Raw genomic sequence first — 288358 nt, 5'->3', positions numbered from 1 at the left:
ACAGAATTGAAATGATTAAGTTGTAAATAGCAGGTTGTTTTTTTTTTAACTCAGCCTATTTGAAATATTCTCCCCCTTTCTTAACATCTATCCTCTGATGTTACCATTTTTGTTGTTTATAATAAGGATAATAAAACATTCATCAGATCTTTAAAACATTAAATAAATAATGGTTTCTTATTGAGTATATAACAAATAAATGCAATCTAACAGTGTGGTTTCTCCCTCCTCCATTTAATTACAGTTGCCTTTTAGGAATTTAACATTTCATTATATATAATGAGTACATTTACACATTGGGATTGCCATCGAGGGTTTTGTTTTCAAAAATATGTTGTTACAGTTCATGGCCTTTTGAAATGATGGTGCAGCAGTGATAACACTGAAGAAAACTGATGTTTCACTAGAAATAGAAAGCAGCGTGTATAGTAGTTATGTCAGTCATTCCATTTGCTTAGTATAAGGGCCACTTTGCGCATTTCCAAACTGCAGATTAAAATGTATTGGCCTGAAATATGCATCATTTAATTTTAAAGGAAATAGAACCACAAGTCCTAAATCACATTTTTCTCTCAATTACCTTCAATATGTGTGGTCCCAGTCTATGTTTTATTTGTAAAGGTAAATATAGAGGTTTTAAAATGAATTTTTGTTGGATTCTCTTTGGCTAAAGAAAGGCACTAATTGCAATCAAACCTCTACACCTTGTGAAATAAAATTTCTGCCGTTGGTATGCAGAAGCTTAGTGGTTACTCAGCAGCCATCTACCCCATCGCACCCCCAGGCTTCCCTGACAGTGGAACTTTTCATCGCCAGGCATCTGGTTGAGAGCACTTGAAGTCAGGGTGAGCAGACCTTCCAGCCCAGCCCGGAGATGAACACTGATGAATGTCAATCAGTTCCTCCAATCTCCCTCCCACTGGCCAACGACTGGTTAAAGAGGGAGCATAAGTCCATGTATACTCAGGGCAGTCAATGAGACCTAAAGGCGAAGTCTACTAGGGAGTCGGGGGTGGAGGGTGAGACAGGAGATGGGTAGGAGGAGAGGAATTTTCTTTCCTGAATGAAAAGACAAAGTTGCTGGAGGCAAAATCCTCTTGTCTTCTTCACTCCTCCTTTTGACCTTGGACGCGCATGGAATGCTGGAGATGCAGCCACCCGTTTGCTTTTGGGTCCCAATGGCATCATGAAGCCCAGAGACCTGTGCCTTCTCTTCCTTCCACTGACCTCTTCTCCTGGAGAGAAATAACCTCCTGGATGTTTAGCTTATTCTGGTTGGGTTTCTTGTTACTTGCAACCCAGTGCAGCCTCACTGATACAATTAGTAGGAGATCATGATGTATATAAATGAGGCCAGATGGCACCCCAAAGTCCAAAATTAACTTATGCAATGATATTATAATTGCTTTCCCAGTAAAGTGACTACATTTTCTCTGCTATACTAAAAGATGTGTTATTCTTAAATCTAGGGTAATACTTCTTGAGTTAATCCCAGTTAAACTTATTAGTAGAAAATACTTGATATGTCAAAGAAAACAGAACCACAATTATTACAATACCTTTGAGGGACAGAAGGGCCTATGTCAAACGTTCCTCAACTTTTCTTAACTCATTTTTTAAAACCCAGATGTCTGGATGTTCCCCAAGTCTTCATGCCTGCTGGGGTAATCCTGTCCTTTAAAAATGTTCTAACATGTGTCCCATATGTGGTAGAAATGATGTTGTCCAGGGCTGTGTGTGGTGATGTCACATTTATCCCAGTAACCTTGGGTCTGATCTCTGGCTTCTGCCTTTTGTTGCTGTTTCCTCCCCAGCATTGGCCCAGGAATAAAATGCAGTCACTTTTCATGACTACATTTATTCTTTCAACATATACTTAACTTCCAACCACGTGGAGAAAGATTAATGTGGAGCTTAAACAAGAGACACTATGTAAAGTACCAGCACAAGTGCTCACAGGAGCATCGTTCTTTCTTTGTGGAATCCTGATTCAACGCATCAACTCTGCATTGATGAATCTGGATTTCAGTCCCTGGTCCATGCCAGTTTGACCCCTGACAATATATTTAGTTTCTATAAACCTTAAAAAAATGGGGCCCATAGTAATACCTGACACTTAAGATAGTTGAAAGGACCAAGTGTAATACTGCAAAAAATTACCTGGAAAATACATTCTCTGTTACTCTGTGGGTTTTGTTTTGTTTTATTCTGGGGTTTTGACTTTTTTTCTCCAGCTTCCCTTTTGCAGGTGTGTGCATGGTACCACTCTATTCTTTCTTCTTCTCCATTAGCTTATGGATATCAAAATGGCAGTTAAAATGCAAATTTTCAATGCATTTACCCCAGAATTTGTGTAATTCACAGCGGTGTGTATGATTTCTTTCATTAAAACAGAACCTCGCTAGGTATGGAGGATTTTATTTGATTTTTGTTTTGTTTTGATGTGTGGGCCAGACATTGCTTTTGATGTCCTTAGTGCTTTTAGGGCTAGTTTGATAAGGGTTTGTATTTGATCTGGGGCTTTTCCTTTTCTGAATCTCAAATGTGTTTGCACAGAAAGAAACATTTATGCTCTTTACTAATCCTCTCTCATAACAACAGAATTCAGTGGGCTGCACCAAAATGGTCTCTGTTTTGAGTTCAAAATTAGCTTCTCTTCTCAGTCCCTTTAGAAACTGGAAGATTTGATGGCCTTCAGTAAACTCCAGTTTTTGTCCCATACCTGAAAAGAGAAAGTTCTAAATATAATGAGTTCCTTCTGGGAGGGTTTTATGCATGCTGCCGTAATCAAATCAAAAACAACCACCCCAGAGTTTTGATGGTCCAACGTATTTCTGCTCATTTGGGTAAGGCCAACAAGCCCACTTGAAGATCAATTAGTTTCTACCCATGTGTAACACACAGATTCCTAGGTGCCTTCACAGAGAATATTTTAATACAAATGTTTTATTTTTGTTACTTTTTTTTAAAGAAAACAAAATGCCATTCTCTACATTGCAAAGGTGACATTTTTGAAAATCATTGACATTTTTCTACATCCTAGGCTATTTCAGGCAGTGGCATTATTAAATTAATTCAACAGAAGTAGAAAAATTGCCCACAGAGTATGCAGCCAAATAGAAAGTCCACATGTGTAAATATGATCAACAGCTGAAGAATTCACATATTCAGAATTACTCTTAATTATGTGACCTTCAGTGTCCTCTTATCAAGTTGACGAGACTAAGCAATGAATACTGGATTTGAATTTATACATCATGTTTTAGTTCCCTTACTTCTGTTGATATGAACAAAATTTGTGCACACAAGAGTATCAGTGGATATACTTGGAAGAGCTATATTTCTAAAAAATTGTCTGTAAAATGGAATTTTATATATGAAACACATAAATGTAAATGTGAATTTGAAGAGTTTCCTTTGTGGATTATAAGATCACAGAAGATTTCTTTTTTGTAATCTCAAAGAAACCTTAGATACTGTGAAGTCCAGAGCTCTTAAAGTGGGCTTCAGGGAGAGAACACGATCATTAATTCCTGTCTATTTATCTTACTTAAACAAATAAAAAAGAACTTGAGCTTAGGTAATATTTCAAATATAAACTACCTCTCACACTCTCACCCAGTCTGAATGTCAGAGGTCCAGGGATGTATCCCCAAAAGGTGCATTTTCCAGTCGGATCAACCTGGCTGAACATTGACCACAGAGCTGCAGATTTTACCACTTTAGTTGCTGTATCTTGGGGAGATATGAAGGCCGGGGGATGGCTGTTTTGGGAGGCTCAGGGCAGTGGTTCTTTACATCTGGATGAAAGTGATCCAATTCTGTATTTTAACAAACTGGTATGACAGCACTATTGCCGGCCACCTGAGTACCAGTCAGCGTGAGTCCCAGATGGTGCCCAAGGTGAGCTGAGGGGGCAGAAAGGAGTTTTCCCAGGTGGAGCCTTGGACAGGTTGGTTCCACTCATCCAGTTACCTACCCTATGTACTGCAGAGAGTCCGGATTCAAGGGAGAGGTTTTGTCTTCTCTTTTAAAGACCAGAATTGTGGTAAATACGGGGTAGATGGGTTTATAAGCTGGTGGGAAATATTAATAAAGCACCAAATTGGAAAATCTTACCTAGTAACTTCCTTTCGAAGAGAGGAAGTGAAACTGTTAGTGACCTAGAGGGAAGAGGTTCTATGGTGGATACGGAGAGTGTCTCTGACGTGTCTTCGGTACAGAATCAGTCTCCCAGCTGTGGGAGAAGGCTGCAAGGCAGCATGGCCCTTCAGAGATGCCGTCATAGATGACAGAAACACTCAGCACATGGAGGGTTGTTGAGGAAGAGAAGGGTCTTTGACACTAAGCTTTTGGAAGTGCAGAACTGCATACAAGACACATAAATGCTCCAAGATGACTTTGTCAACAAAGCAAGATTTTCTGGTTTCATTCATTCATTCATTCATTCACATGGAGCACCTAGTATGTGCCATTTACTCTGCTAAATACCAGGGTAAAATAATAAGTAAAACAGACATGGTTCCTGTTCTCATTAATAAATTTCATTATATTGAAGTGTGGACTTCGTTTTATGGGACACACACACACATACACGCGTCCCTACACACATGCACTAAAACTATTTAGATGGCATTGTTTTGGATGGAAGTTCTGTAACAGTCAATATGTCCTAAAATTTGAAAAGTGTGCATTTGCTTTAAATGCATGGATCTAGGGCTAATTACCCACTAGGTCCCACCCAGCCAGTCTGTATTGGCCTCTGTTCCCGCTTTCTTCCTCCCCAATGGATACCAATGTGTTGAGAACTTACACTTGGTGTTCTAGGTACCTTCGAGCAGTTCCATGATTGTACATTCTCTCTAAATATCGACAACCTCTGAACTTAAAATCCCACAATTCCTAACTTCTTTAGGTCTCCAGAGTATCAACTATTAAGTACCTATTCTGTTGCCTATTTTACACCTCAGACTTGGTATATACAAGGGAGAGATCCTGAGTCCTCACTCCCCACACCCTCCCACAGCTCAGTGTGCCCCAGGGCAGTTACCTGCACCACCTCACAAGCAAGTTCTCCAGCCAAAGCCCCCCCATCGGGCACGACCCTCCCCTCCCCGCATTTCTCCATATTCAACTCCTCAGCAGTCCTTTCTAAAGTATCTTCAGGATATACCCTGACTCTATATCTTATCAATCTATTTCTACCTCCTGCATCCTAGACACCATTATTTCTTGCCTGAGTAATAGGCAATAGCCTTGTAATTGACCCCCTTTTTTGATTCCTCTGTAATTCGTTTTCCCTGTAAAGGCAGAAGGATTTTAAAATTCATGACCCATTCTCATACCTGCCACTTCCTGCAGCTCACCATCACACTTAGAATTATAGCCAACTCTTCTGCAAAGCTTACAGGTTCTACTGACCTGGATTCTGACTCATTCTTTTCTTTTATCTCCTACACTATTTCCCTCCCTGACCCTCACCCAAGTACAAGCTTCACTCCACACGGTTTTCTTACTGCCTTTGAACACACTAACTTTTTTTTTTTTTTTTTCAGTCTTTGGGACTTTGTACCAGCCGTTTCCTCTCTTGGAAAGCCCTTTGTCTAGATATTCCACTGGCTTATTCATTTTTGTCATTCAAGATTCAGCTTAAATGTCATCTCTTCTGTCACCTTGTCCAAAGGTCAGCCACACAATTGGGGCTGATACACCCACACGAAAAAAACAAATAAGCAAACAAATAATATCTGATGTCATTGCTTTATTTTTTGCTCATTTGTCTTCCCCAACTGGGACATTAGCGTCTGGCACAGGGTATGCATTCAGGGTATGACTTATTTGTTAAATAAATGGCTGGAATAAGGGAGGAGAGTGTAAATTCCATCCAAGCATTTTTAGGCATATACAATTTTAAAAAATTGAAAGTATTATTTTTGAGGCACCATAGATACGCAGTATCAAGGCTGCTTCCTCAGTGTCAATGTAGTTCTTTGACGTTTTGAATGAGGCGTCTAGCTGACTTCCATGGGGACCTTCAGATTGTTCTCTGACAACTGCTCTCAGGCCCAATCTGGCAGCATAATTTGCTAGAATCAGCAAATCTGTGTAAAACTTCACTGACTTTTCTATAGATGGAAATTCCTATCCAGGAAAATCAGCTGTGGCTTTTAGGAGCACCATGACCATTCCCGATTTTAATTTTTCTTAGCCATCCAGCGAAGGGCTTTCGCAGAGTAAACAAGCATGAAATGAATCTTCCAGAGTAATTTAGTCATTTAAGGAAGACTCAAGGTCTGGAAACACTTTAAGTGGTGCCAAGTTCTCTGCTTCCTCTTTTCCTGTGTTAACATTATTTTCAGTTGGATGAAAGTACCGAAAGCCACTAATTTGTCACTAAAAACAATTATAGTATAATTGGGGTTCTTCCTTGGTGACTCTAGACAATGTAAGATGGTTTATAGGTGCTGAGTATCCTGCTACTAAATTTTCTCAGCTCACTGAATGATGCTGGCTCATCCTCTGAGCCAGACGTGGTTTCATTACTAGCCCGGGCCCAATTTTTTTCTAATATAGAAAATTAGAACTTGGAAACTGTACAAGGAGTATTTATATTAAATCATCTGTGAAAAACTGCAGGATGGGACTCATCAACCAAAATTAGAACTCAAATGCTATTTAAAAGCAGCAGTCTCAGATTGTTTGGGTCTGACACTAACCTGACCCCATGAATTCCCTAGAATTAACATCTGGGCCGTGCATCTTCTATGTTTCCACCATGAAACATTTATATTTAGTGCTACTCCTTTCCTCGAGTTCTTTAAATATATTGTCCTGTTCTTTTCTCAGCAAAATAGAAAAATGGTCCAACTTTCACTGTCTTCAAGTGTTTCAACTCTACTAGAAAATTAAAAGGTGAGAGAAATGCTGAACAAAAACATTTCCTTTAAATGCAGAAAGAAGTAGACAAGTCAAAACCTGAATAGTATTAATGAATTATTTGAAAATGTATATATCAGAATGAGATAATTAATTATATAAATATAAAAAGGGACAAGTATAGCCAGCAGGTTAATAATGAATATTTCAGAAGCTAGTGCTTAAAAAAAATGTTTCTTAATTATGTTCATTTACAGATTTCTGAAAGAAAGGGTGTTAATGGGATAAAAGAATTTCAATACATAATATGAAGATGAACGAAAATGAGTCGTGAACAAAAAAAATGAGAGGAGATGACATATAAACAAGTTGTAAACATTACAACTTATTTTCTTCTACATACTACTGACACAAAATTTTCTCTTTGTTACCTTAGATTTTAGAGGTGGAAGTGTAAGTTAGCCTTAGACAAGGAAAGCTAAACTTTAGTGACTTCCAATTTTTTTGTATATTCGCCTCTAAAACCTAGATTTCTTACCCGAGAATACTTTGTAGCCAAAAATAAAGTCATATTTTGTATATAACAAACAAACAAAATAATTTGTTAACATTTGAGGCAAATAGAGTCTGAGAAATCCATTCTGGGTTAGAATCTATTAATTGTGAAATGTAGTTTACAGAAACTTTGACTTCTATGCCCACATTTGCACAGAAGCTATAGTCAAAGCGTTACTCAGTGATTACCTGTGGCCTTGAGCTTTGGCTGGGCACCATGATTTGCTTTCATTTGACATTTTGGGACATTTTATTGTCACTCAAATGAGAATCACAGAACCATAGAGCCGAATTTGAGTTCAGAAATCACCGAGTACCATTTTCACCCACCCCTGCCTCTGAGTCCCTCTTTGTGTAAGCCGTTGTAGTTCACACCGTGAGTCAGAGAATGAGCTTGTATAGATTAGGGATTCCAAACCTCAGGCCCATCATTGCTCCTCAGTGAGATAGGCCAGTTCAAATTTTCTGCAAATGTTAAAAAAAAAACAAAAAATGCAGTTCAGAATTCTGTTCAGGGAGCCTCGTGTGGACTCAGTATTCAAGTGGACAAGGGATTTATTGTCTCAAGCCACGTGGAAGGTCTGGGGCCTGACCTGCCAAAAGAAGCCCCAGTTCTGAGTGCCTGATGGATGCCCTTCATCTCACTTTACCATCTTTAGTACCTCATAGAAGATATTCAAAAAGCACCACATTCTATAAATAGAAAAGGAATTGCAGATTAGAGATTAGTGATTTGAAAACACCCATACAGCCATTTGGCAAAGAAGAAGAAAACCAATTCTACATATCCTTTATTTTCAGTAAAGTATTCCCTAAGAAATAGATATTGTAGCCCCGGAAAAGTCAATTTCAATGAATACCCATGGCTGTACCATCTCAGATTTCAATTAACTATTTTTCTAATGGTCTTTGGGGGTAATTCCATTCATTTACTCCATGTTGAAGAATTTACGCAGCAGGTTTTTGTGGAGGTGGTCTCACCATGTTAATTTTCTTAATGTAAAGAAATACAAGAGTGTAGCAAGGCTCTCCATGTGGCCCCTGCCTCTGTCTTCCCTTCTCAGAACGCACTGGTTTGATTCAGGGTCTCTGTCTTTTTCCTACAGCCACAAGCTTCACTAGGCCAGTCACAGAAATCTCATTTTCCTTACATACGCTTCGTTCTGAAGCCAGCATGTGACAACTCAGAAGAGTCGTGAGGGAGTATCTGCTGAATTATTCCTGAGAAAGGGTTTCTTCTTATAAAAGTTATCGTCAGGAAGAGATTCTTTTATCTGCTTCCACTGGACACTGTTGTGTGCAGATATCATGTCCAGGTTGATATAACCATTTCACAGCCATCAGGGCAGCCAGCTGGAGAGTGGAGCTGAAATGCCAGGGGGATCCAGTGCAGAGACGGAAAGAACGCTGGTTCCTGGTGACGTCACTGAGCCTCTGACTAACCAGCCCTTTCACTGTGATGCCAGTGACTTCTCCTTATACAGGAAGATTCCATTTTCCACATTGTTAAGACAGCTAATTGAGGCTTTTCTGTTGTTTTCTGCAGGGAGTCCTAAGGGACATACGAAGAATATAGAAGTAGCCTGTTCCCTGATACTTTTTTAAATGCAGTGACCCCCATCAAGGACTTCTGCTTCAGCAATATACTTCCATCACTAAAGATGCTGCTAAGAATATATAGTTGGCTAGATTACTATTGCCAGTGATGGAATATTCAAAATCTAATCAGTTTTCAGTTCAAGGAAATAACCGCTAATAAAAAAAAATGCTTTTGGATCATTTCATGAGGCAGAGTACTTTATTCCATATGGCATCCTGCACGTCCATATGGCTTCAGGAATTAGAGAGGTATATGTGTCAAAATATTCAATCAGTTGCAGCCCTTAAAGTTGATAATGTTATGTGTTTGGAGCATACACCATCTCATGAATATGGGGGAAAGTCAAAGGAGCAAATGCCAGCCAAAGGAAAATCATAGTGAGTTTATATTCAGGAGAGAGAAAAGAAAGGAAAGAGACCCGTGCTGCTGTAATTTAATCTAAATCATGTGAATGATACTGACTCCATGCTGCAATAACCCAGTCACGGGTAAAAGCAGTGTGTAATAAGGTTTATTCAAATAAGAATGGGGCAGGAAGTTCTGATTCTTTTACATTTCAATTGGCATCATTTCAGAATTTCCACCATATATCAAGCAGTTACCTTGAAGAAAAAGACATGTAATAAGCAAACTTAAACACCTTCAAAATATTTCAGTTTTTTTTTTTTTTTTAAATCCTTTTCTGTATCCAAGCCCACTTCAAAGATTGTTCTTAACCCCTCCTGGCCCTGGCTGCCTATAAACTGTTTAAGTGGTGACTGATCTGAGAATTCTTCTGCAAATTAGGCTTTCCAGATAAAGGGCTTAAATAGGCTAGCTGCCCATGTGGAATACCCCACAGCACGGGCACCTTCCATCTTGATGGAAGGGCTGGAGTCTGGGTCTGGTGGCTCTCAGAGCGAGGGGGGAAGGCTGCTCAGGAAGGCAGGCAAAGCTTCCTGGGCAACAGGTGTTTTGCAGGGTAAAAAAAAAAAAAAAGAAAGAGAAACAAGGATGAGCTAGAGCTGTATTTTGGTGAAACTCTTCCAAGGGAAAGAGGGTGGAGATGTAGATGTCGATGCTGTGTAAAAAATAAAGAGTTAACAGCCAGAGAAACAAAGTCAGTTCCCCTGGGAAAAATACAGCAGCGTATGCGTCAGTCAAGAGATAGTCATCAAAGTCTACAAGGGCCACAAGGCACGAAGAGACCTATTTTCTGAAACGCATTTCACTGTAAATTAACTACTCTCAGATCAGAATGCAGAATACACCCAGTACAAGTTAGGTGAGTAACATGCAGTGTGTGTGTGTCTGAATTTTTGTACAAAGGAGTTTATAAATGAATACATTCAAAATGTATTTCATTTCATCAAAGAATGATACTCCATATACTATAGTGAAACTCAAATGGCATAAACGCTGGCCAATTCCCTTCATTTCTACCAATACTCGGCACTTCCCAGTCATTGGAACTCCAGGGGTGCCCGCCTCTGGGGTTCAACTTACGTACAAATTAGCAAGACGGTGTCTTTCAAACAACACATGAAACTACCTAAGTTTGAATTACTGCAGACACAAACCTATTAAAAAACAAACAACAGGGGCTTCCCTGGTGGCGCAGTGGTTAAGAATCTGCCTGCCAATGCAGGGCACACAGGTTCGAACCCTGACCCGGGAAGACCCCACATGCCACGGAGCAACTAAACCCGTGTGCCACAACTACTGAAGCCCGCCTGCCTAGAGCCCGCGCTCCACAACAAGAGAAGCCACAGCAATGAGAAGGCCACGTACTGCGACTAAGAGCAGCCCCCGCTCGTCGCAACTAGAGAGACCTGCGTGCAGAAACAAAGACCCAACGCAGCCAAAAATAAATAAATAAAATAAATAAATAAAATTAAACAAACAACAAATCGTGGCATGATATTGAGTCTGATGAACCTACCCTACACCATCAGGATTGATCCTACTCCCTCCTCCCCAATTTTTATTTAAATTCTTTGATGTGCACATATCACATCCCAACACAAAGTTGGTCTCAACCTCGTACCACAGTTGTGAGAGGCTTGAGGGCAAAGTGATGCCTCCTGGCACCCAGCAAGAGTCCGGTGTCCATCTGGCCCTCAGACATGGTGCAGGATGGGCTGAGGCACCTGGAGGTTCAGCTCCACTGTTGAGTCTGGCCAAATCCTTCCCTGTTTGTGTGGACAACCCTGATATCCCCAGATCCCACTGGTTCTGCCTTCTAGGAACCGCTAGCTCTGCATAACTTAGTGCTTAATTACATTCTTCAAGTTTCTTTCTCTCTTGTCTCTCCAAATACATGTGAGCCTCTTGAAGGAAGAGGCCATCCCTGGTTTTTCCCTTAGTTACTTGTTTTGAGAGCTTAGCATTGTGCTGAGGATTTGTGAAGTTGATGGTTTGGAGGGTGGAAAAAGAGGGCATTTCTAAAGCACTAGAGAAACCCTGTCCCTCAGTTTATGAGGATTCCTTGCTTGCTGTGAGTATATGCCGAGTACAAGGCACAATCACATCAGATTTAGCCACCGTTACCTCCCCCTGACCTTCCTCAGAGGGCAGTTCTGGTAGAGGAGAATCAGAAAGAATTTGGAAACAGAAAAATCTGTTATTTACTAGATTGTAACCCTGGGCAAATAACATCTCTTTATTTCTTCATTACTAAAATTGGAATAATGCAACTTCCTTGCATGTTTTCAGGAGTATTAAATGAGATAATGCATAGGATAGATTGAGCAGGCGAGGCGATTCCCTTTCTGTGCTAGTCACCAGTGACTTGCTCCCTACTTACTGTATGAATGACCAGGCAATTAGCTGTTCTAGTCATACCTAAACACACACAGGCACACACAATTTCAATATAGATGTGTATCTATGTATGTTAGTAACCCCAAACTACTGTGTTCGTTTTTATCGCTGCCACAGCAAATTGCCACCGACTTAATACAGTACAGATCTGTGATCTTACAGCTATGTTCACATGGGTCTCGCAAGGCTAAAACCAAGGTGTGGGGCGCACTGCATGTCTTTCTGGGGGGTTTAAGGGAGAATCCATTCTGTGCTCTCTGAAGCTTCTAGAAATCGCCTACATTCCTCGGCGCAAGGCTCCTCCCTCCATCTTCAAAGTCAGCAATGGCGGCATGAAGTCTTCTTATGCTGGTCTCTCTCTTCTAAGGCATCATGTCATTAGATTATCTTGGATAATCCAGGATAATCTCCACATCTCCAAGTCCTTAACCCTAATCATATCTATAAAGTCTCTTTTGCCATATAGGGTAACATATTCACAGGTTCCCACAGTTAGGGCATGGGCATCTTTTTAAATTGGGGAAGACTTATTCTGCCTACCACAGCTATGAAGAATTCATTTCAAACCTCAAGTTTGCAGAATGCATATGGACACTGAGAACTCCTATACCCCCTCAGTCTATAAAACTAACCCATCCCTCTTACAAACTTGTGATGCTTTGAAATTTTTCTCAAACTAGAATGTCTGTCCTCTACCCTCCTTTAGCCTCCATTACACATGTAGCTCTTTAGAGGTATCTCAACAACAAAAACAACAACACTCTGTCAGTCTCGTATTTCTGGCTGAAACACCATCTTGTCTGCCAGACCTAGCCTTGTTTTTCTTATGAATTCCAATTCTTTTTTTCTTTTTTTTGTCATGAATGGTTTTGGTGTCATATCTAATAATCTATGGCCATTGAAATTTTGATAAGGATTGCATTTAATCTGTAGATCTCTTTGGGTAGTATTATCATCTTAACTATTAAATTTTCCAAGCCATGAATGCAGGATGCTTTCCACTTATTTAAATCTTTCTTAATTTCTTTCAGCAATTTTTTTTTTTTTTTTAGTTATCTGTATACAAGTCTTTTACTTCCTTGGTTAAATTTATCCTTGACCATTTTATGCTTTCAGATACTAATGTAAATTGAATTTTCTTTTTTTATAATTTCTTTTTTTGGATTGTTGATTGCAAGTGTATACAAACAAAATGGAGTATTTTGTTTTTGTTTGATTTTATAAACTGTAATTTTGCCAAATTTATTAGCTCTAGTTAGTTTTGTAAAAATTCTTTGGGATTTTCAATATATAGAACCATGTCATCTAAAAATAGAAATAAAATTCCTTTTCCAAATTTGGGTGCCTTTTACTTCTTTTTCTTGTCTAATTTCTCTGGGTAGAACTTTCAGTAAAATGTTGACTATTAACAGTGTGAAAGTGGGCATCCTTGCCTTGTCCCTGATGGTACAGGGGAACTTTCAGTCTTTTACTGTGGAGTATGATGTTCTCTGTGGGCTTTAAAAAAAATGTCCTTTATCATATAGAGTAAGTTTTCCTCTACTCCTAATTTTCTGAGTTTTTTTTTTTTAATCATGAAAATGTGTTGAATTTTGTCAGGTGCTTTTTCCACATCAATTTAGATAATCATCTGTTTTTTTTCTTTGTTTTATTACTGTGGTATATGACATCAACTGACTTTCTTATGTTAAGCAACCCTTGCATTACGGGGATAAGTACCACTTGGCCATGGTTGTAATCCTTCTTACATGTCGTTGTATTCCATTTACTAGTGTTTTATTCAGGAAATTTGCATCTATGTTAATAAGAAATGTAGATTATTTTTCTTTTCTTATGGTGTCTTTGCTGGCCTTTTAAAGTGAATTAGGAAATATTCCCTCCTCCCCTCATATTTTTTGGAAGATTTTGAGAAGGATTTGTGATAATCCTTATTTAAATATTTGGTAGATGTCACCAGTAAAGCCGTGTGGTACTAGACTTTTCTTTGTTTGGAGGTTTATGATTACTGATTCAATTTCTTTACTTTTTATAAGTCTGTTTATATTTTCTACTTCTTCTTGAGTCAGTTTTGGCAATTTCTACAAAATTTTCCATTTTGTCTAGGTTATCTATTTTTGGTGTACAATCGTTCTTAGTTTTCTCTTATAATTTTTTTTTTATTTCTCTAAGATTAGCAGCAACATCACCTTTTTAACTTCTGATTTTAGTTATTTGCATCTTCTCTATTTTTTCTTAGTGTAGCTAAAGGCTTGCCAACATTTGTAAATCTTCTAAAAAACCAACTTTTGGTTTTATTGGTTCTCTATATCGTATTTCTAAACTCCACTTCATTTATATCTACTGTAATCTTTATTATTTCCTTCCTTCCACTAGCTTTGGGTTAAGTCTGCTTTTGTATTTCTATTTGTAATAGAAATAGGTTAGGTTACTGATTTCAAATTTTTCTTCTTTTTTAATGTAGGCCTTTACAGCTATTAATTTCCCCCAGAATGCTGCTATTGCTGCGTCCTATTAATTTTCATTCATCTCAAAATATTTTCTGATTTTCTTTGTGATTACCTTTTTGACCAGTTGGTCGATTAAAAGTGTGCTGTTTAATTGTCATATTTGTGAATGTTCCAATTTTCTTTATGTTATTGATTTCTAACTAGTTCCATTGTAGTGAAAGAAGATACTTCATATGATTTCAATTTTTAAAATTTATTGAGGCTTATTTTAAAGCTTAACATTATGGCCTATCCTGGAGAAAGTTCCATGTGCACTTAAGAAAAATGTGTATTCGGCTGCTGTTGTGTGGAGTGTCTGTAGATCTAGTAGGTTTACTGGGTTGTTCCAGTCTTCTATTTCCTTAGTGATTTTCTGTCTGGATCTTCTATTCATTATTGAAAGAAGGGTATTGAAGTTCCCCACCATTATTGTGGAACTATTGCAATTCTGTAAATGTTTCCTTTATATATTTTGTGACCCTGTAGTTTGGTGCATATATGTGTATATATATAATATAATATATAACTGTTTTATATATATAACATAATATATAACTGTACTATATATAACATAATATATAATTGTACTATATTATATATAATATAATATGTAGTTGAATCTAATATACATAATGGTTATATCTTCTTGATAGATTGAGTCTTGTATCAATATGTTATGTTCTTATTGGTCACTTTTAACTGTATTTGACTTAAAGTATATTTTGTATGATATTAATGTAGCTACTCTAGCCGTTTGTTACTATTTGCATGAAATATCTTTTTCCATTCTTTCACTTTCAACTTATTTGTATCTAACCTGAGTTTCTTGTAGACAGTGTATTGTTAGATAGCTGTATTTAATTGGTGTGTTTAATCCATTTATATTTAAAATGATTATTGATAAGGAAGGACTTCTGCCATTTTGTTATTTGCTTTTTATATGTCATATCTTTTTTATTACTCAGTTCCTCTGATACTGCCTGCTTCTTTGTGTGTTTGATTCTTTATGTGTGTGTGTTTGTGTTTGTGTGTGTATGCTTTCCCCTCCTCATTTCTTTTTCTGTATGTTTTTACATATCTTCTTTGTGGTTAACCTGGGGATTACATTTAAAACTCTAAATTTATAACAATCCAACTTAAATTGACAACATCTTAGCTTCAATAGTATTTATAAACCCTTCTTCAACACAGTTCTTCCCTCTCTCCCTTTATACTGTTGTTGTTACAAATTATATCTTTATATACTGTGTGGCCATTGACATAGATTTATATTTTTTTATGATTTGTGTTTTAAATTATATGAAAACAAAAATGAGATTTAAACAAATAATTTTAATACTTCTGGCTTTTATCTTTACCAATGCAATTATCTTTACTAGTGTTCTTTATTTCTTTGTATGGCTTTGGCTTACTACCTAGGATCTTTTTATCCTGAAGGACTCCTTTTTGTATTTCTTGCAGAGTAGGCCTGCTACCAACAAACTTCCTAGATTTGTCTAGGGATGTCTTAGTTTCTCCTTCATTTTTGTTTTTTGTTTTTTGTTTTTTTTTTTTGCGGTACGCGGGCCTCTCACTGTCGTGGCCTCTCCCGTTGCGGAGCACAGGCTCCAGACACGCAGGCCCAGCAGCCATGGCTCATGGGCCCAGCCGCTCCGCAACATGTGGGATCTTCCCGGACCAGGGCACGAACCTGTGTCCCCTGCATCGGCAGGCGGGCTCTCAACCACTGCGCCACCAGGGAAGCCCCTCCTTCATTTTTAAAGCATCATGTTACTGGATATTGAATTCTTGGTTGACAGGTTTTTTCTTCCTTTCATCACTTCAAATATGTCATCCCATTTCTTTCTGGCCCCCATAGTTTCTGATGATGCTGGGCTGTTGACCTTATTGAGAACCCCTTTTAAGTGACAAGTTGCTTCTCACTTACTGCTTTCAAGATTCTCTCTTTGCCTTTGTCTTTAAATGATTTGAATAAAATGTATTCGGTGTGGATCATTTTGAGTTTATCTTATTTGGAGTTCTTTTAGCTATTTGAATGTATAGATTTATGTCTTTCACCAAAATGCAGCCATTGTTTTTTTAATGTCCCGCCTATCCCTTTCTCTTTCTCCTCCTCTTCTGGAACTTCTATAATGTGAATGTTGATACACTTTATGATGTCTCACAGGTCCTTTAGACTCTTTTTATTTCTCTTCATTCATGTTCTTTCTGCTTCTCAGACCCAATACTTTCAATTGTCTTATCTCTAAGTTTACTGATTCTTCTTCTGCCTGCTCCAATCTGCTGTTGAAACACTAGTAAAATTTCCATTTCAGTGATTGTACTTTTAAGCTCCAGTATGTTTCAGCTTTTTCTATTTCATTTCCTTTTTCTAATTTCTTTATTTTATGGATATAGTGCTTACATGGACGAACTGATTCTTGAATCTCTTTAGTACATCAGTTGCCAGACCATCACTCCTAGCTCTATACTTTCTCAACTCTATAGTATCTATCTTGCAAAAACCACATAAGTTATTTATACCTATGGGAGAGATAATCCTTCAGTGGTGGTGAAGTGTGATAAGTGCTGTGACAGAGGCATGCCAGGTGCTATGGGAGCCTCAGGGAAAGGACATGATTTGGTCAGGGGGTGAAATGTCATGGAGACTTCTGGAGCATATGCCACAGTTACTGACATTTGTAGGACAAACAGGTGGGCAGTGGGCTCAGGAAGAGGAAACAGATGGGAAAGATTTGTAAAACAGTATGAAATACTTAGTATGACATATAGTTCAGTACTCGTGATGGGTGGAGGACTTGTGAAGCAGGATGTGTTATCCATTTGCAGCCATAGTGTGATGAGCTGGTATGCCCTCCTTTTTTAAAAAATAAATTTATTTATTAATTTATTATTTATTTTTGGCTGCGTTGGGTCTTTGTTGCTGCACGCAGGCTTTCTCTAGATGTGGCAAGAAGGGGCTACTCTTCATTGTGGTGCACAGGCTTCTCATTGCGGTGGCTTCTCTTGTTGCGAAGCATGCGCTCTAGGTGCTCGGGATTCAGTAGTTGTGGCACGCAGGCTCAGTAGTTGTGGCTCGTGAGCTCAGTAGTTGTGGTGCATGGGCTTAGTTGCTCCGTGGCTTGTGAGATCTTCCCAGACCAGGGCTCGAACCCGTGTCCCCTGCTTTGGCAGGCAGATTCTTAACCACTGCACCACCAGGGAAGCCCTGGTATGCCCTCTTAAGGAGCTGGGATATGATCCTAAAGGCACTGGAAAGATTTTTCTGGACTAGATTTTTTTCTGCCAAAAAAGTGAACTGGTAGCATTGTGAACAGAGAAGAGGACACCATGGACACAGTTAGGCGAGAAGCAGTGGAAGAGTCAGGACATCATTAAACAGGTCAAACTACGTTCTAGCTCTATTTAGGGGGGTGGCATGGATGGAGGAGAGACATGAATTTTACACTTAATTTAGGAGGCTGAATCCCTGTGACTTAGTGACCAATTAGATGTGCCAAATAAATGAGGTACCCAATGGCTCCCAAATTTGTGACTTGTGAGGCGAATAATAGGAGCATATAAGAAGCCTTACATTTCACAAGGGAAAACGATGAGTTCAGTTTTGGACCTACTATTTCTGAATTTCCAAGGGACATTCAAGAACACTTTATTAGTTGATTTTTCAATTATAGTACAAATATTTTTCAGAGTATCTGGGGCACAGGAGAAAGTTTAGACCATTAACATACATGTAGAATCATTTAATACAAAATCTTTGTTTTCTAAACTATTAGAAGATAAATTTTTAAAACAAAGACAACAAAAAACATTCCATGAAGTTTTTTTGGTTTTGGTTTTGGTTTGTTTTTTGGCCTGGCCAAGTACGAAACCAAACCAAACCAACCCGACAATTTTTTGAAAGAAAATATCTGCAAAACATATATGTGTGAAAGGGTTTATATTGAGACTACATAAGAAACTCATGTACATCAATGATAAGAAGGAAAATAACCCAATAAAAGCCAAAGATTTGAACTGTTTACTAAAGAAGATGAAAAGGGAGCCAGTAAGCACATAAATGTACATCTCACCATCTCTAGTCATCAATGAAATGCAAATTAAACCAGAATTTGATACTGATATGTACCCACAAGAATGAACAAAGTTCAAAAGACTGACAAGGCCAGGTATTGATGAAGATGTGAAGCAGCTGGAATACTCTCCTATTGTCAGGAGGAATGCAAAATGGTACTACTGCGTTGGAAGTCAGTTTGGCAGTACTGTAGAAAGTTAAATGTTGTTCTACCATGTGCCCCGGCAATCCTACTTCCAGACATCTACCCCAGACAAATGAAAGCACACGTCCACATAAGTACTGAATACTTCTATACAATGTCAGTAATGACAATATTCATAATAACCACTAACAACTCAAAATGTTCATCAATAGTGCTTTACTACTCAACAATAAAAATAATAACAAAGCATTAATACATGCAACAACAAGGCTGGATCTCAAAAATAATGTGCGAAGTGAAAAATGTAAAACTAAGCCTACATACTTGTCTTCGCCTGTTTAAGCTGCTATAACAAAATACAACCAACTGGGTGGCTTATAAACAACAGAAATGTATTTCTTACCGTTTTGGGGCTGGAAGTCCAAGATCAGGTGCCAGCCTGGTTGGGTTACAGTGAAGGCCCTCTTCTGGGATGCAGACTTCCCACCTTTGGCTGGGTCCTAATATGGTAGAAGGGGCTAGGAAGCCCTGTGGGATCTCTTATATAAGGTCACTAATCCCATTCGTGAAGGCTCCACCCTCATGATGCATGCACATCTGAAAGGCCCCAACTCCTAATACTATCATCACTGGGGGTTAGGATTGGTTGGGTCCTAACAACACTATATAATTCCATTTATGTGAAATTCTAGGAAAGGCAAAATTATAGTGACATAAAGCAGATCAATGGTGGCCTGGGCTGTGTGGTCAGGGGAAAGAATGGATTAAAAAGGCCACGAGGAAACTCTTCAGTGGCCATGGAACAACTTTTTGTCTTCATTGTAGTGGTGGTTATGTGACTGCAAGCAACTGCCCCAATTCACCAAATGTGGATGGATTTATTACATGTAGCTGATGCCTCAATACAGCTGAAAACTAAAAAATAATCTCAATTATAGAATGAAGTGAATATGAATGCATTTAATAAATATCTTTATAAATAAGCACTTGTTGAAAATAATAATTCATCATAATATTGATATTACTTTTGCTCTGCAATCTCATTTTGGCTTAATTTGGTCTTTTAGTAGAATCTATTTACCAACAGAAGTTGTACACTCATAGAAAATGTGAAGCAGCCCCACAAGAACCTTATTTTCACTTAATTTTTGTGAGATAATATTCCCAGGAGCCCTCATTTTCACTTGTCCAGTGGTGGCTGGGGATATGGAAACTTCCTGGCACAGAGTTGTTTTTTTCATGCCACTTTAAAATATCAGTGTGGACAGCAGTAATGTCTCTTTCTATCACCCACAAATGGTTAGTGCCACATCCTGAAAAGAACTGTCCCACTTGGTGTTTTAATTGTGACTGTAACCCTCTCTACAGTGGCTCAAATGCATCGTTTGAAATGTGGCAGAGCTAACTGTTTGCACTGTGGCCACTTTACCTCTGTGATGCATTAAAAGGTGTAATCCAACTGAAATGTAAATCACTGTTCTTGAAAACAAATTACAAATGGAGATAGCAGGACTTCAGAGCAGGACTTCAGAGTAGCTTTAAGCTTCAAAGGACCCATCCAAGACCTATTTCTTTCAGGTCTAAATTGCAGCCACACTATTTTCAAGGGTAATAGGAGGTTGCTGAGGCACTCTGATTACAAGGTGATGGTAACCAATGCTTTTAAACACAGTGCCCGAATAGAAGAACACACAGCATTCATCACTTGGATTCAAAAACACAAGAGGAAAGAGTGGTTTCCCTATGTGCTGTAGCTCTAACTAACCCCTGCAGATGGCCCGCACTGGGATCCCTTGTTAGAACACTATTTCTTATTCCTTAATAATCGTCATATGGCCAATCCTAATTGCTAGTCTATTGCAAAAAAAAAGAAAAAAAATGATGAATTTTGTTTTGTTCATGACTGTGATGAGCTATTATTATTCTTACTATTATCTCTGACTTTGACTTCTCCTTTTCCTTGGTAGAAGGTGATAAGGACTGAGGCCTGAGATCATAGGTCACAGGGGATGAAAAGGTGCCTGAAAGTTTTCCAAATCCTGGGCTGCCATGCTTGTTGAGCTGAATGAGTAGGCCTAGACTGTGAATTTTTCTGAACTCTGAATCCAGGCCCGAGCTTACCACAGCTGGTGTTTAGGTTTGATGGGCGGCAGATGACTGATGGACACAAGACAAGAATCTTCTGGTTGGTTGGCTTGGATTCATTTTTCACAGGATTGCTTATATAGTATTAACACCTCTAGAGAATATCATTTATACTTTACTTTTCCCATATTTAAATAAACCTGGAGACAGAGATAATTATTCTGTACCCACTTGCTAGATCAACTGCCTCAAAAATATGCAAATCAAGTCTCTTCCCTCCCCTTATTAAGAACTTTAAACTCTTTCATTAGAAATATTTCCTTAGGGGAATTCCCTGGTGGTCCAGTGGTTAAGACTCCATGCTTCCCTGCAGGGAGCATGGGTTCCGTCCCTGGTCAGGGAACTAAGATCCCACATGCTGGGTGGCATGGCCAAAACGTTAAAAGAAATATTTCCTTAGTTGACCATCCAAAGTCCTCAGTGATATGTCCTTCTCAGCATCACTTGCCCTACAAAAGCTCACCCCAGTTTATACTAGTTTCCAATTAATCCCTGAGTTTTTCCACCTTTCTTAAATTTATTCTTCCTAAAATACTGTTTACCAAATTGCCTGTCTTAGGCCCATTGAATGCCTGTCCATCCATCCATCCAACCATCCATCCATCCTTCCTTCCATCCATCCATCTTTTCATCCATTAGATAATCACTTATTAAAGGGTGAACGCTTGGTACTGCAGATGAGAATTGACATAAAAAAACCCACAAAACATTGACGCAATACTCAACGTGCTCAAGGTCTAGCTGGAGGGGAGAGGGTGGAGAATAAACACAAATCTTAGCCCATTGCAACAAGTGTAGTGGCAAAAATTTGTATTCAGAACAATGATAGCACATGGAGTCATCCCAGCCTAGTATCTGGTATTTCATTGCAATTACTTAACTAGGTCACTGCTCACTCTACTGAACAGTGATCTTTGCAGTACCCTGTGAACGCGTCCTGAGGGCTTATGAAATGTGGATGTTAGAAATGTGAACGAATCACTGTGTGATGTCAAGACCTCCAGCTGTAGCAGACACTTATCAGCTATGAAGGTATCTCGAAACTTCTAAATTCACCAGACACGGAGTGAAGAACTTTGGTGTGAACTAGATCAGGTCACATGAGCAAATAGCATCTCTGTCCATGAACATGAGGCACAGCTGTGCCCCTTGAATTCTCCGAGGGCAGCAGGGAGGGCTGTGGTGCCAGGCTGCCTAAGAAAGATACTAAAAAATAAAGAAGGAAGGAAGGGAGGGAGGGAGGGAGGGGAGAGATAGCTAGAACCCTAACTCTCAAACTATCTTCCTCTATGGCCTTGAGTAAATTAGTCTGTCTTCCTGAATCTAAGTGTCAGGAAGACTTATCGGAAGAGATTGAGCTATATTATTTTTCAAATTCTGTCTATTCCAACACACTATTAGCTAAGAAGTTTCTGGAAGCTTCAAGCAATTTCAGCAATATTATTTTTATGAGAATAATTAAAATATATCTCTCTCTTATATGTAGATACATATCTCTATATCTATCTCTGTATCCATCTATCTATCTAGATATAAATACAATAAATTTTAAATGCATGGTACCGCCCCCAGATGAGCACCATTTCCTACAGGTTTTATGACCATCTTCTCAGTGGCCTATGTTTTAAAAAATTTAAATGTGTGAGCATTTTCTTTCTTTGTGATATAAACTTTGTTGATTCCACTCTTCATGCTAGAAGTGATTAGAGTAGCTTTGATTCTGTAGTTTGAATCCTACTGTCTGCAACCTATAGCAGAGAAATGGTATGAGAGATAAGGTATAATTAGATTTCCTCCCAGTGTATTTTAGTCTTTGTTGCTGAATAAGATATGGTGTAGTACTGTATGTGGGGACTGATGATAATTAAATGGCAATTCTGTGTGACTATTTTTAAAGGACTAAACCAGTTGAACATTAACACGTAAGAATCATATCACACTTAGCACCTCTGAAGCCACCGTCTACACAACTGAGGGGGCTCTGACTGTCTTACAGAAAAAGGAAATCACTTGTATCTAACTGTGGCTTATTTGAATGGGTGCCTTTAATTAGATTTTTATAACTGCGATCTTATTTTTCTTAAATAAGACGTAACTAACTTGAATAGTGTTATTTTGTTAGACTTACAAGTTGGATGTCTGGATGATTGCTTGTTCAAACCCACTTGTGAGGATAAAAGGGGCCTATTTTAAAATATGCATGGGGAATAGGCATTAACCATGGACCTTCCCAGGCAAAGTGGTACATGTGGCCATCTGACTCATATGAGGCTTAGATATTTGAGGTAGAGAATTGCAGATGATTCAGCAGGCAAAAATCTCTCTACTCACACTCTCTGGTATATTCTAATTTTGAGATTTATGTCACTTAGAAATGGAGACTCTGGCTAACTTCTGAGAATTCCATTAAGTTGTAGTTTCAAGTATACTAATAATATCAATTTATTTCATAAATACAATTTGTGACTTAAATATATCATGGAACTGAAATATTCACCTTTGATTATACAACCTAGCTCATGTTGTCCCAAAATGAGAACAAAAATGAAAGGCATGTTTACAAAGTTCAACTCAACATTTAACTGTATTCAAACCTAAAAACAAAAATATACCTGTACCATAATTTCTACATACTACTTAAAATAATGCTTTGTGATCATAAATTTTGCCCAAGTGTCCATTACTTATTTATTTTTTTACAAAGCTTTAGTAGAATAAATGTAAAAATGCTCTGGCATGTCTTATCCAATTGTTACTTTTATCCAGAAGTAACCATTTTCCCCTTCTCCATGACCTAAGTACTTTGAAAAGTATCAAATTTGTCTTGTAATGATCAAAGTATTCAATAATGTACACAAATGAAAGGTAGCTTCAATTTCATTACAAATTCAATTCAATCACAAAGGCAGCTGACAGTACAAATTTGTAACAAATTGGGCAATTCAAGAAGCTATATTAATGAATGCTATGAAACACAGGGATCGTTTGTGTAAATGGAGTTGAAAAATACACCTGTTGTTTCCCGCTAGTGATAATAATCATATAGCCAGACCATAGAATAAGGTCTGCTTTCTCAGTCTATGCCCATTAGGAAACAACCCTTCATTGTTACTTTGCATGTGGAGAGGGCTTGCAGATGGTAGGGCGACAGGAAACGAAGCTGTGGGAATCATTTAGTGCAACCCTATACTCAGACAGGTGCCACTTGTAGACATTTTAATTGATCTCATTTGTTAGTTATACCTGTAAATCACACTGTTATCATCCCTGGACAAGGAATGGAAACCAGAAATTGTCACAGACTGAAGATAGCAGACCAAGTCCCCAAATGGACCAGCCATATAGATTTACTGGCTTAGTTTCACAACAGTACATTAGATTGAAATTAGATACCTGGAAAAATCCAAATTACATGAGGCCTCTTGTTTCTTTATATCACATTGACAGAAAACATGGTTTAATATTCTACTGCAGCCGAGGCTGCATATCATATATTAAGATGTGTAAGTGTGTGTGTGTGTGTGTGTGTGTGTAAGAGAAAGGAACTTTTGAAGTTGTGAAAGGGTCCTCCTGTTATAGTGCATACAGAACATCACTGTGGTACAGTAAAGATATGCTTTTACCCAAATTCTTGTTAGAAAGTACCACTTTGCATCTGGTCACTACCATCCAGTATCTGTAATGATGGAAAGATATGGGTCAAGAATAAAGAGGCATTCAAAGGTTGTAGATTTCAAGGGTGTCCCAGCCTAGGTGGTGGTGGGGTGGGAGAGGTCTGCTTTTCTGTGTTTCTTTAATGAATCACTCAGGAATAGTTAACCCTCATAAGGTCTCTGAGTGAGGATACTGCTTAGGGATTACGTATAATTTCAGCAGAAAGTCCATTACAAAAACAAACAAGCAAACCCCCTCACCCCGCTCAAACTAACTTTCACTCAGCATAAAAAAACCTATTTTGTGTTTTCAAGCCCAGGAACTTTTCTAGCTTCACCAGCAACAGTGTTGCCTGGACCCTGCAGCAGTCAATGGAGATGCATCCCCTTGAAGTCATCCCAAAGCATTAAACATCAGCATTTCTGCTGGCTGGGACTTTAGTTAACTGGAGGTCAAACCCAAACCCACTTTAGCTTGAATGTAGTGAATTGATGTGAAACAAAGTCCATTTTCATCTGCATTAGTAAGAGTTACAGTTAACATCATGAAATCAGTGTTACTAAATGCTCTAAAGTATTTTGTTGTGATCACACTTAACAATGACTATTTCCTAGAAAAATATCAATGTAACTGGCATATGAAAAATTGCTAAATTTATGCCAACTAAAAGACAAACACAATATGTTCTTTTGATCAAAACTGAACTTGCAATTATCACTTTATCAAGTTATCATTTGTCTCTTTAATTCTTATTTTATGTAGTAAAATGTTCTATTTGACTTTTGACGTTTTCCCTTTTTTTAAGACAAGTTAACTGTATTTATAAGTGAGATAAGAACAACATATAAACATTCAGAAAATATAATTAAAAATAATAAAAACTGTGAGGTGAGAAGCTGTGGCAGATGCTGTTGCTTAAAATGTGTGAAAAATCTACTAACAGATATTCTTCAGATCAATGATTCTTAACATTTTAGGGGCATGGGGTTCTTGAACAATCTTATTAAACACTCATCCCCAAACTGAAATCAACACACTTTGTTGTACAGGATTATATGTCTGGAAATTGATTCCCTTCACATTCAGTATATTAAAATAATCTTTACTCTTGTCTTCCCTGAGCAATTTATTGGCCTTTTCTGAAAGAATCTGAAATTAGCCCACAGTAGGCAAATGAACCAAAATTAATTTTTGTTCTGCTCACATGTAACTTTCACTGAGGAGGCAGCTATAATTTAGTGGGAAGCTGTACTTGAAAACTGGGGAGTGGTCTCTGATAAGGAAGTGACCTTTAGCATCATGTCAGTTTAAATATTTTGTTCTAACAGCAGCAACACCTCAGCTGGGAAGGTTTTGTAGTAGCAAATTGAATGAAATCTCCCCTACCTTAAGTTGCCACGTAAGAATAAGGTCTGAACTCTCTAAGTCTATTCAAGTTGAACGCATGAGGCATAATTTCTTCTGTCTGCAAATTCATCAGATTATAAAGCTTATGTTGCTTCTCTGCATGCTGTGTGGAGATTTTGCCAAGTAGATTCACAGTGAACATCCCAAGGTGTTGAGTTAGCAGCCTCCTTCTTAGAAATAGTTCTTGGTTTGTTACTCTGCCCGGGTGGAAAATGACCCTGGGGCTCCAGGTAGCCATGCCAACCGTGCTTCCCATTGAAGAACTGGGTGTTAGCTTGATTCCCGTTGACATAAGCTCTGGCATGTCCAGGAGCACTGAATCATCAAGCGGAGGAGGTGTGCTATGAGGGGACAGGCTGGAGACAGCCAGGCACATGAAGAAGGCATGAGCCATCGGTCAAGCTCTGATCGTGCCCGCTCTTACCTCCTTGCCACCCTCCTCCGATGTGCACCTCTACACTCATCAGGAGTCCCCTACAGTGAGAAGGAAAAAAGTAGAATCTGAGTTACAGGTGACTATCTACACTGGGAAGAGGGTTTAAGGGTGTTAAAACCCCGTTTATACGTGAGAAAAACAATGCAGAATGAAAATCCTCCCCACGGGCAGAACTTCCAATAGTTTGTCTTACACGGCAAGGAGAGAGCTGAAATATGGATTGATGATAATTTATGAAATGGGGCAAATTGTTTGGCTGGATGGTCGGGGATTCGAAATGAGCAATAGTTGTGAATTGACAATGAACAGGTATGCGGATAGAAAGCTAGGAACAGACTCCAGCATGTTAGCCCAACCGTGAGTGTCAGACAGCCTCCTTCCACGGCAGTGTCTGCCCACTTGTCCATCATGGTGCAGACGGGAGCTATGGAGACCTGGACAATCAATGAGGAACTGGGGCTGCTGCTCTGCCGTGGGGTAGCAAGTCCTGGGGATGGAGCATAGGTGAGCTCCTGGGGCTCCTTCTGTGCTGACATTATTCAGAGAGGAAGTTAATGGGAGAGGATTGTGATCCTGCAGCAAAGACACCACCAAGGAGTCACATGCCTCCAACATGAAACTGGATGACCCCAGTGGGGTGAAGAACTCTAACCAGCTGCTGTGTTGGTTAAAGACAAAATGAGGTTGGTAGTGAAAGAAGGAAGTCGTATGTACCAACCATTGCCATCTGGGAAACAAAGCGTTTAGTGTTTGTCTGTATGTCCTGTCTCTCTCTCTCTCTCTCTCTGCATATGTAGATATACATGTGTATATGAATTACACACATATTACATATATCATTATATCATAGTATATTTAAATATATTAAATAACAAACACATATTATATATTCTATAATACATTATTATATATTATATATAAATTATGTGTGTATATATATATATTATATATATATATATATAAAACTTGGATTTGTTGGCAGTAGTTAAATTATTAAATTTTGTTCAAATATTACAGAATTCTGGATGTGATTCCAGCTTAGTAAGATGAAGGATATGCATTGGCAGGAATCCTATGTTTGGAGCTGGATGCAATAACTGTCAACACTGTCTCCCACTGAGAAAGGGATGAGTGTACTTCCACTTCTGCAAGGGACAGTTTTACACTCTTGAGTGGGTATCCTTTTATTTGGATGTCTTACTAACAGAAGAAGAATGTGGCTATTAGGCCACAAAAGAAGTATTTTGTGCATGTATTTTCATCCTTGTAGGCACTCAACACACAAACCCCAATTACAGGCAGTGATGGTGGGATCTAGTACCTGCTTCACTGCAGGATAAACCAGGGAGATGCCCACCTTCCCAGCCCCTGACAGCCCAGGCAGGACAAAGACATGTGACCCAAGCTTAGCCAAACCTCCTTCCACAGAGGTGAAATTTCAGATGCTGACCCGAGGGTATGGAGACAGTTGAAAAGATATTCATAGTACTGGTGTCCTGTTCTACAGCCGTGAATCTCAGGCATTGACAACATTCTAACCAGATTGCTACAATGGCATGAACTTGGCTGTGGTTTCAGCTGTCTAGCCTAACTTTTGTTCACCTGATTTTTTTTTTTAAATCTTTTCTGCAGTGTTTGTAGGGAATCTTCAGATTCTGTCTATAGAGAAATGACAATGTTTACTCACCTTCAAGTAGGAAAAGGCACTTCCATGATGATCAGGTCACTTTTATACTCTTTCAGGTTTTTTTCTGCCTTCCTTCCTCCCTCCCTCCCTCCTTCCCTCTCTCTCTTCCTTCTTCCTTCCTTCCTTCCTTCCTTCTCTCCCCCACTCCCTTTTCCCCTCCCTCTCTCCCCCTCTTTCTTTCTTATACATACATACTTAAGACATGGTTTGTTTTACTCACATAACATTTAACAAGACCGTATTTCATTAGTTTAAATATCTTTCTTAGGTATTTCTCTTATACATTATCAGGGTCAACAGCCCCTAATTTTCAACATTAATTTAACGCTGATGACTTTTTTGATTGTGATAATTTCTTGAGTAAATCCAGGATTGTTTTCTCAGGAAATCTGACTTTATATCAAGGAACCTCCATTTCTGCCTTTGTCATCTCTGGCAAATCCCCGAACTTGTCTACATTTTTATTTCTTTACCAATGAAATGCAAATAGAAAATGCATTTTAAAAAATGTGATAAATGAGATACTGTTTTGCAAACATTATGTATATACTGGTGTACAAAACAACATTGGCTCTCAGTACTGACTTGACTATATGGCACGTTCTAGGTATTCAGTGAATACTTCTGTGTTGAATGTGTTTATTTCATTAATCTGTTACCTCTACTTCATTAGTCATTAACGAGGCATGGAATTCCCAGGGAAAGGAACACAGGATAGGGCATTTTTGCTGGAGAAAATTTGAAAAGTTGGTAAGGAACTCTGCCTCTTCTAGCTAGTATGGAGGAGACAGATTCACTGGGTCACAATGAGTGTGGGCACTGGGTGAAAACCCGTGAAAACGGAAAAGGACTAGAAGGGAATGAAAGAAGGATGGGTCTCCAGGAGAAACCGTGTCTGTTTAGGAATTTCCTGCCATGCTAGATCATCTTGGCTAAAATCCTAAGTTTTACTTCCTTGCTTAAAAATCAAAATAGTTCCAGAATGCTTCCAGGATCAGGTACAAAACCTTAATGTTTATTTATTATGTAGCCACTCTTCCTCTGGGGGTTATTCTCCCAACTCACCTTTCCTTTCTCCTCTGAATCCTATTATGCATTGTACACTTCAGCTAAACTGTACTACTTTAAATTTCCCAGGTACGTGTATTTCTTTCCTGTCTCTCAGTCCATTTATCATAGAAGTTTTATGTGTTATGTTTTTATTTTTATTCATCTCAGAATATTTTCTAATTTTCCTTATGTTTTCTTCTTTGATCCCGTTTGGTTACTTCGAGGTGTGTTGCTTAATGTCCACATATTTGTGAATTTCTCAAAATTCTTTTCTGTTTTTGATTTATAATTTCATTCCACTATGGTCAGAGACATATTTTGTGTGATTTCAATCTCTTAAATATATTAAGTCTGGTTTTATAGCTTCAAATAGGCAGTACCCTGGAGAATGTTTGATGTGCACTTGAGAACAATGTGTATTCTGCTTTTCTTTGAGAGTGTCCTATAGATGTGTTTCTAGTTGTTTTCTAGTGTTGCTTCAGTCTTCCATTAACTAGTTGGTCTTCTATCTAGTTGGTTTTTCCACTACTGAAAATTGGGTATTGAAGTCTCTAACTATTGTTGTTAAATTGCGTATTTCTGCCTTCAGTTCCATCAGTTTTTTGCTTCATGAATTTTGGGGGCTCTATTGTTAGATATTAATACATACATTCTTATGATTGTTATATCTTCTTGATTAATTAAACTTGTTATCATTATAAAATATCCTTCTTTATATCTATTAATTTTTTCATAAAGTTTATTTTGCCTGATATTAGTATAGCATTAATGCTGTCTTTTGATTACTATTTGCATTGTACTTTTTAAGAAATCCTTTTTCTTTTAATCTATTTCTGTTTTTATAACTAAGGCATTTTTATAGATAGCATGATTGAATCATGGTTTCTATTTTTTAATACATTCTGTCCATCTCTGCCTTTTGATTGGAATATTTAATTAATTTACATTTAATAAAATTGCCAAGAGGTTAGAATTTATGCATGCTATTTTGCTATTTTTGTTTGTTTCTTATGGATTGCTGCAAGTTCTGAAAACGTTGAAATTGACAATTTTTGCCATTGTTCTTGCTGCTTTTATGGAAGAGAGGATTTTGAATGTCCTCCTTCTGCTATTTTTGTTGATGTCAATATTGCATTTCTTTTTGCTTCTTTTTAATAGCTTTTATATCTGCTGACATTATCCATTTGGTATTTCATGTTGTCTACTTTCTCCATTAAATTCTTTAACATAATAACCATAGTTATTTTAAATTCCCTGCCTGATAATTCCAGCATCTTAATCGTATATATATCTGGTGTGATGATTGCTTTATGTCTTTACAGTATACATATATATATATATATATATATATATATATATATATCTCCTTTTGTCATGGCTTTTGCATTTTTTTCTTGAAAGATGGACATATATCAGGTAATAGGTCCTAAGGCAATAGAACTTTAGTGTTAGAGTTTTTCTTAATTCAGCTATAAAATGAGTATGTTTTAGCTATAGATACCAGAGTGTTCAAATTCCTCTGGTGGATTTGCTTTGCCTTCCCATCTTGGCTGTGGGGTTTGCCTTTATACTACTTCTCAGAGAGGATCTGAGTCTCCCAGCTCTTTCGGCTGTAATTTCCTGTTGTTACTGGAGGCTTGTCAGCGTGACTGGGGTGTGCAGGGGAGGGAGATATTCTCTGATATTCCGATTAAGCCTCACTTTCATAGTGTACTGGTGCTTTGGATGGTTGGCTTTCGGGACTACCGCTATCCCTACTCCAGTGTTAGTTTTTCCCTCATGCCTCCTAGCTCCTTACTAGCCACGGCATTAAGATGGAGTAGGGCAGAGTTCCTCTTCACCCAGAATTGAATTGGTGAAGTTCTTCCCCCAAGGGACTAGGTCTTTTATAAAAATTAATTAATTAATAATTAATTAATTAGGTCGTGCCAGGCCTTAGCTGCTGCAGGCCAGCTCCTTAGTTGTGGCATGCATGTGGGATCTAGTTCCCTGACGAGGGATCCAACCCAGGCCCCCTACTTTGGGAGCGTGGAGTCTTATCCACTGCGCCACCAGGGAGGTCCCAACTAGGTCTTCGTTAGGGAGAAGAGTCAGAGGTTTTCACAAAGGCTATTCTTCCCTTCCTTTACAGGGGCCACTGGGGAACTTTCTTGTATCCCCGTGCTAACCTAATAGGGTTTCTGGAGGGAAAGCTAGTGAAAGTGTGGGAGCCCCCTATGACTTTCATAATAGGTCTCACTCAGCTTCCAACTTTTAGTCAAAATAACTATTTAAATGTTTCTGTTAGTTATATGGCATTGGGTAGCTTCTGTCGCAGGTAAGCAAATCTCAAGTACTTTATCTTCCTGGATGCACTTGACTCCATACATTCTGTGGTGTCAGTTTCACTTGCAAACTCAGTTCCCTGATGGGTCCAAGAAAAGTTGCTGATTTTCAGTGTTTTCTAGCTTTTTCTTGTTGTAAGGATGAAGCAATGAATTTCAAGTTCTTTACCTATTGTAGGTGAAACAGGAAGCTCTTCTCTCTTAGTTTAACAGTTCAGTACTTTTCACTTTGGCCACTGTGGTGGATCTTTAGTGGGGTCTCATTGTGGCTTAATTTGCATTTTCTGACTACTAATCTTGATTGGCTGCTGGAAAGTCCTTATTCTGTGGATATACTCTTCCTCCTCCAGCCTCTCACCTATTTTCTACTGGGTCTTCACTCCTTTTTTATTATAGAAGTTCTTCATTTATATTTTGAACATGAGACTTCCAATCGGTGTTTTTTTTTTATTCAACTTACAATGTCTTTGATTAAAAAAAGTTTTAATTTTAATGTAGTTACTTTATAAATCATTTCATTTATGGTTTATTTTTTATAATTATTTTACAAATAAATGTATTTATTTGTTTTTATTTTCTTATTGCTTTTTGTGTCTCGTTTAAGAATACTTTTCCTACCCAAAGTTTTAGAGATATTCTCCTATGCCACTTCCCAGAAGGTTTATTGTCTTATTTTTATGTTGAGAACTACAGTCTAACTGGAATTGACTTTTATATAGGTTGTGTGGTAGGGATCGATTTTGTCTTTTTTTTTTTTATTAGGCTATCCTATTACTGGCTATCTTTTTTCTCAACTATATAATGACCTCCACCATATTTACTAAATATTCTTAGAAAGTAAATTCTCAAGTTATAACACAGTACTTTGAATACTGATCGTCACTGACTTATGATGGTTCAACTTACGTTTTTTCCACTTTATGATGGTGCAAAAGCGATAGACATTCAGCAGAAAGCGGGCTTCAAATTTTGGCTTTTGGTCTTTGCCCAGGCTAGCCATATGTGGTACTATCCTCTCTTGTGATGCTGGGAAGAGGCAGCGCACAGCTCCTGGGCAGCCACGCGATCCTGAGGGTAAACAACTGATACACTTACCACCATTCTGTACCCATACAACCATTCTGGTTGTCACTTTCATTACAGTATTTAATAAATTACCCGAGACAGCCAACACTTTATTATAAACTAACCTTTGTGTTAAACAATTTGGTGCAACTGTAGGCTAATGTAAGTTTTCTGGGCGTGTTTAAGATAACCTAGGGTAAGCTATGATGTTTGGTAGGTTAGGTGTATTAAACGTATTGGGATTCATGCTATTTTCAACTTGTGTTAGATTTATCAGGATGTAACCCAGTTGTAAGTTGAGATAGATCTGTATTTTCAAAAATAGCACATTCTTTGATAACTATATTTAGTTTTTGAAAATGTGCAATCCTTTAGATGGGGGAGAGATAAATTTGGATAATACAATTTCTGTCCAAACCAATAGATTTAATAATGTGATAGATTTCCTTATGTAGATTATACAATGAATAGGACATTATCAAAAATATTTTCAAAATAACTTGTGATAGTAATATAGAAGTATAAATCTCAAAGCTAAAAACTTGGAAGGTAATTAAAAATTTGGATTAGTAAATTCTGGTATATTTGTTAATAATTTTATTAATAATAATTCAATTATAAATCTTTATAGTCATAATAATATTCATAAGACTAATATATTGATACCAGATTTTTTCATATTAATGTAACTTTATTAATACAATAGTATGATTGACATCTCCATGTCTCAGTCTCTTTTACTTAATTCTTTCCTCTGTCATCACCAAAGTTTTGGTGTTCCAGGCTTTCCTTTTCCTAGTACTGGTGGGAAAGTGCTTTTCAAAGCTGTTTGTTTCATGTTTTCCAATGGCCCATTGGCTACAGTACGTTATATAGTCAATCGCAGATTTAAGGGGTAGAGAAATAGACTCCACCTTTTTATAAGAAGGGTGGGGAGATCAGAGTGCAAAGGGGGTGTCCAGCGTACAGGGAGGTGGGAATTTGGAGCCATTTGGGGGGTTATTTATATTCACTTTGTAAGCACAGCACTTTTTACAGCATTTGATCCATAGAAGGCACTAAATAAATGCTTGCTTCCTGAATGACTGACTGAATGAATATTTACTGTGAAAGTAGGCATTCATATTTCACATTGAAGAATAACTTTATTTATAATTACTTTTCCTCTTCTTTTAAGACTAGCTGCCTTGAAATGGTAACCTGCTTAACTGTTACTTTAAGTTATGGCCATTCAGTCTTATTTTAGGTTAAGAAATTCAATAAAGTGCATCCACATTTCGTCACAGCAACGTGTTAAAAATAGACTACTTAGCAGGCTTTTTTTTTTAATAGATCTTTATTGGAGTATAATTGCTTCACAATACTGTGTTAGTTTCTGTTGCACAACAAAGCGAATCAGCCATATGCATATACATGTCTCCATATGCCCTCCCTCTTGAGCCTCCCTCTCACCCTCCCTATCCCCCCGCTCTAGGTCATTGCAAAGCACCGAGCTGATCTCCCTGTGCTATGCTGCTGCTTCCCACTAGCTATCTATTTTACATTTGGTAGTGTGTATATGTCGATGCTACTCTCACTTCGCCCCAGCTTCAGGCTTTTGCAGGTTAGAGGTTTTAAACATCCAAATGATGAAGAAACAACTTCAGCATTTTGTTAGTAAGGGTAAAAATGGAATACATAGTATCGACTGGAAGATTTCTTTTTCTCCTCGAAGAAGAACAGATAGTATGGCATATGCTTTTCTAAATGTGGAGCTGTTCAGGGCCGAATACAACTAGCACAACAGTAGCGATTAGATGACTCAGCTTCGAAAACGCTCCTTGACTAGCGCTATGCAAAGTCAAGTGGTCTAGAATGAAATACGGTGAAAGCTGTAGTTAATAGATTGATCTGAGATTTTTTTCCCTAGGTTTCAAGATTAGTTTGATTTCCTAAAAAAGTTTTTTTGCTTGAAAAGTCATGATAAAAATTTTTGTTCACCTATTCTTTATGCAGTCTGGAAATTATTGAGGGCTGAACGTCCTATCATTTCTGACAGATGCAACAGATGGTTTAGCAAACAATTCTCAAAATTGCTCACCAGAAAAGGTTTTTTTTAAAGGTATGAATTCAAATTTTCTTTCTGGAGCTCGTATTGTCAGAGTTGTTCAGTTGTAATCCTCACTTGTAAAGGATTAATGTCTTTAGACATACTTATGAAAGCTGCCGTGAGCATCACATTTCTTGGTTCTATGATTAGGTTTCACAGGTTTGGGTACAATTAGCTAGTTTCCTACTTCGTCCTACTGTTTTAATTGCTCCATTCTTTTCTGTCACTCATCAATTCATCTTCCTGGAGGTCAAAATGGGACCAGTTACTAATCAAGGCCAATGGCAACCATGAGTGCATTGGGGAGCCATGTTTCATCTGTCAAGGGGCATCTATCACTCCTCTCCTTGTCAAAAAGAAAATTAAATTAGACTAATACAAATCTCTATTTTGCCCCGATTAAAGGCCTATGTCCTCCCTAGGCATTGCCTGACACGATTTTGACTTGTGAGAGACTCAATGTTCTTATAACATTATTTGGAGAGAGTGTGCCTGTCTCCCTGGGTCATTATTCTTCAGATTCACTTGTTTTTCATGGACTATAGGCTAGATAATCTAGATCTCCTTTGGGGTGTTAATTAAAAAGAGTATCCAAAATTAATCAACGGACTCACTAGGGCGAAGGGGAGCTGTCTGAAGGCCTTGGAATATAACATGCTGCTGGTACAGAGAAATGAGCCCTTGGCTATTGACAAAAACCAAACAAGTGTACAGACTGCAATGTGACATAAAAATTCATATATATATACAAGTACACACTCATTTTTCTTGTCAGCTTGTCAACTTTAATTATAAAGGTTGATTTGCTCTTTGGCAGATCTCAACATTGTAGATGTTGGCCATTTGAAAAGCATCGTATGGTCAAGATCTTAGAAAAATGGCACAGGAAGGCGATGGATGAGTGATGTATTTAAAGTCCACACTGAGTGCAAAAAAACTTGAATTGTAGCTAAATTGTAAACATTCTGTCATCCCTTTAAGAAACAGTACGTTTTATCTACAACAGAATATTGATAATAGATACAACCTTGATTTAGAAGGTGTAATTGTTCATCATATTTTGCATTATTGTTTTTAAAGTTTCTTTATTCTAATATATTTCTACTTGGTATTGAGGGTTTTCTTAGAATTTTAGGCTAAAAGTAAACTGTTTTTAACTAATCCTGAGTTTTGCACACACTGAAAAATGTGTAACTTCAATGCTTTAACTTCAACAAGCATTGTTTTTTTTCACTTCAAACTTACAGAATCAAATATCACTTTTTTTGTAGTTCTTATTTAGTTAATTAAACGCTAGTATCTCTCCACTGTCTGTGGTTAACTCCCCGCTGAACCGTAATCGTCACTGCCAAATCAAATGTGATGAGGTCTCATCCTGTAGCTCCAAATTTCAACATTTTTGTCGAAGTTGAGAGAGTAAGGATGCCCGCTTGTACTCTTTAGCCCTATAAATGCTGTGTGTCAAATGGTATACTCAGAATGCTTATATTCTCTAAAGGTAGGTGCCCCTTCAAAGCCTAGTCTTACTTACATTGGGGAAGAAAAAAAGAATCTGTTCATTGGTTCCTGTGAGTAATGTTTGGATCCTGAGTTATCCATATTGGGCCTGAGGTTTGGACTGAAGCTGTTATTGGTAGACCTTGCAAGGCAGTATTAGTATAATTTGCAAATTGGTGAGATTACTTTGTTACAAAAAGTGAGTAGTTTCTTACACCAAACCAACACCCTGACTTGGGTTTACCAAAAAAAATGAAAGAAAAGCAATTAAGGCAAGTCATTTTCTGCACTTTTTCTGGGCAATTGGACATGTATTCCAAGAACCGAATTGCATATCTTAACAATCTAATTTAATATTACCTACTTAACAGCATGATTATATACAGTTTATTTCTAATGGACAATACCTACTTAAAGGCTGTAAAATATTCCTACTTGATTGTGTATACAAGAACATTCTACCAAATTATATTTCTTGACTCATTTTAATTTAATATTCATATTCATAAAACATATTCATAAAACACATTCATATTCATAAAATTTTATGTGTCATGGTTTAGTGTCAATAAACTTGTTATTGGCCAGGTGAAAATGTAGGCAAAAGACAAAAAGACATTTCCATGATCAATTTGAAGGACACAATGCAATTTTGTTTTGTTTTGATATTTTCATAGAGACATATAGATAAAACTATAAATGCATAAGGAGCTTCTAAACCTCTATAAATTATTCTTTTCTTAAATTCAATGTTCTGAATGTTGGCAACAAAAATAATTTACTAATGATATTCATATTTGGTTCAACTATTTTTGGTATAATTGATAGTTTAATGGTCTCAAGTATTTTCCCCAAAGACCATGATCAAATTTCTGATTCCTTTTACCTTCATTTTGAAAAAGAGTTTAGTCTGACTAAGTACATTATGTCCTAGAATAGCAGTTCCTACCTGTCATTTCAAAGCATAATATTACAAACAGACCAAATATTCCCAGAATTCTTTCATCTCACATTTGCCTTCATTCAACAAATATTGACTGACTTCTAATATACAAGCTCTCAGAGAAATTATGTTCTCTTAGGCACATAATTTTCCTGTAACAATATACACCATCATTTCTTAAATATTATTTAGTAACAAACGGGTAGTCATAAGGGAAGTGGGTAAGTTTTTAAGTCATCTAGTGGATAGATATTGGGATCCACATAACCCAAACAAAGCCATTGTTCATTAGGTCAGCCTTATCATTCCTACAGTTTCTAGCTCATGTAGTTTCCATCTGAGGCCGCCCTTCGGGTAACAGAGGAGAGCAAAGAATGACATCTATTTCCAAAGGTAGGAACGGCGTACCCACCGCTGAATATCCCATTAATAACCTCTGGGTTGAGTAGGTTAACTCTTTTGAAACGATAAACTGTGACTATGGAAAAGAAAGTACCATGACCAATGGTGTGGATAAAGAACATAACATGTCAACTAGAAACCAATACAAAAGAAACAATGAAACACCACAGAAAATATAGCAGGATGGAGAAAGTTCTGTTTACAAGAAATCCTCATATGTATAGTACCACATGGGATTGCCAGAGTTGGAAAGAATAAATCTCTTGGGATGGAGAATGGTGAGGTGTCACAGAACCCATGATCTGGTCCAATAAATGGCCACCAACTGTCATCTAAGGAGGGCTGATTCTGTTTACCATAGAACTTTCCTTTGCTAAGTAGGCATGCCATGCTGAGATGAGGAGTCTCCTGGGCTTTCTCCATGCAGTGTCAAGTACCTCCTCTAACTAAATACTCAAGAATTATTTAAAGTCATTGTTGGACTTTCTGTAGTACCCACATGTGTCTGGACTGACATCTTAATTCAAGCCTACACATATTCAAATCTGTGTCATTGTTCAAATTTGTCTTGGAACTTGTCTTTAGAAATTTCTCTAAGAGTTAGTTGTACATTTTAAAAAATATTCTCATTGATAACAAATGTGCTTTGAGTGGGTTAGATTCATTTAAAATTCATTTTAAACAGTAAAGTGTCATTTGATCTTAGTAAATTAATTTAACGACATGGCTAACTGATTCTTTTCTGGGTCAAAAATATAGAATAAAGTACAAAACGTCTTCCAAAAAATATGGGTTTCAAAATTTTCTAAGCAAAAGCATTATTAGGGTAAGTGTATGAACTACCAAGAAGTTTTCAATTAGGATGGTATTTACTTTGATTTCAGGTTCTGTGTGATTGATTTCAAAGAGTCATATTTTTATGCAGACGTTTTGTATTTACATTTATAGTAAACATTTTGCCAATAAAAGAGATCTAGTGGGTGATCTTTTACATTACATAAAACAATCAATCTAGACTTTGAAGACTTTTGATCAATGATCTCTTAAATATATATATATGTATATATATGTATATAATTTTGAAGAAGCAATTTTTGAACAACCACTTTACACAGAGGTAGTAAATGTAAGTTACGGAATACTCTGCCCTGAGAAACACAAAAATCTGAAGATACAAATGGGAGTTTTAGTATATGTGCTGCTGAAGTGAGCACACAAATGGGATTTTTAAAAGTTTAGAATATTTATTTTTTATAAAAGATGCTTATTAAATTTTTATAGCATTTTTAGGATGTTTTATAGCACAAAGCCTACTGAACATACATGACCTACTTTGATTCTCGTAGTAGTCTGGGAGGATATTATTAACAATTTTTACAGATGCAGTAATGAAAGCTTAGTGAATTTCTTTTACCTTAACCCTTAAAGAAAAAAGGCCAGACACCAAAAAGATGCTGTCCCCTCCCCGCCCCTCCCCTTATGGTGACTTTCTAAGGATAATATGAAGCACTAAGATTTCTTTAACAGTACATGAACCCCCCGGCTGTAAACCGGGATATTACATCTTGGTGCAAAAAAATCACTTATATTGGAATATAAGCACAAAGACACAGAAATATAAGTATTAAAATACATTATCATGAGTAACATAAGCATAATCATTCTCAACCCAAACCCTCAAGGAGTATTAACATTTATTTCTTGTTGCCATTCAAGTGCTGACTTGTGTGTGGACACTTTAAACTCATGTTAACCTAAAAACCCCTAATAGGTATTTCTTAGGGTATATTTAAAATGTAAGATTTTTAAAAATCAGATATTTATTTACTGCTTGATATGACTTAAATCTTAGATACTTTTGCCAAAATATTTCAAGTTATAGCTGGATACTTTAATGATTTCAAAGGAATATTTAGGTCAAAACTTCTTACCAATTTGTATTTATTTCTAACATGACCATTAAATAATGAAGAAGTTTTCAATGCTGTAAAATAAATTGTCAAATTGTCAATAACATAATAAAATAGTTCAGCACACAAGTAGTTAAAAATCAATACATAAAATTAATATAAGTGTATTGACAGAAGCACATTTGTCTTCACTATCATTTTATTTTCCTAGACAAATGACTCATCTTTATGCATCTTCATAAAACAAGATTCTGAAAGCTATTTTTAAAGTTGTAATATTCTTTATGTACAAAGACTGTGTAAGCTTTTGCAAATTAAGGAGCAGATTCACTAGAATATGACAGAAATTGGTAAATTTGTGAAAACTTTAAGAAATGTGTAAGCCATGCTTACTTTAAAACCAAATTTTAAACACTCATATTAACTAGTGAAAAATAACAGCAATCTTTTAGAATTGTTAAGATTTTATATTTTATATATTTTTAAAATTGGTAAAATTAGATGCTATAGATACTTAAATCTGTCCTTTCAAACTATATTTCCTAGGCTATTCTTTGATGCTATTATGGAATTTATAATACACCTTTTTACCTGGATAGACTTGAAGATTCCCCTCTTATTTTGGAGCACAAATTATTTTATATAATTGAATAGACATAAGATATTTATTTATTATAGATAACACATTATCTATAATATATAATGTGTGCATAATGCTGTATATGATATATAGCATACAATGTATGATATTTTGTTATCCTATGGGATAATAATAATGGTAGCAAATGTTCCCAAATATAAACTCATAAACCAAAGGTATTGTAAAACTTGATAAAAATAAGAAAAGGAAAATAAATTCATCAAAACTTCTTAAGAGAACATCTAAACTATCTTTTAGTTACTTATTCCAAATAAACCAAATATATAAGGAAATCCTTCTAGCATGATCTATGTTATCAATCCTGCATTAATCTAACTGGGTTAAATTCTCCAAATAAAAGCTCTGAACATGTGGCTTGACAAGGGTCTGGCACAGAAATAGAATTTTGAAATCTAAATAGTTGTGAAGCTAGCCCAGGGTGTTTGGTTACCATGTATGAAGCACTGGGGTCATCAAATATGGAACAGAAACTTCTGATAGAGTTAATGTTTCAATGATGGCAAAGTAGAATTACATTACCTTTTAAAAATGACTTAGCTATTCCTTAACTGCCTATCTTGTTAATTTGATTAATAAAAGAGAATAGCATAAAATGGAGCGAGGAATGCATGTACATAATTACCAGATAACTTAGAAAAGATATCAGGTGGGCATTAAGTTTACGTAATCTGAGCTAGGCAGTGGAGAGTTCCTCCACAAGTGCACTCATGGGCATGTATTTATAAGTAATGTTCTCACACCAGCTTGCATTCTTAATCATAAATGGTTTAAATTCTTTTCACTCAATGAGAAATGTGCCTTAAAGAGCTATAAGTCTTGAATGTAGACTATTTGTAATTTCTCTCCAGAATATACATTTATTTTTAAAACAATCTATTACTTAACTAATTTATGTATCCCGTGATTTAGATTCATGAATTCATGTATCTTTGCATTAAATCATGTGAGTGCTTGATAATGAAACTGCATTTTAAAAAATTCAACAATGTTCAATGCTTAAATGCATTTGTGGATATTTGCCATGTATTTAGATTTTCAATGGAAGTAAAGCCATTGTGATTCTAATTTTTAAATTTTTAAAATTTAAATACAGGCACACATGGGGCCTTGCCAGATTCCACATCAACAAACTGAAACTTAGAAATAACCTACCTAGGAAAACAAGTGACTGGAATCTTACCACAAAATTATTCCTTCTCTATTTGCCTTTCTTGGAGATAAAACTAACATGGGATTTCACCCCTCAGTGAACAATGCTCTACTTTGTCCTAACTAGAAATAGATCGACGGGCAAGCCATTTCTCCCGTTCACTTAATCCTGTCCCAGTCATTTCAAACGAAGATTCCCTCGTTCCTTCAAAATACATCTGTAATGAAAAAATGTATTCTTTTAGAAGGGATAGGAATATGAAAAGGGGATTTGACTCTATTTTTTGAATGAAAATTAGATTAGAGGTAACTATCAGGAAAATCATATTCGTGTTTCTATTAACCTTTTCACCTAAGCTATTCACTTGTGACAAACTTAAAAAAAACAGTACTGAAGTTTTATGTACTGAATTTGACTTACCAATTTTCTTCTGACTCGTGTTTCCTGCTGGCAAGAGCTAGCATTTTACTTTAGGCATCCAGAGTAATTCTGGTGAAAAACAGCCCGAATGACGTATTGTAACTAGACTACATTTATGCTTTGTTTCTACAAAGACAGGTGAGAAAATGAAAGCAAATTTAAAATTAGTGCGATTTTATATAAAAAACAAAATTATCTAATTTCTTCCTAAGGGACCGTTACAGGCATTAACTTTTAAGACACCGTCATCTTTCACCCAGAGAATATTTTTTTGAAATGGGGATTCTTTTAAAAAATGATTTTGAATTAACCTATTAAATATAACTTATAAGAGTTCAAAAAACAATATTCATAAATGTCAAGACTTATTTTAATGGTAAACTTTCACCTATAATACGTGAGGATAATAAGTTTGTATTCATTCAGAGGTGTTAATTAATGATCGACAAACCTTTGCCAGTTATTGACACATTTTTCTCGAAACCTCTTATGTGACACATTCTAATGAAGACATAGTTTATTACTACTGATATACTTTTTATTTTTCTTAACTGTGAGAGAGGGATTTAAACAATTTACTTGGTTTCAGCTACTTTTAAAACCACAACAGGTAAGAAAGCTGCATTATGCCTACTACCTTGTAAGCTCCAGGAAAGGTCATAAGCTCTGAAGGCAAATTCAGGACCTAGCCCTTCACACCTTGAGGAGCTCAGCTTTGAAGATGCACCTCAGCCCTGTTATCCCTGGCCACAAAGCTGTTGGCTAATTATCTCTGAATAAGAATTATATTGGACCTTAATTTTTAGTAATAGGGTCTGATGGTTTGTGAAAAAGGACAAAAGAACAATCCTTTTGCCTTTCCCAGACCATTTCTATCTAGAGCCGAAGCATATGGCATAACTCATTAAACATGTGCAATGAATGGAAATGCTATCAAGGCATGTATGTCCCCCTCTTCTGTGATAATAATATCCTCCATCAAGAGGATCCTGCTGAGACTGGGCACTGCCCTTGGTCGCTTGGTTCCACAAATCCAGGAGGGAAAAGTTTTCACAAAACTATGAGAATGTTTGTAAGTAGTCAGTTTGACAATAACTGTAATAACTCCTCTTTTAGAAAGGAGATGTATAATTGTGGTTCTAGAAAGCATAATATGCTTATCTCATTTCAAATAAAATCACAGATTCTAGAGAGCTCATGATGAATACAGGTCCCATGTGTCCTTTGGGAACTAGTGTATTTGGTGTTTCTTAAAATTTGAGCAGTTTTCAGAATAGAGCCATTAAGGAACAAAACCCACCATAGACTTTAGCATGTCTCTAGTCTATCATTTACATGGATTTACAGTATGTGGTGTCATTTGGCTTGATGTTTTCAGATAATTGTTCTACAAGTTCCCTTTGTGGCAGTTTTGAAGAAAGGGCCACATGGCTAACCATCGTGTTTACATATCAAGTAATGAAAGTTCATGTGCAGGCAAAAGGCTTTTTTTGTCAGTATCTGGAAGTCTTAGGTGGACCTCTAGTCTCTTTTCTCCAGAGCTCATCTCTCCAGTTCCCTACTTCCTCACAGTGACCTCTGCAAGCCCCCTTTCTGATGACCCATTAGAGAAGAACTCTGTAAGTGGCAGGAATTATTGGTGAAGATGCTGACAATCACCCCTGCCTGCCCTATTCCTCTCTTCTTATTTTATGCACATTTTGGGGAAAAAGCAGTAGTAGGGCAGTGCAGTTCCAGAGGGTAGGCTGGAGGCTCAGGGCAGGAGGTGCACTGAGCTGTTGCCTTGAGTGAGCTTGCTACCAAGTGTAAGCGTCAAAAGAGAGACTGAGCGAATCTAGAAGTGCAAGCTGCTCCTTCAGGAGTCTTCAGTGAAGATGAAATGTCACTGGTTTTCCCAGTGTAGGCTCCACTCTGTAGGAAAAGGACAACTTCTCTGACTGCTGCATTATTACAGAAGGAGTGGGGGAGGGAGGAGGCTGCGTTCCTTCTCCAGGCTGGCAGCATATTTTAAGTATGTCCCAGTGATGAGAAGGACCAAAAAAGCAAATGGAGGGCAAGGAGAAGCTTCCCTTGTGAATGCACTCCAGTGTCACCCGCATCACTCCCCTGTCACCTGCCTCACTCCCCTGTTACCTGCATGAGTCCCCTGTCACCCGCCTCACTCCCCTGTTATCTGCATGACTCCCCTGTTACCCAGGTCACTCCCCTGTTACCCGCATGACTCCCCTGTTACCTGCGTCACTCCCCTGTCACCTGCCTCACTCCCCTGTTACCTGCATGAGTCCCCTGTCACCCGCCTCACTCCCCTGTTACCTGCATGACTCCCCTGTTACCCAGGTCACTCCCCTGTTACCCGCATGACTCCCCTGTTACCTGCGTCACTCCCCTGTTACCTGCCTTACTGCCCTGTTATGCGTGTCACTCCCCTGTCACCTGCTTCAGTCCCCTGTCACCTGCCTCACTCCCCTGTTACCTGCATGACTCCCTTGTTACCTGTGTCACTCCCCTGTTACCTGTGTCACTCCCCTGTCACCTGCTTCAGTCCCTTGTCACCTGCCTCACTCCCCTCCTACCTGCATGACTCCCTTGTTACCTGTGTCACTCCCCTGTTACCCGCATCACTCCCCTGTCACCAGTCTCACTCCCCTGTCACCTGCCTCACTCCCCTGTTATCTGTGTCACTCCCCGGTCACCCACACCAAGTTGTTCCTCTACCATTTCATCTGGGAAGCACATTCACATGATCCCACACCCCTGGTGGTGCCAAGCATCTTCAGCATGATCCACATCCGTGGCTTGAGCCCCTGCCTAGTGCACAGGGCATGCTCCACGTAGCAGCATGGCCCACATTTGTCCAACTGGCTATGACATGGGATAGACATCCTTTCATTGCATCTTCACAATTGGCCCTGGAGCTGGGCACGACTGTGCTGCCTATATAACCAGTGATAGAACTGAGGTTTGGTAACATGTTAGAGGTCCCCCTGACAGCAGAAGCAGAGCTGGGGAGGGAAGCCAGGTCTGTGAGACACCATCCTAATCTTGAGCTCCACAGCTCCCAGTAACGGTTGATTGGAAAAATTCTTACCCTTATATTGAACTTGCTCATTTAATAAGTGGTCCATACACGTTGCCTCAAGCAACCCTCCAAACCCACTTTGAGGTAGGTTGGAACTTTTCTTCACTGTATAGTTGATCAGACTAAGATTTGTAGATGTGGCTTGTTCTTGAGGGAGACCCAACTCAAAGAGGAACCTGCTTCCGATCAAAGTCCCATGCCCTGCTCACACCTCGCCCCATCTGCAGCACTATGCATGGACAGAGGCATCTCCCGAGGGCATCACCTTGCTGGAGATGGCTGTTCCTCTTCACAGATGGTGTCTGTGTTGACGCTAAGGCCCCCTTCTTCCACACAGCACTCCTGGTTACTCAGCAATCTTCATCACTTAGAAGCGCCTCTTCTGCTGCTCCCCTTCCCTGGCCTGATTCTCCAGGCACCTAACATGCTGATCCTTAACTTTGCTGTTTTCAAGGGTAGGGTGGCATTTTCAGTGTGTGTGTTGGTGTGGAAACGTAATTTACACAACCAGTGGTTTTGGGTCCAGGGAAATGCTTCATTCATTCATTCATCAGCAAATCTTTGTGAGCCCCCTACTGTGTGCCAGATACTCCGCCAGACAGTGACCTGCAAGGGTGAGGAAAACCAAGAAGCACCTAAGACTCTATTGCTTATTCCCTTTCCTCTGATATCAAAATGGAATAGCAGACAAAATCTTTTCAAAGACTTAATTTCCACCTGCACCACCACATTACCAAGTAAATCTTTCATGCTCTAAATAGCCCTCCTGGGCACCACCTCCTTTACCTGTTTTCTGTGTAGGATAGATCCTACTGTGAAGGGCTGGGTAGCTGGGTGGAGGTGACCGTGATCGAAGGCAGTCATAGGACCATTTTCAGACACGGCAGTGGAGCTCAAGGCCCAGAGCTGCTTTGCTAAATGGTATTTACAGCATGCTGCCCGTGTTCTTGTGAATATCTCCAAAGCAAAAGCACAAGGCTTTGAAAGGGTTTAGCACAGAACTTGGGCACCAGTAAATGCTTAAGAAATGCTAGTATTGTTTTTTTTCCATGGTTTGAGAATAAAATACAATAACACACGTAAAAACATTCAATACAATATGTATGTTATTCTCAAGTTATAGACCAAATAAACCTTTAAGATACAAGAATGTTAAAATCTCTTAAAAAACATCAGCGTATAGGCATCAAAATTCTTGTTGAACTCACTTTGCTAAAAATCTAATGCTTGCAGGGCTCCCATAGAACAGGTGATTATGGTTACAGGATGCTTTTGCATGCTGCTGCTTTCTTATTTACTTAAGGACAGATAAAGTAAGCATTACAGCTAAGCAACTCTATTATTTTCATAATACTCATTTTTAAAACCTCATGTAGGCTCTTATCTCTGGGATCAAAGCAAAGAAGATCTGCTACTCAGAAACCTAAATATGATATATCTCCGCGAAACAGTTACTTCTTTTAGATTTACACAGCTAGATGACAAGGAAAAAGAAGTGCTAATTTTTCTTAATTTCTCTCTGCCTGAACAAGTTCTTGACACGAAAGTATCATCTAATGATTTCATCATTAGATTTCATCTAATGAAATTTAAGGGTTTCTATCATATTTTTTTCTCAGTGACCTCTCTACCTTTAAAATTGTAAAAGTAATCTGATCTTAAGAATACCCTTGAACATAAAAGTTAATCTGCTTCCCCACGTTCACTCTGAGACTTTCTGGGACTCCAGTGAGGAGGGTGAGAAACAGGAGACCCTGCCTCTGGACACTGAGTGGACAGGAGGGAACACAGCCCTCACCCTAATTATTTCCCTGGTGCCGCGTTGGGATGCACATTTGAATTTTTTTTCTAAGTGGGTGCATATTTGTATGCATATCTCATCAGTTATATTCATGAATAACATGAAAAGACAGAATTTCACAAGATGAAAGCAAATATTAAAAGCATCAGAAAAAGAAATCCCATAGCATTGTAGACTTATCATATTTTAAATATTCTTTACATCCAAGTCCAAGAATATATCTTTCCTGGGATGGTCTCTGTTTGACTTCATGTGTTGAAGTCAGGCATATTCTTGTGAGATGAAAAAACCTATTTGAAGCATTTATCCTTTAAAATCTTAATGGCGAGAAAAAGAACAAATTTTTTGAGCTATTTTGTAATCAAGAAGTAACAAGTAATATCCATTTCTACTTTTAGAAGCAGTTTTTATTTTTTAGACTTTGTCTACACCAATACCAGAAAATAATTTATTAGTAAAATAAAACCCTCAGGACCCTCTAAAAAGTATTCCAATAGCAAGTTTATCTGACTTTTTTGTTGGTTAATATTTTAATCTGACTCTGACTCACTGAATTAATTAATCTTGGCATCCCCGAAACATAACCATGAATTGTTATGAGCGAGATATTTAAGCAAGAGTGTAAATGTTCTAATTATTTTGTTCTTATACCTTGCCTCAAACTGTAGTATACATTTTTTTTTTGGAAAGAAATTTTTTTTAAAAAATGTTGGGGATTAAACTTCATCCTTAATTTTATAGATTTCCAGATGCTTCTTTAGAAACCAATAGCGTTGGTTTAAAGAAAAGTTTTCTCCTTGTTTTCATTGTTTTCTCACTTGTTTAAATGTTAACTTCTAATATTTAATCACTTAAAATGTAACTAAGTGACTATTGATGGAACTATTTAACAATGTGTAGCAATTTATGAATCCTCCAGCAGATATCAAGGGCTTGCTTACACTGAAGATTTCTCTCTGCCTCTAAGAGAAAGTGTGTTCAGTTGCTGCACCATGTGAAATACTATAATTGGAACCTATTCTACATTCAAATAGATAAATTATTAATACTCTCTGCTGCTGTTAAACAAGCATCACATTTGCGGCATTGAAATTCTGATTTGTCAAGTATTGGGGGATGTAACTATATTAAACAATGCGTCTATGTGAGGGGGAAAATATTCTTTAGACGGGGGATCTTAATCAGTTTCATGCTGAGCAAAAGAAGATTGTAAACTATGCATTAAAAAAAGATTTACTGAAAGTTATTTTTGCGAGATCCACTGCATTCTAATTCACTGCTTCCCTTTTGCTTTCAATGATAATATAGGTAATCTTCCAGCCACATTCATGAGCAAAGTTTGATGTGGATTTACACTTGTGGAACTACATTACAATGGGTAGATTTAAGGTATTATAAAATGAGTTTTTGGATTTGTTACAGAGGTATGGAGCCCCTCAGATACAGGCAGATAGGTTTTCCAACATATGGCAACCACCTTATTACAAAACAAAACCGTGTTAAATCAAAGCACCTGATTACGATTCGTCAGTGCCAGGCAGCTCTGATAGCCGGGCTTATATTTAATACCCTAGAAACAATATCATTTATTTTCCTGTCTTCTCTTATCCCTAAGTTATTGGGTTTGTAGGCTTTGAAACCTTAAGCAAAAGGATAAAATACAAATTATAGAAAACATTGGAGTATGGAGAAATCAAATTACATTCTCCACAATCCTGAAGAAGATGGTTCACATTCCTCTGGTGCAGTCTGGGCGAATCCCCATTACCAGAGAGCTTTCAAGAGGATAATTAGTAGTCTTTGGGGTACCAGGGAGCATCCGTATTGCACTAGGAGTAGGCAACTGTACTAAAGGGTTAATTTTCAGGTTTGAAATAATAATTATCCATGTTACTTTTTCTTCTTAAACAAAACCTATTGTTGAGAGGATTCAAATAATCAAAAAAAGATGTCAGGAATTATTTCCATACAGTGAGTATCAATAGAGGTATAGGAGGAGGTATATTTTATTGGGAATAGTAGGTGGGCTCTTCTTGTTTTCCGCTCTCTAAATTTCAAATTCATTACAAATCGTGAAATTTTGCAAGTTGTTCAGGACCTGAACATAAACAAAAATAGAGTCACCGTCAACAGTAGAAAGCAAATTCCTTTCCAACATCAGTTTCAAATAAGTAAGATTTTTGTGGAAACTGTAGTGAATGACACAAAAACTGTTGGTGGGTAAATACATTCAGTTAGGTGTAATAACTGGTTAATTTATAACCAATCAGAGTTCAAGTTCCACAGGCTTGTCTTGGGCTCTCATCCACATACAGTGCTTTCTTATTAACAAGGCTTTAATTCCAGTACTGACAGACAAAAGCGTGGGACTCTGATGAACTGCCTGCTCTGTGCAGAAAGCTGTTGGTAACATAGAATGTTAGTTACAATAATAATAATCTTTAGTATTTTTAGGTTGTCAGAACTTGCACAGCTAACAAAAACCAGTCTTTTACTAAAACTCTACCTCATCAAACTAACTTAATTAGCAATTCAACTCCTTATTTTTGTTTTGGATTCCCCTCTGGCTACTAATTAAAGCTTAATCGAAACCGCTGAACTGAGGTTGTAAAGAATTCATTAATATTAAAATTAGCCCCGACAATTTTTTTGGGGGGCTGGTGCAATTTGTATTTGTTACTGTCAGGGGCTTGAAACTCAGTTGAATTTTTTAAAAAGCAGTATTAGAAATCTCAGTCTGCTATACATAAGAGCTGAGCACACATGACGAATGCCATTGGTGATAAAAACATCGTTTCTGACCATGCAAACTCGGGCCACTTGGGCCATTTTCAAATATATTTAGCCAAAATATAACTTAGGATATTTTTCTGAAGTCATTCACATTACGTTGCTTTATCCTCCTAAGTGGTTTCATATTTTGGATAAAAGAGAGAAGAAGGGCTCTGGAAAAAATTTCAAGGATTGATTTTTATGTATTATCTTGACAAGATTAATATGTTTGAAAACCGAACAGATTTAGCTCTTCACTTTGATTTTTCCACTTTTTGTAACATCAAAGATTACTCTAACAGTGGTACTGGTCATTCTGAAAAGTAAAATCAAATGAGCACCGAACGCAACTGCTCTGTATAGGACATACTTTTTTTTTTTTTTAAGTGAAATCTGATCTTTTATCAGGAATGGTTGAAAAGGAAATGTAATACATTTTTTTTCTATAATAAAATGATCATGTCAGCGTATGCCTTCAGTTCTCTTCCAGATTTCTTTTGATGGTGTAAGTAGTAAATTTAAAACTATTAGGTTTTTTTTTTTAGCTCACATTAAAAAATCATTTATTCAATGTTTGGATATTTGTAAATATTCTCAATTTCAATGAGACCACATTTTGTTTTCCAGTATGTGACATGTAAATGCAAATTGGTAATGTTTTACATCTTGGTGAACAGGAAATAATTTTCATAAATCAAATCCCCTTTTCAATTTAATTTTTGATATTTTAATAATTTTGTGAAAACATGTATATTTATTTTACCCTTTAGGAAAATTCCAAGTGTGTAGGAAACAAGTTTGTTGGCACTAAAATATACAGCAACTAATACTACTTAGCATATCTTATTAAACATGAAACTTAAAATACATTTATAAAATGCAAAACTTTATCAAAAAATACATGAAAATTACACTTGCATCTAAGTTTCATTTAGATAACATTTGTGACGCAGTAATCATGCACACATTTAAAAATAAATATATGTCCATTTTTCAGCCCCTGGATTAAACCAACAATGGCATATAAGACACACAGTTTTAAATCTTGGTGACAATTTCCATGAAGTTATTCAAATACACTTTGACTTCTGACAAGAGGATGTAATTTATAAAACAGAACATGCCTATCAGTGGAACTTAAATTTGCATAATGAGGATACTTTTATTTCTGCAAGCAGTTTTTGACATCCCAGTGTGGAGCACTTAGAAGAAACCAGTAAAAAAAAGGTCAATATACATAAGCAGAAAATTATGAATAAAATGCTTGGAAAATTTATCTGATTTGAGTACACAAAATAAATTTTATGTACAAAAAAATAATTCTTCCTCCAACTGATAAAAATATTTCTTCAATGTAGAAAAGTCGAACACAGCCTTCGGCTGCAGTCACCCTTACAAACTGAGGGAGGTGTTTTGAGGTTATCATTGCATGACAAGAAACATTGCTTGACATTAATGTTACATGATTTTTTATCAGTGTTTTGAGTTGATTTCCTATTGTGTTTAATATAAACACCCTGCAATCATAAGTATAACCTTTTAACATTGTTTTAAAATTTCTGTTTTGAGTGAAATGAGGCTAGTTGCTAGCTGAATGATTTGGCTCATTGGAGAAACGTACACCAAATTGTTAGGGGAAAAGAGATGCTTTTTTTTTTTTTAACATCTTTATTGGAGTATAACTGCTTTACAATGTTGTGTTAGTTTCTGCTGTATAACAAAGTGAATCAGCTCTACGTATACATATATCCCCATATCCCCTCCCTCCCACCTTCTCAATCCCACCCCTCTAGGTGGTCACAAAGCACCAAGCTGATCTCCCTGTGCTATGTGGCTGCTTCCCACTAGCTGTCTGTTTTACGTTTGGTAGCGTATATGTCCATGCCACTGTCTCACTTTGTCCCAGCTTACCCTTCCCTCTCCCCATGTCCTCAAGTCTATTCTCTAAATCTGTGTCTTTATTCCTGTCCTGCCCCTAGGTTCTTCAGAACAATTTTTTTTTTTTAAGATTCCATATATATGTGTTAGCATACGGTATTTGTTTTTCTCTTTCTGACTTATTTCACTCTGTATGACAGACTCTAGGTCCATCCACCTCACTACAAATAACTCAATTTCGTTTCTTTTTATGGCTGAGTAATATTCCACTGTATACATGTACCACATCTTCTTTATCCATTCATCTGTCAGTGGACACTTAGGTTGCTTCCATGTCCTGGTTATTGTAAATAGTACTGCAATGAACATTGTGGTGCGTGACTCTTTTTGAATTATGATTTTCTCAGGGTATATGCCCAGTAGTGGGATTGCTGGGTCATATGGTAGTTCTATTTTTAGTTTTTTAAGGAACCTCCATACTGTTCTCCATAGTGGCTGTATCAATTTACATTCCCACCAACAGTGCAAGAGGGTTCCCTTTTCTCCACACCCTCTCCAGCATTTATTGTTTGTAGATTTTTTGGTGATGGCCATTCTGACTGGTGTGAGGTGATACCTCGTTGTAGTTTTGATTTGCATTTAAGAGATGCTTTTTTAGCTTAAGCAATATCAAACTGTATTAACCAGAGAAAATGCTACTTATACCATTAAATTCACACCTGACCTGACGAATAACAAAAGAAGTCACAAGTTGTACAACATTTGACAGAAAAGAAAAAGAAATGGAGCAATTAAGTGAAATCAGCAACTGTATTTGAGGTTTCAGTTATAAACATTATTTGTTTAAAACTTTGGACAAAAGAAAATAGTGATATTTTCCAAACATACTTCTAAAATATTACTGATATTCTTTAGATGCATTTAAATTTGATGTCCTTGTTAGCTAAGAAGTCATCGACATCTATATAGTCACACAAAAGTTTTCATCATTTTATACCAAACCAGACTGTAAAATGCTGCTTCTCGACTGAAATATCTACAAAGGAAAATTCCCTGGGATCTTCACTTAAAAGGATACGGAGGAATGTGTATTTATCCAAGGAAGAAACATAGCATATTTCAGAGTATATGGTAATATCACTTTGTCAGGAATTGACAGTTTGATATGAATGTGGTATAAAAATGATATGATTCTAAAGTAAAACACAGACAATGGCTAAGAGCTTATGGTATTTTAACTTTATTGTTTTAGCTGTACCTTTATCTGTAGCTTTTTAAATGAGCCTACATTCCTTTTATTTACTTTTGATCTTAAATTTCCTCCTGCACAAGTAAACACATCATTATAGGCCTTATATAAAACCTATATGTTACACACAGATTCCAAGTAAATATTTTGATATTTCAGCCTTGTTTTGTCAGTACTTCATACTGTTTATTTTTTTTCCCCAGTCTATAGGTCAGAATCATTATTACAGTTTCAATTTTAAACAGATACCATATATAAATATATCATTTGACCTTAATTAGCATTAAGAGTTTTGCTACCACATACTAGAACATCATGGAATAGCAATAGGCAAAGGTACATATTCCTAACGTTGATATATATACATTTTCTTCTACTATTCCTCTCCTCACCTCTATATGCTTAATCCAGAAAGTGTTATTATTCCTCAAATATTAGTGAAAAAGGAATGCCATATTTAATTTATATATATATATATGCTAAATACCACTTAATATTTATTTCTATGTGTGGAATTGATGATAAAGGGGATTACATAATTGTGAAAAATCGAATAAAATGTTACCTGTGAATACTAATTTTTAGTAAGTCAAATATTAAGTGATTTCTGAACATTTAACTATGATTGGGGGTGGAGGGGGTGACCTCGGGTGGGGGAAGGGAGGACAGCATGACATCCAGGAAATGCAGAGGAACTGAACTGGCCTCAGTGTCTGCCACCGAGGGCTGCATGGTGACTCAGTGCTGGCTCCTGAATAAGCTCATGGGAGCTTGTGTTCCACTGTTGTCCACTGGGTCTGACATGTAAGTGTGACTGTCTTATGCAAACATATTTAGAAAGCCTCCCTTTACTATGTCTACATATTACAGTGTTGGAAAGTCAGCATTACCAAAGTTGAGAAGTTACTTGGTGGTTGCCAAGGGCTGGGGAGATGGCAGTGGGGATGGTTAATTCTTAATGGGTAGAGTCTTAATTTTGCAGAATGAAAAGAGTTCTGTGGATGAATGATGATGACGGTAGCACAGCATGTGAATGTACTTAACGCCCCTGAAGTATACACTTAAATTGGTTAAGGTGGCACATTTTAGGTTATGCATAATTTTGCCACAATTAAAAAAAAAATATATATATATATATGGAGAAACTTCCTTTGAAAGAAATCTAACTTACAGATTGCAAGTAGGAAATGAGTAAGTAATAAAATCCTGAACAGTGGCAGCCGGGGTAGGATCCTCTATGCATGTTTTAGGAACTGTAACGAGGTCTATGACGTTGGAGGGCAGGGTCAGCATCTTAAGCGGGATGTGGACCCTGCAATCTTCCTGCAGAGGAAAGGGGCCTATTGCAGACCAGGAGAAGGAGTGGGGTGGGTGGACAGGCCATCCCCTGCCTAACTGACAGTAGGCAATTCACAGATCCAGTTTTAAAGTAATATCCAGGACTGCTCAGATCTGAAAAACAGTTAATGAAAATCAGAATCATTAGACATAATGCTAGTGAGTTTATGAAGAAACTGTAAGTTTGGAAATTTGAGTAAATGCTGTCAGGGAGAATGGAAATTGTCTGAAAATCTTCTACTTTGAACTACAGATGATCATTTCAATTTGGAATGCAGAGAATATGATAATGAGGCAGCGGGCTTCCGGGCAGGGAAGGAAACAGACAACAAGTGAGAAGAAGGCAGGGCAGTAAGGCAGCTGTACCTTTACCCAATACCTAGTGCAGCTGCATCACAATTCTGATAGTAGCAGAAATGCACCAGATGAAACCTGTGGTTTGGAGGATAAAATGCTGCTGAAGTTGACTGGTTGGTAAATTGCGTATCATTCCCATTTCCATATTGTATGTTTCAATCATATAAAATTGGATTATGGAGTTTCTACAAAACTTGAATTAAAGATCCTTCTCAAATTCATTAAAAATAAGTATCTAAACATTAACAGGCCAGAATAATGCACCCCTTTCTGATGGGTTTAAGAAACCTTAGCCTTGTCTTCATATTATACACATTACAGAAACATGCAAGAAAATCCAGTGATTTGTTGTCAAAGATTAGGAGTAAATGAATTATAGCCAGAATGCCTAACAATTAGGAGTGAACTGTATAATTAAGATGATCAATTCTACAATTTTCATATGATTTGGGAGTGGGTTTTTAAAGGAACATTGTAACTCATATGCATTTTTGCTTTTGTAATTATAAAATATGAACAAAAGTTCTATAAAGCTTAGCCTAACAGTCCTCCGCCCACTCCTTCCCCACAATATATAACTCTGCTCAGAGCATTCATTGCTCTATCAGCTGGAGGGTTACAAATGACACTCCTTGTAACTGGAACACACACAGTATTGCATTTTATGTTTAAAATTCATTCTTCAAGTGAACTTTTAAAGCCTTGTTTTATAACAGTCTTCCATGACTTCAATTTTCCTTTTGTTTATGCATTTAAGTATATACTCTTCACTTTTAAAAAGAAAAAAATTTTGAGTGATTTTTGACACACATTGCATTTTGATGTGTATCAAAGATCTAGATTTCCTTTATGGAAATTTGTGGAATATTCTGAACGAATTTTAATAATCCTTTCCCTAAAACACAAGAAATTATAAGAACATTAAAAAAGGAATAATATTTTTCTTCTGTGATTTCAAGAATGTATGGATTTCAAGTCTACTTTAATAGCAAATGTATAGGTATGCACAAATTGTATTAAATTAAAATTATTTTGGTGATTTTGATTTCTAAACATCTTTAAATTGATTAGGAGTGAGCATCTTCTCTTTCTCTGGATCACATATAATTAGGGATAAAGATTCTGCATCGTTTAAAGAATTGAACAAAAAGCTAAAAGTGTATTTCTAATTATTTAAAGAAATGTACCAGTAGTCACATCATTTTCCCATTTAACTTAGCTTGCAATGTACAAGGCAAATCAACCACAGTTTGGTAAAATTAATGATTTAAAATATTGATCGTAATTATGCCCATTGCAGGATGTCGTTGTTTCTGTCACTGAAGGAGTCTTGTATTAATTCTACTGCTTGGTTTATGGCTGATTCTTCAATGACCGCTAATTATTCTCAGCATATTATTAGTTATGAAACAAACGTAAGCCAGCATCTCCTAGTCTTTTTACTTTTACTTCACTCATAGGGCAAATGCTGGTGATTTCTCAGATTGTATCAGATGATTTAGACCTTTGTTTTAAATCTGCTTTGCTACATTGTTTCAGGTCTATTCATGATATCCTATTACAGTAATCATAGACATAAGAAAATAATATTCACACAGCCCAAAGCAAAATATTATTTAGCTATCCTTTCCCCTAGAAAATTCAAGAAGGATATACATAGAACTCAAGAAATTGTGGATCCAAACTATATTTTTAAATCCGATTATTTGAGGAAACCAGTTGAAAGCCGATGAACTTGCTCTCAACCTGGCACAGCATTCCGGCTGAACAATTATGACGTGCTTTGCTAAGACCTCTTATGCAACTTCATTTGGAAAGTTCTCCACAACTTTTATTAGGAACACTTAACCCAAATCCAACTTTATCTGAATCATGCAGGAATTGAGTTGTTTGAAGCATTTATCTGATGGGGCAAGTTCAGTGATAGATTTTTCTTTGCTAATGTGGCTTTTAAATATCATAATGGCAACAAAAATTTAAAAACAAGAGGGGAAAAAGATAGATAGATGATAGATAGGTAGATAGGCAGATAGGTAGATAGATAGAGAGAGAGAGAGAGAGAGAGAGAGAGAGAGATTGATTGAGAGTTTCCCTCCAAGAAGAGTACCCAGTAATCTCTTGCAGGCTTTGTGGGAATCAGTGTCTGAAGGCTCAGTGGGAGCCTGGCTGGTAAGGGCAGGGGATACACAGGTTAGGAAACCACTTGCTCAATTGTGCATCCTGGCAAATGCTCACAAATCCCACTGCTCTATTTCAAGATTTTATTTCTCATCAGAGTGCATCGTGAGGAAGCACTGCTTATTTTCTTTGATTTGTTTAGAACAGAGAGTTACTGATGTTTGTAAGTGCGTAGCTCATGAGGTCAACATCCCCAAGAGAAAGAAGAAAAAGTGGAAAGTGGACTTTGGTTGACAGCCTTTTGGAATACAATTAGTTACGTCTCAGTAATTTCAACATCCGATGGATCATCAAATGTTTCTTGGCGGCTAAAGTTGTACAATCAGACAAGTGTGTGGAGCGAGAGTTATGTGATGTGTTTTGGAGAGAGAGGGTGAGTAAAGAAGGGAATGGTTAACTTTTTCAACATTTGTTCATCTTCATCTCCCAGATGGGTGCAGCATGTGCAGATGGGCACACCTGGGCTGCCTGGGGACCCTGATTAGAAACAGACCAGTGGAGAGATGCCACAGGTCAGCCAGCAGGGCAAAGGGGGGAAAGGAAAGTTCCAAATCTCTAAGTTTCCCAGAGAATAATAATATCCACAGCTTTCCTTACATCTTTCATCTGAAAAAGAGCCAGAAACAGACCTGTCATCTGGGAAGGAAGGTGCTAGCCGGTTCCAAACACGCTCATTGCTCTGATTTAGATCTACTGCTGTCCTTTATCTTCTCTTAGGAGGATAAGAGGGGTCACTTATTCCTTAGAAATCTCTGCCATTGTAAGTTGAGTCACGCAAGGAGGCAGGTAGAAAAGAAATGATTGGACATTGGATTTCCTGAACAGTGGTCTGTCACTGGGACACCCTGTTTTATCCCTAGTTCACTCACTCGTGGAGACCTTCCAATAGTTGTGTCAGATGTGGTCCCCACCTCACAACGTGTGTATCAGGGTCCCAGCTCTGAAGCCCTGTTGACCTCAGCATCTCCTCGTCCACCTTTGCACAACTCACCACTTTGCACTTCTTTTGCCTGGATCATACCGACGCTGTCCTTTGAACACTGAGCACAGGGAGGCTAGTTTCTAAAGTGGTATTTTATATTGCTAGTATCTCATTTGGGTTGCTTCCTGCTCTCTCCGTGGTTTCCATCTTTCTGAACCTCACCACTTTCTCTTCTGCACGTGCATTGCCTTAGCATTTGATCTCTCCTTTAGGGTTTCCAGTTTCACAGGGCTCTACGTTCTACGTGGAACTCGGCTGCACCTGGGAGTTGACAAGATGAGGGTTTTACGTTAGTCTTTGAAGACAGATGCAAAGGAATTGTGCTCACTCTAGTTTACTCAGAACTAAATGCAAACACGTTTTCCACAAATAGATGTAGGAATGGACCATTACATGCAAACAAATAAAGATGTGTGATTGATTGAGGACATTATATTTGGTTTTCAAGCTTTGAATTTTAAACTCAAGCACCAAAGAAGGCCAGTGTATCAGTTAGATTGTTTTTGGCTATGGGTTTTAGAAAACCCAACTAGAAAACGTTCATTTATTATTTTCTTAATAAGAAGTCCTGGATTGGGAGTCCCAGAGTTGTGGGTAGCTCAGCAGCCTGAGGGCCCAAGTTTCTGCCCATGCACCTGCTGGGGCTACTTCAGCAGGATGGTAATGGTTCTTTTCTGGAAGCTTCCTTCCTCATTGTGAGAAGACAGAGGCTACAATGACAACCATAACATCCTTGTGTTAAAGGAGATTAGGGGCAGGGTGCTGACCCTCAGGTGAAAGATGATTCCCATTTTTCCTCCTTACGTTCATCAAAGAGGGAACATTTTTCTCAGAATTCCTCCTCTTACTTCATTGGCCGGGTCTGGGTCCTATGACCCCTCTCAGGCTGCTGTAGATTTTCTGGCTTTGAGCCTCTCTGATGGGACCTGGGAAGGAAGAAAGGCCTGAGAATGACGACAGAGAGGGCAGCCTACTGGATCAGGTTGGTTCCCAACCAGGGCCATGCTTAGATTCATGGACATATTTGGAAATGTGGTAATGACTTTTATCAAGGATATTTATTTTAAGAGGGGAGGGTACTAACAACAAGACATCAAGGACACCAAAAACTGCCATGAATTAGAAACGGAGCGTGAGCTTTTGAAGTCAGAAGGAACTACCTGTAAGCAGAAGGCCCAGACCATAGATAAAATATATACAAAATCTTATTAATAAACAGGCTGGTTTCTCAGTCAGATTTACTGATGGACATTTATGTACCTGACTTGCTCACAATTTACACTTGTTATTGATAAAATAACACATCTAATCATTATAGATAATCTGGATAAGCATTTATCTCCTCCTCTGGGAAAAATTGGTGTGTGGTTTGAAGTCAAAGAAAGCTAAACCTCATCTTGACTCAATGAATTCTTTTTTCCACTTAACCTGTAGGGCGAAGGGTGGGCGGGTGCTTTCTTAGCGAAAGGAATGGTCAGACAGTGGACAGGACATCATATCACTTCCCGTCATATCACAACCAACAGCAACAACCCAGGGTCACCTATCACAGCCGAGGATGAGCAGCGCATGGCTGTGGACTCAATCAGACCCAGCCATGCAGTAGGGTGGGAACTGAGAAGGCCACAAACCATGGAAGACCCAGATCTGAGTTAGCTCATTCCTCTCCTTTCTCCTGTAATTCAATCAGTATTTGAGTTTTGTTTTTGAAACCTTTTTCTTAGGGGTTTAAAAGTCAAGTTCTGAGAAAATAAGAGGCATTTCAAAGTTGCACCCACTTTCCCAGGCCTCCCAGAGAATGCGTGTGAATAGCAAATGCTTCCTAGCCCTTCAGACTTAAATTTTGTTTTCCTTCTGCTCTGTATGCTGCCAGCTAACTTAATCCTCCGTATACCGGTGATATTCATTTCTCCCTTACAAAATTTACCTTTTTTAAAGAATTTATTTATTTATTAATTTTTTAAATTTCTTGGCTGCCCTGCACAACATGTGGGATCTCAGTTCCCTGACAAGGTATTGAACTCGTGCCCCCTTCATTGGAAGTGCAGAGTCTTAACCACTGGACCACTGGGGAAGTCCCTCCCTTACAAAATTTAAGCACTCATGTTTTCCCTTCACTGTGGAAGAGTGAAAGGATGTTATTCATCTCCAGTAGCTGTTTTAAATTTTATTTCTCTCTCACCATTAATTCGGAGAACACCATCCTTCGTAACAGGCTTCATCCTCTCTGCCTCAGAAATGACCTGGGGCATGAGCGACTCCTCACTCATTGTCTGAGTTTCAGATACTGTCATAATAATATGCAGCATTGAAAAAATTCTAACTGCTGGTTTTTAGTGTTATTAAACCCATTTAATAGATGAGGAAACAAGGCACGCGGGGTGATGTCAGTTCCTCAATTGGCAGAGCCAGGTTCGCCCACAGGCAATCTGAATCCAGAGCCCCTGCTCTCCACTTGGTCTCTGTGGCTCTGAGGTGGCGGCAGATGGAGAAAGAGCCGCCAGCATTGCAGGGCATCCCTGATCCACCAGGACACAGTTCCCACCTCTGCTGATTCCACCCTCCCAGCCCGTCTTCTGTCCCCCGCCAGGGGCTCTCTGTGTGGCACCTCCCCACCTCTTTCCTGCCCACCTGTGTGTCCTTGGGAAAGTCCTGGCCCCATCACACAAGCTCAGCCTTATCTGTTCCTCTAGTCCCTTGGGGGGAGCTCTTCCATAGCTGGGCTCCCTTTACTCCTGCCTGCCTGGGAAGTTAAAACACAGGAAGCATTAGCATCCTTCAGGTGCCTCCTGCTACCCAGGCAGGTCGAAGACGTCCCTTCTTCTGGGAGGCGAGCAGGAATCAAATGGAGTTTCTTTCCTTCTCGATTTCCTTGGGTTTTAATTTGAAGCAAAAGAGAGAGAACTGCAGGGGACCAAGCCATCTTTCCAGGGCTCCATCAGCAACCCTGCCCCCTGCGGCTGTTCTGATTAATGGCCGCACCTCCCGCCGAGTGCCTGTAATAGGTGTCAGGAAGGTGTTTACTCAAAGTTTTACACCCAATTGTCATGAAGGTCGAAACAATAGGGCCTCTCCCTTGAAGGTTAAACATCTTTTTATGAGTACCTCCTCATGAGACAGGACTCTGGGCTTTCAGGCTCTAAATGCCTTGGTACTTTCTTCAAGGCTGACTTGGCGGGTCCCCGGGGAGAACATGGCAGCATCCACAGGGTCTCGGCCCTGAGCTGGGACAACAGTGAGATACAGATGTCCACGGTCTCTCCAGCTTTGAGTATGTGTCCTGTCTGCTTTTGAAACGCTGAAACATTTTAAAACCCAAAGAAGTAATATCAAAATTATTTTCCCAGGGAAGAGCTGTTGATACAAAACAGGGATGGCCTAATTGCTTACAATTAAAACGTCTTCTTTTGTCACATTAAGCAATGACCTTGGACCCCCAAACCCAGTAGTTTTCCCCTCCTTCCATTATCTGCCCCCAATTTTCTCCCCTCAGCCTTCGCACCACTCACACAAACAAGCCCTAAGAAACAGAGAGCAAAACGCCACAAATTGGGAATCTTGTCTCCCATCTGTTGGCCACAGGTGCGTGTTGGGGGAAATTTTTGACCCTATTTCTGAGGAAGAGGAAACCAAAGGTTAAGGGGAATTTCCTAAACATCAGATGCTTTCAAAGCGCTGCCTTACCTTAGTTCACACATGCCTGGAGCTGTCTTCAGCCCTGCTTTTTCCTGTTACAACGAGGCACGTTCTGCAGGCCAAGACCAGAAGGGCCCAGGGAATTCCACTGAACACCTTCCAAAGAGCAGAGCCCCCTATGGCATCCATGGGGTTAATTGCAATCTTTTCAAAAACTCTCCTGGACAGAAAAGCTTGCTTCTCTACACATGACGATAAATGTTTAATTATCTTCATGAGGACTCAGGCCACCCTCCCTATATGTGAATGGCCACCAAATATTCTCCAAATATCGAGGTGAGTTTAATGCTTTTTCAAACCATTCTACCTATTGGATTTGACTTCAGATAAACATACTAACAAAGCCCAGGTCCAGGAGGAAATTCATCCTACAAGTATTTATTGAAATTTTAGCATCTTCTGAAATTTGGGGGATTAAGGGTGGATGATATATAAGGAAAAAGAAGGAAGAAGAGGTGGCCCCGGAAGTGGAGCTGCAGGGGGTGGTGAGACCCTGACCCGTAGAGGTAGGAGGGAGGGGGTAGGGCCCTTTACCTGTGTGTAACCCCGCGACTGTGACTTAAGCTCCACTGCTGTCCTCACACGTGCATATGGAACCTGGTGTCTGGAGAGGGGTAGTACCTGCTAGAAGCTGTGCTGGCCAGGACTTACTGCCCTGCTCTGAAGATAGAGCTGTTTCCCTCTAGACTCAGCTTGTGAGTTGACACTGTAAAGTACACTGTGGAATCGGGATGGAGATTTTAGGCAAGAAGAGTTGTAAACAAAAGAGTATGATATCCGGTTCTTTGGGATAATTCCAAGGGCACTGTGAGCTAAAAGCACATGTTAGGGGCAAGTTGGCAAGTGAGTGGAGGGGTGGAGGAGGAATCCATGGAAAAGTGTCAAGAGGCTGAATATACAAATGGCCACTGGCCAGATTACGTATAGAAATAGAACCCTGTCTCATAATCTGCAACAACCAGCCCAGGAAACTGACCCAACATCTACAGTAAGCCCAGGAAGCCAGCCTGCTATCTCTAGGTCAGACTCCCAGGAAGTCAGAGGTGATCTTGTCGACTGAAAAAAAATGCACAATGTGAGAGTTGTAGTTAAGTTTTATTTGGGGCAAAATGAGGTCTATAGCCCAGGAGACAGCATTTCAGATAGCTCGGAGGAACTGCTCCAAAGAGGTAGGGGGGAAGGTCAGGGTATGTGTGATTTTGGTGAAGGGGGAGTCCATGCAATCAAGCACATGTTTTTTGCAGAAGGTTTCTGCTAGTCTCGAGGAGCAGACGCCACCGTGAAGGATTTTAGTGCTTTTGTAGTTACGAGGAGATGCAAGAATTGGACTCATAAAATCTTCTCCTGAAAATATCTAACTATCTGAAGACCTGTTCAGCCAGTTTTTCCTACAGCACAGAGGGCCTCATTCCTGCTCTCCACCCTGAACTCCTGTCAGAGGGCGTTGAAAGTCAGCAGCTGCAGCAGCACATGATTTAATCCTTGTAGAGATAGATGGCCAGTGCCAATTTGTAGGTGACAATCTCTAGCAATATTCCAAAGAGTCAACCAATAACCCCAGTGATAATCAACCCCAAATGGCCAGGACTTGATTAATAATTGACAACCTACCTAATTTTTGTCCCTACTTCCAACTTAGGACCAACTAGAGAAAGCCAAATACGCACCCGTAACAATCACATGCAATATGCCACTTCTAGCTAGTCTGCTTTGAGATGTCCATGCCCACAGCCTCCAATCAGGGCATATATGAAATACTATTTTTTTTTCTACTCTAAATCTTTCCCACTCCTCCTTTGAGTCTCTACCAAAACCCAGGTGATGGCTGACTCCCCTGCTATAACCACAGCTCCAGTATATCGCTCTGGCTGGTTCTCACTTGATTAGTCTTTGTTTCCACATGGTAAATGGTCATTGGTTGTTGGAAGAGAAGGAGGGGCCAGAGGAGTGTGAGGGTGGAGATGAAGGTGCTCGGGCAAAGGAGCTGCTGAGGATGCAGGTGCATCATCTGACCCAGGGAGGGGAAGGCGAAGTGGAGCTGCGGGGAAACTGCATCCAGATAGGAGTTCAGTTGTAAATGTCTTGGATTCTCCTGCCTTGTTTGTTTCATTGAGCGTAACATATATAAAAAAGGCTCTTTGCTTTTCAGGCTACTATTTAAGGAATGTTTATTATATGTGGGACCCTGATCTATGGATGCTACATCCTTTGTCTCATTGTATACTCAAAATAAATCTGTTAAGTGGAGGTTATCTTTCCAACGTTTAAAATGAGCTCAGAGAAACGGGAGATAACGCGTGTGAGTCAGAGCTGGTCAGAGTGAGGATTTAAGTTCAAGCCAGACCAACACTCAAACCTGTGCTTTGGTCACTCCGGCATCACGGCTGCTTCACCAGCAGCGTGGCCGTGAACCTCTGGGAAATAGAATTGAGGGAAGCAGCCTCAGAGTTAAGAAATCTGACTTTGAGAATCACTTCCGTGTCCTTAACATTAGCCACCATTTTGTATCCCAGCCCATGGTTGGCATCCGATAACTGGCTTTCAGAGGTAAAATGACATCTGCACCATTTAAAATGATGTAAAAGGTAGGGTTCCTTCACAGACCACGTTGTGTTTGTATCAGAAGACCTTGCTTGTCAGCATTTTCCCTCGGCCATTCCTAGCTTAGAAAACTTGGGTGACCCTAGCCAGCCTCTCTGGTCGTGGATTTTTTTCTTTCTGCTAAAAGTGGAATAGAACGCCTGTCTTTTCTGTGTGATGATGAAGTTGTGCAGTTTAAATGACATCATGTATAGGAGAGTACTTTGTAAATTGCAAGCTGCCATAGAAATTAAAGATACACTCAAAATAATTACTGTAATTTTTGATTTTGAATGACTGAAAAAGAGGTATCCCATTTTAAGGGAGTGTTTTCAAGGACCTGCGGCTCATTCAGCCTTCCTGTAAACAGGCACATGTGTCCTACAGGGAATAACGTACTACAGGGGTCACTTGTTTCCCACATAGATGTGGGAACTACCAGGAGACCTGAGTAGGGGCCAGGTTCCTGTAGGTACCCCGGTGTGACCTTGGATGCCTGATGTTTCTGACTGGAAGCATCTCTGTCCAGCCTGCTTCACAGGCTCTTTTGTGAGGTTCCCATGAGGTACTGTGTGGGAAAGTGTTCTGTGAACTGGGAATGCCCACATAAATGCAAAGTGTTATGATGTTGCATTTGAAAAGTGCTGTTTAAGTGCCACTTACTATTATTGTTGTTATTATTATAGTTGAAGAGTATAATGGATTTCAGCAACTAACAATCTAGATATAGAATCTTTGATCACCACACAAACTCCCTGGGTGTTTCATTTTAATAAGTATACTTCCTTTCATTGGGAGCTATATGCTGATATAATTAACTGTCACCATATCATGCGCTTTACTTTTAATTCTGGACACATAACTCAGAATTATTTCATTGTATTTACCCCTATAAATAGGCCCTACTTTATTTCTAAATTAAATAGCATTAGAGAATAGGTTACCAGGCTTACTATACTTCTCATTTTTCACAAATATATTAGGTATGATTAATATCTTCCTACGTGCCTAGCTTTAGCTATGGCTTAGTGGTTATAAAGCTTTTATATGGACAAAAATTGTCAATAATTAAGATAGGGAAGGAAAATAGTTAAAGAATAAATAAGCCTTGGGTTCACCTATAAAATCAACCAATTTAATTTTAGACAAGAAGAATTTAATCATGTTTTATCTATCATCTGGTGTCCATTTTTCACTTCAGGGTATCACCTTCATCAGATTTCCTGATGTTCCTCAAAAATAAGTGTTTTAATCTCTTGGAAGCTTCAGTTGATGATTTATACAAACATCAAGGGACCAAGTTACATGAATGGTACTTCGGGGCACATACGGTCTTTATATCCTAAAAGCCTTATCAATAGTCTTAACTCATTTATCATTTAACCGCGTATGATTCTCCACAGCTCGCCAGAGACATTAGAGCCTCATGGCTGCAAGTGGATAAGCGTGTGACCCTCAAAGCTTCTATCTGCCCTGAAGCCTCACTGCAAAAGCACCCCAGGTGTCTGTATCCGGCCCTCTTTATTGCCTCAGTTTCACATTTTATTATTTCAGCCCGTTGTGGGGGAACCTCAATTATGTTCTCACTGGTTCCATGTCCACAAATTTGGGGGGAAGGTTCTCACTGGCCCAGTTTAACTCAATTGCCCAGCCCTGGATAGATCCTCTGGGACCAGCAGTGGGGCCAGCATATCAAAACATCACGGCTTTAATTTAATGTGAGAAGAGGTGGTAGGGAATGGGGTCATTCCTACAAAGGCCTGATTGGAAAGGTCATGGCCAGTTGACCTTTGCAATTAGCATCTTCACACAGTATCGTGGATAGAACCCAAGTACATGAAATGATTAGAATTTATTTTAATAAGAAAGTTCCCCAATTATCTAATATAGGAAATTCCAGAAAATTCCATAAAGGGATAATTCCATCACTTTAGTGAGTGCCGAGATGTGAGTATGACTTTATTTAACTTTGGCAGTAGCCCTGTTATCCTCCTTTTACAATGGATGAAGCTGCAGCTCTGAGACACAAGCTATCTGATTTGGGAGCCAGGACCAAAACCCACAAATTGTTCAGAAGGAAAGCTCTGGCATGTTCATCATTAAATTGTATTTTTTAAAAATTTCTTTCTAGAACATTTGTGCTAAATTCAGATTCATCTTTCTGAATCATTTCAATATTTTAAGGCTTCATTTCTGCATTAATCCAACTTATCTGTCCAGCTCAATACTACCATTAGAAACAGATGAAATTTGCCTTGTTTTTTCTAGCGCTGCTTTCTGAGACATTTTTTCATTTTTATATGTTCTATTGTGTTCATATCTTTGGACAAATGGTAACTGTCTGATATGTTTATCCTAAGATGTGATAAGTCTTCTTAAAGAAGCTGCATTGTATAATGTCATTCAAGGATTATACATACACAGCGAAAGAGGTACCATATCATTGGTTACTCTCTTCTTCAGAGACGTAAAATATACATTACTTTTCCCACAGACGTCTGACGATTGAGAGGAATTATTCAACAAGTGTTTACTGAAAGTAAATAGGTCTAATATACACGTCTAACTTTTTGATCTATCATTGTATGCACCTAAAAAGAGGTATGATGTTTACGATTTTGGTAAAGAACTTAAGAATTATTATGACGTCTCTTCTAGAGATTAAATGACTATCATCAACTATTACCTTAATACAGAATTGAAATAGTCACTGAACTCATGTTAAGTAAAGAACTTAACACCTCATTCAGAGCAGACAACTCCCTGAAAGATAAACTCTGCAAGCTTGCTTTGGGGTTAAAAGAGCAGCTTACCATGCTTATCATCAGGGCAACGATAGACCCGGCGTGTCAGTGGGGAGGGTGTTTTGGGGTGACATGTGACCAAGGAAAGAACCCCATCTTTTCTTCTGCTGGAAAGTGAGGTTGCTCTGTGTTTCTGCCAGCGTCAGCCATGCCGGGCCCACCTAGAGAGCAGATGACACCACCGGACTTGGGAGCAGGAAGCCAGCCAGAATGGGTTTTTTTGTAAGCTCTGTTATCTGGATGGGGGAACTTTAATTATAAGCAGTTGTTCTAAGCGTTTTCCCTGCAGCGTCTTGAACCAGCTCTTCACCTCAGTTTGAAAGCTAAATTCTGTTGTGTTTTCATCCTGGCCTGTATCCACACAGGTGCATTTCCCGTGTCTGTCCTGGCCCTGCACCGGCTCTGTGGCCGTGTGCGGAGGGGAGGCATGCCTCTGCCCCAGCCCCGAGTTCACACTGTGTTTGCTCTGTGATGTGTAAGTTACTTGATTCTTGTCAGACTTGGCTGTTACATCTACTACATAGTGATGGTAGCACCTGCCTGATGGGGTACCACGTGCCAAGCAAGGTGCTGAGCCCTGCCATCCAAGAGCCAGCAAAACAGGTGCCCTGACTTCATGGGACTCATGTCCCGTTGGAGGGACTGTGTGATCACAAGCACAGAAATATATCCACCGGCCACCTTGGAGAGAGTCTCAGGAGGACAATGCTGGGGGCTAGTAGGGCAGGACAGCATGGCCAGGTGTGGGCAGCACAGAGCAACCTGAACCTCAGATCCAAAGAACAAGGGGATGGGAAGTGGGAGAACAGGGGAGGAAGAGCATTCCGGGCTGAGGGAACAGCAGGTACGAAGGCCGCAGACAGGAGAAGGAGCTCTGAACTGAGAGCCACCTGACCGGGGGCTGGGCTGGTAGACCTCGTCGAAGGCTTGGACCCCTAGGTTGGGGATCATGGGACGTCACTGCGGGATTTCCGCCAGGGGACGGCGGGATCTGATTTGCATGTGGTGGGAGATCACATGGGCCCCAGTGTGGAGAACAGTTTACAGGGACACAGCTTCTCCGAGTGGCCCCTCCTGATTAGCGGACTCATGATCTGGGTGACTACTGGGGAGCTGACCATGAGGAAAGCTGGTCACTGGGACTGGAGTGCTGGTGCTGCAGGTAGAAGCAGGGGGGACGAGGTAAGACCACCTTGACTTGGCAGAGGATGAAATGAAATAATAGCGTCAAGACCTGTGATCTGGCTGGTCTTTGCTCTGATCAATTCCTACTTCAGATCAATTTCTCTGTCCCACTCGTGTGCTGGGTCTCCATCTTCCTCACAGAGAGATGTGCCACGACTCCCCAGTCCACGAAATATAACATGACTTCGTTGGGCAGAAAAGCCGGGACTGAGCTGACTTGTTCTCTTTGTTTATTCCACTTGCTTTGAATATTTGCTCTAAAATTAGGTCTGTGTTTTATTACCCCAGACCTTGCCAGGGTGGTGTGTACTATGCAGCGTACATATCATATTACCCGTGTTAATTCTGCATTGTCCTGAATTCCAAAATACATCTGGTTCCAAGGATGTATGGGCCTGTAGTAATCATCTGAAAATCAGCAAACTGAAATTTTCAGAGTTGCCTGCCCAAGGACTCCCGGTTACCAAGATCTGACCCCGGTTTGCCTAATCCCAGGGCTCAGGCTACTCACGACATTCTTTCCCTCTCTCCCTGACCATTATTCATTCCCTTTCTCTTCTATTTAGAAGAAATAGATCTACTGGCCGAGTGCCATCTCTCTAATGATGGAACATGGATAACAGGGAAGCTAAGGAGAGGTACCCAGGTGGTGGAGGGGAAAGGAGTTTCCTTCCCATGGCCACTTTTTTCTCTTCTCCTCAGGATCCCAGAGCAGCCTCCTATTAAGGTACAGCAGACCCACTCACCTTCTTTTATCACAAACATCCTTAAAAACCATCTGTTCTGCAAAGTGTTTCAGTTACAATAACCACACACTTCTCAACATCCTCACATTGCATTGCGTTTCATTGTCTCGTGTGTCCTTGTGTGCATTTATACCGTAATCCCCCAAAGGAAAGTTCTTGCTTTGTTCTGTCTGCACGGGTGCACCCACCATGAGCTGCACCTACACCTATGCCCTGTATAAATAATGGATAAGAATCGAAATGCCACCAACAGACGCCTTTTATCTTGGAGGGTTAAGGAGTGGTACTTGTCATATGAAGACGATATCATATAATTCGATGGGGAAACTTTTTTAAAAAAGTGATTATTTATTTAGGTAGGATCTTTCATTAATTTGAAAGTAATTGACATAATTGGGAACGCTGCTTGGTTTAGGTAGATAAAGAAGCATCAGTAACAGCCCTTCTCAGATGACAGCTCCACACAGCATACAATTGAATTGATTGCTGAAACAAAATCACCATGATCACATCGTTAAATAAAAATAACTGTCACTCCCTTCCACGTAGCAAAGAGGGAAATCAATTTTGGGGGCAGAGGTCACAGAGTGGGGAAAATTCATTTTTTATGCTGTAAATATGCAGTTGAGGTTCTGTGCTAGGCCCAATAATGGACATATAGTGGCTGCCCACAAAAATAAAGGAAATATGGTAAGGTACCAAGCTTCTCTTCTTTCAGAGTTAATTGACCTGAAATAGGGAGATGTGTTTCAATTTCAGAGACAGAATGGTCTATTCGTGGCAATTTGCCTTTCCCCCGCCTCTGTAAGTAGTTTGCTGTCTATGGTTTATGAAGGCCAAGTGTTCAGGCCGATGAGTTTGATTTACTTTAGGGCCATCATCTTACGTCACCACGCCTTTGTTTAAAATCTGCTGGGTACAGTGATATGACTCTTTTTTATGATTTTAAATATGACTCCTTTTCGTCAATAAACTATAAAGAGGAATATACAGAATTCTGTTATATGCAATTCGCTCTAGACTGAATGTTTGTGTTCCTCTAAATTCATATGTTGAGATTTGAGCCCCATTATGATGGTGTTGGGAGGTGATTAGGTCATAAGGGCAGAGCCCTCATGAATGGAATTAATGCTCAGAACAATCACTACTCCCTTCCACCGTGAGAAGGTGGTCGTCTACAAACCAGGAAGCAGGTTCTCACCAGAATCTGAATCTGCTGGAGCCTTGATCTTGGACAGAAGGAAGTTTTGTCACTTATAAGTCACTCAGTCTAAACAGGCTAAGATATGACTGATACCACTAATTATTTCCAGGTCAAAGAGTGAATACCAGTACCAAGATTAGCATCCATTTGTCATTAAAAACAAATAAGAGAAGTATCTTATGATATCACTTATATGTGGAATCTAGAAAGAAATGCTACAAATGAACTTATTTACAAAACAGAAACAGACTCACAGACCTAGAGGACGAACTTTTGGTTACCAGGTGGGAAGGGAGGGAGGAAGGGATAGTTAAAATGGATAACCAAGAAGGACCTACTGTAGAGCACAGGGAACTGTGCTCAGAAGCTAACACGAACATCAATAAGGATGAAAGCACGTGAACTTGGAGGGGCGCAGAGGCCAGGACAAAGGCCTAGCTGGTCAAAACAGAGGCTTGAGATTTGGATGAATATGTAACTGTCATGAGTGGCTCAGCTCCTCTTGAAGAAACCATCAAACCATCAGTCAAACAAACAAAAATTAAGAACTAATTGATGTTCTTTCTATTTCAAATAATCTTTAACACTTTGAAGCTTGAATATGCGAAAAGACTTTAAAGAGTCATTCAAATGTATTTAAGTAGAATTTGTCCTGTGACCTGTAAAAAACAGTCAATTGAACTTTGTTTAGTCATAGACTCCTTGGAATATCTGCTATTATATAGATACAACATAGAAAACCATACATGTATAAAATGTGGATAAAAATTTCAGTTGCTTTATGGAACCATCTGAAGGCCATGCATGGATCTCAGCTTACACATCCTTGTTCTATATCCAAAATTATTAAGCAACCTTTAAAAAAATCTACTTCTATGCCATTATTACTTTTGGATGAAGTTGGCTGTCTCAGCCTAGGTCCCAAAGCAGAGGCTGAGATTCAGTTTGGAAGGCAGGTGGTTTATTTTGGAAGTGAGTCCAGGGATCAGGGGGCCAAGAGGGTGGGGATTGCATCAGGGAAGGAAGGAAATTGAACTCAAGAATGTCTGACTGAGTTGCACCTCGTCTTTCCAAGGGTCTTTTTTTTTTTTTCTTTTGCGGTACGCGGGCCTCTCACTGTTGTGGCCTCTCCCGTTGCGGAGTACAGGCTCCGGACGCGCAGGCTCAGCAGCCATGGCTCACGGGCCCAGCCGCTCCGCTGCATGTGGGATCCTCCCGGACCGGGGCACGAGCCCGCATCCCCTGCATCGGCAGGCGGACTCTCAACCACTGCGCCACCAGGGAAGCCCTCCAAGGGTCTTTTGAAATGTCTCAGGATGGTCCATCTGGAGGATGGAAGGAGGGACAGGTAACTGCTGGCTCCTGTCTCCCATAAGTACAGGGGCTTCGTGGTCCTTAATTCTCCTAGACTCCAGATTGCACACCAGTGACTAGTGAGCAGCTCCCCCAGGCCTTGCATGAGAAGACCCAGAGCAGCAGGTGAGGTGGTGGTGCAGCCTTGGAGTGAGTGCGGGGCGCTGAGTGCTGCGTGCTCCAGAGCCAGCAGATCTGCTCGGAAACGATCTCTGCATCAGAACAGAAGGAGGGGCCCAGGGAATCTACAGTGATGCCCAGGAGATGCCCATCACATTGGATGGTCCCTCAAAAATGATCTTTTTGGTAGAAGAGGAAAATTCGATTTTCACATGTAGTTACTTTTTATTTATAATTTTTTAAATTGAAGTATAGTTGATTTTTAATGTTGAATTAGTTTCAGGTGTACAGCAAAAAGTATATATATATATATATATATATATATATATATACTTTTTCAGATTCTTTCCCATTATAGGTTATTACAAGAAACTGAATATAGTTTCCTGTGCTGTACAGTAGGACCTTGTTGTTACATATGCAGTTACTTTTAATCATCAAGTTAAAACTTCATCAGCAAGTTTATTTTAATCATCAAGTTTAAAGTTCCTTTGAGTCTCATGTTTAATCACGAAAGAAAGCTGCTTTGACTTTTGTGAATACATTGTTTGAAATTGTCACTCTTTCTTTTCCTCCGTGAATTGCCTATTCCTAGATCATTTACTTAAACTGTATTGATTTTGTAATAATAAGAATGATAATAGATAATTTGTATTGCATACTTATTTTGTGCCAGGCACTGTGACCCACAATTTATATGGATTTTCTCAATGAATCTTTACAGCAACTCTATAACTCTATAAAGTGAGTAATATGATCCCCTTTTCATAGGTGAGGAAAATGAGGCTTGAAGAGGTTAAGTCATGCACCAAGGGCAGTCCTGGAGACAGGATTCACACTTAGGTTTTTCCAAGATCATAAACGACTATGTTTCACAAAACCTAGTGGCATCAGAGTCACGGTAGGCCTTGTTAAACACAGAACAGCTCCCATCTCCCCCCCCTCAGTTTCCTGACTCAGCAGGTCTGTAGTGGAGCCTGAGCATGTAATCTCCAACAAGCTCCCTGAAGATGCTGAGGCTGCTGGCATGAGGACCACACTTTGACAACCAGTCACTGCTAAGATAACCAAACCCTCCAAGTTACATGCGGCTTCAAAAGAGCAGCTTCAGGTTCTTCCAAACCCAACATTTGTTCTTATGTTTTCATCCTCTTTCGTGGAAAGAGGAGGATATTGGAGAAGTTCTTCTGGGATGAACTCTTCCTGGAACACTTAGTGATTTTGTTTTGTGGCCCAGCCTCGTGACCACCACCAAGGGCTTGTGCCTATTGGCGGTAGAAACGGTTCAGCTTGCGAGGCATTTTCTTGTTGGAAATCCTAAGAAGCACATCCATCTTACCAAGGATGTTTCAACTCTGCCTACACTATAAATATTTATGAGAGTGAGGTTAGCTGTTTGGTATGCGATACGTATTTTTTGTTAAAGCTTTCCCATCAGAAGACAGTTGCTTGGGAAAGCCTTAGAAACCAATATTGCATTTCACTTCATAAAGATCGTGGAAAACTCAGCCAGAGAATCCACATTCCAATAGCCGATGAGAGGTGAGGACATTTTCCCACAGCCTCCAGTGCTAATGAATTATAGTCGCAAACGCGGCGTGTCTCGGTGCTGTGTTTTTAAGCCATAATTAAGAAAGGAAAGAATTAGTCTGAAGGAAAATTTATGAAAGAAGAGCCCCTGCCAGGGCAGGATGGGAGCAGGGGCTGGCTGATCTGAGAGGAGAAACAGTGCAGGGAAGCACTGTGAAAATCAGCCTTGTAGGCGGGGTCCCGGGATTCTTACCCAGGTGACAAGGGTGTCCAATAGAAGAGTCCGCCATGGTTAAGGGCAATCTGTAGTCAGCCACACCTGGCTTGTCCAGTAGGAGTTTGTCCATAGCGGGTAAAATGGTTGCTCCATGAGGTAAAGTTCAGGATGTCAGATTCATGTCACGTCACTGGAATGCTGGTAGATTTCAGAAAGGCAATCTACACGCAAGTGTCTAGAACATTATGTGGAGCCTTTTTTCCTGAGATGTTAATCTCTTCTTCAAGAGACGTAATAGGGAAAGTGTGAGTCTTAAGAGTCCAACGGACCTAGTTTTCTTCTCAGCTCTTTCTTGGGTGGCCTTGGTGAGCGTGTGTGATGCATGACCTTGCTGGCTCCTGGTGTCCTCATCCTAAGAGGGCACTGACATTGCGGGGTCAACATGAGGAGTACCTACAGCACGATGCCTGGCATGTAGTGTGTCTCATGACTAGGTCGTGTATACTGAAATGATCCCATACCTAGAACAGGGCCTGGCACGATGGAAAGATGGGTCTGCAATTCTAATATCGATAAAAGCATTTGCTGCCTTCCAGCAGGGCACCCTCGAAGGCAACAGCAGTGAGGGTTTTCCTCCATGTTTCTTGAGGCTCTGTCTGCTCTCTTATATGTGCCCTTAACAAACTCAATCAGGAGTAGAGATAGAGGGAAACAACAGAGGAGGAAGAAAGAACAGGAGGAGAGGGAGGCGGGAAGGGGGGCCTGGGGGGCGGAACGGAGGATGGAAATGAGAGCGAGTGGGAGGAGGGCTAATAGAGTGCGGCCGCCCAGCTGTCTCACATCCTGCAGGACCACAGGACTGCTTTCTTCTTGGCTGGCATTGCCAGCCCAGTGGGGCTGCACTAGGTGTTTCCTATGCATCGTTTAATTTAATCTTCACAGCAGTTGAGTAGCAAGTATCAATACAATTTTCGTTTCCACTTTAAAGACGGGGGTCTAGGAGAGAAACTGATGAGCTGGAACTGCTCTGCAACGCGGTCTTAACCACTGCTCTCCACCGCCTCTGGTTCTTAACTGACCTTTCACCAAATGCCACCCCTTGGGAGCCCCGTTTCTCCCTCATTCCTCATGCGTTGCCTTATTTACCATAATTATAAGGTGAAGAAAGGACTCGTGTGTGATACAGCAGCTTACTTTTCTTCATTTTGATAGAAAAATTGGGGGTAAAAGAGAGGCTAAAGAAGAAGATGGCTGAAGGGGAAGGGATGCCATGGGCCCACACCACTCTCCGTATTTATCTTTGTGATTGTGCTGCCAGAGAATGTAGGAGACGAGAGAAATATGGGGCCTTGGAGAGTGAAAAGGGAGATCCTGAAATAGTATTTTCACAAATGGACAAAAAATAAAATAAAAGGCAACTGTAGAGCCGCCATCGCTTCATTAAGATTTTCAACTTGGGCAAGGGCAGCAGTATATGGATTTATTTCAACTCTCAGATAGTTTATAGGTGGGGTTAGCACATTCTGAGATATTCTGTTCCCTTGAGGACCTGTGGTTGAAACTTGGGAGTGCTTAAAAGTCTTCCTTAAGCTGATACGTTCTTTGAGTTGTTTCCATGAAGAAGTTTTAGCCTGCACCTTAGCGTCGTCTCAAGCAATTAGATTCTAGTACTATTGATCCACATGATTTTAGGCGTGTGGAAGTAACAGTAGGTGAGAAGTGGTGGAATAATTCTTGGATTTGGACAATTTTTTCATTCTAATCCCTCTTCCATCAGTGCTCCGCTTTGGATCACCCTGTTCGATTCCTAGGAGGCCAAGGGAAAGAGAGCCTTCAAAGACCCCACACCTTTGCACAGACGTAGGAATGACACAACAAAGTGGCGCATTTCAAGAGTGAATAAGAGCCACTGCTGTGGAGATCTTATTTTCATGAAGGACAATTAATTCAACGTCCTGAATGTCCACCCCAAGCTGCACGTGGCAGTAACCGTTGGGAGACTCCAGGGTAAGCAATGATGTAAATTGCTTGTCATCTGGGGGCAGGTAAACGAACAGAGCATGCATTGGTACTCATTACGGTCAGTTGCAAGTCACCAACAAGGCTGGCTGGGAGGGCTGTCACTGCGCTGAATTCCTCACAACACAGTCTGCTCTATACCTCAGAGCAGAGAACTACAGAATTTAGTCGCATGTACAGGTGTATGTTGAGTTTCTCCCCAGATCCCACTTCTAGACCCTGAGATTCAGTTTGGGGCTGGTGACAGTGTTTCTCAAGGCCCAATAACATCTGTCATTTAAGCATTGGGCCCGCAAGACGATCACTGGAGACCTACTCGTGACGTCCTCTTGGCACTTCTGAGAAAGCCACGGGAGCGTTTCTGTGAGGGAGCTGCAGAAAGTGGCCGGAGACCCAGCCGAGTGTTTGCTTACACAGTTTGCCTTTGATGGGGATCACACAGTGTGGACTTCTCTCTTGTTCTCTCCATCCAGTAATTCCAAACATATTGCAGTTTTAAATTCTGTAGGGGCTGAAGGACTACTCAGGGGATGAAGAGAAGGAAGCGACCATCTTATTTAATTCTCTAAACACTCCTCGGAGTGCTAGGTGCCTCACGTGGAACGAAAGGAAAATTGACTCCTGTTAGGGCCCATCCTTACAGAAAGACACTTGACTAAAAACTAGATCTCCCCCATCACGGACGTACGTACTTGAATCAGTGTGGGACTTTAGGCACAAATCCCTGGCTTTGTGAAAAGGATAGTTTTTGTACACTTTTGACGATAAGTATTTTTTGGTGCAGTATCTTTCTCGTGAGAATCCTTAGTCCTAGAAATAAATTCAGTCTCTTCCTTTTTATTTCCACACAATCTCTCATTTATTCTTCTGGTATTTTTTTTGTGGATCTTCCAGTCGGTGTGTCCTGTTGTCATGTGGGCACACTGTAGCGTATGCCACAGCATTGCGTTTTTCTTTTAAAAGACATCAGTTCGTTACTCAGCTGATTCTTTTGGTTTCCACGGGTGTTCCTTTATTGATGTTGTACATTTCCTTATACAAAAGAGGAATAAGATTAAACACAAACCAAACTGGAAGGACTGATAAGGAAGAACACCCCCCCCCCCGAGTGTGTTTCGGGTTCTCCTACGTGTTCCGTGATGAAAACACGAAACCTGCTCCTCATTGGGGACCGGTGTTAGGATCCCTCTCCCAGGCCTGGACCTCTAAGGCCCACAGTCCTTTCTAGACCAGACCTTTCCTGTCCTGGAACAGGGAAGCCACCCATTTTGTACTGAAGGCAATGGGACAGGTAGAGCCTTGCTGTTGGGATGTTATTTTCATGACAGAATAAGTTTCGCCAAGCTATGAAGGATCTAAGCATGAACAGAGAATAATACAATGTATATTACAGGACTGGTGCCCTTTGGGCTAGGTTCACAAGAGTTAGCACATACGGGATGGGACACTGAATCATCTTGGAGCAGATTTTCTCCTTTGTATATCGAGGAGTCTCTTCTTTGTCATGTAAATGAAGAAGACTTACTCTTTGCACCAAGGAAAAGAGTAGAAGCTTTCTGGTTTGCTGAAGCCCTACTCTTTGTAAAAGCCCTTGATATGAAGGGGTTCTGGATAGGAGGTGACACAGCCCAGTGTGGGAGGTTTAATTCCCTGAAACGTGAAGGAAAATGTTCTGTGCTGGTGACAAGACACCAAGGCCTCATGGTTGAGGGGGAAGTGTTCCTCTCAACCATCTTCCACCTACTGTGGGCTGAGGTCTGAAGCCCCTTTGCTCATGACTCATCACTCCTTTTGGGGGGATGGGTGCTGACCATTGTCAGTGGTGCTGAAAGAGCCTCATTCTCAGAGCCCAGTAGCCTCACTGCCACAGTGGGGGCAGCAAAGGCATCTGCTCCACGATGGACCAGTATCCACCAGACTGTACGGGTCCCTGTGTAGCAGGGACAGAGGAGCCGGTATGACCCCTGTCGCAGGGGCCAAAGCAGTTGACTAAGTCAGAAAGACTTTCACCTTGGGAATAATTAACTGTGGAGTGTAAGCAATTATTAGCAGACCTCCATGTCTTTTCCCTGATAGTAGCTGTGTTGGGAAACGGGCTGGTTTGACTGCAGAACTTTGACCCTTTGCAACTCCTTAGATCAACAGGCACTGGGGGTCGGGGAGGGAGCAATGAGATTCCAGAAGCAGCTCCACCCACCCAAGCTTTAAATTACCTCTAAAGTGACATGTGACTTCCCTGGTGGTCCAGTAGTTAAGACTCAGCGCTCCACTGCAGGGGGCGTGGGTTTGGTCCCTGGTCAGGGGAAGTTCCCTATGCCACGCAGTGTGGCCAAAATAAATAAAACAGACTGATGGTACCTCTCTTACCTAAATACTTAACAGATTTAAAATACAGGGTTCATGTTCATTTAGGAAGTTCTCGACGCTGAGGCTGATGGACTGGTGTGTGTGTGTTTGCATGTGTGTCCGCTGCAAACAACTACTGGAAACCCTCTTGTGTTCCCACATCACTAGACCATCCTGGTTCATCTTACAGAAGTGTCTGTCACAGGTGGGCCCAGGAGGACTGGATTGTGTGCAGAGTCTGTGCTGCAGTGTAGCCGCTGGATGAGTCCCGGAAGTCAAGTGGAGCCCCACAGACTCAAGATACTTTTCTCTCCCGCTCTACCTAAACCCAACCTCCCTGTGTGACATAGTCTCTGAGAATCTGTCTGGTTCTTTGTTCCTTCGTTCTAGACCTGTCCTTTTGTGGAAGCTTGAAGTGTCCTTGATGCGCATGCTTCATGTTCTCATGACTTCCCACTTGCGTTGAAGGATGGGAAAATCCAAAGGACATTCAAGGAGTGAGGGGGTGTTGATTATCTCCATGTAATTGCAGACAAATCTGGTCAGAAGGTGGTCAACCACAGGTCTTCCTTATGGAAAGAGACTAATATTGAGAACGCATTACCAACCGAACCAAGTGAAATCCCCCCTACCTGTCAAGGCAGCACTTTGGAAGCAACGGGGGCGGAGCGGGGAGGTACAAGGAGAACACACCACATGGTTGCTCTTGGCCTTGGTGACACAGAGGATGGGGACTGGAGAACTTAAACATCTCAGCTGAAGATTGTGAACATTTGCTCTAAAGGTGGAGAAAGCGCTAGGAATTCCCTTGCTCTAAACTTTTCTCCATAGATTTCTTTGCATATGGAGCATTTCCTCACTTTTAAGGAATTGCGTGCCAGAACACCAGGTTTAAGGGAAAAGATAGGTTACAGCAGAAGCGAACTGACATTTAATACATTTATTTCTTTTTGCCTTCTATAGAAGTTAATGGGTGTTAATTAATAGGTATTAAAAAATTCAGCATTGCAGGGTAGGATTATTAAACATTTTGGGGTCCAGTACAGCGTTAACAGCTTCAGTGTAATATACCCTATGACAAGTAGCGTTTAATTACAGGGATTAGCAAGCAGCGACTCTCGTAGTTAGCTTTAATTTTCCTAGACATGTACCAGCCGAAAAGCCCTGGTACTCATATTTCACAGCAGTGGAGGTGATACCCTGGATGAGTCCAGTGGAGAGGAACACTCTAGAAGAATCTCTCTAGTTGGCCACAATCACACCTCCAAGGAGCAGGGTTTCTGCTATCTTGCAAATCAAATGAAAAGCAAAACAAACTGTTTCCTGTTAACTGTGACCAGATTCAAATGTCCTTTAGGTATTAAAGAAGCCAAACATTCTTAATTGTTTATTGATTATGCAAATCATATAAACCTGAGATATCCGAGTTGGGCTAAACAGTTGCTTTTGAAGCTGGGGCATCAGGGCTTCATGGGAGAGGGGTGTGCTGGGCTGCTGCATTGGAAACAGTTTGGATGTGACTCCTCTGCTTGGGAGAATCCGAGGCGGGGAGGGCAGAGGTGGTGCTTTCATTCACCTGAAGGGTGAGGGACCGTCATCAGGGATTTTTTCAAGCAGACTGAGAATAAGCCCTGAGCATTCTGTAGAGAAACTTGAGTTTGGCCTGTCTAGCAATGGAGATGCCTGCCAAGTAGTGAGCTGGCAAAGAATAAGAAAGCAGAGGAGGGCGAGGGGAATCTTGAGAGATGATCCTTGGCTACCCAAATGCGTTTTTGGTCGAAGCCTTTGAGCACAGTGTAAGAATACAAAATAAAGTGGGAGGAATATTTTTCAGCTCTTTTGCAATGTAAGAATGCCAGCTTTTAGGGTTGAGGAGAAGGAAAGTATGGGGGGGGTGGAAAGGAAGTAAAAATATTCTGAGATTAAAATGTTATCTTTAAATATTGTGCTTCAGCTCCTCAGCGACCAAGGGCTTTCATGCTGGCTGCAAACTCACTAAATCCTGATTTCCTTGTGGTTCAAAGTCATTAACTGTTCCCTGGCACCACTAGGTGGAGATGTAGGTTTACCAAGCGTCCATTCCCTGGCTAAAAATGGCCTGTGATGGCTGTGAAATCCTTAACAAAAATTTAAAGTGTTCAAAATTGATCAATTATGAATCATGTGGGTCACGAATTCACACTGATCTTTGGGGGGAGGGGGAGGAGGTTTCTAAAAATCCCACGTCAAACAACAATAGCAAATAACCCTCAGTGTGCAGTTGTAAAGTAGTCCATGCGAATTATTATTTTTTAAGCTGTAAGTTCTGATGCTTAAGACTCTGAGAGAATAATCACGCCGTGTTATAAATTGTCTGCTGCCAAACACACACACATATTTTCCTTTATTCTCACACCAGCTGCTCCATCACGCTATCCGTGGTCAAGAACAAACAAACAAAAAGTACCCCTAAAAAATGCTGAGTTTCCTTTCCAACCTCGCCAGTGGAATGGAGCCAGCGACCGGCGGAGGCAGGGAATTGTGTGCTTGGGTTTAAAGGGTTGTTTCTAAATGTAGGACTTCTTGAGAATCTCATTACCTCACATCTTGATGTGTGAAGTGTGATTCACAGCAGTTTGCTGGAGGCTAGTTAGCTCTTGTCTTCACGGATGATGGTGTCTAATATCCCATTAATCAAACCTCAGTGAAATGAAGCATTTCGGTTTGTTTTGGCTAAGCCTCTTCTCTCTACTTAGCTGACCCCTGTGCTTTTTTTGTCCACTTTTCTATGCCCATTGGTGGATAGCATGGGCTATCAGATGGCTTCCAGAGTAGACAATGGATACCAATCGTTTTCTAGAAAGGCAGGGAGTCATTTATTATTCCTCCTTTCACACTTGTCTCTCAGATAAAAATGCTCCTCAAGTTCATTTAATCATTCATTCTCAGTTTCTTCCTCTTCAGTTCTCTCCGTCGCTTTCAGAGAAAGCATACCTCATAGATTTCATCAAAGTTGCCCAAGTAACCCTGCTCCTCAGAGAGCGTGGTTCTTCCACCCGCCAGGATCCCATTTAAAGACCCCATTTTCTCATGAGGTGAAGGAACTCTCCATTAGGGCTGGGGAAGTTCACATACCAACGTGATCCTTGCTACATGACAATCATGCAAAAGCTTCCAGGACAAACAGCAAAACTGAAATATAATAAATGGTTGTAGTAGGGCAAGCATCATACCAAAAGGTATTTACTTTCTATTAAATCTTTTCTCCTTTAATTTTCAACACACTCAAGATTTTTTATATTACTGTGCAAAAGAATCCATGGAGAAAAGTAGGAAACATTTTTAGTGGCCAGGATTTAGGGACCGGGGGGAAAAGGAGGTACAGATTATTAAAACACAGAAACCAGACTGACATCGAAGGCTTTGCCTTCCATCTCACCATTAATTCCCAACTGCTGTAGGGTAATATTAACATAACATTACATTTAGTCCTTAAACACGATCCCACAATTAGTACCACACAGAATCAGATAATCATTCACAAACGGTGCTATGGAAAGGGGAAGTCCTGCTTTCTCAGTCACGTGCTTCTTTTAAAAGCATATGTTATCACAGCTCATAGCATCACACTTGTTGGTTATTTTCTTATTCTGGGGCAGGGGAGGAGTCTAGGTCTGGAAGTCATCCCCCACCAAATAGACCTTAAATGAACATTGTGAGCAAAGCATCACAGCAGGTTGATGGGGGATGCAGGGCTGACCATCACCTGGCCTGAACCTTCAGGAGTCTCATCAGCTCCTCCCAGGGATCATGCTGTGAAAAATGCCAATGGCAGCGCTGGCTGCATGAATATTACCTGTGAGATGGGTCTTCTTTCCTTAGCAAGTGGAATACCTCAGAAGTCACCAGTTTCTGACAGAAGCATAAAGTCCTTTAGGCATAGGGAAAAAAACAAAATTTATTTTTTATTCATAAGATACAACTTTCTTAGAAACAATGGATGGTTGGTTTGTGCTTACTGTGTGCTAGGTGCTATTAAAGTATTTTACATCCTACAGGAATCTAATGAGTTGCTGCTATTATTATCCCCATTTTATAGACGAGGAAATTGAGGTGGAGTGCTGATGGGACCTGCCCAAGAAAGCACAGCTCTGAGTGGTGAGGTCGGGGATTCACACCCAGGCAATCAGAGGGCAACATCCTCTATTCTTGCCTACTTTGCTATAACATAGTAACACCTATTTGCTTTTCAAAATCTCATAACTTTTAAACAGAGTTTTCTTAGCTAATTTGGACATATGTCTTATCCTAAAAAGTACCCTCTAGAAGTGCCACTGTTCCCAGAAGAGGTAAAAAGTATTTTCCTCATTTCAAGTTCACTTAGTGCTATTTTTAAAATGTAACATTAACATTTTTAACATGTCACTAGTTCTCCCAAAGTAATTGTAAAACGTGTATTTTAATTTTCCTGTTGTGGTACCATGATGAGTGCTAGAAATGTGGGCTTACATGCTGAGGGATTATATTGGAAAAAGTAGTTTTTAAAAAATCAGTCTATGGGACTTCCCTGGCGGTCCAGTGATTAGGGCTCCGTGCTTCCACTGCAGGGGTCTCGGGCTCCATCCCTGGTCGGGGAGCTAAGATCTCAAAAGCTGCATGGTATAGCCGAATAAGTACATAAAATAAAATTAAATAATAAATAAAATAAAGCATCAGTCTACGTTATTCCTTAGTATAAGTAGAAAATATTAAAATAAAATTTTTTTGGAGGAAAACTTGTTGACTAGTGGAAAGACCTGTTCCAAGCAACGTTCACATGAATATCACACACACACACACACACACACACACACACACACACACACTCAGCGCACACATAAGACCCCTTCTGAGCAAAGTCATATAATCAGCATAAACTTCTTTGCTCAAGGGAGATAGACATAATTTGAACCATGACTATTAATACAGACTGGTCTGGTTTGAACATAAACGCCAAGTTTTAGTTAGATCGAAACTTAGGACAATCCACGTCTAGGAAACAAACCCGAATCAGAACTCATGAGGATCCAGGAGGGAACTCAGTTTCTCCCTCCACATTCTCTGTAGGGAGACCCTGCCTGCCTTTCCTCTGACATTCGTCTAAATGCATCCCCATCAGGGACAGACTGTAAGGAAAAATGGGGTCCTCTCCTCGTCAGGATTCTCCTCCAATATTAAATATTAAGAAAGGTTTCAAGGCACTGGGTCCTGGATGCAATTATGTACTGATGCGCATGTGTTCTGTACGAGTGCACAAACACGCCTTCTGGGAAGCCAGCCACTGGGAAACTAAGCATCACGGAAAGAAACCTCACCTCAAGACCAGAAAGGATTAGGCTGTAGGATGGGGTGAGGAGGAACGTAAATTACAAGTGAGCTTCTCCCTGACCAATTGTTCGGGTTCATCTTCTGAGTGTTTCCGCTCCAGCCAGCCCCCCAATGAAAGGATGGCAGAAAGGCAATCACTGCAGAGAGGGGCTGAAAGGGACCAGGAAGACAGAGCCTGTGTTTGGCGCTAAGGCCCCTTGGCCAGGACCAAGCCGAGGAAAGGGATTCACAGTCTGTCACGTTGAGTTCTGATCAATCAGGGGTTCTCAGCAGTCAGATGGTCAGGCCGGCACATCTGGCTGCTGAGAACTTTGGAGGTGAAATACCTTTGCTTCACACTTTCACTTGCAGCTCTCAGAGTCCCTGGTCATCTTCACCAGAGTGTATTCTGTGGACGTTTTAGTTGTTGGGAATGTTGATCAAATCAGATGCCGGGGGCGGTGGGGGGAAAGGAAGATGTCCGCCTTGAAGTCTTCTCCATTGACAGAACGCATGTTGGATCAAAATGCAATGCCATTCATCTCTTGTGGCCCTTTGTTGATCATGTTTGCTGGGAGGATAAGTGAACTCCACGAAAAGACATTTATCTAAATTATCCTCATAAAGTGCCGTCACTGTGTAAAAAGAAAAATGGGAGAGAAGGCCGGTCTGTTCACAGATGCCTTACACTTGAGTTAATTGAGGAAAAGACAAGGACTCCTGGTGTAATCAGTGTTTATATACATATATATATATGTAAACTATATACGTATGGATGTAATTGTGTATACATACACGTATGTGTATATTATGTAAACCAGGATCCGAGAGGCTAAAAGTTATCCTTGTGGGAAGCTGTTCAGCGCTTACACTTTTGAAAGCACTCACCCAGATGGAAACTGAGACTTCTCACTGATAGAAAGCCAGTAACCAAATTGTAAACAAATATGGGTAATGTCTGCGAGTCTGTGCGGACAAGCAGATAAGAAGATAAATGTCGAGTTTCTCTTAATTAGCCTTTCTTAATTAAAAACAGCAGCAGTATTGTGATCAAAATGAACTCTGGTAGGAGCGTGGTCACTTGGTCTTCTGGGTATCACTCGAGGAAAATTAGATTTTTTTTCCCCCTCCTAGGATAAATTGTGCATTAAAGAAGGAATAAATGGTGTCCCTTTGGTTTTTATCTGTGTGAGACGCGTGTGCCTCTTGCCGTTCTCCGAGTGGCATGGGGGCAGACTTAGCCATCATTAGCACCCCAGGATAGATCCAATTCACTAATTACTTATGCTGTCCTGGTTCACTGAGATTTAAGTACCAAGTCAATCCCATTATCTGCAGTCTCCCAAGCTTGCCAGAGCCATCCGTCTTTCATGGAAAAGAAGCACAAGGGTTATCAATTGGACCCCGCAAGACTTGGGATTTTCCGACTTTGGGAGAAGGCAAGATTAGTCCTGACTCGAGTCCAGGCCCCTCTAAGCCACCACTTTGGATGCGATAAAAGTAAACGGTGACAATTATCCGTCACTACGTGAAGAATCGGGAGGGGAAAAGCAGAGTGCAAAGGGAAGGGAGGGGAGAGGAGGAAAAAGGGAGGAGAGATAAAGAACGTGGGGAAGAGAACGAAGCCCGGCTGTGACTCTCGGCCTGTGGTTTCAGGCAGCCCTTCCCATCACCTCCGAGCTACAAATAATTCATGTTACAAACAAACGGTCGGAGCTCAGGAATTAAAATATCCCGGAGGTACGAGGCCCCTCTCAGAGGAGGGGGGACGGGGAGGGGCCGCGGGGGGAGGAGAGCCTGGAGGAGACTCTCTATCCTTACTGGATGCTCTGGACGCCCTGGACCCGTTCAGAGTCTAGCGGGCTCCTCCGCCGCCGGCTCCGGGCAAGTGATTGGCACTTGCTCTGCGGCGGGGAGGTCTTGGCAGCTCTCGGCAGGTCGGACCGTGTTCATCTGCACACTTTAGGAAGCAGCAGTGTGGCTACTCATACAAAAAAGAATCTTGTGAGCAGCATGACATCTCTTGGAATGGAATATTTGTCTTTACAAATGATTGCTCCGCTGCCAGCACTTGACAAGGTGCTCGCAAACATGTGTAATTGTTGGAAGTGTAATGATGGTTATTTGCATATTTAATGTTAAAACAGTACCGAAGGAGCAACCCCGACTAAACTTTTTAGGGGAAGATTTGAATATGTTCAGCATCAACCGGGGGTCCCAGGGAGGAGGAGGTGCTCCATGGAGAGCAAGTGCAGTGGTCATTGGCTTAAAGGGCAAGGGCACCGCGGCCTCAGTGTTTGGATTTACCGACACGGTGGCGCTCTCTGGACCCATGAGAAGTGCAAGTTCACCAACATGGGAAAGATGCTTTCTCTTGGCTTTGATTCAAACATAAACTGCAGAACGCCCTGTATCAGCCTGGTTTTACATTCGCTGTCTGTGAATCCAAGAACAGTGGCCAGGAAAGTGGGATAAGAGTTCTGATGCTATGAAGAAGGATGCTATAGGCAGAATTCATGACACTTTTTATCCACTGGCGTTATCCACCCATTCCTGTACCCCAAAGAAATCATTCGTGGGGAACAACCTAGCTGAACTGTTAAAATGGCGTTGTATTCAGACTAGTAGGGAGAACATTTTTTTTTCTTAAAATGTAGAAGCCCTTCTAAGATTCTTTTCCAGTTTTCACTTAGATGGGCCGTTGTTCTAGTAACCATTCTTTTTCTCCAGATGTCTACTAAACTTACTGTGGTGACCATTTCACAACATAGACAAATATCAAATCATTATGTGCTACACCTAAAACGAATACAGTGTTATAGGACAATTATGTCAATTAAAAATGCTTTTTCTCATAATATTCCTTAAAAATAAAGACTGTGGTTGACAATCTAGACGAAATTAGAAGCACCTCTATTCCCCACTCCCCACCTCCCTCCCGCCAACTTTGACTTTAGTGCATCTCTGCCCTGTGGGTCCATAATGTGTGAAGTTAAATGCTTTGTCTTTCTGCTTTCCATCTGCGACCAAATGAATTTGGGAGGCCCCCAGTGGTTCAAGGTGGCATTTTCCCAAAATAGGATCCAGTGTAGAAAACGTGCCCCCAAATCCAGAACACAGAACATTCCCTGTGCAAATGATGCTCCTTGCACCACATTTCTTAACAGTGACAAAGACCCTGGCCCTGGGAGCCAGGGCGGCCTGCCTGCCTTTCTGAGCCAGACCTAACTAGGCTCTCACAGCAGGCCGACCTGCGCTTACCCACAGACTCGTAAGCATCTTGAACAACTTGAAACTCGGAGATGGTGCTTCGTGCTCCAAATCAGCAGGAAAGGAGGTTTTAGATGCCGGCAATCATCTCAGGGAAAATACACCTCCCTGAAATCAATAGACTAATTTTTGATAATGTAGCCACTTGATCTGGTAATTTGGCCTTTCACCTGTAGTGAACAACTTCGCTGGAGACTTTCTTGAGCTCTTAGATGCCTCTTACTCGGAGGCTATCCTGTTCTTGTCTTTCAAAGGAGGCTGAATAATGAGCTTTTGAGTTTAGTGCTTTCACTCCTTCCTCTTTCCTCTCCACCCGCCCCCAGCTTCCTCTGGACTCCCCCCAACCCCAGCCCCCAGCCCCCTGACATAACCTACTTGGGAGTGAGCCAAAGCTCATCACCAACAAGGCACAGACGTTGGAGGAGCACCACCATCAACAGGACTCAATTATCATTTTCTAAATCGGCTTTTTAAATATCTGATGGGTGACTAGAGACTGAACATCTCCATTCCAGACCCCATCCTCCCAGGCACTGCTCTTGGCAGGGCTGAGCAGGACCGGCCATGACCTTGAATGTGTTGCTGACCGTGGCACGGTTTACCTGCAGCAGGTGCAGTTGGCATGTTAGCTTGCACACCTGTCAGTCAGATGACTAATCCTTTAGGAAATAAAAAATACTCAGATTTTCCTGCTGAGCATCAAAGAAGTCAGCTGCTCTGTGGTAATGAGAAAGTGGGGCTTACCAAGTCAAGGAAGTACTGACAGTGAACGATTCTATAGTTCCAGACACTCTTCAAATTCATCTTGATTCTCACGACAACCTGATGAGATGGATATTGTAGTTGCAAGCCCCCATTTTACAGATCAGGAAACTGAGGCGTGGAGGGAATAAATGAGGCCAGTGTTCACAGCTCACAGAGGATGAGACTAGGATTCAAACCTGGGCAGGGCAGCAGCACCAGAGCCTAACCATTATGCTACGCTGTCTCTCCGGGTTGTTGGCTACCCTTCCTGCTTTGATGTTAACTTCAGGCATTATATGTGGACACGAAGCCAGTCTCATCTCCCTGAACTGTTTTATGGCAGTGTCGTAAGACTCTGCTTGCCGTTTTGTGTATCAGTTTAGAAAGAGACTCATGGGAAGTGCCAGTGACCATCACTGACCCAGGGATGAGTTCGTTGCTCTCCTCCAACACAGAACACAGAAAGCTATGGGATTCATTTTTTTTTAATATAATATTAAACCAACCCTTGGGAGACAAAGTTGAATTTTATTCCTTGTTAAATTCTTTGAAGAGCAAAGTAGTTTTAAAAACATGTGACAATAATTAGCAGTATTTCTTTAGGGGTTTGTTGGTTTGACCTTAGCCTTTTAATCTGTCAAACTATGCTAATTGGCCTGACAGACAGAAAGATAAAATGCAGAGGCAGACACACTAGTGGGGAAACAGGGAAAGACAGGAGGGAGTGAGGGACCAAGAAGAACCAAAGGGCGTGCAGTCCACTGGTCACTGTGGGTGGCACTCTTCCTGGGTGGCCCCAAAGATTAGAGCTGGACAGAGCCTCAGAAGCAGCTCACTATTTTTATTCTAAGCCCAGCAAAGTGAGCAAGCTCGTTGGAGCATGTTCCAGTAATCTCCTTTTCCTGGGAGCTGAGCAGGAAATAAGGTTATAGTTTAAAAGGTCATGGGTGGGATGGGAAATACATAAAATGTCCTAATTGGAGGTTCCAATGCATGGTGAATGCAGTGCCCGCTGAATGCCATATGTCGTTCTGTAATTTTGGCAGAGACGTTTACGGCTCATCCAAATATCCCTGGACTTCCCAATTTTTCAAGTCTCCCTGTAGTAAGAAGGGTCTGTGTGACCGGCTGAGTGCAGATGACATTTGTCATTCTTGAGTCAAAGCATTTAAGAGCTGGTGTGTGACCTTCCAGCCTTCTCTCTTGCTGAGGAGAATGTAGGGTCTGGAATTCAGATGGTCCAGCTACCAGGTGAGCCATCCTTGACCTTCTGAATTTGTGAGCAACTGGATAGAGCTGACACAATTAGATATATGTACTATGAGCAGGAAATAAACTGTTGCAGTGGTATATCATTGATTTCAGGGTTATTTTGTTACTGCAGCATAACCCAATCTTTTTCTGACTAAAGGCTACAGAACCACATAAGTAACTATTTCTAGTAACTGAATTGCATAGATCTTTTGAGTTCACACATCAGCAACCAACCTATTCAGTTTATTATTATACCTAGACTAGATAGGAAGGATAAAGGGAAATTAATGAATACATTCTTCATTGTAAACATTGTGTGAGATGTTTTAATAAGCCAGGAAAAAGAGGTTAGATGTTAACATTTCATCACTTGTTAAATAAAAGAGGGAAAGGAAACTCAGAGAGGATAAACAACTTACCTAAGTGTATACAGTCACTTTTCTGGAATTTTATATATTTGACCTTAAAATCTGTCTTCTGTTTTATGCCACCTAGCCCTCCTGTAAAGGCAAACTAGAGAATATACAGGTATCTTAGAAGTCAGGGAACAGACAGAATGATCTGCTCACAATTTTATAAGCCACAAATCTATGATTCTGTGTTAAGTCCAGCAAGGTAGCAGTCATAAAGTTTCTCTGTAGGAGAATCTTAAGATTCAAAATTTCTTAATGTGGGATTTCTATTACCTGAGCAGGGATAGTGGAGGTATTTGGAAAAGGACCCCAAAGAACATCTGAGTTCCAAGGACAATGGCAGTAGCAGGGTCCGTACCTATTACATACATCTCCTCCACACCCCCTTGAAATATTATTATTACTGGTTTCTTGGTGAACCTTTAGATTTTCTTGAAGGTCCTATTTTTTTTATTTTACATACTCCACATATGACATCATTATCCCAAATACCTCTTTTTTGTGTTGGACTATGTTTAATATGTAAAGCAAATTAGTCATTAGTCAATTAAAGCATTGCCATTATTTTATTCCTCCCTTCCTCAAAAGTATGGAAATAATTCCACACACACACACACACACACACACACACACACACACACACACATATATATCATTCTCACTCACCAAACACACCAAATAACACCCATACACTCACACACCTGTTACACACAAACACACATAACCACATTTGGTGCTGTGAAGGGTCCCACGAATCCTAGGGCCAAACGTATAATGAAAAGTCTTGAGAACCACTGAACTGAGAATTCTGTTTTCTGGATACAGAAATACTGAGACCAGAACATTGGAGGCCGTTAAGGGAGCCTATAATAAGCATGATATGGTATTTAAGTCCATTTACTCAGTAAGGTTTTTTTTTTTTAAACATCTTTATTGGAGTATAATTGCTTTACAATGGTGTGTTAGTTTCTGCTTTATAACAAAGTGAATCAGTTATACATATGTCTCCATATCTCTTCCCTCTTGCCTCTCCCTCCCTCCCACCCTCTAAGTGGTCACAAAGCACTGAGCTGATCTCCCTGTGCTATGCGGCTGCTTCCCACTAGCTATCTATTTTACGTTTGGTAGTGTATATATGTCCATGCCACTCCTCACTTTGTCCCAGCTTACCCTTCCCCCTCCCCGTATCCTCAAATCCATTCTTCAGTAGGTCTGTGTCTTTATTCCTGTCTTGCCCCTAGGCTCTTCATGACCATTTTTTTTTTTGTTTAGATTCCATATATATGTGTTAACATACGGTATTTGTTTTTCTCTTTCTGACTTACCCTGAGAAAACCATAATTCAAAAAAAGTCATGTACCACAATGTTCATTGCAGCTCTATTTACAATAGCCAGGACATGGAAGCAACCTAAGTGTCCATCAACAGATGAATGGATAAAAAAGATGTGGCACATATATACAATGGAATATTACTCAGCCATAAAAAGAAACGAAATTGAGTTATTTGTACTCAGTAAGTTTTCATTTAGCACCTGCACCAATTCAGGCATTGTGCGGTAATAACCATACAAAGACAGTCCTGACACAGTCTTTGCTCTCATGAAGGGTACACTTGAGTTGGAAAACTGCCATGCATCAACTTTCACTCAATAACCATTTCTTGTCTTATACCACTGCCATGTTTCTCAAGGCAAACTTCTCTTCCACTGTGTCTTCCCCAACCTTCTCCTCTATATACATGACCCATGGGTGATTTATTTTCTCTTTTGCATATTTCACCACTATCCCTGTTCTAAGTGTACTGTGACCTACTCTACTCAACACTCTTTCCTTCTGGAGTGCTTACCTGGATAGCTGTGCTATCAATGACCACCACCACCACCACCATCATCCTGCCCCTGAATTATGTGGTACTCTTTATCTTCCAGGCTTTACATCATTATTTCATACATGTGTGGAAAGTGCTGAAGCCAACATTAAAACCTATGTCGTCTTGACCTCAAAGTCCATTCCTTTCAACAGTGGGCTAAACGTCCTCACCAGGACATCCAAAATTTAATTCCACATTGCATCCAACTCATTATTCTGATATTGCAATTCAGTAGAAGCACCATTATCCAGCCAACTGGGAGTCATTCCCTTCCACTACTTGTCATGTCCTGAAGATTCAGACTCCTCAATTGCACTCAACTTTGCCAATTTCCCTCCATTTCTATAGACATTCCTCAGGAGATTTCTCCATCAGGCCTTGCCTTTACTGTCTCCTCAAATTCAACATTGACGTTGTTGCCTGAGCAATCTTTCTAAAGACCTGAAGCTAACGTGAGTTTCCCCATCTTAAACTTCCCAGAGACACCTCACAGCTTTCAGGGTAGAAGCCCAGCCTTTGGCAACAGGTCCAGCCCTTCTGCCCCAAGCTCACCCTCTGGCTGAGGTCCTGCTCACAGCTCTCTCCAGGCACTGTCTCTCCCATCTCACTCAAGGGCATTTGCATAGGTCTTTCTGCCATGGGCAGGGGTCTACCATCTCTTCTCAACCTCTCCCCTCTAATACCATTGAGGCCCTTGGCTCAGGTATCACCTCAGCTTCTCCATCCCCTGCTCCTTCCTCAGGTTTACCTTTAGAATGTTCTTTACAGGGTTACAACAACCCAGTACAAGTAGACAGGGCAGGTGTTATTTTCATTGTCATCTTATAGAAGTGGAAACTGAGTCTTGGGCTGATTAAGGGCCACACACAGGAAACGGGTTGATATAAAAGCAAAATCAAGAGCCTTGGCTTCTAAATCCTAGAAGTGTTTTTCTAGGCAGTTTCTTTCAGTTAGGATTGAAAGTTGATGCCGAATCTGGCCTCTGGACCCCAACACTGAATTAAATCTCGGAGACAGAGTTTTGGGTGAAGTAGAAGAGCTCTATTGCTTTGCCTGGCAAAGGGGGTCACAGTGGGCTAATGCCCTCAAGACTGTGTGTCCCAACTTGGAGCGGGTTGTGAGGAGTTTTACAGTAATGGTTCAAAGAGGGCGTGGTCAGCTCATGGACACTCTTCTGATTGGTTGGGTGAGGTAATCAGGAGTCAGCATCATCAACCTCCTGGTTCCAACTGGTCTGGGGTCTCCGTGCTTGTGGGCAGCAGACAGTTAACTTCTCCCACCTGGATGGGGTTTCAGTATCTGCAGAAGAGCTCAAACATATTGTTATGTGTATCCCTCGAGGAGGAACCAGGAGCCTGTTCCAAGGCTGCGCTATTGTTTCTCTTGACTGTTCCTCCCTGGTCTCTGCATCCCCTCCCTTCCCTAATTAGCAACTGTTTGAACCTGCCTGTTGGAACTCAGGGAAGGTTATGGAGGCTGAATGAAGCCCATTTCCTGTAATCAAGAAATGGGGGACACAGAAAGACTTTTGTGCCCAGGAGCCCCACAGGGTCCTACTGGGTTTCAAAGGTGCTCTGGGCATTCCCTGGTTTCCTTCAAGAAGGGGGTTGTGCTTCTTTCTGCATCTCCTTAATTGCTCTTGTAGATGGGGCAGCTCTTTTTGCACTTGGCATTCTCTGTTCTGCTTTGTATCTTCCTAGGCAGGCAAGGAGGTGCAGTGTAAGCAGGAAGAATCTTCCATATTCTTGCTGTGTGACTTTGGGGAAGTTACTTCGTGTCTCTGAATTCAGTTCCCAAATCTGCAGTGTGTTTAAACTAGGAGATACCATATGAGCTTGTAGGTCTTGTCTTGCCCTAGCATTCTGTATGGCCACTAAACATAAATTGAGCCCCAGAATGAGTATTCTGGCCAATCCATTGTTTCACAACAGTAGAATGTTGCCCACCCATGTAACCAGCATTTTATTTATTTATTTATTTTTAATTTTTAGCCATGCCCTATGGCATGCAGGATCTTAGTTCCCTGACCAGGGATCGAACCTGTGCCCCCTGCAGTGGAAGCGTGGAGTCTTAACCACTGGACCACCAGGGAAGTCCCTAACCAGCATTTTAAATGCTTAATTTTATCAGTAACCTAACTCTCCTTAATAACTTAAATTGATACGCCGTAAATACTGGGCTTGGATAGGTCTCACCTTTCAATTGCTGAAAGAATGCAGATGTATTGACTGATGGAGATGTGGTCACTGGGGCAGGACCTGAGTTCAAATTCTACCTTGGCCTCTGATTAGCACCGGGTACCCAGCACATCATCTGCAGGTTGCGGGTAATGGTAGCTGTCCACCCTACTTCACGTGGTCCATGTCTGAGACAATGGAAGTCAAAGCCTTTTGAAATGTCTTATGCTAATAAAAGGTGTCACTACCATTAATTATTGATCTTTGGTAAGTCCCTTCCTCTGACTGGACCACAATCCACTCCTTTAAAATAAAGGAATTTAGCTACTTTCCTTTTCAACTTTTCTGAGTATTGGAAATAAATGATGACAATGACGATGTTGGTGATAAGCACATAAACCCTGAGTGCTCCCTAAGTGCTCAGGTCTCTGCTGCACACTTTAAAGGGACTGTGGGCTGGTCCTTGGATGGGAGGACTCTCTGTCCTTAGAACACAGACTCCAGAGTAGCTAAGATGGGCAGCGATCAGAAGAGAAGTCATGCTGGCTTTTATGTCTTCCCCCCTGGATTTGCTCATCACGAGGCTCAGAGATAGAACTTAATATTGTGCCCAGTGTCTACCTCTTTGAACTCTGATGATGACCTTACAAATCCCCTCTACCCACACCAGATGATTCAGCATCCCTCTCACAAGCACAGTGACATCTGTGATTTCCTGATGCCTCTACCTTTCCTCTTTTTGGAAGTCCTAGCTTTCTTCTCCTGGAAATCTCTTAGGGTTCAAGACTGCGACTCCCAGGTCACCTCTTCTCTGAAGCTCTCCCGAAGGAAGCTCCCTCAGGACTGCCAGGGTGTTTGCAGGCTCGTGCCGTGTGATAGCACTGATGGCTACCATTTTGTTTACATGGTTTCCTTTCCTTCTAAGACTGCAATCTCCCCTAAGGCAGAGACTGCATGCCCTTAGCTCTCAAAGCCTCAGCACTTGTGGGTACTGTGTGAAGAGTTTTATGAAATGATGACTCAGATGTTCAGTAAATGTTTTCCACCAGCTTTGCTTTTTCTGTTTTTCTCTAAAATATACTTTATAGTTTTACTCTGCTGTTCCCAGTCTCAACTCATTGCCTCTAGCTGGAATAATGAATATAAATTGACTAACAAATAAAAATAAATATGAACATTCAAGTCGGTCTTGTTTCTTATACCCAGAGTCCCAACTAACCATTTAAATATATATTTACAAAACGCTAGAATCTTAACTTGATTTCTTCTGCTAGAGGTCTTAATATTCAGTATATTTCAAGAAATGGAGAATTTCCTATATACTGGCTAGTTTTAGATGGTGTGAAGGATGCAAAGAAAAATGGCACTGCCCTGGAGTAGAAGAGACTTGTACAGAAATCGCTGTGATTCTGGAGAACAAGATTAGTGCTGCAGGATGCTTGAAAGCAAATTGTCATGACAGCTCAGAGAGAAGGGGTAGACGGTCTAGTCTGGGGGAAGGCTCTTCCTTGCGAACTATTAAACATTGGTAAAAATCAAAAGCAACAGTCAGGCCAGGCTATACGGAAACAGTAAGCCCTGGCTTTGGCAGACGTAGTGCCCATGTGGGCAGAGGCGTAGACCATGGGACAGGAAGAAGAGAACAGGGCCAGAATATGATGAAACTTGAATGCAGGGACAGGGTTTAGATTTCAATATGAAGCTGATGGAAATTTTTGAGCTGGGGACAGAGGGTAGGGGGACAAAGCACAGATTCTGTGCTTTGGGGTTTTCACCCTGGCACAGCTTACAGGAGTGTTTGAAGAAGAAGAGTCATTGTGGACCGGGAAACTATTGTCATAGTTCAGTCATTATGTTAATTATTCCAGAAATATGATTCAAGTGAGTATATTATTAACTTGTCATGGAGAACATTGGTCCAGTGGATGACAGCATTCCTAATCCTCTGCTTTAACTATGGTTGTATTATTAGCAATGGCAAGAGTTTGAACTTTTGAGGAAAGGGTCCCTGAATGACAGCATCCAAAATGGCATACAAGTCATAACCGCACTTGAATTTCCTGAAACACAGTGCCTAGGACTTAAAAAGACCATCTACCCAATTCGACTAGGACTGACCTTTTACAACTGATTCTTCCTTTTTGGATTCCTTGTCAGGCCTCGCCCTCATGACCAGGGGTCTCTCTGCCCTCACCCAGCCTTCTCACACACCCCCTCCCCTGTACACACCCAGTTTTCTTTTGGTGCCAATCCAGAACTGCCATTGCCTTTCCTTCTCTCCTCCAGCTAAGATATCCTGTAAAGTGCTGTGCAGCAAACGCAGAGGGTGGTGGCGGGGAGGATGCCAGGGGGAGGCTCCTTTCTTCCAGAAGCAATATCTTCGAGGTGGGCTGTCAGGGAGCCTGCAAGATCTGAAGTTTCAGAGACTGAATGAAAGAAACACTCAGCTAACAAAACGGAGCGCTGCAGAGGACGCTTCATCTGCTCTGGCCAAATCCCTTCTTTCTTTCTATCTTTTCTTTCCTAATAACAGCTGCCCTCTCATTCCCTGTTACTCTGCTGTGAAGAACAAAACCTCCCTTCGACTATCTGTTTTTCTTTTCTTCCCCAGAGTAGGTCTCATTACTGGTGATTAGCAGATGATTAAAACCAATTCAGCTTCCCCCAGTAGATATTTTCTCCCTGTTTGTGCCCAGCCCGTCAGCCTTCAGTGAACGTGCTCCTAAGCTTATTAACGGGCTCAGAGGATTAGCTGCAGCCAAGCTCAGTGGCTCCTATATTGTGATGCAGGGAGTGACATGGAACCATTTGCAGAGCGCAGACAGGACCACTGGGACCCAACTCTCTCAATCACAATTTTATTTTCCATGTAGAGCAAGATAAAAAAAAAAATCCCAACAATAATTACAAAAATCAAACGTTTGGACGGGTCTGAAAATCTGAAACCCAGTGTCAGGACACAGGCTAAACCAATCACGAGGGGCATCAGGGTGTGTGTGTGTGTGTGTGTGTGTGTGTGTGTGTATGACTTTACATGGATGTAGAATCACACAGTTTACCTACATCCCCACCCGTGTATAAAGATAAATGTCCTTTATTTAGCCTTGGCCTTCACTTTGGTGTTTACACGGTATGTGTTTGTATGGATCACATAGGGTTAGATCTCTTTGAATGGAGACTTAAGAATTGTCAACTTAGAATCTAACAGACTACAATTTAGGTAATACTTTAAAGAGCGTCGGATTCTCCAAAATTGTGACACTTGGATATCGGCAGATACACACAAAGGGATTCTAAGTAACTGGTTTCACTTCTGTTTCAAAACCGCAAAAATGCCTTTAAACACCCTTTAAACACCCTTTAAAGGGTGTTTAAAGTTTACAAGGAATGTTTCCCTATCTACAAGGCTTTTCTTTCCTGTATAACTAACTATATATGAATTACAATAATGATCATGATAATAAAAGTGATCTGTTTATTAGCTGAGCTCACAATCAGTAGCTTAAGAAGTGAAAGGAGTCTAGCTTTAGAAAGTTCTGAAAGGGAAAAACCCCCCTGGTATAACGGCAGTAGAGGATGCTTTTGAGGGCTGTGTTTTGGGCGATGCGATTGCTTTATTGTTACAAATGGACTCTTGATCTAAATCTTTACGTTTTTCCCATTTATTTCTTTTCCACCTTTTCAAGGCAGCTTAACTCTGAGCGTGCTGGAGCTTGAAATCTAGTTTTCAATTCATAATAGCAACAGGGTTTGCAGAAAATGTCAACAAATCCCCATCAGCAGGGAAAGTGGGAAATGTGAAAGGTGAGTCACGCCAGCCTCCCCTGGCTGCACGATGGATCTGTGGAGGAGAAGGAAGGGAAATCCTAGCAAGAGAGACCTTACAACCAAGCAGCGAAAGCCGGCAACGCCAATTAAACAAAGGAAAACCTGACGAAACAATAAGGAAGTAATGAGAAATCAGAGGAAGATATTGTCAATCACCCAAAATGGCACAATCATATTTTATTTAATTTCATCATTTAATATCTAAGGGAAAATGACAGACAAGGAATTCTTATTGGTTCGATTTTACCAGCATTAAAACATTTCCAGCAATATCCTTGACCTTGCTTGGCCCCAATAAGTAGGTAATTGCTAAAGGATCAATTCCTTCGTCATTCAACAATAGGCCCCAAACGAATGCAATATATTCAATCAAGTGACAGAGAAGCACAGCTGAAGGTAACAGAATACAAAGAAAGCTTTACAAAGGATGGTCACAAAAGTGCCGGGATAAATACCAGGAAAGCATTTATCACCAAGGACCTCTGATAATGTAACCGGAATATACAGGAAAAAATGATGGTTTATTAAGCTTCTAAACATTTTATGCCATGCCTAGGAGGCATGGCGTATAGAAAAGAGTATTGCTGGGATTAGAGAAAGATAAATATTGTTGAAGGAAATACTTTTGCTTGGAACTATTTCACAGGGACTGGAGAGGATTTCCATGTCAGCAGAGAGCCGAGCTCAGAAGCAGGGCTGTGCCAACCTCAATAGATGAATAGAAGAGACGGTGCCTTGGGAAGGGTGAGAGGTATCTGTTCCCTCTTCCGCCAGCTCCGTGCAAGCTGGGGCCAGAGCAACGTCACGAACTGAGGTTCTTTCACCCACTGAATTAAACATCATAAAAGAGAACCGCTGGTCTCGCTTCCACAATTCTTCAAATAGCCTCCGCAGTAATGGTGGCCACCTTGCCACGGTCATCCTGATACTTAAGGAATCTGACAATTATTTCTGACTCCTGGATGTCCAGGGTCACGTTTTCCTTCATAATTTGCCCTGTTTTCTTCTTTTCAGTGTTACGGGATAGAATTACGTGATGCACAGGATAGAGCCTGTCGGGAGAGAATGCATCCTACAGATTACTTTTATCATTATCATCACAGTAGCATGGCGGTTAAGAACTTTGAACTTGGGTTTGGACCAGCTCTAAAAACTGCTGGGGTCATGACCCTGACGGATTTACTTAACCTCTTTGAACGTTAGTTACAACACCTATAATATGGGGGGAATATTACCCATCTCTTGAATTAATAAGGATTATTGCCATAACAAGGGTTAACCAGGTGAGGCTCTCTAAGGACTCAGCCTACCCCTGGGCACAGAGTCATATCTGTGATGAGTACACGTTGGTCATATTATTAGTGGTGTCACCAACAGCGACAACTGTAACAAATTCTTTCCGATGTGTGGACACTACCTTGATGGGAGGGTACAAAGGAAACCATCTGAGTTAATTAGGACCCTTATTAGAAGTTTAAGGCACAGTAGCTACCTCTGATAGACCTAAATCTTATAGGAGTAGAAGGCGGGAATTGGGGTGAGGCACCAAATCAAATGGGACAGGACGCACATTAAAAGACCAGTAACAATCTGAGGCAGCGTTGTAAAGTGACAAATGAGTGTAAGAGGCAGTAAATACAGTCAGGAGGAGAAGGATCATTAAGGACTTGGGCTGCCAGGGAGACCGGTACTAGAAGGAGGGCCTGAGGAAAGACCAGAGCTGCGAGGAATGTGGATGGGACCCTTCCTTGGCAGGTCCCTCTCCCTCTGTGAGGGGAAACACAGACTGAAAGCACCCACCCTGGCCAGGCAACGTAGTAGCCACTTGCATGCGTTCTCTTATAACAGGAGCTCCTGGTAAGGAACGTGGAACTAACAAGCTACCACCAACCGGAAGAACTGGGGAAAGGTCAAAAGGAGGGAGGAGGTGCCAGTCCGTATGTCTGACCAACCTCCCAGAATCCTTCTCGCTGGAATCCATCTTGGCTGAGCCTGGCATGTACCACCAGGAAGGACCCTGAGGCAGAGTGGTTGTCCAGAGACAACCCGGAAAGTAACCCCATCGCCATAAAACCCGAGACCGAGAGCCACGTGGCAGAGCAGTCCTCCTGGGTTCCCTCACCCTGCTGCTCTTCACCCGGGCGCCCCTTCCCAATAAACTCTCCTGCTTTGTCAGCACGTGTGTCTCCTCGGACAATTCATTTCCGAGTGTTAGACAGGAGCCCACTCTTGGGCCCTGGAAGGGTTCCCCCTTCCTGCAACACCTCCAGGCATCTCCTTTCTAGAGGATTCTGTCCAGACAGCAATCCCCTGGATACGTCCCGAGTTGGGGGCTACCATGCTATTTTGTGCTAGTAAATATTCGACTGAGGGAAGGGTTATTACTGTTATTATTAATGATAATACTACTTGAAGCCAGAGCCAATTTGACTCAACCATTTGGAAGAGCGGCGTGGCTCTATTATCCAATTGATAATTTCAGGGTTTTATTCACAGGCACAATCATAAGAAAAACAAGGAGAAGACAGTCCCCCGGTTGTGTACATATGCACAGACTTTGCCTTTTGAGAACATAATTGAGGATGAGAGTCACAGAGAAAAGATCATTAAGAGTTACAAAGAAAGAAAGGAGCTGAGAGCAGCACCCAACCCAAGAGGGTGGAAACAGGCGGGTCCTGGGGGCAGCAGACATCAGGGCAAGGAGATACAAGGGAGAAGAGGGCCCAGGAACGATCTGCGCTGGGAGAAAGCTGCAAGGGAAGTTTCGTCCACTGAAACGTCAGGCAAAAGTGGCAAATACAGCTGCTGGCAGGGTTCCCTTCCCTGCTCCCACCCACCCCATAAACAAAACGTCTCCAGCAAGCCAGGATCTCTAACAGTCCACGTATCACTAACCAAGACCCTCAGTGCAGCATGGGTTAGCAACCCAGGCAATTCCTGCCTGTGGCCTGAAGCTCAGCAGGGGTGAAACTGGGAGGGGGTGTGATTTGGGTGGACACGGTGGGCCTTGGCCGGCCACTAATCCCAGAAACAATCCAACCGTGAGGGGCTGGAGGGCGTCGGAGTGTTTGCAAAAGCAAAGACATGCCTGCTCCACGTTGCTGGCAGAATCTGAGCATCGATTTAGCAAAATCTGTCCGCAGAGAAGCAAACAGCTTGGTGGGTTTAGCTAACCATAAATAGACAATTAGAAATATCAAAGGTGAACATTGATCAATCATCAACAAAAATAAATAGATACTTCTAAGAACTTCCCAAGAAGTAGGGCAAGGGGCAGTAAAATCCTGGTCTTTGTGGGGAGCTGATAGGTAGTTGGATGAAGATCTGACCTTTATATCTTAGGCTTGACCTTTATTTATCATCTTTGCATGTATGTGTGTATGTGTGTGTGCATCTATCTATCATTTATCTAGCCATCCATCTTTCTAATTTTCTACTTTTTCCTACGGCACTAGCCATAGACCTTTGTAGGTAGAATCTATTACATCTTGGATTTTCCCACAGAACCTACAGGAGAATTCCTGTAGGTTTATTTATTCTCCTGCATACAGGAGAATAAATATGTTTTGAATGAATACATAAGTAAAAGCATTCCTGATAAGACTCAGTAAGGAAATGAACAAGACACATTCAGAATCAGTACAGTTGCTTAAAAACGATACAGTGGTGAGATCATGCCCTCCTTTAACCATATTCAGTAGCTTCTCATTCTTGTTCTGTTGTGCCATTGGGGGACCTGCTTGTAGGGTCATGTAACTGAGGTCTCCTGGCTCATAGACGCTGCTGCCTTACAAGGTCAACTTCTACTCAGAAATAATAACAGCTAACACTTATGTGCCAGACACTGTTTCAGGTGCATTTTGAGGATTAACACATTTCAACCTCATACCAATCCCACGAAGCAGGTGATGTTATGCTTTCCGTGTTACACACGGGGAAACCTTGCACAAATAACTAACTTGTATAAGATCCCAATGTAGTGAGTGACGGTTCTGGGAGTGGAACCCAGGATTCTAGATTTACGGTCTGTGTATTAGGTGTTTCTGCCTCTAAGCATCACTCTTTTCCTGTGTTTTATACAATTTCTTGGAAGTCTCTGTTGCTTACCACTAGTAAGAAATAGTCCTAATACTAGGACAATAATTTTCAAATCCCACGTTTCAGTTATGATGGGGGATTATAACTAAACACCTAATACCTGTCCAAATACTTGTTCCACACTCCTCAAAAGATGAACACTAAGAGAATATCCCAAACAAGCTAAGCAATCATTATATTTTAGCATATATTGCACGCCTGCATGGGCTCTCTAAAATAAAGGAGGTAGGTTTATCAGATAGTTTTATTTCTTGGTACCCCAAATACCAATGCAAGATATGAGAGAGTTCATTCAACCCTTAAAACCTACAATGTCCAATTAGGTTTCTGTAGAGAAATCAGATTGTTTGGTAGAGCCAATTTTTAATTACATTTATAACATTTATTTCAAAGTACAATAAGCATATTATATATGAAAAATGATGCATTGGAGGAATTTAAGATGTTTAAGAGTTAAAGAGGGGGCTTCCCTGGTGGCGCAGTGGTTGAGAGTCCGCCTGCCGACACAGGGGACGCGGGTTCGTGCCCCAGTCCGGGAAGATCCCACATGCCGCGGAGCAGCTGGGCCTGTGAGCCATGGCCGCTGAGCCTGCACGTCGGAGCCTGTGCTCCACAACGGGAGAGGCCACAGCAGTGAGAGGCCCGCCTACCGCAAAAAAAAAAAAAAAAAAAAAAAAGAGTTAAAGAGGGACTTCTCTGGTGGTCCAGTGGTAAAGAATCCACCTTCCAATGCAGGGGACGCAGGTTTGATCCCTGGTCAGGGAACTAAGATCCCACATGCTGCGGGGAAACTAAGCCCATGTGCCACAACTATTGAGCTCGGGTGCCTCAATGAGAGAGCCTGCATGTTACAAACTACAGAGCCCATGTGTGCTGGAGCTCGCACGCCACAACTAGAGAGAGAAAACCTGCACGCCACACCTAGAGAGAAGCCTGAGCAGACCACGAGCCATAACGAAAAGATCCTGTGTGCCTCAACAAAGATCCCATGTGCCACAAAGACCCAATGCAGCCAAAGAAAACAAAAGGAAAAAATGTTTAAAAAAGAGTTAAAGAAAGATTTAAAATGTTTTAAGATGTTTGAGGAGTTTAAGAGGATGAAAGAAGGGAGAAAAGAAAGAGAGAAAGAAAGAAAGAAAGAAAGAAAGAAAGAAAGAAAGAAAGAAAGAAAGGAAGGAAGGAAGGAAGGAAGGAAGGAAGGAAGGAAGAAAGAAAGGAAGGAAGGAAGGAAGGAAGGAAGGAAGAAAGAAAGGAAGAAAGAAAGGAAGAAAGAAAAGAAGGAAAGAGAAAAAATGGAGGGAGAGAGGGAAGAGGAAGAGGTTGGGAGGAGAGAGAGTAAAAGTGTAAAGTCCATTTAAAAAGGTGCAGAAGATGTGGTTCTTGCAGACACCCGAAATGAATTGATTATTAAATTAAATTTGGTTCTAAGTCTTCAAAACATAAGACAAAAAGGAACTATATCATGAAATAGTTGTATTATTATATTAAACAAATATTACACCCTTTATTTTCATATACTATACATATTATGTTTAGAAGTACTTGTTATATCTTCAATGCATAGTTTATTCACAGTGCTAAATATAACTGAACGCAGATATTCACATTCCACTTGAGTAAGTCTCTGCTTTTGTATGACGAATATAATGTAAGTCAGTCTCTGGAGCCTTCTGAATTGAATTATCACATCACTGATACCTTGTTATTAAAGACATCTTAGATTAAGATAAAATACCACTTGATGCTGAAAGGTAAGCTGATCAACTAATTACTTGACAAGTTTCAAAAGAGATTCCCTGAAAACAAATAGAATGAACATCTTTGAAATTGAAATATAATTATAAAGTAATGAATATTATGTAGCACGTAGATGCTTGAGTATTGACATTAAACAGTCAAATGTGTGCCTGGGAAATGGCGTGAATTTCCCCAGGCAAATGCTTTCTCAAAAGGTTTTTCTAGGATGGCTTCGGTAGGTGGAGGTCTAGACAGGATTTTGCTGACTGTGGGAACCATGGGCGTTGGACACACCCTGCAGAGCTGTAGGGCGACATTTTAAACACACTCAGCTTGCGACTGTCCAGTCAATTAACTGATATCTGAGAAGCAGGAATGAGGAAAGAGTCTTACTCTCTATGTGTGCAAGGCAGTGTTCTTCCCCCAAGAAGCTAATCTCATACAGGGCAATTAATCTCTCTACACTTGAGTTTCTACTTTCGTTTGTCATTTGAAAATGGGAAAGATAATTTCTATCTCATTTATTCATTCACTGGACTCATATTATTGAGGGAACTAACAGACACAAGGTCCTTGCCCTTCATCTAGTACAGGAGACAGATCATAAACAGGTAAGGACATAGCACGTCCAGTAGTGATGATTGCTACGATTCCAAATAAAGCATGGCAGTGCGGGCCCCAGATACCGGGATGAAGCTTGCTATTATATGAAGGTTCCTTAGAGAGGACCTTATATGGAAGAGGCTACTTGAACAGAGAGCAGAGGGCATGTGAGTATCTAGAGGGAGATGGCTCTAGGCAGAGGAAGCAGCAGCTGCAGAGGCCCTGAGGTGGGGCTTCCTCACATGTTGGAGGAAGAGTGAGGATGACGCTGTGGCCAGGAGGAGATGAGTGAGAAGAAGCATTGCAGGGGGTGAGATTGGAGAGGCAGGAGGAAGCCGCATGTTAAAAGGACACTGGCAAGAATCTCCCATTGCAGCAAAACAGTGTAGCCTGTAATTCTCCTTTTTACAAATAAAAATGCTGGACGTAACACACCAAACAAACAAAACAGACTCTGAAAGATGATGGAAAGTAGAAGGTGGACTGTGTAGTGTCTCTGGGACACGAGTGGCAGAGTGGCTTGTGCTGAGTTTCCTTTTTGTTCTTATATATCCTGGACAGTACCCTGCATGCCCAGCAGGAGCCTCCCTCCAGAATCACCAATAGGCAGTGACAAAACCCCCCAAAACAAAACCCCAAAGAAAAGCCTGTTTCTCCTATAACCAAAGGACTGAGAAAGGGCGACCTATCAACAGAAGACCTTTTTGGAAATACCCCTCTCCCCCTCCCTCCCCACATCATCCAAATACCTGTGAAAGCTGTACCCTCGCTGCACTCCTCTAGAAACTGGTAGTGAGCTCCTCTCCCCTCACCTGGAAGTGTTGGTGGGACCAAGCAGAGAGCTGACCTTTCACCCCACCCCGACCCCATCCTGCAAAACGAAGCGTGCTCAGATTCCCCTGCCAGCACAGTGGCAGCAGGATCTAGCCTCAGGCTGAACCTCCATCCCCACCTAGCACCAAGGAGACTTACTTAACAAGGTGGTTGGAAGCAGGGCTAGTCAGTTCTCCTCCCTGCCCCTCTAGTATCAGCAGAGCCCAGTGAGGCGTGATCTCTACACCTAACATCCTACTTAATGGCGAAAGACTTTGCCTCTCAGATTGGGAACCAGGCAAGTACACACACTCTAACTACTCTTATTTAACATAGTACTAGAAGTTCTAGCCACTGCAAGAAGGCAAGAAAAAGAAACAAAAGGCATTCAGATTAGAAATAAAGATATAAAACTGTTCCTATTTGAAGGTGACATAATTGTTTACATAAAAATCCCAAGGAATCTGAAAAAGAAACAAACAAAAAATACCCGAATAAACAAAAAATAAGCAAAAACCCTTCCAGAGCTAATCAGTAACTTCAGTGACATCTCAGGACCAGATCAGCTCACAAAATTCAATCACATTTCTATATACTAACAATCAACATATAGAAAGCAAAATTAAAAACATACTACCATTTATAAACACTCCAAGGAAAATTAAATGCCAGATATAAACTTAACAAAACATGTACGGGATCTGTACACTGAAAATTACAAAATGTTGAGAAAGGAATCAAAGAACACCTAAATAAATGAAGACATACAATGTGTTCATGGATTAGAAGATTCAAGTAGTAAAGATGTCAGTCCTTCCAAATTGATCTACAGATTTACTGCAATTTCTATCAAAATCCCAGCAAGATATTTGTAGACATAGCAAGTTCATTCTAAAATTAATGTGGAAATGAACAGACCCTAAGGTAGTTCCAACAATCTTGAAAAAGAAGAATACAGTGGGAGAAATCATTGTTTAGATATGAAGGGCTATTATATAGCAATAGTAGCCAAAGTAGTGTGGTATTATCAGCAGGATAGAAACATAGATCACTGATAGAGAGTAGAGAATCCAAAAATAGTCCCCCCAAAATATGGCCAAAAAATATTTGCAAAGGTGGACAAACAAACAGGTTAAGACAATATCTTGGACTGAATGTGTCCCCCTGAAAATTTATATGTTGAAGCTCTATTCTCCAGATAGAGGGAATCACAAGAGCAAATGTTTAGAGTTAGGAAACAGTGCTATTCCAAATGTGAATCACCTTTTCTAATTAGAAAGCACTTAATAACCCTGGCTTGCTGGGGGTACATTTGTTATGTTACTGGAGCTGCACAAAGTGCTTCATATGTAGTTCTACATTTAATCTTTAAAACAAACTTGTGAAATAAGTCTACTATAATATTTTGATTTTCCCACAGGTAGGTAAACTGAGTCCTAGAGAGTCTAAATAATATTGTGTCCTTATGACAAAGCTACTAAGTGTTAGAACAAATACTCAGTAACTCTGAAGCCGGCTTGAGCACCAGCTTGTCTTAACCTGTGGCTTCAGCCTCACCCCAGCCTCTCCCTGGTCCCCATGCCCTAGGATGGGCTTCCTTCCTCCTAGGCATGTCTTCTGATCTCCCATTTCTATTGCATTGTTCATGTCAGGACCCACCTGCAACAAGCTTCCTTCCAGCCCTTTATTATTCAGTTCTTCCTCACGAGCGATCTGGTATAGGTTCCTCCTGATACATGTTCTCTGCATACAGTAGGACTCACTAAATGGCCCTATACTTATTAATCTCCACCTGGATGAGTGGTGACTTACGAGAAGTGATTTGAAACAAATATTTTATGCACTTGATTACCAAGCACATTCATTTCAACACAAGCCCTCAAAATCATCTGTGACCTTTAAGAACATGTTGGTAAACCGATCTTGGCTTGTTTTCACTGATCCAGAAAACTCCCTGGGAGTTTCCAAGTGAATAAATAAGTCATTGCCCCTATTTGATGACAACCCATCCTCTCAAATTCCTCTGCTTTCGTGTGACATTTGGCAGACAAATCTGGTACATCTGCACTGCAGCTTATGAAGATTATTCTAGTCTCTGTACTCACAGGGCACTAACAGGAAAAGGACGCTTCAGACCCTGGTGGTGTTGGCATGTGTATCTTTTAGGTCTCAACCATGCAAAGAAAATAAGCAGGGAAACACTAAAAGAGTTAAGTCCAGTGGGCTCAGAATCTCTTTATATATATGCTTATATATGAAAGTGCTTATTTATTGGGCCAAGGTCCAGAATATGATCTCAGTTTGGTACCATCCAGCCACGTCCAACACCTGCTTGCAAGCTGCAGAGGCTTCACAGATGAGAAGCATCTTTGCTACTTTTCAGAAAGTCCTTTATCAGGGGGGTGGGTGGGAGAGTGGGTGTTCAGTAATTTGGTTGATTCTGTCAAATTCATTCCCCTGTTAAAAAGATTTCTTGAAAAAAGATAGGCAGCAAACTTTATTCAAAGGGAGCTATCATGAGACAAAGAGGAACCACTGCAATGGGGTTTTGCAGTAGGAGAGAGAGATAGGGTTCAATTCCAAACACAAGGAAAAGTGGGAACTTATACTTAAGGAGCGGGACGTGTGTGTGTGTGTGTTTGGGCGGGGGTGGTGTCAGTGGATGGAAAATTATTGGGAAGAAACACGAGGGATAAGGAGGGTGGAGGAGAAACCTGATCAAATATCAAGGATAACCAGAGAGCAAGGATGGGAGATTCTGGTAAACTGACGGAGCTGGATTCTTGCTAAAATTGGACAACACACAGATGAGTGTGGAAGTCCCCCAGACAGGGCCTCTTTGAGAAGAGAGTTCAGAAGTGCCTGAGTAGAGTTTGGTCAAGCAGAGAATCTTTGTGCTCCTGAATACAGGAGAAATGCAGAGGGAAGTAATCAGGAGTTCTCCCAGAGCCCTGCATTTTAGCCAGTGTGTCTGCGGAGTATTCCTTTATCCACATCTGCATCTTCACTGGGGGCCTCTGGATAAAAACCACAGCCCACTCACATAGGGAGACCAGACATTCCAATGCAATTGTACATCTGCCCGTATCTGTGACATCCATGTGTGTACCATTGAATACCTTTCCGGGGAAACATGTTCGTGGAAAAAAATATGAACTAAATCAAGTTTTCCTTCGCCTCCTAACGGTTTGCTGCAGTTTCCTCAGCTGGTGTGCCTCTGAGCATTAATGACTAGGGAGATAAATGATTCTCTTCTATGGCTAATTCCATTCTGGAACTTCGTGCTGACACTGCGGGCTATTGTCACATCACCTGCCGTAGCCATTCACCTGTTTCACAAAGTGACTGTCTTCAAAGAGCCTTTAGAAACGACTTAATTCCAGGATTGGCTGCTTTCTATCGCGAAAGCACAGGAAACCGATATCTGAGATTTACTAACTCATCCACACACTAGTCACATGTGTTCAATACAATGAGAAGATAAATACAGAGTGTTTTCACACTCCAGAGTGATGAGCATTGTCATGGAAGAATCGTGTAAGGAAAGCTGCACACCTGGTGTGCTGGTAGACATCCAGAGGTGGAAAGGAATCTTCTAGACCAGCGGTCCCCAACATTTTTGGCACCAGGGACCGGTTTCCTGGAAGACAAGTTTTTCATGGACGGAGGTTGGGGAGGGGATATGGTTCAGGCGGTAATATGAGCAATGGGGAGTAATGGGGAGCGGCAGATGAAGCTTTGCTCAAGCCTGCCACTCACCTCCTGCTGTGCAGCCTGGTTCTTCACAGGCCATGGGCCGGTACTGGTCCACAGCCCGGGGGTTGGGGACACCTGTTCTAGTCCAAAGTCTGGTACATAATAATTGCTCTTGGTGTTACAGTAATACTCACCAAAATTCCCTTTCGTCTTTTGTTTAAAATTAATGGCAACATTTATTTTTGACAGCTAAACCGTTTGTTGAGAATAGATAAATCCATACTGGTGAGAGAGAACTAGATATATTTTAATATATAATTAACTTAAGAACAAATGTGTCCAGTAATCCACAAATGCTATATGTGAGATTTCTCTGTAAAACTTTTGATTTCTTTCTGTGGATTATGTGATGGACAGCCTCAGGTCATTCCCATCTGACTACTTTTTATTCGTATGTATTTAAATCTTTTTTCTGAATGTAATAGGATATTTTAGGGTGTAATTATAGACAACGTGGGCCCAGTTGACTTCCCTCAAAGAAGTTACAGCCATACTTTATTAAGGGTTTCATGTAAAAGTGGAGTGAACCACATTCTTAGAATAAGCAATTCCCCATTAGGACCATTGATGGAATGACAGTGATTTTTCTATAATTTAAACTTCCATTCTCAGTAAAACATCTAATTCCCCTCCTGTGCAGGAAGAGGTAGCTTAAGGTGAGGGACAGGTTTTGAGACTTTTATTTTAGAACCTGGGAAAGCCTAATGTCGCTCTTACTCTCTGCTATCTTTTCTTTTTCTTGTGCTCATTCAATTCTTGTCGAAGACAGAGGCTGTGCTTACTTCTGTGTGTAATATTGCATATGGGAGTGGGGGAGCTTGCAATCTGGGTACCGGACTGTTCTGATTGCAGGAACTATTGTTTTAGTTGTTAGTGGTGATACCAGCAATGTACTCAGTGGCCTGGCAGACAAGAGTTGAGAATTTATCTTAAGGGTGCAGAGGCTAGCTCACAAGATAGCACTAATACGACCAACATTCAGCACTGTTTTGTTTTTTAAAACTACAGCTACCTGGCGAAAAATGTTGGTAATAACATATCACATAATAATTGTAATCTTTAAGTGCTCTGTGTTATTTCTCTGGGGTTTAAAAGAGACTGGGTTTCTTACAGAATGTCTGAAAAGGTTAAAGGCTCTCTCAGGAAAAATACTTAACAGTGCAGATTGTGTGTGTGTTTTTTTTTTAAAAGCATATTACCTGGATTGAAGTTGGTGATGGTAGTCATGAAAAACGGAATCAACACCCTTCCTAACTGACTTCAACAAGTATATATTTTTTAATGTGATCTAAATATCTTAGTTTTAAATAAGCATGGCTGAGGATAAAATTTCAGACACATTGAAGGATTGAGTGTAAAATATGAAAGCATCACCATCAATATCACTAGCACTAAAACTGCGAAGAAAAAACAATGGTCTAACCATTTTTAGAATGAGCAAAGGATTTCTAAGTATGAAACTGATGACCCAAATTATATAGAAAATTATTAATCTATTTGATTAAAAATTAAGCATTTCTTTACACCAAACCTTTCACAAATTTAACTTAAAAATTTATCATATATTTATGATAAATGTAAATAAAGGTTAACTTTCTGGTCAATCAATAAAAAAAAGCACTGATACTTTGAGAAAAAAAGGATATGAACCACTAATGCTGTTCACTCTTGATCTAAATAGTATCATTCGGTCCAGTGCGTGCTCAATATCTTACGGGTTTGAAACCCATATTCCTCCGCCTGCTGGGACTCCCTTCTCCCCATGCCTAAACATCTAAACATCGGTACATTAATGCTGGGTTTTCCTCACGTAGACAGAAAAAGAAAAATCAGAAACATGGTACAGGGACAAGAACACACATTAATTTGCTCCATGCCACATTACTAAAAGTGATTTTCTAAGTTTTTCAACCTAACAAATAATCCCAGTGTATTTTTTTAAAAAAAGCCTTTCAAACATGTATTGTCAGGGTTCCTCATACTGACTAATGGAAAGCCATTATTTCCCTTGCAAGCATACACAGTTGCAAACGGTCTGCTTTTGGCCAAAGAATCTACATCCTAACCTGTGGAATTGTGCAGTGCCCCTTTCCTGGTGCCATTCAGCTTGCATCTCTGTAACTTCCCTATTCTTCCAACCCCTGCAATCCTACAGAACTTAGCAGGCACGAGAGAAAAGAAACAAATGCATTCCCCTCATCAGATAGCATTACATGCCATTCTCTGTAGACAGTAGCCTTGACCCATCTTAAGATTGTTTGCTTCTATTTTCTGGCAGCTTCATCCAAATAGGACTGTTATTATTCATCAAATTTGCAGCATTCTTTTCCTTCTGTGTCAGCCAAGGATCTGTTTCTAGCCTTTTCCCTCTCTACTTCCAAGAAGCCAACCAACTTGCAATTCTACAAAGTCAATGGAAATTGCAGGCTCATAGCAGCAGTTGGGGGCACAGAGCAACACAAGAAATCAGGCAAGAATAGACGAGCACATTATCAATAATGTCAGTGTGTTAGGACCTCCCCTTGGCTAAGTGGTCTGCAAGAGCCTACTTAAAGTGATTACTTAAAAAAGAAATAAACTGTAGGTTTAGCTTCTGCACGCTCAGCTTTCTAAAATGATGATTATTATTTTGTGCATATAAAAGAATGGAGAAAGACTACTCTCTCTTAGAGAACAGCAGTATCAGAATAATATTTTCCTGTTAAGCTCAAGCTTAAACTACTATAACATTGATTTGCACACTTTGCACCAGCTGAACACTAATGCTTAAAAATGGCCTCACTCAGACACAGCTTAGACTCAATACAACCAGCTTCTACCACGTAGCTTAACGACTCTTTCCCAAGATCTATCTGGCAGATGGGGTAATGGGTTCTGGCAAAGGATCCATGCCTTTAGCCTCTATTTAGGTTCTTGATTTCAGACCCATTGCTGGTGGTTAAGAGCCAGGAACCTTGGAAATCAGTCCATCTAAGTGCACACGCTGGTTCCACTGTTTACTAACTGTGTTACTGTGAGCAATTTATTTCTTTTCAGTGTCCCTCCCATAACCCCATCTTTAAAGTGAGGATAAGAATAGTACCTACCTCGAAAGATTGCTGTGGGGTTAATGAGGGAGAATATAGTCAATTTCTGGGAACAGTGCCTGCCACATAGTATGACCTGTCATCATCGTCATCACCATCATCATCTCCACGTTCCTATTGGCTGACTTTAGACTCTTCCTTCAGGAGTTGTGTGCAGTGGTGAAGGAGAAACTCTGTAACCCTTAAGCTTCCCTCTGGGTATCTGTGGGGCTAAAGTCCAAACACGTCAGCAGTTGCCAGCGTTATAGACGCCGTGGTGATCTCCTAGTCTTCAGCTGAGTACTGTCTGTCCATGTGGCTGAGGACGTTGTCTTTCGACACTGCTGCTTCCCTCAGCAGCCATGCCTTACTCCTGAGGGTGGCCCAAAACCTCAGGGTGACTTTGCCTTCTAAAGACAATAGCTTATGCTATTAAAAAATTAATAGGCAACATGCTTAAGCAGCTTGTCTGAAAAAAGCCTGTATACTGACAGTTGCAATTGCTATATCTATAGAACTCTATATACTGAACACTTACTCTGTCTAGGAACTTTCCTAAGTGCTTTACATACGTTTTCTTAAATAATCCTTTTAATAAGTCTATGAAGTGGATATTACTATTGCTGACACGCTAAAGACGAGGAAATTAAGACAGAAAAATTAGATAATTTACACAATGTCAAGCAGCAGTTAGTTCAATGCCAGAGCCAGGAAAAGAACCTATATCTAAGTCTGCAATCAAGATGGCAACTGTGACGCCACACTACGTCTAATGTGGTGTAATGGCATTCGGAATTGCACAGAGAGTGTCCTTCCTCTGAAATTTTCCCCGAACACTGATCAGGAAGAGAAGCGTACCTGATAGGGTTTGATTATTGACCTAATTACCTCATTCTCTGGATGCTTGTTGTGGAAATGTGGAATTTCTGGACATGCACCTTTTCAGTTATACCTGATTCTGCCAAAATGCCCTCCAGAGTGGCTGCACGAAATTATAATCCCGTTAAATATGTTTGAGAGTCTTGTATAGCTACAGCTGCACCAGCACTTGATGTTGTCAGGCTTACTTTTTTTTGGCTAACATCTTAGTATCTCTTTCTCATATTAAACCTCTTCTTCCTTTAATCAGTGTGTGTCTTTACTTTGCTACAGGGTTAATGCTTTCATTCTCCAGTATCCTCCTACTCTTTATAATAGCACACATACATAGAAATAATATTTCTTGAAAAAGAGGAAAACAAGCTAAGCTCTGAATTTATGTACTGTCCCGTAGGAATAATCAGGATAGTGTCAATATTATCATCTGTATTAGGTGTTCTCTTTAGATAACAAACTTCAAATGTATAAATAATTTTAAAAAAGATTCCTAGAGACAATTTGTTTAATTCCAACCCTGTCCCTGAGATGTTTAATAATAACCTTGGATGCCTTGGAGGCAGCAAGGATAAAATCATGCTTGAGTCACCCGTTCTCTTTCTGTCTATTTATATGGACCTCTGGGATGAGTACATATTTGCCTTCTAGCCAGTAGGCTTTGTTTGGTAATATCAGTGTAACTTTCTTATTTCTGACTTTATCTTAAAGTTGGGATTTAAGATCCAGACAGTAACTAATTAATAGGAAAGAAAGTGTATATATTTTCATGGGGAACGTCCACATTTTTTTTTTTTTTTTGCAGTACGCGGGCCTCTCACTGTTGTGGCCTCTCCCGTTGCGGAGCACAGGCTCCGGACGTGCAGGCTCAGCGGCCATGGCTCACGGGCCCAGGCGCTCCGCGGCATGTGGGATCTTCCCGGACCAGGGTACGAACCCGTGTCCCCTGCATCGGCAGGCTGACTCTCAACCACTGCGCCACCAGGTAAGCCCCACATTTTTTATTACATGCTGTTTATTCTTTCTACTTCTGCATTTTCTAATTTTCCAACTTCAGGCCAAAATTGGTTTTGAGTTGACCCCTATTAAATTTAAACCTCTGCCATTGCTCTCCTTCACACACACACACAGTGTATCAAGAAATTAGTTCAGAAAGCACATTCCATATTAATATGTGATGTAATTAAAGTACTTCCTGATTCTTTACCTTAACATAGTGTTTGATGCTTTGTGTCCTTGGAGTGACTGGGAGGTGAGACAGGAGGAGAGGCATCCATTGATTACTTAAAACGTCCTCTTCAACAATCCTGCCCAAAGATTCTACCAAGCAGGTAACTCAAAAGGAAGGAGCATGTTCTCCCCCAGATCCTGACGCCAACCAGGCGGCTCCTGGGAGGAGGCCTGCTGGTCCATCTCCCCATTGCTCAGGGCCCCAAGCTGCCAGCCTCGCCCCACACTCTGCTCATTTTCATGTCTTATTCCCTCTTCTTCCTCTTTTCCCACTCAGGGAGCTCCTACTAGCAATCCTCCTGTTCCTGTTCGGTAATCACAAGACTTTCCAGAAAGAAAATATAGCATCCATTACTGAAGAGTTGTGGCCTCTGCTCTCAAAATAGCAATGTTATGTGGCCAGTTCAGAAAATAAAAAGACCACCTTGGACTTCGAATATGTGTTGTATGTTCCAAAAACTTTGCTTTGGAAGGTCAAGGATGCTTTCAAAGTTTGGTACCGAATGTTCACTGTCAGAACCTCAGCACATTCCTTAATTACTCTCACATAGGACGAGAGGGACTCTTGGATGACAGAAACAGTTTTCTGAAATAGTTACAAATCATTTAGAGTCATACATAGTGATTAAGGTGAGTGATTCTGTGAGGAATCAAAAATGAGGGATTAATTCCAAGATGGGAGTATAAAATTGAACACTAAAGAAAATAGGTTATTTTCTTCATCATGTTATACAAACCAACCATTTGGATTCTGTGTGTGTGTGTGTGTGTATGTCTTTGTGTGTGTGTGTATGTGTGTGTGTGAATATAGCTAATGCTTGGAAAAAATAGATGGCTCACTATGGCCATTCAACGTGTTTTCTAGAAAGACATGATCAACCGTCTTTCTGAGTTCTCTCATGCTTTAGGGACATGGCTCATGGCTTTTACCTCCCCAATAGCGTAGGTTCATTGAGATAAGATCCCGTCCATCCACCGTCATTTCCTCTCTTCATGGCCTAATCCATTGCCTTGCACACCGTGGGTACCAACTGATTTTATCTAAGTGAACAAATGAATGACTCTGGCTCCAAGTCTTGGTCTGGGTTTCTGAGTGCACTTCTCGTTCACACTGTCTGATCACCTTCGATGCTGGTTTTTATTTCCCACCCTATGTGGACCCCATTTTTTTCCTTTGCTGGACAATGCTTTCAAGCCTACTTTCCAGGGAACATAGCAGAAATGTCTCAACATGTGTTTCCTGTTATATACTACAACCCTTCTGAAGGAAAAGAAATAGGATTTGATGACTGATTGGATCAGGGGATAATCTCTCACATGTCAGGTCTTATAGAACAGTTGGTGTGTTCATGTAATTAATCTTGTACCACCTTAAGGGGACTATGCAACTAAGCAGAATTCGATGTTCTAGTCAAGGTGTCCAGCTATTGCTCAGAATCCTTCTATCTTCCCTTGGTCAGCTTTTCCTTTCATTCTATTCTAACTGGCTTATAATGGATAAAAGTACTATCCCTGAAATAAAAAACAAACACACACCTGTTAGATATTAGATCCATCTCTGCCTAATTGGCAAGTTTCTTGATGTAGTTAAGCTTCAGTCTCCTTTCTTCTAAATCCCCAACAAAAGTATGTACTTCACATGGATGCTCTAAGTTTGGAATGAAAGGATGCTTGTAAAAGGCTTTATTGGGTAACTGGCACCTCAGGTCCTCAATACCTCAATACATTGCCACTCCATTATAATTATAACAACTCTTTCTGCAAAGCAAATCATTCAAACCTTCTCCCTGGTTTTCAAATGTCTCTCTGAGTAGATGGTCTCCGTTCCACTCATCTTTCAGAATTTATTCGTTCTCCTCCTACAATCTCATCTGTGCTCATGGCTTTGGTTCTCTCTATGCTAAATATTGCCAACTCTCTGTCTATGGGCCAAATCTTTCTTCTGGCCTTTAGACCTCTTTATCCAAACTGCTGTTGAACACCTCTACTTGGATGACCTAAAAAGTCCTTCACATTCCATATGCCCAAAACTTAAGCCATGACCTGCCTTAACATGTTCAGCAGAGTGAATGGATTGCCACACACCCCGTTGTACACTCCAGTCCAGTTTTTCACACTGTGATGTTCCTAAAGCATCTATCTCTCCATTCCTGTGGTTCCCCATAACACTTCGGATAAAAATATAAATTTCCTTAGCACCACTGGTTTCCAACTCTCTCTCTGTCTCTGTCTCTCTCGGCCCTGTTCTCCCTTCCACTGACAACCTTCCTTTCACCACTTATCCACTGCACATAGTGTGATTTGACGAACTATCTTTTAAGTAATCTAATTTCCTTACTAGCAGAGCCCTGGTTCTGTTTGTAGTTGCAAGTGTCCAACTTAAAACAAAAGGAAACCAAGCAAACACAAATTAGGAGTGGCCGCGTGATATATATGTGGAAATGTGCTTGTGATTTCTGTGAAAGTCTTGGTTTCCTCATATAGTTGCCATGCTGCTTCTTCTTGCCTGGGGTTTGGACAAAATGCCCAGAGCTGCAGCTGCCACCTCAACTCTCACATAATCATAGTGATGGTAAAGATTTGGTCACCGTTGCCAATCCCATTGCCAAACCTTTCCTTATCTGCAGATCAGGTATTTGAGTAGGAAACACTTCCGAGGGTTGAATAGCGGATAAAGATGTTGAAGTCCTTACTGATTACTTTGTAAAGGAGTCTAGGTTCGCATAGGAAGCTCCCATTCCCTCCAACCCACAGACCTAAATGCAATAAGACGCGTGTTATTTTACAGAACTGTTAGTAGCCAGCCACCACTGTTTACGTTTAATGACAGGGATTAGCAATTTTCAATTTCATTAGCAGATACAATGGTGACAATAACTGCTTCTTAATGAGCACTGTTCTATGTATATTATCACATTTAATTATTGTAATAGTCTCATACAGTAGGCATTATTATCTCTATTCTACAGATCAGGAGACTGAGATTAAGGGAAATAAAGTGCTTTGCCCAAGTGTATTCAGTTTGTATTTAGTTTGCCGTCACTGGAGTCAGGACTTAAACGCAGAGACTTAATATTTCTGACCCCAAACCTATGGCTTTAACTATAATCTTGTGTTGACTTCTGCACCTGGGCAAGGCTACGCATCATCTTTAACATTTGTCTGGCCTTACATCCTCAGGAGGTTAAACGTGTTTTTGTAAATGCCACGTTTTCTACTTCCGAGTCAAGTACACGTGTGTAAAATAAAAACTTATTGGTTCATTTATTCTAGAACACGGATGTAGCCTCCACCAGTCTTTATATCTACCCAACATGAATGGAATGGGGCACGATATTATAAAAACGCTGTATTCATTGGTTTTTGGCAACATCGCTAATCACTCCCTCTCTCTTGCATTCTGTTCAGCTTGTAGATACTGCTTTTTTTTTTTTTTTTTTTGGCTGAATCAACATGTGAACCTCATTTTGCAGGATTTGTTAAAAATATAATTAAAATGTTGTAGAAAGGTTTAGGCCAAATTGGCCTGGATCCTAGAACACACTCTAAGCAAAACCTCAAGGAATATACGTTCATAGGAAAGGTTTGCTCTCTGGGATCTCCTCCCACTTGCTTTAACCTGATATTTTGCTTATTCTGCTATGAAATTCCTCGGAGGAGTGAAACAGTAGCTTGCCTCATTAAGACGCATCATTTACAAGATGTTGACAAACGTTGGCATTTATCCTGTTAACAGAATAAATGTGAGAAAAATGACCATTTGGCATAGATAGTTCCATGCAAAACACAAGCATGGCTGAGAATGAGGATGATTTGTTGTGTTGTCTTCAGCAGCATCGTTGAGGGCTATACATACTGGAATGACTATGTTTTGGAAATAATAATTATTTCTTCTTCGCCGCACAAATATAATTTTTCATTCTTGCTGGCAGTGGCGGACAGGGTAGCTCAAGACATAGTCAAACCTAGAACCCAGCAACACATCCATATACATTTTGTTTATTTACATTTTTCACCTCAAAAAAGTTTTAAGTGTTCTCCCTTTTGGAAGAAAGTTATCATTTCTTGCTTAATTTTTTAACACTTGGTTATACTTTTCATATCACTTGTAGCTATCTGACAATTACACATTTTTTGGTTCCATATTATAGAGATTTAATCTTAAAGCTAAATAAAAAAAGAAAGGAAGTATATAAAAAAGAAAGGAAGTCTATAATTTCCCAAATTATAAAGAGTTGGCTTGAATTTTCTTAATGGAAAGGATTTCATCTCCATTAATGAAAATATGTTGAGAATTTAATTTATTCAGTTTTACAGAATTTGAATTTGACACTGAGCTTCTAGATATATGAATATACATGTGTGCACGTACACACATTTACTTCAGGAAGGAGAAAAGCAGACCTTGACCTCCAGGAGCTGGCCTGGTGGTACTCACAGCCAGAACCTGGTGTTCTCCTGTTGGACAGAAACAATTTTACAAAACATCTGCATCAGACAAGATCACTCTGTGACGGACAAGACAAAAACAAGAACGCTGCACAATCGTGGCTGAAGATCGACAGTCATACGTGCTGCTCTCTAAGCCACAAAAATGGCCAAACACCCCTCTATTCTGGCTCCTGTGAATGACCACTGCTTCTTGAGCAATGAAATGCAGCTTATTTCAGCTGCACTTTCGTCTACCCTCCTTCTAAGGTAATACCTACTGAGGGTGTTAGAAAGGATGCTTCCTGTCAGGTCCTGTGTATCCTCCCTCTGCCATGAGCAGCACATCCAACTTGCATCCAGGTACAAGTGTGCTCCTGGTGGTCTTGGGCTGGAGAGATTCACAATATATAAACAGTAATACAATCGTGTTACTTAGAAACACAAGCTGACCATCACATAGTACGTGTCACTTTAGAGTTAAACATTTATACTTGAAAGTATTACTTTACATATGCTTCTTCAATCGTTTTTATAATACCTTTATGAGCGATGTTGGTATAATCATTTGGCATACAAAGGAACTGAGATGAAAGTAGTTAAGGGACTTTATGGTTCACATTTAAAAGTAACAAAGTCACACTTTGAATCCAGGTTTTCTGATTCCCCACTCTAAGCTCCATCTTTTTTTCTTTTGTATTTAAATTTTTATTGTTATATAATTTACATATACCATTGTGTAGGTTTAAGATGCACAATCTGTTAATTTGATACATTTGTATGTTGCAACAGAATTACTACCTCAACTGTAGCTTACACTATTGTCAGGTCACATAGATACCATATCCTTTTTTCTGCGTGTGGTGGGAACATTTAAGATCTAGCCTTGGCGACTTTACAGTACATGATACAGTACTGTTGACTGTAATCGCTGTGCTGTACATTAGATCTCCAGAACATATTCATCATCTAGTTGCAAGTTTATACCCTTTAACAACAATTTCCCGATTCCCTGCCCCCCCCCGCCACCCCACCAGCCTCTGGTAACCACTCTACTCTCTATTTCTATGAGTTCAGCGTTTTGAGATTCCACATAGAAGTGATATCATACAGTAAGTATTTGCCTTTCTGTCTGACTTATCTCACTAAGTATAAAGCTCTCAAGGTCCATTCAGGATGTTGCAAATGGCAGTATTTCCTCCAGTAATATTCCATTCTGTGTGTGTGTGTGTGTGTGTGTGTGTGTATGTCTCCCATCTGCTTTCATCCCTTGACAGACACTTAGGTTACTTCCATATCTTGGCTATTGTAAATACTGCTGCAATGAACATGGGAGTGCAGATACCTTTTCCATATCCTGTTTTCATTTCTCTTGGATATATACCCAAACGTAGGATTGATGGATTATGTATTAGTGTTATTTTTAATTTTTTGAGGACTCTCCATCCTGTTGGTCATAGTGGCTGAACCCACTGTAGGGAAGCAAAATGTGCCACCCCAGATAGTCTCTCTTAAGCATGTAGATTAATTTAGGCTGATTTTTAAGGCCCTGAAGACTCAGGAAGAACCTTTCCTCTTCCCTCTAACTGCCTAAAAGAATGTAGATAGAGGACCTGTTGAAATAGGAAGGTAATTGTACTAGTAAGTTTCTGTGTCTCAGAAACAAGCCTGGTGCAATTCAGAGACAGAATAGCTGTTCTGGGGGAACTTGAAAGAGGTAGAAAGGGATCCAGGCATAAAAAGAGTAAGTACCAGGCTGGGAGGCTACCAAGTTAGGAGGTTTGTAACAAGGGCAGGATAATGACTTGTACAAAATCTTCTAAAACACTTGGCTTTTCAGACATGAAAAAAATAATGAAGAAAATACAAGAAAGAATCTGGATCAGTGCTAGAAATTAGGATATAAGTGTAATCCAAATGTAAGAAGCATTGAAAATGTTAGTTAGATACAAAACTACAAAACTGAGGGGATGAAATTGAAAGACGTTGGGGGAAATTATCATTTATCTGCCTGTTAAAGCGTCAAGCCCCAATGAGAAGTACAGAAGGGCTACTCAGGACCCCAGGCACGTAGCCCAGTTTGGACGGGCCTGGATGGATGGAAAAGAGAGCATATGTGAGGATCCACAAGGAAATCACCACACTCAATATTGGTGATGCCTCTGATACTGTAATCAGAATGTTAAGGCTAATATCGTTTAAACTATATTAGGTAAAAATATACTTATAATATGATGACAAATATTTAAATGTACCCACAAATTAGGCACAGCCAAAATAAAGACAAAGTAAATAAACACGTAATGAGTTGCTACATTCGGCTGATAGTAATATAGGAAAATAGGCAATAAGAATAATGTAAATTAAGTGATCACAAAAATCCTATAAATAATTCCATTCCAAGTCTTTCCCCTATAAAATATAACCTCTACCCTTGCCTGGCAGAGGCAGCCTGAGCCCCAGCAAGTAAGCTGAATTCAGGAGCAGCAGCTAGGTTCCCCTGGATTTTTCTGGGCTGACCCCAAGCCTCGCCTCACCTGTCTCACCTCACCTGCAGCCCCACTCGCCTCTTTCCTTCCGCACCTCTTTGCTTTGCTTGGTTCTTCCTGGGCTTTTAGGCATCTCCGTCAAGGCATCTTTTCTCCCACTCCACCTGTCTCCCTGCTCATCTTTTGTGGAGCTGAGGCAACTGTACCCTTACTTTGGAAACCTGCCCTGAGAAGGACTCCCACTGGCTACCTAAGGGTTCGTCCTCCTTGTTCCTTCCTTCCTTGTTTGGATAGCAAACAGTTGACAAAGGAAAAAGCCACACTGTTTTAGAAAAGGAATGAGACACCTACGTGTCTCAAATATTGAGTAATTAACTACACTGGATATCTAAAATATGTGCAATTCCCACGGACCTATAGATACCACTGAAATATATTATAAATTGTTTCATGGCACTGTTTTAAGAAATCCTTACTTAAAAAAAAGTATTTATTTTATTTATTTAATTTGGCTATGACAGGTCTTCATTGCGGCATGCAGGATCTTTAGTTGTGGCATGTGGACTCTTAGTTGTGGCATGAGGGCTTCTTAGTTGAGGCATGCATGTGGGATCTAGTTCCTGGACCAGGGATCAAACCTGGGTCCTCTGCATTGGGAGCGTGGAGTCTTACCCGCTGGACAGCCAGGGAAGTCCCCAAGAAATCCTTAAGTTTATAATAACATTTTCACAATTGAGGTAATGACATGGCAGTATTATTATTGTTCAATTTTTAAAAATGAATATGTGCTTTTGGGTGTGAGATATAATGTCCAGAAAATCACTATATGAAAGAAATATAAAGGCTTTTTAAAACTATTAGTTTCTCTCATGATAAGGCATGTGAGTAAATTAACATATAATAATTATTTATAAACATGTGATTTCTAATTTAAATATTATTGGGTTTAAAAAATTTGAAATCATTTAGCAGCAGTCCCATTCAATATTTATTTTACTGTATTTTAGCATTCATAGTGTCATATTCTAAAAGTATTCATTACCATCACCATTTCAATTATGTTACTGTTGTTCAGGATATATACAAATAGTGTTAAGATGCTTTATTTGGTATCAACACTTGTACTTTATTCTCAAATAGAATTGGATGATGACATAAATTAAAAGACATTAAATCATACTTCCTGGTAGAATCCTATCATATGTATCAGGAATTTAGAATAAATAGAAGAGTTACCTGGACCTAGGCTTTTCAGAATGTACAAACCTGCTATACCTGCCATGCTTTCAGCCACTCCAGAGGGTTGGTACAAAGAGCAACTATGGTGAATATTATTTTAGTAATGAATTCATGTAATGCATTCACTTCTCATTTTAATAATAAGCATTTAGGGAATGCTTGTCCAGTGCAAGGTACTTTGCAGGGTAGTGTCAGCAGATCAAGAAATGTTTCAGTCCTATCCTGAAAGATGATGTGATTCACAGAAAGTATAGGTCACAGACATGCTTATATTAAGCATTCACGGTTTAGTCCTGGAAGGTCTGTGGGCTGTGGAAACTTTTACTTTTTCCATAAAAAGATGAACTCGAGTCTCCTGATGAAAAGGTAACGAGCTAGAAGATGATCACTTAGCAGAAGCCGGATCCTAGCAGCCCATCATGTGCTCTTTCGTTCCTTGAAATCACACTCACTTTCATTAAAGTCACCGATATTAAATAAACTTTATGAGTTAAAGTGACAGAAACTGTGGCATTCTCAACATGGGTACTTGGTCATTGTGATGGTCATTCCTTAGGAATGTCAAGGGCTTTCAAAAGTTCCAACGTGGGGCTTCCCTGGTGGCACAGTGGTTGAGAGTCCGCCTGCCGATGCAGGGGACACGGGTTCGTGCCCCGGTCCGGGAAGATCCCACATGCCGCGGAGCGGCTGGGCCCGTGAGCCATGGCCGCTGAGCCTGCGCATCTGGAGCCAGTGCTCCGCAACGGGAGAGGCCACAACAGTGAGAGGCCCGCGTACCGCAAAAAAAAAAAAAAAAAAAAAAAAAAAGTTCCAAGGTGATTCCTACATGCTCAGGCTTCTTCAGACCAGGAGACTCACTGTCAGCTGCAGAGTGAGGTAAACTGACCCATTTACAGGTCATCTGCGGTCTCGAAAACCAGCCAGAGCACTTGTGGGCATTGTCTGTCCTGTGAATGTTCTGGAAGTTTGGTAAGCTTTGTCGTGGTTGTGAAGAGACTTTTATGGTTCAGGGTCTACACTGAAAACGGTGCAGTTGTTCAAACCTCCTTCAGCTCCCTGGTCATGGATCCAGCCTCCCTAACCACCGACCCTCACAAGACTCTAGGCTTGTTTATGCTTCTGGAGATGCTACCTGAGGGCATCTATGTCCCGGGCACTTAGGTCTGGATTTTGTGGAATGAACAGCGGCTCAGAAGAGAGTCACGTGAGTTAATATGGTCCACAGTCAGTCTGTTCACTTACTGCAGAATATGACAGAAATGTTGTGGGAATCCTATTCTCGTGAGATCTATGTTCTACTCCTATTCATTCTAGAAAGGCTCTTTTGAGTTAGAGGTGAAAGTCTCAGAGAGCTTTTACCTCAGCAAATATTCTCAGCTACATTTCCAGGGGGAGAATATGAAAATAAATCCCAAACCACCTCTTATATTATTTTGAACATTTTAAAATGCAGTTTCATTGGGAATTAACATTTTTGGAAATCCGGTTTTGAGTACTGTCATCAAACTTTAACCCAAAGGATTTCAGAGAGCTGGGCTGGAATAATCCATGCCTATCCACGAGGATAAATCTTTAAAAATGATTTGGCGCTTGATTGAATCTTTCTACTGTGAATTTACCTCGGGATGCATCTGGGTTTTATTTTGGAAAACAATCTTTACATAAATCTGAGCAGGTAATACAAAATGAAGAAAAGTACATTTCTGATAGCAAGAGGGAACCTGGAATTTCTCGGCCTCAAGAAAAAGAAGCCTTAGATTTACACTGGAGAAATGATCTACTTTCAGAGTTAAGGTGTTTATGAAAATTGATGTGTGGATATCTGCAAATTTGAAGCTTTGCAGAATAAGACCACTTTATTTGTATACACTGTTATAAATCCCTATTTTCTTTCATGCTTTTGTTTGCTATTGGGAGCTTGCCAGCCTCAAATAGAAGACTAGCTAAAATATTAGATTGGTCAACTCCAACATAGGAAAAATTGACAATCATAGTTTCTGGAAGTTCACTGTCTGCCTTTAGCCATAGACAATGAGGCACCCTCCTATCATCAAATATACACAAACATTAACAACAGGTCTTCACACTATTTTCAGAATTAACGATGCTGCTCATTTTAAAAGTGAAGTTTATTTTGTGTGTAAAATAAAGACATCTTGGTAATAAGGACCTGCATTCTGACAGGGATTATGAAATCATTCTAGTTCACATCTGTCCCTGCTCCGCTTTCACATGATATTTTTTTAAAAAAATTAAAAAACAAAACGGATTACTAAAAAGGTAAAATCTTGGAAAAAATCATTAGGTTTTCTCTTGACAGGCATATTTTTAGAACTTTTCAGTGACCTAAATTTGAACAAGTCTGCATTCTAATGGCTAGAATGTTCTCCATTAAATATAAGAAAATCCAGTTAATTAATTAGCCCTTGGTGTTAAATGAATTTTTTAAGCCTGAGAGATGAGGGGAATGTGGGATTTGTGATGACTTGACAGTGAACATGAATGATGTTGAGCCCAGAGTGTCTGTGAATATGAACTACTTTGCACCTGGGACTCTGGAGGCTGAAAACAGGCAAGTACAGCAGGCAGACCTGAAGGTAGGAGGTGGGTGTTGATTTATCATCAATGTCTATGTAAGTCTTGTTTTTTTAAAAAAAATTTTATTGGAGTAGAGTTCATTTACAATGTTTTGTTAGTTTCTGCTGTACAGCAAAGTGAATCAGTTATACATATACATATACATATACCCACTCTTCTTTAGATTCTTTTCCCATAGAGGTCATTACAGAGTACTGAGTAGAGTTCCCTGTGCTGTACAGTAGGTCCCCTTTAGTTATCTATTTTTTATATAGTAGTGTGTATTTTGCCTACATAAGTCTTGTTTTCTCTCATTGCCAGCAACTATGTATTATATTCCATTCTTTTATTGTTTCTCAAGGTATGGTTTCAAAGTAACTGCACATAATTTAACATTAACATGGAATATCTTTATGTCAGTTTTCTTTTAAGCAAAACTGGATTAATTAGGGCAATTGACAGATTAAGTTGTACTTTTTGGTATGGTCCTTGGTCATGGTTAAATCTTTAATAAAACTACAAGAAGCAACAGAGGATGGAGTTGAGGCATGATTTATTTAAATTTCTTGTCCAGTTATCAGAGAGGAAACAAAATTTCCCTATTGGGGAAGTACTTGATTTTGCCTTCTAAGAGCTAATTGGCTGGAATGGGATAATGTATTTTAGTTCCAATTACTGTTCTAACACTTTACATATAGAGATATTATGGCTTTTATTGTATTCCTTTATAGTAAGATAGGTGAAAATTCAAAATCCACTCATTCAGCTAGCATATTAGATGCTTATTCAAGTTTTTGATGTTAATCTTTATTGTGCAAATTTTTCCTGCATTTATTTAAAAATGTGGACTACTGAGTAAGATGTTTCAGATCTGTCTAAATCAGGTGACTGTTCTACTTGCCAGAGCATCTAGAACTGAATCGACCCCAACCATTGCATGCAGAGTCAGCCTCACATGGCCAGTTGTTAGTGAACCAAACTTGGGTCTGCTTGCCGGTGTGCAGTGAAACCAACCTACTGACACTGGGTAGTGGTGAAGGAAAGTGCAGCCTTTATTGTAAAGGTGCCGATACCGGGAGAACGGGTGGCTCATGCTCTAAAACCCTGAACTCTGTTTCAGCAAGCATTTTTAAAAGCCAGGTGAGGGGGTGGGGGGGGGGGTCACAGGGTATGTGATCAGCTCATGCACAGTCTGATTGATTGATGGTAGGGTAATAGGGCAAGGACACAGTGGTTAACCTTATCAATCTTTGGGCTCCAGGAGGCCTGGGGTCTTGGGGGGGCAGTCATGTGCTCATGGTCATCAGGTAGTTAAAGTCTTCCATTTGGTGGGGGGTTTCACATCAGTAAAAACAACTCAGGAAATGTGCATCAGATACTATTATCTGGGTACTTCAGAGAGGAGCTACAGCAGAGGATATGGGGGAAGGGCCTGCCCCAGGAAGGCCCCAAATGGCCCTGCTTGGTTACACAGTGATACCTCTCTGTTTTGTTTCCTGCTGCACCCCTGCAGGTACTGCAACAGTGCTTGCCCTGTAGGAAACCAACAAGATTTTTTTTTTTTAATTATGTAGCATACGTGTCGGTTTCTAAGTTTGCTACAACTCTGACCCCTGCAAGCATCACAGTTTTTCTGAGATTAATTAGCAAATCAGCCTCCTTCAATGACAGCACATGAAAGGAGATGGAAAAAGGCACTTCCTCCTATAAACTCCTTTTTAAAAACACTAAACCCTTCCATTCTTACAAGGGTCAATTAAAGATATTTAATATATTCTTATCCAGAAAGGAATTGTGTGGAACTCAACAGCCTATTAGCGACAATTGGACAAAAGCAACCTTCAGTGTTTTTTTTTTTTTTGAAGTAGGTACAAATAATGTGTATCACAAAGGAGGTGAATTGTAAGTCAGGGAAATTGAAGTTAACAAGGCATTTAAAGAAGCCAAGTTACTGCAAAGAGCTCTTAAGCTAATTATCCTCAGTAATGGAGCTGCTTTTTGGCTCATAAAAGATAGCACCTCCTTCAAACAGGTATAGCTGGGGTAGCATATTCTAATCAGCTCTTAGTTCTCCATGTGGCCACTTAGGAGGGATTTTAGAGATGGCATGGAAACCTAGATGTCTTTAAAGTGGTACCCCATTTTGGAGAGATTGCTTGAAACATCATTGAAGGCACCTGAGCTTAACGACTAATCCCTGGTTAAAATACAGATGTCCATGGGATAGATGACATTTTAAGCTGCTCCCTGTCATTTCTATTTGATTGAAGGAAATGGCTAAAATCAGGTTCTAAGAAAAGGGAGGAAAGCAGAGACTACAGAGTCCTTAGATACTAAAGGGAGAAAAGTTCATTATTCTAAGGACCCTGTTCTCCTGTGGTTGGCGTAGCACTGCGCTCATTCTGGGGCCATACAATCTAGATTTCTTTTTTCTCATCTCTTTCCATGACTACCTGTTCGGATAGTATTGAAGTTCCTTGGTTACCTCTCCTTATCCATATCTTAACATGGCACTCCTAGACAGGAAAATGTTAGGGAAAAGGTGAAATTCTTGTCAACTTCATTTCTTCACACTAGGTGACTATTTAAAAGCCCTTTGACCTTCTTTCTTTCCCCCCATCTTTTCCACTCTCTGTCCTTCAGTCTGGCAACCTCACTGTTCTATAGATACCCCTTCCCTGAAAGGTGTCATTCCAGAATTCACCTCTTCCACTCAAGTGCTCTGTCTTGACCTCATTAGTCCTGTATTTAATGATGAAAGGGAGTGGTCCAAGGGAGTGTGCATCACCTGACTTTATTCATCTTGCCTAGGGGATCACTTTCAGGTAACAGCTACTAATACTGCACCACCTATTCCTTTTTAAATGTCCAACCCCAGCAGTTCTAATTCTAATTACTCACACACAATGTTTTAGGGGAAGACCATGTTCCTGGGTCTAAGACTAGAGCCTGCAGTGGCATCAGGTAATACCTCCTCTTCAACGAAACCCCAACTCAAGGGCTTATTACATTATGGAGTGGTCAGGCATTGAGTGACTGTAGTTTCAATACAGCAGTGCTCTTAAGCATGTTGATTTTCATCTTGGCAAAAGTGTGCTCTTTTCTTTGGGGCACAAACTTTTCTTTCAAAAATCTATGTGGAGTCCTCCCACACAACCCACCCCACTCCTCCAAAACACTCATCTTCCACATACTTGCCAATATTTAATAGAAGCATCCATCGCTTTCCCCCTCAGTATTCTTCTATTTCTTCAGCTTGAGTCAAAAATCAGAAATACATATGTGATGACAGAAGACTGTCGGTTTGGGTAGATTTAGACTTCTTTGAGAATAATAACAGTAAAGATTCTGGGAAATATTTGTAATTAACCATGCTTTAGGTTATTATATGCATCTTAAAAGTATATATTGGTGGCTTTTTTGAGAGTCAGAAAGCCTTAAAGACATGTACTTCGTTTGTAAGAAATGTACAGTTAATGTGTAAATAACTAAAGTAAGTAGCAGAAGTGATATTTCATAAATGAAGCTCTAGGAAATAATGACATAAGAGTTTAGGGGGAAAAGAAAGCAAAATTTTTTTTCTGGTTAAGAGCTTCATATAAGTAGTGGGGAGAAGGTTCCTTTTTGGGCTTTGAAGTGTACATAATTAGGACAGGCAGATACGGGGGACAAGCACCTCCAGGTGGAGGTGAAGCAGAAAAGAGAGCAAAGGTGAGGGAAGGGAGCCATCGCACATGGTCCATTTTGATGGGAGTAGGGAGAGAGATCCAGTTATGAAGACAAATGAATCCGCAATTTAGGACTACAGTAATGATACCCCAGTGGATGAGTGTGTATTTGATGGCATGGACAATAGAGGGGCCCAGGATATCTTAAGCAGGAGAAAATGATGCTAGGAACTGTGCATTAAGACATTTAACTGGAGAAAGATGTGGCATTTACAAGTATCTGACAAAGAATTAGGAAGGGAAAGAATTGAACGTGGGTAGCCTGGTTAGGACATCATTTTGATAGCCTCAATAAGACCATGGAATATGCAGAATGTTGAATGCTCATCCTAGGAATATTTCCAAGTTAGAATGGATGGTAAGCAGAAAGTGATTTTATACTTGGTAGAAGCAGGTTGAAGATGGAGTCACAAATAAGCCTGGGGCTAGTAAAAGGGAGTATAGGGTGTGGTCCACTGAAGACAGAGCCTTGATGAATACTGTGTTGAGAAGCAGGTGGAGAGAAATGAATGAAGGAATGTTTCTCTTCCCGATAACATAGTGCAAAACTACATACCAGTCACGAAATTGTATGAACCCTTCATACTTTGTATCTTTTTTAAATTTTTTATTTGCGCTCAATTCTATATGTTTAAATACTTAGTATCTTTATTCCAATCAAAGCTGCAAAAACATCCTAATAGTGTTTCAGCATCCCCATTCTATATATGACCAATAATCAGTGGAGATCACACCAGCAAACTCAATAATTAGGACCTGGAAACTGAGAAATAGAACAAATCTTAACCAGCAGTCAATATGATCTGGGTGGTAACTAAAGATAATCATGCATATATAAACATGGTTGTTTATAACCAGTGGTATCTGCCCATGTTTACAATCAATGTTACAATGCCAGGTAAATGTTGTCCTCTGGGGGACTTCCCTGGTGGTCCAGTGGGTCAGACTCCATGCTCCCAAGGCAGGGGGCCCAGGTTCGATCGCTGGTTGGGGAACTAGATCCCGCATGCATGCCACAACTAAGAAGTCTGAATGCTGCAAGCAAACATCCCACGTGCTGCAACTAAGGATCCCCTGTGCCACAACTAAGACCCGGTGCAGCCTAAATAAATAAACAAATAAATATTCAAAAAATATTGTCCTCTGGTGTTAAAAACACAAAATATCTTCATAATATTAATTCAGTTACTAGGCATGTGGATTTCACCGTGGACTCTTAATACGCTGCATGTTAAGAACTTGTGAAATATATCTGGAAATTTCAGAGCAGAACTCAAACCAATGTGAATCTCCATCTAATCCAACATTATATATTTCAAAGACACTAATTTTAGAGCAGCCTAATACTTAGCTCTATTGAACTTTGCTCCTGCTCTCCTCCTTCCAACAACAAAATCTTTTCTTCTCAACTTTTCTTGCAACGTGTCTGCGTTCCTGTATCAAAATTTTAACTTCAAATGATAACACCATGATTACAAAACTAAGATTGGACTTAAAGCTGTAATCGTCAACTCAATACTAACCATATCATGAGTTTTTTTTTTCCACAGAGATTTTTAAAACTGATGTCATTATACTGAGAATAGAAAATATCTACCTGAATTATTGAAAATTACAGTGGGAACAGAAGTAGGTAGAGCTAGCAGTGCAGATGTCCTTAGCTGAAAATTTCAGGTTTTATTTCTAGATGGCTTTCTTCTTTATGCTAATTTTTTATAATAGGGCAAAGTGTCATTTTCTTTGATTGTGGATGGAGGGAATGACAAGGGAGGAACCTCTTGAGATGACAGTCTGACAGCCTTTAAATCAAGGAGGATCTCTTTCCTAGCAAGCATGAAGATTAAACAGACTAATGAATCAATGTTTTAGACCATCCACTCCTGGGAGAACACATCAGAGTCCCATCAACAATGGTCAAGTTGGGGAACATTCTTTCCTGTCAACTGGCAAGTCTCCTGTTGTGTTGAAAGTCTTGTTCTTCTCTGGGAGATTACTCTATTTGATGGAGACAGATGTCACTCCACATAATTTGATAGTTCTTCACCAGGATCCAAGAGGTAAGATCTCTTCAACCAACATAGAATTTTAAAATTGTGGTTGTGTGTATTTCTAAAATCAGTTTCTTTCCTCCAACAGTCAATTTTATTTTTAACACAGAATTTTTTATTCCACTCTTCTGAATTTTCCCATTAAAAGCAATATCCAAGGTGCCAACTGCCTTCAGACTTCTCTAGAAATGACTTGATCTGTCACCATTCAGTGGGTATGAATGTAAATTTTAAGAGACTTAAAGCTTTCAAGAATGTTCTGAGTCTTACTCCTTCTCACCTCCCTTTATATCTCTTGATTAATCACAATTTCTGATGCATTTCTTTTGAGGTTGTTAATTTTATTTGAGACAATGGCATATCCTCAGTACATAAGGAAGCATAAATGCAGACTTTTTCCCCCTCCTCCTCCATGAGACGGTATTATTCTGAAAAATAGAGTATGTGAAAATGTCACTGAAGTTACAAAGCAGATATTAAAATTTTATTCTAAAGTGAATCCCAATGATGCATATCTTAATGAATAGGAGATGTGAATTTCTTTTAATTAAACAATTCATTGTTTCAATTAAACTTCATTTTGTTTCATTGCCATCCTTTAAGTGTGGGCCACTTTTTTCTCCCACATTCTGCTATTTCCTGTTGCTTCTCTGCTGACATTTTGCAAGTGAAAAGAATAGCAAACTATGAGTGCACATCGCTTAGTTTTAATACAATATTAATATCTGATCCTTGACACATTAAATGACAAGACTTGCCATTTTTGACTTTCTACTACTCAACATTGCAGAGCTGTCCCTAATAGCTCTAATACCTATTATTCCCTGAAACATTTGTGAGCCGTAAGCATGACGGAATAAGAATTAGTTTAGCAGGGAAAAGCGAAATGGTTTCATTTCTAGTGTAGAGATATATCATACTTTTAGATCAAAACTATTGATTCCGGGGTCACTATAAACCAATCTACAAAAACTTTATTAGTTATTGATCTATCTATATTACCTTTTAGATATATGTTTTAATTTCAAAATATAGTTACATAATCCACAACTTAAAAAAACAAAACATTTGTTTTTCATTTTGAAACTATATGTGCTTTTAATGAATTGGTGCTTGGATACTGAGCTAGTTAAAACTCCCCAGAAGCCCATGGCATTTATTTTCTGGTTTCACCATGACAAGAACATTGAAAGAATGGCTGAAAACAAACAAGCAAACAAACAAACAAACAAGTCACCCTTTTCTCAAGTCTCCATGGAAATTTATATAAACTCAATTCCCACTTATTAAGTGGTAAGTTCTGTTAGAAACACCAAAGAAAGAGTCAGGGCCTCTCCCCTCAAGGAACTTGTAATATTACAGGGTGATGTGAAAAACACACAGGAAATAACTAAAGAACATATCTAAGGCAACATATTAGTAATGTGTGATAGTACAGAGCAGACTATTTAAATAAATACTGAAGAATTTAAAGTAAGGGAAACTTTGCCTTGTGCTGTGTTCAGCCAGAGAAGGAAGCTTAGGTCAGCACCGATGTGCTCTTTGAAGGAAATGAATATTCAGGGTGGGTTAAGTGAAGTGAGGGGTCTGGGGATCTGGGGGTCTGGTGGAGGGAATGGGGTTTTGGAGGAAAGGCCCAGTGGAGGGAAGAGTTGGAAGCAAGAGTGAGCTTTCTTCCTCTCAGCCTGGAAGCTCTTGGACGCCTGATATCCTGGAAGCTCTTGGACGCCTGATATCCTGAAGGCAATTATATGCTTCTTCCCTCTCACTTAGAGAGTTGCTTGTCGTTTGGGAATCATCATGAGTTCCGTAAGGGCTCCTCCCGCTGCTCTCATTTGCTCCCCAGGGTGGTAAAATGATGTGTCCTGGGGGAAACGAGACAGATGTAGGGGTCACATGGCGGATTTGCTGCACTTGGCTCTTGAGCTCCTGCTTCTCTGGATACCTAAGAGATGCTGGATGGTGGCCCACTCTCCTGCCACTGAGTGGAGTCACGTTTGCTCAAATATTGACTCATTTTGGCAAAATGTCATCATGCTTAGTGTCAACAGCAGCCATACCTTAGTGTCAGTGGTGAAGAGTGGTGAGAGCACTGGGAATGAAGCATAGGGTTCCAGCTCCTTCTGGGACCAGCACATCCTCTTCCCTCATGGGCCTCGGCTTCCTTACAGAAAGTAAGGAGGTTGGGCTACAGTGTCTCTAAGGTACCATCCAGAAATGACTCCCTATTATTTTGTATTTATTCCAACGTTGAAAACATTGATATAACAAAGGATATTTTCCCAGCACATGCCTAATGGAGAAATAAGAGAAAGTCAAAGTCTTTACCCATGAAGTTAAAGTAGCCTCTGTCCTCTATCTACCACCATTTGAGCAGTGAAACCTACAAAGCCCAGCACAAGGATGGCACTCGGCACCCTCAGCCAGGGCTTGCAGTACCCCTCAGGGTCGTCTAGCCCTTCTTGGCTGACTTTTCAGATGGACCTGATGAGTTTAAAAACTCTCCTACAAGGAGAGGAAGTTGGGACTTTTAATGTGAGGCTCAAGAGAGCATGAGGAGATAGAGACAGGAATTTGGGGTTCTTAGAAAAATTGGGACCTGTAGACCTGAGCTTGAGTATTTCCCCTCTATTCCCTACATTGCAAAATTAGAAGATAAGTAACCTGCTGTATCCACTTAGTGAACTAGCGGTAATACTCAGAAACCCAGACTTCTAGTCTCCTGATCTAGCCCACAGACAGTGCTTCCATTTAATTAGTCAGATTGATTGAAAACTTAATTACACATAATCCCGCAGAAAAGGGAGTTATGATAATCACACGTGCAAAGCTTTAGGGATGTAAAAGAGAGAAGGGCCAAGTTTATGATAGCCAAATGACTGGAAGAAAAGAATTCTTATCATAGCCATGCTCTCTTCATGGAGGAACCACTTAATAAAGGAAAATGTTTTCACTGGAATGTGTTTTTTTCTGGTTGTAACATTTTATAAGGTAGAATTAAAAACATAAAACAGGGTGTGAGGTGGATGTAGAGGAACACCTTTTCCTTAGGTAGAATTTGCTAGAGAACTGGATACAATAATCCAGTTTGGAAATTCTCAGGCAAGATGCAGAGCTGCCCCTAAGAAATGTCCAGATATTCATAAGGCTTCCAACATTCTTATGGTGTATTCATGTTCTCACTTTGATATTTATTGGAAAGATTTGGGAGACAGTTTGAAACATTTTGTAAATCATAAAAATAACTCTCTTAAGAAAGAAAGTCACAAATCTGGGGATTAGTATTATCCATGCCAAATATAAAATGAAATAAAAGAGGATAAGATAATATGAAATGAAATAAAACACTGCCTTGCCCCTTCCTTCCTTTCATACAAAGACAAGCACATAGCAACAAGAAGGCAAAACCCCACTGTCTATAGTAAGAAGGGAAAAAGGCCCTCACTATCATCATGTTCCCATTCTCCACTGATGTCTTCATTTCTAAAAGGATTTCAAATAGTGTTTTTATTCCAAAATAATCATTGGTTATTTTTCTTGCAATGTTTCTGAAAGTCTAAAATTATATCATACAAACCACATACTTGGTAGCTCTGTCTAGAGAATCACAAAGTCACTAATTGGAAATTGAGTCAACATAATGAATTGATATTTTATTGTGAGGTGTATCTCTAATCAAATCACACACACACATGTGTGCGCACACATGCACACACACACACACGCACACACACGCACACAGAAGAAAGGAACATTTGCTTGGTCCCACTCATGGGTTTCTTTTTGTTTCTATCCACTGGTTTAGTAAAATAAGTTTGTTTAAGCTTAAGATGATAATCAAGGGAAAACTAATATAAAAAAAACAGATTTGGGGTAAGATTATTCTTCTATTGTTAGCATCTTCATTCTAAAGTTAAGGAAAATAATTAGAAGTTACAATTTCCCTGAAGTTAATCGTACAAAAAATAATTAATAAAGGTTTAAGAGAGAAGGAAATATAATTTTCAGTTCTCCACAATCTACAGCTCATCCAATTCACAGCAGAGATAACTGAACATCTCAAAGATTTTTAATTGGATTAGCCATTGATATAATCTCTTGAGCACATTCATTTGTCAGATGAAGGCTTTGTCTGTCAACTCAAAAGAAAATATTACCCTTGAAAATATTAAGTTGGGAAGGATTTCAAAACTGTCCCTTATTCAAATTGTAGCAGATTGTTTTGACAGGGACGTGCAGAGAACATTTGCAAACAATAAACAGCCATGCCTTTCTCCTTTGGATGAACACAAAGGGAAGGAAGAAAGATTGTCATTTGTCTCCATGGACATCTGTCTTGCCAACAGTGCACTAATTCTCTTTGAAATCAGTAGTTGTATATGTTGTGTATAAGATATATTTGATGATGGTGATCCTTTAGCCATTGTGTTAAATTCTCCTCTATGGCTCAAGATACCAAAATAAATCTATAGCTCTTGTTCAAGGGTGATGTCTAATTTGGCCAGCTGGAATGGCCATCAAGATAAATATGTATTTTCCTTGAAAGACACAGTGATGTGGCCTTTGGGATTGAAGCATAGGTCATATGACCTCAAGTTTAAGTTCTTATCTTCGGATAAGAAAAAGGACATATATTGCTGCCAGCATGTACCATGCCCTGAATATCAGGACTTGGTACATGACGGCTGTGTCTATAGACAGAATCTTTTCAATGTGGCCACAGCGTTGTCATCAAAAATCCCCTCCTACTTTTCAGGCTATTGTATTAGATTTCTATGTTGTGTAAGAAATGACCACAAACTTAGTGGCTTAGAACAACACCTATTATTTATCCTACAGTTTCTGTAGCTCAGAAGTCCAAGCACAGCATAGCTGGGTTCTCTGCTCAGGGTCACACAAGTCTGAAAGCAAGATGACTACAGAACTGAATTCTCATCTAAAGCTCAAGGCCTTTCCCTACACTCATTCAGGTTATTCAAAAAATTAAATTCCTTGCAGTTGGAGAAATGAGGTTTCAGTTTTCCCCATATCTGTTACCTGAGGATCTTTCTCAGTGGCTGGAGGCTGCCCTTATGTCATTCCCTTGGGACCCTCTTGCAACACAGCACCTTTAATGCCAGCAGGAGAATCTTTTTTGCCCAACTAAGATGGAGTCATAAAATGTAACTCAATCAAGAAAGTGACTATCCTATTACTTTTGTCTCATGACATAACCTAATCAAAACTAAACTTTCAGCCAGAATTGGGGAATCCAAAATTAATTGTAACACTTCTGTGTCCGCCATTTCCTGATTATAGGAAATAGGCTTCATTCAGCCTCCAGGACCTTCCCTGAGTTCCAAGGAGCAGGTTCAAACAGTTGTTGATTAGGGAAGGGAGGGGATGCAGAGACAAGGGTGGAGCAGTCAAGAAACAATAGTGCAGCCTTGGAGCTGGGTCCTGGTTCCCCCTCGAGGGATACACACAATATCTTTGAGCTCTTCTGCAGATACTGAAGCCCCCTCCGGGTGGGAGAAGTTAACTGTCTGCTGCTCACAAGAACATAGACCTGAGATCTGTTGGAACCAGAAGGTTGATGATGCCAACTCCAGATTAGCTCACTACCAACCAATCATAAAAATGTCCATTAGCTGATCATGTCCTCTTTGAACCATTACAATAAAACTCCTCACTACCCCTTTCAGGTCAGGACACATAGTCTTGAGGGCATTAGCTCGCTGTGGCCCCCTTTGCCTGGCAAAGCAATAAAGCTATTCTTTTCTACCTCACCCAAAACTCTGTCTCCTAGATTTAATTCAGTGTCAGGGTACAGAGGCGGGATTCAGCTTCAACACTGCTCTCACCTGAGTCTGGCATGGAGGTCCAGGAACAATGCTGACAATTGTGGAGGTTATAGAAGAAGCCATGAGGGCACTGGTGATGAGATAAAGTGATGGCTGAGACTTACTGAGTGCTTATTGCATGCCAGACTCTCTCCCCATATGTTGATTCATATATTCTTCACAGTGAGCAAAATAGGGACCATTGATGTGCCTACTGATGGGTGAGGAACTGGGGCACACAGAGATGCAGTAACTTGCCCAGGACTGCACAACTAATAAGTGACGGAGCCGGGATACAGCTTGAGACAGTCTGACGCCAGAGTGCTAACCTCCAAGTTCTACAGCCTCTCAGAAGAAAGAACTGGAACAAACCCAACAAACTCCTATGGTATGCATTCAGAAGTTTGCCTTGTCTCCAGCCTTTAGGCAAGGAACTACCTAAATCATTCTTAGTTGATGAGAAACTGTTTAATTTACAAAGGACTTCTCACACAAGAATGAATTTTAAAATCTTGGCTAGTAAGAGAATACAATTATGGATCTTTTTACAAGGAAGGTAGGGCTGTGCCGAGGCAGGAGTGATATGAAGGAAAGAACAATGGATCAGAACCAGGAGGCTCAGCATTTTGATGGGGATGCATTGAAATTTGGCTTTTGCTTAGTACTGGGTTAACCCCTCTAAGTTGGCTTTGAACTTTCCCAACTGCCTTTAGAAGGCCATCAGTTTGGGATCTCCTGAATTTTATACTGTCAATGATCCTGTGGTCCTGTATTTAACATAGGTTATCCTCCTACTTAGCATAACGTCTGATATATAAACAAGGCATACCACTTAGATTCTCTTGGAAAATCAGGAAAAATGATTTCTCTTGGAAAATCAGAAAAAATGAGAACATTTTTCTATATATGTTTTAGACGGTAAAATTCTACTGAAATATAAAGTTATAGTTATAATGGCAAGGGGGGATTATGCAATAATTTATGACAACTGTTAAAACTGTAAATTTAATAGAGAGGCCTATTATTGGGAACTCTCCGACAACTAAATAAATAGATTAACAGTTAAAACTAGAAAAAAAATGAGTTAGCCAAATTCAGGAATAATATATTTTTTGAACAACTTGTGTAAATAAATAGATGTAAACAATATTATACTCCTGTTTTATATTTCTTTTCTTGTAGCATTTATTTTGCTATTAAGGATCATACAACAAATAAAATATTATTTAAAACAACTGTCAATCCTCATTCCTTATAGATTTAATATTTGCAAATTTGCCTACTTGCCAAAATTTATTTGTAAGTCCAAAATCAATACTGGAAGCCTGTACTTTCAGGATCACATGCAAACGTGTACAAAGCAGTGAAAACTTTCAGCCACCGTACAGGTATATTCTGAGCTGAGGATGAACAAGAGATGTTCTGAGTTTTTGTTTCTACCCTCATACAGTAAACAAGGTTCCTTCTCTTGGCCTATTTAGTGCACTGTTTTTTGCATCCTTGTGATTGTTACTGGTGATTTCACCCTTTAAAAAACCTCCTGAATGCAGTGCTGAAGTGCTTTCTCGTGTTCAGAAGCATGAAATAACTGAGATGTGCCTTAGGGAAAAAAATACATATTATGTAAGTTTCCTTCCAGGATGAGTTATGGTGCTGTTGGCTGTGAGTTCAATGTTAATGACTCAATGCTATGTATTAAGTAAAGTATCTTTAAACAAAAACACACATAAAACAAGGTTGATGAAAATGTGACTAGAGGCTCGCAGGATTCTAGCCCTGTATTTCCCCTGGGAGCAATGGTTCAGTGTTGGCTGCGACTTTACAGAACATAACTATTCTGAATTATAAGAATTGATTGTAATTCTAATTTTTAGTTGTTTGATTCCATTGGTCAATGAGTCTTTCAATTTGTGGGAACTCTTTACAATTCATGAAAATGAACTAAAAATAGAAGATCTATTTTACCACTTGAAAGTTAAGTGAAGAAACATTCCAAAATCATGCATGACATCCATGAGACATTGTCTTAAACCAGACGCAATAAAGAATATATAGTATGTATTCAGTGTGAGCAAAAGGTGAAATATTAGGGAAGTATGTGCCACTCTCAAAATATCTTATTCTTCCCTTAACCTTGATAGAAAATGAATCTCCACTTAGTTTAAAGTACAGCGGATTGTAAGAGCAATGGAAAAGCTGATGGTGTGTGAAATGTTTGTCCTGTGCTGTACTACCAACCTAAAATTCAATGACTCTACTTTCATAAGAAAATTGCAATAATAATTAAATACTTTTGGGACAAAGCTTCATAGTTATTCCTATATCTCATAGATTCATCATCTTACGATAGTGATGTTAGCCTTTGATTGAATGTTGATTTTTGACTCACCCCATTTAATATTCCACAGTTGGCCACCATCTACCATGTGTATTCAAGTGAACCTATGATTTGACTCTGTGTGTGCTTAAAATAAGAGATACCATATGGTTACATGAAGTTAATAATGTAATAAATGTAAGTCTTAGAATAATTTGAAAGCTCAGTATAACGATTTAATATTTATATCAATGTCGATTACTTTTTTATTGAAGTATAGTTGATTTACAATGTTACAGGTGTACAGCAAAGTGATTCACTTATACATCTATATATCTATTTTTTCATATTCTTTTCCATTATGATTTATCATAGGATTGAATGCAGTTCCCTGGGCTCTACAGTAGGACCTAGTTGTTTGTCTGTTTTATATATAGTACGGGATATCTTTTAATCCCAAATTCCTAATTTATCCCTCCCTCCTTTCCCCTTTAATAACCATAAGTTTGTTTCCTAGGTCGGTGAGTCTATTTCTTGTTTTGTGAGTAAGTTCATTTGTATCGCTTTTCTAGAGTCCACATATAAGCGATAATGTATGATATTTGTCTTTCTCTGCCTGACTTCACTCAGTGTGATCATCTCTAAAGAATGAAACAGTGCTATCTGCAGCAGCGTCAATGTCTTACTTTTTAAAAATACATGTCTAGCTCTGCAACTGGTGGAAGGGGCGAGGGAGTTCTCTGGGGTCTCTTTTATAAAAGCACTAATCCCAGCCATGAGGACCCCACCCTCATGACCAGATCACCTCCCAAGGGCCACACCTCTAAATACCATCCCACTGCAGGTTAGTTTTCAACATATGAATGTGGAGGGACACAAGCATCCAGTCTATGCAACAGCTATCTTGTAAGACTGAGATGTCTATCCCTCTGTAAAGATCAAGATAACGAAAGTCAGAGTTTTAAGGAAGCTGCTTGAATGATTCATCTAGCAAAGATTAGGACTTATACTCGATTCCAGCTTTTTCCATTTGGCATCTGTGGCTGTTCTATTTCTCGTACATGACATTTCTCATCTCTCTTGTGGAAGTCGTTAATCATTTGTTGGGCCCAAATAATAACATCCAGTTAATCCTCAGCCAACCAGTGGTAAAGCGTGACCTAGTGATTGGTGTCTCTGTGCTCTGTACAGACTCACTGTCCCCTCTCTGGTGCTCCTGGACCTCATGTTCTCATCTCAGCCCTTACCTCCCACCTAAGGGACTCAGAACCCTTTCTGATGCACAGTCTGGTGTCAATCTCTAGATTCTGGACCCTGAGCTGCAAAGAAGAGATGCTCCAGTGTCCCATTTCAGTCCATCGCAGAGCTCACCCACCCCATGTCCATGTCATGGGGGGGGGAGCTTGGAAAAGAAGGAGGAATGTAAATTTATAATGACACCTCATAAGAGCACAGAATAAGGAGGAGTTAATTCTGGATTTCAGAGTGTCTGACATGATTCATGTTCATTTCACTTATTACCAGTCGTTCATATCTGAGCGCCAACAACATTGCCTGCCTTATAGAAAGTGCTCAATACATTTTTGTTGGAAAAAGCAATTAAAATCAATTCAAATATTGCATGTACAATCAGTGCCGATTTCTGCCATAGCCATGCCATGACAAACTGACAATGTTAACAATGATGTCTATTTTACAAAGGGCTTCCCCGCACCCTATTTTTGGATTCCTTTAGCCTTCATGATGAGTCTGAGGTAAGGAGAGTACAATCCCAATTTTGTAAATAAGGTAACTGAGATGTTGGGTTCACATATCTTGGTGGTAAAGGAAAATATCATAATTGATGTGGGAAACTATGCATAAAAATACATATAGATATATTTACTAAAACACAATGACATTCACATTACATTCGGGAATTTCATTTCCATCTCATCTTATTGCCCTGGAATACAAAAACACGTGGAAGACTATTTCCTTTAATTCAGAACCAATATGAACTCTGTGCTTTCCTCTGAAAAGCTGAGCTCCATAACCAACGAGAGCCTCCCAAGCTTTCCATCCCTTGTTGAAAGACATTTACTCTTTCATGGCCCGATTCCCTAACTTTACAACTTGGCTTGCATCTCCCTCAAGAGATGTGATCCCTTTGAAGCCAATTGCATACTGGGGCTGCCATGTAGCTCTCATTTCCATTAAGGAAGGTTCTACTGAGGACTAGACAGAGTGCAGGGCTACTGGCCCCAAGTCATCCAACAAGTCAGATGTGGAATTGGGAAAGTCATCCTGGATTCCTCCTCCCTTGTAAGCCTTTTAATCAATCTCATTCTGTTATAGTGGCCAACCTTTTATTCCCAAACCTAAGCAGAAAGCGTGCTTGACAAAAATCAATATTATAGCAAAATCGCATCTGTGAGAATATGAGTAGGTAAACCAGTAACTGCAGTAGACATTTTTGTGGGCATTGTTGCAGGCAAGTGACACTACAGTTGGAGCAGAAAGTTGCTATAAAGTATCTATTGTATATATCTAAATGTCAAAAAGGTAGCGCAAAGAATATACTGCTATAAAAAATAGCATTCCCTGGGCCTCCCTGGTGGCGCAGTGGTAGAGAGTCCGCCTGCCGATGCAGGGGACACGGGTTCGTGCCCTGGTCCGGGAAGATCCCACATGCCGCGGAGCGGCTGGGCCTGTAAGCCATGGCCACTGAGCCTGCGTGTCCGGAGCCTGTGCTCGCAATGGGAGAGGCTACAATACTGAGAGGCCCGCGTACCACAAAGAAAAAAAAAAAGAAAAAAATAGTATTCACTGAAAGAAATGTGTATAAATCTGGGTTGCACACGTACAGTCTGAAGTGAAGCCATTGCAGGCTAAACTTATGTGAAAGGTAAATATTTTCTCTTCCTCTGCTCTCTAATTCTATTAATCCAAGTATTTGTGTCCCTCAGAGTTGATGATACTCTTTAATGGATATTGATCGTTACTCACACAACTGAACCGTATTTCCTCAAACTTGTATAGAGGAAAATCATATTCCTTGGGAACAAGGAAAACCCACCACATAGTAAAGATAATCATGAGGACAGTTATGGTTAAGTCACAAAAATTAATTGACATTTCTCCTTCTCAATTCAAAGTTATTATAAAAACAGAAAACCTGATTCAACTGGACATTTTGTTAAAAATCAGACTGGAAAAATAGCACAGTTAAACCAATACATTGAAGGACCCAGATTAAAGTAAGAACTAGCATTTACCGAACATAGCTCAGTTTTATCCTTAACAGTTTCTACTAAAATCAATAATAATTGTAGTGAATAATTAGCCTTTGTGTCTCCCCACGGTTCTGCAAGTAGAATTTATAGTTATAACACATAAACTTTTCAAAGAAAGGAATGTTTATTTGACCTACCTGCATGTCTTGAAATCTGTATTTAGCACAGCTGTTCTTTTGTGTTAAACTCATCACAAAATGCAGGTTTAATGTAACCCACCATTGATCTGCAATGAGTGGAAACAAAATCTCTCCTTAATTAGTATCATCCAATCACTTTTTTACATTTCTACAGAACACACACTGTGAACTGTTTAATGGACTATTATTTAGAAAAGTGGCAAAGAGAGCACCAAAAAAAAAAAAAAAAAGAAAAGAAAAAAAAAGACGTAGTGAAAATGGAAACTATCGGTGTTAATGAAAAATATGTTGTGAAATAATGGGGAAAAAAAGGTGTTTCGTTAAGATGAGTTTTCCTGTCATTTTACTGTAGAGATGAACGGTGCCCCAGTTGCTGCCAACAATGGAGACGAAATAGAGAGATTCATTACCTACCACATCCTTAGCTGTCTACCAGTGAATTCACTTATCTGCTCCTTTTTCTGGAGAACCTGCACAGAGGGGGGAGGAATAAACAAAGAACAGGGGAGTAAATGTGTCACAAATTACCACAAACACACTGGGTCTCGATGCACTTTTCATTTCTCTCCTCATTAACTGTGTCTTGCTCAAAATGAACCACTGGGTCCAAACATAATCAAGTCTCACAGATAACAACTGACTTGACTGCTGGGGCATTCACCACCTCCTAGCTACTGGGAAATAAATTCAGAAATAAAATGCGTTAAAATAAAATTCACTCTGCTCTCTTTTCTGTGGTCAGATAATTTGAAGACCACCAACGCCCACAGAAACAATCCATCTCCATCTGAAAAAGAAGGTCTTTCTGCCACCACCAATAGCGGACACCTTTAGTGTTATCGAGACTGAGTATAATTACACAGTGAAAAGGCCATCAAAGTGTCTTGGGCACTGGTATTTTTTCCCTGATATCTTTATCCACAGTGCTACCTGAACACTAAGAAAAGAAAAGAAAAGTTGTGCTAGGGAGAGCCAGGGAGTACAGAGGGAGGATGGAAAGAAAAAAAAAGACCTCTCAGGTGGGTGTAACTGACCTGTAATTTTGAGAGTGCAATATAATTTGAAAGCTGTAGAAAACCCCTTTTTATTGTTGTTGTTGTTATATCCTATTTTAAATCAAGAAGGATTGTTTTGAAGAAATTTTGAATTTTTGTGTGTATGCACTTGTGGGTCTTATTTCATCAAAGCACCGATTTCTCAGCAAAGCTCTTGAAGGGCTCGTGGTTGAATTTTTTTATGCTAACCAGGATGCTTTATTTCCCTCTAAACCAGGATGAAGTGCTTACAAGGGATTCAGTCACTTTAGGAAGCTGGGGGCTTGCTTCTTAAATAGAGAAACTCGGGTATGAAAGCATCCTTTCTCCTCATTGAGCGGTGGGGTGCAAGCGAGTCCCGGAATGTTTCAGATTAAGGCTAAATGGAGCTAGATTTACATGAAAGTGACAACGAATGACTCTCATTCTACCTTTATTCCATCCAAAATTTCAGTTTGCCTACTTTACTTCATGCCGGTGTGAGTGACATTGGTTGTTAAGCCCCCTGCCCCGTAGTCCTTCTCGGGCACCAGAAATGCTGAATCTGGTGTCTTTCTCCCATGTGTCATCCAGCTATATTAATATATTAATAACCTACCCTTCTTGGGTTGCTTTCTCCTCTTCTGCCCTTGAATCTGTCTCATCTTTAAAGCCCGAAGCCTGGTTTCCTTACCTCCACTGTCATTATCCTTTCTCGGAACTGCACTGTAGATTGAGCACAGATGAGGTGAGTACCTGATCATTCTGAGAGTGATGGAAACAAAACAGAACAGGTCACTTACACATTAAATTGTACATTTCATAGATGACGTGGTGGGGCAATTTCACCAATGAAATCAAGTTCCTGTTACATCAATAACTCCTTGAGCAAAACCCATGACCCCTGGAGTGTACGGGGAGAGTTTCATCTCTATAATAGTTTAGCATCTTGCCAACTGGTTTATTTGGGGGTTATGTTTCTTTGCAGGGGTGTGATATGGCATGGGAGCTGAATAATAAAAGAAAAAAAAGAAAGAAAACTCCTTATTTCAATAGTGGGGTGCGTCTCAAGCATGGTGCCTATTGGAATCATCTTGAGAGCTAATGAGGAAGACAAGAGGCCAGGACCGTGGATATACAGGAGTCCCCAGAGGATGCTACACCTCCAAGTATGCCAGTCATCTCAAAGCTAACCTCATGCTTCTAAGTGAGACAGTCTGGGACCTGGGACCTGGGACACTTTGCTGCAGTGCTTGCACCTGGACAAACTTCTCGACCTCCAGCAACAAAATACAAAGAAACTATAAGGGTCTAAAAATAACTGTGTGCACACACAGTTGGGACAAATTATGGAAAACAAGACACAAAAAGACCAAAAACTCAACTGCCACTTCTGAGGTGTGGGGAGCAAAAGCAGGAGACTGTGCATGCATCTTGCACACAGCACCACCAAGAGCGTGGGCACACCACCTAAGCCCCCCCTCCGGCCTGACCCCTGGACCTCACCCCATTTAAGAGACCAGCTCATCACCCCCTCAGGAGCGAGCAAGGGCACCTGTTACTTGTTTTCGCTCCCTCCTGCATGAGTCCCAGTAAAGCCTTGCCCGAATTCCTTGTCTGGACAAGGAATCAATTTCCATTGATTAACGAGTCCAAGAACCCTGGTCAGTAACATAAGTGTAATGAGAACAAAGGTGAATTAGCACAGTGACCATATTAGATTTATTGTGGAGACTAAAACATACACATGACTAAAAAAAACTCTACTAGAAATTAGATTCATTCTGGCTATTGTAGTTGCCAGGTATCTCAATTTGATGTGAGCTATGATGTGAGGTATTGAATATCATCATATTTCCACATGTGTTTTGGCATTACAATTCCCTTTTTACTAATTTAGGATAAAGTTGACTTATGGAATCAAAATATCGCCCAGGACAACTTACTATGAGCCTGTGGGACTCTGGTAGGAATCTTACAAGATTAGTCCAATTCCTGATTGGAGAACACAAAGTTTGAATTAGTATCTAAAGATCTAAATAGATATTAAATTAAAATTTTATGTATAGACAAATATGTTTACACAAATTCAGACCAGTTTTCTTCTTGAAAGAATTCTCGGGGTTTACATTTCTCATGTGCTAGGTAAATCCAGGAGAAGGTAGCATTCCCCTAATTTATTTCATCACAAAAAAAATTATTCAAGGAACATCTTATCAAATGAGGTTTGCCTGAGGACTCTTTGGGAAACACCAATCTAAATACTAAAAATGTTAATAATGTGTCATGAGGTGTAACATTATTCTATTTAAAAGGAGGTGAGTTTTAATTTATAATTTCAGTCTTTAAGTAAAGAAGTCTTGTTTAACTCAGTGACTGAAGAAAGTAAAAGGACAAGCTTTACAAATGACATTAAAAATGTAACAGCATGGATTTTTTTAAAAAATTGCATATACTGATATCTTGAAACTTAAGAACATTTTTTATGGTGGCCATTGTTGATACTGTACTAGATATGTTTTAAAACAAAACAGAATAAACCTACTGCTAGACTATTCTCCCTAAAAAAAAAAAAAAAAAAAATTAGAACAAGGAAAGTAGGTGTGAAAACGGGTAGAATTTCCTGCTCTATTCCTAATCACAGGATTCTGAAACATAATACATTCCATAGTCAGTTATCTTTTGCATCTTATTGGGTCTGGTGATTGCCTAGCTGATGTCAAGCAGGTGAGTTTGATTGCTTTTCTGTTTGTCCCACTGTACATAACTCTATCTTATGGCATCAAGAGATTAAAGTAACAGAAAGACCAGCATAAAAGGAGCTCAGAGAAGCTGGATTTGGAAAGCGGGCAGCAGTGGTTTGAACAAGACCCTTAGCAGTGCTCGTGAGAAAGGTAAGACACCTCTAAAGTCTGATGACAGACAATTGAATTTACTCAGAATTGTATGCAGTTAAAAATAATTTTCAATTACCGAATACCCTTAAATGCTGGCCGTATTAAACTAGAGTAAGGACCCCACTGATGGGATTAGTCACTTGATAATTGGCTAATTCCTATGTCATTGTATCTGACAGCTCAATGTGGACCTATGGAAAACATTTAGAATACACCCATTTTACAGAAAACAAGACTCAGGGTAAAAGAAGGTGAAAATATGTGTCATGTAACTTCCACGCAGCACATTTGAGGTCATGATGCTCTGGCTCCTCCCACATTCCCACTCACATTTATCGTTGTGTTTTTTTCTCACACCTCCTCTGGTTGATGGAAGAAGTCATACATTGACCAAATATTTTGGCTGGAAAAAGGCACATGGAATCCAGAAGGATCATCCAGTTGAGAGGTCAACAAAATAATCCGTGGCAACCTTCCAAAATTCCACCAAAAAAGTTGGAATATTTAAATTTATACCACATAGAGGTACTTTGGAGGACATGAACTCAGATCAGGGCTGTCAGATGGCTCTATGCTTTATAATGCTGTGAAGTTCTTTTTTTTTTCATTTTTTAAAATTTATTTTATTGAAGTATAGTTGATTTACAATGTATTAATTTTGGCTGTACAGCAAAGTGATTATATATACATATATATTTTTCATATTCTTTTCCATTATGGCTTATTACAGGATATTCAGTATAGTTCCCCATGCTATACAGTAGGACTTTGGGTTTTTTTGTGGTTATTATTATTATTTTTTTAATGAATTTTATTGGAGTATAGTTGATTCTGTTTGGAATTAGGTGCTACAGTTGAAAAAAAAATGATTGCAGCTAATCTCACTACATTTTTATTTGAATAATGCACAGAAATTTTGAACAACTCTAAAATTTAGGGGCACACAGTTGTAAATGCAGTGAACTAAGCCATGCTGGTTTTCATTAGACTTCCATTTAATTTTCTAATTAATCTCAGAAAACATTAATTAATTTTGTCTTTTCCACAGTTGGCCTGGCACCCTTGGGCCTGAAACACCACAAATATTGCTGGCCTGGAGCGGTAGTAATCAACATTTCTAATTCGTTTGAGCAATCCAGTGGCTTTTTCCTTACTTCTTTCTCTGATAGGTACTTTAACAATCATTTAACCCCTTGGTTTTAGACTTTCTATGAAAGCATAAATGAAAGAAAGAATAGACATCTCAGGTCAAAGTGAAATAACAGGACAAATGTCATGCAAACAAGTTTTTACGTTGAGACAGAGTTGAAGTCTCTGCTGGAGAAATACTTGTCTCCGTTTCGGAAGTGTCACAAGCTAACACCGTTTTGAGGGTTGCATTATCCCATCGTCTGCCAAGATATTCACCAGGATCGCCTGCCTGACGCATCAAAAAAACTTTTATAATGTTAACTCACAATGAAATTTACACACAGAAAAATAGACACCCTTAAAAGCCCAAAGCACTAGAGTTGGTAGTTCTTTTACATTTTGCCAGCAAAAAACCACGTATTTTATAGTTTTATTCCTTTTGACAAAAAATAACAGAGCAAAGGCAATTTCAATGTGCAGTTGAGCCCAGTTTTGGAAACAAGGAGAGGATGTGAGGTAACGACTACAGTACAGGGACAAGTGACTTAGAGAAGAGATAGTTGAGCAATAATGCAAATACAGCATTTAAAACAAATAATTTATCTCAGTGAACTATGAAGGACATTAGATTTTCTATACATCATACTGTGTATGTTGAAGGAGTTGTCACACTGTTCTATTTTAAATTTAAAATGCCTTTTAAGATTTTACTGAGAAATACAGTATACCTATAAAATGTTTATACTATACACCTATTTAAAAATAATAATAAAATTAACGTCCTTGTACTTGCAACCAAGATTAGGAAACAAAGCATTATCTGCCCTAAGAAGTTCCCTCTGTGCTATCATCAATATTACTAATATTATGATTATCCCTCTTCCTCATAAGGATAATCATAATATTATCCTGATTTGAGGTTTTACTGCTATATCTCCTTGTGTGACTATGGTACTATTTACTTGGCCATTGTTATTACTTAGGTTATTTGGGTCGGTTCCAGTATTTACCATTACGAACAATGTTGCTATGGGCATTCTTTTAAATGTGTCTTGATTCAGCTGTTTCTTCCAGCTATAGACTTAGGACTGGACTTGGGGGATTAAAAGGTATGCACATGTTCAGTTTTTAAATGGTCATGCCTGAGTTTTTCAAAAAACGTTGCAACATGTTGAGTTTATTTTTGTGTATGGTGTTAGGCAGTGTTCTAATTTCATTCTTTTACATGTAGCTGTCCAGTTTTCCCAGCACCACTTATTGAAGAGGCTGTCTTTTCTCCACTGTATATTCTTGCCTCCTTTATCAAAGATAAGGTGACCATATGTGCATGGGTTTATCTCTGGCCTTTCTATCTTGTTCCATTGATCTATATTTCTGTTTTTGATTGGATTGTTTTTTTGATATTGAGTTGCATGAGCTGCTTGTAAATTTTGGAGGTTAATCCATTGTCAGTTGCTTCATTTGCAAATATTTTCTCCCATTCTGAGGGTTGCCTTTTCGTCTTCTTTATGGTTTCCTTTGCTGTGCAAAAGCTTTTAAGTTTCATTAGGTCCCATTTGGTTATTTTTGTTTTTATTTCCATTTCTCTAGGAGGTGGGTCAAAAAGGATCTTGCTGTGATTTATGTCATAGAGTGCTCTGCCTATGTTTTCCTCTAAGAGTTTTATAGTCTCTGTCCTTACATTTAGGTCTTTAATGGGCAGAAGACCTAAATAGACATTTCTCCAAAGAAGATATACAGATTGACAACAAACAAATGAAAGAATGCTCGACATCACTAATCATTAGAGAAATGCAAATCAAAGCTACAGTGAGGTATCACCTCACACCGGTCAGAATGACCATCATCAAAAAATCCACAAACAACAAATGCTGGAGAGGGTGTGGAGAAAAGGGAACCCTCTTGCACTGTTGGTGGGAATGTAAATTGATACAGCCACTATGGAGAACAGTATGGAAGTTCCTTAAAAATCTAAAAATAGAACTGCTGTACGACCCAGGAATCCCACTACTGGGCATATACCCTGAGAAAACCACAATTCAGAAAGAGTCATGTACCACAATGTTCACTGCAGCTCTATTTACAATAGCCAGGACATGGAAGCAACCTAAGTGTCCATCAACAGATGAATGGATAAAGAAGATGTGTCACATATATACAATGGAATATTACTCAGCCATAAAAAGAAATGAAACTGAGTTATTTGTAGTGATGTGGATGGACTTAGAGACTGTCATAGAGAGTGAAGTAAGTCAGAAAGAGAAAAACAAATACCACATGCTAACACATATATATGGAATCTAAAAAAAAAAAGAAAAAAAATGGTTCTGAAGAACCTAGGGGCAGGACAGGAATAAAGATGCAGACTTAAGAGAATGGACTTGAGGACACAGGGAGAGAGAAGGGTAAGCTGGGACGATGTGAGAGAGTGGCATGGACATATATACACTACCAAATGTAAAACAGACAGCTAGTGGGAAGCAGCCACATAGTACAGGGAGATCAGCTTGGTGCTTTGTGACCACCTAGAGGGGTGGGATAGTGAGGGTGGAAGGGAGATGCAAGAGGGAGGAGATATACGGATATATGTATACATATAGCTGATTCACTTTGTTATAAAACAGAAACTAACACACCATTGTAAAGCAATTTTACTCCAATAAAGATGTTAAAAAAAAATGTTGTACCGATTTACCCTCCCACAAACAGCAAAGGAAAGTTTCTGCTATTCCACATCCTAGTTAATGTTTGATATAAACTGATTTTTAAGAAGTTATTTCACAATTCAATGGGTAGGGAAAGGTCTCTCATTGTAGTTATAATTTGCATTTCCCTGATTCTAAATAAGATTGAGCATTTTTCCATATGAGCTTTTCATATATTTTCTGTGAAATGTCTTTTCATAGCTTTTTTGTCTTTCTATAAAAACTGGTTTGTTTGTTTTTATCTTATTGATAATTTTGGAAGTTCTTTACTTATTCTGAATACTAATCCTTTGTCAATTATCTGTTTTAGCAACATCCTTTCCCAGTTTATGGCTTGCCTTTTCTATTTCATTAGGGCCTTTTTATAAACAGAAGTTCTCAATATTAAATGATTTAAATTCATCAATTTTTATTACAGTTTGTATTTTGTATGACATAAATTTTTCTTGACTTGGAGGCCCTAAAGATTCTCCTATAATGTCTTCTTATGGTTTTTATTATGTGGCTTTTGCATTTAAGCTTTTAATCAACCTAAAATCGATTCTTACATGTGTTTTAAGGTAGGAATTCAATCTTATTTTCTCCGATATGGGTAACCTAATTGTGAGTTAACAAATGAGTTTGCCACAGTTATACAGATGCTGACAGAGACATTAGACTACTGGGTAATGGACAAAGAATAGTGTATTTGTTGCAGCCTTAGAGGTAGCCAGAATGTCATCATTTCTGTGCAGGTTCACTGGGCCACAGTTCCCAGTGGATGATGCAAAGAAGGCGGGGGATGCCTGCACACACAGTGAGCTGTTTTATAGGAGAGAGACCCCAAATTTAGGGAGCCCAAATCTTTTATAGTGGGCCATGAGCCTATCTGAACTTTGCCCAGAAAAAATTATATTTTTGCCTTTGTATTAAATTTATGATTTATTTGGATACAATTAATATTTTTACATATTTGTGAATGTTTCAGATTTCCTCATGTTATTGATTTCTAGTTTCATACCACTGTGGTTAGAAAAGATTCTTGGTATGATTTCAATTATTTTAAATTTACTAAGACTTGCTTTGTGGCCTAACATATAATGTAGCCTGGAGAATGTTTCATGTGTACTTGAGAAGAATGTGTATTCTGCTACTAACTATTGGACAGAATGTTCTGCCTGTGTCTGTTAGGTCCATTTTGTCTAAAGTATAGTTCAAGTCCAATATTTCCTTATTGACTTACTTTCAGGATGATCTATCCACTGTTAAAAGTGGAATATTGAAGACTCAAGGGTGTATTGTCCATTAGTCTGTCTTTGTCTTGGGTTACAATATTTGACTTAAAATCCATTTGATATAATGAAAGTATGGCTATCCTTGCTCTCTTTTGGTTTCCAGTTGCAAGGAAGATATTTTTCTATTCCTTCACTTTTGTTTTTTGCTGTTATTTATTTTTATTTATTTTTTTATTGGGGTATAGTTGCTTTGCAATGTTGTGTTAGTTTCTGCTGTACAAAGAAGTGAATTAGCTATATGTATACATATATCTCCTCTCTCTTGAACCTCCCTCCCACTCCCCGCCATCCCACCCATCTAGGTCACCACAGAGCACCGAGCTGAGCTACCTACACTATACAGCACGTCCCCACTAGCTATCTGTTTTACACATGGTAGTGTATATATGTCAATCTCAAGCTCCCAGTTCATCCCACCCCCATCCCCCCTTCCCTGGCCCATGTCCACACATCCATTCTCTATGTCTGTATCTCTATTCCTGCCCTGCAAATAGGTACATCTGTACCATTTTTCTAGATTCCACATATATATGTGTTAGTATATGATACTTGTCTTTCTCTTTCTAACTTACTTCACTCTGTATGACAGACTCTAGGTCCATCCACCTCACTACAAATAACTCAATTTCGTTTCTTTTTATGGCTGATTAATATTCCATTGTATATATGTACCACATCTTCTTTATCCATTCATCTGTTGATGGACATTTAGGTTGCTTCCATGTCCTGGCTAGTGTAAATAGTGCTGCAGTGAACATTGTGGTGCATGTGTCTTTTCGAATTATGGTGTTCTTAAAGCTAAAGTGAGTCTCTTACAGGCAGCATATAGTCGAGTCTTGTTTTTTTATGCATTAAGCTATTCTGTGCCTTTTTATTGGAGAATTTAATCTGCATACATTTAAAGTAATTATTTATAGGTAGGGAATTTCTATCGTCATCTTGCTAATTGTTTTCTGGATATTTTGGAGTTTATTTTCTCCTTTCTTCCTCTCTTACTGTCTTCCTTTGTAAATTGATGATTTTCTGTAATATACTATGATTTCCAGTAGCAATGGTAAGTGCCTACTGTGAGCACACTGTCGGCTACAGGAACCCTGGCTGTTGGATGCTGTGTCTCACCAAGGGCACGTGGCATTGGAGGCTGGTGTCAAGAGTCAAGCCAAGGGTGTGCAGGTGCACAGCTAAAGGAACTAGCTGTAAGTGAGCTTCTGGGTGCCAGCTGGTGATAGGAGACAGGGCCAGACCCAGGCCCATAAGCAGCCCAAGAGCTCCGGCAGTGGTCGTGCACTCCTGTAGCTCCGTAGTCTTCCTGCGTATACATGGAGGCCCGTGACAGGTGTCAGGCCAGTGGTGTGCAGGTGCACAGCTGGGGAGGCTAGCCCCAAATGTGCATACATAGATGGGGCAGCTGCAGAGGTCTAGGCTGGTTTCTTGCACTAGCACAACACCACCGGCCAGGGATGGCTGCTGCTGAGGTGTCAGCCCTGGCAGAGGCAGGAGGGAGGGAGGGAACAGGGAGACACTCAGGAGGTCGGAGTCTTCGCATGCAAATTCCTGTGGAGTGAAATCTGCAGGGGGTCCACAGTGGCTGTGCTAGTGATTGGAGTCTTCTGAGGCAAAGGATGTTGGAATCACTATGTTCCTGGAAGAAAGCTGTGTAGTTCGCCATGGGGCAGGTTGCAGTGATATCACATTGATCTGATAAGGGTGATTAATGGGAAACTATTCTCCTGGAGTCAATATGAAGATGGTATTCTAATTCTCATAGAGTAAAGGGAATTGCAGCCTAGAATGGGTGACACCCCTCCCATTTTTACCCTTGCTCACATGCTGCCATCTTGCCTCCCCAGAATCTCTACTGGGTCACTCTTAACTTGGATGTTTGGGGTTCAAACGTGTGCCCCCTGAATTTGAGAAAATTGCAAAATGCAATCCTGGGTTGGAGTGCTAAGAATTTTGGAGGGTATATTGGCTAATCTGGAAGGTTGAGGAGGAGACTATTAAGAAAGTAGTCAGGACTAGACGGAATGGCAAGAAAGCCTTTACCTGGGAGGTATAGGAAGGCCAAATGTATAGGAAGTACAGGAGGTATAGTGTGAGAGCCGCTGCAATGGTGGAGAGAATTTCAGTTATCTGCAGGTGGACTCTCTAGGTCTAGAATAGGGCTGGACTCTCAGTACCAGTATGTGGGCAGGATGCCCAAATTTCTATCCTTCCTATTGCACTGGCAAAACTTCAGAGTTCAAGCCTGGAGCCTGGACCCTGGAGGGAAATAGCCTCCTCTTGCTTCCCATATACACTGTTTCCTTGTGTCTCTCCCTTACTATATTCTAATTTAAAAGTAAGGACTGGCTTTTGTTCACAATCATCATTGACTAGCTTCTAGTACATAAAATATTTTATTGGAAACCAAGAAATATTGAATCCACTCCTTTTTAAGAACAACTGGACATAAAACAGGAATATGAGAAGAATGCAGATTTATTTGACTGAGAGATTTCTGAGGGCTCAGCTGAATTAGCAAAGAATGATGGCTTTTTAGGTTTGATGGCTTACCCCATCTCTAAACTTTTGAGGTTGTACTTAAAAGTAAAAATGTACTTTTTCTTAGCTATTTTGATGTTATTTTTAAAAATAGAATTAAAGAATTATATACTCATCAAGTAACCATTCAGCTTGAAATTTTGCATTCAAGTGGTTTTCGTATGTTATTCAGCAAAATCAGTGAGTATGTTTGGAGTGAGTAGGAAGCTAGTTCCTGGGCATGGGGTAGCGAAGGGAGAGGTTACAAAGAGGAACAGGTATGGTTCTCTGCATAGAAAGAACATCCTAATGAGGTTTGGACAGCTTTATTCAGTTTTATAAGGCCACTTGCTGGCATCATTGTAACCACATGCTTTAGCCACACCTGGTTTCCCTACCTGGCTCAGTTTGTATAGGACACACCCCTGTGTAATCCGCTTTGCTTAATATTTTCCCCAGATAGGGAAAGAGAGGAAGAATAACTCTTTCTACTATGTATGGACTGCGTTGTGAAATGCCCCAGGCATTGAGCCATAAAGAAGTTTCGGAGGACTTTCTAAGATGCTTAGAAAGAAAAGCAGCTCTGAGATAAGGGACGATCCCAGCTCGGAACATGAGAGGGAGCCTCCTCTTGGCTTGCTTTTTCTCCCCTTCTCTACATCCTTCCTCATGTGTCTATTTGGTTAATCCGCAAAAAGGGCACTTCACCTATCAGATGGTTTTTAAGGATCTGACACTACTGAAATGATGTCAGTAGAGATTTATTTGAAATTATAATACTATTCAGAACACATAGAGTATGTCAAATACTAGCTTGTCCAAAATGTATAAAACGGACTTAGAATCTATTTTTTTTTTCCTCCAGAAGCTTAGCTCTTTCATGAAGTCATGAATATTTAGTTTCCATGTGGGAGATTCACACCATTACATGGAAAATAGATTCCTCTTAGGAGATCCTGGCTCAAGTATTCAAAGGGCTTTCAGGCTTTGGAGGTGAAAGAGACACAGTTTTGCTTGCCATTGACATAGTGTACAGTCGGCCAGTTATCTTCTTCTTTCAGTCCTACACAGTAAGAGGCATTTCACTGTCAAGCAGTGAACCTCTATTAGGGCAGCCTTCACAGAAAAAGTGGTAGAGACACAGCCTGACAACATCTGCCGATGACATCTTCTCAGGGATCCTTTCTCCCTCCCTATTTTTTTTTTTTTTAAGAAATAGAGTAAAATTATTTTGTGCAATCAAAGGTGACCTCTTCCTCATATTTATTTGATATGTTTCATGCAAGAATGATAGCTAGAGACATTAAAGTCTACTATTGAGCATTGGGAAAGTGAGCCAGGGAATTCTGATTTGTTTCTTGTCTCCACAATTTATTTTCTGTGCTAAATAAATTTGAGCAAATCACCTAATCTCTCTGTGTCTGAGTTTCTACAGGAATAACATGAGGGAAGCAGTATTCATTTGACTTTCACCTTTGGAAAACTGGGTAGGAAATGTACACAGTACATGAGAGTGCATGTGTGTGAGTACATGTATGTGTATAAATGAGTGTGTGATTATGTGCTTTTTGGGGGGGAGCAAGGAAGTGAAAGTGACACCTAAATCTTATGTCAGTATGCAACGATGTATATGATTATTATTTTATTATACTATTGGGTGGTTTATGCCATTTGATGTAGACAGTACATTTTCTTAATTTAAACTAAGTTAGGGAGCCTTTACTTGCCTTAGAATGTTCATGTTTGAAAGTTTTAAAGCAATTGGACAAAAAAGGTTTATTCATTGATACTACATTTTGTCAATACTTAAAGCCCTTTACATTTTTGTAAAATTTATATATTTTAATTCTGGAATCAATTACACTTGTAGAATTGTAAGTAAAATATCTTACTTTACTGTCCATGGTTGCCATTATTTAATATGTAAGGAAGCAGAGGGCTCTTGAGATTCTGTGATTTAATCGAGGAAGCAGTGTCAGAGCTGAGACTGGGAAGCAACAGAGTTGGTGACAATGTTTGGAGAAAACCTATTTCCTATTTTTTGCTCTATTCAGGAATTATTTGCTTTATCCTCATTTGTTATGGTCAACAGCTAGGAAATGTGTCTAGTCTCCCCCAAAATTTCACTTCTCCAGACTAAGCTTTCCTGCTTCCTTAGACTAAAGGTGTATAGATGTCTGATTTTTCATTTTTTTCCTCTAAGATTCCTCTGTGGAATCTGTAGCTTCCTGGGGTGGGCTGCAGAGAGCTGCCATTTTTAACGTCAAAAATAAAATGTTGCATTTTGATGTAATTTCCACCTAAAATAAGAGAAATCACTGAGACAGTCTACGAGTGGTCACCCTGAGAGTCCACAGGATGGCAGGTGTCCTGCCACAAATAACTGGATGATCAGAAGATTAGAGCATAGATTCTGGAGGAAAAGCCATCATCCAAATTTTGGGAGGACCCATGGAAATCATCATTAAATCCCGGTTCCTTAGAAGCATCATATGCTTAAAATCTATGTTGACATAACTGCTTTAATTATTAGTTTTAATAATAATATGAAATTTCTAAACATGTGGATATTAGTTTTCTAGGGCTGCCATAGCAAAGTACCTCAGCCCTAATGACTTGAAAAACAGAAATTCATTGTCTGGTGGTTCTGGAGGCTAGAAGTCCAAGATCAAGGTTTTGGCAGAGCTGCTTAGTTCTGAGGGCTGAGAGGAGAGGATCTGTTCCAGACTTCCTGTGTCTCCTCACATCATCTTCTCTGTATGCATGTCTGTCTCCACCAACATTTTCTCCTGTTTCTAAGGACGCCAGCCATTTTAGATTAGGGCCAACCCTAATGACCTCATTGTAACTTTATTACCTCTGTAAATACCCTATCTTTAAATAAGTTCACATCCTGAGATACTGGATGTTAAGATTCCAGCATATCTTTTGCAGGGCAACACAATTAAACCCATAATATTGTGTTTTTTCCTTACTTCCTTTCTCCAAAGTGTTAAATATGACAGGTCTTCCCTACGGCAAGGGACTAATGATAAAAAGTGACATCATAGAGAGAGTCTGGAGTCCATGAGGGAGGAAAGAGGAGAGGAGGGCCACCTGGAATTGCTGTGTTGGTTGAGATGTTCAGAGAATCAGCCATTCTCTCCAGTGTGTCAGAGAATCAGGCAGGGGTTTGGAGAGTCTTACCCCCACAGAACACACACTGTTTTATATCTGACGGCTGAAGAGGGGGCCCTTTGAGTTGGGCACCGTAACCAACACCCCTGTCTCCATCTGGGAAAAGGATTCAGTCCTCACCCAGTGATCAGAGAGCAGGGACAGAGGGAATTTGCCCATGTGCTCTGTTGGTGCTGAGTATATACAAAGTGGACTCTCCCCTTGTTTAAGGAAAAGCACAGAAGTGGGGATAACACAAAGAAAGTTCTACCCTTGTTCAAGGAAGTATAGGGATTAATATAAAATGAGGATGAGAAATGGAACAAGAACAAGTTAAATGATTGTTAATATTTAGGTAGTAGGAGAAAAGATAAGGCTCGATGAGGAAACAAGAAATCTTAAGAGGCAAAAATGGTGCAATTAAACAGAGGAGACCTGTTAAATAAATATAACATAAATGTCCATTATCCATTCTATGTAAACTTTTAGTGATATAAGATAAGAGACTACCATTAGTGAGTAATATATTAGCATTATTACTCATTAACGTTTTCATTATTATAATGTCTGTTTACTGTACCGTGTTCTTACTGATTAATCACATCAGACCAGGTTATTCTGTGGTGGTAAACAACCTGCACTTCTTCTTCCTGCTTTAAAACAATGACATTTCATTTCTTGCTCACAGTACGCTTGGGGACTCTGCTCCAGGTCTCCTAGCTCTGGACTCTAGGTGATGAAGCGACAACCTTCTCAATTGGCAGAGTCCAGCAATGTGTTTCATCTGCACTTCAATGCCCTGGCCCCCAAGTGCCTTACAATGTCCCATCTGCTCACCACTCACCTATCACATGGCCCCACCCAACACTATTGGGACCAAAAGGGCATAAAGCACTCACTCCCTCCTGAAAGGAGCCAACCCAATAGCTCCACCTAGTTTAGTGCATGGAGCTAAACATCCACCCTCTGGGAGTTTTTTCCATCTCAGTTCCTCCCTGGCCATCTCTGAAAAGGGCGTAGGAGAATCTGTTCTCCTTGGAGCTGAACTGCTTTCTCAGAGGGGTTCCCATCCAAAGAACGGTGGGAGATCGTGGGCTATTTTATGTCTTGACTAAATCACAGTTTTTAAGGTCAGACTTAGGATTTCTTTGGACTTAACTTCCTTAAAATATAATGGACTTGTTATGTGATACTTTGATTCCAATGACTCCACATCATAGCTACACCCATAGTTCTTCTCTAGACACATTTAATGATCTGCTGTTCTCTTTCCTTTATATGATGCTGTCATTCTCTACCTAACTGTTGGAACCATGAACCTATCCTTCAGAACCACACGTGAATCTTTTTTTTTCTCCCCCTCTGGAACGTTTTGTCCAATTGATCAGATTTACTGGGTATCGAAGCCCAATAGCGTCTACACTCTGAAACACCTTAAGACCTTCAGGTTTTTTAACGAAAGGATGTGGAAGTCGTGCCCTTGATTTTTTTCTTGCTGCAAGTCTAAGTTCTAATAGACCCTCTTGCTCAAGGCCTCTTCAGTTTTATCTTCTACCCTGGGCACAGAGAGCAACTTTCCCTTTTACCCCTGCAAACCTTGCTTTCCTGGTATCTATTCATTCCCGTGCAGCCCTGGTTTCAAATTGACCAGTTCTTCTGTGAATTCATCTCTTTCTTGTGAAAACCTGTTTAATGCAGCTGATACTAACCACACATGCTGCTGGCGCCCCACTGTCCAGCCTCCTCCCTGAGAGCTGGAATCCATTGTCACATACCTCCCTTCCAAGATAGTAGAGGCACCAGTTTCACCAACTGCTTTCCATTGGTAATATGCATTGCCTTCTTCCAGCCTCCACCAGGTCCCTTTGCTAAACAGCACCAATAACGACCAAACTTCATCTGTGACAGATATAGTACTAAACATTTCCCTTATGTTATTCTATTTAATGCTTATCAGCTTCTTTGTGATATCACCATTGCTTAACCATTAAAGAAATCAGCACTTAGTTTAAGTAAGTCATCTAAGGTTACACACTAGTGAGCCTGCCAGCACAGCGTAATATTCTTTTATTTGAATAAACCATGATTTCCTTTTTCCTTCGTGGGCGGCCATTTGAGTTTCTCTAATTTTTTTTGTAGACAGTAGACATTCATATGCACCTGAGAGTTTTTCTAAGGCAAAAAATGAAAAGCAACATCACTAGGTTATACAGTACCTATTCTACATGGTGAAGTATTATGTAACTGTTGGAATGAGGAATAGGTCTGTACAGTGTTATAACCACAGGTGAAAAAGGCAAGATAGAAAAAAGTGTGTAGTATGCTACTGTTCATCTAAGAAGCGTAAAGGGTATGAATACAAACACACATAAAAGGAGTATGAATACATATACACACAATACACTGCAATGTGTATTTATACATACATACATTTCATATATATTGCATATATAAGTAAAGTTTGCTTATAGTAAATATTATTTATTTATATATTAAAAAGATATAAATAAAATATCAGGATAAACTAAATTATTTTTAAAATTTCCTTTCCTAAAAGGAGAAGGAGGAGAGAGCAGTGGGGAGGGTTGAGGAAGAGAAGCTGAAATTGATGTCTGTGTACAGTATAAGGTAGGGATATACTTCATTTTTTTTCTCCATGTGTGTAACCAGTTGTCCCAGAAGTATGCATCCTTATCCAACTGATTTACCATGTCATATATCAGGTTTGCATATATTGTGAGTCTGTTTCTGAGTATTATGGCTTTTTTCTCTATTACACTGTGTTTATCCCTGCACCAACATTATTCTATTCCAACTGCTATAAAATATGGCTTTATTAAATAGATCTTGTTATTTGGTAGGGCAAGTCCCCTAACTTAGTCTTCCTTAAAGTTGTTTTTGATGTTTCTCTGACCATTGTGCCCCCATAAAAATCTCTCGGTATTTGAATTTTCTTTTCATCTGTGTCTAATGTGCTGTTTAACTCACCCATTAAGTGTTTAAATGTAATGACAATTTTTTTTTATTCATAGAAGTTTTCTTTGGTTCCTTTTCAAATACATTTAATTTTTAATACTGCATTCCTCTCTCAAGTTTTGAGACTATCTTAATTTTCTTTCCTTCATTATTTTAAACATAATTATTTTAGAATTTATGTCTGATCATTCCATTATCTGAACTTCTTGAGAGGGGGGCATCTGTATTGCTTAGTTCTGTTAAAATCTGAGATGGATTTCCATGTCAAGTTCTCAGTTTAGGGTTTTCTGGACCTTCAATGCAATGTAAATTCAAACCCCAAATCCAAGGGAAGGTAGTATTGCGGTTATGAATCTTCAGAGAACAATTTTATTTCCAGGCAAAGTCCAAACCATGACAAGCCTCAGTCATTCCCTTATCTTATTGGATGATGGACTGTTTTTTCTAATGTACCTTTATGCTAAAGGTAAACTCAGACCCAATTTTAAGTTACTATCTTAGCTTCATCTCCTCACTTTGTCTTCTTCACTTTGTAGGCGTTAGAAACATACCTTGCTGGGTTACACGGACAAGCAAATGCTCTGATAACTGTTAAAGCATCAGTACTCACCATGTAGATTGTCAGCTTCTTTATTTTCAGAGTCTGTGGATTTTTCTTCCTTTCTTGTAATGTCAGCTATATATTTAAGATGATATGTCATATTTTATTTAATATGCTTAGATCTATGTAGTCATATGGTGAACAGTTATCCTTTAAAAACTCATAACCAAATCAAAGTGTGTATACTGCTTTAAGGAATAAATCCCAGCTATGTCTAAAAGTGGGACCTGGTGTTCCTGGGAAACTGCCCTTCCCTTTACCAATGTCAGATGAAATACCTAGGAAAGTGTTAGAGTTGTTTGGATAAGATTTTGTACTCGGAAAGTGGGCAGAGTTATAATGGAAAGACTATCTAAGCGGCTGGGAAAATTCAAGATAGCATGAAGACCCAGTAAGTTCACCCAAAGGAGATTCTCATGCCTGGTGAATCCCTACTCAACAGCAGGTGTATCATCCACATCCAAGTGTGTCTGTGGGGAATGTATGTAGAGTTGGGAAACTGTGTGTATATATATATATACCATATATATACCATATAGATATACCATATATATACACCATATATATATACCATACAGATATACCATATATATACCATATATATATACCATATAGATATACCATATATATATACCATATATATACACCATACCCAACGTTTTCTTTATCATTGGTAATATTAACAGAATTTCACATTCAAAACATACCAAATTCCTCATAAGGATGGAGGAAGGAATTACGGATCCATTTGCAAGTAGAATAAGATTTATAGAAACAAAACCCAGGATGGCTGTCCCAGAGAGGGGCAGAGCCAGGATGGAGCTGCAGGCCACCTTGCAGCATTCAGGGGCCAGGTCTTCTGAGGAGCGACTCGACAAAGGCCGGGTTATGACTGCACACTAGTAAGAAGCAGTTGACTGTTTTGTTTCTCCCACTAGATAACCATTTAAATGAATTTCACTTGTGATACTGACATAGTCTACTTTATAATTAGCTTAACATAACCTAAATCTTAAACAAACAAAGCATCTTATAGAACCTTTAGCATCTCACAGCCACTTGGAAGAAATTCTTCTTAGCACTTACCAAAACCTTCTCACAGAGAGCTTCTAGAAAATTGTTGTGTCTCCAAAAAGCTCAATCCAATTTAAAATGTTCGTATTACTGACTTATTCTACATTTTACACCTACATGTAGCTTTACCATTATTTATGCAAATTCATCTTCGTGTTCCTTCATCTTAATTTTCTCTAAACAGGAAATAAACTGTTTCCTTCTTTATAACACTGCCTTGCTAAGTTATTTTTAAACTTTATTGTTGACATCTTCCCTTTTCCCATATCAGTAACAACTCTGCACTCTTTGCCCCAGCAATTTTACTTTCAGGCATTAAAATGTTCATCATAGACATTATTTACAAAGGATATCATCATCGTCATTGAATCTGTTGATTAATTAAATTAAAATTGGCTTATGTTAAATACATCATGATACATGTAAACAGTGCAGTGGCTGGTTATACTGAGGCCTGATGACACATGACAAATTAAAACAATAAAAAATTTTATTATTATTCTTATCATCCAAATAATTGTTTTACCAAAATAAAGAACTCACTGATGTACTTCTGTTATCATTAAAAACTATCTGCTTCTTCTCTCTTCTACTTTCCTTTATCTTCCTCTATATTAATTGTCTAAAGACCCTTCCTAGGTCAAAAAATCTTATTAAAAACAAACAACAAGTATACACAAGACAAGTGTATTAAGGAAGGAATTAGCCATGGTCCCCTAACTTGCAGACTCTGTAACTCAAGCACCTGCTCTCCTGTTGGCTTCAACAGTATCAGTGCGGGGCTTCAGAACACCCTGAGTTTCAGAACGTCAGCAAATGATGCCATGGTTGCGGGAAATATCATCCCTAGCACGGGCTCTCTTTCGCTTGAAATGGCAGTAAACTTTTTTTTTTTCCCCAACCCAAAATCTCATTAAGCATGACCTCTAATACCAACTTAAAAAGCAAAACAAAAACTAAAGGCAAACCTGTCCCATGTTCTCTTTCCTTCCCTGGTGTTTGCGTCTCAAATCTTACTTATGTTTCAGTATTTTATGCATTTTCTTTTTCCCTCCGTTTTTCATTACATGTTTTTTCCAAAGCTGAACTCCTCCACAACTTTGATTTTCTGTTGCCCTTTGATTTATGTGTCTCATTCCCCCTGTTCTCAGAGTTTTTGAGAAAAATAAGTCATGATGAAGCTCCTTTCAAACCATATAATGGTAGCAAAAGCAGGTTTAGAATAATTAAAAAATCATTATCAATTTGCTGCCCCGTCCCATTCCTATTCTTTCAGTTTTGAGGATTTCCTCATGCTTCTCGGACTCCTTACATTTACCCAGATTGAAATGGGAGTGAAAGCCTTCTCCAGTTTTCTCTCTCCTTTCCTCTGGCACTAGGCTCCTGCCTGCCTCTTCATGCATTTTTCATCTTCCATTAATATTTATTGCGCATCACAAGATAGGAGGTACCGGGTAGCAGGAAGGACCACACGAAGCCACTTCAGCCACTGATGCCGCAGAAAACATCTCAGCAGCCCTCGGCTTCTGCGATACCTTCTCTCCCTGAGTGGAATCCCCTTCCAGCACTCATTAAATCTTAAGAAAAGCTTCATCGCCTTTCCTGTGCTTTCCACCTTTCCTTGGACTGTTTGTTTGTTTATTTATTCTTTTTTGCCATGAGCAACATGAATTGGTTAAAAATCGAAGCATGAAACCAGAAAATAATTTATCCATGGTTGCTACAAATAATACCCTGCTTCACAACCTTGGCCCAGGACTACCACGTACCAGTGGAAAGGAAATTGATTTGTGCTGGAGTCCTTCTTACTCCAATCTCCAGATTAGTGTTATACTGTTCTTTATTAAAATGTTCTTTTGGTGTCTCCCTGTCCTCCTAATATGCCATAGCTGAAAACTCATATAGAGCCATGCTGGGGAACAGTACACCAAAATCCCAGTCCCCCGACCAAAGAAGGCACTGCCTTGGCCTCTGGATGCAGGGAGAACATCTTCAAATTCTCAAGCATCCTTTGTGGGCTCACTACAGGGACTGGGGTCTGTTTTCATTGTGCCCCTAATGCATTCAGAGCACAGCAACTGGGTGATGACAGATACCAGTCTTGCTAGCTAAGCTGTAGCAGACATTCACGGGGGGGAAAAGACAGAAGGGAGAGATTTGGCCCTCTCCACCCCACGATGTTTTTTTCTTGCTTTCCTGTGTGGTCAGTGTAAGTCTCTATGCCAGGTGCTATTTTTAGGAAGCCTCATTAAACTGTCAGCAAGAGTCCCAAGAGGAATAACCAGCATCTTAGTAAACAACATCTCATAGTAGTTTTATTTCTTTCTTTACTACTTTTAAAAAATGCAGATGAATCCATATTTGGAAAATTCTCTCATTTCTACACCCCCTGATAGGTGATAATCACATTATATTTACTAGCAGGTAAGAGATAAGATTTTGAGTTCAACATAGGTGCTACCCTTTCATACACGTTGTCTGTGGTCTGATTTGAACATTTTGATATTTAAATATCAGGTGAGGAGGTAATTTAAAGAAAACTTCATTGTTTGGTTTTATTAAATGTACCATGGGTGGAAATTTTAGTTTTTAATTTTTTTCACTTTATTTTAGTATAAGAAGGAAAAGAGATTGAATCAACAGAAATTTAGAGAAAATTAAGATGAAGGAACACGAAGATGAATTTGCATAAATAATGGTAAAGCTACATGTAGATGTAAAATGTAGAATAAGTCAGTAATACAAACATTTTAAATTGGATTGAGCTTTTTGGAAACGCTCAATAATTTTCTAGAAGCTCTCTGTGAGAAGGTTTTGTAAGTGCTAAAAAGAATTTGTTCCAAGTGGTTCTAAGATGCTAGAGGTTCTATAAGACACTTTGTTTAAGATTTAGGTTATGTTACAGCTAATTATAAAATAGACCATGTCAGTATCACAAGTGGAATTCATTTAAATGATTATCTGGTGGGAGAAACAAATATAAATGATGGGAAATGATGGGAAATAATTGGTTTGATTTCTTTTTTCTACTTTTTAACAAGTTGAGGTTTTGTTTATACGTGACCTTGATTTCTCTAGAGAGTGAATTAGAAACATATGGAAAAATTAATCCAAAGAAGCAATACAAACCAATACTGTGAGAAGAAATTACAATATTAGTGAACACAGAAAAAGAAAAGGGAGTCTGGGACTTATAGTACGTTTCAAACTGAATATCCTTCTAGAATCAGTTTTAATGATAGGTAAATCATCACATAGAAAAATTACCTAATATATCCAAAAAACATTTAGGTTCATCACATAGTATCTTATTTATGATATTAACATAGATGAATTAGGACTTAGATAAAGTAATTGAATGACTCCACTTTCTACAAAAAGCTCTTCTGGGGGACTCAGTGAAATTATAAGAGCAATACTAGTGGAAAAGACAGTAGAAAGTAGAGTTGAAATAGGAATGCATGGAGAATACAGTTAATTTTCTTCTCTGCATATATTTCTCCTTGACAAGTTGACTATATATTTTTTGAAGTTTATACTATATATATTGATTTTTTTTTCACTTTTTCATGCAAGGTTTAATTGGGCTTTAAGCTGTGGAATTCGTTTTGTAAACCTTTCAAATAATTAATCAGGAAATAGAGAGCTGGGGAATAAGCCAGTTATTTTTCCATTCGTTTCGAATTTGCAGGAAGCAAATTCTTCAAACTCATGATCCTGGGTTTCAAACTTGCTCCTGAGCTGTGATCGCTGGATGGAATTTGTATGATCCACTCAACATAACTGCTTAGTTCCCTGGTAACAAAGTGATGAATATTGATACCATCTCTTGTCCCAGCCTCCATCCCCGGCAGGCTCTGTGATGTGTGTGTTCTCAGTTAGTTTCCACAGCAGTTTGAGGAGAGAAATATAATTATTATTCCAATTTTACAGATGAGGAGATGGAAGCTTAGGATGGCTACGTAACGTTGGAAATCACATATCTGGGGAGTGGAGAGCTGGGCTTTACAGCCACGGAGTCTATTCCAGACCTCACATGCTCAACCTCAAGTCTTTGTGGTGCATTCATCTCATGACTGATGTGGGTTCAAGTGCAGCTTGGTGCTCTGGAGCTGAACAGACGTAAATGGCCTGCCTGGGGACCAAACCCACAACCTTGGCATGATTAACGCAGGGCTAACAAACTAACTCGACAGCAGAAGCAAATTATCCTGCATCCTTTAGTATGATTTGATGGTTTTTTTCAGGTCAGGCTATGAAAATCAAGAAGGGACATCTATTAAAACATACGCGCATCTGGTCACTTTAATCCTTTTTCTAGATCATTCTAAAGACTTAGATTTAGGTATGTATACAAGTTGGCATGCGATATACTTGTGTTTGTACGCAAGTGGGAATGTATGTGAATACATGCGAAGATAAACAACCCTAGATACAAAATGTGAACCTCATCAGGATTCCGCGTTGATGCACGTGCATCTATTTGTGTTCTCACATAATTAATGTCTGTGAATGTGCAGTGTGTGTGTATGTACGTGTGTAATGACCAAAGTCTCACCGATCTTGCATTTCAGTGATCCTCCAGGATTTTCTAATAACAACTATTATCACTGAAAGCAATGACAGGAAGACTGGATACTTTTGAATGAGAAATTCGCTTTTATACATTTAAAATAAAAACACAGTGTACCTTTCATTTTGCAATCAGATGTGGGGAAATCTGAAGTCCTGGTCTCCTTTCTTCTTTAGGGAGGGTAAGAGTTTCTGCATAAAGTTTAAAGGACACTATCCCCATGGAGTAAAACTATAAAGAAGGTATTGTTTGTCGCTAATGAGGCACAATGGTTTTATTTACGTTTCAGTCAAATTGAAACAGGAACCCAAGAGGGTGTCAGAAACAGCTAATACCGGAAGGGGAGGGGGCGAAACAGCTGAGACTAGAGATCCTTCAGGATCTGTAATTTTTGTCACTGATGCTAACAGAAATGGAGACAGTGGTGTGTCAAGGAGGGAAGGGTAAAAGTCATGGCGACTACTGCCTGAAAAAGAATTGCTTTCTCATAGCCAAGGATTTCTGAATCCAAGTTAGAAAGGAAAAAAAAAAAAAAAATTAAAACGCGCTTGCCATGTGCTTAGTACCATTTGCCTTGACAGGAAAAACAACAGCATTTTGCCTCCGCAGCTTATTCCTCATCAGTGAACTCCTTCCCCAAACAAGACACTGCACATCAGCCATTTGGGATCCCTTCCATCCGTGTTGTAATGAGCTCTCTGTGCAGTTTGTACTCACTGCACAGTGTACGGAAGCCAAGAGCAAGGAGTTGGTAATCTGGGCACCCACAGTTGTGATGAGGCATCTTCAGTGTAATCGTCCAAATCAAATATTTGGCTGTGCTTCTTTCAGATGCGATATCTCATATTGTCACTGTGGTACTGGCAGGGGAGCTGAGCCCGCCTGGGGGAGAGGCACCCGAGGGGGATGGGGGCAGGGAGGAAAGAGTCCTCCGCCGGCACCATCTTCCTGCAGTATCTCCTGCCCTTTGTCGTTCTGGGTCTCATCTGAAGCTGCGGCACCTCTTGGACAAGGGCCAAAGGGCATGAAATGAACGACGAATAGCAGAAAAGCACACCTCTCTGAGGTCACATTTTCCTTTAGCAGCAAAGATTTAATTAAATTAATTAATTAATTAATTTGGCCACACCATGCGGCTCGTGGGATCTTAGTACCCTGACCAGGGATCCAACCGGTGCCCCTTGCAGTGGAAGCGCAGGGTCCTAACCACTGGACCGCAAGGGAATTCTCAGCAGCAAAGATGTTAAATACTAGTCCTCTTACTATTAGTATGTTAGTATAGTGTTATATTATCTACTGCTGTACTATTATCCTTGATGGTGGTGACAAGCTTTTGAAATGCATCCTCTAGTCAACACAGCAATTTTCACATATGTTGCTTCATTTGGTTCTAAGACAACCATATAAGGTAAGTATAAGAGAAGAGAGGCTTAGCCCATCAGAGGGTTACTAGCTCCTACAAGGAACTGTGGAGATAGCCTGGAAATCTGTGTCTACTTCTCATGACCTGCTGGGCTTCTTCTCCCTCTGCTGTGCTTACTCATTGAGAAAACGTTACTGATATTTTAGGAAGCATTTATCCTCACGTCATGTTGTGCCCCCTGTGTCACAAATTTTTAAAACCAGATAAAACGCTGTGGATCTTTTTAAAATTTCAAAATCATATTTTTATTCCAATTTTATTGACATATAATTGGCATACAGTGCTGTAGAAGTTTAAGGTGTACAGCATATGAATTGACTTACATACATCATGAAATGATCACGACAATAAGTTTGGTGAACAGTCATCTCCTATACGTACGGAATTGAAGAAATAGAAAATATATTTTTCCTTGTGATGAGAACTCAGGATTTACTGTCTTTAAAACTTTCGTATATAGTGTACAACACTGTTATTTATCATGTTGTACCTCACATTCCTGGTATGTATTTATCTCATAACTGGAATCTTGTAACTTTTAACCACATTCATCCAATCCTCCCTCCCCCCAGCCCCACTTTGGTAACCACAAATCTGATCTCTTTTTCGGTGAGATTCCTTGTTTGTTTTGAAGTATAATTAACATACAACACTATGTTAGTTCCTGGTACATAACATAATGATTTGATATTTCTATACATTTCAAAATGATCATCGCGAAAATTCTAGTTACCATCTGTCGCCATACAAGGATGTTACATAATTATTGACTATATTCCCCACACTGTACATTTCATACCCATGACATTTATTTTGTAATGGGAAGTTTGTAGTTCTTAATCTCCCTCACCTATTTCTCTCCTCCCCCATCCCCCTCCCCTCTGGCAACCACATGCTTGTTCTCTGTATCTATGGCTCTGCTTATGTTTTATTATGTTTGTTCATTTGTTTTGTTTTCTAGATTCCACACATAAGTGAAATGATACGGCATTTGTCTTTCTCTGTCTGACTTATTTCACTTAGCATACTGCTCTGTAGGTCCATCCATGTTATTGCAAATGGCAAGATTTCATTCTTTTTATGACTGAGTAATATTCCATTGTATACATGTGCCACATCTTCTTTATCCATTCATCTATCTATGGGCACTTTTAGATTGCTTTCATATCTTGGCTCTTGTAAATACTGCTGCAATGATACTAGGTGTGCATATATCTTTTTAAATTAGTGTTTATGTTTTCTCCAGATAAATAGCCAGGAGTGGAATTGCTGGATTGTATGGTAGTTCTATTTTTAACTTTTTGAAAACTCTCCATACTGTTTTCCATAGTGGCTGCGTAAATTTATATACATTCCCACTAACAGTGTACAGGGTTCCCTTTTCTCCACATCTTCACCAACAATTGTTATTTGTTGTCTTTTTGTTAACAGCCATTCTAACAGGCGTGAGGTGATATCTCATTGTGGTTTTGATTTGCATTTCCCTGATAATTAGTGATATTGAGCATCTTTGCATGTGTCTGTTGACCATTTGTAAGACTTCGGGAAAATGTCTATTCAGATCTTCTGCCCACTTTTTAATCGGTTTGTTTGTTTGTTTTGGATATTGGTTGTATTAGTTCTTTGTGTATTTTGGATATTAACCCCTTGTCAGATATACCTTCTCCAATTCAGCAGGCAGCCTTTTTGTTTTGTTGATAGTTTCCTTAGCTGTGCAAATGCTTTTCAGTTTGATGTAGTCTCATTTGCTTTTTTCTGTTTGTTTCCCTTGCCTGAGGAGGCATATCTAAAAAACTATTGCTAAGACCTGTGTCAAAGAGCAGACTGCCTATGTTTTCTTCTAGAAGTTTTATGGTTTCAGATCATACATTTAAGTCTTTAAATAATATTAAATAGCAGTTGTTTTATGTGTAAAATATTTGTTAAATAATAACAAAAATAATATTTTATTTGTCTATATTTTCTTCCTGGTTGGGAGGGAAGATTGATTACATAAGCCTAGTTTTTCATCACATTCCTGTGCCGCTCCATTATTCTTGTGCCCAGCTTGAATGAACTGGGCTGACTCATTTGGTTCCCATGTCCTCTTTGCTCTCACCTCAGTTCCTTGGTGCTCAACACTTCCAGCCCTAGGTTGTAGTTAGTTTGTTTTCATGGGTCTAATGGCTCAACCAGAAAACCTGGACCCTCCTTCTGAACTGTATCCCAGTGGCTTGTGCTTTTTAACCCAGAGATACGTTTTCCTGTATGGTCTGCTTCCCTGCAGTTCAGAATTTCACCTGCCCTTAGATTTCCTATTGCTGGATTCCACCAGCCTGTTGGGACCCACTGCTCCTTTGTGTAGAGCTCCTGATGCTATATTTGCATTTGCCTGTTTATTCATCATCAGATTCTTCTGACGTGTTGCTCAGCCTGCTGAGCCACATAACCCCCCCCAGGCCTCCTTCTAGATTTCACCTACTTAAAATATGTGGTCAATTTTTAGATCTCGTTTCCTCTCAAGAGTCCCCCAGCCTCGTGTAGCTATGCACACAGGCCAAGCCCATACATTGCCTAACCTATAATAAATAAGATAGAGTCAGATTAGAATAGTTCTTAGAAGGAAGTAGGGTGTTTTTAGACTTGATACAGGAGGAGAAAGTGAGCCGTGGGAGACCCTTAGTCAGATAAATGAGTTGGTGTAAAGAGCATTGAAAAAGAATAATATGGCAGAAATATGAAGGCTGGATTGGGAAATAGAGCCATATAGCAGCGATCAATAAAAAGTTACCTGAGAAAGAGTGAAGAAAATAGCTGGTGGGATTTGGGAGGAAAGGAAATGATGGGGTACATTTCAAAGGACAGAGTGATGATGCTTCATTCATTTCTTCCTTCACTGTGTGCTCATGCAGTACTTCAACAAGCATTCATCCGTTGCATTTGTTATGGATTGAACCCCCAGGACCTCAGAATGTGAACTTATTTGGAAATAGGGTCCTTGCAGATGTAGTCAGATAAAATGAGGTCATACTGAGCAAAGTGAGCCCCTAATTCAGTAGGATTGGTGTCCTTGTAAAGAGGGAAAATTTGAACACAAAGAGACACGTGCAGAGGGAAGATGTTGTGAAGAGGCACAGGGAGAAGATGATCATGTACAAGCCAAGGAGAGAAGCCTGGACAGATCCTTCTGTCACAGCCCTCAGAAGAAACCAGCCTTCCAACACCTCGATTTCAGCCTTCCCGACTCCAGAGCTCCAAGATGGTAAATCTTCATTGCCCAAGCCACCCAGCTTGTGGTCCTTTGCTACAGCAGCCCTAGCAAATTAATCCAAGATTGAATGTGACACTTCTAGGTACCAGGAACACAGTGGGGGATGAGAAGGAGCCTGTCTCCCTGCTTTGAGGAGCAACTTGAGTGATTTTAAAGGTGAATAAGAATGCACGGTGATGAGTGACATTACAGAGATGGGAAATAATTGTGTGCGGGGATGTGAGAGAAGTTCCATTAAAGAGGTGACATTTGATCTCGATTTTAAAGGGTGGGCAGGCATTTGGGAGAAGATGAAGGTGCAAAGGGCAATTTAAGCAGAAGCAGAGACAAGGGACCTAGGGAGGGTTAGGGAACAGCAAGACTGTGAGCATGGTGGAGGGTCTGCGGGGTGGGAGAGAGTTGAGAATGAATGTGGATAAGAAGTGTGGCTGAAATAAGGACCATTCAAGCTAAGGAGTTTGGGATTTTATCCAAACTAATCACAAATAGTCAACATTTTAAAATCAGGTCAGTGATGTGAATGATTTTGAATTTTTTTTGGAGGATAACTTTACTAGGAATGTAAAAGGTGGAGGGAGTGGGGAGAGACTGGCTGTGGTGGTGGGGACTCACACCGGAGGCTTGTTAGGTGTCCAGGTGAGAGGTCATCAGGTAGAGGATGAAGGTATCATCACTAGGATAGAGAGAGAAAAGGCAGGAATCCAGGGGCATCTCTGAGTAGAATTAGTTTGAGTGGGATCTGCAGATGTAGATGGTGAGGAGAGAGTTGGGGACAACTGAAAATTGCCCTGAAGTTAGAGGGCTTAGCACAATGCCTGGCAAATAGCAGAGATTCAATTTATGCCAATAGTTTGTGTGGCTCCAAGCCTCCCGGCTGGAAACTGAGCTGTAAATACAAGAGGTAGAATGTATTTGGAGGGCGATGTGGAAGGCACGGGGCTGATTTGTCTCCTTCTTCATTCAAAATGTGCACTGAGTGTCTGTTCTCTGCCAGATATTGACAACAGGTAGGGCTTTTTTTTTTTTAACATCTTTATTGGAGTATAATTGCTTTACATTGTTGTGTTAGTTGCTGCTGTATAACAAAGTGAATCAGCTATACGTATACATATATCCCCATATCCCCTCCCTCTTGCGTCTCCCTCCCACCCTCCCTATCCCACCCCTCTAGGTGGTCACAAATCTCGGAGCTGATCTCCCTGTGCTGTGCAGCTGCTTCCCACTAGCTATCTATTTTACATTTGGTAGTGTATGTATGTCCATGCCACTCTCTCACTTCGTCTCAAGGGTTTTTTCTCTTTTAAAAAAAGTCAATCATCAGGGATATTTGAGAATTAGTAAAAAGCATATATTGCAAAGCTAAGACTATTCTGACTTGTAGTTGACTCACAAAAACAGAGGAACAAACAAAAAATAGAAACAGGTAATTTCCATACTACATAATTGATTCCAAAGCATTGAAAAAGTTTCTTTTTCCCCTAAACTATTGAATTCATTTTGTAAAAAACTGCCCAAATCATGGATATGGAAACAGCATAAATACCACATGTACCAAAAAGCCACTAAACCAAATGAGAAAGAAGAACCCCCCCCCACCCCCCAAATACTTGTAGACTCATCTGATTGAAGAGAGCTGTGAAAAATCTTGCCACCAAATTTTCAAATGCCGGGGGGTCCAACATTTCCCCTCCTCTTTGGTCACAACTCGTTGGCTGTTGTTCTTCCTCTCTGAAACCAATTTTTCCACATCACCTCTGGACCGCATCTTTCTTCAAGCTGAGCCCCAAAATCACATACTTTCTCTCACTTCCTTTCCCATTAGCACTCAAGTCTCCCCCATCTTGTAAAGAGTTCCCCGCGTCACTTTGTTTCCCATCTCTGTACCCCTGGTTAACGTTGTGCAGCCATACCTCTAGAGCGTGTCTGTTTGTCTACTCATTTTCCTCTAACCAGCTCTGCCATCCTTCTCCATCCCTACAATTTCCTAGGGCAGCCTGTCTCCTGATTTCCTGGCTCCTCTGAAACTGCATTCTCGAGGATATCAACCAAGTGCCTGGGTTTGACCCAATAGCAATTCCCAACTTTTCCCTACTCAAATTTTGGACACATCTGTCACTATTGACCACTACCTCTTTTTGAAACAATTTCAGCCTCTGTTGTTTTCCCTTAAATTTTTCTAATTGTTTCCTTTAACACCTCCTGCTTGATCTTTTTCCCTTTGGCAAATCTTCAGATCTCTGGTTGCCAGGCTTGAATATGAATAGAAATCGGGTGGGTCTCACCATAAGAGATTAGCCTTTCGAAGATTTAACAAGCACAGATTTGATCCTAATTCTAGCAATCCCTTGAGAATCTCTGCCTGAAAGTTAGTGTTTATCAGCTCTGCATCCTAGCCCCGGCCTATCCTCATTTCACAAGCCCCCCTGAGAGATTTCATTTACTCCTGTGTCTTTAATTCCTATCTAGACCCTGATGACTGCCAGAAATCTAGCTTCATTCTCTAGCTACTCACTGTTTTCAAAGCTGATATCCAGATGTCTACTGATTCCCCACCTTGAATACATAGATCCAAATAGATACTTCACATGCCCCAGACTAACCCATGACTGTCCCTCTCATATGTATCCTCTATGCTCTGTATCGAGGTGAACAGCCCAGGACAGATACAACACCTCATTCCAGAGTCATCGGTTCCCAAGTTCTCCTGAGTCATTTCCTAAGAACCTCCTGAATCTGCCTACTTCCTTCTAATCCTTCTGTTGAATCACTGCATCCCCCATCTAAACTTTTGTCTGAATCATCCCAGGGACCTCCTCCATGTTTCTACGATTCCAGTGCTCTCAGCCTTCAAATCACTTTCCATACCGTGGCCAGAGCGGTCCTTCTAAGGTGATCTGATCTCATCACTCCTCTGCTGTAGGGCCCTCCCAGAGATGACTCCTTAAGGTGGCTTGTCTTATTCACACCTGGCCTCTGATGCTGTCTCTCATCTTCTCTCTGCAGGTCTCCCACTCCACGTTTACTTTGCACGCTGATAATATTAAGGTACTCTGATTGTTTTCAGATACGCTATACTCATCTCACCTCAGGAACAGGCTAGTACATGTTTGTTCCTGTTCATCCTTCAAAGATTCATTTGGATTTCAGTTCCTCTGGGAACCACTTCTTACTTCTCTCATCATACTCTATATATCGATATCATAAAATCTGTTACAATTTATTATTATCATATATTTAACCATATGCATCCATCTGTAAATTGTAATCTTATGAATGGGAGAGCTTGTCTATGCTTACTCATTACTATCCCATTAGTGTCTTGCATTGTGCTTAGCTTTGTGGAAAGGCAGTAGTTAATTGTGGGATAAATTAATAAATAACCCACCATGGCAAATGCAATTTAGGCAAAAGTCCTTGTGGACATTTTTGTCTCCTAAGTAAACCTTTCCACAGGTTTTGTCCACCTTTTCCTGAATCATGTGCATTTAAGCATGTCATAATAGACTTTTCTCAAATGTATTGCAGAATTCAAGACCTGCTGTATAGAGAGAGCATTCATTTTTGTTTATGTAATTAAAGAAAAAATTGACTTCCTTTTCTTAATTAAGCAACCTATGTAGCTTACTTGTGATCATTATTTTTTTTTCAAATATTCACAAATTACTTAAAAATTTGGGAGGAATCTATCAAATGTACTGAAATTTCTATAATGTGCTTTATTTTCCTCTTTGAGAATCTGGTAGTTTAGCCTCCTACAAGTTTTGAAGGATTTTTCTCTGAAAGGCTTCTGTGATTCTGGGAGGAAGTTAGTCTGTTGCCTTTCTTCTCACAGGGTGCAAACGACAGTTATTGTAACATTTCTAGTTTGAAGAAAAGTCTGCTGATCTCAAAAGAGAGAAGTTCAGATCAATAGTTGTTCTTTCTCTTTTTCATTTATTGCAAGCATCGCAGCAGTTCTCAATGAAGGAGCCATTCCATTGCTTATACTAAGATCTAATAGGGAATTTTATTCACCTTTGAGGTTTTTAATTGCCTGAGCTACTTAAATATTCAGCTTTTTTGGGTACTCGTTCTTGGATAAAGATTTTTCTTTATTTATTTTAAATTTTAATTTGATTTTTTTACTTCACCAATGTAAAATATTTCTATAAGTCTTACAATGAAAAATCACCATCTACTTGTCCTTCTGTCTTTACCCTGATTCTCAGAGGCAATGATTTTCAACACGTTTAGCTGTTTCTTATGGTCTTTACCTCAATATTTTTAATGTATTTTGTTATTCCTTTATTTTCTATACTGTATCTCCTTAATGTTTACATTTTACATATGATTCAATGACTTCTTAATATGTTACTTGTAATTAGACTAATATTAGGCAACTATATTCTGTGATTTTAACAAATATTATGTACAGCTGAGCTACGAAGTATACAATTGTGCTTTATTTCTTTTACACTATTTTTACTTTTTCTGTTTAAAATAATTTCGGTTGTCTCTGTAGTTAATAATTTTCTTTTTGCATATGTGAAAGGGGATGCATTATGCAACTTTTCTCCTTTTTATAGATTGTTACTATTATTTTATGAATGTCCACATCTAGAAATTAAACATGCTTTTTTGATTTATTATAGTTCAATATAAATTAGTATTGCTATCATTTTCCAAACAAAGCAAAGTCTTTGTTTGGAAACTCACTAAACTCACTAAATTTAATTACCTTTCTCCTATGTGTTATTTTCATGAATTTTAAAACTATATATTTTCAAACTCCCCGAGGCATTCTTATTGCCATTATTGTTTTATACAGTCAATATTCCTATAGATTTACCAACATGTTTACTCTTTTGTTTGTTTTTATTCTTTCTTTCATTTCTATTTCCACTTGGGTTCATTTTCCTTCTCCCTGAAAAAAAAATCACTTTAATATCTTTTTGTGTGTGAGTTTACCAATATTATATTCTGTGTTTTCTTGTCTGAAAATGTCCTTTTTTACTTTTGTTTTTTAAGTACCATTTTTCTGGGTACAGAATTCTAGTTAACCAGCTCCTTTCATTTTCTTTGAGCACATTCTTCCCTGGCTTCCCATCTCTTTTGTGAAGTCAGCTTCCAGTATTATTACTATTTCTCTGAGGATATTGTGACTTTTATAAAAAACCACCCTGGTCCCTGGCTGCTCTTCACATTTTGTCATTGTTTTTCTGTCATTTCATTCTTACGTGCCTACATGTGTTTCTTTTACTTTTTATGTTTTTGTTAGTTTGTTTCTGGTATTTATTTTGATTAGAGTTTACAGTGCTTTTGGAATATGTGGCTTGATATCGCTCACAAGTTTTGAAAATTCTGTTGGTATCTCCAGGCACTGCTTCTACCTCATTCTTTCCCCTCCTTATGTGACTCCAATAACTCATGTTAGATTTTTCACCATAACTCATGTATAATTTTATGCCTTTTTCAGTATCTTCTATTTTTTTCTTCTTTCTCTGTGCTTTACTCTGGGTGTTTTCTATGGAATTATCTTCCAGTTTATTAATTCTCTCTTAAGCTGCATACCTCTGTAGTTAAATTCATTTGTTAATATCATAATTTTTGACACTATGTATCTTTATAGTTCTAGAGTTTCCATTTTATTTCATTTAAATGTTTTTTAATCTTTAAAAATTTAAGAAGTCTTTTTTTTAGCATATTAATTCGAGTTACTTTAATGTTTAATTCCACTAACTGTAATAGGTGTGCCTGTTGCTTCTACGTTTTTTTGGTTTTGTTTTTTCTATGTCTTGTTTGTTGGTAGGTCTTGGACTGGTCTAAAAAATTCCCTTTCAATTCAAGGGTCGATGGGGTTTGATATTCCACCACACTTGTAAACCATTATGAGAACTCTCTGATCTAAAGATATAGAAGAGATCACTGCTGACTCTGTCAAGAGGGTATACAGATGAGGGAAGATGTTACCCTCTGGAAGGACTCCGACTTGGGGCACGTGGATTAGTGAGCCTATGGCTTTCTGTGTAAAGTGCCACTTCCTCTCACCTAATCCAGCTTAACCAGGAAATAAAGCTTGGTAAACAGAGAGTGGACTGGATTTTGGACTCTACTTATTCCCTTGGGGAAGAGTCTTTTGTGGCGTACAACCTACATGAACTTTCATCGTGGACCCACCTGTGGACTGTCATACATACCATTGGATCCACTAAGTCTGTAGAGACGCCAGCGATTTCTCAAGACTGTCCTGGGAATATGAGCTCTGGATCTACTTATTCTGTAAGGTTATTAGGTTTTTAAATATACATATAAAGTATTTTATATATTAATATTATAAATATATATAATACTTTACAATATGATGTTAAAACTTGTGATATAACTAAAGCATAAAAAAAACCACTTAAACATTTTAAGAGGCTGATCAAAAATACCTATAAAATATTTTCAGAAATGTTAGCTGGGGAAATTTTGTAATGACGCAGGTAGTTAATACCAAAAGCCTCTGCCAATTTCTTTCATTCATAGGATAGTCTTTTTGTTGAACAAATAAAACACTTCCTCCAAGACAATTATGACAAAATGACAATTATATAGGAGAGGGAAAAGTATTGGAGGAGTTTCATGGCCTAGATCCAGTTACAAAAGCTGGATTTTATTTTATTTTATTGAAAATGAATATAGACCCTTTATACTGAGCCTTTTAGTAAGTTTCTCAAAGGAAATAATAAATGACCAATATGAGTAGAAATGCTGTTTTTAAGAGATTATCTCAATTTCCTGATGAATGGCTCATATATATTTATATCCTATGTAAATATATTTATTCACTTTTTTTGATACTTTAGTGATGGAGTTGAGATGTACTGTTAGAAAATCTGACTCGAAGAGATCCTGAGAAAAAAATCATCTGTGGCCAAGAGGAGGGCAGTGTTTTGTACTCACTAAGGAGTTTCTTCAAATAGCTATTTCCTCTCATTTCCTATCATCTTTAAGAATTGCAGAGGGTCAATTCTGATGTCTGTGTAATCAACACTATTTAAATGAATAAATTCTTACCACAATTTTCTTTGAAAGTACTATTTCAGAGGCTGTAGGGATTGGTCTTTATGTTGCTATTAACTGAATGATTGAGGGCAATTCTGGGCCTCTGAGATCTCAAGTGTAAAACGACACATGATTTTAAGTTCTGAAATTTAACTCAGATGCTCTCTACTCTGTGATGCCTTCCTTGATTTTCTTATTGGGTTAAGATCTGCTTCTTCATGCTCAATAGGTAAAGCTATCATTGTACCTGCTTTCCTGTTTTGAATAAAGTTACTCCTTGTATTCTTGTTTGTCAGGATAGGCTAGGTCATGCTGAAGTTAAATATCATTCCACAGTTTTGTTTTCACTTATACTGCTTGTCTGGTACAAATAGAGTTACCCATTCAGAGATGTAGAAAGGGTTTTCCTGTCTTCTAGCTTTACAATCCTGAAAAGGAAGCCTCCTCAGTTGCTGTGGCAGAAGAGGCATCTTGGGAGTGACCTGCCAGTTTACAATACACGCTGGTGACACGTGGCACTTCTGCCCGTGGCCCATTGGCTGGAAAAAGTAGTCACCTGGATTCCCAGGGCAGCTGAGAAATTCAGGGGCATAGTTAGAGTATTTGATGAGTATCATTGTCACTTCCATAACCACTTTATTTGCCTCAGTACCATTCTATTCTTCTATTGGGAAGTCAGCCCCAGAAGTTCACTGAAACACACTTTACACACACAACTGACTAAGAGGAGAGAGGTACAGAATTTGAGAACAAGTAATGACAAAAGACAGGGAAATATCTAGTGCTGTTTTCCAAGGGAAAACTACTCTTTCCTTGGGAAACAGTGAACAGCTGTATTCATGGTCCAGCAAGAATCAAAAGCTATAATGAGAGTGAACTGCGATCTTCACCTCTGTTGTCACACGGACTGTGTCTCTGCCTTACATGAAATTTCCCTCTTAAAAGAACACCCATCTATTGGATTAGAGCTCACATTAATGAACTAATTTTAAGTTGGTTACATCTGCAAAAACCCTATTTTCAAATAAGATCACTTTGATTGGTACTGATGATGGGCAGGATTTCAACATATATTTTAGGGGGACACAATTCAATGCCTAACAGTTTAAATGTCCCAACAAGCCAACAAGCGGCAAGGTTAGTAAGGAGGAAAAAAATGAATGAAAAATTTATTAAAAACGTGACTGCCTAACAATAGGAGACTCGTTAAATACGTTATGGTACTGTGCGTACTCAGAGTGTTATGCATCTACTTAAACAAATTAAGCTAAATCTCCATATACTGATATTTCAATGGAAATATATCTATATCCATGATATTTCAAATTAGAAAAAAAACAAGTTAAAAATAATATGTAGAATATAAGACTTCCAGTTTCATCTTGGAGATGTAGGAGAGTTGAAAATGGCCACTGCATACAACAACATAAAAAAGCTGGACAAAATGTAAATTAAAAATTTTCATCAAACCCATCAGTGAAATGACTTTGTAGAACAAACTGCCAACAAGAAATCTGGGGAGAGACAGGTACTTGCAGGATAAATGAGGCTCATGTAATTGTTACCTGGGGCAGACACTACTAGACACCTTAGTTCAGTAAGAAGATCCAACTAAAATTTTTTCATGAAATCCTAAGGGCTGAGTGTGGCTAGTGTGAGAGTTTGGGCTAGTGTGAGGCTGCAGACTTCAGGGTTTTCATCCAAGAACCCACCAGCAATTCACAGAAGGGGAAAGAAAAATAAAATCTGCTGCCTTACAGAACGTATAGACTCTTGTTGAGGCTTGGGGAAGAAAACAGGAAACTCCCACCATCTGAAGAGACAAAACAATCATCAGAACCAGACTCAGATACGACACAAGTGTGACAAGTACCACACAGAAAATGTAAAATAACAGTAAATAATATGTTAATCATGTGTGGATCATTTCATCAAGAAGATATAACAATCCTATATTGTATGCACCTAAGAACAGGACTTACAAATACATGAGGCAAACACTGACAGATCTGAAAGGACAACTAGGCAAAGCCATATATATTGTTAGTGTACTCAACACTTGTCTTTCAGTAATTGATACAATGAGTAGGTATGAAATCGAAAAATCCGAATGACGAGATCAGCATTATCAACCAATGTGACCAATTGATATTTATAGAACACTCCCTGCAACGGGAAAAGAATGCATATGTTTCTCAAGTGCACATTGAAAAGTCACCATTAATAAGTTATACCTCAGTTAACAAAACACACCTTTGACAATTAAAAGGAATATAAATCATACAAAGCAGGTTCTTAGACAATAATGGAATTAAACAAAAAGAAATATGTGGATTGTCTTCAGAACATAGTAAGAGCCCTTTAAGCTCAACACAAAGAAAGCAACAAAATGAGAAAAAAAATTCTGAATAGACAATTTCATTAAAGAAGGTATATGTTTGGCAAATAAGCATATGAAAAGATGTTCAGCCTCATTAGTCATTGGGAAGTGGAAATTAAAACTACAATTGGATACCATTTCACACTTAATAAAAATGGCAAAAGAGAACTAAACAACTCCACAGCCATAACAACCTGACATTACCAGTGATACAAAGCCAAAGGAACTCTCATTCATTGTTGGAGGGAATGCAGATGGGTAGAGCCACTTTGAAAAAGCTTGACATTTTCCTCATAAAGTTACACACACACCTCCTATAGGGTGCAGCACTCTTAGTACTAGTTTTTATTTGAATGAATTAAAAAATGCATTCACTCAAAAGCCTATACATGGATGTTTGGAAGAGCTTTGTTAATGATAACCCCAAACTGGAAATGACCCAGACGTTCTTCATCACGTGAATGGATAAACAAAGTGTGGCCCATCTATAGGATGGAACACTACTCAGCAATGTAAAGGACAGACTATGGGTTTATGTTACTGCATGGATAAATATCAAATTCATTTTGTTAAGTGAAGGAAGCCAGAACCAAAGTCTACATATCCTAGGGTTCCATTTACAGGGCATTCTGGAAACGTCAAACTGCAGAGAGGATTAATGTATCAGTGGTTTCCAGGAATTAGGCAAGAGGGAAGGGCTGACTACTAAGAGGCTACATAGAGGAATTTTCACAGGAATGACACTGCTATATTGTACTGGATGGTGGATACACGATTGTGCATTTTTTAATACCCGTAGAACTCTACACCATAAAAATAAGTTTTATTGTATGCACATTAAAAACAAAATCCAACAGGAAGTTGGTGAACCCAGGAATGAGGAGAATAGAAAGTTACCATTGGAGGCCAATAGCAGCAATGACTCCAGGCAAACCTGCTGACCAAACTTTAAGGAGAATCAGGGCGTTTACATAGCCTTCAAATATCACCATTAAATATACGTTATTACTGCATTGTTATTAACGTGGGCCCACAGGTACTTTGAAATTCCTTCAGGAGGTAGATGGAAATTAATTTCACTTTTCTTGAGTGAAGGTTGGACTTAATAAGTCACTTGTAATGAACTGAGTATGAAAAAGTAAAACAGGTAACTGCAGTGGAAAATCAGGCAGACAACACTTTAACCAAGCTATCAAAGCTAATGTCACCAGTAATAAATCATGTTTATATCAAATATTCTCTGATAGGATGCACTGAGTGGGCACTTCACCTCTATAACAGTCTTGCCCTAGAGCCATAAACATGCCTACATATGAGAAGATATGAAACAAATTCAAATTGAGAGTCACTCTACAGAATAACTGACCTGGATTCTTCAAAAGTGTGAAGGTCATATAAGGCAAGGAAAGATGGAGAAATTATTCCAGATGGGAGAAGACTAAATGAAGTAAATGCATCATGGTAGCTTGGAGCAGATCCTGGAACAGAAAAAGAACATTAGTGGGAAAAAAGGCAGTGGAAAATCAAAGTCTATTATTTAGTTAACGTTAAACAGTTAGCATTAACTAATATTAGTCTATTAGTTAACTAATAGACTCTTAGTTTTGATAAATATGCCCCAATCATGTGAGATGTTAGGATTAGAGGATAAGGTAAAAGACTTGCAAGACACTCTGTGATAGTTTTGGAACCCATCTGTTCATCAAAAAGTAATTTCAAAATAAAAAGCTTTAAAAAATAATATGCATAGTATAATCCTTTTTTTCTAAAAAAGAATAAAATAAATAAACCCAAACTCAAAACATGAGTATATTTCTGTAAGCACAGACACTGGTATGGATGGATACATATGGGAACATATGGACATCTCAATATTGCCTGACTTAATGCTATGAACATAAATTACTTTTCTATGACTAAAATCTCATCATCTGCACTTTTTACTGTACAGCATTGTGTTCAATATCAGTGCATTAGAATTAGATTTGAGACATCCCACCTCCATCACTCACTATAACTTTGAGAAGGTTTCCAGAAAACTCCAAGTTTTATTGGCTATATGACCTTAAGAAGAGTACCTTTCTCATTTAATGTTTACATATTTGCTCTTAAGTTTACAATCATGTCTCCAAGAGCCCATAAATAATACTCCAATGAATAACATTTACATAATCATAACATTGAAAGTGCAGTTCATTGGGTTCAGTTTTCAAAACCAACTCCAGACAAAGCACAGGTGACTTAATTATAATAATAATTTTTTTAAAAAAGAATGTAATAGTAGGAATGTGAAAGTAGCATTGAGACTGAGAGAACTCAGTTGGCTGTGCTAATGAGGAGAGGGTCACTAGAAGAAAGTATATAGGCACTGACAGCTCTCTGATAGTGCAGAGTCACAAAATACTGTCCAAAGATGACAGGTGGAAATAAAGCTCAAGTATATTGTTTAAAATTTTATAGGTCACTGCAGTCACGATGAAGAAACACTGGGATGACAAAGTGGGCCACGTTTGTCATTTTTCATAGTAAAGTATTAGTAGATAATGCTTAAAATTGATTTGGCAAGAATTACAAATAGCTTACAGGCATACCTTGTTTTATTGCATTTTGCAGATATTGCACTTTTTACAAATTAAAGGTTTATGGCAACCCCCCCTTGAGCAAAGTCTGTTGGTGTCATTTTCCCAACATCATTTGCTCCCTTTGTGTCTCTGTGTCACATTTTGGTAATTCCTGTAATCTTTCAAACTTTTAAAATTCATTATACTTGTTATGGTGACCTGTGATCATTGATCTTTGATCTTATAGTTGTAATTGGTTTTGCAATTTTTAGCAATAAAGTATTTTTTAATTAAGGTGTGTAGTTGTTTAAAAACATAATGCTATTGCACACTTAATAGACTACAGTATGGGATAAACATAACATTTATATGCACTGGGAAACCAAACAATTCATGTGACTTGTTTTATTGCAATATTTGCTTCACTGCAGTGGTCTGGAACAGAGCCCGCAATATCTCTGAGGTCTGCCTGTAGTATTACAAGTAACTACTAGAAAAACCTAAAACCGAAACACTCAAAGGAGAAGCCCCGAGGAGTAGGTCTGTGGGTGATGTGCTTTCACTGTGTGGGTCAGTTACCTATGTAATTCTCTCAGCTCTAAATTTTCCCTTCACGGCCTGATGCATGAAAGTGGATCTGGGCCCTCTAAGTATCTGTTCTTCTGTCAGCTAGCGCAACGTTCAGTTTGTCAGTAGAGGGTGCTGGGGAGACCCTGCAGGAGAAGAGCGTTCTGATTTCTAGCTCCAGCGCACTTGCAGGCAGGCTCAGCAGTGCTCCCAGCTTCCCAAGGGCCTGGCCTTTGCAGTAGGTACAGCCTCTTCACAGGGTCCCTGCCCCACATGGTGACCAGGGTCACCCAGTGGCTAGCAGCTTCCCCGGCACCTTCTTCGGGGGATTTGGTAGAGGATTGTCTCCAATGAGACACCTCCTTGTGAACACCTTTTCATGGCACCGTGTAGGGTGGGTTTCTAGCAAGTTCCAGAGAGACACCTGACAATGAGGACAAGACCGCCCACCTCTACACCACAAATCCAGCACATTGTAGGTTCTCATTGTATATCTGTGAAATGAGATACAGTTAGGGTAAAAATATATACTTGTGTGTTGGGTGGTCCCAGAGTACACCTGTTGTCCCAGCATAGTTATTAGTAGCAGCTCTTCCTTCTAAATGGATCCCATTTGGACAATTTATCATAGACATCCTGTAATTTTACTCTTTGATGAGAATATGCAGCGTGTTTCTTTGTCCGCAAACCTTTATTTTGTGCCCACATAATATATATTCTGGACTTCTGCTTTTTATTTTCCTACTAAGAGCTTCACTCCACCAAACACATGGATGATTTGTTTCTGGACCCCAATATTTTCCTGAGACATGCAAGTTAAGCCCCCTCTCCCTATATTCTGAAACCACTGCCGTAGCTGGACACTGCACTGTGTGCATTTTCATCATCACGCTTGCTCTTTCTCCAACCAGCTCTGAGCATTGTGTTGCCCATGTGCTCAGAATTCTATGAACATTGTATGGACTCAAAGGTTTTTGCCTGTCTCTCCTTCCAGACTTCTAATGCCTGCTCAAGGGCACTTAGTCAACTTCCCATATCCCTGGAGAGGGCTGACGACTGGTTTAGTGTCTCTTGCCTAACCGGACAATCCCCCAAACAGGACTTAGTGGTTAGCCACATGCTCCTGGGGCCAGAGTGGCACAGAAGGGTGCAATGGAAAGGATAACCAGGAGGCAAAGGAAACAGAACTGGCAAGGAAAATTGAGGAAACGGGTACACAGAGTTATGGGATTAAGGATGGGCATGGCCGGGGCACATCGTGCTTATGTATCAGGCAGCAGGGTTGAGACAAGGAATAACCAAGAAAAAGTCAAGATAAATGACAAAGAAAACATGTAATGGGAAATTCTGATGATGGCCAGGTGATTCCCTTGGGTGATACCCAAGTCCTCCAAATAGGAGGTATGTAGTAGAAAAAGTGTAAGAAGCGATGTTACATTGTCTGTGTTGAGTATTGTCCAACTACAGTTGCTGAAAATCTCTCTCAGCATCTGACCATCGGGATTGAATAGTGTCCGTAAAAGAGTTATATCATGGGCTGAGTAAAGATGGTCAAATCACCACAGTCAACTTTCACAAACTGCACCGATGTATTTTGTTGGAATGAGGTATATATATATACTCATATACATATATTATATACCTCATATACATATGTTATATACCTCATATATAATATACCTCATAAACATATATGTATATTAAACCTCATATACGTATATTCATATACGTTTATGAAACTCTGAAGACAAACCAAAGCAGTAAATATCTTAGACATTGGGTTTGTTGTTTTGTGTTATAATTTTCTTTGGAAACTTGGTGAGGAACATAGTTTATTGCAGACCATGGGACAAGCTTTTCAGACCATCTATACTCAAAGGCTGAGTTAACCCAGTATGATTTGGGAAGATCAGTAAAGACATGGGTGAAGTTAGAACCCTATCCCTCAGGTATACTGATTACTTAAATTGCCAGTTTCCCTCTGTTGATGACAGATTGTATTTGACAACATCCTGAGGCCGGTCCTCCAGTTTTGTGGAATTGTGCCGACCTTAAATTCACCTCTTTAGTTCTGTCATTCCCACCTTAAATGGTCAAAAAGACAGAAAAGTTCTTTTTGATCTGAAGACATTGAATTCAATGATGGAAAATGAGCAAAGTTCACACCGGTAGCAGCATCCCTGGTTCATGCTCAGGACTGCCTCGGGCTCTGAGTGTCACTTAGCCACACGACAAGCTTGGGAGGGACAACCTCAAGGCTGTCAGGCAGATCCCCACTCTTTTGTGTTGACCGCCCAGTAGGGGCTGATCTGAGCTCTCAGAGTTAGTTCAGAGACCCGGCATTGTACGCAGAGCGGTCAGAGAATGTTGTCTTCATCCCTTCGAACTTGTAGCTGGCTCAAAATATTTAAATAAAAGTTTAATTTAAATATTTAAGTTAATTTTAGTTAATTAATATTTAAATGAAATTCTAACTTTGGCTTGGTGTTTTCATGGATTCAGACAGGTAGTAATCACTTCTGCCCAGTTAAGGGTGTCAGTGGGGCCCCTTGTATACTGCAAAGATTAGTGACAACAGAATCAGAATTTTTTTTTTTTGCGGTACGCGGGCCTCTCACTTCTGTGGCCTCTCCCGCTGTGGAGCACGGGCTCAGGACGCGCAGGCTCAGCAGCCATGGCTCACGGGCCAAGCCGCTTCGCGGCATGTGGGATCTTCCAGGACCGGGGCAGGAACCCGTGTCCCCTGCCTCGGCAGGCGGACTCTCAACCACTGCGCCACCAGGGAAGCCCCAGAATCAGAAATTTTAAGTCTTTGAAAATATTTATCCTGATAACTTGAGACTGCTTAGATGTTTGTTGAAGTGGAGGTGATCTAAAAATGGATAAGATCCATCAGATATACATACTGGGGGGAACCTCCATATTTTCTTTTTACTTCAAATACTTAATACATCTTACAAAAGGGTTTAAGAGTACAAGTGCAGAAGCCCTCCCCCCTCAACAAAAACACAACTTACAGAAAAGCAAAACTTTACTCACACAAATAAGAGCTCTGAAGAGGATTTGAATTCCCTTCACACCACACCTGGTAAGAATCAGTCTAGCACGGCATCATTCATCATGCCGGGGCTGTCAGTTTTGACATCCTTTAAGGCTACGTTGTGTGCTTAATGACTACATGACAGAAAATGTAAACAGACACCACACATACAGGTAGGCAGTACACATATGTGTGTGTATACTGCATCTGAATATCTGGTGCGAAGAAATACCAAAAAAACTAGAGCACATAAAACTGCCCTTTAAAACATACCCATGTGCGCATGCATGCATGTCCCTAACAGCAGCCCAAACAAAACAAAACAAACAAAAATCCAAGCAATTTCTTACATAAAAACACAAAACCCATTTAAAATAATTTATCCAGTGCAAAAGGAAGTAGATCAAGAAGCAGATATCAATGTATGCACGCCGATAGATAGATTATAGTCTTATTAGGCATCTTCTTCACCTTCATTGTGACACATCAAATTGCGACTTACTAATAGGGATTCAGGAGTAGCTGGTGAGCCCAACGCAAGCCCTGAATTAATAATTCATCAGGCACACACACACACACAAAACAGTGTTGTATTACTTGAATATCTGAAAGCCCATGTGCACTTTTGGTTCAAACGACAATACAACAAACTCAGCAAGCAGATTGCTTGCTTTTAATTGATTATAGGAGAAATCTTATTCTTTCAATAGTTTATTTAATATCCTTGTAGCACACTAGGATCATTGAGTTTAGCAATTTTTCTCATATTCCAAAAAAAGGCATCATTTGATGTTTTGCAGAGTGCCTGTATTCCGGGTTTGGAAATAACATATGTATAATTATAGAAGTCTCCAATTCCCTTTTCCCCACTCTGTGCAGCACCCCTCCCTCCACTCAGGGGTTCAGACTTAAGGAAACGTGGCATGTTAAATGCAGAATGACAAAAAAGAAAATGTAGGTTTTCAAATTCCAAAGTGCGTCCTTGTCTTTCAGTAAAAGTCACAGAATCTGTTTTGCTGCTAATATATTGTTAGTAACCCCAAACTGTAAGGTAAAATAAGATGACCCATCACATTTTATTTTTGTAGTAATTTTCTCATCTCTGACTCAGTACATTTTCAAATGCAGTAGCTTTTTTAAAACCTAACCATAGCATGAAATAGAGTATTTCAATTTCTTAAAATAGTCAGATTCATTTAGTAGAAAGTTCTGTCAGTTTAAAAGATATTAGAAATGCAATTTGAGAAATATTAGAAAATGCAAAATATACACACGCACATTTCTATCTGCCTGTATATGTGTGTGTGTGTATATATATATATATATATATATATATATATATATATATATATGAGGAAGTTTTGGTTTTTATTTAGTTGCCAAACCAGAATAATGATGCTGGAATCTGCCATTCATTTTACATTGACAAAGTATTGTCTCCAGCAGAACTTCTCAAGGTTCTAGGATAACCATTCCTTTGATTTAGTCTACGCTCTGTGTCATAGAACACACAACAACAAATCTTCCTCTTCCCTCAAATCCTAACTTCTAGGAATATTTATACGTCGATGCCAACGATAAAACAGTCTCTCAACTTTCTCTTCGTACTTAGAATAATTAAGGCAAAAACAAACGGCGGCTATGTAAAAGTGAGTCAATAACCAGCCATCTTTAGAAGTGACACTTCAGTTTGCATTTTATTTTCACTTTATTTGTGAGCAAATTTTTAATTTCTAGGAAGATGTTTATGTATGTTGGAGATTTAAACTTACCAAAAAATTTCACAACAGCTAATTGTTGCTTTTAAGTGGTTAATAATAACCTTTGTTTCCCTGAGAGCATTATTTTGTTTGGCTTTTTCAACAAATAGAGAAATGACATTTGGTTAGGTAAGTTTGAAATCAAAGAATTCCACATAAGGGCCAACTTACTGCTAACGCCTGCATTAATTTAAGGTCTAGTTTCTTGCTTAGTCTGAATCTTTCTCATTACCTCATTACTTAATCTAACAATGGCACCTTGCCAGAAAGGACCCCCTCCTCCAAAAAGGACATCCTTCGATATTCATGTAAAACAACAGAATGTATTACAAGTTAGATATTCACAAGGAAACTTCACCAAAGGAGGAGAAACAGCACGCATCTGGCCCTGGGAGCTGTTCTTTCAAAGGTTATCGGCAATTATTGCTTTCAAAGCCTGGTTTTCACTGCATTTCAGATGCCAGTATATACTTCATACAGTATTAATAAAGGGTTACACAAGAATTAATGAAAAGGTTTCATGTTCACATATAATAAATAAGTACCTAATTAAAGACATGGTTAAGCCAGAAGCCCAGATATTGTCTTTTATATTAATATCTATTATACTTCTTTAGCATTTACTGTGAACCTCTTCAGCTGACGGATGCCTGAAGGGACAGCTAACAAATCGCTCAGCTGGTGGCTGGCACTGGTCTTGAAGAAAGCAAGGAAGGAACACTTTGCAGGCTTTCAGAGTCTCTCCACCAGCTGTCACCAGCCATGGGTGCTGAAAAGATCCTGTCACTTCATCCAAAGGGATTTACTTGGTCAGAAGGAAAATTTAAATACAAAGCATGCAGCTAAGAAGCTAGTGAAAGGGATTATAAGCATACAGGAGCACATGTGTATGCGACAGTAATACATCTTTAGGAAATTTCAGATCCCCAAGGCCAGGATTACTGCCAGGGCAGGGTGGCAGACAAGGCAGGGACCTTTACCACCAGAGTTATTATCTTCCGGCCATTCAATTCAACTTTATAGGTCTTTCATCAAGACCATTAAAAAGAAAAGAGCAGAAAAGAAAAACTCCCATCCCTTCAATGGAGAGCTAAGAAAACACATTCAGGTTCTAATATTGTTGGGGATCACCTGCATGCAAAATACCCTGTTGCCTTGTGTACATGGTCTGATTTCCCTGCCCTTGTAAGCATTTAACAATGCCATGCATCTGGTTGTTAAGGATGGTAAAGCCAAATCAAAGCATGAGACATCTTGGATACATTAATCTGCTCGACAAGAGATGCAGGGGCACATTTGTAATGAGAGAGGATGTGGCTGAACTGTCCATGGCCAGGATGCTTGCGGAAGTGGAGGTGGGAGGCTGGCCCCCTTGCAGCATGGCAAAGGTCATGTTCCTGCCATTTGTGATGGAGTCAGGGAAAGAAGCCTACCGACCTGGCTAAAGAAAAGGTCATTTTATTTAAAGGAGAAAAGGGCACACAGTTCATAGGTGGGCATACATCATAAAAAATGCATATTTCCTTATCCTGATTGGCAAGACAGTCATATCCAATTCCCAATAGCAGTGCATGGCTTGGCCAGCGTCTCCCCTTCAGAGGAAACTCACACAAACTCTGGACCATCCTGTCTGCTCCGGGAAAGTAGAGGAGGGAGATGAGGCAGAGGCGGGAGTATGAGGCTGCATCTGGGCCCCATGGCAGTGGAGGCTGTCACCCAAGGTGTGGCTTGTGTGCTTAAGGCTGGTTTGGTCTCAAGACATAAGGTCAAAGGAGTTTGAAGGGTGTCAGGTGCAGAGGAGAAGATAACATAGCAGCCGTGCCAGAAGTGATGGAAAATGGAACACGAGAAAGGCTTTCGCAGGTGGCAAGAACATTCCCGCTCCCAAAAGGAGTAGACTGAGAAAAGAGAAGACCCGAGGAAAAATTGCTTCATGCAGATACTAGGAGAAATTTGTCAGAAGCTCTGATGAGGAACACTTGTGCAAAGGAACTAGCAGGGCAGAAGTGCAGCACGAGTTGACGAGTCTGCCTTTAGATGTCACTACAATCTCACGCCTGCACTTCCTGAATTCCCATGAAGGATTAGAATAGTTCGACTCCAGCCCGTCTGTATCCACGGTTCCAGGAGATGCTGTATATTATCATCTAAATTTCTTCACAGAGGCCATCACGCGGTGGTCCCAGCAAAGCTGATTAGGGAAGCAGCTTGACTGTGCCGTAGCCTTTCTGCCTGCCCCAAGCTGCCTTCCACAGGCAACCTTATTCACTGTGGAGACAGGCTTGGGGCACGACTGTAACACAACATATGCAAATGAGAAGCGCCCTCCCCCAACTCCAGGGGATGGTGGGAACATGGAACAGCCTCCCTGCGCCCAGAGCCATCAGTACTCCCTTCCTTTCTCTGAGTGGCTTCATTCTAACACACTCTGAAAACTCACATCTCTTATTTAGGAGTATGGCTTTTGTTCTGTTTGGTTTGTGCTTTTATCCCAGATAAGAGGATACATGTGCATATATATCTATAATCTCTCTCTCTATATATACATATATATATATATATATATATATATTTCCAGACAACACAATTAAGAAACAATATAGTAGCATTTTAATATGCCTACAAATCCAAATGGGTACCATTTCTCAAGTTCACAGCAAGTTTCTTAGGAAAAAAATAGGCCCACAGAAATTTGACCAGGTTCCTTTTCACTCCTTAAAGCAGGCATTTCCTTCTGTGGCAAAGCGACGCTCAGGTTTAGTTCCTTTTTCCGTAGGGAGGCATGGCAAACGCTTGTGATTTAAGAGCCGCGTAGCCAAGAAAGTCCAACTAACTATTAGACCAAAACTAACTCTGATAACTGGCATCAAATCTAGGAACGTCTTAGACGAATCAAATATCCAGTGAAAACATTACCAAATGCTGCCTAGCAGCAGCTGCCTATACATTTCTAATCAGCATTCATTTCCTGTCCTTAAAACAAACAGAAAACAGATTTCTCCGTTTTCCCGAAAATCAATCTTTTGCAGTATCTGTCAGTTGCTTTCTCCCAATTAGTATTCTACATTCATTTATTTTCGTTGTAAGTTAATTTTTTTAACATACCTCGGCACACGCGTTTCATTCAATGCCTGCAAATGAAACGACAGCCTTACACGGTACTCTTTAAGGCCGCCCAACTTGTAACTTTGTTAATGAATTGAGATGAATCAAAGACACCTTATTAATTATTGCTTGCCTGGTAGGTAAAGCTTTGGCTTTTCACCTCACTGGCCCAGAGAACAAGATTGCCTTTGGCCATGTCCAAGGGGCTCATTAAGGCATCTCTGGGGAACGGGAAGAAATTGTTAGTGAGAAGCAATGGTCAGTGCCTCTCCCAGAGACCCAGAAGGGAAGGATGCCCTCGTCATGGAAAGCTAACAAGGCTACGTGTACTACACCTGTAATCAAACTGGCCTGGAAATGCCAGGAGACCACTGTGCTCTCTTTGTGATTTGGGAAGTTATCTGAAAATGCTGAATCCAATCCGTAATTGATGTGCACACACAATTATAATCCTCCAGGTAGCTAAGAAATGTGTTGCAGTTGCAAGCCCCAAGGAGTGGTAAACTTTAACATGCGTGGCATAAACTAAGATACTTGATATAATAGAAGAGGAAACTATTTTGTTTCCGGCACTGGCAGCAGGAAGGTAACTGAATATCTGTCTGTTTTTCTTAATGAGCATAATTAGGTACAGCTTTTTGACAGCTCGTAGACTGGGGTCTAGGCATTATTGTGAGAAATGCATTTCAAATATTGTACATAGTTCTATATTTACGTAATTTCTATTGTACACAGAGTGGAAAGGTCTCCTCTAAGTGAGATGAGCCATTAGACACGGGCGTCCAATTGAAATAGGGCCGTGTGTGCTCCTGCCTGCAAGTTGGAAAAGATTGGGGGTTGGGAATTCTGGCAATGGACTCACAATCACTAGCTACTTTATTCACTCACTCATTGTATTAAAAATATTTGTTAAACTTTCAAAATGGCAGGTCCCCCAAGATGGTGCTGTAATGAGGTGGCAAGTCCATGAGTTGAGGTGTTGGGTCCACCTACGCAGTCAGTCAACAGCGTGTATTGATTGCTCACTGTGGGCTGAAGTTTGGGCTGGTCCAACCTGCTTGTGCAGCGTGAATTGGTATTGGATGTCAATGAAGAGGAAGCTCTGAAATGTCACAGGTACATTTTGCTGGGACTGCCGCTCTCCTGAGAATCTTTCTGAACACAACAGACAGAGACACTAGAAAAGAGAAGACGTGGCTGCCTGTGCATGCTGTTATGTATATAAATTTTCCTCAAGGCGAAGCCTCCAAAATGTCTTTCTCAAGGTCAGTGGAGAATACATACTCTGAAAGGTGGTGATACTCAGAGACGTGGTGTCTAGCAGGGCAGGCTAGAAGAGTTCCTGGGTTTTTTCAGCCCAGACTGGGATTGGCTATTGATTTTCAAACTTTCCTTGTCATTATAATGAGAGAAAAATACAGCATAGTTGTAGTTTGAAAACATAGGAACTCAAGATTTTCTCATTATTAAGGCGTATCCTTAAATATTTACATATTTGGTTAAATTAAAAGTGTATGTATTTGTCTTGGAAGTTGAGTTCAAAATGAAAACAATACTCTTCAGAGGTCTAAAACAATCCCACCAGGCAATAAATGCCAAGAAAAAGTTTTTAACTTCTCTCCATACATATTGCTTAGCATTTGAAATTAACACCTAACCATATTAACTTAGAAAAAAGTATACAAAGTTAGAATGTATAGCATAGGTGTATTTATAAAACATCTAGATCTGCCAGGTCATTTAAAAAATCCTGAGTTTAGAACTTCTAAGGAAGCCCCCGCCCCAAAAACCAAACAAACAAAAAAACCTGAGGAGAGTTAATTTGATTTTTGTTTTTCAAAAATATCTGAGCCTATGCACAAACTGTAATGGTGATAGTTGAAATCTAGTCACACTTTTCTACTAAAATATGTAGGTCTCATCCATCAGTCTGACAAACAGTAAGACAATACAATAATTTAACATGAGGTTTAGAAGTATAAAAATATTTGAGATAGGGCTTCTTCCATACAAAATCAAAATATGGAATTCACATGCTTGATTTAACTTCTGGTTAATATACAATTCATATAAAATGAAATTCAGGCCACTTTTTAGAAATTTGCATACAGCATTCATCCTCAGAGTGGTGGTTTTTTTAAAAAAAAGAGGTATGCTATATTTCAAGGAGCCCTTTTGACGTATTTTATTTCTAATTACCCTTCCCCATGGAATTTTATTAGCAAAGATGTAATATGTATCTGTTGATACACTGCGACCCTTCAGAGAACCACAAAGTATTACAATATCTAAGATTTTCTTTCAGCCCTCAGGAATCAATTTCACCCCCTTGGGGGCGGTATTGCCCCTGTTGAGAATAGATGGCCCTCGTTAATTCTTATTTCTAGACAGGGTACGGATACGATTTCTCTTTTTCTTCTTATCAATACATCATGGCTAAGAGATAAGCAGAGAAACTTTTGAAGACGTCTTTGAAGGTCTCAGGAGGGAGGGTGGCATAGAGGAAGAAGAGAAATCCGTTTTGCAATCGTTTATGTTCATTTTGCACGTGCTGTCCGGCTCGATTTACACAGCATCCCGTGTACACGGCCCCTGCGTTGCAGCACAGTGTAGACCCAGCAGCCCGAATACACAGCCGCCCACCCACCCCTTTCCGCGGCCAGGGGACCCGCCACACTGCGCTCCAGCCCGTGGTCCCTGTTCCGAAGACGAAGCCGAGCAGGTGAGGAACCTAGCGAGCGCTTTTGATGTTGCCAGCTCCCATTTGCCACCCAACTTTTTTCCCTTCCAAAACCTCTTAGCCAACTTCAAAGGCCTCCTTGCTTCTTGCCTTAATCCAGTGCACTGAGACCTCTAGTTCAAAGAACTTTCCTTAAACCCTCTTCTTAAACTGCAACCCAAACTTTTTTTTTTTCTTTCCTTTCCACAAAGTAGCAATTACAGCTCGGTTGCGTGGCGATGGGGCTCGGCCGATCCGCTCCTGCTATTAATTAATCTCACAAAGGGGGCTCATTTCCTGGCATTCAAATTGACAAGAGAGCAGAGAACAGAAAACCCTTTCAAGCAGTTCCTGCTCACCGAGGGGAAGAGGTATCAGAGGAGAGACCCCGCGGTATCTGAGGCGGAGGGCGCATTTGATACTCCCTGTACATTCTGCTGATTGAATGATTTTTGTTCACGGAGAGCTCTTTACTAATCTTTTACCTGCAAAGACTTACACACAAGGCGGTGCGGCACGCATGGAGCTGAATTTTGACGGGGGGCGAGATTTCCAGGAGCCGCTTTCGGGTCTCAGCCCAGCCGAATGCATCTCCTTGTGCATTACACTTCATTTTAAACAGAAAGTGTTCACTTGCCTCGCACAGAAAAGCCCTTGGAAGAGGAGGAGATGAAGAGAGGCCAGAAAGCAGCCTAACAGACAAGAGATTAAAGCTTTTTATTCAGTATCTCTTTCGTATTCAAATGGTGCTAAGGGTTCTGTGAAAGTTAGAAGCGAGCAGCATGTTCAGGAGGGCTTCTAAAGTGTGTACATGGATTTCCTGGGAATAGAAAAGGAAGCCACAGCCCGGGTAATGAAAGAAAGATAAGATGTCCTATATAAAACAACTCAAGAGTGATTCAATTACTTCAGCAAACCATCAAGGCCAGCTTTGAAGATTTGAGAAAACATTGTAAAAATTTAACAAAAAACTCCTGTTGAAGATTTTGTACCAGTAAATGTTTGTATACTCCGTGAATCGCTTAAGCCGTGTTCTCCCTACATGAATATTGTTTACTTCTTCCCTTTGGGGGTGGAGGGAACCAATGCATTTTGATGGGACCAGCTATAGAAAAGGAAGGTCTTCTATCAAAAATAAATAAATAAATAAATACGAAAGAAAGAAAGAAAGAAATCTTTTGGAGTCAGAGCTTCAAAACACCCAGGTGTCTTTGATTAAAAGAAAATATGCTTGTGAATCTGAGGTCCCTCAGCGCAGTTTTGGTTAACATTGGGTGGTTGTGTTTTAACACAGATTTAATGCACACAATGAAACCAAATGTTGTCAGTGAAAGTCCTTAATAGAGAAAAGGACTTTTTTTTTTTTAATATATCTGTGTTTGTAAGGTTGAAAATACTTTTGTTAAAGGAAAGCAAAAGCCTTCTACTTGTGTAATGAACAAGATAAGAAGCAGCCTTAAGTACTGTTCAGGGATCAAGCCAAGTGTTATGGCCTCCAAAATTCTTCAAAGCCAGGTCACAAACCCAGGTCACACTGAGCCTGGCGTTCTAGTCCAGTTCAGAGCATGGTTGGACTTTCTAAGCAAGAAGTCTTCAAAAAGACCCCCTTCCTTTTGTTAGAGTGAACTGTTGCCTCATTTGCTCTTCACCCCTCTGGGATCTCATCTGTCTTGTGATACTGAATCAACTTTGGACCTCTTCAGGATTTCCTTCCTTCGTTCTTTTTTCCTGCATATATCTTGACTGTTCTTCTTATCACCAATCAGAAATGCAATGAAACTTCAGTTCATGGAAAATTCTTTTAAAGCATTTTCAAAAAGCATTCTAAAGAACTTAAAAAGTACATAATGTACGCCCTTCTTGGAGTTTTGTCTGAAAAAAAGAGGAGAAATAAGCTTGAATGCCAATCTCCATATGCAGTTCAAAGAGACTAATACAGAAATTCCAATTGTTTTGATCAAAGGCTTTTTTTTTAAAAGGTGAATTAAAAATTGTCTCAGAACAGTTCTAGGACGTTTTTGGTTCCATTAGGGCAGGGATTTTGACTCTGGTCAAATGCAGCAAACCTTGTGCAATTGAAGTTATAATTGCAGAACCATATGCAATGTCAAGTTCATGCAGTGTAGGCATGAACAAATTCAAGTTTTATGTTTTGTACAACTGGGATTAATTTTTTAAAAATCTTATCCAAATAGAAAAAAATCTTACCCAGTGTCTATAAAAGTGGTCTATATTTAGCTTTATGTCTTTAACCAAAAAAAAAAAAAAAAATGCCTTTCACAAAAGCACAGCCAAATTGGTCACTGACTGTTAACTTAAAAAATAAAGGTAGCAAATTTAATTTAAAAAGGAAAACAGTAGCTTTATGATAAAGATACCTTTGAGTAACTGGAAACCTTGGAAACCAGGAAGTCCCTCTGGCCCATGACCCCGGCTGAGTCCTACATTGCATCTAAGTCACCGGAGTGGGAACAGGTGGTGGTCTGCAGGTGGCAAGGGGCACACAGGTCCCCTGCACGGATCTCAGGGCTTGTTCTGCTGTGGTTAGACTATGGCTTCACTCCTGCGATTGTGTGTTTCCCCCGCAGAAACCTTAGACTTCCCAAGTCCTCAGAGCCACCTTTGAGGGATGGTTCTGAAAGCAGCTGCAAAGGATGCTGGATGTGGGGACAGCAGACAGAACACTTAGAACCTCGTGTTATTGAGACCGTTTTCTGGACACATAGAAAGGGCGCACACTTCACAGAGAGCTGTTTCCAATGTCCTAGAAGTGTGTGTCTGAGTGTACAAAGGGAGGTGTAGTAAGAGGAGAGGTAGATCTGGAATCAAAAGGAGGGAGGTAGGAAAGAGAGTCACAGAGATTAAAAAGAGAGAGCAGAAACAGAAGGAATGACACGATTTTTTCTCTGCCATTCGTAGCTCTTTGCTTAGACTCGGTCTCCTCTCCAAGACAGGAACCCCTGTACCGATTCCTTTGTCAGCACCCACCTCGCCATTAACCAGTGTTCCTAGGGAAGCACGGAGGATTTGTCCAAAAAAAAAAAAAAAATTCTAAGCAGCACTCAATAAAGAACACACAGGGTTGAAAATATACTTTTTGATGATGATAATTATATATCAAAATGTTTCAGAAAAAAATTGGCTGCAGAGTGTTTTATTTTTCTACAATCATCATAGGGCTGTGAAGCCAAGGAGTTTGAAATGTGAACCCTTCCTGGCAACTTTAATACACGAACCACAAAGGTGCGTTACTGTGAATACACGTTGTGAATGTGTTCACAACATCCAGGCTGAAGAAGCACATCCCATCTGCCAGTCTCCATGATCAATACGCATGAATGCTGGAGGATCAAATCTACAGCAGTATTCAGTATCCAATATGTAGGGGACTAAAATGCTAGGAATAACTGGGCTGTAGTTCCCATCCCAGCACTGCTGTAGCCAGAGGAGATAATAATCCAAAAGTAACCTGAGAAGATAGGGTAATATATTTTCCCTCTGAGAAATCAAGCTGTAATTAGATTGGGCAATGAATTAAGGAATTCACAGAATCTTGTGTGCAACAATAAAATAAAATCAGGCTTAAATATTACTTATCATAGGCCCATCTTTTAGCTTCTGCATTTAGAGAAAAAGCCCAGGCTTAGAGAACATGAATAATAGTGCTCCCAGGTACAGTATCTCTGGACCTGGAGTTCTTAAAAAAAGGTCCTTTCCCTTGCTGGGAAATATACCCACCTATTTTTTTTTTTGTACTGCTTAATTTTCTGCAGTACGGAAATTCTTACTCTCTGTCTCTCTTGCTGTTTCACCATCTCTCTCTCTGTATTTCTGTCTCTGTCTCCCCCCCAAACACACACACGTCTGAGGACGAAACTATGCAGTACAGGTATTTTGCCCATTTAGTTATTTTCATGTTCCTCCTAATTAGACTTAAGTGTACCCAAATCTGTCCACGTATTATTAATAGAACCGAAAGAGTAGTGATATTTCATATTTAAACCTGTAGGGCATTTCCCCACAGAGATGGAAGGATTTAGATTTGAAAGGCCTTTACCCTATGACTGAACAAATAAGTGATATCCTGAGTTCATTTTTCAAGGAGATATCTAACTTCATTGTCTGTGAGGCCGGTTTCATGAACTAAATTGGTACTAGACTCTGACGTTTGAATCTTTAGAATATGCAATCCCAAATTTTTCAAAGTAAGGTGTATGCTTCAATCAATTAACCTAAAATATAGTACAAATTCTCAATTATTCTCAGATTAGCATGAATATGTTATAAAGAAGAAGATAAACATTAAAAAGAGACTACAATAGAAATTTTTCTTCTGAAACTAAAAATAATTAAATTTTATTCCTTTCTTAAATAAGCAGCTATTAGAATTGTATAAACTCTTCTGTGGAGATGTTAAAGCAATCTCCATGCCTCTGAGTGGGAAGTAAAGAAAAAGAACAGTACTAAGGCATTCTAATGGATACCATGAGATCTTCAGATCACAGGGGTACAATCTTGCGCATGTTAGTAAAGCCTTAGTGTTTAAAAGACAAAAACACAGTATTCAAATTCGTTAAAACAAGACTTGCTCTAAGGGATCCTAATGTCTTTAGGACTTCCAAAATGAGTTTTCTTAAGGGAACCTAAGTCCTTTCCAATTGTTACAAGAGCAGAATCATTTCTGATTTCTGTAGCAACTGTCTTGAAGGTTTTATGCTTAATTTATTGAGAAGGCTTGAGGCAGCTTGATTGCATCCTCATAAGCTTGGCGTGAATTCCATTTTTATTGAGCAGTCTTGTTGAAAAGTCTCTAAAACACATGTCAACACATCCAGTAATATGACGGGAGATTTGTCCTTTCTACTGTTAACCTGAGAGTAAGGCTGGAGGGAAAATGTCTCATTGAAATACAGTCATAGTGTGAAACCCCCAGGAAAGTGAACTCACACCTGAGTGAGCATTTGCCATCCAAGGCACTAGCAGCCCTTCCGCCACCATTTCCTCTACAATGTCCTCTGTCCATTGATTTCCTGCAGCAGACAAGAATGCCAGATGGAACAAACGCTCAATAATTACTTAAAATCTAAATTGTCTCAGCTAATGTGACTGAGTTGTCAAGTGAGGTTAACATTGTTTTAGTTTTATTTATTTTATTTTTTTTAACATCTCTATTGGAGTATCTTTGCTTTACGATATTGGTTAGTTTCTGCTGTATAACAAAGTGAATCAGCTACACATATACATACATTCCCATATCTCCTCCCTCTTGCGTCTCCCTCCCACCCTCCCTATCCCACCTCTCTAGGTCATCACAAAGCACTGAGCTGATCTCCCTGTGCTATGCGGCTGCTTCCCACTATGTAAAAGCTATCTATTTTACATTTTGTAGTGTATATATGTCCATGCTACTCTCTCACTTCGTCCCAGCTTACCCTTCCCCCACCCCGTGTCCTCAAGCCCACTGTCTACATCTGAATCTTTATTCCTGTCCTGCCCCTAGGTTCATGAGAGCCATTTTTTTTTTTTTTTTTAGATTCCATATATGTGTGTTAGCATACGGTATTTAATTTTCTCTTTTGACTTACTTCGCTCTGTAAAACAGACTCTAGGTCCAACCACCTCACTACAAATAACTCAATTTCATTTCTTTAGTTGATTTACAATATTGTGTTAGTTCCTGGTGTACAGCAAAGTGATTCAGATATATATGTATATATATAAATATATATATATGTATGTATACTTTTTTATAGTCTTCTCCATTATAGTTTACTACAAGCTATTGAATATCATTCCCTGTTCTGTACAGTAGGACTGTGTCATTTAATTTTATATATAGTAGTGTGTATCTGCTCTCCCAAGTTCCTAATTTATCCCTCCACCCAACGTTTTATTTCATCTCCTTTCCAGGTGGCTTCACTAGTTTGTTCAAGGAGATACCGATTGAGGAAGTAATGGGAAGAACTCATTCATTCTTTATCACTTCACCTGGCTATGGAAGCTCTTCATGGCTAAAGCATTGTTCTTTGCCGAGGACACAGTCTTCTGAAAGAGTGCACATCTTGGTTTTAATCTGGGAGACTCTGGAACTTCATTTCAGACCACAGTGCTTTCTACCATACAGGTAACTCACACAAGGGATCGATGTTTGAAGCAAGGTAAAAATAAGAACACCGCATTTCTCACACGTACAAAACTGCAGAGAGGAATTTTTATTCCATGTGAAGGATGGTAACTTGACACCAACTTCCTAAAGCAATGGTAGTCTTAAGCACGGGTACATACAGAAAATATCCATGAATCTAAGCCTACCCCTGAGATTTGGCATGGGTGAGTCACTTGTATACTCAAACAAATGTGTTCAGAAATCTGATTTTCCATTTAGGCAGGAGAGTGACTGAACTCAGAAATCCATGTTAGATCTGTCAGCATATCCTTATCATATACAAGAATAAAGTTAGTACACTCATATCACAAGGAGTGCCTTAGCCTCTGGCATTTGCAGTAGAGTTGTGATTCTGTAGGGGTAACAAAAGAAACTATTAAATAAAATGTTCTGTAACATTTTATAATGGTTTTATGTAGACCAGGATTTACTTAGATCAGTTAGAAAAATGAAAATTTAATAATGTAAAATTTAAAATATACACTTTAAAAGCATTTTTGCCATGATTTATTAGAAGAAAGCAAAAAGGCTGCTTAATAGAATCTTTACCTTTTTATTGAGTCTTATCATAGTATAGACACAGAGTTTATAGACAGAGTCTTTTGCATTTAAATATGTCCAAGAAGACATAATAATCAGAATGATTAAGACCATATTAACAATGTAAAAGTCTATTTTTTATATACTAAATCTGGTTCCTCTGAATGGTATAAAACTGTTCATAAGGAACCAAGTTTGTTATTTGTTTTTTTAAATTTTTCAAACTGTTAAATACATTTAAATTAATGATATTGTTTATAACGATATCTTTGTTAGGCATAGACACCTCATGTTATCTTTTCCTATTTTATGAGAGATATTAGCAAATTATGAGATGGGGATTTTTCAAGTCAAATTTTTCATGGAATTCCAGCCACCATTTTAGAAATGTCACTCTGTCTGGACTGATGTTCAGTTTCCACATTGATACAGATAATGCTCGTTCAGTTAAAGTTAATTCAAAAGTTTGAAAGGGGAGATATTTCAAAGTGCTTGCAAAATAAAACTGGGGGAAAAAAGCAAATGTTAAATTATTCAATAAATTAGTAAAAAGTATCACTATGGAAACCCCTCTTCCTCTGTGTTCCTCCCACATGGTTGCCTTCTGAACACCTCCGCCGTGTGCTGTGAGTTTAAGGTGTGGGGTGGGGTGGTCCAAGGGCCTCTGGGTTTTAATTTGTTTCTGCATCATCTCTTTTCTTCCACAATGTGTCCCGTTGATGCCAAATCCGGCCTCTGGACCCTGACACCGAATTAAATCTCGGACACAGAGTTTTGGGGGGAAGTAGAAAAGAATAGTTTTATTGCTTTGCCAGGCAAAGGGGGTCACAGTGGACTAATTGCCCTCCAAACTGTGTGTCCCCACCTGGAATGGGTCGTGAGGAGTTTTATAGCGATGGTTCAAAGGGGTGTGGTCAGCTCATGGACGTTCTTCTGATTGGTTGGTGGTAAGGTCATTGGGAGTCGGCATCATCAACCTTCCGGTTCCAACAGGTCTTCGGTCTCCATGCTTGTGGGCAGAAGACAGTTAACTTCTCCCACCTGGAGGGGGTTTCAGTATCTGCAAAACAGCTCAAAGATGTTGTTGTGTGCATCCCTTGACGGGGAACCAGGACTCTGCCCCAAGGCTGCGCTATTGTTTCCTGACTGCTCCTCCCTGGTCTCTGCATCCCCTCCTTTCCCTGATTAGCATCTGTTTGAACCTGTCTGTTGGAACTCAGGGAAAGTCGTGGAGCCTGAATGAAGTATTGCCTGTAATCAAGAAACGGGGGACACGGAAAGGCTTTCATGCCCAGGAGCCCCACAGGGTCCTGCTCTTTTTCACTGTCAGTGTGGGAAGCCCTCCAATCCTCTTCTGATGGTGTATAAGAGTTATATGTGGATTGAAAATTTACTCTAGCTCCAGAAGAGGCATTGGTACTTTAATATAGTTCCATTTAATTTTCGTTCTATGGTTGTGTTTGGTGGTTAAGGGATACCAAACAGGTGCTATTTTACTACTGGTTCACTGCCTTTAGTGCTGTTATTTACTGCTTGGGAAACATGTTTTTGTCATCTATATGTGTGTTGGGGGAAAATGGCTGCTATTTCAAGGAATTGTGATCTATGCAGACAGTATATGTTCCTTAGCTTGGTAAACCACAGCATTTATTTTCTGGCAACTTAAGTTATTTGTTTTGGGAGAAAATATGTATTGACTGAAACATTTGAACATGTTCACTAATAAGGGGAGCTCGGTCATGATGTGGATAATTATCAGATGTGCTGGCTTGAGGAGGGACCATAAGAGGAAGGAAAAGTACAGATGGGAAGAGAGAGGAAAGACCAGAGTCAGGAGGAAGTAAATGGGTGGAAGTGATTTAACCTCAGGAACAAGCATGGTCTGGGGCTGACACCAGAGATGGGTCATATCTCCTTGGAAGGATTGCCTTTGTTCGGACATAGCACTCAAGCCTGTCATCCAGGGAAGGCAGAGTAAGATTCAGGGTGGAGGCCGTTCTGGTCTCTGAATCAGCCAGGCTGCCTGCTTATGGGGGTTCAGAGGGCTACATGGGCACACGTGCGCCACTAACTCAACTCCCTCAATCGCCCCGTGTGGATGCTTGTCTCTTACTCCTTTTGTCTAAAGAACCCAATTTTTAATGTTTATGTTTGGACAATATGCAAAATACATTATTTCTAAAGTTAGAATAGTTTATCTTGTAGTATTTGTAAGGCATAATTTATAGTTTACTCAAAATTTTCAATTTACTTGATGGGTCATATCCTACTGACAAAGGAGAGGTGATGAAATACTCTCAGAGAATGAAGATGAGCAAAGATGTGGGGAGTCTATTGGTCAAGAAAGGTCCAAGAGCAGCACTAGCTGGGGCTGAGGACAGAGGTAGTGATGGACACACACAGGGAAGAATTCAAACCAGCCCATCGTTACCAAGTGAAAACCAAGTAAAGCACATCAAACCTTCTTTTCGTTAAGTTGTGTATATCAAATAAATCTGCTGGTTGATTAGACCAATTCCCCGTTTCCTATTGCAACAATGCTTAAGTGGGCTAACTCAAAACATTTTGTCTTCTAAACTTGGAACTTCTTTATACTTTCTGGTAATTTTGTAATGTATGTTTTCTTTCTCAAATATCATGATTCTCATCTAATTTAGCAAGTAACCATCTCTTCTTTGATTTGTGAGAAACAGCTTTCTAAAAGTAGTACTGACACCCTTTAAACCCTAATAAGTTAATGCTCCAGGAAAGCAAGCAGCCAATTCCATCTTTTTGTGAAGAGGAGGCATAGTTTTGGTAAAAAATCATCAATGAATAACATTACATTACAGAAAAAGTCTTGGAAACAATTACAGAAATGCATAAGCATAGCCTACATAGGAAGAAGGATTACTCCTCTAGCTTAAAAAGTATAAGATTTTGATTATAAGATTTAAAATTATCTTGCACTCTTTTTTGTTTTCTAGAAATATGTCACACTATTTAAATGATCCATTTTAGTCTTGAAATTTGACATTGTTTGCCAATAAAAATTTTATTAAGATATTTGTATGTAGATAATTCAAATTGTACTTCCTTAAGTATATTAGGGATCCCAAAGTCTTTATGCAGGGAGGCAAAGCATTTTTCAAGATAATTAATTTTGGAGTTTACATGTATTATTTTTTACATTTCAATAAGTTGCATATTATTATGAGATCAGCAAAGTTCCAGATGGAAGTGTGTGTGAACATTGTTGAAAGTGGAATATTGTGTGCTTTTCCAATGGACTTCAGTTATCGAAACACCTGTACTTTATAAATTTGTGCTGACCTACTGTGAAACTATGTTGTGTTGAATAGGCCTTATATTTTCTCATTTCTCTTCTGTGGGTGAGGTGATCTACTTGCTATCAACTGTGGGTATAGTTGTTTGTACTGAAGAAAATAAACCATATGAAGCTATTTTGAATATTTTATATTCTTCATCTCACAATATACATCCTTACTTAAATATGTTCTGTAATTTACACTTATTAATTCCATAATTTTTAGATCTAAAGTCATGCCAAAAATTTACAAAAAGACAAATATTTCTATTCTCATAGGGTTAGAAATTAAAAACCTTTATTTGGAAATAGTCAAAGATTAATGTCAACGAAGTCCAAATGCTTCTGTCATTTTTGATTCACATTTCTGTTTGAGGGGGGGAAATCTATGGTGTCATATGCTAACGCACATATATGGAATCTAAAAAAATGGTACTGATGGACCTAGTGGTAGGGCAGGAATAAAGACGCAGACGTAGAGAATGGACTTGAGGACGCAGGGCGGGAAGGGGAAGCTGGGACAAAATGAGAGAGTAGCATTGACATATATACACTACCAAATGTAAAATAGATATAGCTAGTGGGAAGCAGCTGTATCGCACAGGGAGATCAACTTGATGCTTTGTGACAACCTAGAGGGGTGGTATAGGGAGCGTGGAAAGGAGGCTCAAGATGGAGGGGATATGGGGATATATGTATACAGATAGCTGATTCATTTTGTTGTACAGCAGAAACTAACACAACATTGTAAAGCAATTATACTCCAATAAAGATATATATATATATATATATATATATATATATATATATATACACACACACACACAAAGAAAATCTATGGTGTCAAAGTAACTGACAAAGGCTGAACAAATACAACAAAAAGCTTGGGTAAAAATAATACCTCATCTTGATAGTTTATCTTCAGTATGGAAACACTGACCATCAGTACATTTAAGAGCATGGTGATGATAAACCGATATTCTTCTTTCAGTTTTTATCCTGATATTTGGACTTAAATTGTTAAAGCCAGAATTTTCAGATTGCATATGATTGGAACATTGCAGTTTTCATAATTAAAAGTTAGAAATTTCTCTCACTGTTAATATGCTAAGCTTTATCAGCGATGTGTATAACAGAACTGCAATGGAAAGATAGGATGCAGGATTTTATGAAGGAGGCAAATGCACCAAGCATCTGTGTACCCCAAATCTCTGTTGCGTGGCTCTCAACTTGAACACTTAATCACTTCCAGAAGCACATTCTTTTGGCTCTAGTTTCCTATCTCAAGTAAAAGAGAATTCTGGGGAAATAAATTGTTCATTGAGAGGAGGTTTCCTACTCAGGTTTGGTTTAGAAATGGAATCATAATTTCTGATATCATTTTATACTTATTTTCTCCATCCTGGGATTATTTTTGGGTCTTAAGCATCCACAGATAGTAAACCATATGCTGCAGTCTGCTGGGTTGTACGGACCATGAACAGCTACCTGTTACGACAAGCATAAATCAGTGTGAAACTCATAGACTATAACTTATATTCAATTTATTACTATAGACACATTTATTGGGATAGAATTTTTACAGTCTCATAATATTCTGAGAAGCTCACCATAAACTATTAACGAGAGAGGAACACTATTAATAATGAACATCCCAGAGCAGTTATTTTCAGAAAGTTTTTGACCCTGAGAATGAAATTAGTTAAGATGGGTTTCAGATAATAAACAAATACCCTTACTCTGCTAAAATACCTGAAAAGAGATGTATCAACCTGATATCCTCATTTTAGAAACATAAATTGCATTAAGAATTGTATAAAGTATGAAGGCTTTTAAATATTGATACCTTTGTATTATATTATAAAATATTTATTCTCAGTCCCATTTTGAATGTGTCAAACCAGAGTCCTGACCTTCTGGCATCATTTGAGGGCAGTTCAATGTGTGAAAAATAGTCTTATAGACAAAATTTTACTAATTCATTTTACTTAATTTAGGTCACTTGGTTTAAATGATTTTAAAGTATTAACTTTTCATTTATAGTTTTTCTGTACTGCTTGTTTTAATAACTAATGTCCACAGCAGTTAAGTGTATTATCACTGAAGTATCACACGGCATTGCAACCTTAATGAAAGTGACTTAATTAACTTGTCAGGCTTTATCAATGACTGAATAAATAGATAAGCCCATTTCAGTGGCTGGGTGGTTTTTTTTTTTTTTCTTTTCATTCTGCTTATGCTGATTCCAGCTGCCTAAATTACACTCATATTTATAGACCTCTTCATTGATCCATCACCAAAGAACCCAGCTGTCAGTGCCTTTCCTCATGTAACAGGACTGTCAGTGTGGGTAGACCACCCCCCCAATACACACACACACACACACACACACACACACACATGCGCCTTCATAAAATATCACACGTGGATTTCTGAGATTTCTGCGACAATGTATTAGTTCGCACCATATGAAATTGCCAATGTTTGTTTTGCCTAAAAAGAAGGTACGATTTTGGGGTCTATGGAACTACTATTTATCATCATTTTTGTTTATTTATGAAGCAAGAGGGAAAATACCTTACCCTAATTTCCCACAGTCAAAACAACCCACCTGAAGCCTGACGTCTGGCCACATATAAGCCACACAGAAAATACTGGCATTTCCGGTTGGTAGCAGGGCTGCAAATATCTGTGATACATATTGAAACATTAATAAGATTATAAAAATTAAAATCTGTATTTAGTACCCAGTTTGTATTTCTTTTTTAATTTAAATACCTGTGTGTAAATTATTCACAAATCTTCCACTTTTCATAAAAAACACCTAAAGTCGGAAATGAAAGTTTGTTTTCATTCCTCCAGCTCTTACTCATTTGCAGCATATATTGTCCAGTTTTTTTTTCCCTTTGAGTTTATGCAGGCAGGCACACACATACACCTGTGCCCAGGCACAAACGCACACAGGCATGCACACACACAGGCACGCACACACACACACACATATATTTCACAAAAATACAATCGTGAGAAGAATGGGTTCATAAGACCTCATTGGTCAGTATTGAACAAGACTTGCAAAGGTAACTAAAAACTACCTAATGAAACTAGTAACTGGAGAAAAGCAGCAGGAAACTGGGGCAGAGATGTGGGATCCCAGGAAACACTCCATACCTTGTAAGGACACACTGGAACCTATGGCGAGTTTGGAAGCCCATCCAGGACTTGCAGGTGAAAAAGACCTCTTGTTGTCCCTTTCCCAAGCTAAGTTCATTGAAATACCTCATATGTTAGCTTCCTATTACTGCTGTAACAAATTGCCTCAAACTTAGTGGCTTAAAACAACATGAATTTATTCAGTTACAGCTCTAGAGGTTAGAAATCTGAAATGGATCTCACTAGGCTAATATCGAGGTGTGGGCAGAGCTGTATTCCCTCTGGAGGACCCAGGGGAGGATCTCTTTCCTTGGATTTTCCAGTTTTCCCACATTCCTTGGCTCACGGCCCCTTCCTTCCCTTCTAAGTTTGAAGCGTAGCATCTTCAACTCTCTCTTTGATCCAGTCTGCTGTCTCCTTCTTGCATTTATTAGAACCCTTGGGAATTCCCTGGTGGTCCAGTGGTTAGGACTCTGTGCTTCCATTGCAGGGGGCAAAGGTTTGCTCCCTGGCCGGGGAACTAAGATCTCGCAGGTCACTTGCACGGCCAAAAAAAGAAGAAGAAAATAAAAAAGAACGCCTTCTTTCGTATTAGAACCCTTATAGTTACATGGAGCCTTCCTGGATAATCCCAGATAACTCTTCAAGCTCAGCTGATTCACAACCTAATTCCACCAGCATTCTTAATTTCTCAGTAGCATGTGGCTGGATATATTCACAGCTTCTGGGTCTCAGGGTGCAGGCATTGTTGGGGGCTAATATTCTGCCTATCATTCCTCATATGCAGTTTTCAGTCAGACCACACAATGGCTTGAAACAGTTGCACGATGATTTGTTTGTCCTGTGCGGGGGTCTTTTAAACCCTACATTCAGATCATGGGATTCTTCTGCTCAAAATCCTCCAAGGATTTCCAATTTCTCTGTGAGATAATACTAAACTCCTTAAAATGGCCTCCACAGCTCTTCAGGACTTGCCGCCCCATTGATGCTCTACCTCCTAGCACTTTTTCCCTCCCTCCTACTGTCCTAGCCATGCTGGACTCCTCGGTGTTCCTCAAGACACCAGGCACCCTCTCGCCTTAGGGCCTTTGCAAGCTCTGTTTCCTCTGCCCAGACCACTCCTTCCCCTGATATTCATCATCATCGCCTTTACTCACAGGTTGGCCTCTCTGTGAGACCTGCCCAGCTGGCCACCCTACTAACCTTGCAGGGGCCATGTCCTCACTGTTCCCTGCTCCACCTTTTTCCCTTTTTCATTGACATCTTATATTTTATTTATTTGCCTTCTTCAAGATTTGTATTCACCCACTAAAACATTAGCTCCACGAAAGAGCTTGTTGTCTCTTTTGTTCACAGCTCTCTGTGTCTCCCACGTCTTTTATCGTAGATGCTCAGTAAACAGGGGTTCAATCCATGTACTGTGGCATAGGCCTCTTACATGTCCTCCAGCACGTATGATGATCTCCATAATGCCTGCATGTTAAAATTTATATTTAACCATCTATATGTTGTTAATAACAGCACCAAAACTCAGCATTCAGCAATTTCATTCAACAAAAGTTTATTGGGAACCACCAGTTCAGGCACTGTATTTTACATGTTCTAGCTCAGTTAACCCTAGTTTCTTTTGATTACTATACCATGGCATTTGCATATGCTAAGTTTAGGTATTGCTTTGGGAAATGTTTGTATCACACAGAAGTTTGTGTGCAAGAGAGAGACAGAAAGACAGACAGACACAGAGGGATTGTGTTTGGGTTCTATGCAAAGTTTTCTTACTGTGTGGGTTGCCCAGACGTTGAAAGATATTGCCATAGAGGCAGGGCAAGTATGGGGTAGTACAAAAGAACGTAGAGATGAAAAAAATACAATGGCCTTAATGTGAACAGAGTTTCCATAGAAAAAGATGGTGGTGACTAAAAGCAGAATATCAATTTTTAAATTGAGCAAAATTATCTATTATAGCAAAAGAGTATTTTAATGTGTGAATATAACACCCTCCCCTAATCAGTACCTAATAACAATAATACTATAACTTCTATGATAAAACTATCTGTGATCATGTCACTATGGAAAACATCAGAAACATCTGATCATATATGAGCCATCAATTTTTATATTGAGCAAAATTTATTTAATTATACTTCTGTCTCTTCCACTAGAATTAAACTCCTCAAGGGCAGGGAGCAGCATGCCCTGTAGGACTCCACAATTGACAGTGTCTCTGCCCTTCACTCAAAGGTTCCATTTGGGAGTATTTTCTATTAAATGTTGACAATTGCAGGTATTTGTTTTTAACTTAAAAATTATTTCATTCTCATGGAGCGTCTGAAGTTATTGAATTCTGGACTTAAATCTGTTTTATGTTAACCCGGTTTGATAAAACAGGATAGAAGACTAATGTAGATAAAATAATATATGCTCGATAAACCATCATAAATATCTTTTGCAATGTAGAATAATGGATCTTATATTTTAAATAAGTGTATGTATAGTAACTTCATAGAAGAGCACCCGTTTTCTTAGCATTCTATGTTCAAAAGCAGAAGCAGTTGGAAAATCAGCCATGGACTTTATTTTGCAGATTTCCCATTTGAGCACACCACAATGGATAAAAAGGAGGAGCAAACCGTCTGACATGCTATTTATCCAGCTATAAAATCATCATAATTAGAGAAAGTGAGATATTTTGGTATTTGAAAGAGCTTATTAGTTCTTTGAATAATATTTATAAACAAATATTTGCATTTAAAATATATATAATTATATGAAGCATAATCGAAGAAACTAGTTTTAGGGTTGTAAATTAATGGTTATTTATAGTTGCCATGAAATTGATAGGGATTTTAGATATTCAAAAAAGTGTCTGCTTATAAATGAGTCATGTTCATTCCCTTGGGGACACAAGAATTATTTAAGGCTTCTCACAGATGTTCCAGGATCAATTTACATAGAGTGTGAAAAACTAGTGACATATATATGAACTATATGGACGGTGAATCCATTTTTATACCTGAAAAATCAATCAATGCACACCACCACCGAGAGTACAGGAGATATTCTAGATATGCCTATGACGGTCCAGGTGCTGTCCCTCACAAATCTAGAAATCCTTGATGCTAAGACAACCCACAAGTTCTGTAGATAAAGATTTTCAATATTTTCTCATACTTTTACATTTAATTTTTTTAATTAATAAACTCTAATTTTAAAGCAGTTTTAGAGTTACAGAAAAAATAAGCAGAGGAAAAAAAAGAGTTCCCATACACACCTTCTGCATCTTGCCCAGTTCCCCTTGTTATTAACATCTTGTCTTAAAGGGGTACATTTGTTACAATTGATGAATGAATATTGATATATTATTGTTAACTAAAGTTCACAGTTTACATTTTGGTTCATTCTTTGCGTTGTACAGTATACGTTCCCACAGATGTCACACATCTATCATTAATACCACATAGAATAGTTTCACTGCCCTAAAAATCCCCTGAGCTCCATCTAGTCATCTCTCCCCCACTCTCTGAACTCCCAACAACCACTGATCTTTTTACTGTGACTGTATTTTTGCCTTTTCTAGAAAGTCATATAGTGAGAACCGTGCAGATTGGTGTCTTTAGTTTAGCAATATGCTTCTAAAATTTCTGCGTGTCATTTTGTGGCTTGATATTTCATTTATTTTTACTGTTGAATGATAATCCCATTGTATGGCTGTACCATAGTTTGTTTGCCCTTCACCTATCCAAGAACATCTTGGTTGCCTTCTGTTTTTGGCCTTATAACATCGTGAATAAATAATGAATAAAATTCCATAAATATTTGTATGCAGATTTGTGTGTGGACATACGTTTTCAACTCATTTGGATAAACATTGAGGTGTGTGATTGCTGGATTGTAAAGTGAGACTATATTTAGCTTTGTAAGAAATTGCTGAGCTGTCTTCCAAAATGACTGTGCCACTTTGCATTCCCAAGAGCAATGAACGAAGGTAGCTGTTGCTCCACATTCTTGCCAGCATTTAGAACTGCATTTGCATTAGATTTCAACATTATAGTAGGTATGATAGGTATGTGATGGTATCTCATTGTTATTTATTTTGCAGTTCTCTAATGACATATAATGCTGAGCACTTTTTCATGTACTTATTTGCCATCTGTGTAATCTTTGATGAAATGTCTGTTCAAATCTTTTCCCCACTTTTAAATGGGGTTGTTCATTTTCTTATTGTTCAGTTTTGAGAGTTTTTTGTATATTTAGAAGTCCTTTATCAAATATGTGTTTTTAAAATATTTTCTCCCTGTATGTAGTTTGTCTTTTTACTCCCTATGAGTTGCTTTTGCAGTGCGGACTTTTAAAATTTTAATGAAGTTCGAAATATCCATTTACTTCATGAATTATGCTTTCTCTGTTGTATCTAAAAAGTCATCATTGAACCCAAGGTTACCTAGATTTGCTCTTATATTGTTTTCTAGAAATTGTATAATTTTAAATTATACATTTAGGCTTATGAACTATTTTGAATTAATTTCTCCAAGAAGGTGTAAGGTTGGGGTCCAGACTGAGTTTTTGGTATGGGGATATCCAGTTGTTCCAGCATTCTTTGTTAAAAAGAATAACTTTTCTTCGTTGAAAATTGCCTTTGCTTCTTTGTCAAAGATCAGCTCACTGTATTTGTGTGGGTCTATTTCTGGGCTCTCTCTTCTGCTTCATTGATCTATTACCTATTCTTTCACCAATGCTGCACTTTCATGGTTATTGTAGCTTTATGGTAATTCTTGAAGTTGGATAGTGTTAAGTCATTTGACTTTGTCCTTCTTCAATATTGTTTTGGTTGAGTTTTTTGCCTTCTCATAAACTTTAGAATTAGTTGGTCGATATACACAAAATAACTTGCTGCAATTTTAATTGGGATTGTGTTGAATCTATAGATCAACTTGGCAAGAACTGACGGCTCAACAATACTGAGTCTTCTTATCCAAGATCAGGTAATATCTCCCCATTTATTTAGATCATCGTTGGTTTCTTCCAGCAGAGTTTTGTAGTTTTCCTCATGTAGATCTTGTACATATTTTGTTAAATTTATACCTTCTTTCATTTTTTGGACACTATTGTAAATGATGTGGTTTTAATTTCCAATTCCAATTGCTTGTTGCTGGTGTACAGGAAAGCAATTGACTTTTGCATATTAGAGTTTTATCTTGGCACCTTTCTATATTTTCTACATAGACAAGCATGTCACCGGTGAACAAAGACAGTTTTATTTCTTCCTTCCTAATCTGTATACCTGTTATTTTCTTTTCTTGTTTTATTGCATTAGCTAAGCCTTCCAGTACGATGTTGAGTAGGAGTGGTAAGAGAGGGCACCCTCGCCTTGTTTCCCATCTCAAAGGAAAAGCATTCACATCTCACTGTTAAATATGTTTGCTGTAGGTTTATTTATCTATTCTTTATCAAGCTGAAGAAGGATAGGCCCTTGGCTTCATTGATTTTCTCTGTTGATTCCCTGTTTTCATTTCATTGATTCCTGTGCTAATTTTTTACTATTTCTTTTCTTCTGCTTAGTTTAGATTTAATCTGCTTCTTTTTCTAGTTTCCTAAGGTAGAAGCTTAGCTTATTGATATTAGATTTCTTCTTTTCTAATGTATGCATTTGATCCTATAAATCTCCCTCTAATTACTGCTTTGATTACATCTCACAAATTTGATAACTTGTAATTTGTTTTCATTTAGCCCAAAGTATTTTAAAATTTCTCTTGAGAATTCTTCTTTGACTCTGTATGACAGACTCTAGGTCCATCTACCTCACTACAGATAACTCAATTTCGTTTCCTTTTATGGCTGAGTAATATTCCATTGTATATATGTGCCACATCTTCTTTATCCTTTCATCTGTTGATGGACACTTAGGTTGCTTCCATGTCCTGGCTATTGAAAATAGAGCTGCAATGAACATTGTGGTAAATGACTGTTTTTGAATTATGGTGTTCTCAGGGTATATGCCCAGTAGTGGGATTGATGGGTCAAAGGGTAATTCTTTTTTTAGTTTTTTGAGGAACCTCCATACTGTTCTCCATAGTGGCTGTATCAATTTACATTCCCACCAACAGTGCGAGAGGGTTCTCTTTTCTTCACACCCTCTCCATCATTTATCGTTTGTAGATTTTTTGATGATGGCCATTCTGACTGGTGTAAGGTGATATGCCTGATGCATTTTGATTCTCTGTTTTTAGGCATAACACATTACAATTGTTATATCATCTTGGACTTTTGATCATGTTTTCATTATGTAGTATCCCATTTTATTCCTAATAATCTTTCTTTCTCTGAAGTCAACTGTCTGAAATTTCAAAGTCTGAAATTGATAAAACTACTCCAACTTTCTTTGATTTTTGTTAGTACAGTATATTTTCTCCATTCCTTACCTTCAATCTAGTCTATAAAAAGTCACTCTACAAAGTCTAAATGTGAAAATCTGTATATAAAATCATTTTCCTGCAGATAACATTTCATTCAGTGTTATTTTTTAATTCACTCTGACAATCTCTGTTTTTAATTGGTGTATTTAGACCATTCACATATAAAGTGATTAGTGATATAGTTGGATTCATATGTACCACATTTATAACTATTGTCTCTTCCTTGTTTCTTCTCCTCCTTCTTCTCCTTCTCGTTCTCCTTCTCCCCCTCCCCTCCCCTTCCTTCCTCCCCCCCCTTTCCTCCCCCTCCCCCTCTCCTTCTCCTCCTCCTCCTCCTCCTCCTCCTCCTCCTCCTTCTTCTTCTTCTTCTTCTTCTTCTTCTTCTTCTTCTTCTTCTTCTTCCTCTTCTTCTCCTCCTCCTCCTCCTCCTCCTCCTCCTCCTTCTTCTTCTTCTTCATCTTCTTCTTCTTCTTCTCCTCCTCCTCCTTCTTTTCCTTCTTCTCCTTCTTCTTCTCATTCTCTCTTTCTCTCAGCTCTCTCTTCTTCTCTTTTTCTACCTTATCTGGTTTTTATTGAGTATTTTATATGATTCATTTTTCTCTCCTGTCTTAACATATAAATTATACTTTTTTACATTTTTAGTGTTTTCCCAAGAATTTTCAATGTACATTTACAACAAACGTACACCTACTTTCATATAACACTATACTGCTTCACCCATAGGCTAGTACTTTATAACAGAGTAGTACCCATGTCTCCTACTCATTCTTTATAACATTCTTGTCATTAATTTCACTTAACTATAAGCTATAGTACCCAGTACATTGTTGCTATTTTTATTTTGAACATAATCTTATCTTTTAGGTAATTAAGAAAAACAGATTGTATTTTACCTTCATGTATTCTTTTTCTAATAATTTTCTTTATGTACATCTGAGTGTCTGATCTCTATCATTTTCCTTCATTCTGTAGAACACCTTTTAATATTTATCATGAGGTATGTTTACTGCTCACAAATTTCCACAATTTTTGTTTGCAAATTTTTATTTCTCTTCACTTTTGAAGGATATTTTTCCTGGATACAGAATTCTAGGTTGGTGGCTTTTAACCTTCAATACATTTACTATTTCACTTTGCTCTCTTGTTTGAATGGTATCAGAAGAGATGTGATTGTAATTCTTGTCCTTGTTTGTCTATAGATGGAATTTTTCTCCCCTCTGGCTTTTTCAACATTTTCTCTTTGTCTTTGCTCTTCTGCAGTTTGAAGATGATACGCCTAAGGTATAATTATTTTGATATTTACTCTTTTTGTGTTCTTTGAGCTTCCTGGGTCTGTGGTATAGTGTCTGTTATTAATTTTGGAAAATTGTTAGCCTTTACTATTTTAAATATTTCCTCTGTTCTTTTCTCTCATTCTTCTGTTTATGATATTACCATTACACATTTGTTATACCTTTGTAGTTGTCCCACAGTTCTTGGATATTCTGCTCTTTTTTTTCATTTTATCTTTGCTTTTCTGTTTGGAAAGTTTTATTCACATGTCTTCAAGCTCACTCATTTTTCCTTAATTGTGTCCAGGCTACTAATGAATACCTCAAAGACGTCCTTTATTTCTGTTATACTGTTTTTGATTTCTAGCATTTCCTTTTGATTTTTTCTTAAGAGTTTCCACCTCTTTTGTATATTACCCATCTGTTCTAGCATGTTGCCCACTTTTTCTATAAGAACCCTTGGTATTAGAATCTTTTTCTATTAGAACCCTTGGTATTTGAATCATAGTTGTTTTAAATTCCTGGTCTGATAATTCCAGCATCCATATCTGAGTCTGGTTGCTTTGTTTTTTTTTTATTATTTTTTTTTCTATTAGAACCCTTGGTATTTGAATCATAGTTGTTTTAAATTCCTGGTCTGATAATTAGAACACTTGGTATTTGAATCATAGTTGTTTTTTTTTTTTCTATTAGAACCCTTGGTATTTGAATCATTGTTTTTTTTTTTTTTTTCTATTAGAACCCTTGGTATTTGAATCATAGTTGTTTTAAATTCCTGGTCTGATAATTCCAGCATCCATATCTGAGTCTGGTTGCTTTGTTTCTTCAGATTGTTTTATTTTGACTGGTTTATTTCCACTGGTGTCCTTGCTTTTGTCTTCCCTATTATCTTTGTGTTTCCTTAGAGACTTGTTAATAAGATCTTAGACAGGCAGTGCTTTTGGCTATAATCCTCTGTTACTATACAGGAGTCCTTTGATGGGGTGGAAGGGTGTGGGGACAAGGGAAACATTTTGTAATCCTACAATTAAGTATCAGTCCTTTAGTGAACCTCTGTCCCTGGGTTGTGAATTTCACTAGTGTTTCTCCATTTTCCTCTTCCTTAGGTGAAAAGAGAAGGCTGGAAGGGGTAGGAGTTGGATACAGTAAAGTCCCATACATACAAACAAGTTCTGTTCTGATAGCATGTTCCTAAGTCCAATTTGTTCATAAGTCCAACAAAGTTAGCCTAGGTACCCAACTAACACCATGGGCTCTATAGTACTGTACTGTACTAGGTTTATAATTCTTTCCACACAAACAATACATAAAAAACAAACACAAAAAATAAAGAAAACATTTTTAATCTTACAGTACAGTACATTGAAAAGTACATTAGTACAGTACAACAGCTGGCATCCAGGGGCGGGCATCAAGTGAACAGGCAAGAAGAGTTACTGACCGGAGGAGGGAGAGGACGTGGGAGATGGTAGAGCTGAAGAATTGTCAACAATAGGAGATGGAGGGAAAGCTGCAATTTCATTCATGCCTGACATTGGTGGCACAGGTTCTTCAGTTCTTAAGTTCTTCTGTTACTTCTTCTTCCTCCTGTTGCTCCATTCTCTCAATTATTTTCACATTTGTTTCCATCATTATCTCTTGGTGTTTCTTAGCAGTACCAGCTACGTCATCACTGCTTTCACACTTGCTTCTAGACATCTTGGGCTTGAAATAAGATACTGTACTACTGTACTCTGTACAGTACTGTACAGTAAAGTACACAACAGCACAACCACCTGTAGGGGATGCACGCACATGACAACGTATGCATACACATGAACTAACTTACCAGATTGGACATGTGAACGTGTGTTTGCACCTTTGAAATTTTGCAACTTAAGGGTTCATATGTAGGGAGGGGACTTACTGTATTTCCATTTTCCCAGGCTGGTTAGGCTTTGGCATAACCCAATTCAGCTAGGTTCAGGTGAAATAAGAGAACCTAAAACTCTGGGCACATTTCAAAATGGTTACTTCTCTCCTCCTCCTGCCCAGAGGATGAGGAAATTTAATCTGATATTCACTCTTAGAAGCTGATGAGTGTCCTGGAGGTAAACCCCTGAAAGTGTGGAGTCCCTTGCAAGGTTGGGACCCCAGTCATTTTTATCTCTCAAGCTCGTTTACCCTCAGTCTCCAGCAGTCACTCAATTACCCTTTCAGGGTTTCCACCAGTTATTCCAGCTCAGCTCTGGCTTCTGCTCCTCGTAAGCTGCAATTCCCTTTATTCTCCTTTTTCTCCAGCCTTTGGGGTAGTAGATTGTCCTATGAGCTCCATTTTCCTATAGTTCTATGATCATCTTTTTTTTTTTTTCTGCTTTTTTCTTATTGTGATGATGGCAGTGATGACTTTCAAGCTTTTTACCTATCAGACTAGAAACTGGAAGTCTGTCTACAGCTAATATTTAATATTTCTATGTGAATGGAACATTGTGTTATAATATAAATTTACAAAGACAATATCCATGAAATTATAAGTCCATTCTAAATCCTAGGTACTCTAGGAGAGTGAAATGGAGACTTGATCAAAAATATTTTGAAAATTCAAACTACCTAAGTCTAAATATGTAAGCATATGTGTAGAACCATATATGTATTCTAACGACCTCAGACTTTATTACTTTAAATGTCTTTCTGTGATTTATTTATATTAAAAATGCAGAGACTCTGAATAGTTCACAGCTTGGACAATCACGACCCCATACACATGGAGGAACCAAGAAAAATGCTGCCCTTGATTCTGAACTTGACTGGGTTTGCTCACACAAGGAAGATGTAGAAGTAAAAATGTCTTTTATTCAGGTCACTTTGAGCATTATCTGCAGCAAAAGATAAATGAAGCACAAGGTAACCAGGAGCCCAGGACACTGATAACTTTCATACAGTGATTATTTTTCTGTCTAATCAGCTTCAGAAGGGAAGTTGCTCCTCAGATACCATGGCCTTTTAGGGAAAATACTCCTAGAAAGTCAATTCTGGTGCTTCAGAAAAAGTCTGGGAAGAAGCAGGAAAAACTCCTTACATAGCAGATCCAAGTAAATGTATTAGTGTTACCACCCAAATATAAAAGAGAAACAAACCCAGTCTCACATTAGATGTCTTTTGGGGTGAACTTTTTAAACTTCTATTAATGTGAAGTTTAAAACTGTAGAAAAAATAAAATAAAGGGAATTCCCTGGTGGTCCAGTGGTTAGGACTCTGTGCTTGTACTGCAGGGGGCCTGGGTTCAAACTGGAGAATACATCCCCAGTCACATGACCTATAAGAAAAGTATCCATGTTGTACATATAATGCTCTTTTGTACATGTCAAAATGCGTCATTACTTTATTTTCTATCACTTTGTTCTACTTTTTGAGGAAACAGAAGAACTGATAATGGTAAATAAGAATGACATACTTTTGTTCTCCACGACAGGGTACATATATTTCTAAACACACAATGAGTATGTAACACATAAAATGTATGAAACTGACTCCAAGGTTTACTTTTGTACAATTAATAAAAATAATCTGGATAAAAATAAATCCCAATATGGAGAAAAACAAGGTTAATGTGAAATCTAGACAGCTGACTAGATGAGTGCAGCTGAAAAATTGCATAATTACATCCCTAATTGTGTATGTTTTTATAAAGCATAAGTCATAGGTCAAGTGTAAGCATTTGTTTTTATTTTGCAAAATGATCATGTCCAGTACACTGTATAAAGCCAAACTAACTAAGATTAATGCACAATCCTAATTTAGTGTGATTGGGACTTCCTGCTGGCATTTATGTATTGGTTTAAATGCATTAGAAAGCAACCATCTATTTATTATTTTTATTAGATGATCAAATGAGTCATATTTTTAAATGCTAATAATCAATATGAGTTTAACTAAAATCATATCATTAAAAATGAAGGTATATGCTTACACCTAAAATTTACATTCTCTTCTGAATCTGAATCAGAATGGTCACTGTATCCAAACTTTATTCTTGTGGCTAGATGAACAAAAACCAATAAAAGGCTTACTAATAATTCTAGATTTATCAAATTTACTTTTGAAAACTTTTAATAGGAAGAATGTGGGGATGACATGAGAGAGTAATTAATGGCAGTGTGGGGTGATGTACAGAACCTTTAACTAGTTGGCTTCTTATGTCCTCATTTCTGTATTAACCCACTGTGCATCAGCCATTTTAAAAAATTTTTCTCTCTGAATCTCTGTTTCCTTGTCCTTAAATTGAGTTAGTTGAACAAGTCTTTAAGGTCTTGTCTGCTTGAAAGGCTGTCTGAGTTTATGGACTCCCGTCCCCACGACCAAACGAAGCCAGGTTAAATATGAATTACTCATGGAGGGCTTGAAACGTAATTTCTATTGAGGTTTACCAAAGACTCAGGTATTGAGTTGCCATTACTTCCTGCCTGGGGTGTTGAATACATACAAAGTTTCAAAGGTTTAGTTCAAAATAGGAAATTCATTTGAAACAGAGTTGGAAGTGATTTTTTTTAAAGTTATAAATAGGTGGTATATTTTACAAATTTCCTGACTTACATCCAATCTAGTTTGATTTTGTGAGACTCCATAAAAAACAGAAAGCTTTATTCCCATTGGCAGTACTATCTACCCATTGTTTTCAGTGTTCTTACACATGCCAGCAGGGCTATGCCTTATTGGCACCCGATTCTACAGGTGTGTTCTACAGTCATATTAAAAATGGTGATCAGAGGCTTCCCTGGTGGTGCAGTGGTTGAGAGTCCACCTGCCGATGCAGGGGACACGGGTTCGGGCCCCAGTCCGGGAAGATCCCACATGTCGCAGATAGGCTGGGCCCGTGAGCCATGGCCGTTGAGCCTGCGTGTCCGGAGCCTGTGCTCTGCAATGGGAGAGGCCACAACAGTGAGAGGCCCGCGTATGGCAAAAAAAAAAAAAAAATGGTGATCAGTATGCATTGAACACTTTGCATGACTGAAGCACTGTTCTAAGTTTCCATGTAGTAACTCACTTAATGGTCTTAACAACATGTCACTCCTGTGAAATGACTATTTTCCCCATTTTACTGAGGGGGAAACACAGAGATAGAGGGGTTAAGTTACTTTTTCAAATTACCCAGCTTGGAAGAATGACAGAGCAGGCTTTGAATTTAGATAGTCTGGTTCTGGAGTCCATCTCCTAAGTATTATCTCTATATGTGATCTAAATACTCTGGTTACCAACATATTTCCTGAAATTATAAGTTGGTATAAACCTTACTCAGGTAGTTTTCTATAAAAATACTAGAAAAATATTCTTTAACTGAAATCTAAATTATAATTACAAAAATTTATTTGCAATGGATGGCACATACTACAGAATAAGAACAGTTTCCTAAATAATTACATACGCATAATTATATAGATGCTCAACTGCCAATTACAGTCATTGTTTTCTTCAGGTTCATGTCCAGTCCTTTTTTTGTAATCACTGTTGAAGGTCTTAGCTAAATGCAATCAAGTGAAATATCCCGGTTCGTGTCTTTTTAGATCCATTTCAACTTTTGGTGGTTTTCTGCAACATTTGAAAAATATCTCCATGCCATGATAATTACTATAAAAATGGTCATTTGCTTTTGTTGGGATTTTTTACTACAATTATGTAGAATCCTGCACCTGGCACAGAGCACGGTGCTTAGACATACTTGTTGAGTAAACCTTAGAATTCTCAGGTTCGCTCTCCATGATTGACCTGAGCTGCCATCTCCATATACTCTATGCCTGGAACTCTACTTATTCCTTATTTAAATTATTCTCAGAACTGAAGGGGTTCCCTTTATCCTTGTATGCATTCAGCAAAAGTCAGGCATGGTTATTCATTTAACAGTCACTCTTTCTTCTCCGTGGACTTCCTCTGCCTCCACAACTCCTTAAGCTGCTTCATGCTTTTAACAGAGGTTTTAGACTTCCCGATAAGAAGACGTAGCTTCAGCCAATACATACTTACTGGACACATACAAAAGGCCAAGCCCTTTCAAGCTGAGTATGACTTAACAAAGATTACATGGCTCAGAAACAATGGACTAGGCTATGTTTCCTACCTAGTATTAGTCAATATTTTCCTTTCCTTTGGTACTTAACCATTTCATCGCTGGCATGTGTGGGCTGCAATATAATTGTAGAGACCGGCTGGTGGACACGACATAGATCTAATTTATTCATTGGATGTTAATGATGGGTTTTCTGAAAGAGTACACATTTTTAGTAGAAGTGCATTCTAGCTAGGCATCCAACTAACACTGAATAATTAATGACCTATGCTGCTCCTCACAGGAAATTTATATTCATAATAGTCTTAATTGAAACTAAAATATGATTTTTAGAAAAACTTTTCTCTTCCTAAAGATATATTGTCTTCGTGGAGGGGTTGATGTTCAGTCAACTTCAGAACCGAGGGTTTCTTCTTTCCTGATGTAGCCTCTGTTTTCTCAAGCTGGGAATCCTGTCTTGATATGGCTTACAGATAGTGTTCAGTACCAGTAAGATCACTTATGTGATCTGTGAGAAGGCACACATAAGCATTCGAATACATACCGAGATAAATTAAACCTTCTGGGAAAGGAACACGAGTATGATTAGAATTGAAGAATGAAAAAATACCAAGCATTCCAATCCTTGTTGCTTTTCTAATAGCTGAGGCCATTTTGGTATTGGACTATCCCTAAAAAAATAGAGGAATAGTCTGGCTTGCTGAGTCTTGGGAGGTTTTATTGATGTGTTGGAAGCAGCCTGAAAACAAGAATGTAAATATTTGTTGCACAGCTCTTAAAATAAGCGGTGTTAATAGGGCTTACATATTAAAAAAATGCTTATATTTTTTGCCACTGACAATTTTGCTTTTGACCTGGAGATGTTTGCCCTTGGAAGATACTTTCTCAGGAGCTCTCAGAACATTGTGGCACACTGCTCAGATTTTGTTCCTTTTCCTATTGCTCAGCATCAGTAGATTTTACATATTATTTTTTCACATACCAAATAGAAGATATTGAAGGAAAATATTCTAAGATAAAAGGGACTGTGCACCATCACTGAGTGGGCCTATTTAACAGAAAAGCCAGTACAAGATAAAAGTGAAAGTGTATGATAGATAGATAAGATAGTAGAGAGATGATATATTCATAGGTAGGTAGATAGATAGACAGATAATTCTGGATAAGAAATAGCAACTAAAAAAGCCTGGTTTCCTGATCTCTATCATTTATAAGGAAGTTTAAAATTCCTTCCCCAAACCTAATTCTGACTGAAGACATCCTCAGCATTTTACTTTACTTAATCTCTCTCTCTCCCTTAATTTGCTCCATCTTCAGCTCTGGAGATAAGAGGTAGGAAGACTAATTAAGAAAAGGAAAATGCAAATGAAGAGGGACAAAATGAATGAGGAAAGCTGGAGAAAGAAAGTGTTGTCAGAGCAGCATAATTTTGTTCAGAAATAGGGTGTAGAGTTTAAAAAACTGAGATCTTTTTTAAATGTTCATGTCCCTTCCATTTGTATCTTAAATAAAGATGTAAAAGAAAATTCTACAAGGCTTAGGAGTAGCAAAGGAAGACTCTTATGTAAAAGTTCCATGTTACATCCATAGATATGTTTATTGAACTCTTTTAAATATAAACATAAGTCAGTGCAGTGGACCGTATAAATTGTACCTGGTGGTCCAATGTTTTACATGACTCATTTTAAATAAAATATCTTTGATCAGACAGTGATCGGAAACAAAAGATTAAAGGGAAAACCATTTTTGGTCTCAGAATTTTCAAAGAATCACTGTGTCCTTTGTTGGCATAAAATGTATTAATTTAGGAAAATTACAGATCATTTCTGAAAGTTCATTCAATCAAAACGTGGAGAGTCATGTGGCACAGAAGACAAAAAGATCCAGCCGAATCCAACGGGGTTTGAAAGAGTCCATCGATCTTATTAATAATGAAAAGATGCAAAGTTGGTATCATATGAAATTTATTCTAACCTGAAATGCTAGAATTGATTTGTGACAAGTTCCAGTCTCACAACTTTAAAGAACACTTGAAAGTGAGGTCTGATTCCTTTCCTTTTATGCGAAAGTATGAAGTCATGTTTGAATCTTGGCAAGACAGCAACATGCTTCTTAGCTTTCACTTGGAATTAGGTTTCTGATGGTTTTAAAATTTTTTTCTAAACTTTTTTTAAAGACAAGTTTTCCTTAATTGCCACACATTTTGCCATTAAATGGAATTGCATAATACATCCGTTAATGTTAGTCTCAATGAAAAATGTATTGTACCTAATGCTAATCATAACAGCTCACACTTACTGTTTATTCTGTGTCAGGCGCTGTCATAAGAATGTGGAATGTATTAGCTCCTTCTATATCTCAGCAACGCTATTTTATAAGTTCCTGATGTGAAACCCATCTTACAAATAAGGAATCTGTGACCCAGAAATAATCATTTAACGGTGGGAGAAAACTACATGAAGAGTATTTCCTGGACACCAAGTTCTAAGGTGGCAGAAATCACAGTGACCCACACAAAGTAATTGTTCAATTAAATATTTAACTAATGCAGATGTTGTAGGCTGTTCACTTGTTATAATGGATTTAGACATATCAGTCTCCTCAAACTGTGTGTATGAGGCGTCTTAAAAATATTTCACATCAAGTTAAGTGAATTGACATATGCCTTATTCCTGCTAACCATTGGTTATCTGTAATATATAGATTATCATAATTATTATGACATTTTAAATAAAGTCCCACCAATGCTGCAATTGAGAGATGAAAACACCATTCACAATTCACTTTCTTTCCTCATTGCCCTGGGAAATATTCTAAAATGCCCAATTCAGATTTCCTTTATTTAAGGTGTTTTGACCTGAGTTTTTCATCAGAGTGATTATGGCTAAAACAAAAATCTTGATTTTAGCTTCAGAACTTTCCCATGCCCTGGATTAGGATTCTAGCTTGTGATATTCAAATGAGTTCTTTCAAAACTCCTCTATATTTCACAGAAACCAAATGGTTGACAGAAATATGATCTCACCAGAGGCTTAAAAAAGACTAGGAATGTTGAATTGTATGAAGAGACAGTATTTCCTTAAAGGTGCTCATGCACGTGAGAATCCTGGAAAAGCTGAATCAGTGTTTCAGTAAAGTTGACAAATTTCTACAGTTTTTCATAGTTTCCCTTTCCAGGAGGTGGAAATGTGTGGCTAGAATGTTAACACAATGATTGGCTTACCTAAAACATCTGAATTACATAAGTCTTCAAAACCTCTCAGAGAAGTTGCTGAGTTTCCTTCCTTCTAAAGTATCAGCAGATGTAGACTCTACTCTGTGATAGTGCCACACTTTAAGGGAAAAATGTCACTAACGTTTTCTTGTATGTTGAATACTTTCTCTTTAAAATGCATTAAAAATGAAAAATGCCTTTGCTAGAGCTTTTTTTTTTTACTTAATGCTTACAATAAAAAAAGAAATGTAACATATTACGATTAGCTTCTAAAGTGATATATTCTCTTTAGGATAATGTTCCATCCTGCTGGACTTTTAATGACATTACAATCACTCATGTGAAACAACTAACCTGGGCGTGAGTGGATGAGTGAATCCATAGGAATTCAGTTTTTCTCTTCTGTAGTTTTCTTTGACCTTGGGTAAATCACTTTGGTTTTCCTTGTTTAAAAAAAAGGAACAGTGAACCTCAGCATATATACATCGTCTTAGGCTTCTTGGGAGGTTTATTACAATAAAGAGGCAGAATTTCTCAGATAAGAAGTAGCATTGGTATAGGCAAAATCTGATCCACAACTTTTGAAAAACAGGCATTTGTTGGATACAAAAAAAAAAAAAAGAGCTGGGTTAAAGAGGTACCTTGAGGGTAAAACACCTGTCTGAAATATGTTTTAATTTCTGTGTGGTCTACCAAAGTGCCTTTAACACACTGTTTCCAATCAATACACTTTGGATCATTAGATTAGTGAAGATAAATCCAGTTACTGACTGTGAATAGAGTACCCAGATTCTAAATGATTTTCAGAAATAAAATTGCAAGGCATTATGGATTTGAAATTTCTGTTCAGTCACCTCCTATCAGACTTATTGTTCAGTAATGCATATATTTCATACTATTTCATGTCTGATTGAAGGAATGACCATGAGGTAGATTCCCAGAATGATACTTGTCATTATCTCTTTTTTTAATATATATATATATAATATATTATAATATTATATATAAATTTTATATTTGTATACAATATGTATTATTTAATATTACATTTATATATAAATATTATATCTTTATATATATTTGTATATATAAATATATATACTATAAAAATATATATACTTTTAATTTTAGATGAGTATAGATTTAAAGAAAAATATCAGTAATAGTAGAGATTCCTATATATCTCACACCCAGTTTCCTCTGTTAACACCTTACATTGGCATTGTACACTTGTTCCAATTAATGAACTAATATTGATACATCATTATTAACTAAAGCCCACCCATCATTTAGCTGTCTTTAGTTTTTACTACATTTTTTTTCTGTTGCAGGATCCCATCCAGAATACCACGTTATATTTAGTTATGTTTCCTTAGACTCCTCTTGGCTGTGACAGTTTTCCAGACTTTCCTTGTTTTGAGGAATACTGGCTGGGTAGTTTCTAGAAAGTCCCTCAGTTGGAATTTGTCTGACATTTTTCTCATGATGCACTGTGGTTGTGGGTTGTTGGGAAGAAGACCACAGAGGTTAAGTAGCACTCTCATTCCATCTTTCAAGGTCACATATTACCAATGTTACATATTGCTTCTGATGCTAATCTTGACCCCTCAGCTTAGGTAGTGTTGTCACATCTCTCCACTGGGAAGTGACTGTTTTACCCTTTTCCAATTCTACTCATTAGAAGGAAGTTTAGATGTGCAACTCACTTAAAGAGTGAGGTTATGGCCCACCTTACTGAGGACAAAGTATCTACGTACCTACATAAATTATTTGGAATTCTTCTTCACAGGAGATCTAGCTTTCCAACATTTATTTTCATCAATATGGACTCATGGTTATTTATCTTACACTCTATAATCCAATGGTATTTTATTTATTTACTTTCTCTAATTTTTTGGTCAATTTCTTGGGATTATACAGGCAGAAATGTTATCTGTGAATAAAGGGAGTTTAACTTCTTCCTTCCCTACCTGTATGTTTGTTATTTATTTTTCTTGTTTTATTGAACTAGATAGGGATTCTAGTATCATGTTGAATTGAGATGGGAAAATTGGACATCTTTGTTTTGTTTCTGATCTTAGGGATAAAGCATCTAGTATCTCACCATTAACTATGTTGTTAGCTGTAGGTTTTAATAAGATTTTTTTTTAACCAAGTTGAGGATGTTCCCACATGTTCCTAATTTCTAAAGAGTTTTTTATCATGAACAGGTGTTGGATTATGTCAAAGGCTTTTTCTGCATGTATGTATATGATCATATGATTTACTTTCTTCAGTCTGTTGATGTTATGGATTGCATTAATTGATTCTGAATGTTGAGTCAGTTGCATATTTGGAATAAGTCCCACTAGAACAGTCTTTATAATTTTTTAATACATTGTAGATTTATTTTTCTACTTTGTTAAGGATTTTTACAACTATATTCATGGATTTTTGCATCTATATTCACATATATTGGCCTGTAGTTTTTCTTTTTTTGATTGTCTTCATCTGATTTTGGTATTAGGGTAATGCTGGCCTCATAGGATGAGTTAGGAAGTGTTCCTTATGCTTCTAGTTTCTGGAAAATATTGTGAAAAAATTGGTGTCATTTCTTTCTTAAATATTTGATAGAATTTACTAATCAAATCATTTGATCTTGTCCCTTCTTTTTTTGAAGATAATTAATTATTGATTTGATTAATTTAATATATGTGAGACTATTCAGATTATCTCTTCTTGTGTGAGTATGGTAGTTTGTAATTTTCAAGGAATTGATCAATTTCATATAAATTATAAAATCTGTGGACAGAGAATAGTTCATGATATTCCTTTATTACCATTTTAATGTCCATGGAAACAATAGTGATGACCACTCTTTCATTTATGATATTGGTCTTTTTTAAAAAAATCTCTCCTTTTTCTTAGTTAGCCTGGCAAGACATTTATCAATTTGATTCATGTTTTCAAAGAATCATGTTTGGGCTTGATTATTTTCTCCATCGTTTCCCTGTATTCAATTTAATTGATATCTATCTGCTCCACTTTTTTTCTTCTTTATTGTATTCTGTTTACTTCAGATTTAGTTTTCTCTTGTTTTTGTAGTATTCTAAGGTGGGAACTTAGAATATTGATTTTAGATCTCGTTTTTCGTTTCTAGAATTTGCATTTATTAAGGAGAATGCTCTAGGTGTGTTTCACAGTGATGAATGATCTCTTCTCCCTGCCAGAGTATTGAAGCGTTCTTTCTTAGTTCTCACTGTGATAACTAGGTGGGGTTCCTGGAAGTAATATCTATGAAAGTTTGGGGAGCCCCTAAGACCACAACCCTAGGACTTTCTCATTCTCATGCTAGTTGAGACCCAGCCTTCATCTACTTGTCAAAATTATCATTTAAGTGCCATTCCTACCCGTTTACGCCTCCATTGGCTTCTGCTCTGGATAAGCAAATTCAGTAGGGACTCTCTGAATTTGCCTATCTCTCCAGATTTGGGATGATGGTTTGCTGGTAGTTCTCTAACGGGTTCAAGAAAAATTGTTGGCTTTCAATTTGGTAAGCTTTACTTGTTGTAAGTACAAGAGTGAAGACTACCAAGGTCTTTGTATGTTAGAGCTGGAACAAGAAATCTTGCCATTATATTTTTTCGTTCTTACTTTATTTTTTTAATTAAAAAGTTAAGAACTTAACCTTTCTTCTATTCTTAGAGGGCATATACAGAAGATCATTCTGTCTGATTTCTTTAGATAAATACCGGATTTGGGATAAATTATTTTTTAAAATATTCTTCCTCTTAAACATTCTATTTTCCTCTTAAACAACACTATTGTACAGATTTTTGTTCAGGCATATTTAAAATTTTTATAAAAATTGCTTTTATTATAAGTCCAGACTCAACTCCTCATAATACATAATTATCTGATAAACCATAACTTAGGAAAATAAAATTTTTAAGAGAGAAAATAGTAAATTTAATATGTTGTTTATACAAGCGAACATAACCAAAGTTTAAAAGAGCACTTAAGTGTTCTGATTCTTTTTTGCGTTGTGTGGGTAAATTTCTTCTCTTCCAAGAACGTTTTAAAGTACCTTTTTAAAGAGTGGTCTGTTGGATCCAGCATGAGAACAATCCTTCTTCAAATAAGGCTTAATTGAGGGCATTTTGTAAGGATTGATACTTAAATTTATGTCTCTGGAAGTTTTATACTTTGTAAAGTTACAAAATGCAAACTAATCTCATAAGGAGTAGTGAGGTAATAGACTTTATAACTTTTCTCCTGAAGAGAGTGGAATAAAAGGTAAAACTCAATGGTAAGAAAGGCATCAATTTTTGTTGTTGTTGTCATCATATGGTTTTTAAGCTCCCCTTCCCTTGCCCTGCAACAAAAGGGAATTAGAAAAATTCAGCACAGATTAAGAAAAGTGATATACACAGTGTTTTTAATGTTTCCTTTTGTTTTGTGGAAATTTGCATAAAAATCATCAGTATTTTCCAAGATAACAAATTTAAGTAAAGCTCTGAAGCTTTACTTTACAGGTAATCCTGGTTTTCTATACTCACCAAATCAAAGCAATAAGAAATGTTCCTAAACTGTAACATGTGACTTATTTAATTCATTTGTGAAACTAGACTGCCTTTTTTTAGGACATCTTTGAAAGGGGTCTCATTTTGGCTCTAGTTCACCCGTGCATTTAATCAGTATTATTATAGCTTCAAATGGTTACATGTTGAAAGGATAATGGCAATAGTTACAAGTACTTTATAGTAGATTTTTCATGGAGGTTGCATTTCAAATGGTTTAAGACTCATAAGAAGATGAGTGCAGAGGGTGTCTGCTAATGTAGTGTCCCAATCAGAATTTTTTTCAACCATTTTTATAATTGAAGTATACTTAACTTTCAAAGTTGTGTTAGTTTCAGATTACAGCAAAGTGATTCATATATATATATATGTATATATATTCTTTTTCAGATTCTTCTCCATTATAGGTTATTATAAGATATTGAATATAGTTCCCTGCCTTATACAGTAGGTCCTTGTTGTTTATCCATTTTATATATAGCAGTGTGTATATGTTAATCCTAAACTTCTGAGTTATCTCTCTGTCCCCCAATAGACTTTTATAAAAGCAGAATATATGCTTCTTCCAGCCCACAAAAGCAATTAATTAATATCCATTATGAATTCTTACACTCTTGATGATGTGGTAGAAATCCTGAATAAACTATAAGAAGATAGATAATTCTCGTGGTCTCATGATTCTTTATGCCAAGGGTCTTTCAATAGCCTAGGATAGCTCAGGAGTTCTTTCTTATTCCCTGCACTTTACCCTTTTATCTTGAACTCTGTCGTCTGAAATCTCCATGGAACAACCATTGAAAGGAGTCTGGTTAATGATCTCCTGGAACTGTGTACTTTTGCATGAGAACCACCGACCGTACTGCCCCATATACGTTGGATGAGCATAAATAAAGCATTTCACAGGAACTGAGTACCATTTGATATATTGCAAAATTCCAGATATTCGAACTTTACCCTTACCTGGTCATACCGTTCTGTTCTAAACATGCTTCTTCACTTTTTGACTAATAATATATTTCATGAGAAGTAGGCAAATGTGATTTTTATCAAAGTAAGGATAGTCAGGATCATAGGGTTATTTCTTCACTATCTTGTCGATCAAATATCAGCAATTCCACATAAGTAAAAGAATTAAAACTAGAAACATAAATGAGAAAGCTGGATTTCTAACTGAAAACTTCTGAAAAATACTTTTTTCCTTTTTAATGGTCAGTATCTTTTTAAAAAATTTATTAATTAATTTAGTTAGTTATTTATTTTTGGCTGCATTCGGTCTTCATTGCTGTGCGTGGGCTTTCTCTAGTTGCGGTGAGCTGGGGCTACTCTTCACTGTGGTGTGTGGGCTTCTCATTGCGGTGGCTTGTCTTGTTGTGGAGCTCGGGCTCTAGGCATGCGGGCTTCAGTAGTTGTGGTGCACGGGCTCAGTAGTTGTGGCTCGTGGGCTCAGTAGTTGTGGCTCGCAGGCTCTAGAGCACAGGCTCAGTAGTTGTGGTGCATGGGCTTAGTTGCTCCTCAGCACCTGGGATCTTTTCTGACCAGGGATCGAACCCATGTCCCCTGCATTGGCAGGCGGATTCTTAACCACTGCACCACCAAGGAAGTCCCAGTCAGTGTCTTTTTATTGTGAAGAAAAACTCTACAAAATTGAGATATTATTGGCATTACTGATAAAAAACAAAACAAAACAAAACAAAAAAGAACTTTGGTCAGGCTCTCCCAGTATGTTTCCTGGTATTGCTAAGTGCTCAGTGTTAGTTGCTCTGATGCCATGTTACAGAAGCTACAATTTTAAAACTGGTTCTCTAGGTTATAGCATTTCTGACAAATTAATAACGTGATGCTTTGCTCAGCCCATGAGATTTTCCACTACATATTCCCCAACTGTTATCTACAATATGATGACAACTCGTAATTTGTCAAGAAGTAAGGAACAGCAGGAGCAGCTCTGAGATACACACAAACGAATCCCTAGCATAGAGGGGTGGGCAATGGTCATTTTGACAATTCACGTCATTGCCTCTTTTTTCCTGTCTTCTGCATGTTTTACTCCTCTCTTGTGACACATCCACACATAGACTAGAGCAAAGGCCAAATATAGGTAAAGATTAAAAATACTTTTCGTGCGTTGGTATAATGATCAAAATCTCTTGGGAAAAATATTGATGGTTCTTTCAAAGTTCGCACTCTCTGATATAACAGGGAAACAGTCAACTCCAATGTAGCCTTGCAAATGGTCAGTTGCCCCAAATAAACAATGATTTATGTCAAGGGAGATGCTGCTCTCATTTCTCTTCCTACTTTGTGCTCCCAGCGAGGAGAGGAATGGCATTTTCTAAATAAGTTATTTGAAGGTTGAAGATGTGATGGGCTGGACAGAGCTGGAAGCATGACATTGCGATCTGCTGCTGCCTGCGGTGGGAGCCTATCAAGCGCTCGTCAATATTTCAGCACATACGGTGTAATTAATTTCCCATGATGTGAAACTGGAGATAGAAACACTAGCAGAACAGGGGACTTTTCAAATTGTTTTCCTACGGGAAAAGACAAAAACACACTGTAACCAAGGCAGGGAAAACTTGGAGTTGATGTGAGAGACCCTAAGAATAAAATAAAAATAATTGCCAGAATCAGCAGAGAATAAAGGACACTTAAACATTTAATTCACTTTTCTTTTACATAAAATGGTAATGAAAGAAGAGCTATGGGATTGACACATATACACTATTGATACTATGTATAAAATAGATAACTAATGAGAACCTACTGTAGAGCACAGGGAACTCTACTCAGTGCTCTGTGGTGACCTAAATGGGAAGGAAATCCAAAAAAGAGAGGATATATGTATACATATAGCTGACTCACTTTGCTGTACAGTAGAAATGAACACAATATTGTAAAGCAACTATACTCCAATAAAAAATTTTTTAAGAAAGAAAGAAGAACTAGCACTTTGAAAGCTATAAAGAAAAAAAAAAGAAACTGAGGTAGAAATTGATGGTTTACAGATTTTAATAAAAACATAATAAAATGGTTCTTTTTGTTTTTTTAATTTATTTTTTATAATCATTGTATCAGTTTCAGGTGTAAGGAGGTTCTTTTTAAAATAACTTTGGTTATTTTAAAACCAAAGTTATTTTGGTTATTTTGGTAACTTGGTTGATACCCTCTAATACACTCTAATAACTTCTTCAAACTCAAAGCAGGTATAAAAAGACTATGTAAAAATCTGTTGCCAAAATCTAGGAGATGTTTACACTGAATGTAACCCACTCACTGCCTGAAAGGGGCTAGCTTGCCCATCTAAAAGTGAAGAGGAAGGTCTTTTATGGATTCTTCCTCCTCTTCCAGGTCTCTTGCTGAGAAAGTCCAGGTCTGTACAAGTAACATATTAATCTATCTGCCCATGGTGTGAGTGTGCTTTTCTAGTCAGAGTGCTGTGGAGAGTCCTAAGTTCCTCAGTAACCCACCCTCTGGTGGTAAAAGACAGTGAAAAAAACTGTAAATGGCCCCAACTGAATGTTTAGAACAGTGGGGATTTGAGCAGACATGGGAGACCAGCACTGACTGGTACGTTGAATCTAGGGATGCATATTTCCCACAAGAAAACAGTTAAGGAAAAGTGAAAAACATGAAGAGGTAGATAATTGAAAGTCATGGGTTATGAGTATTATAAAATAGTTTTCTTATTTCATCTCTCCAAGTGTCAGAGATCTAGGTAGTGGGTGAGAAGATGATCCATCCAAGGATAGGACAGCTGCACAGGATGAAAGCCTGCCTGAGGCTAGTAACCCAGAAATCAACTTCCTACCTGTAGACCGATGTTGGAAGGGGGTCCAGAAATATCTGAGCTGGTTGAGAACTGGAATATGAACAATCTATGTAGTAGGTCTGCTGGCTGTATCTAGAGAGATCTTAACTTTTTCAAAATTAAGTGGACAAAATAGCCTACCTGGGGCTTATAAAAATATTGTAAAATAAGCAAATCAACAAGGCATCATGCTGCAGGATTTAGATGAAGGAAAGGTCAGTGGAAATAATATAATATGGAAATCAGAGAAAACTAAGTATAATTATAATATAATTTCAATAAATGCTATTGATATATTCAGTAGCATACAAAAAAGGGGGCCTGTATAAAATGAGAGCAGAAATATGTGAGCTAATTTAATCTGAGGGAAAGTTAATAACTTGAGATGGAAAAGGGGCTACACAAGTAAAAATGCAAGATGAAAATTGACATCTGTGCTGGAGGCATGATGAGCAGAAACGACACCACCAAAAGTTGAGTCAGAAATGTGGAGGACTGATGTGAGGAGCTACCACAGAAAACAGATGGAGACTAGTTAAAAGTGGCATGTGGAGACTAAAGACTTCGGGAAGAGAGCGTGGAGCTTTGCATGTGTTCCTGACTAAGAAACTATAACAAAGGAGGTACAGGCAATAGTCAAAGCAAGGAAGTTTTCCCAAGTTGAAAATATTACTTAAGAATGAAAATTAAATAGAATTATATAGGCTATGAAAACAACCAATCAAAACATTCACATTAACTACCCTACAAAAACAACCACCACCAAGACAAACAGAAACCAGATTATCTAGAACAGCACAACAGTTATAATGGCCTCAGACTTCTCTGAGACCCTCAAGTCAGAAAACAATTACAATACATATATTTAAATTCTGTAGAAATATTTTGATATACAATTTGCTTGAATAGACCCAATATTTCATGAGCATATGGGTCAAATATGCAATATGTTAAGTGGAAGAAATGTTATCATGTATTATTCTATTAATATGATATTCTGGAGAAAGCAAAACCATAGGGAAAAAATAAGTCTAGTAGTGGCCAGGGTCTTGGGGTTGGGGGGTGCTTACCTACATAGGAGCACATGGGAACTTTTAGTGTGACTGAGTGATTCTGTATCTTTTTCTGTGTGTATTGGTGCTGGTTATACAACTTTATACATTTTTTAAAAACTCACAGAACAGTAAGCTGAAATGACTGGATTTTTCTTCATGTAAATTATACCACAGTAAAATAAAAGTTAACTGGCAGATTTTAGAAAAGATTAAGAAGGGAAAAGTAATATCATTATGGAGGTGAAAGATAAATTTTATTAAACAAATGCAGTTAATTACACTATGGGGTTGTGGAGGCAGATTTAAGGAAATTATATGAAAGTAAGTAAAATAAAAAGTGACATGGAGATTACAATGACTGGACCTTAGATAAAAGAGATTCAACATATAAACATTGATGTTTCTGATGAATAAAATGGAAGCAAGAACAGAAAAAATCGTTATGAAGATACATTAGAAAAAAATTTTTTTTTCTGAATTCCAAGTGTGACCTCGGATCCAAACAGAGCCTTCTTTTTCAGGTTAAGGAGAAAAAAAAACTGAATTTCATTCTGGTGAAGCCACTTATTTCAAGCTTCACTATGAGCAATTAAGCAGAAAAACAAATCAGCACTATCTTAAGCGAGGCTTCTTCATAGCAATGCTAAATTTCTGTAGACAGTAGATCAGTGTAAGTAAATAGCTGAGGCAAAGACTGTAAAGAATTTAACAATCAGATGAAATTTCCTTTAAGTTCACACCAACAGACTGACACCAAGCATCTTTTCTGGAGAAAACAAAAGAATGCTATTTGAGGATGAAATTCAACCAACAAAGAGCTGAAATCAAAAAAAGAACTAAACTCTATGGCAAGGGCTGAAAGTGAACATGGAGTTCTTTAAAAGGACTAAAACTGAGATGAAGGGAAGATGGCGGAAGAGAAAGACACGGAGATCACCTTCCTCCCCAGAGATACACCAGATATACACCAGAAATACATCTACATGTGGAACAACTCCTACAGAACACCTACTGAATGCTGGCAGAAGACCTCAGACCTCCCAAAAGGCAAGAAACTCCCCACATACCTGGGTAGGGCAAAAGAAAATAGAATAAACAGAGACAAAAGGATAGGGACGGGACCTGCACCAGTGGGAGGAGCTGTGAAGGAGGAAAGGTTTCCACACACTAGGAAGCCCCTTCCCGGGAGGAGACTGCGGGTGGCGCAGGGCGAAAGCTTCGGGGCCGTGGAGGAGAGCACAGCAACAGGGGTGCGGAGGGCAAAGCAGAGAGATTCCCGCACAGAGGATCGGTGCCAACTGGCACTCACCAGCCCGAGAGGCTTGTCTGCTCCCCTGCCGGGGCGGGCGGCTCTGCGAGCTGAGGCTTGGGCTTCGGTCAGAGCGCAGGGAGAGGACTGGGGTTGGCAGCATGAACACAGCCTACAGGGGTTAGTGCACCACGGCTAGCCGGGAGGGAGTCCGGGGAAAAGTCTGGACCTGTCAAAGAGGCAAGAGACTTTTTCTTCCCTCTTTGTTTCCTGGTGGGCGAGGAGAGGGGATTAAGAGCACTGCTTAAATGAGCTCCAGAGACTGGCGGGAGCTGCGGCTAAAAGTGCGGACCCCAGAGACGGGCATGAGATGGTAAGGCTGCTGCTGCCGCCACCAAGAAGCCTGTGTGCAAGCACAGGTCACTATCCACACCCCCCTTCCGGGGAGCCTGTGCAGCCAGCCATTGCCAGGTTCCCGGGATCCAGGGACAACTTCCCCGGGAGAACGCACAGCATGCCTCAGGCTGGTGCAACGTCATGCTGGCCTCTGCCGCCGCAGGCTCACCCCGCAGCATCTGTACCCCTCCCTCCCCCCGGCCTGAGTGAGCCAGAGACCCCGAATCAGCGGCTCCTTTAACACCGTCCTGTCTGAGTGAAGAACAGACGCCCTCTGGCGACCTACACGCAGAGGCGGGGCCAGATCCAAAGCTGAGCCCCGGGACCTGTGAGAACAAAGAAGAGGAAGGGAAATCTCTCCCAGCAGCCTCAGGAGAAGCGGATTAAATCTCCACAATCAACTTCATGTACCCTGCATCTGTGGAATACCGGAATAGACAACGAATCATCCCAAATTGAGGAGGTGGACTTTGAGAGCAAGATTTATGATTTTTTCCCCTTTTCCTCTTTTTGTGAGTGTGTATGTGTAGGCTTCTGGGTGAGATTTTGTCTGTATAGCTTTGCTTCCACCATTTGTCCTAGGGGTTCTATCTGTCCATTTTTATTTTTCTTAAAAAAAATTTTTTTTCTTAATAATTATTTTTTATTTTAATAACTTTATTTCATTTTATCTTACTTTATTTTATCTTCTTTCTTTCTTTCCTTCCTCCCTCCCTCCCTCCCTTCTTCCTTTCTTCCTTCCTTTCTTTCTTTCTTTCTTTCTTTCTCTCTCTTTCTTTCTTTCTTTCTTTCTTTCTTTCTTTCTTTCTTTCTTTCTTTCTTTCTTTTCTCCGTTTTATTCTGAGCCGGGTGGATGAAAGTCTCTTGGTGCTGCAGCCAGGAGTCAGTGCTGTGCCTCTGAGGTGGGAGAGCCAACGTCAGGACACTGGTCCACGAGAGACCTCCCAGCTCCACATAATATCAGACGGTGAAAATCTCCCAGAGATCTCCATCTCAACACCAGCACCCAGCTTCACTCAACAACCAGCAAACTACAGTGCTGGACACCCTATACCAAACAACTAGCAAGACAGGAACACAACCCCACCCATTAAGAGAGAGTCTGCCTAAAATCATAATAAGTCCACAGACACCCCAAAACACACCACCAGACGTGGACCTGCCCACCAGAAAGACAAGATCCAGCCTCATCCACCAGAACACAGGCACTAGTCCCTTCCACCAGGAAGCCTACACAACCCACTGAACCAACTTTAGCCACGGGGGACAGACCCCAAAAACAACAGGAACTACAAACCTGCAGCCTGCAAAAAGGAGACCCCAAACACAGTAAGATAAGCAAAATGAGAAGATAGAAAAACACATAGCAGATGAAGGAGCAAGATAAAAACCCACCAGAACTAACAAATGAAGAGGAAATAGGCAGTCTACCTGAAAAAGAATTCAGAATAATGATAGTAAAGATGATCCAAAATCTTGGAAATAGAATAGACAAAATGCAAGAAACATTTAACAAGGACCTAGAAGAACTAAAGATGAAACAAGCAACGATGAACAACACAATAAATGAAATTTAAAATACTCTAGATGGGATCAATAGCAGAATAACTGAGGCAGAAGAACGGATAAGTGACCTGGAAGATAAAATAGTGGAAATAACTACTGCAGAGCAGAATAAAGAAAAAAGAATGAAAAGAACTGAGGACAGTCTCAGAGACCTCTGGGACAACATTAAACACACCAACATTCGAATTATAGGGGTTCCAGAAGAAAAAGAAAAAGAAAGGGACTGAGAAAATATTTGAAGAGATTATAGTTGAAAATTTCCGTAATATGGGAAAGGAAATAGTTAATCAAGTCCAGGAAGCACAGAGAGTCCCATACAGGATAAATACAAGGAGAAATACGCCAAGACACATATTAATCAAACTGTCAAAAATTAACTAAAAAGAAAACATATTAAAAGCATCAAGGGAAAAACAACAAATAACACACAAGGGAATCCCCATAAGGTTAACAGCTGATCTTTCAGCAGAAACTCTGCAAGCCAGAAGGGACTGGCAGGACATATTTAAAGTGATGAAGGAGAAAAACCTGCAACCAAGATTACTCTACACAGCAAGGATCTCATTCAGATTTGATGGAGAAATTAAAACCTTTACAGACAAGCAAAAGCTGAGAGAGTTCAGCACCACCAAACCAGCTTTACAACAAATGCTAAAGGAACTTCTCTAGGCAAGAAACACAAGAGAAGGAAAAGACCTACAATAACGAATGCAAAACAATTAAGAAAATGGGAATAGGAACATACATATCGATAATTACCTTAAATGTAAATGAACTAAATGCTCGCACCAAAAGACACAGATTGGCTGAATGGATACAAAAACACGACCCATATATATGCTGTCTAAAAGAGACCCACTTCAGACCTAGAGACACATACAGACTGAAAGTGAGGGGATGGAAAAAGATATTCCATGCAAATGGAAACCAAAAGAAAGCTGGAGTAGCAATTCTCATACCAGACAAAATAGACTTTAAAATAAAGACTACTAGAAGAGACAAAGAAGGACACTACATAATGATCGAGGGATCGACCCAAGAAGATATAACAATTGTAAAAATTTATGCACCCAACATAGGAGCATCTCAATACATAAGGCAAATACTAACAGCCATAAAAGGGGAAATCGACAGTAACACATTCATAGTAGGGACTTTAACACCCCACTTTCACCAATGGACAGATGATCTAAAATAAAAATAAATAAGGAAACACAAGCTTTAAATGATACATTAAACAAGATGGACTTAATTGATATTTATAGGACATTCCATCCAAAAACAACAGAATACACACACACACACACACACACACACACACACACACACACACACACACACATATATATATATATCTCCAAAATGACTTGGAACAAATATTGAGAGTGTTCATTTCTGGGTAGCAGGAAATGAGAGTATTTCTTTGTTTATTGTTTGTATTATTCTGTATTACTTAAGCTTTTTGGTAATGAGTACACGTTTTTAAAATAAAAATATCATGTGTAAAACTTATAGGTAGTATTTTACTTTGTATAATATGAAGTTAAAACAAGAGGTCACATCAAGTGATCATGTAAGACATTAATTATTTTAATTTTGTATTTTTAGGCATGTTTCTGGTTATTATTATTACAACGATTAGGTCAGATAATAGAATGAGGCACTAATGTTTGGCAAATAGTTTTCTTTCCTGTGTCAAAACTTAGGGATAATTAACGATGACCTGGAATGCAGTGCTTGGAATGATGGTGTGATTGTGTTTGGGCTTAGAAAGAAAAAGTGCCGGGTTTCCCTGGTGGTGCAGTGGTTGAGAGTCCACCTGCCGATGCAGGGGACACGGGTTCGTGCTCCGGTCCGGGAAGGTCCCACATGCCGTGGAGCAGCTAGGCCCGTGAGCCATGGCCGCTTAGCCTGCACATCCAGAGCTGTGCTCTGCAACGGGAGAGGCCACAACAGTGAGAGGCCCGCGTACCGCAAAAAAAAAAAAAAAAGTGCCTTTATCAATTACAACGTCTGCCATAACTAGAAGAGGTAGTACACATGAATTTATATTAAAGAGATTAGGTAAGCATTGTGTTAGTGCTGTATTTATAAAATCACTGAATTTCTGAAAGGAGAGGTTATTTTGTGAAGTATACTACAGCAGTATCAATATAAACTCATAACAGTTTTGCTCAATGAGAAAACATTAGAGAGAAAACATACATCATCTTAAATAATACCTAAATTGTCAGGAACAAACTGTTTGTAGAACTATGGTCATTGGAGATGCTATTATTGAGAGCTCAGAAGAAAGTGAGGAACATGTTATTGGAAATGAAGGGAGATCCTCATTATATAGTGGCACAAAGCTCAACAGAATTTTGTTCTGTAGTTCTATGGAAAACATAACTTGTAAAAAGTTGAACTTGGATAAATAGCTGAGGGCCTTTCCAAGAAAAATGTTGAAGACTTTTCTGGTTTCTTCATGCTGCTTAGAGTGAAATGTGCAGGGAGAGAGATAAATTGAGTGAAATACTGTTAAAAAGAAAGAAACCAAAGCGTGATTGTTTGGGAAATTCTTGGCCTATCCTGATGGCAAAAGACAATAAAATTAAGGGATTAATTCTAAAAGTGTGGCGAAGAGTAAAAGCTAAGTTTGTGGCTAGACAACTTTTTACTAAAACCTCAGACACATCAAAAGATCAGCTCCTTGAGTCACACAAAAGACTCTTTGAAGAGATTAGGGATGTGTCTCACAGATCCTCTTAACCAAAGCAGAGGGCCTGTAGGAATCTTTATGGTGTAGACCCTCAGCCATCTAAGCAGAAACCAAAGGTAGAGAAGGCATTATCTCTAAAAGATTTGTGGACGTGTCTTCTGTCTTATGGAGGGAATCCTTCTGAAACTCACACAAAGCCCACAAGGTTTATGATAATTTTATACCAGCACAAACATTGCTAGCTTGGACTTAAAGGGACAGAGAGAGGACAAAATGAAAGAGGACCATCAGACCCTCAAAATTCTATTGTGGGAAGCAGACTAATATAAGTACTCATCTGCAGAATCTATAGACTTAATGCAATCCCTATCAAAATGCCCATGCCATTTTTCACAGAGCTAGAACAAATAAGCCTAAAACATATATGGAACCACAAAAGACTACAAATTGCTAAAGCAATCTTGAGAATAAAGAACAAAGCTGGAGGTATCACACTCCCTGACTTCAAACTATACAATAAAGCTACAGTGATCAAAACAGCATGCCACAGGCACAGAAACAGACACAGATCAATGGAACAAAATAGAGAGCCCAGAAATAAACCCACAAATTTATGGTCAATTAATTCATGACAAAGGAAGCAAGAATATTCAACAGAGAAATGATAGTCTCTTCAATAAGTGGTTTTGGGAAAAATAGACAGATACATGTAAAAGAATGAAATTAGAACATTTCCTTACACCATGTACAAAAATAATCTCAAAATGGATTAAAGACCTAAATGTAAGACCTGAAACTAGAAATCTCCTAGAAGAGAAGAACACTTTCCAACATAAATGCAGCAATATTATTTGGAATCTCTCTCCTAAGAAACCAAAACAAATATAAACAAATGGGACCTAACCAAAGTTTAAAACTTTTGAATAGCAAAGGAAATAAGCCATTGAAAAATAAGAAAATAACCATGGGAGAAAATATTTGCAAATAATATGACCAATAAGGGGTTAATAACCAAAATATATAAAGATTTCATATAACTCAATATCAACAACAACAAAACAACAACAAACAATCCAATAAAAAAAATGGGGAGAAGACCTGAATAGACATTTTTCCAAAGAAGATATACAGACGGCCAACAGGTACATAAAAATATGCTCAGCATCACTAATCATCAGAGAAATGCAAATCAAAACCACAATAAGATATCACTTCACACTTGTCAGAATGGCCATCATCAAAATTATACAAATAATAAATGCTGATGAAGATGTGGAGAGAAGGGAATCCTTGTACACTGTTGGTGGGAATGTAAACTGGTACAGCCACTGTAGAAAACAGCATGGAGGTTCCTCAAAAAACTAAAAATAGAACATACCATATGATCCAGAAATTCCACTCCTGGGTATATACCTGAAGAAAACTAATTCATGCACCAATAATGCTCTTCATAGCAGCATTATTTACAGTACTTAAGATATGGAAGCAACCTAAGTGTCCATCAACAGAAGAAGGGATAAAGAAGGTGTGGTATATATATATACAGTGGAATAATAGCCATAAGGAAGAATGAAATTCTGCCATTTGCAACACTTGGGTGGACCTAGAGAGGATTATGCTAAGTGAAATAAATCACACAGAGAAAGACAAATACTGTATGACATCACTTATATGTGGAATCTAAAATATCCAACAAACTTAACAAAAAAAGAAGCTGACTCACAGATACAGAGAACAAATTAGTGGTTATCAGTGGGGAGGGAGGGGAAATATAAGGGTGGTGTGTGGGAGGCACAGACTGTTGGGTGTAAGATCGGCTCCAGGATGTATAGTAAAACACGGGGAATAGAGCCAATATTTTGTAATATCTGTAAATGGAGTGTAACCTTTAAAAATTATATAAAAATAAAAAAAATGTATATTATTGGAAAAAAACGAGTTACTCAGTTCACCCCACAATCAAACTTACATTAACTCTGGTTATAACAGATGCACAGAAATCGACAGATAGTTACCACCAGGTTCCATTAGGGTGTAGTTGTCTTTCTATTGTCTAACTTCATCCTATCACACAAACACAACACAGACACATATGCACAAAGTGTTCAAAGAATAATTTTGAACAAACGATTAATTGGATGACCTTTAATTGGATGACAATGACCTTTGATCAGAATTCTGTGTTTCCTGTAACACAGCTGTCAGCTCCCAAAAGCTCTATGGGCCGCAAATGATAGTAGTAAGAAAGGAAGGTGACTCTTCACTAAGACTGATGTGTGATGGAGTATTTGACTGAAATATTTTTAGGCAAAAAGCAGGAGATTTGTTGGAAGATAGACAAGGTGTAAACCATTTCCAACTATGTGCTTCACCTACAACATGCTTTAACACCCCAGAGGCAATGTATTGGTGGGAGGGTGGATCATGAAAATACGTTGCAGAAAGTGAAATCTATCCTCTAATCATTGTCTGTTTCCTCTCTGCCCTATTATGATGCTCTACCTATATGTCTATGTACCTAAATATTTTGCTAAGTGGGAGGAGGTTTCGATGGAATGAAATTGCATTGCTGTGCTCTTGGGGAAATGCTTTCTATATAACAATGAATAGGCTTCTTTTAAAGTTTGGTTATTTGAAACAGGCAAACCATCTCACATTTCATTACTTACTAGACTCTTTTGTAAACCCTATCATATAAATAACTAGGCAATAACAATCATAGAGATATGTTTCTTCTTACAACTAGATTCAAGATATTGCAAATAACCCTTTAGCTCCTATAGATACACGTGTATGTATGTATGTGTGTGTGAATGCATGAATTAAAATAATGCTAGGAAGTGTAAAAGTTTTGGAAAAGATAAATTCATATTTCAAAAGAAGTAAAGTGATATTTGTTGCCTTGATTATATGGCTGTATTGTATTCATCAGAATAAAGAAAGGAAGGTGGGGTTAATATAAGCTTAAATAAAATTTTTATGCATTAGTCACCAAAATGCTGGAAATCTAGTGAGTGTCCTGTCTTAAATAGGGTTGCAAGATAAATGAGAGGACACAGCTAAATTTGAATTTCTGATAAACAACAAGTGATGTCTTTTAGTATAATTATATCTTAATAATTATATGAGACATACTTATACCAAAAAATGTGTTTCAGACTTTCAAATTTAAATGAACACTCCGTACATTTATTTACAAATGTGGCTACCTTCCCTGCCTACCTTTTCTTTTAGGCCATGTCTTGCTTGATTTGCATGATTACCGACCAGTTGTTATACTTATCTATCTGTTCTATTAACAGATTTTTAATTTATTTTATATCATTTCTTATTCATAAAATGGCTTCTTTTTATTTTTTATTAGTTTTGCTTCAAAATTTTTACACTTTTAAAATACACCATGAGAAGATAATATTGTATGAATGACTAAAGTATCAATTTGATGTCAAAATAAAACATTGCTAGTATTTTTAATTATTATGACATCAATTAAAGATAACCATCTATAAAAACAGGAAAACAGTATTAGAACATGTACAGTCATAGCAAGATAAAAGATGCCAGGCCTGAATGGAGTCCATTACCAACATTGTTATCCTTGCCTAAACCTTAGAAACCCAGGTCCACACAAGCATCTGTTCCCAAGGCCAGAGTAATTTCCTGGCAACGATAAGCAGAACTGGCACATTAACGCCCCTGTGATTGACTTTGGTCTATCTCTGCTAAGTGGTCATTCTAGAAAATACCTTTCATAAATATCACCCTGTAGTTGTGCTGTGTGAAATGTGAAGAACATAAATGATACTTAGAAACTGAAAGAACTCTTTTCTATAAAAATGAAATAGGTTGAGAACTAAAGCTTATAGTATCATTTAAGAGAAATAACCCCTGTAACTGTAATAGAGAACACCCTATTCTACCCATCAAGATACATGTAAGCCTATTGTTAATTGTGAATCCAGGAATTATGCTGAAGTTCATAATAGAAAACTAGGAAATAATTATAGCTCTGAAGATTTTATTTTAAAGTATGAATAACATTGAAAACTTGGTAACTTCTAAGTGCCTAGACATTGGAGAATATTTAAATTAGTGTTATAGACTTCTTTAAAAATTAACTCCCCAAACATGCTTATTTAGGAATAGCCTATGAGAAAATTCAGAATGAAACTGTATTTGATTATTAAATGTGAAATTATGTATGATAAAACAAGTCCTGAAAGAGATTATGGGCAAAAAAAAGTTATATTTGCTGAAGTTGCAGAATTGCTGTTAAATGATTTATTTATTATATTTAAAGATCCAGGAATATTTTATCATATCTGTTTTCATAGTTATAATTAATTATTTTGAATTATCTTTTCATGGTCCAGGTGGTATTTCTTAAAGAAATAAAGAAAAGAAGGTGGGTTTAGTATAAGCTTAAATAAAATGTTTATGCATTAGTCACCAATACCAAATGAAACTGCATTTGTTTACTAAATATTACTTCAAAACAAAACAGTGGCTTCCAGAATATATTTCAGCATTATTTATTGTAGAATTTATAATAAATGCTTTTTGGAATGTATGTTTTCTGTGCCTATTCCATGTACTGTTCATCCCTAACCATGCTTCATTGGTCATAAATAAGAAATCTAAAAAACATTATCATTTAATCTTTTTTTTTTAACATCTTTATTGGGGTATAATTGCTTTACAATGATGTGTTAGTTTCTGCTTTATAACAAATATCATTTAATCTTGACTTTTAACTCCAATTAAAAAAGCCCTCACATTAGTTGTATTAGAAAATCTGGGAACAAGAGTTTGTACCTAGAGGGTGAAAGAGCGTTAGCTAATAATTATTTTCTAAGGAATGCTGTCAGTCTTCGACATACCAGAGCTAATAGCACTAGAAGCTCAAATGAAGGCAGCAAAGCAATGATTTTGAAATCACAGCAACATTTCAAAGTTAAAATATGTATTATTATAATCTCTGTGAGACAAAATACACAATTGGACTGATAATTGTACTGTGCTACACCAAAAGAGGGGTTACAGTAAGTTTAAGTGTACTGGAGAACTAAAAATAGCAATGTATTCCACCAGACTTAGAGCAAGGACTCAAGTAATGGGTGCAAGGACAAGCTTGGATCTGCAGCAAAAGTTAGTGGGGGTCTGGGTAGATGCTCATCAAACCGCTGCCCAGTTGCTGGTATCACAGTCTACGCTTAGAGAACCATGGCAAGAGTGGTAGTGCAGCCTTACCTAGAGATAAGCTAGAGACATGCACCTGTGCACCCAAAACATCAGATGGCACAAGCCTGGGTGTTAAGGGTGAAGGGCCCAACGACATGCCCTTTCTGAGTTTAGGGTTTCTACCCTACTCCTTTCTTTATTTTCCTCTGTATGGAGTTTAAGGAACTTTAGTGTTGACATGTTTTGTCTGTCTGAGGTCTCTGTTGATTCTAGTTCTTTGATGCCAGACTAGAGTTTTGCTCCATAGTTTCTTACCTGGCTTTGTCTTTCATCTTACTGATCTTTAAAAGCCACTGCTCAGTGTGCTGCATTTTCTTGAAAAGATAGCTTCAAAAATACCAGCTGGGATTCATAGCATAGTTAGTTGTGCAATGGAGCCACTATGAAAAATAGTATAGAGATTCCTTAAAAAATTAAGAACTACCATGTGATCCAACTATTCCACTTCTGGGTATTTATCCAAAGAATACAAAAACACTAATTTGAAAAGGTACATGCACTTCTATGTTCATTGCAGCATTATTTATAATAGCCAAGGTATGGAAACAGTCTAAGTGCCCACTGACAAATGAATGGATAAAGAAGATGTGGTGTATATGTATGTATATATGGAATACTACTCCACCATAAAAAAAGATGAAGTCGTACCATTTGCAACAGCATGGATGGACCTTGAGGGTATTACATTAAGTGAAATAAGTCAGAGAAAGACAAATACCATATGATTGCAGTTATGCGTGGAAAAGTAAAAAAGAAAAATAAATAAATGAACAGACCAAACCAAACAAAGTCAAATACATAGATACAGAGAACAGAGCAGTGGTTACCAGAGAGGAATGAGTAGGGGGAGGGCAAAATGGATAAAGGGGGTCAACTGTACAGTGATAGATGGAAACTAAACTTGGCAGCGAGCACCCTGTAGTGTATACAGAAGTCAAAATATATCGTTGTACACATGAAACTTATACAATGTTATAAACCAATATTACCTTCATAAAAATAAATTAAAAAATCACACCAAGTATAATAGACAGTTCTATAGCTCTGTTGCAGTGGTGGTTACATGAATCCACACATTCTGAAGTAACAGAACTATAACACACATTGCACCAATATAAATTCCCTAGTTTTGATATTGTACTATAATTATTTAAGCTGTAACCATTGAGAGGAACCATGTGAATGTTACAGGGAGTCTCCCTGACCTATCTTTGCAACTTTCTGTGAATCTATAATTATCTAAAAATAAAGATTTTAAACTAATCATGCCATATATATATATATATATATATATATATATATATATATATATACACATATATATTTAATATTATGACTTTGGCTTTTTCTTCTTCAAAGCAGCCTCCTCCCACCGGAGATTCGTCATTGTTTTACTAATTAGCCTGTCCTACTGTCCTCCATCACTTTTTTCTCCATCTACTCTACCTCAGAAAGTTTGGGACACAGAATAAAACATAGAAATAGCCAATTTCTGTTGAAAAGAAAGCAAAATGTTAGAGATTCAAAAGACAAAGTTTAAAAAAAAAAACTGGCTTGGACAAATAAGAATTTTGAAATGAAAAGTAAAGGAAAAATAACTTAGGGAACCAAAATACATGTGTATTTTGAAAATTGGAGAAGTTAAAATTTCAGAATTAGGGCTTCTCTTGTGGCGCAGTGGTTAAGAATTAACCTGTCAGTGCAGGGGACACGGGTTCGAGCCCTGGTCCAGGAAGATCCCACATGCCTTGGAGCAACTAAGCCTGTACGCCACAACTATGGAGCCTGCGCTCTAGAGCCCACGAACCACAACTACTGAAGCCCACATGCCTAGAGCCCGAGCTCTGCAACAAGAGAAGCCACCATAATGAGAAGCCCACGCACAGAAACAAAGACCCAATGCAGCCAAAAATAAAATATATATTAAAAAAAATTCAGAACTGGAAATGTCCTAAGTTTATCTAGTTCACTCGCCCCACAAGGGCAAAGTCGTGGACTTGTTCTGATGGGAAATATGAATACCTATCTAGTAAATGAAATACTGAAAACCAAAAGTCAGGCTAGGAGGTCAGAAAACTGGCAAATCAAAGCCTGGTTTTGCAGAAATTGAAATAAATGATATACTGAATTTAGAACAACAGAAAGTCAAACAAGCCTGCATTCAAATGCTGGTGATTTACTGGTTGTATAACCCTAGGCACATTACATCTTCAGGCCTCTTCTAGTGATACCTTCTTTTCCCTGTGATATTGTGAAAACTATGTGCTAGGCACTCAGTGTCCTAAGAAAATGCAAGGTATTCAATAGATATGAGATACCATAATTATTATTGTTTAGAGCAATAATAGAGCAATGCTTTCCAAATTGTATCATTACAAGGAACTCTGCCTCACTAATGTTGATTGGTGTCCTACAAAGCACAAACAAAACAAAGAAACACACATACAACTCTCATCTGAATGAATAAACACAGCAACCACATATTATGTCCCCTTCCTGAATTTCCACCATTTAAACTAGCATATTAAAATTCCTGAGGTAAATAATCCGTGTAACTGAAGCACATGGTTTCTGATCTTACTTAATCACACAACTGCTTAAGACCCACTTATTTGGTGGGAAGGGAGCAGGGGTTGGGGGGTGGGGGGAAGGGGCATTGCCCTTGTTCAAATGGCCCAGAGCAATCGTCTAGGACTGAGATTTTTCAAACATTTTCAGCCCCAAGATTCATTTTGTAAAACCCTACATATAAACCGTATAAAGGTGATGAATATCTTCTGCAGGTAGTTCAAAGCTCCATTATTTAATAGCATTACTTTGTTCTTTGCAGAATCCTGAAAGCAACTCAACCTGCTAGGAAAACAGTTTCAAAGTCCTGATGGAATGAATCCTCGTGCTTCAGAAAAAGAATTCACCTGAACCAGATGCTCTCAAACTGAACTTCACAGGTACGAAATTTTTTAAGTATTGTTTTCATTTTGACTACTCCCTTAGAAACCAAACATCCTGCATGATCTCTGTGGTCATCTTCTCACTCAGCACCCAAATTTATCTTCGGTGGCATATGATCTCCTACAGCATCGTTGTTTAACTTTGGATCTTCTCAGAATTGGTCTGAATGATTTTCTTTCATTGAAAGTAAAAACTATTCATTTCTTGAGTGTAAGAATATATTTCTATGAACTGTATTAGAAAAACATATCCTTTCTCCTCTTTTCTTTCTAATCAAAAGGGAAAAAAATCCTTCTTGCATTAGGAAAATATTTAAAATGAAACATTTAGTATTTCTCATCTTCTATCATAGTTTGCCTTATATGCTTACAATTACTCCATTTCTTCATTTCTCTATACGAGAGTGCCTGTATACAGCCTTCTCCTCCCTCCAGCCCCTGGGCATGATCTGATTCTCCTCTTATGCCAATCAAATATCCCTTTTGGTCAGAGCAGCTGTCTCCCAGATTTTAAGAAATGAAGTTGATCCATACTCACAATAGGGAACCCTGTGCTGGGCAGTGAAATTCTTAGTGAATGAACAGACCCAGCTCCTGATACCCTATCTTACAATCTCCTCCTCCAGGAAGAGTATGGGAAAACAGAAAAACTCTGCATGTGTTTACACACTGGGATCAGTGTAATGAAGGAAATGAAGGCATTCATTGGATGCAGTGACAGAAAACATCAGAAAGAAATGAGTCCAGACTTTAAGAGCCATGGGAAGCTTCTAAAGGGATTTTTTACAGAGACTCAGGCAATTACATGATTTTTAAACAGTAACTTTAGCTGCTACATGAAAATCAGATTGGAAGAAGGTGACAGTAGAAGACAAGACCAGTAATAAAGCTTTTGAAATTTTCTAGGCAAAAGATGGCAGTGAATCGCACTAAGATGGTGGCAAGAGGGAAGATTTTGAATGACGAAACAGCAAAAATGTGCAGCTAGATTTTATGCATGGGTTAAGCAGAGGGAGGGATCAATGGTGACTCCAGCTCTATGTCTTGACTCAGGTAGTGGTGCCACTTGCAGAGATGAAAGAGACTGGCAAAGGGCAATGTTTTGGGACCAAATTTAGGGCTATGGAGTCTATTGTTTGGTTTTGGATATACTAAGTCCACTATGCCTATGAATGACCCACTCAAGTGGAAGTCCTATATAGATGGGTGATTATAACAGAAAAAATGAGATTGGATATAAATTTAGAAGGCTTAATCATATAAATCAGGGTCCCCACCCCCCAGTCTGCAGCCTGTTAGGAGCCAGGCTGCACAGCAGGAGGTAAGCAGCGGGCGAGCGAGCAAAGCTTCATCTGCCTCTCCCCATCGCTTCTCATCTCTCCCATGACCACCTGAACCATCCCCTCCCATCGCGCTCACATTACTGCCTGAACCATCTCCCCCACCCGCTCCCCCCCTTCTGTGGAAAAATTGTCTTCCACAAAACTGGTCCTTGGTGCCAAAAAGCTTGGGGACTGCTGATATAAATGCTTTTTAAAATTGTGCAAAAGAATGTTATTATAGGAAGAATAAGAAAAGGCCCTTTACCAAGTCCTGGAAAACTTCAATATGTTGTTTAGTTAAGGAAGAACAAGAAAGACCAGAGAAATAGGAAGTAAAACAGGAAAATGTGATGTCACAGAGGTCAAGAAAGTAAGATTTTTTTAAAAAAGAGGTTTCAAAAAGAAGGAGTAGGAAATTATGGTAAATACAACTTAGATGCCACAGTAAAAACTGAAACGTGATCATGGAATTTGGCCACTGTAGATTGAAGGAGCATTCAGGGAAATCGCATGGGTAAAAGACCAATGGAAAACTTCCGGTATTAATTCTGGCATGTAAAGAGCTTGGAAGTCATCACTCCCATCTTCCAGCAATTAAAAGCTAGAAAACTGAAAATCAATGATTTTTCTTGGGCTCATCAGAGGACTAAGGTTACTACAACTTTAAAGTCTGAGGTAACAGGCACATTCTGAGAATACCCAAGATTTACTTCCATGGAGCAGAAGCTTCTGGAATCCATGCACTCGTTTTCAGTGGTAATGATGAAGAATGAATGGAGACTGAGTGTGAGTTAGCATAGGAATGAGAAACTCCAGGGGTCTTTAGGGGGCCCTACACATTTCCAGACTTTCCCTCCAGGAACCCCACCAGATTCTTTGAGAAAGATCCCTTCGTGGTTCTGGCACGAGAAGGGAAGGGTAGTCAATGTGATGTACTTTCAGACCCTTCTCACTAAAAAAGGAAGGGAATTCTGTTTCTCTCCAGTCATTCCAGATTTCCTGATTCACCTAAGGAAAAATAAAATCAAACACAAGCAAAAATATAGTCAACAGGGGACAGGGCTTCAAAGAAATAGGAAGGGAATAGTACAGTCATGGAAGGGAATGGGAAAATGAGGGAAAGGGTGTACCTTGAGGAAGGGCTAGAAACACCTGTGAAGGCCTCACCCCTGAGAACAAGCTCCACTGAAAGATGGAGACTTAATCATTACACTTCCACACCAATGAGCTTTCAGAATAATGGCAGAGAGTAAAGAACTGTGAAAGGCACAGCCACTCTCTGAGAAACAGCAAAGAGGGAAAAGCCACAAAGCCATGAAGGGAGATGAGAACAAAATGTTAGAGGAACTTGAGACCTTTTGTCACCAATAGCTACAACAAACAAACACAGCCCAACCTCTAAACAGATGAACATAAACCCTTAAACTAAATGTCTATGTAACTTAGTCCCTATTACCAAATATGACACGTCCAGTTGAAAAGAAATTCCAAGGCTTACCAAAAGACAAGAAAAACCATCATTTGAAGTGACAAATGAGTGTCGGAATCAGACTCATATAAAACACAGATGTTGGAACAGATAGTATTTAAAGTAACTATGATTACTCTGTTAAGGACTCTAAGGGGAAAAGTGGATAATATGAAATATCCAAAGGGTAATAACAGCAGTGAAATGGAGGCTCAGGAAGGAACCGAAAGGAAATTCTAAAAGTCAAAACAACAGTGACTGAAATGAAAATGCCTTTGATGCATTCATCAGTAGACTCAACACAGGTGAGGAAAGAAAGAGTGAATTTAAAGAGAGGTCAATTACAATTTGTAAAACAGAAATGGAAAGAAAAAATGGCAGGAGAATGGAGAAGAAAAAATATTTGAAGTGATAGTCATTGAAAACTTTTCAATATTAATGACAGAAACCAAACCACAGGACCAGGAAGCTCAGAGACAAAGGAGATGAAATGTAAAAAATAAAACAGAACAAAACTCCAAGGCATATTGTATAAAACTGCAGGAAACCAGAAACAGAGACAAAATCTTGAAGGAAGTCAGAGGAAAAATACACCTTACCTAGCCAGGAACAAGGATACGATTTACATCAGATTTCTCTTCAGAAATTATACAAGCAAGAAGAGAGTGGAAGGAAATATTTAAAATATTGGAGAAGAAAGGGACTGCACCAGCCTAAAATTTATATATCTAGTGAAATAAAGCTTCACGAGTGAAGTAGAAATACTTTCTCAAAAGAAAGCTGAAAGAATTAGTTGCTAGTATACTGCTTTGTGGATCAGTAACCTGTTCCTCTTTAATGCCAAATAATATTTCATGGCATGAACGTTACAATGTTTCTAGTCCATTCATGAATTGAAGGACATTTGCATTATTTCCAGTTCTTGGTGATTTATTATTAATAAAGTCTTAGGAACATTCATGGACAGTTTTTGTGTGATATGAGTTTTTATTTTTCTTTGGTATGTACCTTGGAGTGTGACTGCTAGACAGCATACTAAACGTATGTTTAATTTTATATGAAACGGAGACTTCTCTGGCAGTCCAGTGGTTAGGACTCCGCGCTTTCGCTGAAGCGGGCATGGGTTTGATCCCTGGTCGGGGTAACCAAGATCCTGCAAGCCTCATGGTGCAGCAAAACAAACAAACAAACAAACGACAACTGCCAAACTCTTTTGCAAAATGGTCAAACCAGTTTGCATTTCCACCAGCAATGTATGGGCTCCAATCCTTCCACATTCTCACCAGCACTTGGTGTTGTCAGCTTTGTGTTGTTTTTTTCTTTAAATCCGTTCTAACTGTGCACAGTGGTATCTCTTAGCTTTAATTTGCATTTCCCTAATGACTAATGGTGTTGAATTTCTTTTCAAGGGTTTATTTGCTACCCACAGCTCTTATTTGGTTCAGTGTCCTTTCTCATTGTTGGCCCATTCTCTTTACCAGGTTATTTGATTTCTAATTGTTGATGTTTGAGGCTTCTATATGTGGTCTGAATATATGTGCAGAAGCGTTTTTGGCAAATAGCTTTTTCACTGTGAATTTTCATTTTGTTAACAGTGTCTTTCAAAGAGCAGAAAGTTTTAAGTTTGATGAAGCCAAATATCATTTTTTTTCTTTTATTGATCATGCTTTGTTGTCGTATTTAAGAACTTTTTGCTTCCCTCGAGGTCAAAAATATCATTTCCTGTGTTTCCTTTCAGATGTTTTATACTTGTAGGCTTTACATTTGGGTCTATGATTCCTTGTGAGTTCAATTTTGTATGAGATACAGGAATAGGAACAGGTCCTTCATCTTTTTCTTGCATCTGGATATCCAATTGCTCCAACTCCTTTTGTTAAAAAGACTCTCTGTTTTCCATATAATTAAATTTACACTTTTGTCAAAAATCAATTTTCCTTACAGTGGGGGTCATTCTCTGGACTCTTTCATGAGTGTCAGTCTTTACCTGAATATCGCACTGTCTTGATTTCATGGCTTGATAGTAAATTGGAAATCACATAGTATGAATCATCTGACTTGTTCTTTTTCAAAATTGATTTGGCTCTTCCATTTCATTTGCCCTTCCATATAAATTTTAAAATCAGCTTGTCAATTTCTTAAAAGAAATCCTTCTGGAATTTTGTTTGGTACTACAGTGAATCTACAGATCAATATGGGGAAAACTGACATCTTGATAACATTGATTGACCCAACCATTAACATGCTATGTCTTGGGTTATTTAGGTCTTCCTTGCTTTCTTTCATCAGTGTTTTGTAGTTTTCACTACAGAGATCCTTCACATACTTTGATAGGTTTATACTTAAATATTCCATTTTTGAGTTATTAAATTGTTACTTTAAAACATTTTAGGTGACAATTTTTATTGCTGTATATAGAAATTCTATTGATTTTTATATATTCATCTGGTATTCAGTGACTCTGCTAAACTCATTTATTATTTCTAGTAGTTTTTTTTGTGTGATTATGGCATTTTCTACATATATGATAATGTCATCTGTGAATAAAGACAATTTTATTCATTCCTTTCCAATTTGTATGGCTTCTATTCTTTTCCTTCCTATACCATATTTAGTCCTTTTAGTCTTCAGTACAGTGATGAATTGGAGTAGAGTTGCCATTGTTAGAAAATATATATATATATATATATATATATATATATATTCAGAGAGAGAGAAAGAGAGAGAGCAATCAGTTAAGTATGAATTTCACATAAACAAAATATTTTTAGTACAAGTATGTCGAAAATATTGCATGACACATACTTATACTAAAACATATATTTTTTTTCCTGAAATGCAAGTTGAATGGAGTATCCAGTATTTTACGTGGCAAACCTAAACAGGAATGGCAAATGATGAACATCTCTGCCTTGTTCACTATCTTATAGGAAATGCATTCAGTCATTCATTTTTGAATTCCCTTCTTTCTGTGTTCTGCTGACAGTTTTTATAAGAAATGGTGTTGAGCTTTCTCTAACATGTTTTCTTCATCTACTGAGATGATCATATAGACTTTTTTCTTCTCCTTTCTGTTTGTATGTATATTATGTTGATGAATTTTTTGAATATTGGACTAGCTTTGCATTTCTGAGATTAAACCCAACTTGGGCAGGATCCATAGCATTCAATTTTCCAGTATTTGGATGAGGATTTTTGAATTTCCCTTCATGGAAGAGATTGCTGTTGTTTTCTTCTCTTTGATTTTGATGTCAGTGTGATGCCTGCTTTGTAAAATGAATTGGGGAGTGTTACCCATTCTTCTGTTATCTTGAGAATTAATGTAGAATTGATATGATTCATTCCTTAATATTTGGTATAATTTACCAATAATGCCATCTGGCCCTGAAGTTTTCTCTGATGGAAGGGTTTTTAATTATGAATTCCATTTATTTAATAGATACAGGATTATTCAGGTTATCTATTTCTTCTTGGGTGTTTTGTTTTTTCATTCAGGGAATTCCTCCATTTCAACTAAGCTGTTGAAGAACTTTAAACTTTAAGTTTCTGGACATGAAGTTGTTGTTATTATCCCCTTATTATCCTTTTAATAGCTATAGGATCTTTTGTGATGTCTTTATTTTCTTCCTGATATTAGTAATTGTATCTCATCTCTCTCTCCTGTTTTTCTCCTTGTCTTTCTGTCTGTCTCTCTCTCCATCCCTTTCTCTTCATTATTCTGATTAAAGGCTTAATGTTCTTTTCCAAAAATAAGCTTTACAATTCATTGATTTTTCTCTCTTGCTTTTTTCATTAATGTTATTAATTTCTGTTCTTTATTGTTTTCTTACTTCTTGCTTTGGAGTTAATTTTTCTCATTGTCTTAGTTTCTTAAGTTGAATCCTAAGATGTTCAAGAAACATCCTGAGATGTTTCTCCATTTTTAAGCTTAAGTATTTAATCCCATACATTTCCCTTCATGCCCTGCTTTTGTTACATTCCACACATTTTAATATATTATGCTACTGTTTTATTTTTTGTCTCTTTTTCTAATACAAGCATCACTCAATATTTTCAGTCTTTTCTTTGAGCTTGCTTGTCAGAAAAAAAAAAACAAAAAACCCTGTCCTCGTTAAATACTTCCAAACTGTACAGTATTCATTATCCAAAATCTTCCCCTGTTTTCTGGAGCAGTTTTTCTTCTAGTGTAACTTCTTATCATGGCTTTTGTTTTAATTTCCTTCCATATCCTCTCTCTATATATATAGATAGACATAGACTGATATAGATATAGACATATACTCTTAAGCAGACACACACATACACAGACATAGTTCTCTTGGACACCATAATCCCCACCATCCTTCCGTCTTTAACATTTCAATATGTTACTATGTTGTGATCTCTTGTTTCATAGCTTGTGATCATTAGTTCCTCTTTTGCTGGCCTTCTGGGAGCGTAGAATTTGTTCAGTATAGAGATAGACTCCACTTTCTCATGGCTTTCTCACCTAAATTGATTTCCTCTAAACAAGCATTATCTGTCTGGGTCTTTCAGCACTAAGACAATTATTTGGGGAGTAATCTATTTCCTGGACAAAGTCAGAGGTGCATATGTCCTTGTTTTGACCCCATTCTCACTGAATTCAACACGTATTCTTCTCATGTTGTATTTGAAATAATTGATGTTCATTTTTGTTATTAAGATGATATCAGGGCTTCCCTGGTGGCGCAGTGGTTGAGAGTCCGCCTGCCGATGCAGGGGATGCGGGTTCGTGCCCCGGTCTGGGACGATCCCACATGCCGCGGAGCGGCTGGGCCCGTGACCCATGGCCTCTGAGCCTGCGCATCTGGAGCCTGTGCCCCGCTATGGGAGAGGCCACAACAGTGAGAGGCCCACATACCGCAAAAACAAAACAAAACAAAAACAAAGATGATATCACCTTAGAAATAGCATTAAAATAGCTAATATTAATGAAAGATACTCTGTGTGTTAATTATCATGTTACGAATCTGCCTTGGTCTAAGTTGCTTAGAAAACAAAACCTAAGTAAAAGCTTCGCTTTATTAGGAGGACAAACTCAGAGCAGTGTGAATAAAGGAGAAAAGGATGTGAGACCAAGAAGCAAGGCAAAGAAACACAAAGAGGCTGCAGCTTAGAAGAAAACCCCGCTGGCTCCTCTGTCTGGGTGGGATGTTTTCTGCACAATCCAATGGAACCACTGTGTCTCAGAAATGTCTGTCGCGGGGGAGGGGGGGAATGGAAAAAAAATTTAATCTGTTTGTGCTTTTCCATCTCCTGTCTTGGATGGGTCAGCATGTGCCCAACGGGGCTTTGATTCCCAGGCTTCTCCAGGGTGAGGCAGGGCGGGTGTACGTCCCTAAACTGGGTCCAGCACCGAGTCCGATATGACTCCCTTCTTTAAGCCTCATGAGATCCCCATGAAGGTGTTACTCTTTTTTCTCCATTTACCTTAGAGATATTACACAGGCAGTATTCACAGAGCTTATATTTAAGTTAATGCACTGTGACTTCAGCTCTGCTATATCACCTGATTTCAGTAAGATTCTGTGGAGTTAAGATAAAAGCATCTTTACCCTGCTGGCATTTAATATTAACTGGACTTCAGTCTGTTAGACTCATAAGCAGACATATACGCATATCCCTACCAAAAAACACAAAAAATCTAGCTTTCTTCTGAATCGTATGGCCTTTCTTAGTCCATATCCTTATGAATGATGATCTCTCGCTGGCAGAAGTTCATATGAAAATAATTTCATAATTGTTGTTCTCCCTTTTTCAATATCATGTCTGAAAGTGTTGTTCAAATCTCAATCACGTCCTTCCAAAGTCAACATTAGACTCTTCTATTCTTCAAAGTGGCTTCTTCTTCTTTGTAATAAGAAGCATCCTTCTGTAATCTTCCCATGCTCTGCTGGCTATTTTAAGGACCAATTTAAAACCTAAAGGTACACACTGTGAAATCTACAAGATGAAGAGAACATCCATAAAATATCCGTACTCTGTGTCCCTGAATAATCTTTTATCTTCACATCAGTTGCAGTACAGAGTGGGTGGGGTTTTAATAGATACTTCAGCTAATTACAAAGAGCAGCTTGTCATGGATCTTCAGGGTGAATATTCAAAACTGTCAAGAGAGTGCTTTATTTCATCTTTAATGAAGTAGGCTGTTTATTCAAAAAGCTCACAGGGACAGACTAAGTCTTGAGACTTGAGATAACCTAGGTACTAAATCTTTAGATTTGTTTTATCAGATATATATAATTTGATCGGTGACTTAAGAATGGTACCAGTTTATCTGAAAAAAATTTTTTTTAACTCATTTGTGTATACACCTATGTGTTAGGGGGATTCAAATTTCGGATTTTAGGTTACTGAAAGGTATTCTGTTGCCTTTGCTGGAGAGACAACATTAATATTATCTTGCTTAATTATAATAACATAGATAAGATTAAAGTTTAGATAAATCCTTAAAGATAAGGTAAATCAGATTTTTAGTTTGCTCTCCCTTTACAAAAATGGAAACTTTGGAGATTTCTTACTATTTCATGTACAGATTAGCTCACTCTGTCAAAAACTTCTCTTTTCATTTTGAAAAACATTGGTAAGTTTCATCTGTCATTTTCCTCAAATATTGGGTAATAGCTTGAATGGTGATAAGTTCTCTTGGCCTGGGATGGGGCAGGGGGTTGGGGTTTGGAAGCTTTATTAGTTCTAGGTTTGTTTAATAATAAAAATTTGGATTGTTTAAGTATTTAAAAAATAATAAGATATTCTTTTTCTGTGCCAGTGGATTTATGGAAACAAATGGTACAATAAAATATTTAATTCTGGACAAAATTTTTTTAGATGTACTTCGTCAATAGCATGGCAAATCATACAACTGGATTTTTCTGAACGTTTTTCATAGACTATCCAGCAAATCCCCAAGTAGAGGAGGATGGGGTTGTTCCTTGAATATTTCACAGTGACTCGGGCACTACGAGTGTTCACTCACACAGGTGAGGCTGGAAAAGGAAATTGAGAGTTCTTTTACTTCTTCATAGTTATTTTGAAGTTTCCTATTTCAGCTACCTGAAAAAAATCTTATTTTATGCACTTCCTGAAAGTACATCTCCTGACTACATACACAAGAGATCAGCCTGAGACTAAATGACCATTTTGCCAATATATTAATTGATTCAAATACTTAACATTAAAAACAAACATCGCGTTTTAGTGACAAGTTCACTGCCTAGTTTTCTTCTCATATAATTGGAAATGGAATTGGAACAAATTGCTACAAATAATTTTAGCACTGAAAGTGTCAACTCAGCAGTATACACATGCACACACATATATATTTTTTGGTTTTTTTCCTCAGATACTACCATCTACATGTAAGTAGAATCATCTGTAGTGAAGGAGCTAAGGAAGAAGAAAAAGAGGAGAAGCATGCTTTTTGAGAAATCAACTACAGACAACATGAATCGTCACATTTAATATTTTAAAGATTCATGAAGAAATAAGTGTTGCCAAATGCGCTTTAAAAAAAAAATCTGTTTAAATGATATTGATGGTAAGGCAGCATCTAGCAAGGTGAAGCACACTGATAATAGTAAGTTACCCCAAGAGATCCCCAGTCAGAATCCCTGTGCAGAAATCTGCCTGCCAACTGGCGTTCCTTTTCCCATTGGTTTAGTTAAGGGTTGAAGTTCTTCTTGAAGTTTCTTTTTTAATCATCAGATCCCGACCTTACAGTTTTCGCTGACTACTTTCCTTCAGGCTGTCTTTGCTCCTGTCAATTTAGGATTTCCAGGGAATTATTCTTCTTTGAAATGCATATTCCAGGCTTGAAATGCTGGCATATGTACACTGTAGAGCAATTGTGGAGGCCAAATGTTTAATTACACACGACAGCTGGAGCAGTAGGAGTCCGAGGCTTGCTTGAAAACAACGTATGCCCTGTGCAGCCTTAAGAGAAGAAATACAATTGTACATATATATATGGATCTCCACATGTTATCCACAAGATTTGTTTTTCAGTATTATCAGCTACAGCTTTAATAAAAGTCCAGCCATTCACACGTGAATGTATTTAAATAAACAGCCCCAAAGCATTTTTCCTCAAAACCTGACCTTACATGTTTACCACAAAAGCAGCTAAAAACTCTGGAAAGCATTTCCTCCCCCCGCATGAAGGTTTTGAAGATCAACCCAGAACACCCACATTTGGTTTAGGAAACACATAATGTAAAGACAAGCTATAATTTATAGGAATGCATTATCGGAGTGTTACTAACAAAAGAAAAGTTTCAGTTGAAAACTTGAGGGCCATGATTTTCATTAAATTGTTATTACTAAAATATATTCATCTTTTTGGTTGTTACAAATTACAGATCTCTAGTGCTTTTCTATAACCACAGAAGAGGAGGCAATGCAAATATAATCATTACATTTACATTAAAAATACATTTTAATTAAAATTTATGTTAGATGAACTGGCCTGGAAAGTTTGCCAAGAGCTATTTCTCCCCAGATATAACCCCTTGAACATTATTAGATGATTGTGGAACTTTACTTGATAGTTTTTTTAGTAGAAATAGTGATGGCACTCAGCTCCCAGCATTGTCCTATGGAATTCAGATGCTTCACTTAATCCTAATAATTAATCCATCACCCTACACTCTCTGAGTTTGATACTATTCATGCCCCCATTTTACAGATGAGAAGTGCAAGCCCAGAATAGGTTAAGAAGATTTCTGAGTTAACATAAAAATAAGTGGCAAGGGGAATTCCAGAAACCAAATTCCCCTCTACTTACATGTTATATTAGCTTTAATGTTTATCTCCGTATCTGCACATTCGTTAATGAAATGGAATACTTGCAGTGTGTGTAATAATAATTTAAAAAAATCAATCACTTAATTAATTTATTTGTTTTTGGCTGCGTTGGGTCTTTGTTGCTGTGTGCGGGCTTTCTCTAGTTGCGGCGACCAGGGGCTACTCTTCGTTGCGGTGCATGGGCTTCTCACTGCAGTGGCTTCTCTTGCTGTGAAGCACGGACTCTAGGCACACGGGCTTCAGTAGTTGTGGCTCGCGGGCTTTAGAGTGCAGGTTCAGCAGTTGTGGCGCACAGGCTTACTCTGCAGCACGTGGGATCTTCCCGGACCAGGGCTCGAACCCGTGTCCCCTGCTTTGGCAGGCGGATTCTTAACCACTGTGCCATCAGGGAAGTCCTTTAATAATAATTTATAATGTTAACTACCCAAGATAAGTGTTTAAGTGTGTCTGAATGTCCTTCCCAAATTATTTCAGCCCCACAAACCTGGTTTGACGGCTTTAACTCTGGCTCCATTATATGAAGAAGAAAGGATATTCTTAGGTTTCTTCCCATAGTATATAGTCCAAGGAAAAAATACTTTAAACAAGGCAAGCAGAAGGACTCTTTCAAACTTAGTTGCGGTTTAAATGATCTGTGACTAGAACACAAAATAAAACACGTGTAAAATAGAGATTCGACCAATATGGTTGAATAATAATTTTGATGTAATTAAATCCTATTTTTCATTTTTTGCTACAGAAATTTTTTAACTACATCTGGGAATTTTCTAGAAATTTGTGAAATGCCTCTTTTCTTAATTGTTGCTATATTTATGACTTAGCTTTGCTGAGCTACCAAGAGCGGCACTCTCTTCACTCTGCTGTATGTACCAGCTCATATCCTCCTAAGCAAAGCTTTCTTTTAACCTGGAATGTGAGTAAATAACTGGTTGTTGAGAAACAAAAGACAACTATTTGTATTCGTTCTTTTTTTTTTTTTTTTTGGCCGCACTGTAAGGCTTTGGGATTTAGTTCCTGGACCGGGGATTGAACCCGGGCCACAGCAGTGAAAGCTGGACATGGGCAGTGAGAACCCTAAGGGAATAACTGGGGAGAATTGGAAAGACACCTTCGTTAGTCATTTCATAATTCAATAAAGGTAAATGGCATCCTGGCACTGCCTGAGATGCACTTGGCAATCACAGTTTGGCATCAGGTTGTAGAGCTTACCTGCAAAATGAGGCATTTATTAATTTTAAACAGTAGAAAAACTATGGCATTTATTCATTTGCCAACTCTAAAAGTATAAAAATGTAAAATCGCTTCAAATTGTGATATATAATTTTTAAATGTATTCCGTTTGTGTAATTGTATTGGAGCCAGCTGGTATGCTAAATTTTCGTGAGTGATTTCTTTTCTTTATTTTAAACTGGAAATTGTTCTGTTTAAAGATTTCTTTCTTTCTTTCTTTTTAAGATGTCTGCGTATGGATATTTGCTTTATTCTAAAATTAGGTTTCAAAAAGAATTAATAGTAAAGTAATAGTAGATAAAAAATAGTTTAAATTTTACTGTATGCCTTAGGTAAGGTCAGATCTTTCTTTTGTACTAAAAGATGAGTCTTTTGGTTACACCTTTTTCTGTGTAGTCTGTGGGGACCTCAGCCAAGGATGTTGCTTGGCATTGGAAATGAGAAAGTTGGAAATATTTTGCTGAACAAATTTTGATGAAAGAAATTTAATGAAAAAAAGAAAAAGCTTTATTTGCACAATGTTATTGTCATCAAAAAGGGTGAAATTGTCTTTGTAAGTGCCAGGAATTGAGATTCAAACCATCAGAGACCATCACCAGGTCTCTATCTTGAACTAGCTTCTATTACGACAGAAACAAAGAAACAAAATACCCTCCAAAGTACTCTTACACTCTGAGTAGTGTTGGAAAAGTAGCCTGATAAGGAAGGAAGAGAAACGGGGTGAGTATAAGCTGGGCAGATCCCTTAGAGAGAAGTCTCCCTGCAAAGTCAAGCTAGGTGTTTCTTGAGTGATTTAAGGAGGTAATATTTTGTAGTTACCTCGTGAATGTTTATAATATTGTTGGCCAATATCAGTATTTTAGGCCAGTCTCTTTTTCCCAATTTTTCTTCAAAATTATCCAGATCTAATTAAAATTACCTAGGTAATGTAGACAGAGTAAGAGGGTTGGTTTTGGTTATCCAGACAGCCGATCAGACAGACCTGCCCAGAGGTTCTCATTCATCCACCACTTCACACAACAGTCCCCAACCATCACTGGTCTTGTGCCTTTCTTAATAACATGCGTGCTTCAAGATAAATAATTGCACTTTTTTTTTTCCTGCTAACCCCAAACTTCCAGTCCATCCCTCCCCCAACCCCCTCACCCTTGGCAACCACAAGTCTGTTCTCTATGTCTGTGAGTCTGTTTCTGCTTTGTAGATAAGTTCTTTTTTGTCATATTTTAGATTCCACATATAAGTGATATCATATGGTATTTGTCTTTCTCTGTCTGATGTATTTCACTTAGTATGATAATCTCTAGGTCCATCCAAGTTGCTGCAAATGGCATTACTTCATTCTTTTTTGTGGTTGAGTAATATTCCATTGTATATATGTATCAGATCTTCTTTGTAAAATATATAAATATATTTTATAAATATAATAAGTATAAATATAATAAAAAACATAAAAACAACTGCAACTCCTGATAAAAATTTGAATATTGAATGGCACTTGTCCATTTTTAATTTGTACATTGAATCTTTGAGGATGTAAAAATAAAACTGATCTTGATATGATTTTAAATAAGTGTTTAAAATTGGGGCAATTAAGTTTAATATCCACTATTTGGAAAATATATAATGTATGCATATCAAAATTCACTTAGTAGAAACAAATACAGTTAAGTGGCATCAAAGCTATTTGAAAATGTTTAAAATTCTGGGCCTAACATTATGACCTTGACATTTAAGAGTTGGTTTTCAATTGACCATATTACTGGAAGGAAAGAATTAATCAGAGAGACAGTTGGAGACCTTTTCTATGTTGTACGAGCTTTTACTGTAAATTATCTGAAGGGATAGTGTTATGCATGTAGAGTCTGCACAACAAAGTGTCCCACATAGGCACAAAGGTTTCTAGTAATGAGACTGAGCTGGTAATGCGTAGAGGGCATTGCATTATGAAAAGTGATAACTTTGGAGTAAAAGACATTTAGTCTCTGTTCTAGCGCTTTCAAGCTAAGTAAATGCTAGACTTTGGGCAAGTTGCTTAACCTTTCAGTTACTTGATCTGCACACCTGTGAAATGAAAAATGTAATTGTCTTATCATATCGAGTACAGGATGGTACCTGCTTCCACCTCTTCCCCTTGCCGGGACTGACCTACCGCTCTAGGGGCACTCAGAGAGTTAATATGACTGTTTCTCTGACATAGCTGAGGATCTTCGCAGATCATTTTCTTTGTGTTCCTACTGAGAGGGTCTTGGCTTGCTCTAGTCTGAAGTGATCAGGAAGAAGGATCATCCTCTCTCCTTTTCTCTGACTGCCCTGTTCACTCAGCCTCTGGCAAGACTGTGATAGTATAGGAAGTGAATTTTAGGGCAATCATAGGCATTGGACTTCACTTTTTTCACTTTCCAAGAAGGAGGACCTGCTCAAGGAGGGTTTTCCTTCAGATGCTCTCTTTGCTCCCTTTGCTGCCAAGTGAGTTCTCTTTTCTCAGATTCCTGCCTAGACTGTCTGTGTTTTTCTCTTCAAACTGTTCAGACTGACTCATCCATCCCCCTCATGAAAATGTCACATCCTCAGCAGAAGGAGGCCCCCAAATTTGGTTCCCAGTCGAGTTCCCCAGACCTCAGCCTAGGTAGCAAATCCTCTTGCATCTGTCTGAATATAGTCTCCGGGGTGGCCAAGGGATTCTAACACCCTGAACTTGGAGAACCTGAGTCGTCCAACCATTAAATATATGAGAGATGTGGGTTTGCTAGTTCCCTTACTCAGCCCTGTTAAGAAAGCACACCATTTGAAAAAATGAAAACCCTTTTGGTCAAGTAGGTACCATTTTGGGGTGAAGGACTTGGTTTTATTAATCATTTTGGGACCTGGTAATGCCACAAACACACAGGCAGAAACAAAACTAAATTGCTCTGATTGTGGCACCAGCTCCTGGTCAATTCTATTTACCTCCCCTCCTCCATCTAGGGTGGGAAATGGCCATTTTTTTCAGCCACACTCTCATACATGATTATGAGTGGACATACTGAAAAGTGTTATACCAGTGAAATATCGTTATTGTAGAAATGAGGGATAGCTTGCATCTGTATTTCTTCAAATCTAAGATGCCATCATTATATAGTGTGCACCATTGTTATATGAATCAGTAAGACACAAAAACATCACTGTCATAACTGATAAAACAGTGATGTTAAGATACATCCCAATTTCAGAGATGTCAAAATGAGAAAAATGATGCATCTTAGAATCTATGAAAGATAACAAACAGAAAAAATGCACACTTGCCCAATAGCCTATCAAAGTAGGACTTACATGACATACAAACATTTCTTAACCTGCAGCATAAATAATTATTGCAACATATATTATTGCAACATATATGTTTAGTTTAAATACTTCAATAAAATTTACATAGCTCTTTCAGCTTTTCTTTCCAGGGCTGACTAACTTCTTTTGTATAGAATATCATTTTGATTTTTTTCACCTTAAATCCATTTGTCTTAGTTTTTTTTTCCTGAGTTAGGCTTACTTTTGGAGTTAAGAACTCTTAAACTTATGAAAAAGTCTTTTAGTGAGAAGAAAAGATATATGGTGTGTGTGTGTGTATGTGTGTGTGTGAGTGTGTGTGCATGTGTGCTAGGGAGTCATGGCATAAATAAGGCCACAATTAAGCTATGGTTTCTGTGTGTACCCATTTACTGAGCTTATATGATCAGAAAGAGCCTTTATAGCAGAGTTCTTCTAAGTGTCTAAGACCATGTTTTACATTCAATCTGGATTCTATTTTGTAGATACTTAAGAATAACTCTACTATGTTTATCACTGAGAATAGTAATAGGGTATGGACAAGAATCATAAGTGGCAACTTTTAAAAGTATAATAAAATGACAGAATAAAAAAGAACTGTAAGTGGCATAGCTATAGATTAACTGCAGAATATATTTTTAAACAAACACAACCATGTTTTATTAAAATAAATAATGGAGCTTACCGGATCAGCCCATAACATTTAAATGCAGCCCTGTCTTCTGTTTCCCATAGGGTAATTACAAGACTCTGTCCACCAGACTCCCAGCTGAGCCAAAGCAGATTTGCGGGGAGTGAGGAGAGATTGGTTTGGGATTCTTTTTGCTTGGCTTTCGAGTTGCTGAGTTAATGTAGGGCTGGGTGTGATCTCCAGCCTGTACTGTTAAACAGTCGTCTCAACCAGGAGGGAGACATTCATAAGTAAAAAGGCAGTCATGGTGTGGCTCTGGCCCTATTCATGTTTGAAAACTAAAGAAATGAGAGAAACTATAAGAATGAAGTTTACGTAACTTTATCCAAGAGACCTGGGATAGGCCGTATTGAATCTATAAGGGTTGGAGCCAAGGATGCCCCTGTGTAAGGACCTGCTTTTGTCCAACCAGGATGGATCCCACCATGGTTCTCTAATGTAACACATTCCAGCTGTGCCCCCGGCTCCTCCCGCTACAGTATGGTAGGTTTCATCACATCCAAGGAAATGTATTGTGACTCATAACTTTAAAATATCTTAGCTGTAGCTCCCAGAACAGTCTATGCAACATTTTGCAGGTAGGGCAGATCATGTTTAAGACTTTATATGAGGGCCCTTAACATTATATTGGGGTATCTTTATCCCTTTTCCAAACTACATATAAGTATCTAGTGGTACCAGTGGGGAGAGAGAAGGGGGGAGGGGTCATAGGAGGTTAGGAGGTACAAACTATTATGTATAAAATGTATAAAATATAAGCTACAAGGATATATTGTACAAGACAGGGGATATAGCCAATATTTGATAATAACTATAAATGGAGTATAACCTTTAAAATTTGTGAATTACTATATTGTACACCTGTAACATATAATATTGTACATCAACTATACTTCAATAAAAAAATAAAGAAATTGGGGGTGGGGAACAGGGAGTAAATGATACTGTGGTTGTATATGGGGTGGGAAGCCTTAGACTTAAATTAGTAGCAGTGTGGTCCCGTGGCAAAAGCACTAGATGGAATAGAGAAATTCCAGGTGGAATCCAACCTCAAATCACTGACTGCATAACTGTAGTCTGAAACCTATTTGTCCATTTCTTTGTGCAACAATACTACTCCTACTGGCCCATGTCATAGATTTTACCATTGTTGTTCAGAAAAAATGAAGTAATAAATTGGTTTTAAATGTAAAAAAAAAAAAAAAAAACTACAGAATATCAAGACTGAAATATTAAGGATAGTTTTAAAAATAGAGATGTATTTCGACTAGAATCAATTCCTTTTCTCAACAATTCTAGGTTCCTTTTGGGTATAAATGAATGTCTTATGTTTTATTTTTCTTATTTTTCAAGAAAGGAAAATTATTTGCATCTCTTTTAAAATTATCACTCTTCTTGAAGGAGAAGAAAATATCTCACTACCGTCTTTGAAAACATTAAGCATACAGTGAAATATTTTTATCTTGAGAGGTCAATACCGTCTGGGTGTTTGGGGTCATGTGTTTGTGAGTATAAGGAATCCTAGCCTGGTTTCTAACTTACTACAGACTCAGACATACATGTGTTGACCTGTGTGCCAGAGCTCAACAGACCAGTGTTTAAGAGAGAGCACAGGAAGTGACACAGAGAAACAAAGCTGGGACACCTGTCTGGGTCTCTGTTGACCCATCATGCTTAACTAATTTTTCCATGATCTCTGACCCAGATTTCCACCATTCCACAGGGATTTATATCTTTCATCCAACAAATCCTACACCTGCATTCAATTAATGAAAGAAAACTCAACTTTGTTATCTGATGAACTGAGCAACGAGAGCCATTAAGACAATTGTTTTATTATTGTATTGACAAATTATCCTATTAACAACTGGCTACCACAAAAATCAATTAAAATCTTGGATGAAGAGTTTGAACGTCGTTGGATAAGTAGAAGTGGGAATTAAATAGTGAGTTGATAGTTTTTAAAAATATAGTTCATAAATGAGCAGCGACCAGATGAAAACCAGAACTTCGTATTGAAAATAAGAATACTAAATTATAACAGGGCATATGGAGCTGTTCAGTATTTAGTTTCATTTTATTTCATGCTGATGTACTTCTCAGTACTTGCATGACTATCAATGCTTTATTTCCTCCAGTATATATTTCTAAATATTTCATTTCTTGGGATTCCTTACTATTATATTTGATAAACTGCTTTGTAAAATATCAAATATGTAAAATATCAAAAAACTTGGATCTTTGAACCTTTGGCCATAAAAATAGGATTCATTCACTTGCTTACTTACTACAGTAATTGCTTATGCATTTAGAATATTGAGATAGAATCCATGGTCAAGGAATTTAAGGCTCCCTAGTATTTTGACTCTAGGAATTGAAAGGAACTATTGTTTCTTGGTAGAACAAAAGTTTTACTTCTTTTTATCTAGTGATAGAGAAAACCTGACGATCCCTTGGTATTTACTTCTGGCATCTGAATACTCCTCTTAAACTATATACTTTAAGCAAAAGTAAAATTAGATATGCTTTTATAAAGACAACGTTATGCTTAAAATGTTCAAGAGTCATTTATTGAACCATAAAGTATACTTTCGGAAAGAAAAATCAGAAAAACCACACTTGATAGAGGGACAATGAAATCTCCGAGGCAAAACTACATTTCTTCCAAAGTATATAACCTTTAATGGAAGTGAAGCTATGTAAAAACCTGGTAAGTGTTGCTTTGGGGGGTGGCAGACTTAATTTCACCTAGTCATTAAAGTATGACACTTGAAAGTCACTTAGAAAATGTACAACTTTAAAATGTAGAAGAGAAGAAAGAATAATTTTACCACTGAACATGTGCCAAATGGTTCATAAAGTTGTCTTTTCCTATAAATAGGGTTGCTGGTAGCAGAAGGCACACATTTGTCTAAATGATACCCGATCTCTGTCATTCATGTAGGTGATTGATTTTTTCTCTTGAAAGCTGCCATCAATCAGTACTGAAGAGGGAATATTGATAGTCAAGTGAAAGAACAATTCCAAAAAAAAAAAAAAGGAAAGAAAAAAAGAGGGAGTTAGAACAATTGCACCCCATTCAGTCCTTGAATAACTCTGTTTCACCCTTAGGAGTACAAAGACAGTAACTTGAATAAAAAAGTAACAATAAAAAGCAGAGAATAAAAAGATGCCCAGAAACTATAAAGCTGATGTGAAGCCCATATCCATATTATGGATTAAGAACCTAAAATAACCACAGTAAAAATTGATTGTCAATATAGAGTTCATCCAATGAATACTTTCTAATAAAATCTATAGTGCTTCTATATATTCTCATTGTTTGTTCTGTTTTTTCTAATATATTAGAATATATATATTCTATATATAATATGTTATTTATAAGTATACAACATAATGATTTAATATATGTATATACTGTGAAATGATCACCACAAAAATTCTAGTGAACATTCATATCTGCACATATTCTGGTTCTTTTAATAATTTGTTCACTTTCCTATGTTTCAGATGTCCCTTAAATGATACAGTAGACATTAGGTTTCTAAATGAGTTTATAGGATGATGAGCAATATAGGATAGGCATCTTATTGTAATCCTTCCTGGAATCTATTTTAACACTTGCCCTTTAACTGGATTGGGTAGTTCACTGACTGATGTGTAAGCATCACATGGGCTGTCTTTGATAGATTTGTTTCTCTTCATGACTTTCCTCTCCACTTCAACAAACGTCTAAATGCTACCTTTTTTTAAAGTCTAGCTTGTATTCCATTTCTACAGTGAACTCACTCCTCTGTGCTCCTGTGAGTGAGAGTACTTCTCACTACTCTAGCAGCTGAATATATACAACTCTTCTGAAGTTCACTTAACTGTGCCACCCAGGAAAGACTGAGAAATACATCAACAAAAAGAACACAAGAACCCCAGGAAGGTACTGTAATGGTTGTCCCTTGCAGGCTGAGAATAAAGTTGGGAGATGTTGCTATTGAAATGGATTCCTTCATCTCGGTGGGAAAATATGATTCTGGAGAGACCTAGGCTGAGTGGCTAGGCTGAACCAAAGTTTTAAGACTGGAGGATTTGTAACATTGAGTTTTTTCAACTAGGCAAAAGATATCTCAAAAAAAAAAATCCAGGGAATATGTGTGGGAATGGATACTAAGGGTGTGGGACCATGGTGGAGGGAACATAAAGCTGGGTCAGGATGATTTTATTAATATGGACTCACTAAGCAGAGATTCTGGATTTTAATTATGAAGTTTTGAGGGGTTAGAAAGTGCTCTAATTGTTTGGTTGGTTGGTTGGCTAAAGTGTGCACCAACAGATAGCTTGCACTAAATGAAGGTGAAATGCCAGAGCTGCCTTTATACTGTAGAGGATGGGGTCCAAAGGCTTATGGAAGCTGGAACGTTAGGGTGGATTTTTCCACTCCCCCTGGGAGGTCAGAAGATCCACCTTTCACCATGAGTGGGGGAAATATTTTTGAGAGCAGTCCCACCATCCTTACAAAGCTCTGTATTCACACTTCTCTATAGGTCAAAACCAAACTGCTGCCAGTAGGGTGTTAGCTGTGAGTTTAATGCTCATATTTTAACTAAACAGAGTTGCTATTTATAACCTAATCTTTTACCTTCTGTTCTATGTTCCCTGTGCCCTCTGCCAGCATCTCAGCTGTTAAGAGAGTTTTACGTCACAGAGTTAGTCAAGCCTATATTCCAAATAGGTCTGAGTTCTCCATGATTCTGATTTTACTAGAATTAACTTTACCCAGTTAGCAACTTACCTAAATCCACAGTGGGTCTTTATCAGAGGGATGGGATACAGAGCAATATCAGTGACCCCCATTTGATACAGTCTCTCTCTTATTTTTCAGTGAAACCATTTTCTCGCTCATAACTAATGTTCTGTGTGGTAGTCACCATGGTAGGTAGTGACCAAGTCCTTCAGTAATTCTCAAGTGTCAGCAAAAGGAGAATCTTCTTGCTTCTTCAGCTTCTGGTGGCTCCAGGCTTTCCGGTCTCTGTTTTCACATCACCTTCTCCTCTGTGTGTCTCTGTCTTCTCTGTCTCTTATAAGGGCACTTGGCATAAGATTTAAACTCCATTTAGGTAATCTGGATGATTTCACCTCAAGATCCTTAAGTACATATGCAAAGACCCTTTTTGCAAACAACTTTATGTTCACAGGTTCAGGGGGCTAAAACATGGGCACATCTTTTGGGGGGGCCACCATTCAACCAAGTACATTGATCCATTTTTTTGGATTGATAGTTCATTCCATGTTGCTGCTGAGTGGTTCCACTGAATGGATGCACCACTATCTGTGTATCCATTTGTCTTTTAATGGACATTTGGATTGTTTCCAGTTTAAGGCTATTGGGAAAAAGCTGCTCTGAACATTTGTGTACAAATCTTTGTGTGGACATGTGTTCTCATTCCTCTTGTGTAAATGCCTAGGAGAAGAAACCCTCTGTAAATCTTCTGAGCTCCCTCTCTCTGGAATTCTTTCCTGTCTGTAGTTGGCCCTGCACATTCTAGCTACCTGGGTCTACCTGTAATCTGCTCTGTGTCTTTTCAACTCTTGGGGAGTGCTAGGTTCTGCCTGAGTACCCTACCTCTGCACCACACACTGGAGATTCCCTCCACGCAGCCTGTGGGTCATCACAGGGCTCTGTAGTTGTTTCTCTGGTCTCCGGAATCACTATCTTATTCTGCTAAGTTGTCCAATGGCTGAATTCTGTTGCTTAAATATTTCTTCCTGATGTTAGTAATCTAGCAGAGGAGCAGAAACTATTACCTGCTCCTCCCGCATGGCTGGGGAAAAGGCTCTACTCTTACAATGTAGTTCATTCTTTTGATTTACAAAGTTGTTTTCCTTAACGGAAAAGGTGTGCAAAATTAGACTCGATCTTTTATGTCAACCTTTTTTGTTCTCTAGCCATCCTGCCGTACCCTTTACAGATAGTTTTTTCCTTCCTTAGCTGACCTTGCTGCAAATCTAATATTGCTACTATCATGGTTAGAAAAGCTCAGTTCATTCTAGGTTTTTCCTTCCTGACACAGTTTTTACAGGTTTCTACTCCCCGTGTTGTGTGTGTGTGTATGTGTGTGCTCACGTGCATTTGTGTGTGCATGCATGTGTATGTGTACTGTTTGTATTGCAGGTTTTAAAGGGAAATATTTATGCTTCATGGGGCATCTCTTCACTGAATTTTCTTTGTAGAATTGTTACTAATTTTCTCACTAAATATGCAGCACAGAACAAGATTTCCTTCGCATACCTTTCACACAAAACAGCACGCTCACTGTATTACAGCTCGTTATTTGGTCTGATTATATACATTAGCAAATTTCCTGGGGACAATACCCAAGGCCTCACTAAAATTGGCTGTTATTGTTTCCGAAGATAATTTCTAATGTAATATCTTTGGAATATTCTTGTGAGACATTAAAAATGAACACTCTCTCGGGAAATTTAAAATCAATTCATATTTTCCATATCCCATACAGTAGTAGTATAAATAAGATCGCTTGTGTGTACTTACGGAATCTGAAAGAAAAATGTACAAAATTACGTCTTTGAGCTATGATAAATTATTGGTTAAACTATGGGTATGTGTCTGCATGTTTGAATGCACACATATGCATGAATAAATACATACACACTCATGTATATATATGAGTAGGTAGATATTCACAGAATTAAATGGTATATGACATAAATAATTATAAATGCTTAAAATAAATACCTTATAAAATTTAAGATGGCAACTATATAAAATACATTATCAATATAGACAAGTATAATATACATACAGTTAATCTAAATAATTATGTATTAGAGCACTAAGTATGAAGACTACAGTTCTTTGATACTCTGCAAATTTTCCCACTGATAATATGCTTCATGAAATAGTTGGAAGAAGAGAGTTAACCAAAAGAAATTCTTCCAAAAATGTCTACTTAGAACTAGTTTACTGTTTTATTTTTTTAATTAATGCTCAGAAAGTCTTACATGCATAGGTATAAAACTACTTAAATGGTGTAGTAAATATGACTCATTTTGATCAAATGAAAATATCACAAGTGACTACCAAATTGGGACCTAACGTTTTATTACCGTTCTCTGGATGATTCTGTACTCCATTCATCAGAAATCTTTGCAAGAGAGCACCTGCAGATTAGAATTTGCTTAATTGTCTTACATTTTGGAAATATTTCAATTGTAAATTTACTGAGTTTTAGTATAGCCCTTCCTTAAGTTTTAGATTTCTTTTCCTCCCACTAATACAATGTATAATATTTACTGCAGATTCCCAATTTTCAGATGCTTTTTTACAGAAGTAATTTATTGCTTTCTTTAACCACCTCATTGCTGGTTGGTGAATGAAATTCTTATTTTTATGTTTTGTACTTCAAACTCAATCCATATCACCTGTTGTATAAAATGGTACACCCATCTGTTGAATGTTGTGTAACTCTGTACATGGACATGGGAAATCGATTTCAACTCCCACACATCAAATGCCTACTTAGGGGTAGATCTGACATTGTTGTCAGGAGATAACAAGTGATGGAACAGCTGGCTGGCCTTCTAAGTGGTAAATGACACCCCCTTCTGTGGTTCAGGTTGTCTGAAGGATGAAGAGAGATGTGCGATCAGTCTGAGAATGGTACATCACAACCTCCGTGAAGGACCCATGCCTGCTTTGCAGATCATTGCTAGGCTTCTCCTCCTCTACTCATTGCCCTAGCCATAGACAAATACTTCATGTTTCTGGGACATTCCATATGCTTATCCTTCTGCTGAGAAAACTCTCCCACACCCCGTGTCCTCCTCATTTCACTTCACTTGGCTTGCTCACCACAGGGGAAAGCAGTTCCCTAACAGAGCATTTTGCACAGGATTAATTCATTCTGGCTTTTCCTGGCTATGTTCCCAATTTTTAGCGTAGAAACACGGTCCGCGCTCAGCCTGTGAGAGAATGAGGCCAGCAGCTGGAATATTTGTCTCTCTTGACCTTCATCTAAATCTTTAGAGAATTGCCATCTCCAGACCTGGCAGCTTTTTCAGTCCCCCATCAAGAAAGAACAGACAGAAATGATGAAAAAATATGTTTCTGTAACAAGTAATATGCTATAATCTAGAATCGGAGTGACCTCACTTCTAATGTTTGGAAAGTTGTTGTTGTTGTTTTTTTTTTCTTTTTTAAAATCATTGAGCTAACTATTTCCACTTCTAAAGAAAGCTCAAATTCCCAATTGAAAGTCTCCATGGAATTTTACATCATTATTCCTACCTGATATGTAAGGACTAAGTAATCATCTGTACAATCATCAGGCATATGCATCTGTGTCTCTCTGTTCACGGCGCCATGCAGGGCTTGGAAAAGAGCAAATGACACAAATGCAATCCTGCCCAGCAGTTTTCAGCCAGTTCTAACAAATGGAGGAGGGAATACATCCTGGCACGGCTCACTCATCTCACCCTTCACCATGCAACCTCCAAACTGGAGACGTGCTGTCCTCAGGAGCGCTTCCGGTTTTTGTTCTCTTTGACCAGAATCGTGGTTGATGCTGGCTCTTTCCTTCCTTTTTGTTTTTAATTAGTTCTCCTTTAAAGCATGACTCCTGCCTCAGTCCACCGCAGGAGACCTAGCCCCCACACGTTGGCGAGCACCTATAGGTTGGCTTCTCTCCCATCAGCCGAACTGGGTGGTCCTCTCCACCCACCTTGCCAAGGTACCCATCAGTAAACCAGGCAGGCTCAGCCTTCCTCTGCCCCTCCCGTGACATCGCATCTGCAGGAAGAGCCTCTTGCCTGGGTTGTGTTGTTGCTCAATTTCAATGTCACAGACGCAGTTTCCCTTCTGTTCTGGTCAAGAGCCCTTGGCAGGTCTTAGAGGCCTCACCCATCCTGGGCCTGGCCCGGGCCTGGGGCTCAATCTCCCTCTGAGAGGTGTCCTCCCAGCCGGGAAAAGTGCAGGGTGTGGAAGGAGGCAAGAGCATGACCTGCAGAATGGAATTTCTCTAGGCTGATGTAAAAGGTGAAAATAAGAACACAGAAAATCCCCCTGGAAGAGGGGGCAGAAGCAACTTACTAGTGAGGACCCACGTGATTCCTAAGCTGCTCTGTTTATGCCTGAATTTTCCCTTTATGATCACGGCCCTCAGATAGATAGTGTGTGCACTTGGGCACTAATTTGAAATATTAGTTTTCATTTATTTTGTTCTCCTTGATAGTCCCCTTAATTTCTCCTCTACTCAGGCTCATGTGTGCTTCACTGAGGTCATGGGCCCCCTTGATCCGCAAAGGGCTGGCAGGATGAAAAAGTGGTGACAGTTCCAGACTTTCTAGCTTTGGTTTCTAAAAGTCTGTGCATGGTGAAGCAGTCTATTTTTGCCGTTGCTTTTTTGTTTTTCTAGAAAATCTGAATAGATTGTAGAAGGAGCCTCACCAAATTCCTATCATTCCCTAAGAAGGCACTCCTTCAGTTCCAAGCCTTTGTGCTTTCTGATAACTCCCCTCCACCCCTACTTCTCTGCACTTGGTTACTTCTAGCCCATGCCCTCTGTGCTCAGAAGCCACCACCTCCAGGAAGCCCTTCAAAGTCCCCCTGCTCTGGATTAGGTACCCTTCTGTGAGGCAACACCTAGTGATTTGCCCATTGGGGTTCTTATTGAACTTCCTGACGACTTCCTGTTTGATTGTCAGTCTCCCCAGGAGGTCTTCAGTTGCTTGGCCATGTTATTTGCTTTTACCATTGTGTTTCTTGTCATCAACAAAACATATTCATGTTCAATATGTATTTGATGAATTAAAACACACAATACGTATTTGATAAAAAGTCTGCTTCTTTTTCCTCCGTTTTTATTTAGTATTAAAGATGGGGGAATGAAAGTTTCTTTCCACTGATGTTTTTACAAAAAAATGATAACATCTATTCAACGAAAAGCATGTTATGAAACATAATTAGGCCCAAAATGTTCACATCAAATGACTGAAGTAGGTGGTTCATCTCCTGATGATTCAGAAAAAGTCCTTAGAAAGTTAGATGAGAAAACAAAGGACAGAAACACATGAAACAAATGAAAGTGTAAAATTTTCAGTCTCATGATGTTTGTGTGTAAGATAAAGTTACACATACACAAACATACACACTGAAAATAAAGCTTTCCCTTTTCTCAAATAAATTTCAGCCTCATTTGCTATAAATCCAACATGCAGAGGTGTCTACTGGAGAAAGAAACAATTTCTGATTAGGTTAAGTCAGAGGATTTCAATATAATAATTATAAATAAAGTTGCTAATAAACATCTTAACATTATCTTCACAGATAAACAGAAGAGAATAAATATAAAATATGAATAACACTGCATTAAAAAGAGTACAAGACAGGGCTTCCCTGGTGGCGAAGTGGTTGAGAGTCCGCCTGCTGATACAGGGGACACAGGTTCGTGTCCCGGTCCGGGAAGATCCCACATGCCGCGGAGCGGCTGGGCCCGTGAGCCATGGCTGCTGAGGCTGCGTGTCTGGAGCCTGTGCTCCGCAACGGGAGAGGCCACCACAGTGAGAGGCCCATGTACTGCACACACACACAAAAGACTACAAGACAAAGTATAATTCTTAGTTTTGAAGAGTTGATATTCATATGTTAGTCAAAATTTTTATGAAATAACTATAGCTAATGAATTTTTCAATAAAAATGAAAAGTATGAGTTTCTAAGGATCTATAATTTAAAAATAAAGATGTTGGCTTCATAAGACTTAATTATTTCATTAAATATTTGAAGCAAAGTATATTCTAAATTGCATTTGGATTTTAAATATTTCTATTTTAAGAAGTTCATAATAATTTTGTACAAAACAATATTTTGTATGTGATAGGTATTTTTTATTTTTCTCATTTGAGATAAATTAACAAATTCTGTAGACTTCATTAAATTTATCTTTATTTAAAGAGCAACATAATTAATATGATAGAGATACAATGAATATGTTTGTAGAAAATTAATTTATTTTACATATTCATTTATATAATGGTTGTATATAATCGTTAAATACTATCAATATATTTTATAAGGCATTTGTCCACATTTACTAGTAATTTGTTTAGCATAATTTAATAATGATACATGGACATATTTGCCCAAACTCAAATTTTCTGCATTGCTATGCAGTAAGCATACAGCTTAGTGATGACTATTGCTATCATTTTTGAATAGGAGGCTGGTGAAATAATATGTAGCTATAAAACATCATGCTCTATTTGCTTCTGTTGTATGTGAGACCTTTTCCTCAGTTATGTCTCAAGGCAAAGTTAGCACCATAATGATTTTTGAAGTGATTTTTAACATTAACTTTAAGATTCAATAAAACGCTCTCACCCCTACACAAACACAAGTATAAAAAAATAAAAGTAAAGAAAATCTCTTCAGTCAGGAAAAGAATTATTGTATTAGATATAAAAATATATAATACCTAGTTTCTTTTAATTTTATCTTTTTAGAGTACGTTGGAAACCATATCATATTCAAGGATAAAAATTAGAAAGGAAAAGAAGCAGTTTAATTGAACGGCGTTTACTATTAAAGACAGGTACATTTTAAAATGTGAGTGGCAGAATTGGTAAAAGTAAAGTAGCATGGTCCAAGAACATCCCAGGAAACAATTTTCTAGAGATCTTCCAGTTTATTCCTAAAATACTATCCAGATAATTATACGCTTAGTCCTTTATTTTTTTTAAAGGCACTTAATTAAGGCGAGCATATTCTGTATTGTATTCATAATGTGCAACATTCTTTTTTTTTTTTTTTGCCTGTGCCCGACGGCATGTGGGATCTCAGCTCCCAGACCAGGGATTGAACCTGTGTTCCCTGTATCAGAAGCCTGGAGTCTTAGCCACTGGACCGCCAGGGAAGTCCCTTGTGCAACTTTCATTAAGAACATATATTTCATCTTTGAAAAATGGCATTAGTGCATAGCTTTCCCTTATCTAATAAGAACAACTCAGTATCCCCGATGGGACTGATTCTTTGAACAACTTTGATATCCATCCCTCTAACTTACTTCAAGTTCTAATATATCACTCTTCAAGAAACCACACAGTCAGACACAATATTCTCATAATCGTGTGCCCAGTATTCAATTCAGTATTGCTGAGATCACACCCAACGATTACAACACTCTCCCTCTGTGCACATCCAAGGACTTATTTGATAATACCATGCCCACAATGCAGTCCAACAAGCATCATCAGAGTTCTCCCTCCTTGCATGGTCTACACCAGACACCTGGTGACACGACATGATTTAGTGATGGCTGATGTATAGGGTCATGATCACGATTCCCAAAGGAGGCATTTTTGAAAACCTAAGCTTGATTCCTTCCCCATAATAGCACTCCTGGCCGTCTGTGTTCTCATGGATTTGGATCAGATGTGGTGTGTGGCAAAGGCAATGCCACGATGATGTAATGGCTTGTGTGATTTCAGGCCTGATGTGCAGAGGGGATACCAGACATCTTTACACCAAGGAGGCTCTAAAACCTGTGATATTTATGCCTGTCAGCACTCTCCCCATCTTCTGGCCTTCTAGCCGATCAGTAACCCACTGGGTAAAAATTCCCAGCCTGTATTCTCCTCTCACGACCAAGTTAATTTCCAAACACTAGTGGTGGTGCATCTTTCTCACTTTTAATTATTCTTATACTCATTTGTCCTGGTCTGTGTGTTTCTTAATTTAAATATTATAAAAGTATTTAATCAAATAGGGCATTATTATTTGTTTTGGTGTAATCATGCCATTGTACTCTCCAAGCAGTTTTGGACATGCGACATATATTGTTTGGGTCATATTAGAAAATGTTTCTAAAATATTTCTGTGAACCACACTGTGCTCTCAAATAATGAACTGCTGTGAGATTTTGTTTATGAAGAGGACTGGTTAGAAGTAAAGATTATGCAAATTGTGTGTGTGTGGGTAGAGAGGGAGACACTAAATAGGGTAAAATGCCAGTTTCAGAAGCTCCACGGAAGTGCTGCCCTGCAACTTCATGTCCTCATTATCTCTCTCTTCTCTCTCCATCTCTAGTCTCTGCTTGTTCCAGTTTATCTTTCACACTTCTGTCACAGTGCCCTTTCTAAAATGCAAATTTGATCTTGTTTCTTTCCTGCTCAAGGTCTTTCAGGATAAAATAACTCTTTCTTTGCAGGCATCCAGCCTAACTTTGGCTGTCTGTGGTTCATAAGAGCTTCTCTGGCCAGACAGGACTACCTGTGCTTGCAGGACCCTGCTGGTCCCTAGCGTTTGCCTGTGTTGCTGCCCTGCCTGACTGTCCTTGCAACGCAGTCACTTCGTCCTCCATGCTCCCATGACACTTGCCTCAGGGAATTGCAATGCTTTGTGTCCTGTCCCTTCCATTAGATGATACACTTCTTGGCTGAAAGCCCTCTGATATTTATACTTCTCTTCTCTGGGTCTGGGACATAGTAAGTGATCTGTAATTTTTAAAAATGACTGATTTAAATGCTTGCGAAGTATGTTCCAGATAAATAAAATAATTTGTCCAATACAGGTCAGTAGATGACAAAATGTCATAAAAATTATTTTCAGAAAACTTGTACCAGCTGTTGACAGGGATGGTCTAATCTCTACGAACAGCTTTGTCTACAACTGATTATCATTTTGATCTTTCAAATGTCCCCTTTGCTCTCTTTGACTTTTGGGACTGGAACTTCTAGATTGCCCACCCTTTTAAAAGGCTCACTCATATAGGGAAAGGCTACAGTATTCCCCTTTGTTCATTCCTGTTTTTCAATTGGGGGTGGCGGTGACTATTTCTTGAGTAAATAATATATGTAGTTCTGGGAATGTGGAAATATCTTCATAGCTTCACTTAGCAACAGGCTCACGTGAGGCCATCAATAAATATTAACAAATGAATGAATGAGAAGATGGAATCAAGAGTGTGGGTGCAGCTTCAACTCATGAGCAAAAGAAGAAGCAAGGACACGGACCGCCTCCTTCTCCTTTGCCAATACTATAGAAAATCCAGAGTGAAGTAAGTTAGAAAGAGAAAAACAAATATTGTGTATTAATGCATATATGTGGAATCTAGAAAAACGGTACAGATGAACTTGCTTGCAAGGCAGAAATAGAGACACAGACGTAGAGAACAAACATATGGACACCAAGGGGAGAAAGAGGGAGTGGGATGAATTGGGAGATTGGGACTGACATATATACACTACTGATACTATGTATAAAATAGATAACTACTGAGAACTTGCTGTATAGCACAGGGAACTCTACTCTGTGCTCTGTGGTGACCTTGGGAAGGAAATCCAAAAAAGAGGGGATAAATGTATACATATAGCTGATTCACTTCGTTGTACAGCAGAAACTAACACAACATTGTAAAGCAACTATACTGCAATAAAAAAAAATAATAAAAGGAAAAAAAAGAAAATCCGACTCCAGGGCTGCCTGGAAATGAGGTGAAAAGCTGCAAGTTGGTGAGAAGTGGGGAAGAACACTTGAGCAGGATCTGAGCGAGGAGGAATGTCCCACAGGGTCTTCTTGAAGGGCAGGAGTCCCTACCGCCAGGTAAAAGCCATCTGTCCCAAGATAATCATCTGAGGACTTCTTCTTATTGTACTAGAGGAACACACAAAGAATCTTTAAAGTTACTCATGCACAAGAAGGTCACCTCTTTGACAGATAATCTTATAGCACTAAGAATATCTCCATTTTAGGGCTTCCCTGGTGGCGCAGTGGTTGAGAGTCCGCCTGCTGATGCAGGGGGCATGGGTTCGTGCCCTGGTCCGGGAGGATCCCACATGACGCGGAGCGGCTGGGTCCGTGAGCCGTGGCCGCTGAACCTGCGCATCCGGAGCCTAAGAATATCCCCATTTTAGTCTAAAGCATTAACAGAAAAAAATGGGAGGGGGGTGGCCCATCTCTTTAGAGGCTTGATGAACATAGGGAATTTAAGATTCACAACTTTTGTCTTATAAACAGCTTTTTGGTAGTCTTAAAGGACAGCCTTGTCTAGAGATCCTAAGATTTATATGAAATATAGAAAGGTAACTCCTAGGAAAAGATGTCACCGGATAGGTTAGAAGAACCCAGAAAGAAAGCATAAGGATTACATATCAACCCTTCATAAGAACAAGAGTTCCATCCTTCACACAAAAAATTTAAAAATGTCTGCTTCTCCCTTTTCCCGCGAGTAGATAAATTTTCCTCTAAATATCAGTAAAATCCCAGCACGAAATAAATGGATTTGAATTTAAAATCACGTGTGAACCAGCACGGGGTCAGCTGCTGACACGACGGTGTAGGGGTGCTGATGTTGACCTTGCTGATAATGCTGTCACCTGGTGTATACGTTGACATTGAGACTGATGAAAGGGCAGGTGGGGATGTATCAAAGGGGCTGGCAATAATACAAAGTAACAGGAGCACAGCAGAGAGTTGTGGAAGAGCTAAAAACACAACCGCTGTGCAGTAACGTAGGGCAGAGGCTTCTTACATTTTGACCCATTAGAGTTATTGCAATGCTGATGCGAGGCCCACATGCACAGAGAGACAAGGAACAAATTGGAGATGGCAAGAAGTTCACCTTGCGCACCTTTAAACCTCCAACAAAAGGAATGAAAAGGCTGGGGCTCACTGCTTATTAAAGATACTATATTGAAAAGGATCGGTCTTAGTCACTAAGGGACTTCCCTGAAAACCGTGCCTTGTCGTAGCAGGGCCTTAGGGCTCAAGAAGACGGGAAATAGACAGTGATCTTAGATTATAAATAAAGACTTTCGGATATGAATGAGTATTGATTATTTTCAGTATGGAAAAGTCTGAACCATTCCCAAATCTTATTTAGAATTTAAAATACATAAAAAAGAGGTTTTAGCGGAGGTTCACCTTCTAACAATTTATCATGAGATTACGAGGGAAGGGAATACTTAAAATATTAAAGAGGACAAACTGTTTTCAAACATCCTGAAACACTATGTACTCATTCACATTAATAAATGGGAATGCTAATTGCAAACAACTTTTAACCATTTATTTACTGAAGTCTATAACAATCTCTATGGGAAAAATTAATGTTGCCCTATTTTGAAGTAGTATAAGGGGCTTGAAAATAATACTGCTTTATTTTAGTTCAAGTTCACTCTAAAACCTTTCATCGGCAGAGATTGGTTCCCCTTAATTGGTTTAAGATACTGTGATTCTACTATTTATTTAAGAAATAGTTCATAAATTCTGCAATATTTTTTCTATAATGTTGCAAGATAGTAAGTGGGGGGAGCTCTATGAAAATATTCAAACAGTAAAGGACTCAATGATATTTTTGTGTCTCTCTCTCTAAAGAAAAAAAAAAGACTCCAATAAATGTAGAGTTTGTGCTTCATGCTTTAAAATAACCAAGGGTTCTGAAGAATTTTCACTCTTCGTCTGATAAGGGTAGACTTTTCCAAAGTGATGTCCTGGTATTTTCAAGCATGTTGGATTCCCTGGCAGAATGGTTGCATTCAAATATGTTAAATACATATAGAAAATCAAGAACTTCCCTGGCGGTCCAGTGGTTAAGACTTCACCTTCCAATGCAGGGGGTGCGGGTTCGATTCCTGGTTGGGGAGCTAAGATCCCACATGCCTCGCAACCAAAAAACATAAAACAGAAGCAGTATTGTAACAAATTCAACAAAGACTTTAAAAATGGTCCACATCAAAAACAAACATCTTAAAAAAAAAGGAAAATCATTAGTATTGCTTTTAACAGGAAAATGTGCATCAAAGTTACAACCATAAAAACCAACAGCAAAAACAATTTAATTTGCAATTCCTCTTAGCCCGGTCAGTTCATTTCAAGTTGCATTAAACCATAGCACTTCATGACTATGTTATTAAAATTACCAGATTGATCTTTTATTTTGCCCCATTCCTACATTATCTTCAAACATCACCTTCATCCTATCATTGTCCTACCCGGAAGCCTTCCAAGGCCTGAGTTGCTTAGTCCACTCACAGAGCAAACTCTGTATAAACTGTGCCCTCTCCTTGCTAGGCCTGCTGGCACAATCCACATGGTCCAGGAGGACTGCCCACTGTCTTCAAGGTGATGCTTTCATCTTTCCATGACTTATGCCTGCTTCAGGACAGATGCGCGCGCGCGCACACACACACACACACACACACACACACACGTGCACTTAAAAGGAAGATGGATATTGGGTGGAGGGAGGAGTATAAAACATATGAGATATCACAAGAGCTCAGATTATCTCTATTGTTTTGAACAAGGTGAGCAAAGAAGTACATCTTTACGTAAATCAACTATACTCCAATAAAATTTTTAAGAAAGAAAAAAATATATCTTTGGCTCTAAGAAGAAAGCTGTGTGTGTGTGTGTGTGTAAGTGAGTGATTTAATTTTGTTTATTAAAAGGTTTCTGGGGAAAAACAGTAGTATATATGTTTATAATTACTAAAAATTCTCATGGTTCAGATTCTTATTTTATTCACAGTTCTGAGGCAGATCATGTGTATTATTAAAGAAGATTAAGTAGTAGGCTGAATTTATACTTTTTGTCTAAATTATAGAAGTAGATACTCCCTGAGATACATCATCTGCATCATTCTTTGGTAGTAGGAACTGAATATCTTGATTTCTCATCTGGTTAATAATAATATACGATCCCATCCTTGTCTCTTAGCCAAATGGGCAAATTTTGTATGATTACATTACAGAGGAAGTTAGCAGGATGGGAGCCAGCTACAGACAGAGGTGGAGACAAGGGGAGGAAAACACCGATGAGAACCCCTGGGCCAGGTATAAAAGAAGCAGGATGGCATATTCTTATGAGTGACATCAGCATTTTTCTTCCCCTTTTCTTTCTTCTCCTTAGTTATAAAAAAACTACTTAGTTATAAAAAAGAAGGCAAAATATTTATTCAATTAATCAGATTTTACCTTGACGAAGGATCATAACTCTTTTGAATTCAGGGTATTAGGAGATAGGCCATTAATATGAGATAATACAAAGCCATTAATTTCCCATATTCAAAGTTATTCTGAAAATGTCTACATTCTTTTGTCTAGAACCGCTTGTCCCTCAATTGCACTGAATATATCAAAGGACTCACTTTTTTTCTCCTTTTGACCCAGGAGCTCTGTCCTTACAAAAAAACAGAAACAAAACAAAACAAAACTTCATTGACCTCAATGAAAAGAGTTGTCAAGTTTAAGCTCATTCTAGATGTTTCAAAGAAAATCATTTGAAAATAAGTGCAGTGTCAATTTTTAACTCCCTGTCCCTAGTCTTTAGGGAACAAAAGAGTAAAGAAATGAATCTAAAGTAATGGAAGAAATTTACAAAGATGTAGCGGTGAGGATGGTAAATATTTTAAAGAAACAGAATATAGCCCTAAATGTGCATTCCTGGGAGTGAACTCTTTCATGGCTTTTTTTTTTTTGTAACATATATCGTAAAATATAAGGACTTAAGTAACCAAAAGGAGAATTCATCCCAAAGTAGACATAACAGGCTGAAGTTAATTCATCACAACTTTCCCATAAGCCTCGGTGGGCACCTGGCTGGGTCCAGCACATTATCTGTTTGACTCACTGAGTCACTGCAGCTAATGGAATTTAGCCCCCTGTTTGTTGTTGCCATGGTGACGCAATATTCTCAGGCATGTCATGTTCACAGATCAGTAGCAGCAGCACCGTTGCAGACACACAACTGCTCTCAGCTTTTGACCATCGACAAGAATTCACTCCGCAGAGTCAGTCTGTCAGGAAGGAAGTCGCTACAGTGTAGGAGCATCAGAGCTGGGACACTGGCCCTTCCTCTCCCTTTGTCACGCTGTGCTATTATCATTAAAATAACCTTGAATTCTCATGAATTCACTCATTCACAAACACTGTCAAAGAAGGTGCAAGAGTTCAAGGGAACCCAGAGGGTCAAAGAGAGGACTAGTTTTAAATCTGTGCCTATTGAACCTGGAAATGACATCGTCTTAGATATAATCTTATTCTGACCATAGCAAATCAAATCGTGCTGACTAGCTGCGGCGTCCGAGGAGATTCAGCACCATGAAAGGTGACTGGGAGCAAAGGGGTCACATCTTTTGTGGCACTGCTCTAAGAAATAGACGCAGACATGTGTGGGAATATTCTACAAAGAATAGATTTCCCCCTAAGTGACAAGCAAATCCTACCAGTGATCTATGAAGGGAGTGGGGTTTCTGTGCTATAGATGCATTCAGATTTCAAGCCAAAGGTATAGTTTTGAGGCTTTTAAGATCTAAAATGTGTGAACAGGTCACAGGTATTGTGCAGGATGTTCTAATTTGTATATAGGAAGTATTAAAGAGTAAGACAAGGTGAATTTTCAGAGAAGTGTTTTTTGCCAGTTGGAAATATGCTTTTTATTAAATTATGCATCGTTTTCATGAAGCAGGAACTATGCAGGTAAATCAGGCAAATTTAAAAACACTTCTGTAAAGGTTTATCTCTATTGTTCAAAACGGAGTCTAGGGTGAATTACAACAATACCGCTTCGCATTTCCTCAGGATTCTCTTTCTTGCTGGGCCTGTGGTGCTGGCCCAGAACATGGGCATCTAGACAGAGCAGTAACCACTCACCATGCTTCCCTGGGAACTGCAGAGGAATTTGGGTCTATGGATAAAAACATGAAATCAGAACCAAGACTATACTACCTTTGGGTGCCTGTGTTGAGGACCCAGAGGTGGGAGGAGGGGCTTCTGAATTATTTTTGCTTCTTTCCCAGTACAGCAGTTCAAGGACCTTACGTCGCCAAATTTGATAAGAATTGAAGGTTCGATGACCCTGTTCTCCTGCAGATCCCTGAACGGAGGTTCACCAGAGAGCAACCTGTAGGAAGGGAGCCTGTATAGCTCATGCTGTGTTTATGAACGATGTGGTGAAGATTTGTCCTCTGCCTATCTGGACCATGTGGCCCCAGAAAGGAATAGGTATTGAGATACAAGACAGTAGAGTCATCCCATTATGGTTATGATTACGTGAGCTTCAAAGAAATGTCATTGAATAACTCAGTGGGAGCATAAACACTTAATATTAACAAAACCACAGACTACGAGAAACGGCTTGGCAGACTTCTTTCTTCCAGAAAACTTAGTAAACAGAACCCTAGAAGTGTAGGAATGCTTAATGATTACTCGCCTTTGGCAAAGAGACATCCATGGATAACTACGTCTTTTACGCATAAAATGCTAGTTTAATTTTTAATGCGCTACTAAATTACCAGATTAAATCACATGAGTAATATGTGACTTAGCAGCATCAGATGTTACTTTCACTGTATCCTCTAATCTGGTAACATCATTGAAATAAAGGGAAATGGCCACAAATGAAGAAAAGAGCAAAAGGAAAACAGGCGAGCAATGACAGAGTAAAAGAGTTTTGAAAGGTTTAGTCACCTTCTAAGGTGACCAGAAAGAGTTGGAAGACACAGGACAGAGAGAGTACCCGTAGAAAAAAGACAAAGAGAGTCAACCAGGCTAAAACCATCCAAGAGGAGCCCAAGAAATGGGGAAAAGGAAGGCCATGTGGTTGGAAGTTACTAAATCCATTTCTGGAGAGAGTTCTACACCCACAGGAAGATGCTTGAGTTAGGCCCATATCTTGAATCCCAAATCAGTATCCCAGTTAAAAAAGAAAAAGAAAAACAAAAAAAACCCTCTCATTTTAAAGATTGAGAATTGAGGAAGAGACCGGCCTTATTTTTCTTCTCCATCACTCCCCCTTTTATTCTTGGACTGAAGAAAGATCACTAGGCAGGTACAGGGGGACCACTGCCATACATCACGCCCATGGTCACCCGGAGGCCACCATGGAGCCTGAGCTCCAGAGTGGCTTCAGGGAAACATTCACTGGCTTGCTTTGTTACCCAGGACTGAGGTGGCTCGGTCCCCGGGGTCATGTGAAAATCACGAGCACTGGCTGAGAGTCACTGTAGCCTGTGTCCTTCCTCACCACCCACATTCCCTGAGAACAGCACACTGCCCAGGCCACGCCAAGGTTATCCATAACTCACCATCACTCATTTACTATACAGAGATGGTGGCTGGGATTTGGGGCATTATTACATCCACACCTAATCCTGGTCATGGTTTGTTCCTATAAACAGTATCCTAAATTGGGCCAGCTACATAATTTGTAGGGCCCTGTGCAAAATGAAAATGTATGGCCCCTTGTTCAAAAAAAAAGAAAAAGAAAAAAGAAACTTCTATGAAAGAAAGAAGAAAAAGAAACTTCCACGGCCAATCGTTTTCTTTATCTGTCTGTCTCTCTCTCTGCCTCTCACTAGACTGGTCATGGACACAATCCTTTGGACACAGGGATAGTTCCAAGGTGAAACCAGACCATTGCAGCCACTCAGGGTCCCACCCTCCATGTGCCCAGACTCTGCAAGGGTAGATGGCAGCAGAGGTCACTGGCTGTGGGCAAAGGTGTGGGCAGCCTAGAACACATCCTGGGGAGATGGGACCACACATGAGGGGAGACTCGAAGCTCCATACATGTTGATTGTCCATTTCATTAAGAAAACACAAGTTCAAAGTTAAATTATTAAGAATTTCAAGATGGTGTCTGCAGAGCATGAAACCAAGTGTGGGCCCCCCTTCTGAGCATGGGACCCTGGAGGCTGGCCCTGCTTCTAATACAAACAATTATGTATAGCTTTGGACTGTTTTTCAGGATTCAAATGTTTTCCTCCATGTTTTGAGAAATAAAATGAACCAAAAAATGAAATATTCTTCATTAAAATGATTTAAGGGTCTATGTTGTCAGTTTCAAGTTTCTCAACTTTCTCCCCAGTTAATACAGAGAGAAATGTCTTTAAAGACATAAATTATATTTTTGCAGTGGGTGGAGGTACAATGTTTATAACCCTTATTTCTTCAAGTTATTCAGACGCCATGATGTTTTAAAGCCAGTTAGAGTTTTATGCGGGATCACCCATGAGCATTCATGTTGCCAGGCATTGCTATTTATCCTGTTTTGTTCAGATCAATTTCCCACTACAACCAGCAATTTAAAAAAAGTTGTCAAAATAATTGCTCCTTGATAATATCTACCAGAAGCATTTATGCTCTCATACACAAGTTAATATAAGCCATCGGGAGGCTGGAGTGCCATCGCATCCGTGGTATTGCGGAGAACCACACAGCAAAGCGAGCAGTGCGTGTAGTTAGCCCAAGAATAAAGTCACATAACATAAAATAAAGCTTTCTATAGACTACAAGTAAGAGGCAGCATGCATTTTCTCAGATTCAATCCAATTACTTTATTGTCTCAAGATTTTTTTTTTAAGTTTCGTCTCCTTATAAATGTTTTCTCAGAGTCATTTGGTAGAAGCATATTTATGTTCACTTTCATCCAACACAGGCTGCAAATATGCCCCTCACTTGACCCACTCTATTAATTTTGAAATGCCTAAAGCTAAAAGTGACAGAGGAAGAAAGCCCTTCTGTGTTGAAGCTCCAGCTGCTGCAATAAGGTACCTGCTTCAGTAAAAAAGGCACGGACACATTACTTCTCTTTCAGGAAATGTTAAGCTTTCCTTAGAAAGGAAAAAAAAAATGTTTTAGAATAAAACAAAGGAAACTAATTTCCCTGTGTTTGAGATGTGAGGTCTGCCGATGCTTCACCTGTCCTCTATTTTTGTGTACACAGTTATATTACCATAAATGTTGGCCTTAGGATTCTTACTCATACTAGAAATTTTTGTAATTTATTGTCCTAACATATGTCTGCTGATAAACCTTCATTTCATTCAGAGCTGCACGTATTTCCCCTGGGAACCACTGTCCTTACCCTAAAGAACTGAGTAAAGATTTGAATGGCTACCATATTTCGTAATTACTATTAACACACACAAGGTCTAGAGAGATATATTTTTCCTAACTCTAATCCTGATATTCAGGTTCTGTTTTTCACTTTCTCCTGTGCCCTGTAGAATACTGCTCTCAAAAACCAAATCACTGGCCCTACGACATTTGCTGCAATTCTGATATTTCACATTGTACAGTGATCAAGAAATAGAGCCTTAACAAAGCTCATCCAAATGAAGTTTATCCAAAGCAAGGACAGTCCTATCACCAGGCTCAGCAGGTGTTTGTGCACCAGGTGTTATTTGCTTTCTATTTTCCCAAGGTATCAATTCCTGTCAACCTTTCCACCACTGCAGTTTATTGTTTTGGATCTTAAAGATATTTGGGATTCCCAGAGCCCCTATTAAAAGAAATATTCAGGAGCTCCCCGCTCCGACATGATACTCTCATATCAATACTCTTTCATTCCCCCAATTCTAGATACAGTGCTAGATATTGTTCATGACTTAGCAAAGAATCATAGTCAAGCACAAAAATCATTGTCCTGAATTTGAGGAAGAATGGAGGAACTGCAGAAGGGAAATAAGGGCTTTGAAAAAGAAGTACATATGTGTTAAAGAGTTTTACCAGCATGGACACAGCGCTTTGATCTCTATACCTACCGTTTTGGCTTTGTTAAATCCAAATCTTCCACAGGCTCCAGAATTTCAGCACAAGGGCACATCTGATCAGAAGACTTCTCTGGGCAGTTCACTAAGTCTCCTTTGCCTGCAATGTGTTTCCCACAGCGGGTTTGGAGGGGCAGTCAGTCCCATGAGACGCTGTTTAACGAAGTGTCTCAATGGTCTGGAAACTATGGGGAAGACCGAAAGCTCACGTGAGCCTTTTAATGACGCTGCCAAATCCTGCTGAAAAAGACCCTGTTTAAAATGCGTTTAACAGAGCTTCCTAGGATTATTTGATTAGAGAGCCCTTGTATCAAGTAACGAGCAGCGAGAAGGGTTTGGGAGACTCTGCCCTTCAGGTAAAAGGGCAAGTGATTTAGCAGGCAGCTGGAGCCCTGCCCTCCCCCCTCCCCTCCATCCCCCTCTGACTTGAACTTTGCACTTTACCCTTCAGCGACACTGAATTGCATCCTCTGACCACACCAGCAGCTGGGCTGCACTGCCAATGCAGTTTCTACCTGGCATTCTCGTCCTCCACATCCAGTGCCTGCCCCTCCTGTTTAAAGGCTCACCTCACCTGGCTTAGGTGGCCTCCTTTGCTCTTCCAGAAAAGCTCCGGAGCAAGACCTCAGACTTGTGTTTGAATCTTGGCTCCGCCATGTGGCTACTGTGTGATCTAGGGCAGGCCACTTGGCAGCGTCGTCCCTCCACGCCTTCACCTACAAAATGAGGGTCAGAAACACGGGCTTCCCTGGTGGCGCAGTGGTTGAGAGTCCGCCTGCGGATGCAGGGGACACGGGTTCGTTCCCTGATCCGGGAAGATCCCACATGCCGCGGAGCGGCCGGGCCCGTGAGCCATGGCCGCTGAGCCTGCGCGTCCAGAGCCTGTGCTCCACAACGGGAGAGACCACAGCAGTGAGAGGCCCGCGTACCGCAAAAAACAAACAAACAAAAAACAGTACCTACCTCTTGGGGTTTCATAGAGGGTTGAATTATTGACACATGTGAAGAGCTTAGGGTGGTGCCTGTCACATGGTCATCATTCAATGATTGTCAGGAATGCTGTGATTTCCCTGTGCCACTGTACACTGTATCACAATCATCACGTTTTCTCATTACTATTGCTTTATGCCTCTATATTCACCATCAAATTATATTCAGCTTGAGGCTGTAGATTATTCATTTTGCCCATCCTTAGTGTCTAGTACATAGTAGGCATTCAATAAAGATTGAATAATGAATTTATCTAATAAAAATTGTTCAGATTTAATGAAGTGTATTGCACCTGTGGTCCAGGTAAACTTAAAATATCTCCCGATGCCAGAACATCTCACCTAGTAATGCTATGGTTGGCTATCTGTTTACAATTTGCTTATAATAATGCTAATACTGTAGGACGTGTTCAGTCCATGAGCATCTGTTTTAGTGCGAATATGAGGAAGCTGATTTTGTTGTCACAAATTGCTGGAGGAGATAAAAAAATGTAGGAGACAATTTCTCTAGTCTCTTTCATCTGAAAAAGTCTGTGGTCCTATGATTGATGAACCAGCAGATTAGAAAACTGGGGAACGGTCAGTGTCATTCTGTAGATGTCCTTCAACTTCACGATAAGACCATAGCAGTGATGATTGCCTTTTATTTATTTGCTCCTTTTAATTGTAAGAAATAACGTTGTAAAAGAAAAAGGACAAGTAATAAAATACACGTGTTTAGTCCTATGTAGCTCTTTGGCCTTAAAGTATTGTATCAAATTGTTTTTCAGTTGGTCATTTCTTCATTAGATTTTTTCAGCTTTAGGGAGGTATAATTGACAAATAAAATTGTATATATTTAAGGTGTACAGTGTGATGATTTCACGTATGTATAGTTTGTGAAATGATTACCACCATCAGGTTAATTAACACATCTATCAACTCTCACAGTTAACATTTTTTTTGTGTGTGGTGAGAATGCTTAAGTTCGACTTTCTTAGCAAATTTCAAGCACACAGCACATTGTTATTAACTATAGTCACTATGTATTTTTTTTTATTAGATCCCTAAAGCTTATTCTCTAACACCTGAAGGCTTGTACCCTTTGACTAGTATCACCCTATCTTGCCCAAACTCCAGTCCCTGGTAATCATCATTCATTCTCTGTTTCTATGAGTTTGACTTTTTTTTTTAGATTCCACATATAAGTGAGATCATATAGTATATGTCTTTCCCTGGCTATCTTCACTTAGCATAAAGTCCTCTGGTTTCATCCACGTTGTTGCAAATGACCGGATTCCCTTCTTTCTTATGACCGCATCATATTCCATCTTCTTTATCCGTTCATACATCAATGGACATTTAGGTAGTTTCCATATCATGGCTATTGTGATAATGCAGCAATAAACATGGGACTGCAGATATCTTCTTGAGATGTTGATTATGTTTCTTTAAATATATACCCAGAAGTGGGATTGCTGGATCAACTGGCAGTTCTATTTTTAATTTTTGAGGACCTTCCATACGATTTTCCATAATGGCTGTCCAAAGTAACCTTCCTACCAACAGCATACAAAGGTTTACAAGGGTTCCTTTTTCTAAGAATCCTTGCCAATACTTTTCTGTTTTACTAAGCTTTATTTCAAATATATTGCATGGTATTAGTATAGTATACATTTTTA

Source organism: Delphinus delphis, chromosome 12 (assembly GCF_949987515.2).
Source record: "Delphinus delphis chromosome 12, mDelDel1.2, whole genome shotgun sequence".
Classification (NCBI taxonomy): domain Eukaryota; kingdom Metazoa; phylum Chordata; class Mammalia; order Artiodactyla; family Delphinidae; genus Delphinus; species Delphinus delphis.
Note: the sequence above shows the minus strand (reverse complement) of the source record.